This window comes from Urocitellus parryii, chromosome 4, assembly GCF_045843805.1.
Source record: "Urocitellus parryii isolate mUroPar1 chromosome 4, mUroPar1.hap1, whole genome shotgun sequence".
Classification (NCBI taxonomy): Eukaryota; Metazoa; Chordata; class Mammalia; order Rodentia; family Sciuridae; genus Urocitellus; species Urocitellus parryii.
In genome coordinates, this window is record NC_135534.1 from 5,787,681 (window position 1) to 6,022,031 (window position 234,351).

The 234,351-nt window shown below is 54.8% G+C and overlaps 21 protein-coding genes, 1 long non-coding RNA gene and 1 pseudogene across 39 annotated transcripts; 15 read left to right on the forward strand and 8 right to left on the reverse strand.

Moving 5' to 3' along the window:
- The first annotated feature begins 15,507 nt into the window (after positions 1 to 15,507).
- Positions 15,508 to 19,207, forward strand: Aldh3b2 (aldehyde dehydrogenase 3 family member B2). Of its 3 annotated transcripts, none has more exons than XM_077797530.1 (8): positions 15,508 to 15,669; positions 16,094 to 16,204; positions 16,365 to 16,485; positions 16,631 to 16,716; positions 17,462 to 17,579; positions 18,002 to 18,168; positions 18,689 to 18,788; positions 19,023 to 19,207. In XM_077797530.1, exons 1-8 carry the CDS (start codon positions 15,508 to 15,510, stop codon positions 19,205 to 19,207), a joined length of 1,050 nt encoding a protein of 349 aa, XP_077653656.1. The 3 variants fall into 3 exon arrangements, with proteins under 3 accessions (XP_077653656.1, XP_077653655.1, XP_077653654.1); XM_077797529.1 differs by lacking the exon at positions 16,094 to 16,204 and adding an exon at positions 16,799 to 16,880 and having other exon boundaries at positions 17,193 to 17,579; XM_077797528.1 differs by lacking the exon at positions 15,508 to 15,669 and adding an exon at positions 16,799 to 16,880 and having other exon boundaries at positions 16,160 to 16,204; positions 17,193 to 17,579.
- Positions 19,208 to 21,967: 2,760 nt separating this feature from the next.
- Acy3 (aminoacylase 3) lies at positions 21,968 to 25,406 on the forward strand. Of its 2 annotated transcripts, XM_026396652.2 has the most exons (7): positions 21,968 to 22,203; positions 22,976 to 23,177; positions 23,441 to 23,540; positions 23,723 to 23,830; positions 23,922 to 24,031; positions 25,029 to 25,048; positions 25,146 to 25,387. In XM_026396652.2, the coding sequence occupies exons 1-7, from the start codon at positions 21,968 to 21,970 to the stop codon at positions 25,306 to 25,308; spliced, it is 939 nt and encodes a 312-aa protein (XP_026252437.2). In that variant the 3' UTR covers positions 25,309 to 25,387. The 2 variants fall into 2 exon arrangements, with proteins under 2 accessions (XP_026252437.2, XP_026252435.2); XM_026396650.2 differs by lacking the exon at positions 25,029 to 25,048 and having other exon boundaries at positions 25,146 to 25,406.
- Positions 25,407 to 28,161: 2,755 nt separating this feature from the next.
- On the forward strand, positions 28,162 to 33,594 carry Tbx10 (T-box transcription factor 10). The gene is made up of 8 exons (XM_077796879.1): positions 28,162 to 28,168; positions 30,219 to 30,489; positions 30,577 to 30,678; positions 31,182 to 31,353; positions 32,311 to 32,466; positions 32,566 to 32,633; positions 32,783 to 32,877; positions 33,305 to 33,594. The coding sequence occupies exons 1-8, from the start codon at positions 28,162 to 28,164 to the stop codon at positions 33,592 to 33,594; spliced, it is 1,161 nt and encodes a 386-aa protein (XP_077653005.1).
- Positions 33,595 to 34,916: 1,322 nt separating this feature from the next.
- Nudt8 (nudix hydrolase 8) lies at positions 34,917 to 36,958 on the forward strand. 2 transcript variants are annotated; one of them, XM_026396515.2, is made up of 4 exons: positions 34,917 to 35,221; positions 35,804 to 35,969; positions 36,490 to 36,567; positions 36,659 to 36,958. In XM_026396515.2, the coding sequence occupies exons 1-4, from the start codon at positions 35,028 to 35,030 to the stop codon at positions 36,884 to 36,886; spliced, it is 666 nt and encodes a 221-aa protein (XP_026252300.2). In that variant the 5' UTR covers positions 34,917 to 35,027; the 3' UTR covers positions 36,887 to 36,958. The 2 variants fall into 2 exon arrangements, with proteins under 2 accessions (XP_026252300.2, XP_026252301.2); XM_026396516.2 differs by having other exon boundaries at positions 34,921 to 35,221; positions 35,837 to 35,969.
- Positions 36,959 to 41,341: 4,383 nt separating this feature from the next.
- Positions 41,342 to 44,769, forward strand: LOC113188322 (double C2-like domain-containing protein gamma). The gene is made up of 10 exons (XM_026396582.2): positions 41,342 to 41,582; positions 41,736 to 41,815; positions 41,890 to 41,961; positions 42,132 to 42,241; positions 42,320 to 42,455; positions 42,585 to 42,638; positions 43,976 to 44,133; positions 44,224 to 44,305; positions 44,417 to 44,513; positions 44,585 to 44,769. Exons 1-10 carry the CDS (start codon positions 41,342 to 41,344, stop codon positions 44,767 to 44,769), a joined length of 1,215 nt encoding a protein of 404 aa, XP_026252367.1.
- A 361-nt stretch (positions 44,770 to 45,130) lies between these two features.
- On the reverse strand, positions 45,131 to 49,876 carry Ndufv1 (NADH:ubiquinone oxidoreductase core subunit V1). The gene is made up of 10 exons (XM_026396554.2): positions 49,701 to 49,876; positions 48,532 to 48,614; positions 48,288 to 48,458; positions 47,366 to 47,549; positions 46,908 to 47,097; positions 46,310 to 46,522; positions 45,980 to 46,146; positions 45,653 to 45,734; positions 45,394 to 45,539; positions 45,131 to 45,287 (listed from the first exon to the last, which is right to left on the reverse strand). The coding sequence occupies exons 1-10, from the start codon at positions 49,770 to 49,772 to the stop codon at positions 45,201 to 45,203; spliced, it is 1,395 nt and encodes a 464-aa protein (XP_026252339.1). The 5' UTR covers positions 49,773 to 49,876; the 3' UTR covers positions 45,131 to 45,200.
- A 26,550-nt stretch (positions 49,877 to 76,426) lies between these two features.
- On the reverse strand, positions 76,427 to 79,121 carry Gstp1 (glutathione S-transferase pi 1). The gene is made up of 7 exons (XM_026396474.2): positions 79,027 to 79,121; positions 78,697 to 78,732; positions 78,313 to 78,419; positions 78,116 to 78,203; positions 77,724 to 77,827; positions 76,856 to 76,963; positions 76,427 to 76,698 (listed from the first exon to the last, which is right to left on the reverse strand). Coding segments are annotated over exons 1-7 (633 nt in total). The 5' UTR covers positions 79,028 to 79,121; the 3' UTR covers positions 76,427 to 76,509.
- A 24,405-nt stretch (positions 79,122 to 103,526) lies between these two features.
- LOC113188402 (U6 spliceosomal RNA) lies at positions 103,527 to 103,640 on the forward strand (annotated as a pseudogene).
- A 19,850-nt stretch (positions 103,641 to 123,490) lies between these two features.
- Cabp2 (calcium binding protein 2) lies at positions 123,491 to 128,921 on the forward strand. Of its 4 annotated transcripts, XM_077797414.1 has the most exons (8): positions 123,582 to 123,594; positions 124,047 to 124,252; positions 126,286 to 126,316; positions 126,783 to 126,859; positions 127,141 to 127,267; positions 127,714 to 127,823; positions 127,917 to 128,064; positions 128,721 to 128,921. In XM_077797414.1, the coding sequence occupies exons 2-8, from the start codon at positions 124,091 to 124,093 to the stop codon at positions 128,744 to 128,746; spliced, it is 681 nt and encodes a 226-aa protein (XP_077653540.1). In that variant the 5' UTR covers positions 123,582 to 123,594; positions 124,047 to 124,090; the 3' UTR covers positions 128,747 to 128,921. The 4 variants fall into 4 exon arrangements, with proteins under 4 accessions (XP_026252354.2, XP_077653540.1, XP_077653542.1 ...); XM_026396569.2 differs by lacking the exons at positions 123,582 to 123,594; positions 126,783 to 126,859 and adding an exon at positions 123,491 to 123,509 and having other exon boundaries at positions 127,133 to 127,267; XM_077797416.1 differs by lacking the exons at positions 123,582 to 123,594; positions 124,047 to 124,252 and adding an exon at positions 125,385 to 125,688.
- Positions 128,922 to 136,766: 7,845 nt separating this feature from the next.
- Cdk2ap2 (cyclin dependent kinase 2 associated protein 2) lies at positions 136,767 to 139,281 on the forward strand. Of its 2 annotated transcripts, none has more exons than XM_026396503.2 (4): positions 136,767 to 137,769; positions 138,082 to 138,182; positions 138,270 to 138,402; positions 138,772 to 139,281. In XM_026396503.2, exons 1-4 carry the CDS (start codon positions 137,688 to 137,690, stop codon positions 138,837 to 138,839), a joined length of 384 nt encoding a protein of 127 aa, XP_026252288.1. In that variant the 5' UTR covers positions 136,767 to 137,687; the 3' UTR covers positions 138,840 to 139,281. The 2 variants fall into 2 exon arrangements, with proteins under 2 accessions (XP_026252288.1, XP_026252289.1); XM_026396504.2 differs by lacking the exon at positions 136,767 to 137,769 and adding an exon at positions 137,786 to 137,913.
- A 1,141-nt stretch (positions 139,282 to 140,422) lies between these two features.
- On the forward strand, positions 140,423 to 153,833 carry Pitpnm1 (phosphatidylinositol transfer protein membrane associated 1). Of its 2 annotated transcripts, none has more exons than XM_026396418.2 (24): positions 140,423 to 140,606; positions 141,582 to 141,700; positions 142,922 to 143,136; positions 143,222 to 143,343; positions 143,528 to 143,752; positions 145,485 to 145,811; positions 145,899 to 145,994; positions 146,140 to 146,247; positions 146,893 to 146,954; positions 147,043 to 147,293; positions 147,597 to 147,786; positions 147,899 to 148,006; positions 148,240 to 148,397; positions 148,479 to 148,684; positions 149,059 to 149,229; positions 149,847 to 150,011; positions 150,220 to 150,368; positions 150,490 to 150,600; positions 150,973 to 151,089; positions 151,256 to 151,404; positions 151,488 to 151,637; positions 151,718 to 151,901; positions 152,184 to 152,312; positions 152,906 to 153,833. In XM_026396418.2, the coding sequence occupies exons 2-24, from the start codon at positions 141,623 to 141,625 to the stop codon at positions 153,167 to 153,169; spliced, it is 3,735 nt and encodes a 1,244-aa protein (XP_026252203.1). In that variant the 5' UTR covers positions 140,423 to 140,606; positions 141,582 to 141,622; the 3' UTR covers positions 153,170 to 153,833. The 2 variants fall into 2 exon arrangements, with proteins under 2 accessions (XP_026252203.1, XP_026252206.1); XM_026396421.2 differs by having other exon boundaries at positions 146,143 to 146,247.
- Aip (AHR interacting HSP90 co-chaperone) lies at positions 144,880 to 159,651 on the reverse strand. 3 transcript variants are annotated; one of them, XM_077797927.1, is made up of 6 exons: positions 159,462 to 159,651; positions 156,728 to 156,907; positions 155,476 to 155,664; positions 154,811 to 154,987; positions 154,576 to 154,717; positions 144,880 to 145,027 (listed from the first exon to the last, which is right to left on the reverse strand). In XM_077797927.1, exons 1-6 carry the CDS (start codon positions 159,558 to 159,560, stop codon positions 144,999 to 145,001), a joined length of 816 nt encoding a protein of 271 aa, XP_077654053.1. In that variant the 5' UTR covers positions 159,561 to 159,651; the 3' UTR covers positions 144,880 to 144,998. The 3 variants fall into 3 exon arrangements, with proteins under 3 accessions (XP_077654053.1, XP_026252207.1, XP_026252208.2); XM_026396422.2 differs by lacking the exon at positions 144,880 to 145,027 and adding an exon at positions 153,966 to 154,276; XM_026396423.2 differs by lacking the exon at positions 144,880 to 145,027 and adding an exon at positions 154,127 to 154,276 and having other exon boundaries at positions 154,584 to 154,717.
- Positions 159,652 to 159,778: 127 nt separating this feature from the next.
- LOC113188221 (uncharacterized) lies at positions 159,779 to 163,690 on the forward strand. The gene is made up of 3 exons (XR_003301515.2): positions 159,779 to 159,919; positions 160,865 to 161,042; positions 163,103 to 163,690. It is a non-coding gene; the product is annotated as an uncharacterized LOC113188221 (long non-coding RNA).
- Positions 163,691 to 168,645: 4,955 nt separating this feature from the next.
- Positions 168,646 to 173,213, forward strand: Tmem134 (transmembrane protein 134). 2 transcript variants are annotated; one of them, XM_026396484.2, is made up of 7 exons: positions 168,646 to 168,895; positions 169,740 to 169,804; positions 170,262 to 170,351; positions 170,465 to 170,541; positions 172,567 to 172,611; positions 172,731 to 172,784; positions 172,859 to 173,213. In XM_026396484.2, exons 1-7 carry the CDS (start codon positions 168,722 to 168,724, stop codon positions 172,939 to 172,941), a joined length of 588 nt encoding a protein of 195 aa, XP_026252269.1. In that variant the 5' UTR covers positions 168,646 to 168,721; the 3' UTR covers positions 172,942 to 173,213. The 2 variants fall into 2 exon arrangements, with proteins under 2 accessions (XP_026252269.1, XP_026252268.1); XM_026396483.2 differs by having other exon boundaries at positions 172,731 to 173,213.
- A 3,784-nt stretch (positions 173,214 to 176,997) lies between these two features.
- LOC113188323 (calcium-binding protein 4) lies at positions 176,998 to 179,670 on the reverse strand. The gene is made up of 6 exons (XM_026396583.2): positions 179,350 to 179,670; positions 178,945 to 178,975; positions 178,722 to 178,865; positions 177,573 to 177,682; positions 177,118 to 177,265; positions 176,998 to 177,026 (listed from the first exon to the last, which is right to left on the reverse strand). The coding sequence occupies exons 1-6, from the start codon at positions 179,668 to 179,670 to the stop codon at positions 176,998 to 177,000; spliced, it is 783 nt and encodes a 260-aa protein (XP_026252368.2).
- A 662-nt stretch (positions 179,671 to 180,332) lies between these two features.
- Positions 180,333 to 182,968, forward strand: Gpr152 (G protein-coupled receptor 152). Its single transcript, XM_026396584.2, has 2 exons — positions 180,333 to 180,443; positions 181,643 to 182,968. The coding sequence occupies exons 1-2, from the start codon at positions 180,333 to 180,335 to the stop codon at positions 182,966 to 182,968; spliced, it is 1,437 nt and encodes a 478-aa protein (XP_026252369.2).
- A 4,773-nt stretch (positions 182,969 to 187,741) lies between these two features.
- Coro1b (coronin 1B) lies at positions 187,742 to 192,620 on the forward strand. Of its 3 annotated transcripts, none has more exons than XM_026396453.2 (11): positions 187,742 to 187,831; positions 188,498 to 188,700; positions 189,011 to 189,133; positions 189,238 to 189,367; positions 189,555 to 189,736; positions 189,821 to 189,940; positions 190,403 to 190,507; positions 190,581 to 190,726; positions 190,983 to 191,040; positions 191,779 to 192,048; positions 192,212 to 192,620. In XM_026396453.2, exons 2-11 carry the CDS (start codon positions 188,500 to 188,502, stop codon positions 192,335 to 192,337), a joined length of 1,461 nt encoding a protein of 486 aa, XP_026252238.2. In that variant the 5' UTR covers positions 187,742 to 187,831; positions 188,498 to 188,499; the 3' UTR covers positions 192,338 to 192,620. The 3 variants fall into 3 exon arrangements, with proteins under 3 accessions (XP_026252238.2, XP_026252239.2, XP_026252240.2); XM_026396454.2 differs by having other exon boundaries at positions 187,745 to 187,824; XM_026396455.2 differs by having other exon boundaries at positions 187,748 to 187,817.
- Positions 192,621 to 192,997: 377 nt separating this feature from the next.
- Ptprcap (protein tyrosine phosphatase receptor type C associated protein) lies at positions 192,998 to 195,153 on the forward strand. Its single transcript, XM_026396614.2, has 2 exons — positions 192,998 to 193,095; positions 194,376 to 195,153. Exons 1-2 carry the CDS (start codon positions 193,093 to 193,095, stop codon positions 194,976 to 194,978), a joined length of 606 nt encoding a protein of 201 aa, XP_026252399.2. The 5' UTR covers positions 192,998 to 193,092; the 3' UTR covers positions 194,979 to 195,153.
- Positions 195,154 to 195,336: 183 nt separating this feature from the next.
- Rps6kb2 (ribosomal protein S6 kinase B2) lies at positions 195,337 to 201,292 on the reverse strand. Its single transcript, XM_026396608.2, has 15 exons — positions 201,114 to 201,292; positions 200,764 to 200,804; positions 200,550 to 200,670; positions 200,231 to 200,299; positions 199,013 to 199,160; positions 197,953 to 198,010; positions 197,774 to 197,874; positions 197,571 to 197,661; positions 197,397 to 197,487; positions 197,182 to 197,289; positions 196,584 to 196,646; positions 196,417 to 196,494; positions 196,223 to 196,330; positions 196,015 to 196,127; positions 195,337 to 195,731 (listed from the first exon to the last, which is right to left on the reverse strand). The coding sequence occupies exons 1-15, from the start codon at positions 201,189 to 201,191 to the stop codon at positions 195,542 to 195,544; spliced, it is 1,458 nt and encodes a 485-aa protein (XP_026252393.2). The 5' UTR covers positions 201,192 to 201,292; the 3' UTR covers positions 195,337 to 195,541.
- Positions 201,293 to 202,294: 1,002 nt separating this feature from the next.
- Positions 202,295 to 211,041, reverse strand: Carns1 (carnosine synthase 1). Its single transcript, XM_026396609.2, has 10 exons — positions 210,983 to 211,041; positions 210,584 to 210,617; positions 209,032 to 209,305; positions 208,278 to 208,367; positions 207,542 to 208,029; positions 207,153 to 207,327; positions 206,989 to 207,074; positions 206,043 to 206,274; positions 205,676 to 205,956; positions 202,295 to 204,513 (listed from the first exon to the last, which is right to left on the reverse strand). The coding sequence occupies exons 2-10, from the start codon at positions 210,584 to 210,586 to the stop codon at positions 203,287 to 203,289; spliced, it is 2,856 nt and encodes a 951-aa protein (XP_026252394.2). The 5' UTR covers positions 210,587 to 210,617; positions 210,983 to 211,041; the 3' UTR covers positions 202,295 to 203,286.
- A 5,311-nt stretch (positions 211,042 to 216,352) lies between these two features.
- Positions 216,353 to 223,304, reverse strand: Tbc1d10c (TBC1 domain family member 10C). Its single transcript, XM_026396611.2, has 9 exons — positions 222,902 to 223,304; positions 222,081 to 222,180; positions 221,762 to 221,869; positions 221,579 to 221,685; positions 221,298 to 221,412; positions 220,611 to 220,676; positions 220,308 to 220,497; positions 218,510 to 218,664; positions 216,353 to 218,211 (listed from the first exon to the last, which is right to left on the reverse strand). Exons 1-9 carry the CDS (start codon positions 223,051 to 223,053, stop codon positions 217,864 to 217,866), a joined length of 1,341 nt encoding a protein of 446 aa, XP_026252396.1. The 5' UTR covers positions 223,054 to 223,304; the 3' UTR covers positions 216,353 to 217,863.
- A 934-nt stretch (positions 223,305 to 224,238) lies between these two features.
- Positions 224,239 to 227,311, forward strand: Ppp1ca (protein phosphatase 1 catalytic subunit alpha). Its single transcript, XM_026396567.2, has 7 exons — positions 224,239 to 224,377; positions 224,890 to 225,021; positions 225,170 to 225,400; positions 225,905 to 226,009; positions 226,353 to 226,576; positions 226,659 to 226,793; positions 226,866 to 227,311. Exons 1-7 carry the CDS (start codon positions 224,323 to 224,325, stop codon positions 226,974 to 226,976), a joined length of 993 nt encoding a protein of 330 aa, XP_026252352.1. The 5' UTR covers positions 224,239 to 224,322; the 3' UTR covers positions 226,977 to 227,311.
- Positions 227,312 to 227,403: 92 nt separating this feature from the next.
- On the reverse strand, positions 227,404 to 232,677 carry Rad9a (RAD9 checkpoint clamp component A). 4 transcript variants are annotated; one of them, XM_026396565.2, is made up of 11 exons: positions 232,530 to 232,677; positions 232,375 to 232,445; positions 231,864 to 231,920; positions 231,357 to 231,471; positions 231,168 to 231,267; positions 229,607 to 229,716; positions 229,409 to 229,521; positions 229,268 to 229,332; positions 229,036 to 229,173; positions 228,122 to 228,305; positions 227,404 to 228,046 (listed from the first exon to the last, which is right to left on the reverse strand). In XM_026396565.2, exons 1-11 carry the CDS (start codon positions 232,561 to 232,563, stop codon positions 227,951 to 227,953), a joined length of 1,083 nt encoding a protein of 360 aa, XP_026252350.2. In that variant the 5' UTR covers positions 232,564 to 232,677; the 3' UTR covers positions 227,404 to 227,950. The 4 variants fall into 4 exon arrangements, with proteins under 4 accessions (XP_026252350.2, XP_026252349.2, XP_026252348.2 ...); XM_026396564.2 differs by having other exon boundaries at positions 229,409 to 229,518; positions 231,864 to 231,992; XM_026396563.2 differs by having other exon boundaries at positions 231,864 to 231,992.
- Between the last annotated feature and the right edge of the window lie 1,674 nt (positions 232,678 to 234,351).

Consider the following 234,351-nt stretch of genomic DNA (forward strand, 5'->3'; position numbering starts at 1 on the left):
AGCTTTTTCTTTCACTGTTCTGGGCAAGTTAACTCTTCAAGGACAACACCTGAGAAGGGGAGAGCTTCTTCTCCCCTTTCTTTCCTCCCCCTGCCAGCTGTTACCATGGGCCCATTTGTAACTTATCTTAAAAATGTAGACATCTCTGTGAAGCCCAGCTCAAGGCCAGAGGCCTGGTTTGCCCATTTCTACAAAGTACTAGACTGTATACGTTTGTGAAAAACTAGTAAGGGGGTGTCCAGCACCTGGAGTGCTGGTATCTTCCTGGCCAGTGGCCAAGTAAACAGGGCAACACGAAAATAGGAAGTTTATCACATTGGACTCTTTCACAGAGACTCTTTTGCTGACAGTCCTAAAGTCAGCCATGGTGAAGAGGGCTTTTCTGGGGAGAAAGGGGGTGCCACTTCACCGTATGTGGTAATATCTGGTTAGACGTTCTATCTCTAGATCACAGAGGAGCGACAATGTTACAGCTGAGTTGGGAGGGCTCACCTTGGTACTAACGGTGTCCTGCTATCTTTTTCTGTGCTCTGAGAAAATCTCTGCCTACCATCCGACATTCATAAAGTCAAAAAGTCCTAAGCTGAGCAAGTTGGGATCCTCTGTGCTAAAGCCACTGAAATACATATCATGTAGTAAGATTTATGTTTTCTTTTCTATCAAAGTTAACCTGAACTGTCACCCAGGCGTGTCGACTGTAACTTAAGTTTCATAGGGTCAGAATGGAGCCATCCTAAGTTTGGGAATCACGTGGGCAGAATGGTGCCACGAACAGGTGTCCAATCACAGCTGTAGCCCTTTTCCGTGCCCACCCCAATACTAACTTAACTAATCACATAGATTGTAACCCTCGACTCTTCCTATCAGAAGTGAGGCGCAATGCCTCCTTAGGGATAAATATTGGCAGGCCACCTGCCCAGGTGTGCTAGATCCCGATGCTCTTTGGGGCACACCTTTTTGTGGAGGGACAGTATGCCTTGCTGACCCACTTCTGAGTGATGTCGGACAGATGAGGCTGGACACCCAGGAATTCCCAGGAAGCAGGCTTATTTAAGCTGCTGCGGTCCAGAGGGGCTAATGCCAAAAAAATCTCTGGACCCCTGGTCTGGAAATTCCTTTCCATTTATACTCAGTGGGGGTTAATATAACAGTGGGTGGTTCTAGACAGTTATTCTTTGTCCCATATTTGATTTCTTGGCGCTCAGCTGGGGCTCTATACATGCCTGGGGGCTCTGGGGACCCCTTTCTGGGAGGAGACACCAGCTGCCTGGCTGGGTGGGGGAGGAAGCTGAGACTCCAAGGCCAACAGCAGACCCCAAATCGAAGGTGAGTCAGCACCGCGAGGAAGGGCTCTGGCAAGCACCTTAGTCCAGGGAACAACCCCAGCTGGGGAGGAGTGCTGTCCTGGTGGCCCCCCAGAATGGGAGGCGAGTGCGCATGCGTCCTGGCCGCGGAGGAGTCGGTGCGCAGAGCCCCGGGAGCCGGCCAGAGTCAGAGGGGCGCTGAGGAGGGGGCAGGAATCCTCCCTCACCGAGGGCAGCTACACCTCTGGAGCCTCGGGAACACAAGATCATACCCAGGGGACAGGATGATCTTTCCCCTCCAGGGAAAGAGGGTGCCGCGCAGGGGAAAGGACACCAGAGTCCCCTGTAGCCCTCTGGGCCGCAGGTTAAAGTACTGGAAAGGTGTCCTAGGACAGAAGGGAAGGAGAAAGCAAAGATGATAAAATACTGTTGTTTTATTTGGACTCAGCCGCCAAAGCTAAACCCATCCGTATGCTGACCAAAGTTTGGGACCGATGAAGATGGGTCTGTCGATGATTGATGGAATAAATGACACAGGCCTCGTGGTCAAGAAGAGGGGGTCTGTGCTGTCTTGGGAAAGGGGCCCAAAGTCCTGTTCTTCTTAAGATGACTAAAGATGGTGAGACCCAGAAGGACGAATCCAACAAACGGGATCCCTTAACTCCCCCGCTCTACCTTCCTGTGGACTCAGACCCTGCTGCAACCCAGGAACAGAATCCATCTCCTGCCCCAGGAGTGTGTCAAAGGAGGATGCAAAGGAAGCGGAGCAGCTGCAGGCTTCTGCCCCTGGGCCAGTGCCAGACCCTTCCCTGCCTAGATTAAAAACAATTAGAACAATGCAAACGGGGTGCTCAAAGTTTCCTTCCCCAGGGAGGAAAAGGTCTGATTCCCTTTCCTCCCCCTCCACCCTTTATCCTCTGGGATCAGGCAAAACTGGGTTCCAGAGAAACTCAAAACTTTAATAAACCCGAAGTCCTTGATTAGAGGACGCACATGGGCAGCAGACCCCTGAGACCAACTCCTCAGCCTTCAACTTGACACCTGGGCTGGACTCACGACTCTCTGAAGTATCTTATTTTCTGGGCAAGAGAGGGGATGATTAGGAGATCAGCCACCATGACCCGGGAACCCGGGCATCTGGCTGGACCTGGGGTTTTGCCATCCATGAGAAGTTACTCTGGCTTAGATGCGAATGATCCCTCAAGGCAAGGAATGTGAGAACTACAGTGTGTGACTAATGGCTGGCTTGACAGTTCTAGAAAATTACAGACTAGAAAACTGGAAGGATAGGGCTGGGGAGGTGGCTCAAGTGGTAGCGCACTCGCCGGGCATGCGCGGGGCACTGGGTTCAATCCTCCACACCACATAAAGATAAAATAAAGATATTGTGTCCACCTAAACTAATAAATAAATAAGAAAGAAAACTGGAAGGAGAGATGTCTAGAGGGACGATGGAAACGCTCAGAAGGTACGTGGGACGAGAGATGAAGGCCAAATCGTGCTCTCCACCACAGAACAGGTCACTCAGCGAAAACCAGGCCCTAAACCTCAGACACAAATGGGGTCTTGTCGAGATACCCCGAGAGACCACAGGCCAGGGGGCAGGGGAGGAAGTAAGTGCTACAAATGTGGGAGGAAGGACGTTTAAGAGGGGAAGCCTGAATGGACAAGGGAAGAAAGGGTGACGCACCTTATGTCTTTCTTTTTTTTTGTACCAGGGATTGAACTCAGGGGCACTCAACCATTGAGCCCCATCCCCAGCCCTACTCTGTATTTTATAGAGAGACAGGGTCTCACTGAGTTGCTTAGTGCCTTACCATTGATGAGGCTGGCTTTGAACTCGAGATCCTCCTGCCTCAGCCTCCCGAGCTGCTGGGATTACAGCCTGTGTCACCGCACCTGGTTCTCTGGACCTTCTAACTGCTAAAGAAGAAAAACTTCTTCCCGAGATCTGGACAAAGGAGAGAAATTGAGGGAGATTAAAGGTTGACCCAATACATATTGAACTCAAAATTAAAGAGAATCAATCAGGAGAAAATAACCCCCAGTTCCTCTTGAAGGGAGACAGATGGCAACCTGTCATCCAGGGGCTACTCGAAGATGGCCTACTTGAACCCTGTATGTCCCCCATGGACACCCCAATCTTACCAGTCAGGAAACCAGATGGATCTTACAGGGGAGCCCCAAACTTGAGGGCAATGAATCAGATTATTCAACACAGACATCCCATAGTCCCCTGTCCCTACACCCTTTCTAGCAAAATACCTTCCCATCACCAGGAGCCTGGTGTGGTAGATCTAACAGATGCTCTCCGGACATGTCCTTTAGCCAAGGTCAGTAGAGATGTGACCACCTTTGAATGGGAGAATTCTCAGACTGCAGGAAACGACAGCATGCGTGGACAGTCCTTTTCTAGGGTTTACAGAGGCCCCCAACTTATTTGGACAGAGCCTTGAACAAGTTCTAGAAAAAATCTAAGAACCCACCACGAAGGAAGCCCCTGCAATAGATAATGATCCGTTAATCCCCGGAGACGAGAAGGAAGATGTCCGAGGCAGCTGTGGACCTCCTCTCCTTCCTGGCACAACAGGGATTGAGTCTCAAGAACTAAACCACTATTTGTCAAGTACTTGGGACGTTTAAGGACTCAGCCTGGAACGGATCTCAGGGTACCTGGCTTGCCAACACCTAGCACCAGGAAGGAGCTCAGCAAGCACCTGGGACCAACAGGGTGCCCTCGGGGAGGGATGGGCCACGGCGCGGGGAGCCGCCGTCTCCTGTGGAACCCCGGAGCTCCTGGGTCGGGATGTCCTGGCCCTTGTCAAACTCCTGGGATGGCTGAGCCCACACTAGAGAGACTGTCCCACGTGCTTGTCAGTGTAGACAAGGGAACAGTTCCAGGGGTTTTGACCCAGGACTCTGGGGGACAAAGGCAATCAGTAGCTTACTTATTATCTAAAGGAGCCAGGGTCCAGGGGATGGTCTGGATGTACCTGGTCACTGGTGGCTATTGACCTTTTGATTAAGGAAAGTAAAAAAATTAACGGATAGGGTCCCTTAGAGTGAGCACATGCCACCAGGTCAGGACCATCCTCCACTGAGAGCTGGGAGGTGGTCGACTGTTGCAGGATTTTGGAAAGGGACTACTTGACACAAGCCATAGCTGATTTTTTTTTTTTTTAACTGTACCAGGGATGAAACTGTACCAGGCACTTAACACTGAACGACATCCCCAGCCCTGTTTTAATATTTTAGTTTGAGACAGGGTCTCACTCTGTTACTTAGGGCCTCACTAAATTTCTGAGGTTGGCTTTAAATTGGGGATCCTCCTGCCTCAGCCTCCCAAGTCGCTGGGATTACAGGCTCGTGCCATGGTACCCAGCCGCGCTGAATTCTTAACTAGGGGAATAAAACCTCAGACCCTGCTGGACACCAGGCTCGGATCTAATAGAAGACCAGACCAGGGCCAGCCTACTTCAGAGAAATTCCCTTCTCAACAGGCCTCAGAGTCTCTGAGTCATTCAAGGGAGGAGACATGGTGGACATTCTGTCGTAGACGGAACACACTAAAAAATAAATCAGGAAGACTACCCCACAGGTGGTCTGCCCAGGCCTGTGAGCAATTTGCTCTTAATCAGGCCATAAAATTCACGGAAGGAAAAGAGGGGCAATCTGAAATCTCTTGATTTGGTTTGATGGAGAATATGGATGCAGGTAATGGAAGCCATTTCACCACTACTAAAGAACTCGTGAAAACCTTCAATAGAACTTGTGAATGTCACACCCCGGGCACCCTCCTTCCTCAGGAGACGTGGAGAGAAAGAACCACACTCTCAAGAGACAAACCACTAGGCTGACGTTGGAGACAGAACCCCTGGACTGAGCGTACCCCCACTGTCCCTCTCTGAGTTAGGATTGCTCCCGGGAGAGATGGTGGCTGTCCCCAAGTGAACTGCTTTATGGAGGAAAACAACGGTCTCCCCACCTTTGAAACCAAGGCTCAGTTTCCTCGAAGTACACACGGGCCTCTCTTCTGCTCTGGCCTCCCTGAGGTTGCAGGGCCTCCTGGTGCAGGCGCCACCTCTGGGGCTCCCGCACACCCAGGCCAGGCGACCACACCCCATCCAGGTTTGGGAGGAAAACCAGCTGGACCCTGCCGGGGAGGGCCCTGCCGAGACCTGCTCATGACCCAGGTGGCTGTTTGGACTGCAGGACGGGGCTGGACTCCACACGGGAGTGAAGGAGCCTTGTCAGGAGAAGCAGTGACCTCCGTCCACCCCTGAGACCACCAATGCCCGGATGGAAGGATTAAATATTCTGTTTGCGCATTAAATGAAAGCGACATGGGCAGGAGAGTACGAGATCCCTCTTTCAGGAGGAAAAAGGCCTGGGGAAGTGACTCTTGCAAGACCCTGGCTGCAGTCAGGAAGCCTCCAGCCCCCTTCCCTGGGATCCAGTCACCCCCCTGCCTCCCTGGGGGGGGGCATCGGCCTCCTTGGGAAATGAGTCTGTGAAAGCCAGTCCTTGGCGGAGATGTGTGGTCAAACAGCGCTCCTGCAGCCGGAGCCTGCGTGTGGTGGGATTGCGGAAGCCGCTACTTGAGACCTTGCCCGCCAGTGGGCGTGGAGCCTGCACTTTGGTTCAGTTGGGATCCCTTTCCCCCGGCATTTCTCAGATCAGTCCCAGTTCTCTGGGGGAAAGATGGCTCGATCTTCCTCAGGGTCATGTGACCCCCATATTCATATACATTCCATCAGGATATCTCAAGGGATTCCTAATAAGCTCAAAGCCAAAAGTCAGATAACAGCACGTTTTCAATCGGTTCTTTTTTGGTGATCTATGATAAATAAAAACAGTTTGGATTAGTCACAGTGATGATAATCAACAGGGGGTTGATATTTGAGAGGCTCTCAAGGGAATTACAAAAAAAAATAAACGTTATTTTGTTATTTTTTTAATAGATGTTACTAAAGAATAACATGGAGGGCTGGGCTGGGGCTCAGCGGCAGACAGATCGCCTAGCATGTGTGAGGAACTGGGTTTGACCCGCAGCACCAGATAAAGAATAAACAAATAAAGATACTGTGTCCATTTATGACTGCAAACATTTTTTTTTAAAGAATAATATGGAAAGAACCAATCACATCTATTGTTGCCCCATTAGTTGTTGTATTGGGAGCAATGGATCCAGTTAGATGGTATGATTCTGTGTGTGGGAGGGTCTCATTCAGTGATTGATGGAGACGGCTCTCAACAAACTCTGGTCTTATATCAAAATAGTCCTTTTGTATTAGACAAAGTGGAACATAAGTGTCAAAAGATGTTATCCAAACTTGAAGAAGATGATTTGCATATGGATAATATAAGAGGGGGAAGTTGTAAGAATTGTCTTTTCTATCAAAGTTAAATCGGTAATGTTCCACAGGCGCGTTCACCGTGACACACGTAACATGCGAGTTTCATGTGGGCCACTTTTAAATCCCCTAACAGGTGTCCAGTCACACTGTAGCCCTTTTCTGAGCCCACTCAGATTTTATATCTTTTGTTTATTCACTTAGTTATTTTTATGTGGTGCTGGGGAACGAACCCAGGGCCTCACGGGAGCGAGGCAAGTGCTCTACCACTGAGCCCCAGCCCCAGCCCCCCACTCCAATTTTAAATCAGCTAATTGCGTAGTTGTACCCCTGAGCTCTTCTTATCAGGAGTGAGGGCAGTGCTCCTTACAGATAAATATGGCAGGCCACCTGCCCAGGTGTGCCTGCTCTGCCCAGGTGCGCCTGCTCTGGATTCCCTTTGAGGCCCACCCTTCTGCAGAAGGGCAATTGCGCTTCGCCCGCCCACTTCTGAGCATGAGTCTGATTTCTTATGGCACCTTGGCATTTCTAAGAATTCCAAATTCCACTGGGATTTTAAGGTATGTGCATTGTATCTTAATAAAGCTACTATTAAAAAGAATGGAACCGGGCACGGAGGCACACACCTGAAATACCAGCAGCTCGGGAGGCTGAAGCAGGAGGATCTCGAGTTCAAAGCCAGCCTCAGCAAAAATGAGGCGCTAAGCAGCTCAGTGAGACCCTGTCTCTCTAAATAAAATACAAAATGGGGCTGGGGATGGGGCTCAGTGGTTGAGTGCCCCGAGCCACTTGGCCGTGTAGACAGCTTATGTCAAAAATCCAGAGGAGAATCTCCCATAAAGGAACTTTTATTTGGAACCAAGAATAGACTGCAATGCTGGGGCCAGGGTGGCCTCTGGTGTGTCCAGAGAACAAAGAAAAGCCCGAGAGCTTTATTAGGAGAGAAAGCAGTGCAAATTATCTTTGAGGACAGCTCTTTGGCACTCGCCAAAAGAGACTGAGAAATTCCACAAATAGGTTTTAGTAAAATTTGTAAATGGGACTCTGTTGGCTCAAAAGTCCAAATAGCTCCAACAGGTGTTTTTAGAGAGTTCTTTAATAAGCTCAGGGTATCTGAGGTGGAAAGCATGTCATCCATAAAAGGTCACCTGACTCCAAGGGACAGGTGCCTACATGGAGAGCCTTTCCGCAAGGTTCTGGGGGCTGGTGAGCCCACTCAAGGGTGACTGCACATTTTGGACACAGACGGTGGAAGGAGGCACTGGACAGAACATTCTGGACACACCGACGGCAGCAAAGTATCACCCAAAGGCCAGTCAGCTGTCGAACTCTCTCGGTCATGGCTGGCACTGTGGGGTTTGGGATGAGCCTCAATCATGGGAAAGGTCTCAGTTCCGCACCACAGAGCAAAGCCGCGGAGGACCAGAGAGCGACGGGAGGAGAAAGTTCATTATTAACAAGTCAGCCTGGACAAGGGTCAGGTCTCAGTGAGCATCTTGCTGTTAGCCCTAAGCAAGATTCTTCATGTGGTTTCTGTTGGGGACAGGCTGCTGGTCTTGGATGGGTGCACGCCAGCGTTGCTTATTAATCTTGCTTTTATGAAAGTCAGTGAGCGTCTTGACCCGTGGATGTAAAAGAAAACAAATGATTTTTTAAAAAAATCCTGCTGGCGGGGCCAGGGGGTGCAGAGGCTGGTTCCTGCCGCGTGCCCGCTGTCCTGTCCCGGTGGCCTCCCCTGCAGTCTGGGATGGGGAGCAGAGGTCTTCCTAGCTAAGCCTGGGCTGCGGTGTCATCAGGCCAGAGGGCAGGAAACAAAGTCCAAGTGGCAGAAAGTGTGACTTGTGCTGGGAGACTTTTCTCTAACCCATTGGGTGGACTCACCGCGGCTTCCTGGGGACCTGCACGCGGATCCCACTCGTTTTTATTTTGTCTTGATACGGACCAAAGTCCGCTGTGGTGGGCAGGAGGAATTCCTCAGACTAGTGACCCCTGACTCTGGAAAGGTGTCTCTCCTGGGGACTTGGGTGGTCAGGACTGGGCGGCTTCTGTGGACCTCAGAGCCCCATTTGACGAGCTGGACAGCGGGGGCAGACACACAGACGTCACAGAGGGAGGCAGGGGTGCCCGTCCCCTTTGTGACCCAAGCTCACAACAAGCTGACCGCTCTTTTTTTTTTTTTTTTTTTTTGAGATGGGTCTGGCCGTGTGGCCCGCGGATTTCAAAAATTCCAGAGAGAAAAGATGCTAAAATTAAAAAATGACTTCACTTCTGAGCATCGAGCTGTGATCTAGAGATGAGGGTGACATGGTGGCTGAGACCTCAGGAAGAGGAAAGGATGAGTGATTCTCTCGCAGATCCCTGTACTGAGGCCTGGGTGTGCCTCCCAGATGACCCAGTGACCGCGGCCCCTCCAGGAGCCCCGGGGCAGGCCCTCAGCCTCCCCGAGAGGGGCCAGATGGGAAAGAGCTCAATCCGGAGAGATCATGGGTGGAACTTTCCTGGGATGACAAGGCCCTGCCCTAAGGTAGGCAAGGCCACTGTTGGGACAGCAGTCCGGGCATGGCCATCTGGGCGTGGGGAGAGGACCCCCTCCAGGTTCGCCCACGTGGGTGTGGGCAGCGTTCAGCTCCTGGTGAGCTGCTGGCCAGAGGTTGCCGTCAGCTCAAAGCCACATGGGTCCCGCCCTGGGCAGTTCACCGTGTGGCAGAGGTTCCATCGGGGCACATGGGCAGGGGGGTGGCAGCCAGCGGGATCCCAGCCCTTTGCTCTTGGAGAGGTGCAATCCATGTGTGATCCATCCCTTCCCAGCTGTAGCTCACGGGCACACAGGCATTCACCTTTCCATCACCCCAAGAACGCTCAGCCCTGCTAAGTGGTCACCCCCAACCCCTCTCCCCCAGCCCCTGGGCCAGCACCAGTTTCTCTCCGCCTGTGGATCAGCCTGTGCTAGCCCCTCACCTTCCAGAGGAATCCCAACGTATGTGTGTGCCTCTTCCCTCCGCGTCCCATTTTCAAGATCCCTCCAATGGCAGCATGAGCCAGTCCTTCGCTCTTCATTACTTTTTAAGACATGAGCCTTATTTTTTAGAGTTGTTTTAAGTTCACAGAAAAATTCCACTCCTTTTTTATGGCAGAATAATATTTCAGTCCATGGATACACTGAATTGTGTGTGTTTGTTTATCTGTTGGTGAACATTTCGGTCGTCCCTATGTTTCGGCTGTTGTGAATAACACTGCTAGGAACATTTGTGTGCAAATATTTGTCTGACCACCCATTTTCAATTTTGGGGGGTATCCACCTAGGAATAGAATTGCTGGGTCATATGGTAATTCTAGTTTAGCTCTTTTATTTGAACCCAGGGGCACCTAACCACTGAGCCATGGTCCCAGTCCTTCTTCATAATTTATTTAGAGACAGGGTCTTGCTAAGTTGCTTAGGGCCTCTGTCCTCTGTGATGCTTTGAAGTGTCCAGAATGACTTATCAGCAACCTCATGAGACCCAAGTCCTCCTTTCTTTTCTTTCTTTCTTTTTTTTTTTTTTAAAGAGAGAGAGAGAGAATTTTTAAATATTTTTTAGACACAACATCTTTGTTTGTACATGGTGCTGAGGATCGAACCCGGGCCGCACGCATGCCAGGCGAGCGCGCTACCACTTGAGCCACATCCCCAGCCCAATTGGAAGACTTTAAAAGGATAAATTGAAGGTGGTTGAGATACCTTCATGGCAGAAAAAAGAGAGAAGATGTGGAAATATATTTTAATATGGAAGGTTAAAAGAAAAAGAAATGTTTCTAGATGAGATAATCTTTGTGTGATAAAGTAAAAAGTTGTAAAATGTCTAAGTAAGTTGCAAAAGGCTTTAAAAGGTTAAATTGAAGGTGGTTAAGATGCCTTCATGACGGAGGAAAGACTGCGTCATTCGAAGCCTAGTTAATCTTAAAAGCATTACTTAAAAAAACATGAAAATGGGAAGATAATAAGATAAAAGATATTTAGATAAAGAAGATTAAAAATTTGAAGTGAAAAACTTTAAAGACAGAAGTATAGAAAGTTAAAAAGAAAAAAGATAAAGAAGATGTAGACAGATAGAAAAGATATAGGAAGACAAGAATTTTAAACCCACAAAATAGGAAACAAAAGAAAACTAGGAGGGAAAAAAAAGCAACTAAGGATGAATGTACAAACCAAAAAAACTAGAAGATAGAAATAAGATAGAAAATGGTTGAAAATGTCAAGTAAAGGTATTTCAGATAGAAAATGCAAAAAGCTAAGACAACTATTAGACACAGACATTCTAGATAGAAATAGGTAGAAGAGAGAAGTTTAAAGTCAAATATTGGATAACAGAGGAACAAGGAGATTATTAGTAATTTTTTTTTTCAAAAAGCCCATCAACTTTAATTTCTGGTGGTGCAGAAATTAGAAGTCGAAGATAAAAATGTTAAAATTTATAGACAAGGGCCAATTTAGAAAACATTAAACTAGAAGGAAATTGGTTTAAAACCACATCAAAAAATTAAAAGGACTAAAGAAATTCTAAAAACTAAGGCAGAATGCTTTTAAAAGACTTAAATTTAAAAGCATCTTTAAGGGGTATATATCCCTCAAAGATAAACTTAAAATAACGCTTTTTACTCTAAATTTTTTAAATTTGGATTCATCAGGGCTTAGTGCTACGGAAAGACATATGTATCCAAAAAATTTACATAAGCCCAAGGTACTTTGGAAGGATATTCTAACAGGACAATGGAAAGGTCCTGACTCAGTGATTGTCTGGAGTCGGGGGTCTGTTTGTGTGTTTCCACAGGAAGAATAGCAGCCGATTTGGATTCCAGAGATACTAACCAAAGCAATTTCTACAGACCAAAAAGAAGATGATTTGACGCAAATCCATAACAGCTGATATCCAGAGCTCCAGCTTGGCTATTCTTACATCTGTGACAGTGATTAACCAGGATGCTTTTTTCAATATCTATTTTATTATTGCATTTTTCCCACATCATAAAGTTCTATTTTATTTTTTGAGCTCATACAGACCTAGGTTAATATTTTTCTGATCAGTTTTATTTTTTGACTGGAGTTTTTAAACATTGCAATGGAGATTTCACCTAGGTAAAGCTACAAGGCCTTTATTATTGTCTTATGTGTTGTACGTTTGTGTGCACACTTCTGTTTTGTGTTGTATGTCTGTGTGTGCGTATGTCCATATAGCATATATGAAGAGCGCTCATGAAAAAATGGATCCAAATTATTATTATTTTTTTATTCACGTGATTTAAATGGTTTAATTTAAATTTGTAAACAGCTGTTAAGGATTGTTTTTAAAGGTGGTTAACAGATCTGTTTGTTTACTAATTTAAATTAGGTAAGGATTGTTTTTAAAGGAGGTTAACAGATCTGTTTGTTTACTTTCACCTTTCCTTTTCATTATATTTAATAATTCTGTTCCGGATAATGTCTCTTCAGCATCATTGCCAGAATTCCCATCTCCATCCCAGTGTTGGTGAAGACTAAGATAAAACCAAACTACAGCTTCTATGATAGCTATCACAGTAAACTGTATAAACTGATGCATCAGTGAATAATAACTCAACAAGTAATGCTCAATCAAGGACTCGATTTACTTTGAGAGGAAATGGACATATTGATAGACTCCTCCGCTTTGAACTGCTTGCAGAACTTGCCTGGACTATGTATCACTTGTATGCATTTTGAACTATCTGTTGGTGCAGCGAATTGTGGTAGTGCTGGAGTATCTTTGCTGACGGTGTCACCAGTGATGAAATTTTTCCAAAGGAGCCGTCAACTGGCTTGGTGTCGTGGCATTTCTGTATCCTCCTCCCTTCTGCTAGTGATGGTCTAAAATTTGGGGGCCAACAGAGGTGAGGCAAGAACCTCCCCCCCCCACTGGTGCATAGGCCTATCCACAAGTATGGCTGTATGCTGGACCGGTAGTCAGTGACAGGTATGATCCAATTGCTGTGGTATCAACCCAAGACAGGAGGCTGACGCCTAGAGGTCAGTTTTTCCCATGACGGGTAAGAACCATATGTTGAATTGGACAGCCTAACAGGCACGGTCCTTAAGCCACATTGCTTGTTGTTTAATTAATCAGAAGGGGGGAGATGCTGAGAGCCATTGCCAAGTAGGAATGACGCATCGAAATTTCCTCGCCAGCGTACCCCATGTTGCTTAGAGGAAGGACTCGTGGAAATGGACTTGCCTTGGACATTCGCTGTGACATTGCATGTATGTTTGAGAAAGGTGACCCTGCTCAAGGACCAGGGTGGATCCGGGTTTAAGGAGGATCCTACTGGATTAGGGCGGATCCAGGTTTAAGGTGTACCCTGCTGGGAATAGGGCGTATCCTGCTACCTCAGGCACGCCCAATCCTTGAGTTCCCGTTGAGTTCTCGTGGGATTCAGAAAGTATTTGGGATTCAAAGCCTGGTGGAGTATGTGAATTTTGCGGCAGAACGTGAATTTCCCCAGAACGTGTGTAGAGTGCTGGTGTGAGTTCGGGAATAAAGAATTGCTGTTTGAATCTACAAGGCTGTGAATGGCTCGTCATTTTGTGCCCAGCCAGACTGCGGCATAGAACCCTCCACGAACAGAGAGGCTAAGTCACTTGCCTGGGGACACACAGTAAATAGGAGAAAAATCAAATGAAGTGTGCTTCACCCTGGAGCTGCTCCCTGCTGTGGAGGCCCCTCGGCTTCCCTCAAGGCCTCTCCATCTACCTCCAGCGTGCCAGTTGCTCACAGGAAAGCAGAAAAGAAGGAGCCACTGTTGCTCCTGCAGACCTGGACCTGCTGCGTGGGGGTGGAGGTGGCTGGCAGCTCATCTAGCCTCTGGGGGCTTCTCCCTATCGGGTGGGGCCCTGCCAGCCCTCCCTGCAGACACAGCAGCCTCACAGCCTGCCCAACCTGTTCCCCAGCGGGCCGTGCCAGGGAGGCCGGCAGTGGGAGCGAGGAGGTGTGGGAGCAGCTGAGCCAGAGGCAGAGGCAGGGCAGGGGCCGAGGAGGGCCGGCGAGGAGACCGGGAGCAGAGTCGGGGCACTGGAGACTCGATGTCGACAAAGGACCCCCGCTCAGAGCCCACACGGGGGTACGAGGGCCCAGGGCAGAGTGGGTGGGGGCTGCTGCTGGGGAGAGGGCGCGGCCGGGTCCAGGTCGACAGCCCAGACTGGTGCTCAGGCCCTGTCCAGCCCTCACTGCTGGGACTTCTGGGCCTCGGTCAGCTCCGGGAAAGCCCCGGGACCCCAGGGCTGGGGACAGACTCCTGTCCTTCTGGAGGGGCTCCTAGCCAGGAGAAGGTGGGGCCGGCAGGAGTGGCCAGCGCTGTGCTGTGTGGGCAGGCCGGCGGGGGGCTTCTTGGGTGCTGAGCCAGAGCTGAGCCTTTGGCTTCAGATTTCACGGGCCACATTCCCTGTTGGTGGAGGGTTCTAGAAGGACTATGTTGTCACTGTAGCAAACCTGGGAGCTACAGGAGGGCATTGAGACCACAGCACACGGGGTGGTGGCGGGCGTGTGCCTCAGGTCAGCTGTGGGAGGCGGATCAGGTGGCCTCTTGGAGCCGAAGGTGCCGCGTCCTCACGATGGGGTCAAGCTGCGAGGCTTAAATGAGACGCTGCTGCGGAGCCCTGAGCTCCAAGGCAGCTCTGCGTCCCCTCCAGCCCCTCTCCCCGGTGTGCCCACCGCCCAGAGGTGCCAGCCCTCCCGACAGGTCCCATCAAGGTGTCGCCAGGCCCAGGGACATCTTGTTTTTCAAAGTCCACCCCCACAGGGCCTTGGCAGGATGCTGGCCCCAGTCCTTGGCACACCCACCTCTGAGGGGCCACCCCGCCTCGCCAGCTGCGGCTCTGACGGGCTGTGGGAGGAGCCACAGTGTCACGGATGGGGCCAGTACAGGGAGGTACAGGGAGCCGGGTAGGAAGCTGAGGTCACCGGAGCCTTGGACCCAGGCAGGGGGACCTCCAGGGCTGGTGAGGGTCAGGGGCCTGGAGCCCAGGCCTGGGAACCCTCCAGGTCAGCCGGGCCGCCCGTGGCTCTGAGCAAGCCCAGCCCGCCCAGCCAGCTCCTGTCGGGGCTGTGGGCAGGGACTGGCCCGGCCCTGCTGGGGACAGGGCTCCAGGAGAGCTCCCCAGGCCTGGCGGAGGGAAGGCGTGAAGGAAGGGGGGTCCCCCGGCCCGAGACGGGAGCTGAGCCGGCTCAGTGGACGAGTCTTCACTGAGCACCTACTGTATGCCGCCGTCCTCAGGCCCTCATGGGCAGGGCAGAGCTGAGAGGAGGCTCCCAGGGCCAGGAGTGACCCCTGCGGCCCTCGGAGGGACAGCAGGTCTGCGGCTGCGGGGGAGGGTCCCCGCTTCTGGCCCGACTCCCTGCCTTCCCCGCCAGCTGGCCCTGCTGCTCGGCTTCCTCTCGCTCCTCGGAGCAGCCTCCAGCAGACCTTGTCCCCCAGGACGTCCCCCAGCTGCGCTGACTAGGCTGCTGACCTGCCGAGGCCCCGGGAGGGTGGGTGTCCCTCCAGGGCAACCGGTGGGGACGCCTGTCCTCTGCTCCTTCCTGCGGCCACAGGGATCTGAGGCAGGGATCCAGGGCATGGCCCTGGGACGTGCTGCTGAAGGCTGGGGACAGCTCACGTCCACACACAGACACAGACACATTCATCCCACGGAGACACCCAGGGCCACCAAACCAGACCAGACGACACCCTGGGAACGCCTGGGCCACCAGGGTTCGAGCTCCCGCCTGCGCCCTGGCCCCTGTGCAGGGGCCTGTCACCTGTGAGGGGCAGCCGCAGGACGCCCTGGAGGTGGAGCACCCACTTCTCGCTGCCCCGTCCACAGGATGGACCCCCTCGAGGACACGCTGCGGCGGCTGCGGGAGGCCTTCGGCTCGGGGCGGACTCGGCCGGCAGAGTTCCGGGCGGCGCAGCTCCAGGGCCTGGGCCGCTTCCTGAAGGACAACAGGCAGCTGCTGCTGGACGCGCTGGCCCAGGACCTGGGCAAGGTGGCCGGGGTCGAGGAGAGGGTGCCCTGCAGGGAGGGGTCAGGCAGCACAGCTGGGACAGAGGGACTAAGAGCCACCAGAGCCCAGCTCCTTCCCCGGGCCAGGACCTGCACAAGGTGGCCGCGGGGGGTCCAGACCAGTCCTTCCCAGGCTGGGGTCATGTCCTCCACAGCATCGCTGTCCCCCCGTTAGCATCTTTGCCTACCGAGGTGATTGGCTGTGTCCCCAAATTTATTCCAAATGGGGGAACTGAGACACTAGGCGCTGTCACTTGCCCGAGGTGACAGGCCAAGGGGAGGCTGAGTGGCTCCAGAGCCGTCCCAGCCCGTGTGCAGCACCCACGGGGCCACTCAGTGCCCATGGGGACCCGCTCCCGCCCACCCTGCTGGCCGGGGCTGACCACCGCCCCTCCCCCTCACCGCAGTCGGCCTTCGAGTCGGACGTGTCGGAGTTCATCCTGTGCCAGAACGAGGTGGACCTGGCCCTCAGGAGCCTGCACACCTGGATGAAGGACGAGCCGGTCGCCACGAACTTGGTGAGCCCTGTGGGCCGACCAGGTGGCAGCAGGGCAGGGGACGGCTCCGATCCAGGCTCCTTCCTGTCCTGTGACGACACTGCACAGGAGCGGAGGACCCAGGCTGCGGGAGGGGGTCTGGTGGTCCTTGGTGGCACTTTACTGTCCTCCCTGCACCCAGCTCACGAAGCTCCACTCGGCCTTCATCCGCAAGGAGCCCTTCGGCCTGGTGCTCATCGTCGCGCCCTGGAACTACCCGCTGAACCTGACGCTGGTGCCCCTGGTGGGGGCCATCGCTGCAGGTGAGGACGGACCCCGGTCCGCCCTCCCAGCCGCCGCCCCTTCCCAAAGAGGGCCTCCAGAGTCGCGGGGCTGTGGTGGACCCTGGGGCAGGCCTGGCAGACTGGGGGACCCTGGCCCCGACTACAGCCCCCTGTGCCTCTGCAGGGAACTGCGTGGTCCTGAAGCCATCGGAAATCAGCAAGGGCACCGAGAAGGTGCTGGCCGAGGTGCTGCCCCGGTACCTGGACCAGGTGAGGAGGACCCGCCCCACCAGTCCCCTCCTGTCCTACTGTCCCCTGGGCTCACCCGCTGACCTCCTGTCCCACCTGGCAGAGCTGCTTTGCCGTGGTGCTGGGCGGGCCCGAGGACACCGGGCAGCTGCTGGAGCACAGATTTGACCACATCTTGTTCACGGGTGAGGGCCTGGCCAGGTCCGGCCAGGGGGAGGCGGCAGAGGAAAGGGTGGGAAGCGGGGGAAGAAGCCAGAGTCAGGCTGGGAATGAATCGGGAGCTGGACTCGGGGTCCAGGGGCCACTCAGCCGGACAGGCCAGCTGGGTCCCCAGGGACTCCTGGAGATTGGACCTGGGTGGCTGGGCTGGGGACAGATGGAGGCGGGAAGGCCAGGACCTGGGCTGTCTCAGGGGAAAGAGAGGCAACAAGGGTCAGGGGCCCCCGGGCTCTGGCCAAAGCCAGTTGAGGATGGGCAGCCCTGACCCTGTCCCCCAGGGAGCCCCCGTGTGGGCAAGATCGTCATGGCCGCCGCTGCCAAGCACCTGACCCCCGTCACCCTGGAGCTGGGGGGCAAGAACCCGTGCTACGTGGACGACGACTGTGACCCCCAGACCGTGGCCAACCGCGTCACCTGGTTCCGGTACTTCAACGCCGGCCAGACCTGCGTGGCCCCGGATTACGTCCTGTGCAGCCCCGAGACGCGCGAGCGCCTGCTGCCCGCCCTGCAGAACGCCATCACCCGTTTCTATGGCGACGACCCCCAGGGCTCCCCCAACCTGGGCCGCATCATCAGCCAGAAGCATTTCAAGCGGCTCCAGGGACTGCTGGGCTGTGGCCGGGTGGCCATCGGTGGCCAGAGCGACGAGAGCGAGCTCTACATCGGTCAGTCCCCTCTCCCCTGCCGCAGCCCCCTGGGCCGAGGGCCTTCCTCGCTGCAGGGGCCTCGCCTGAAAGCCGGCCCCGCTCCCTGCTGGCCAGGCCTGGGTCCCCGGCCTGGTGCCTGGTTCCAGAACACGAAGACCCCACGTCACCACGGCCCGGAGCCTGTCTCCTCACCCCAAAGTCTGACCCACTGAGCAGGACCCCAGTTCCAGGGTCCGGAGGGTGGTGTAAGCTCCCATCCTGCCGTCTGTCCTGCCATCTGGGTCCCGAGAGGCCAGGACCCAGGTCCTCAGAACCTGGAGAGCTGGGAGGTCAGGCCAGGGGTCCCCAGCCTGCATCCTGGGTCCCGGCCCTGCCGAATCCCCTCCCTTGGGGTGTCCCTGCTGTGGCCCTGGGCTGACTGTCACTGTGCCCGCCCGCAGCGCCCACTGTGCTGGTGGACGTGCAGGAGACGGAGCCCGTGATGCAGGAGGAGATCTTTGGGCCCATCCTGCCCCTGGTGACTGTGAGGAGCCTGGATGAAGCCATCGACTTCATCAACCGGCGGGAGAAGCCCCTGGCCCTTTACGCCTTCTCCAACAGCTCCCAGGTGCGGCCCAGCAGGAGTGGATGGCCCCGTCCTCTTCCAAGGCCCTGGGGGGCAGATTAAGACAGCTGTCACCTCCAGGGTGACTATGTTCCAGGCTGCCTGGTGTCACTGCCACCTGGCAGAGGGAACCTGGGTGGGGTCACAACCTGCTGGAGCCAGGTGTCCAGCTGTCTGTCTGGCTGGGCAGCCTCCTCCTGGGGGAAGGGGTGCTCAGGGATCCCCCTTTCTCTGAACCATGTAAAGGGTCCCCACAGGGAGCAGAGCCCCAGATGGGATGGACGGGGGACGGTGCAAGTCCCCCAGTGAGAGCCAGGCTGGTGGCTGTGGGCGGATGCACTTTGCTACAATGTCCTAACGGTACCTCACAGTCACAGTCACAGGCACACGCCTCTCGCTGCTCTGGGGCTTCCTCATTTCTGCACCCTTCTGGGATGCTCGGTGGAGGGTGGCAGCGGGAGGCCCGGAGATGTCCCCTGGGTGCAGGCTCGAGCCTCTCCCTGAGCCACGCCCTCCCCTGCAGGTGGTGAACCAGGTCCTGGAGGGGACCAGCAGCGGCAACTTTGGTGGCAACGATGGCTTCATCTACATGACTCTGCCATCCCTGCCGCTGGGTGGAGTGGGTGCGTCCCTGCCTCCTGCCCTCCTGTCCCCACCTGCTCCAGTCGCCTCCTCACTGCTCACCCTGATCGCGGCCCTGGACCTGCAAGGCCTGGGTTTCCCCATCTGTCGAAGGTCCCTCAGGGTGGCCTAGCTCTCTGAGCTCCCTGCCAGCTGTGGGCCTCTGGCCGGGGCGGTGGCGGCCCCTGGGCTGGAGGGGACGCCCAGCCTCACGCCCACCTCCTCCGCCCCTGCAGGCCACAGCGGGATGGGCAGGTACCACGGGAAGTTCTCCTTCGACACCTTCTCGCACCACCGCGCCTGCGTGCTGGCCCCCTCGGGCCTGGAGCAGCTCAACGGGATCCGCTACCCGCCCTACGGCCACTGGAGCCAGAAGCTGATACAGTGGGCCCTGGACTCGCAGAGCTGCACCCTCCTCTGAGCCCCGCCCACCTCCAGCACCCACCCACCCTGCATCCTGCCGCCCACCCCGGGCTCCCGGCCGTGACCCACATGCCCCGGGTCCCCGAAAGGCAGGTGACCAGTCCGAGGCTTGAGGACCCCACTGCTGGGGCTTTCTCTGAACAGACCTCTGGATGCTGGCCAGTCCCTGTCTGTGCCAAAGTCCCTCTGCACCCTCTGACTGGAGGGGTCTGGGGTCTCCCCGAGGCCGGGCAGACGCTGGAGCTGATCATAAAGGTGGCTCTGAGCCCCTCCAGGGTCCAGAGTGTGAGTGTGGTGTGAACTGCCGTCCTGCCATCTGCTGTCCCCGAGGCAGGATCCCAGAATCCAGGAGCCCTCCCGGCTCACTGCCCCAGGGCTGCTTCCCCCCCAGCAGCACCCCAGCCCTCAGGGGGCTTTAGGACGCGTCCGTGGGAGCTGCCATCCTGGGAGCATGTGGGAACAGCCACACACACGCATCTGGGTCTGGGATGTCACCCTCAGGAGTCATATGCCACCCAGGACTGGGCCCGGGCCTCCCTTGGGCTGAGCTTTCTAGGGAAGCTGGTGGGAAGGACAACCAGGCCTGGGCCCGCCCTGTGCACCACTGCCCCTGGCTAGGAGAGAGCCCCACCTCCTGTCCCTAGTAGGAGCTGAGGCCCAGAGAGGGCACCAGCTCTCTCCAGATCACACAGCCTCTTGAGTTTAGGGGGTCAGAACCAGGGGAAGGGCCCTCCCCTTCCTGGGCTCCCAGGTGTAGCTCAGCAGGCTGCCTCCACCTACTCAACTGGGTGCCATTTCTGAGAGCTCCTGCCTCAGATTCCAGCCCCCCACCCCCATTCTATAAATACCCAACGAAATGGGGAAGTGAGACCGCAGCTAAGAGAAGTGAAAACTCCTAGGCACTCCCTGCCCTTGCCCTTTGCAGAGCTGGGGACCCAGCATCTCCTGGGAGGGAGCACTTTGGTCTCCAGACAGAGAAGGGTTGGCTTCCAAGCAGCCAGGTTCCCTGAGTAGCCCCTTTCTTCCTGTGAGATCCTACATGAGTCAGCAGGATCCCAGCAGCCTGGGTGGGCCTTTGGGATGAAAACCAAGACCTTGGACTCATAACAGGGCCCAGAGACCCCTGCCCAAAGCATGAGCAGGGCCTGGGAGGGAGGGAGGCAGGTTTGTCCGCTGGCTCCTTCCACCACTGCCTGTCACCTGCAGGGGTGGCTCTGCATAGTCATTCCACCTCCTAGAGCCTCCTAGGCTGCCCTCCAGGGGTAGAGCCAAGGAAGGGTCAGCGGCCCTCCCAGAGGTCCTCAGGGAGGTCTCTGCTGAGGCCCAGGTCCCCGCACGGTGGCTCCTGGAGGAGCTTTTACACCTTTACCACCCTCTGGTGACCCCAGCAAGATGCAGGCACTCGCCAAGGTCCCCAGCCTTGGGGGTAGAGGGAGGAGAGTGAGGGCAGCCAGGCCACACAGGAACTGAGTGTGAGCTGAGTGGCCTTGGAGGGTCAGCCTAGGGGGCTGGCCACCGGGGTCCCGGGCTGGCCTCCATCCGATGTGGCAAAGGCCTGAAGCCTGGGGAAGGTCCCTTCAGAACGCCACCTGGCACACAAGAGGCCGCAGGTGACCCGTCCGACGGCTGACTGCCTCCGCTCGGCTTCTCTCCTTGGTGACTCTGGACTATCCTTGGGTCCTGCCCGCAGAGCTGGGTGGAAGACACTGGCCTTGGGGCTGGGTGAGGGGAGTTCACCTGTGTCCCCTGACATGTGTGAGTGGGTGGGAGGGTCAACGTTGTCCGGAAATAACTAAGATACCCGTGAAGCACCGAGGTCCTTTTTTCAAGCATCAAAGAGCCATAAAACCAGACTCCACTGGGAGCCAGTCCTTTGGGATGGGTGACCTTGGAGTGACCCTGGTCCTATAGGGGCTGCAAGGAGTGACCTGCTCTGAGCTAGTGGAGGCAAGGGGACTCCTACTTGGGTGGCCAGCAGGGTGCGTGCCTCCATAGAGACTTTCAGTGGCCAGGTGTGGGGGTGGCCACCACCCCACCGCCACCACCTCTGAGCCTTAATGAAGGTGCCCATCCGGGTGGACTTAGCCCCTGTTAGCCAGTGGCTCCTGGGTTGGACCCAGGCCCGTCCACCCATGGCTGGACACCTGGCACGCGGCAGTCTGCAAAGCCCAATCTTCTCTGGTCGACATCCAGGTCTTAGGGAACCTCTGCAAATAAGTCCCCAAGGCCGTGCCCAGCCCCTGAGTGACCCTTGGGGTCAGAAGATGGACAGAAGGCAAAGACAGGAACCTGCCCACAAGACAGAGACCCAGTGGGCTGTGGCGGTTGGGCGGAGCTGCGGTGGGAGGAGACCAGGGCAACCTTTGGCTGCAGGGACCTGCCCATCCCCCACAGCCCTGCTCGCCGCCGACAGGAGCGCTTCCTGCTTGGAAATCTCCAGGCCCACGATCAGCCCCGTCCAGCAGGCAGGTGCCGCAGCCCGGGCCCAGGAAGCCCAGACCCGCATCAGCAGGTAGGCAGCGGCCTCCCGAAGTCCGGCACCAGCTCAGAGGCGCACACGAGGCGCCGGAGGCCCAGGGGTCCCCTGGAGCCCGGCTGCTCCCTGAGGCCGGCTCAGCTTTCCTGTCTGTACAATGGGGGCAGAGTCCCCCTGCTGTCGGGATGCGCCCCAAAGCCTGGGCCTCTCTCGGCTCAGGGCAGGAACTTCCCAGGCCGGGTGTCACCGTCACGGAGCCGTTCTGTGCTCCACCACACAGGGATGTGCTCCGTACCGGTGCCCCGGGCGCCCTTGCGCCGTGTGGCCGTGACCGGCGGCACCCATGGCAACGAGCTGTCTGGCATCTACCTGGCCCGGCACTGGCTGCAGGACCCCGGGGAGCTGCGGAGACCCAGCTTCTCTGCCACGCCCGTGCTGGCTAACCCGGGGGCTGCGGCCGCCTGCCGCCGCTATGTGGACTGTGACCTCAACCGCACCTTCACGGACACCTTACTCGCGTGAGTGCCCTGGCCTGGCCCCAGCGAGGCCCCATGCACCACAGCCCCACCGCACCTCCCTCCGGCACCAGCAGGGCCTGCTCCTGCCTCCGCGCTGGTCCCCCTCTGCTACGCTGCCTCCTCCTCTCTTTTCAGTTTAGAGAAATCCTGATCCATGTCACCTCCTCCAGGAAGCCCTTCCTGATGGCCAGTTTCCCTCAGATCAGCCTCAGGTCCTGTCTACCAGCTTTGTGCCCAACTGGTGTGCACGCCCTCCTCCTGTGGGCCTCACTGGGTCCCAGCTCCAGCCAGGCTCTGGACCCCTCGGGCAGGAGGATGGGGAAGAAGACCAGGGGGGTGGCCTTAGCTTACTGGGGGACATGGAGCAAGAACTCAACCACAGCCCAGGAGGCTAAATGCAGGAACTGGGGCTGCACAGAGCACAGAGCCTGGCCAAGAGAGTCAGGGAAGGCTTCCTGGAGGAGGTGGTGTCTCCACCAAGCCCCAGAGGTAGGCAGTTGGGCAGGTGAAGGGAGGAGGCAGGGGTTTTCAGCAGAGGGCCATGCAAGGACACAGGCCTCGTGGTGGCACCAGCATGGTGCTGGGGAAGTGTGGCCCAAGTGACAGCATGAGGCAGGTGGCGGGGGGGGGGGGGCAGGCAGAGCTTGCCCTTCATGGGGAAGGGGGAGCCAACGAGGGCCAGGAGCAGGGGCAGGCCCAGGCCTGAGCCACACTGAGGCTCTCCTGCCGGCAGCCTGAGATGTGGGGGCTGGTGCCCATTCCCACCCCACAGCTCCAGGGCCACTCCGAATGACCCGCACGAACTGACGAGAGCTCGGGAACTGGACCAGCTGCTGGGGCCCAAGGCCTCTGGCTCCGACCGGGCCTTCGACTTTGTCCTCGACCTGCACAACACCACCGCCAACATGGGCACCTGCCTCCTGGTGGATGGCGCCCACAACACCTTTGCCCTGCACCTGTCCCACCACCTACAGGTAGCCCGAGCCGCTGGCCACAGACCCCAGAGGCCAGGGGGTGGGCAGAGGGAGCAGAGGGGACAGGGTGGGCTCTTCTTGGCCCCTTTCTCCCAGCCAGGTTTCCCTTGGGGCCCTGCCACCAGCAGGCACTGCAGGACCTCTGGGACCCCAGCCCCTCCAGAGTGCAGAGGGAGGCTGCCAGCCAGGGAGGCTGGCCAGGGAGGCCGGAGTCAGGTTCCTTCTGCACACTTCCCTCCTCGCCTGTTTCCCTTCCCACCCAGCTGCAGTTCCCCGAGGTGCCCTGCCAGGTGCTCCTGACCCGGCCACCGCAGTCGGCGAGGAAGAGCTTCAGCCTGGACTCTGTGGCCAAGAATGGAATGAGTGGGCCCAGGACTCCGGGGAAGTGGGCGGGGCCGGGCTGAGGGGCGGGGCCTGTGCCGGGGGCGGGGCTCCGGGAGGCGGGGCCTGGGCCGGGGGCGGGGCTCCGGGAGCCGGGGCCTGGGGCCTGGGGCCTGGGGGCGCAGCCCGGGGGACACCTGCCTGACCCCCCCTCGGGTCCCCAGCTGTGGAGCTGGGCCCGCAGCCCCAGGGCGTGCTGCGCGCTGACGTCTTCTCGAGGATGAGAGCCCTGGTGGCCTCCGCTCTGGACTTCATGGAGCTCTTCAACCAGGGTGAGAAGCCCCGGGCGCTGGCCGGGACCTGGGGTCCGGGGGCCGTCCAGCCGGGTCGGAGCGGGCGGCTCTCACCCCCAGCCTCCGCCAGGCGCGGCCTTCCCCGCCTTCGAGATGGAAGTCTATAGAAACCTGGGCGGCGAGGACTTCCCGCGCACCCAGGACGGGGACCTGGCCGGCATGGTGCACCCGCAGCTGCAGGTGAGAGGTGCGCGGGAGGCTGGGGGCCATGGCCTTGGGGGTGCAGAGAAACCGGGCCCCCCAGGGTCCCCAGCACCGCATCACCCGGAGCTGGACAGGGGTTGGCTGCAGTCGCCACCCCGCCCCTTCTGTTTCCCCGGGAACCTCCACACTCAGGCCTGGCCCTTGGGGCCACAGCATCCTCAACTGTGGGCCGAGGGAGGGAGGCTGTGGCCACCCGCTGCGCTTGCACAGAGGAGCCCTGCCTTCCAGTTGATGTGCGGGCATCCAACGCCTGTGAGCAGGCTGAGCAGTGCCCCTCTCCAAGCCTCCCCTTTCCGAATGTTCCAGAATCCGGCAACCCGGTGTCTGCTCCTGTAGAGGGGCCAGTTGCTGCTCGGCTCACAGGGTCACTGTGGAACCGGGTCTTGTGCGGCCCGGCCCTTGTTTCCTGCAGCTTTGTTTTGAGGTGCTATCTTACTTGTAAAGACATTCAGGTGGAGGCGGACCTGGCAGTGTTGAGGTCAGATCCGCCTTGCAGATATTCAGTGATAGCATTTAGTGCCATCACCTGCCACGACATTTCCCTAAACGACAGACAGCATATGGGAACCTGTCCTGCAAGAGTCCTGGCTAGTGGCATCTCCGCCATGTCAGCTTGTGAAATACACCTTGTAAGTTTCCCATGATGACGAAATCAACTAATGTCACATCTCTTGGAACTAACCCCATCATTAAGTGGCACATGACCATATTATATTGTACTTACTGTGTGCCAAATATGTTTTCAGCACTATTAACCCACTGAATTTAGATCTCAGAATGATAGGGGGCGATATTATAATCTCCGTTTTACAGATGAGAAGCCTAGGAATAGAGAGGTTAAGGAACTTGCTCTAACAAGGATTTGAACTCAGACTTTGAGCACTGACATGTCTGTGCCCATAACCACTAGGCAACACTTCCACAATGACAACCACCTTTTCAAGGTGACTGATATCTCCATTTCTACTCACAGAGCAGTTGGCATGTCACCAGGTACATGTCACATGGATGGAAGAAGTGAAGGGTGAGTGGGACAAGGCCATGAGGGCAATCTCTTGAGTGTCACCAGCTGGCCTTGGCTCTCCTCCAGGACAGGGACTATGAGCCTCTGCAGCCAGGTGCACCCATCTTCCAGAAGTTCAGTGGTGAGGAAGTGCTGTACGAGGGGGACTCCACTGTGTACCCCGTGTTCATCAACGAGGCTGCCTACTATGAGAAGCGCGTTGCCTTCCTCCGGACCGAGAAGCTCATGATTTCTGTGCCCCCACTGCCACCGTTGTCACCCACCCCCACGAAGGTTCTCTAACCCAAGCCACACTGCAGGCCTTGCCGTCGGTCTGAGCAATAAATGTCCAGGGCCCATGGTTGGTGTCCTCTGTCCTACGCAGCCCCTCTCTGGCTGAGGAGGTGGAAGGAGGAAGGGAGAACTAACCACAGGATCCCAGGAGGTCTGGCAGTATAGCTGTGGCTATGCTGTGTGTCCTGGGGCCAGTGGTGGCTGTCTCTGTGCCCACCATTGTCCACACACCTGGGGGAAGATCCAATAGTACAGAGAAGAACCTGGAGGGGGACTGTCCTGGTGCTAGCCCCCAGCAGTCCTGTGGCCGGATGGTGGTCTGGGGAGAGCAGAGACACGAGCTGCACACTTATGTCCTGTCTGTGCACACACGTGTGCGTGTCTGTGACGTGCCACCTGGAGTCCTCTGGTGTGTGTGTGTGTGTGTGTGTGTGTTTCCGGGAGCCCAGGACCTTGGGCGTTCCTCTGAGGGGTCTGTCCATGGCTGGGCGCAGAGCCCACATGTGCATTTGCCAGTGTGTGGTCATCGGTGACTCCCGGGAGTCGAGCTGGGGTCAGGGACACCCAGAACAGCTGTCCAGCTGTGGAGGCTCCAGGGAGTCCTAGCAGGGAGCCCAAGGAGGCTCCCCTCCACCGCCTCCACCATCCCCAGGCCCCACGGGGCATCAGGATCCAGCGCTGGGTCCCTGAGTCCTGACACAGGTCCCCTTCAGGGCGGTCACAGCGGCACAGACAGGGCAGGACAGGGCGGCCTGGCGGGAGTGCCACCTGCCCACAGCCACTCAACCCGACAGGGGCGTGGCTGGAGGGGCCGCTGGAGCCCAGCGCCGAGCTCTCCTGTCCCCGCCTGGCCCATCCGTCTCCCCGCGGCCACGCTGCCACGCTGCCTCCTGGTATTGAGCGGCCAGATGAGAAGGTGTGAAAGACACGAGGGCGCCGGGGACAGGCTGGCAGGCGAGATGGATGAGGGGCAGGGGCCAGCGGGCGCCTGGGGCGGAAGGGCAGCCAGCGGGTGTCTGCGGGAAGCCCCAGCGCTGGGTGTGCGGGGGTGTGCGCGGGGGGGTATGCGCGTGCCGGTGTGGGTGCGCGGGTGTTTCCATCACACAGGTCACAGTTGTGCACACCATCAGGAGCCCGCAGAGCCCCAGGCGGCCACTCCTGGGCATCTAGGCTGAAGGAAGCCTGGGCTGGGACGGACCCCGCCCTCTCCATCACCCCCCACTGGGAGCCCTGGGACAGGGTGGGACAGCCACACTTCATTGGGTGGCCCTGGAGGCCACTGGGACCCTCCACCTTGCACAGAGCCCTCCTCCCCCGGCCATGGAGGGATGGGTACTCTTCCCTTTAACCCCTGGGCCCACCCTCTCAGCTGGGTCCTTCTGGCCCTGCACGCTGGGATGTGGGACGCAGGGGACTGAGCCAGCGCCCATCCCTGAGCTGCAGGAAGAAGAAGGTCCGCAGGGGCAGGATTAGAGAGAAGCAGCCCCTCCCACCCCTGTCCCCTGTCCCCGGTGCTTCTTTTTAGGGTGGGGCTTCCTCAGCCAGACATCCTACGCCAGACTGGGAGGGGCTGTGGGGTCCCGGCTCCGCCTGGGGGCTCCAGCCCAGGGTGGACTGACCCAGGGCAGCCAGGCGCGGACTCTGTGGCCCAAGAGCACCTCAGCCAAGGCACAGGGATCAGCTCAGGGGAAGCCACCACTCTGCCTCCCTCTGGGACCCTGCAGTCCCCAAGTGCTGGCCTCTGAGTGCCTGGCCCAGGACAGGCCAGCACTGCCTGGAGAAGAGGACAAGTCAACACAGATGGACTTCTAGGCAGAACAGACACCCACTCAAAGGTCTGTGACCAGGGCAGCCTCAGAGACTCCACTTGTACTCATCAGGACTACAGGGACCCTCACCAAGGGTACTGTCCCCTGCTCCAGGCGGGGAAGGCCTGCCGCCCCCAGGCTGGGCTGGGCTGTCCCGGGTGGAAAACACGATTCTCTGAGGTCAGTTAGGAAGAGTGAGGTACAAGGATCGCCAGGGACCTGCCAGTGTCCCCTGAGGCTCCTGAGGCCATCGTCAGGAGGACCCAACCTTCCTCCCACCAGGCTGGAGGCTCGGTGTGGCCACACTCTCAGCTGCTGTCCCTTGCGGTTCCTGCTCAGGCCCCTCCCTGACTTCACACCAGCAGGGGCCCAGGGCGGGGGTCTGGGTCCTAAGGGGGGGCACCACTTTTGCCATCAATCCTCATCTCCTGCCACCACTGCTCCCTCCCAGTCTCCCCAAGGCCCCGTCGACCACCCCTCCAGCCAGATGGGGCCTCTGGGGGCACAGAGCCTGTCCTCAAGTTGGGCTCCCCACTCCCACCTGCACCTGGGCCCATTGATCAGGAATGGCTGGAGGCTCTTGGCTGGGGGAGGGAGGGAGCCGGGGAGGAGGACTGGGAGGGAGGGGGCTTCGCGACGTCAGAGCCTTCCCACTGCCCCCTCCTGCACGCACCCGCCCCTGGAGCTGGACCAGCCCCGCCAGTGGCCCAGCCTCAGACACTGCAGTCGGAGGGTGGCCTGGAGAGGGACCCTGCAGACCCCTGAGCCAGGGTCTCACCTGCAGAGACCAGGTGCACAGCAGCAAGGGAGAACCTCACCACCAGGGGACGAGGACAGACTGCACCAAGGACCGTGTGTGCCCAAGCTGAGCTGCGGTGCTGGGCGGACAAGCAGACCTGGGGCAGCGGGCGACCCGCCCAGCAGGCAGGGCCCCTTGGGTGGCAGCTACAGCCCAGCCCCAGCTGAGGTTTCTTCAGGAAGTGGACATCTGGGCCATCCCCATGGCAGGTATGGCGTGGGCCCCCAGGATGGCCGATGGGTGGGTCAGGCTCCAGGGTGAGCGAGGCAGGGCTGATGGCTGGAGCCTACAATGTGCTGGTTTTTTTTTTTTTTTTTTTCTTGGTCGGGGGGAGGCAGGGGCACAAAGCCACTTCTGGGAGATGCCAGCCTCATATGTGACCTGTGTGTCCCTTGCCATCTCTGGACCTCAGCCCCGACCTGGAGCAAGACTCCTCTAACTTCCCTTCCAGACCTGGCATTCTGTGCCTCTGGGAAAGGTGTGGCTTCTAGAAGATGGAGCCGAGGACATTCCCCTCCCGGAGATCCTGGAAAAGCTGAGGGGAACACAGTGACTGGGGTGGGCAGGGAGCCTGGAGGAGGCTTGGGGCCAGTGCCATCTGCATGGCCCCCAGGCCCAGGGAAGCCATGAGCCCCTCCCCTGGGACCTTTGTCAAGACCCTGGTGGCTGGCAGGGGCCACCTGCCCAGGCAGAGCAGCTGAGCAACAGGCAGTGGCCCCTGATGACCTGGCCCTGGGTGGTAGGGGACGTCAGCCCATCCAATCTTCCTGTCCCTTCCGGAGACCCTTGCACCCTCCAGGCTGAGGGCCCCAGGGGCCTCTGTTTGTACCCTGGAGAGCTCCAGCTTCCTCCCACCAAACCACTCCCAGCCCCTAACCCCTGAACCACCGCTCAACTTTTTGTCTCTATGAATTTGACCTCTCGGGTGCCTCTCTCGAGGAGAAGCATACAGTCCCTCCAGGTTGCAGCAAGTGTCAGAAGGTCTTCCCCCCACCCCCTTTTTTTTTTGTACTGAGAACTGAACCCAGCCGTGCTCTCCCACTGAGCTCCATCCCCCACACTTTTTTTTATTTTGAGACAAGGTCATGCTAAATTGCTGAGGCTGGCCTTGAACTTGTGATCCTCATGCCTCGGCCTCCAGAGTTCAGGGATTATAATCAGGCACCATGCTGTTCTTCCCTTTTAAGGGTGGGTAACATTCCGTTGCATGTCCATACCACATTTCATTTGTGCCTTCCTCTGTCAGAGAAAACTTGGGTCATTTCTACCTTTTGGCTACTGTAAATAAATGCTGCTATGAACATGGATGTACCCTTTGTTTGGGTTCCTCCTTTTGACTTTTAAGGGTATAGATCCAAAAGTGGATCATATGGTATTTGCGACCTCGGTGCACATCATGTGTAACAGGGGGTGTTTGTGAAGGGGCCACTGTGTGCCAGGCCCTGTGTGTGTCCTCCCAATCCTCACATCAGCCCTGGGGGCAGATCTGAAGAACCCCTGGTGACAGGTATGGAACCTAAGGCTGGAGGTGAGACAATTGCCTTAGCTCTCAGCCACAGGGTCATTTAAAAGTTCCCTGGGGAACCCCGTGTGGTAGTGCAGGTCTGTAATTCCAGCAACTCGGGAGGCTGAGGCAGGATGATCGCAAGTTCAAAGCAATTTAGCAAGGCCCTGAGCAACTTAGTGAGGCCCTTTCTCAAAATAGAATATTAAAAGGGCTGGGGATGTAGCTCAATGGCTAAGGGCCCCTGGGCTCAATCCCTAGTATGTATATGTTTATTAAAAGAAAAAAATCCCTGGGGAGGCTGACCATGGTGGCGTGTGCCTGTAATCCCAGCCACTTGGGAGGCTGAGGCAGGAGGACTGATCCCGAGTTTAAGGCTGGCCTTGGCAATTTAAGAAACTGTCTAAAAATAAAACATAAAAAGGGTTGGGGGTGTAACTCAGTGGTACAGCACCCCTGGGTTCAATCCCCAATACCAAAAAAAAAAACAAAACAACTCTTCCCTGGGGAGCAAGTCGGGTCCTGTCTATCTCCGCTCTCCAGGAGCTTCTGGGGAAAAGATCTTCAGTGAACCTTTACTTTGCGAGTGATGCTGACCAGGTGACACTGAACACAGGCCTGGCAGGCAGGGGGCCTTGCTGGAGTTAGAGGCACATGGGTGCAGCCTGAGGAGGAGGGCTCCTGGGGGCGTGGCCGGGGGTGGAGGCCGCCTGGGGCCCATGCCTGTGTCCCATGCCTCTGTCCTCTCTCCCCAGCCTTCCTGTCTGCTGGCCTCAGCGTCCTTGCACCCTCGGAAACCTACCCGCTGCCAGGGACCAGCTCCAGTTGGGAGCCCCGCCTGGGGGCGCCGTTTCCACAGGGCCCTGGCACTAGCTCCTCTGCAGAGGCCCACGCCGTGGCTGAGCCCACTGGACAGGGACCCAAGAACCCGCGTGTGTCCAGCGTGATGGTTCAGCTGGAGATGAAACCCCTGTGGGAAGAATTCAACCAGCTGGGCACCGAGATGATTGTCACCAAGGCGGGCAGGTGTGGGCATGGGCGGCAGGGCAGGGCAGGGCAGGGCAGGGCCAGGGATGGGGTCGCGTCGGGCTGCTGAGCTCCTCCTTTCCACAGGAGGATGTTCCCCACCTTCCAGGTGAAGATCCTGGGCATGGACACATTGGCCGACTACGCCCTGCTCATGGACTTCATCCCGCTGGACGACAAGAGATACAGGTGTGGGCAGCTGGGGGAGTAGTACAGATCTAGGGTGCTGAGGCCAGGAATCAGACCTGTGCCCTGGGCATGGTGGCCATGCCTGTAATCTCATCAACTCTGGAGGCTGTGGCAGGAGGATAACAGGTTTGAGGCCAGCCTCAGCAACTTAGCAAGACCCTGTCTCCAAATAAAAGATTAAAATGGGCTGGGAACATGCTCAGTGGTAGAGCACCCCGGGGTCAATTCCCAGGACGAGGGAAAATGAAAAACCTAAAGGGCAAACAGGCCAACGATGGTGGGGGGGAGCCCAGATCAGTGGGCTAACCTGGGGGCAGGCACAGTGGTCTAGCCCAGGACAGCAGGGGTTATCTTGACTCCAACGAACCAGGTACAGCCATGCAGAACTTAGGACCAAGAGGACCAAGAGGCCCCGTTGGCAGAGGTGTGCTCAGCAATAGCCCCTGGGCCCACCAGTCTTGCTGGCGTGGGGTCGTCCCTCACCACCTCACCCTGCTCCCCAGGTACGCCTTCCACAGCTCAGCCTGGCTGGTGGCGGGAAAGGCTGACCCGGCCACGCCTGGCCGCGTGCACTTCCATCCGGACTCACCAGCCAAGGGCGCCCAGTGGATGCGTCAGATCGTGTCCTTTGACAAGCTCAAGCTGACCAACAACCTGCTGGACGACAATGGCCATGTGAGGTCCAGGCTGCAGTGGGGAGGGACTGAGCCAGGTGTCGGGGGCTGGGCCTCCACTGTGACAAAGCCTGGACAGCCAGGGCTGGTGGCACTTTTGGTGCCCTGTGGGCCCACTCATGATGGCCACTTGGTGGGGCCCCAGAAGGCACAAAGGACTGTCCAGACACTATCCCCACAGAGGAGCAGAGGAGATGTGGAAGGCCTGGCATAGTGATTGACACTTTATGAGACAAAGATTTCCCACCTTCCCCAGGCTCAAGTCCTGAGGCTGCATGCAGGCAGATGGGAGGCCAAGAACCCAGCAGACACTGGAGAGGTCACAGATAGTGATAAATGACAAAGAGCAAAAGGAAACAGGAAGTGTGCAGAGACAGAGGCTGAAGAGGTGATAGTGAACAGAGACCTGAAGGAGGGGGGGAGGGATGAGACTAAACATATCAGATTGGCGGTTGTAGGCCAGAGGACAGCACATGCAAAAGCCCTGAGGCCAGAGGATGTCAGGTGACTTGGGGGGCCTTCCAGGGACTCCCTGCCTGGCTAGAGTGGAGCAAGGAGGGGAAGTGAAAAAAGAGACCTGTGATTGGGGCTGGTTGTAGAGGGCCAGGCCCCCCATGGAGAGGACTCTGGCTTTCCTTCTCTGTGGGAGTCTCAAGGTCTGGAGCAGGAGCTAAAGGAGGGTCCTGCCAGAGCTGCTGCATGGAGAATGGGCAGGGGCACCCGAAGCGCTCAGGGGAAGGATGACAGTGGCTGGCTGGGTGGGAGAACGGGTCATCTTCTGGGTGGTTCTGCAGGCAGTTCGAGGGGTCAGATGTGGGGCAAAGAAGGACACTGAAATACACAGGGCCCTGCAACCTAGGACTGCAGGCTCTCAAGAAAGAGGGAGGCGGCTCAGGGGTCCTGGCGGAGGGCTGGCGCTCCGGGGTCGCCTTGCCCAGCCCCCCCCAACCTCCCACAGATCATCCTCAACTCCATGCACCGCTACCAGCCGCGATTCCACGTGGTCTTCGTGGACCCGCGGAAGGACAGCGAGCGCTACGCCCAGGAGAACTTCAAGTCCTTCGTGTTCACAGAGACCCAGTTCACGGCGGTGACGGCCTACCAGAACCACCGGGTGCGCGGCCGCCTCCAGACTGGGGTCCCTGGAGGGCGGGGTGACGGGGCGGGGGCCCCACAGCCCGGGCAGCCCCTGACTGCACCTTCTCCTCCGCAGATCACCCAGCTGAAGATCGCCAGCAACCCTTTCGCCAAGGGCTTTCGAGAGAGTGACCCGGACTCCTGGTACTGTCTGGCCTCTGCCACCCACTCAGCGGCCCCGCCCCCTCCCCTCCCGCTCCAGGCATCTCCTGGGGCCTCCCCGGTGCCTGTCTCAGGGTCCCAGGCCTGGGTCCTTCAACTCCGGCCCCCATTCCTGCTTGCCCCATCTTCAGGCCTGTGGCCCCAGGGCCCCTGCTCAGTACCCCAGCCCGGAGTCGCAGCAGCCTCAGTCCCTGCCTGCTGGCAGGCGCCACAGAGCAGGAGAAAGGTGAGGCCTGCGTCACAGAGCAGAGGGCAGGGACTAAGGTCGGCATGGGGGCAGGCCACAGGGTCTCCAGGAAGGGACTTGCTCAGCAAATCTACTGGGCCCCTGTGTGACACCAAGGGGGAGGCTAAGTTTCTAAGATGACATGAGGTGCAGGGCAGGGAGAACAGGGTGGGGGACACGGTGCAAGAGCAGAGGCAGGGGGTGCCAGGCAGGCTTCCTGGAGGAGGTGGTTCTCAAGCCAGGACTGGGAAAGATTTGGACAGTCCTGGGTGGGAGGAGTGGGGAAGAAATTTCAGGCAGAAAAGAAAGCAAGGGCAGAGGCCGAGACAGGCCAAGGCAGGCAGGAAGGAGGAGAGGGCGGGCGTGGATGAGGACTGAGAGTGTAAGGGGAGGCCTGGGATCCGCTCACACCATTTTGCTCCCTCAGACCCCAGCAAAGCTTCAGCCTCCACCTCCAGGACCCATGTCCGGCTCCACCATCAGTTGCTGCCCTCTCCTGAAGCCCTGCTGGCCCCGGCCACCTATAGGCCCCTCACTTACCAGGGCCTGTACCCTGGAGCCCCAAGCCATCTTGGGATTTCAAGGACCCGACCAGCACCATACCCTCTCCCCAACATCCGGGCTAATGGAGATCAGGGCACCCTGACCCTCCCAGCTGGGCTGGGGCTGCTGTCCCCAACCACTGCACACCTGGGACCTGGCCAGGACTCTCAGTGATGGCAAAAGCCCTTCTACCCTGGACCCTCACCCATGTGAGAGTGTCTCCACCCTACCCCCTGCAGCCCCTCCTGTGCAGAGGCCCCTCTCCAGAGAGCAGGGTGGCTGGAAGCCCTGTCACAGCCAGGCTGGGACCTGCCAAGCTTGGAACCAGTCTTCCTCCTTCCCACCCCAGCAATCTAGAATCTTGACCCCTTCAGCCTTGGGGGTGATTCCCCCAAACTCTTCTCTCACCTCTCTCTTCCTCCACCATTAAACCATTAAACTATTTGGCATGGGTACAGCACTTGTGACCTCAAGGATCAAGGTGGAGGGACTCAGGAACTACCAGGCATGACAGCCCCCATATCAGCTCTGTAGGCATCCCAAAGCTCAGTCAGTGGCTTCCACATTCCTGGGAGTGCAGTGATGGTAAAGGTGGGGACACCATCGAGTCACAGAAGAACTGCACTTAGCCCTGTGAAGAGGGCCTAGGGTCCTACTCCCTGCTTTATGCCCAGAGGAGAACCAAAACTGTGGCTCAGAGAGGCAATGGACCTGCTCAGAGTTACACAGCAAACATTGCCAACATCTGCCATTCCACATTTAAAGACTGTGTGCAAGGCTGGTATGGCCTGGTCCTCGAGGGACGGGGGTCTGGTGAGGGGTGCAGAACCACGATAGGCAGTGGCCATAGAGGCCCTGTAGGGATGGGGGTAGCGATCTGGTGATCAATCAAGACTCAAGACAGGAAGGGAGGGATAAGACCCCTGGCAACTTGGAGCTGAAGTCCAGTCTGATGGAACACAGAGCAGGACAAGAGTGGGAACAGGGTGAGCTACACATGGGCCCCTGACTCATCTGCAATCCTGGAGCTCTTTCTATGAGCCTTCAAGGGAGATATGGCCACCGCTGGGGCGAAGGACACTGGACCCGACTCCAAACCCCCTGACCCCGAGGTAGTAAGAGCTGCGTCAGATCCAATGGGTCTGGAGCACACTCCTGCGCTCTCTGGGCGCCTTCTCAGCAGACCACGCCCACGCCCGCCCCACCCGGAAGCCCCGCCACTTAACCACGCCCTTCCGGTCACGCCCCATCTGGAGGCAATGGCCCCTGCCTGAGGCCTCGCCCCTGTCCTGCAGTAAAGAGCTTCTGCCCAGGCTCCGCCCCCACGCCACGCCCCTGTTTGCTTCCCAGGCTCCGCCCCGTCGCCCTCGCAATAACGTCGGGTGGTGGCTCTCCGCAGGCCCCGCCCCTCCGCCCTCCGGTTTGGGGCCCGCCTCTTTTCACTGGGGCCCCGCCCCCTTTCGGGCCCCGCCCCCTTTCAGGCCCCGCCCCTGCTGCACCGTAGCCCCACCCTTCGGGAGCCCTAGGGCCGGCACTCCCCGGGCCTGCTCAGGGCCTGCCCGCCCCTCGCCCGGTAGGCGGGCGCCGTAAGTTCGCGGAGCTGGGACATGCAGCCTGACTGCCTGTCCGCGGAGGGCGAGCGGCGCTGCAGGCAGCTGCTGGCGAGGACCACTGCTCGGTTCCGCGCGCGGCCCGCGGCGGCCGCGGTGCTCGTCCCGCTGTGCCTTGTGCGCGGGGTCCCGTCGCTGCTCTACACGCTGCGCTCCAGTCGCCTGACAGGCCGGCACCAGGGGGACGTCAGGTACACTGGCCGGGAGCTCCTCCCGGCTGCCGGAGGCCGAGGAGTCCCGGAGACGGCGGGGACCTTGGGCAAGGCACTCAGCCTCTCTCAGCCTCGTTTTCGGCTTCAGTAAAATGGGTCTGGGGGAAACGGTTTGCCCACGGCCTCGGCGAGGACTGAGCGACCCTTGTCCCCTGCGACGGCGCACCACGTCCGCCGGTTCTCGAGCTGTTTCCCGTCTCTAAAAAGGCAGGACTCTGCCCCCTGCCGGCGACTGTAGAGAGTCCCAGAGCCCAGGAGCGAGGCTGCCCAGCCTCCGGCCTTGGCTCCGCCCCAGGTGGGAATTAAGGACACCCTGAGGTCAATGAAAGCACCCTGGGGCCACCACAGGCAGAATTCTGTGCCTGAGCCCCAGGATCTTCTCGCCCCTGATGGCAGACTCTCATACCCTATCCTGACTGCCCGGGGCTCTCTCCCTTACCTATATTGGTCAGGGAGGTAAACTGGCTTCTCCAGGTCATGTGGCTAGGGACAGAGGAAGATGTCTAGGTGGGCTACTAGCCTTATGTCACCGCCCACTCCCCCACCCCTCCATGGCCGCAGAACACAAGCACCAGACTCCCTGTGCCTGTTCAGTTTCCCAGGCGGCAAGTGTGACCCTGCTGACCAGGATGTGGTACACACAGCCTTGCGGGAAACCCAGGAGGAACTGGGCCTGGCTGTGTCCCAGGAGCACGTGTGGGGCATCCTACAGCCTGTGCACGACACGGTGAGCCATCAGGCCCGAGGTGACCCTCACCCTATCACCCACTCTGTGCCCACCCTGGACAGGGAGCCAGAATCCCAGGGTCACAGCTTCCTGCAGGCGTAGGGTGTGGAGTAGTAAGCCAGCAACTGCCTGGGAGTCACCATTCCATCCCCACACAACCCTTGGGGCCCCAGGTGAAGGAACAGCTTGGAATGGGTTGGGGGGAGGCTTCACAGGATGGGCGGGGACTGAGCTGGGCCTGAGCTGGGCCTGAGTGACAAGTGGGAGATTTGAGATTTAAGGTTATAAAGGTGGCGGGTGGACTATGTGGGGGTGGGGAAGCAGTCTGCCAAGGCACAACTCGGCCTAGTGCACTTGGGGCCCCGAGACAGTCAGCAGTCGGGATAGGGTATGCCCACCTGGCCATGCCCACCAAAGGCCTCTGGATGGCAAGACAGATCCTCCTCCCTGACTCAGCTCCCGACCCCAGAACCCCACCCAGGCCATGCCTCCCCTGACGCCTGTCCTTCTCCCATCCCAGAGAAAGGCCACAGTGGTGCCGGTGCTTGCCAGCGTGGGCCCACTGGACCTGCAGAGCCTCAAGCCCAACCCTGAGGAGGTGAATGGGGGACTCGGGTGCTGGGCTGTTCCCTGGGGGAGGCTGCAGCGGCCAGCCCTCCCTCCACCCTCTCTCTGCCTCCTGCTCACAGGTAGATGAGGTGTTTGTGCTGCCCCTGGCACACCTGCTGCAGACACAGAATCAGGGCTATACCCACTTCTGCCAGGATGGCCACTTCCGTTACACACTGCCCGTCTTCCTCCACGGACCACACCGAATCTGGGGGCTTACAGCTATTGTCACCGATTTCACCCTGCAGCTGCTGGCCCCTGGCGCCTACCAGCCCCGCCTGATCAGCCCGGAGCTGCCCCGCGGCTGAAGGCCTGTCGCTCAGTCACTCCCGCCTTCCTTCGAGGCCCTCCAGGACTGAATAAAGGGTCTTTGACAGCTCTGTTCCTGCCTCTTCTGTGTGGAGGCCCTGACTTTGGGCATGCCCCTGAGGCCACTGGAAGGGCTCCTCAGTCCAGTCGCACTGTCCCTATGTAGGGAACAGTTCCTGTGTGCCAGGTGGTGGAGCCATTTCATTTCGCCCTCAACAGTCCTCTGGCCGATGAGATTGGAGCTGGGGGTGGGGGCATGGATTCCTTGCTCCAGCCTCCGAAGGCTGGGACAGGAGTGTCAGGCTGCTGTGCTGTGCATGCCCCCCCACCCCACCTCATGTTCCCTGTGCCTGGCTCACCCCTGTTGGGCTTTGGGAGTCCAGAGAGGGATGTGGAGGCCCCACTCTCTGGATGTCACTGTGCAGTTCCAACTTGCTAAGACCCTGCTGCAGGCCAGGTGTTGTGTGGAGGCCATGTCTGTGCTTCAGCCAGAACCTGCCCTGCCCTTCAGAGGCAGTCACATGGACAACAGTGGGACTGTACCTTAGTCAATAATAGTGGAATTATACATCAATTATGTAGACCAGGATTCTGTAAGACAGTGAGGGCTGGACAATCTGAACTTTGCATGGTGGTATAGGAGGAATTCTTGGGCAGTACCAGGACAAGTAATAGAAAACTCCATTCACTAGCTAACTCTTCCTGAAGCGGACTGGCGATCACAAACTCCAGAAATAACTAGCTTCAGGTATGGCTGGGTCTAGGGGTTCAGGGTCTCTCCCTTTCTCTTTTAAACTGTGCAGGGGTTGTCTCTAGTCCAGAAACACAAGAGATGAAAGGGCAACAGCTCCCTATCAAAAGAAAACACCTCTCGCTGGGTGCAGTGCGTTCGCCTGTGATCACGAGTTCACAGCCAGCCTCAGCAAAAGCGAGGCACTTAGCAACTCAGTGAGACCCTGTCTCTAAATTAAATATAAAACAGGGCTGGGGATGTGGCTCTGTAGTTGAGCACCCCTGAGTTCAATCCCCAATAGCTCCTCCACCCCCACAAAAAATAAATAAAGAAAAAAAAAAAACACCTCTCCTGGCTGTCTAGCGCAGGGTTGCACTTGATTAGCCTCCCTGGTCACACGCCCTTTCCTGACCCCAGCACATGGCACGTGGGATTTAAAGTTTATGGATTGACAGGGCTGGGGGCGAATCCCCTGCACTGAAGGTAGAGAAGGGTGGCCCCTAAAGAACACCTGAGGGCACATCATTTAGACTCAGCTCTGAGACCTGAAGAGGTGAAACTACTAGAACACACACAGGAATCACTCCAGACGTTGGTCTGGGCGATGATTCTTTTATAGGACCCCAAAAGCTCGGGCAGCAGAACCAAAGATAGACAAATGGGACGACACCAAAACAAACGCTGCACAGCAAAGGAGAAAATCAATGTCGGGAGAAATGTGGGTGAGCCAGTTTGGTAAGGGGCTAAGGTTCTTCTCTACAGCAAGAAAACAAACAGCCCAATCCTAAAACAGACGTTCTTAAAAGAAGACATTGCAATGGATGTAGGGAAAAAATACTCAACATTCTGAGCACCAGGGACATGCAAGTCAAAACCACAATGAGATCTCACCTCAACCTGTTAAAATGGCAAATTTTGGGGGGGGCTGGGGATGTGGCTCAAGCGGTAGCGCGCTCGCCTGGCATGCGTGCGGCCCGGGTTCGATCCTCAGCACCACATACCAACAAAGATGTGTGTCCGCCGAGAACTAAAAAATAAATATTAAAATTCTCTCTCTCTCTCACTCTCTCTTTAAAAAAAAAATGGCAATTTTTTTTTTTTTTTTTAGTTCTCGGCGGACACAACATCCCTGTTGGCATGTGGTGCTGAGGATCGAACCCGGGCCGCACGCATGCCAGGCGAGCGCGCTACCGCTGAGCCACATCTCCAGCCCAAAAATGGCAATTTTTAAAAACATTTATTTTTTAGTTGTAGTGGGGCACAATACTTTTATTTTTTTATTTTTTATGTGATGCTGAGGATCAACCCCAGGGCCTCGCACGCACTAGGCGAGTGCTCTACCGCTGAGCCACAGCCTCAGCCCTAAAATGGCGATTTTTAAAAATGAAAGAGGGCTGGGGCTGCAGGTCTGTGACAGGGCACTTGCCTAACGTGTGTGAGGCCCTGGGTTCCCTCCCTAGCACTGCAAAAAATAATAATAATAATAAAAAAATAAAACCCCAAACAAACCACAAAAGAAGAGTCTGGAGCAAGTACAGAAAAGAAAACCTTTAAATACTCTGGGTGGGACCATAACTAATATGTATAGCCATTTTGGAAAACAGTATGGAGGTTCCTTGGAAACCAAAGGGAACTACCCTAGGACTTAGCACCCCCCCTTCCAGGTACATACCCAAAGAAATCAAAACTGGTCTGTCAAAAAGATACGTGCCCAGGCTGGGATTGTGGCTTAGCTGTAGAGCACTCGCCTAGCACCTCGGGACCCGGGTTTGATTCTCAGCACCACATAAAAATAAAGGCATTGTGTTGTGTCCATCTACAAAAAAAGAGATTCTCCCTCCCTCCCCCTCCCTCCCTCCCTCCCCCCCTCTCTCCCTCTCTCCTTTAAAAAAAAAAAAATGATGCATGCCCCCATATTCACTGCCAATAGCCAGAACATGGAATCAACCTAATGAATGGATAAAGAAAATGTGTTTCATACACACATGGAGTATTTTTCATCTTTAACAGAGGCAATTCTGTCATTTGCACCAACACAGATGAAGCTGGAGGGCGTTATGATAAGCCAAATAAGCCAGGCAAAGAGTATGACACCATCTCCCTTTTATATGGAACCCAAGAAAGCTGAGCTGGGTGTGGTGGCTCAGGACTTGGGAGGCTAAGGCAGGAGAACTGCAATTCCATGGCCAGCTTGGGAAATGTTGTTTGACCCTGTCTCAAAATAAAAAAAAATTAAAAAGTACTGGGACGTAGTTATAACAAGACATCCATTGAACCCCATAAATATCTACAATTGTTATTTCTTGGTTAAAAATTAAGAGACCAGGGGCTGAATGTGTGGCTCAGTGGTAGAACATTTGCCTGGCATATGTGAGACCCTGGGTTCTATCCTCAGCACCACATATAAATAGATAAATAAATAAAATAAAAGATCCATTGAAAAAAATACATGTGTGTTTATGGGGCTGGGATTGTGGCTCAGTGGTAGAGTGCTTGCCTCACATGTGTGAGTCACTGGGTTCAATTCTCAGCACCGTATATAAATAAATGAATAAAATAAAGGTCCATCAACCCTAAAAAATATTTTAAAAAATGTGTGTGTGTGTGTGTATATATATATATATATATATATATATATAATTTTATATATATATATATAATTTTATACATATATACACACACACATATATATACAATTACATACATATACATATAATTTTTTTAAAAGATTAAAAGATCAACCAGGAGGGGGATGCTGGGCAGTTAAAGCCAGGGAGTCAGGTAGGCAGGGGGCTAGGTCAAAGGTCAGTTCCGGCAGAAGGTGCTGCTGGGCAATGCAGGGAGTTGAAGGGAGGAAGAGCAGGTGGAGAAGGGAAGGGGATGGCTCACCACATAGAGGGCCACCATGGGATTAAGGAGCCCCTCCTTGGTAAGGAGACAAGGGACACCCTCAAGGATAGGTTAGGATTGTATTCCCAGCCAGGAGAGCGGGTAGAGGGGTGTCCAAGTGACCTTGAGCTGGCCACCTCTAGGGGTCTAATAGAGGGCATGCTCCCCTGCCCCCTGCTCCCCACATAAGCCCCCATCCCACCTTCCCTTGTGCCCCCTCTCCACCCCGCCGGTCAGTCCCCCAGGGCTCCCTCCTCCCCACCTGACCCTGCCTTCTCACCTCCCTCCTCCTCTCCTGCAGCCCTCACTTCCCATGCTCCTCGCCACCCCTTTCCTCACCTCCGGCCCTCCAGCCTCCTCACCTGAGAGCAGCCCGCCTGACCCTGGTAAAAATAACTCCTTTGACAGCGTGTGAACAGAGGGGCAGCGGAAGGGGGAGCTGAGCCCCAGCACTAGGGAGGGGCCCTTGGGGGTGAGGGCGGGAGGTGCAGGCTCCCGATTCTGAGTCCTTCTCCTGCTTTGTCACACCCCTGCCCAGACAGTCACCTCTGCCGTCCCAAGCGCACCCAGCGCCTGCAGCTGCGAACGAAGCCCCGTGGAGCAGCTCTAGGTTGGTGAGGAGCCCTGCGGGCTGCCTCCCGACACGCCCGTGTGCCCCAACTCGCCCCGACCCTCCAGGCTGGAGACCTTGACCTCAGGACCCCCGCTCTGCCCTAGGACGCCCCTGATGGCCTCAGCGATGCCTCCTCGCTCTGTCTCGGTGGCCGGGTGCGTTCCCCCAGTCCTCAGTCCGTCAGGGTCGCTCTGAGCCGGTCCGCATGTCCGAGCCCCCATGGAGGGCACGGCGCCCCCGGGCCGGCGGCGGCCACCGAGGGTGAGCATGCAGGAGCACATGGCCATTGATGTGAGCCCCGGCCCCATCCGGCCCATCCGCCGCATTTCCGACTACTTCCCGCACTTCTACGCGTTTGCTGAGCCCGCGCTGCACACTCGTGACCAGCGCGCTCCGGCCATCCTTTCTGCACCCCCGCCGCAGCCTGACCCAGAGCCACCGGGAGACTCCGACGACAGCAGTGAGTGTGTGTGGGGGGGGCCAAGGGGGTACCCCCAGGATGGTTTGGGGTGTCCCTAGCATTCCCGTGGAGGGGCCAGGCAGAAGGCACCATGCGTGGAGAGTGGGCAGGTGAGCCGAGCTGGCTGCTGACCCTACCTGCCCACTGCCGTAGCTGCGCTGGGCACCCTTGAGTTCACACTTCTCTTTGATGCGGACAACAGCGCCCTGCACTGCACTGCCCATCGCGCCCAGGTGAGGATGGGGCGGGGTCCCTGGGACAGGGGGCGGGGCCACAGGCTTACCCCACCTCCACTTTCTGTTCCCAGGGTCTCAAGCCACCGGCCTCAGGTTCTGTTGACACCTACGTCAAAGCCAATCTGCTGCCAGGGGCCAGCAAGGTGAGGGCAAGACCCAGGTCTCTACTGCTGCTCTCTGGCAGGTCCAACCCAGGGCACCCACCTGGCCCCAGTTTGTTCCAATCCCCAGGACTTAGACCTCAGTTGCTGGGATCAAGGAGGCAGGGCAGGGGGCCAGGGAAGGTTTCTGATCCACCCCACCTGGTATCCAGGCCAGCCAGCTTCGGACCCACACCGTTCGGGGTACAAGGGGACCTGTCTGGGAGGAGACACTCACCTATCATGGCTTCACCCGCCAGGATGCTGGGCGCAAGACCCTGCGGTGAGAATCCCTGGGCCACCTGGGGCAGGGTAGGGGGATGGGGTTTGACTGGCCAGGTTTGATACTGGTGGCCACCAGGCTGTGCGTGTGTGAAGACCCTCGGCTGCGGCGACGGCGGCGGGCACCACCCCTGGGGGAGCTGCGGGTGCCCCTGAGGAAACTGGTGCCCAACCGAGCCAGGAGCTTCAACATCTGCCTGGAGAAGCGGAGGCTGGTGAGGGGCTGGAGCACAGGGTGGCGCTGCACGGTACAGCGGCCTTGTGATGGGGTTGCTGGAGAGGGAGGAGCAGGGAGGGGGACCTGAGCAGTGTCCTGCTGAGGTAACTGGGCCCTGCTTTTCCAGACCAAGAGGCCCAAGAGCCTGGACACAGCCCGGGGCATGTCCCTGTATGAGGAGGTGAGATTGCTGAATGGAGGAGGGATGGGATGGGCAGGCCTGGAGGCCCAGGCTGCAGTGGGTCAGGCAGGACGTGGGTGGAGTGGGCAGGGGTCCTAGCCTAGGTGGGCTTGGAGGAATTTGCAGCCACCTCTCACAAGCTCTGTGAGCCCTTGTAACCCTGGGGAAGCCCGTGGCTGGGCAGGCTGGGGGGCACTGTCTGGCCATGGCAGCATGGAAGGGCTGGGGAACCCTGGGGCAAACCAGAAGCCCCTGAGGGCACAGCCAGACACAGACCTGGCAACTTTTAGGTAGAGGCAGGAAGCTGGAGGTGGAAGGGCTGGGCAAGGTGGGGGAGAGAACAGACTCTGCCACCAGGGTCAGCATGGGTGCCATCCTGTGGCTGGCTGTCGTTGACAGGCCCTTGTTAGGAGGCAGCAAAGGTAACCAGTGGGCTTCTTCGACCCCACCTGAGACCACAGACCTGGCCAGAACCCCTATGACCCTGCAGGGGAAGGCATCCCTGAGGCCTAGGGTGGGCCCTCCACCCACTCCTCTGGGAACAAAAGGGCCTGGCGCCCTGCCCCCTAGTGGAGACACGAGTTGCTGCAGTTGTGGATTAATTACACCCAGGTGGTGGTGGTGGACATCACCAAGCACCCTGCCATACCCACCTCCTGTCCCAGGGCCAATGTACAACACCACAGCGCCCAGTGGCTGCTCACCAAGCACTCGGTGTTACTGAGAACTTCCTGTGACGTGGTGGCTGGGTGTCCTGCAGTCATTCTACACAAAGCATAGGAGGAGACACTTTCTGGCATCCTCCAAGCTGTGGGCACCAGGGTCCTATAGTGTGGCAAAGGACATTATTCCCAGAGAAGTAACGGATGGGACAAAGAGGATAGGTTTTGAAATTGAAGAGATCTGTTGGTCCCTGGGTACAGAACAGTCTTCCAAAGGTGCCCTTGTGGCACCAGGCTGGTCCTATAGGCAGTGCTATAGGCAGTCCTATAGGCAGTGCTTCAGCAAGGTCCTATGGGCACTTGCTGAAGGCCACACAGGAAGTTCCTGTCATGTTTGTGGCACTCAAGAGACCATTATTATCTACCTCCCCTCCATGACAAAGATGAGCTGAATGGACCAGCAAGCCCCTTTCCTCCAGCCCTGGAGGGCACAGCTGACCCATAAGGTCCTTTCTAGGGTACCAGATGAATGGCTATTTAGGGAGATTGCCATAAAATTAAATTGAATTGGCCCAATTTCTCTGCAGCCAGTTTGAGCCTCCTCTTGGGGCCTGGACACTGGTGGGGTGGTAGACTTTGGGCTGGATGGGGTCTGACCAAAGCCTTTACCTGCAGGAGCAGGCAGAGGCCGAGACGGCTGGGGAGGAACGTGGGCGCATCCTGCTGTCCCTGTGCTATAGCTCCCAGAGGGGGGGCCTGCTGGTGGGCATTCTGCGCTGTGCCCACCTGGCCCCCATGGACGCCAATGGCTACTCTGACCCCTTTGTCCGCCTGTGAGTGAATTGGTAGATGGGTGGGCAGGCAGGACAAGGTGGCAGTTCCTCACCTCTCCAGGGACACACCTGACCTGCCCATCTCCTCAGTTTCCTGCATCCAAACTTGGGGAAGAAATCTAAATACAAGACCAGTGTTCGGAGGAAGACCCTGAACCCTGAGTTCAATGAGGTGAGCCAGGGCTAAGCAGGGCCCAGCCACACTTGGCCTTGACTGCTGAGCCACCCTGGCCTGGGCCTGTTTCTGAGATTCGTCTGCTCCCTCCTGCCCCTTTCCCTGCAGGAATTCTTCTACGCAGGCCCCAGAGAGGAGCTGGCCCAGAAGACACTGCTGGTGTCTGTGTGGGACTATGACCTGGGCATGGCAGATGACTTCATCGGTGAGCAGGAATGTGGGGCACTGGGGGGAGCCCTATGGGCTCCTGCCAACCCTGATCCGTGTCCCTGGTAGGTGGGGTGCAGTTGAGCAGCCAGGCCAGCGGGGAGCAACTACGCCACTGGTGTGAGTGCCTGGGTCACACAGACCACCGGCTGGAGCTGTGGCACCCGCTGGACGGTGTGCCCCACCAGCTTGGTGACAAGCCAGTACAGGATCCTGCTTGCAGACCTGCCCCACAGTGGCCAGGACACCCCTGAAGCTGGGAGGATCCAGGGGACTGCCCCACCTGCTGTACCCATTCCCTTGACCCAGGGACATTTCCTATCCCCTTTCACACTCACCCCACCACAAAGCCAAAATAAACACCTCTGACCACACCAGATCTGTCTTCTCGAGTCACACACCCCACCTCCCCTGCCATCACCTTACGGGGCAGACAGATGCCGTTCTCCTGTCTCCCACTTTCCAGAGGCCTGTGCCAAACCAGGCTCCCAGTCCCCACCACATTCTGCTTCCTACATTGAGGGAGGGGGATGTGACCACATCTTGAGAGCAGGACTGAGGAGTGGCAGGGAATGGCAGGGTGAAGAGCAAAGTCACAGATGTGCTACAGTAGGAGAATGGGTAGCACTTGCTTTATTGTCCAGTATCCAGACAGGAATGCAAGGCAGCAGGCCGGGGTTTGGGCTCAGGAAGCAGCCTGTCGGGCCTGGTGCTGCTGGGCAAACCGCTGCATCCGATCCTCAAGCTCTGGACGAAAGTGGCGGATGAGACCCTGGGAGAAAGGAGGAAGGCACTGGGTGAAACAGAATCCAAAAATCTCCCCGTCCTAGGCTCTCAGCACTGCCCACACCAGTGACGCATGGCAGCTCCATGCATACCTGTACAGGCCAGGCGGCCCCATCGCCCAGAGCACATATGGTGTGGCCCTCTATCTGCTTGCTGATCTCCCACAGGGAATCGATCTCAGCTGGCCGAGCGTCCCCCCTCACGAAGCGAGCCATCACCTTGTTCATCCAGTCCACACCTGAGGCCATAGCAACAGGAGAGGGCCCGATGGTCTCCCCAGCCAGGGCACACGCTGGGGTGGAAGCTAAGTGGAGCCGAGGCCAGCACACCCCAAGTTGCCCAGGTGCTCACCCTCGCGGCACGGGGTACACTGGCCGCAGCTCTCGTGCTTGTAGAACTCAATGAGGCGGGCAATGGCTTTCACGATGTCTGTCTGGGAGACAAGGGACAGTGAGCAGGTGCCCCTACAGCACCCCAGTGAAATGCTCTGGCTTCCAGTGGACTCTCCTGCAGGGTGGCCTTGCTACCCTCCTCTCCTTCCTCACAACAGCTCAGGCTGTGACAGCAGGAAGCTGAGAGCTGGCCAGAGGGTTTTCAGAGAGGCCCGGGGAGGGAGGCTGTGGCCAGGCAGCACAGGGAGCACCAGCCAGGTGTGAGGGCCACCCTTAGCACCCTTACCGAGCGGTCCATGACGATCACCGCCGCTGTGCCCAGGCCTGTCTGAGCCTGCACCAGGGCGTCGAAGTCCATCAGCACCGTCTCACATACAGACTTGGGGATCAGTGGGGTGGACGAGCCGCCAGGAATCACAGCAAGGAGGTTGTCCCAGCCACCGATGACACCCCCTGGGGCCCCAAGTTAGTCCCCAAAAGGATGATGGTCAGGGCTGGGCTGGCACACCTGCCGAGACCTGAGCCTGGACCTTTGTCAGCCCCAGCCTGAGGTCCTCCCACTGGGCTCTCTTCGTGGACGCCCACCACACCCCTCAGGGCTGGCCCCCAGCCTCACCAGCGTGCTTCTCTATGAGCTCCTTCAGCGGAACAGACATCTCCTCCTCCACAGTGCAAGGGTGGTTGACGTGGCCAGAGATGTTGAATAGTTTGGTACCCGAGTTGCGTTCTCGGCCAAAACTGGCAAACCAGGCACCCCCGCGGCGACAGATGGTGGGGGACACAGCCACTGTCTCCACATTGGCTACGGTTGTGGGGCAGCCAAACACTCCTTCAGGGAAATGAGAAAAGAGACATAGCCGCAAGGGAGTGGCCAGGTTTCCTGGCAGTGGGATTTGTGGGTCCTGCTCCGGGGGAGGGCTCCTGCTCTTTTACCCCTTAACATTCTCACCCGCCACTGGACCCCAAACTCCAGAGGAGCCGTATTGTCTGCTCACCACCATGCCCCGGCTCCAAGAGCAGATACTGCCAAGGCACAGAGTTTGAAGGGGCTTGGGTGTCTAATGTGGGGCTGAGACAGGGTGGCACGGGGAGCCTGTGCATTGTTACCACCCTCCTCTCTCCATCTAGCCTGGAAGGCACTCAGAAATACCATAAGAGCCCCTGAGGGGGACTCCACAGGACAGCCACAACAAGCCCAGGGCTGGAGGGCTTACCTACATCTGCTGGGAAGGGTGGCTTCAGGCGTGGCTTGCCCTGCTTGCCCTCGATGGACTCAATCAGGGCCGTCTCCTCTCCACAGATGTAGGCCCCAGCCCCACGCACCACAAACACATCAAAATCGTAGCCAGAGCCACAGGCATCCTTGCCAATCAGGCCTGCCTCATAGGCCTCTCGGATGGCTACCTGTGGGACAAGGGTGTCAGCCTTGTAATTTCAGGAATCATGGAGCCCCTGAAGGCTTCCCAAGGTGAGGTTCTGGAGCATAAAGGAAGAGCCCAGAGAAGGGGGCTTTAGGAACCAAGTCCTGATCAGGATACATGCAGAAGTGGTCACTCCTCTCCCAGGTGGACCCCTGACAGACCAGTGCTAATAACTAAGATCAGCTGTGCTGGGGAAGGGCATGCAAGTTCACGCTGGCCACCTTCTGCTTGTCAATACTCCCTTTGCCCACCTGCAGATTGGACGCCTCATTGTAGAATTCCCCACGAATGTAGATATAGGCAGCACGGGCGCCCATGGCCCGGCCCCCCACCAGACAGCCTTCCACCAGCTTGTGAGGATCGTGGCGCATGATCTCCCGGTCCTTACAGGTGCCTGGCTCCCCCTCATCTGCATTCACTACCAGATACTTGGGCCTGTGGGAGCCTGCAGGTCAGTCAGGCTACAGGCCCACCAGGACTGAGTCCTCCACCACATCCATCCCTGCTCCTCCCAGAGGCTTCAAAGATGTCTCCACCAATAGTCGATCCCTCTCTACCCTCCCAACATGTCCCCAGGGGCTCTGCTTACTCACCACCAATGACAGGGAGCTCACTGCCTGATCCATCTTTGGGCAGATATGACCATAGGAAAGGTCTCTGTTCTGCTTAGCCCAATACTATCTCCCCGTGTTTTCCCTTGAGAGCCAAATTCTGCTCTTGGTTACAAAGAGCATTCCTCAACCTTCACATCTCTGGGGCCAAAGGAGGCAAAGTAGCTGATTTTTATTATTTACTTTCTGTGTACTAACTAAAGTACAGGCAAAAGCCAAATGAACATTATCTCTTTGGTTCCAGCAGGATATCCCATATCCATGAACAAAAAGGAAACACGAGGTTCGCAAAAGATTTCCCAAAGCTCTAGACTTACTAGAAGGTAGAACTGGGATTTGAACAGCGGAGCCTGCCTCAATATCTCGTATTGACTATGCTAGACCACAACACCTCCCCCAAGGAAGCCCAAAGAGAACTGGAGTCCCATCCACTTGCGACCTGGGAACGTATTCTTGCCTCATTCATGCTACAATGTCTAAGGCCACAGTCCTAAGGGTCAGACAAGCCCCAGCCACCCACAAGGTCTCTCCTGCGACCATGTCTCAGGCTCCCCTCACATACCTGCCATCTGAAGGCTTATTCATGAAGCTCCACTTGAGCCCAGTGGGGAAGCCAGCACCTCCACGGCCCCGCAAGCCTGATGCCTTAATCTCACCCAGAATCCAGTCGGGCCCCTTCAGCAGGATCTCCTTTGTCTTATACCAGTCACCTCGACTCTGGGCGCCTTTCAGCCTAGACAGGGTGAGGAAGACAGTGAGGGGAAGGCCCTGGCAAGGAATTCAATAGGCTAAGGACACTGTCTCACCTCCAGTCATGACGGCCATACAAGTTGGTGAAGATGCGGTCTTCATCCTTCAGTGAGCCAAATGTGGTTTTCTTGGGTGCTGTCTGAGGAGACCGAGTGTCAGGAGACCCAGCAGAGCTCTGGGGGCCAAGAGGGGTTGGGCCAGAAGCTACAGATTCTTGGGTCCTCCTGCTTAGGAGGGGCTGGGCCAGGGAAGGCAGAGGCCTAAGCCTCAAAACTTTTTGAAATGTTACACCTACCACCATCACTTAAGCACTTCCTGCACAGAGATACTGGCCTAAGCACTTTACAGCTGGAGCCTCAATTTATCCTCATGACAACACTGAGATAGGAATGATTTCTTTCATTTTGCAGAGAAGTAAACTGAGGCTCAGAACAAAAGGAACTTATGAAAGGTCACGCAGCCAAAAGTAGCAGACGGTTCTTTGTTTTAGTTGTAGGTGGACACAATACCTTTATTTATTTATTTTTACGTTGTGCTGAGGATCGAACCCAGGACCTCACACGTGACAGGTCAGCGCTCTGCCACTGCGCCCCAGCCCCAGCAGATGGTCCTTGAGTCCACCTTTTTTCATGGCCTGGCACCAAACTGCCTCCCAAAGCCCAGAATGACAGCATCTTACCAATGGTACTAAGGGCAAAAAGTGTTTACTGAGAGGAAAAAAATGCCCCACCGGGGCTGGGACAAGGGGCCGGAGGGGACCCCCTGGGATAAAATTGAGGGGCGGGGACTGGGAATCCACGTGACTAGCGGAGAGCACCCAGCTCCCGGCTAAGAGGACCTGACTTTCTGACTTTCGTCCCCTTAAAAGCGCTTCTCGGTCACGAGGGAGCAGAGCCTGGAGGAGGAACCCGGAGGTGTGCATCCCCCTCCGAAGCTGCCTTCTGCATCTACAGAACGGGGCCTTGACCCCTTCCCACCCGACGACGCTGCAAGGAAGGGACGCGAGACTAGGATGCTTCACAACCCGCACAACTTCCCGCTAGGCCTGTGAGACCAGCGGGCAGGGAGCCGCACTGCGCGTCGGCCTCCGCTGCACCGTGCCCTCCTGCTTCCCGCCGGGCCCGGGGAGAAGGGAAGGGCTCTGCAGAAGGCACCGCAGACTCCAGGCACGCACGGCGCGCGGAGGCCCGCGGATGCCCTGGGCCCGATCCCGGCCGGGCCTCACCGTTTCGCTGCTGAAACGCACAGAGAGCCGCGCTGGGAGCGACCCGCCAAGCAGCCGTCGTGCCACCAGCATTGCGGGGGCCAGGCCGGTCACCTCCGGCTGTCACCTTCACGGCTCAGAGGCTGAGGAACCAGCGCCACAGAGACGTTAGGCGGCGCACAGGAAGAGCGTCACGCGCCCCGGGCCGGCGGCGCGCCCAGGCACCCCCGCGCCTCCCGACTCCGCCCCTTCCCCGCCCACTAGGGCGGGAAGAGTTCAGGGAGTGGCCTGGCTGGCGCTGGGGCCTCTGGGAGATGTAGTCCCTCTGGCCTCAGGCCGCTCTCCTCCCTCCGCGTGCAGTCGTTTGCCAGTCAGCTGCCAGCCGCGGTTCTTTCACACGCCTAGTAAACAAACCTATCACGTGGACTTCTGTGAGGTCCTGGTGTGTTTCACTTCCTATAGGCTCCGTGTTTGGTGTGCACCTGCTGTATGCACTTGGGGGGAGGAAGGAGGAATCAGGCCGGTCACAGCCAGATCCTCATGACTCCGAAGTCTTGGTGCTGCCCCAGTCCCAGCCCTGCCGGACTGAGCCTTCACCCCCACCCCGGGCATCCGTGTGCCGAGAAAGACTGCTCATTCGCCGCAGAGAGCCCGGCCGGCTCCAGGGCAGGCGAGGTCTTCCCAGGGGGTGCGGCTGCAGCCCTGGCTGGAGTGAGGCAGAGACAAGAGATGGTCGGAAGGTGGCCCAACCCCTTGCCGCGCCGCTGAGCTCTCTCGGCCCTTGTCAGGAGGGTCCAGCACCTCGTGCTCCTGCTCAAATTCCCGGAACGGCCCCTCCTGCCTTCGGAATCAAGCCCTGGCTTGACTTTTAAGGGCTCCACCGCCCCTTCCTCCGCCTAAGCCCCTGCTGCGATCCCCGGACACCGTTCCTGGCCTCAATAGGCTGTAGAGGGTTTTGTGGCCGTCCCCCTCATCCAGTTTTGTCCTCTGTCCTTTTGGTAATCCAACTTGGTCATTTTCAGTTGTGTGCAGCCCTCAGCTCTGGGAACATGCCCTGGTCCCCATGTAAGACTGTCCTTTTGGTCTTCTCTGCCGGCTCAGTCTTCCAGTCCTCATGGGAAGGAACCCTGTCCTTTCTTCTCCTGGGCTGTAATCATCCTTTCTTACCCCTCTAGAAACGTGCCATCTGATATACCTAGCCTAGTTATCTCATTAGATTAGAAGCCAGCTTGTCACAAGTTATGAAGGATTCATTTCTGTTTTCTGTAAAAATATCAGGATGTCTGTATGGCCTGGCCATTAGTTGATGTTGTAGAGCTGATTGGAATGCCTGCCTGTGCCCTGAACTCACCCAGGTCCGGTTTTCCCTGACCATATAACAACCCTTTCCTAAACCTTAGTGACGCCTCATAAATTCTGGCCCTCCCTGGCCGGACAATGACCCTCTCTGAGTCTCTAAGATCTCCATAAATTCTGATGCCGGGGCCAGCAAAAATGTAAACTTGTGTTATGCTCCTCAGAGTGTTGTTATCTGTAACCCCCTTTGTGTAACTTTTTGGGCTATAAAACTGGGCCACAAAGAAGCCTCGGGGCTGTCTTGTTCCCGCCGTTTTGGGAGGGAAAGGCAGCCCGGCCGGTCGAAATAATAAGCTTGCTTTAATTTGATTTTAATTGGAGTCAGTGGTCTTTTCTTGCGTCCTGGTCTAACATTTTGGAGGCCCCAGCGAGATGACCCTGCCCGGCCAGACCACAAGAGCAGACTGCTGGAAATCCTGAAGCCGGCCTTCGCTCCAGGGCTCCGGGCTGGAGAGCCACTCTAGGGGGTGCGCAACTTGAGACGTTCCAAGGCCTCGGAGTGAGCCTTCGTCCCGGAGCACTGCAGTGAACTGCCGCACTAAACTCTCAGCAAGCACCTGGGGGAGGAGGCCTCCATAGGTAAGTGGCGCCTTTATAACATCTGGTATCTGGTTAAGGGAGATCTCTTCTGATGACAGAGAGGTGGCCTGGCGAGGCTCACATATACTCCTGTCCGGACAGTAACGAGAAATCGTTCTGTCTTCTGTTCTGTTCTGTAGGGAATTCCTCTGGAAGGGTAGAGAGGTGCCGACGGGCACGCACGCACTCCTACCCCGGAGCTTTGGCAAGACGTTGCATTGCTCTTCTGTTTTTCTGTTTCGGCGCCGGGTTTCTGTTTTCTTGTGTTTTGTTCTGTGTTCTATATGTTTTTTGTTTGTTTGTTTTTGTGCGTTTTGTTGTGTGATTTCTGTGGTAAAAACTTAAGGATATTGGATGTGAAAATGGGTAATAAAGCAAATAAGCCTGACACCCCTTTGGACTGTGTTTTAAGGAACTGCGATGAACTTTACCCCCCTTTGTTAAGCAGGAGGAGAGAAGCCCCTAGCTGGCTGCTTGAAGCACCTCCAGTGCAGAGGGCAATGCCTGCTGGGGACCTAAGAACTGAGTATCTCCCAGGTTAACAAGTGAAACTCCTTTAAAACCCCTTGTCCCTCCAGATCAAGAGAGTCCCCTGTGTTTCTCCTTTGTTAGCAAAGCAATAAACCTCCCTTTTTCTTTTTCTCAAAACCCTGTCCTCATTATTAAATTGGCGTTAATTGGCTCTAAGGTCAGGAACCAAACTTTCAGTTACAAATTTTGATACCCCCCCACCCCCAGAACTGACTACTGAAATGTTAAGAGATGGGGTGTGCTTGGGGTGGAATCCTGTAAGTAAAAGGAGGGACTGAGGGACTCCCAGCAGCTGCCGAAGCCCTGTTGCTTCGGGGATTCCCTCCTTCCTTCCCTGTACTGTAAGGATTATGCCACCTCTATCTTCTTGAAAAGAGAAAAAGAAAAAGGAGACACTTAATGCAGTAAAGTCGCCATGGAGACCCTTGATTTTATATTTCAGGTTGCCCCTCTGTGAAAACATCTGGTCCCCTTGTGGGGACATCTATGGTGCCACTGGTGTAGGAGATTTTTCTCTTATCTGCTCTGTTTTAAATGGTTTCTGTCTGTCAGCCATAGTCTGGAGCTCCTGTCTGTCCTGTGTCTTTGTTTCTGGCCCTTTAAGACATGTGCAATAGTGTGTTGATATTATAAATTGTTTCTTGGGAATGATCTTGGCTGAATGTGTGTCTAAAAGATGATGTTTTATTGTAACAATCTGGTATCTGAATGGGTTTTTAATGCATTGCACAATGCTGCAGTTAAAAGTTGGGTTTAGGTAATTGTTTAGTTTATGATTTCAGATAATTCATGCCACAGAACTTAAATACTTAGGATGGAAAACTAAAGAACTCTACTTCCAAGTTGGCAAGTAACTTCCTAATCATTTAGTCTTTTTTTCACCAATTTTGAATTGGGTAGCCTGGGAAAATGTTACTGTGTGTACCAGTGCATTAATTTGGACAAGGATAGTAAATCATAGTATGGTATCTGTTGACAAAACAAGATGTAAAGATATAAAATTTTGTGAATTGTATCTTAAACTTGTATCATAATTTTCAACATTCGAACCTGAAAATTATGACTTATAGTTAAAATGCCTTAGGCCTGAGGTGTCTGCTCAGAATAGCAGTTTTTCCCTGCTCCTTCCAGACCTCAGCCAGGACTTATGTTGAAATGCAAATGAAAGAAGCCTGCAAGCTCAGTAGGAGACTGATCTGAGACCTAAGGAAAAAAAAAGTAAATTGTATGGTATTTACTAATTACTGACCAGTCATTTTTACTAGGACTCTTGTTTTTTCCTTAGATTCTGTATTTTTTGAGCTCATGATTTTGACCCTACAGACCTAGGTTAATGTTTTTCTGATCAGTTCTATCTTTGACCAACTGTGGAGTTTTTGAAACATTGCAATGGAGATTTCACCTGCGAAAATCTACTAAGGCCTTTACTATTGTTATGTGTGCACACTTTTGTTATGTGTTGTATGTCTATATATACATATGTCCGTATATCATATATATGATATACAAATTAACATATATAAGGAGCGCTCATAAAAACAAATTTAAAAAAATGGATCCAAAGATCTTTAATTCATGTGATTTAAATGGTTCAATTTAAATTGGATAAACAGATAAAAATAAATGTCTTTAAAATTTAAGCTTACAAGTTTTTCTAGGTGTTCAAAACCCTCATAAAATATTAATGTCTATAAAATGTCTAATATGCCTTGGTTCTAGGACTTTTCCTTCAACAAAAAATGGTTTACACTGTTCAATACATTTGTCTAATATTTTGATAAATAAGTAAAGTAAATTTGATATGGGATTATTCATTCATGGGTACTTTTGTTAGATATCTGATTGATTTACTATGGTCTGTATAAGTTTGTACTAAAGTCTGTATAAGATTGTAAAAATCAGTCATGTGTTAAAGAGACAAAAATTTCTTAAAACATAAGTTTACCCATAACATTGTGTTTATTAAGTTTTATTTTTTTCCTAGAGCAAGCAACCATAAAAATTAAACAACTGGTTAAATAAGAACTGTTATTTTAGGGCATTGTACTGCCATTTCTTTAAAAGCTAAACTTGGTTAATGTAGAAACATCAATGTAATTGTGATGCTATTAATGTGCTCATATTTTCCAGGTATACAAGTCTGTAAGGTAGAAACTTTGAAAGAGCATTATATCAAGCTGGTGTTCAGAAGTTGTATGGTAAAAAAATATATTGGGGATTTATTTACCTGTTATCAATAAGATATGTAAAGTTTTGTTACTTCTTACATTGGGGAACAATTTAAATGTATTCTTAAGTTAATGAGAGCCTAATCTATGTAAAGGTTAAAAACTTTCAGCCTTTCTTTAATTTCATGTTTTAAATGTGATATCATATGGTGTTAGCTAATGTCCATGTGACCTCAAACAATTTATGTAAACTTTGTAAAATGATAATTTAAAATACAAAGATCAGCTTTAGAACTAAAACACTTAAGATTTATAAAGAGCCCTGCCTTACCTGAGATAAGGCTCTGTGTCCCATCTTACTACATGTGAGAATGACTATAAAAGTAGTAGGCCAGATTTTAGTTCATTTAGAGTTATGTTCAAAAGTTTGTTTTTTTTTCTGTCAAGATTACTAGGATCTCAAACAGGGGATATAATGTATAACTCAGCCAAAAATTCAGGGTAGCTGTTACACGAACTAAGTGTTTTTACTCTTGTTAATTTTATTTTGTAATTTCCTTATAAGTGATCTAAAGATTCCCTGTTAGTGTTTTACAGAAGTGTTGCTTTAAGAACACAACATGGGTTAATTTGAGATAATAAGCCATCACCTACAAGACAGATAGGATAATACAGACCCCAATTAATAAAAAGATGAATAATTATAAAGTTATAGACATTAAAGCCCAGTACCCTTAATATAAGGCTGTTAAAATTTATTTGCTGGATGTTTAAGATTAAGTTTTAAAATTACAGTGGCTAGAAAAAAAACAATATTTGGCTCTTGCCCTCTGAGTCAGTCTGAATCCAGGGAACAGGGGACTTCTCTAAAGAGCTTTGCAACTCTGGGCCACATAACCTCCCGATCAGGGAGACTAATGAGACCACTGGAGAACAGAAGCCAATCAGTGCATTTGCTATGAAGAGGAGAGTCATCAGAGAAGGGAGACATCCCTGATGCTTCCGAGGGAAGCCACATGGTCAAGCAAGACCTAGACCCATCCTAGCGCAAATGGCACTAGGAGAACTGAGAAGTTTCCCCAGGAATGACTCCCATAAAAGCTCAGCTGACTGTTAACAATAGATAGAAACAAAAGTCAGTTTGACTGCTTCATCTTAAACACTTAGCAAAGACATTAAAACCAAAATACAGCCATTCCTGGGCATTTTAAATAATAATAATAATAATAATAATAATAATATTTTAAGGTATACACTTTATGTTAGCCTCCCAAAATAAGTAAGACTGGAGGCTACAAAGAAGGATTCTCAGACAGAAATGCCTGATAACTATAAAAAGAGACTATCAAGAGGAGCTGCCAGAGACAGAAGTTTTTTTTGTTTAAGGCCTACAGATATTCCTAACCTACACAGGTAGGCTTCGTGTTTGTAGTATGATTATCCAGCCCTGAGTAACAGAATTAAAGGTTTCTCTATTAGACACAGAGCTCATATTAGTAAAAGAATTTTGCAAGATCAGATGACATTAAATTATTAAACTGTATCTTATGGGGAAGGACATCTGTAATACTAAAAGTTAAATGTTATGCTTATAGTCCTGATAACTGGGAAGGTTAAAGCCTGGTGAGGGAACTTCTATACAGTGACACATTCCAGCTGCTGCAACATTTATTCAGTACTCATGGTTTTTGTTTCTCTCATAGAAGCACCATCCCCAGATGACTTTACAACCTGTTCTTCCCCAACCAGACTTCAAACCGAACTGACTTCTAAAAGGAAACTCATGTCCCTCAACTGACTTCTAAAAGGCAACTCATGTCCCCCTCATGTCACCCTCTCTCAGCTCAGAAGAAGCCAAAATGAGTGACGCCTCTCTTCTTACAACAATGGAGCCAAAAATAAAAAGATTATCAATATAAGTAATTAATTAAGTCAGGTAAAATCAGGGAGACCGGTTTTGGGTGAGTTCTAAAAATTTAGAGACTGTTACCTGAGGGATTAAAATTCCCTCAGTGCTCTTCCCCTCCCTATCAAAGATTTGAAAGGGACACATCAGAAAAGGGGGGAATGATATACCTAGCCTAGTTATCTCATTAGATTAGAAGCCAGCTTGTCACAAGTTATGAAGGATTCATTTCTGTTTTCTGTAAAAATATCAGGATGTCTGTATGGCCTGGCCATTAGTTGATGTTGTAAAGCTGATTGGAATGCCTGCCTGTGCCCTGAACTCACCCAGGTCCGGTTTTCCCTGACCATATAACAACCCTTTCCTAAACCTTAGTGACGCCTCATAAATTCTGGCCTTCCCTGGCCGGACAATGACCCTCTCTGAGTCTCTAAGATCTCCATAAATTCTGATGCCGGGGCCAGCAAAAATGTAAACTTGTGTTATGCTCCTCAGAGTGTTGTTATCTGTAACCCCCTTTGTGTAACTTTTTGGGCTATAAAACTGGGCCACAAAGAAGCCTCGGGGCTGTCTTGTTCCCGCCGTTTTGGGAGGGAAAGGCAGCCCGGCCGGTCGAAATAATAAGCTTGCTTTAATTTGATTTTAATTGGAGTCAGTGGTCTTTTCTTGCGTCCTGGTCTAACACCATCTACAAAACTCATCCACACCGTTTCCCGTGAACTCCCCACAGCACCCCTCCATGGTGTTAACTCCATTTTGTACATGAAAACACTGAGGCCCAGGAGCTTCCTCCTTTGTCCCCGGGAGTCCGAGGACTGGTGGGGATGGCCCGGCACCCAGGCCTACTGTCCTTCCCAGAGTGCTCACACTGCAATCCTGCAGCACAACTGACCGGCTGTGACAGTCCCTGTGGGTGTCAGTGATGCTCCCCAGAGGCACCAGGAGCACCCCTGCCCTTCTGAAGTTTCGCAGATGGTAGAGCAGGACCAGCCCAGACCCTCTGCTCTGGGCAGGGACAGAGATTGTCTAGGCATAGATGGGGATTACACAGCTAATCCAGGGCTCGGGGCAGAAGGAGGGGAGCAGGATGAAGCCAGAGGGTGAATGCCTTCCTTTTCTTTCTCTCGGTCAGCCAAGGGGACAGAACTGCAGGGAGAAGCAGACTAGGCTGATGGAGACGGGAGGTGCTGGGCACCGGCTGATGGAAATGGAGGCCGAGAGGCAGAGTCCCCATGTTCCTTCAGGGCCAGGCTCTGGGCCAAGTAGTGGTCTGTGTTATTCCCTTAATCCTCCCACACCCAGAGCGTGGGAATGATGAGCCTCTGTTTGCAGAAGCAGTATATCCACAGCGCCAAGTGGCCTGCCCAGGATGCACTGCGTCTGGCCTGCCCAAGACTTCAGGGCTCAGGCAGAGGTTCCCGACAGTAAATCCCCATTAGGTCCCCCCTCACCTAGAGCACCTACTTGCTAGGCTCCCCAGGTGAAGAGGAGGTCCCTCCAGTGTCACCTCTTAGGCACTGTCCTCTGTGGTGTCCCAGGCCCTGACTCTCACCTCTTCCTTAGCACCCATCCCAGCCTGTCTGCCTCTGTAACCAGCATCCATTCCACCATGCGACCAGCGCACTGGTTTCATTAATGAGGTTCTTGGCATAAAAGTTAACTAGTGAGATCGAAATAAACACACAGACTCAGTTACCTTTTTCTATGACCAGGTCCGAGACGGCTCCCCCTCTGGTTCTCACCTTGAACCACCTGGTAGGGCAGCAGGGATTACTCAGGGCTAGCAGGAGAGAGAGAGGGAGCACACCAGGGAGTAGCCTTTTATTGGGGAACAAGAAATTCCATCCAATGAAGGTTGAGGGGGGCCGCACTCCAAGGTCAGGGTCAGTGATTGGCCCCCGGGGTCAGTGGTCAGTCATACTCCCACACGGACAGGCTCTCGCACCAGGAGAGGGTGGGGGAAAGCTCCAACACAGTTTAGCCAGAGCGCCTCAGACCCAAACCGGGAGTTGCCCAGTCACGTGTGAGAATGGCTCTCCACAAGCACCCATCCAGCATCCAGGCCAGAAATTAGGAAGCATCAGGGAAGCCTCCTGGTCCCACAGGTTCCAGATCTATGGCATCCGCCAGTTCTACCTTCCAAACATGGCCTGTGTCATCAGGTCTGCTTATCTCTCACCTGTAATTTGCAAAGCCTCCTGGGGTATCCCAGCCTCATCTCTTGGCCCCTTCAATGTCTTCTCTGCAAATATGGAACCAGTGGACATACTGTAAATTTCAGACACATTTTGCCTGAGACTGTGGTTCTCCGCTGTCCTCAAGTCAAAACCCAGGGCTCTTGGTCTGGTGTCCAAACCCCTGCAGCCCAGCTCCAGTGCATCTAGTTGGGCGCACGGGGATCTGTCTTCTACTTTCTCCTTCTTCTTGTTCCTCCTGAGGAGCCTGTTGGCTGTCGCCTCCCCCAGCAAACTTTCTTCGGCCACAGGATTAACTGTCTTGGTAACTAGCATCACAGGCCCAGGCGACCGAGGAAGGCACGATCAGGTCTCTCTTCTTCAACCCCCGTGCAGAGCTCGAGGAAAGTGCTGATTCGATACCGTAATTGAGTTTTATATTTGGAAAATGAAAATTTGTTTTCTTTAGTTGGAAATTTAAGAATTTCCAGGAAAGCCAAAATAGTAATCTGTTTTTACCACCTAGATTTTAATGCATTGTCATTTGGGGCGTTTGCATTCTGTTTTCTGGGTGATTTTAAAATGCTTCAAATAGCATATAAATATTCTGATCTCTAAAAATTTAGAGCTTCAAAGAAAAAACTAAAAGTCACTCTCCCTGTCCAATTTCTTTTTCTTTTTTCTTCTTTTTTTTTTTTTTTTTAGTACCAGCGACTAAACCCGGGGCACTTAACCACATCCCCAGCCCTTTTTATTTTTTATTTTGAGACAGGGTCTCACTAGGTTGGTTGCTTACAGCCTGGCTAAATTGCTGAGGCTGACTTTGAACCTGTGATCCTCTTGCCTCAGTGTCCTTAGCCGCTGGGATTATAGGCGTGTGCCACCCACCACGTCCAGCACCAAATGGTTTAGGATCTTGACAGGGAGTATGAGGTCTGCTGAAGCTTTTGACAGATGCCTTGATCATGTTAAGAAAATTTCCATCCAAGAGCGAAGTTTTACTGAGTGGTGTTGAGCTGCTTCGACTACAGTTGAGATTATGTTGTTTTCCCTCTTTAATCTGAGGTTAACAACATCAATCATTTTACTAATCTTTTGAACTATTATTGACCTAAAGAGGAGGCTGTGAGGCTGTGAGAGCAGAGACAGAAGGCGGTCAGGATTAAGGCAAGTGCTCTACCACCGAGCCACACCCCAGCCCCTGATTTAGCTTTTTAATCCATGTTCTACAGGAGAGAGCTTGTTTCCTCTAGGATTTTGCCCAGTTTTGCTTCAGTGTCCTGCTGGCCGCTTACAACAGGGTGGGCCGCTTTTGCCTTTTCCTATGTACTGGGAGTGTTTGCTGAGGGCAAAGCTGAGCCATTCCTGCATCATGTCTAGGACTGACTATAAGCCCCCGGAGCTGGCACCTTGCTGACCACTGTTTGTACTTCTTATATGAACTTATCTGTTTCCTTGAGCCAATTTTGACCAGAAAATTTAAAAGAACATTCTCTTATTGGATTATTTATTTTTCCAATATGAAGCATTTCTCTGTGTCTCCACATTTTTTATTGGTGCGTTGTAATTGCACACAATGTTGAGATTTGTTGTTACCTATTAACTGTACGTGTACACAATAGAACAATATAATTTGGCCAATTTGATTCTCCAGCACTTTCCCCTTATCTCTCTCTCCCCCTCTCTTCTATTTTTTGGTCCTGGGGATTGAACCTGGGGAACTCTACCCCTGAGTCATATCCCCAGCCCTTTTTATTTTTTGAGACAGTGTCTTGCTAAATTGCTGAGGCTGGCTTTTAACTTGTGATCCTCTTGCCTCATCCTCCAGAGTTACTGGGATTACAGGCCTGTGTCACTACGCCTGTCAGTATCTTTGAATAATTTTGCCTCAAGTTCTATGTTCTCTTGCTTTTGCATGCTTTTTGCCTCAAGGTCTATGTTCTCTTGCTTTTGCATGCTTTTTTTTTTTTTTTTTTTGGTAGTGCTGGGGACTGACCCCAGGGCTTTGTGCATGTGAGGCAAGCACTCTACCAACTGAGCTATATCCCCAGCCCTATGCATGCATTCTTTTAGTTGTATTTGGTAAACTCTTTTTCTGTCTCTTTACTTCTAGTCTTTCTTCCGTTTTCCTAGCATCTCTTAAAAACAAGATCTCATTAAACTTCACTCTGTTTTACTAGAACACAGTCAGGGTCTGCTTTTCAAAAGAGCCTGAGCTCTTGGGCTGGGGATGTGGCTCAATCGGTAGCGCGCTCGCCTGGCATGGGTGCGGCCGGGGTTCGATCCTCAGCACCACATACCAACAAAGATGTTGTGTCTGCCGAAAGCTAAAAAATAAATATTAAACAAATGCTAATTTGAAAAAAAAAAAGAGCCTGAGCTCTTTACCTTTATCACTATTGCCACCAGGACTCATATCGACCATATATTGTGCTTTCTATTTAGTATTCTTCCTCTTTATTTCATTTTCCCTCTATTTCTGGGTCTTCTATTGCATTAGCTGAGCTTTCTGTGTGCATCTCCTGTGGGTACGGAAGCTTTACATTTTTTAGCGGCTACTCTCAAATTTTTTTTTTTTTTTTAAAGAGAGTGAGAGAGGAGAGGACAGAGAGAGAGAATTTTTAATATTTATTTTTTAGTTCTCAGCGGACACAACATCTTTGTTGGTATGTGGTGCTGAGGATCGAACCCGGGCCGCACGCATGCCAGGCGAGCACGCTACCGCTTGAGCCACATCCCCAGCCCTACTCTCAAATTTTTAAGTCAAGCCTAAAATTCACTTCCAGGCAAAAGCTGGCTAATGTCTTTACCCTCCTGCTGAATATGAAACAAAAACAGTGTGCAGTTGTCCCTTGGCATTCACAGTGGACTGGCTCCAGGATCCCCAGGATACCAATATCCATGGATAGTCAAGTCCCTACATCAAATGGTGTAGTATTTGTGTGTCACCTACATACACACTCCTGTATATGTTAAATCTCTAGAACCCTTAGAATACCTGACGCAGTCTAAATGCCGTGTGGATAGTTGTTCTACGGTATTGTTAAGGAAACAAAGTCTTGGCCAAGTTCAATATCAGCATAGAGGCAGTATTTCTTTAATCAAATATTTTCAATTACTGTTTGCTTGAATCCTGGAACTCAGAACCCGCAGATAGAGGCCAACTGTATGTATACCATGTCTCTCTCCCAAGTCCCTGGCCCTGTTCAATGGAGGCCTGGCTGGGCCTTTCTGGCCCCTGCTGCAGGCAGATGGCGGAGGCCTGACCTCAGGATCTCAGTCACGGCTGGGCACCTGCATCCTGGCTGCGACCCAGACGCTGGCTCCCACTCTGGCTGCGGGTTAATTCCTGTTTCCCTCCTTGGGAGAGAGGGTTATTTCAAATCTACACAAAACTCTGCTTTTACTTGGCTGAGATTTCCTTATTCAGATTTCTTTCTTCTCTCATATTAAGGTGTTTGAGAGGACAGAGGGGGTCTCAGGCTGGTCTCGTCTGTCTTCAACTAGACACCTTTCTAATTTTTGTCTATAAGTTTAAAACCGGGGGAAGGAAAGTCAGGAGATGCAGGCTGACGGTGAGCCTAGAACTGGAGGGTGTGTGGGGTGAGCTGCTCTGCTGCTGCCAGGCTGCCAGCTCTCAGCTCTCTGCTATTCGGCCCAGCCCCCATCCTGCCAGTATCTCTGAGTCCCCCTTTGGCTAATACTGATCCTGACACATGACATTGTGATGCCAGATTCGTGGGACCCCAATAGACCTCCAGGAGCCGAATGCCATGCAATCACACAAGAGTCTTTATTGCAAGCTCGAGCCTGGACTCACAACTGTTCCCAACGTAGGGGTCCCAGGGAGTGAATCCCTTTGTTCAGTAGGATTTATAGGTTTGGGGGAATACTCTGTGCGTCAACATCAAACAGCAAATCATTTCACGTCAAACAACAACTCTTAACATTGATTAGCACATTCACTGGCAGGAATAAGTTGGGTAGGGGTGATTGGTTAGTACAAGAGGGGGATTCTTTGAACTGATGGGTTTAATCCTTGAGGGGAGTACGTTTCCCAATATGTTATCAACCACCCAGACTAATGAGGGGTCATCTGGCATCCCAGGTATTTTCCCTGTCTCATGCTGATTGGTGGTTGCTAGGGGGTGGCTAGGGGTCCCCATCTAGCCTGACTGAGTCAGGGACACCTGGCGTGCAGCAGATCTCTCCTGTTATTTGCAGACAAACAACTCAGCAGGGTGGGGATGTGCCTAGGAGTGCTCTGTGGGTTTTTCCAAGGACAAGGTCACTCCCCCTTCCTTGGACAGGCTTTGAGGTAGAAGCTGTTTTCAAAAATGGAGTCACATCAGTTTCTCAAATCACCTGCAGCTGCTGTCAGGTGATGGACCATGGAGCTCTCAGTGGACACAGACAGGTCTCAGGTCCCCAAACAGTGCCCTCGAGTCACCACTCCTGGCACCTCCCTGTGGGGATCAGACACCCGGCAGATCTGGCCTGGGTATGTGCCTTGTCTCCCCGGGGCCCCTCCCCCAGTTGACCTTGGCATCCTGCCTCGGTGCTATTTGTCCCCCAACACAAAAGCATCAGTCTCTTTGTTTCTGCCCAGCATAGCCCTTGATGGCTATTTGGGATGACAGACACCAAGAGGAGCTTCCATGTCCCAGGCTGTTGGTAACTCGAAACTCACCTTCGCCGCTCCGCTCCTTGAGGGTCCAGGGTTTAGAAATGCCAGACCCCATTTATCAACCAGCCAAAGGAGGAAGCCCCTGCTGTGCTTATTATTAGAAACAGGTTGAGCCCTCCATCTTCGGTTACATTTTCTTCCTCCTGCTGTCCCTTTGCTCCCTGCAAAGACAATTTCCCCCAAGCCACAGAGGAGGTTTGGAGGGGCTTCCGTTGCTGTGCTGGGTCCTTCCAGAGAGCGTAGAGCTGAGCCGAGGCAAGCCGGCCGGGCTCTGATGGAGGGGCTTCTTCATCACCGTGTTCTTGATGGACTGCAGTTTTTCCTGGAGAAGTAATTTCTACAGATACACAGGCGTGAGGGTGTTTGACGTCCTGGTTTTGTTATTTGGGGTTTTTTATCGCTTTGCTGCCTGTATTACTTCTCTTGAACTCTTCGGAATGTTCTAAAACTCTCTTCAAGGCCTGATCTGTGGTCGTCATGGAGAATGTCCCAAGAGCAGTTGGAAGGACAGTGCCCTCCCTGTTTTCCCTGCAGGAAGCCCTGTCTCCCTGTTAGCGATTGGTGTGTGAACGCCGGGCGATGTGATTTGGTAACAGAAACTCATCTTGTAGTTGCTTTGTGTGTCCCCACTTTGGGGAGGTGTGTAGTGGCTCTTTCTTGGTCTTCATGGCTTTGGGGGATTGTGACAGATGGGTGAGAACATCCGCCCCACTGCTGGAAACCACAGGCCTTCCTCCTCCATCAGAGGCTGCAATGCCTCCTGTCAGTCAATGCCAAGGTCTCTCTGGTCTCGCTGGTAATCGCGGATAACCTGATGCACAGCAGTGATCTTGGCACAGGGGACTCTCAGCTGCGATGCAGTCATGTTCATTCACTCTGGGGCTTTTGTAAAGAAATTCGCCCCACACCTAAGGTCGTAGGCACACTTAACTTCCTTCTGTGTTTGACTCTTCTCTTTCCCAGGCAGGTGCGCCACAGGCTTCCCCAGCCCTGCTGCTGTGCACGTTGGCCACGGGATGGTTCCTTGTTGGGAGCAGCCATCCTGTAGGTGCAGGAGCTGAGGGGCATTCCCAGGGCCAGCAGCATCCATTGTGACAACAGAACTGTCTGCGGACATTGCCAGATGCCTTCTGGGGGACAAAACTGCCCCTGGGAGGTCAAGAACTGCTGATCTACTTGGAGTTTATTATATACAGTGTGAGGCAAGGACCAGTAACGTCCTTCATACAGCGAGTGGGTTTTATTAATACCATTAAATGACTCTTCAAACTTACAGCCCCGTGCTACAGAATGACTCTTCAGTCAATGACAGATGGCACGGATGCCGGTGGTCCCCTAAGTAGGTTCTATGATGTTAGCACAATGACAAAATCCCCTAGGGGTGCATTTCTCAGACAATGTCCCCCTGTCAAATGACACAGGACTCTACTTAGATGCCTCTGCCATCGCACCCCAAGCTCCTGGGTCTACGTGGGCTGTCGTGTGTGTGGCGGGGACTGGATGGACATTACAAGCTCTCTTCTTTTTCTTGGGCAAAGAGCAAAACTGTTTCCCAGCCCCCTTGCCACATGGGGCAGCAGAAGCAGAGTGTGTCACTTCCAGACCTGGGCAGCTGCAAGCAGGTGTGTGTCACCACTCTCTCTCTACCCCACGTGTAGGTAGTAGTCAGTGATGAGCAGTGAGCAAGGTCACAGGTTTCTTTAAATGACTTTTAAGGCAAATGAATAATCGAATAACCTATACCACAACCACAGGCTCACAAACCTGCAGGTAGACAGGGGGAAACCAAGGGAGCCCAGTAAGAAATATGTCAAGAGGGTGGGGATACAGCTCAATTGGTAGAGTGCTTGCCTCGAGTGCACAGTGCCCTGGGTTCAATCCCCAGTACCACACACACACACACACACACACACACACACACACACACTAAGTAAGTAAGTAAATGAATAAAAAGAAACACCTCAAGAAAAGAGGATCAATGGGAACTACTCCCCACAGGGTCTGTAGGAGTCATTGCAAAGTTAGGATTCCTGGCCACGGGTTTCTCAGCATATTTCAAAAGAGAAATTTCTTAGTAGCTCAGGTGCACTAAGATAAATTTTGCCCAGCCGCTGACCCCAATATCCACATTAACATGGGATGGACTTGTAGACGAAGCCTCCCTGGACAGGATGGTCAAGGAGACGGTTCTGGAAAGGGCCAACGGGGATCCAAACCTCCCCTGCCCAACGTCAAGGAGCAGCTGAACACTAGATTGTCAGAGGGTGCAGGAGGTGAACCCCAGCTCTCAAGGCAAACGACAACCTGATGAACGAGGAAGCAGCCCTGTTTTCTCTGTGGTCCTCCATTCCCTCTTGAGAGGGCTTCATGCTTGAGCCTTACTTTACCTTCATTCGTGATAAAGTTCTCTTGACTTTTCGTGTCTGACGTTAAGTTTTCTTTCATGAGAACATAAGAATTGGGGCTGGGGATGTGGCTCAAGCGGTAGCGCGCTCGCCTGGCATGCGTGCGGCCCGGGTTCGATCCTCAGCACCACACACCAACAAAGATGTTGTGTCCGCCGAGAACTAAAAAATAAATATTAAAAATTCTCTCTCTCTCTCTCTCTCTCTCTCTCTCTCTCTCTCTCTCTCTCCTCTCTCACTCTCTTAAAACAAAACAAAACAAAACAAAAAACCATAAGAATGAAGATCTGGAGCTTCAGGTCACCCTGTTGGTCCCCTCTGTCCCTTCCAAGGACAATGAATCTGGGCTTAACCAGGCAATTCTCACCCAGGGCCCCCAGTGGTCAGTCAGATAACAGCTGCATGGGGTCACTTTGAGGGCATCCTGGTCACCTGGCTGGCACCTGTCACCTGGGCTGGGAGAGCAGCTGGAGATGCTTTGCGCTTTGCGTGTCTCTGTCTCTCTCTCCCCTCTCCCCTGGATGAATGTCACAGAAACCGCCAAGCCTGGAACTCCCCACCCCCAGCATTCCACTGCACGGTTCACCCTGAGAGGACACAAAGGCTGGCCGGCTTCCCGGGAGGCACAGAGGGGCAGTGCTATCCAAGTGTTTGTGGACATATTTAAAAATCCATGAGAAAGTGATGCAATTCCAAATTCCTTCTCCCTGGACACGCGTGGTCAGTTTGTTTATCTCTCTGGAAGGATGCAGAGTCTTCGTCTTATTCCCGTCTCTGGAATTTCACAATGTGCTTCTGATCAGTCTTGGGTTCTTTTCCATTCATGGTGCTTCTCATTCCGGAAGCTCCTGTTCCTCAGGCTGGGAGGCGGAACTGTATTATTCATTGGATCATTTCCTCCCTGCTGTTTGGTTTTCTGCCTTCTCCCGGCCTCTCCCTGCACCTCCTCAAGTCATACTCCATCTTTCTTACCTTTTATCTTTTCTTCTATTTTTGCATTTCCTTCAACTTCATCTCCTGAGATTTTTCATTTCTGCTCTCCTATTTTTAATTCCCAAGAACGCCTTCTTTTTCTCCAGGGCTCCTTTCGACAGCCTCCTTCTCTTAATCTCTTGCTCTCTTTTTTAAAATTCCCCTGCAGAGCGGCTGGGGTTGGGTAGCACACCTGCCTGGCATAAGTGAGGCACTGGGTTCAATTCTCAGCACCGCATGTAAATAAATAAAATCAACAACTAAAAAAATTTTTTAAAAATATAAAATCCCTGAAGATAAGGATTAAAGTTCATTTGAAGTTGTGTGTGCGCTTGCACGCTCACAAGAGCATCCCATAGGACCTCTCTCTTCTCTGAGTGCCTTCTGTTTGCTACCTTTTCCTTTCATGTTAGAGCTTTCTCTCAAATTTCTGGCAATCTTGGTGGTCCATTGATATCTGATGCCCTGGGAATTTGCAGGAAGCTGACCGGGACCTTCTGCCAGCAGACCCTGCTAATGGGCTCACTGGGCTTGGGTCTCAGTGTTCTGGTGGGCGGCTCCTGATCAGCTTTCCCTGATGCAGGGCAGGTTGGATACATACACACCTGGCCTCTGGGCATCCGGATGTCAGTCCAGAAGGTAGGAGCCCGGGGGCAAGTGCCATGTTCCGGAAGCAGGCTGGAGGGTGGGGCCAGTGCAGATGGCACAGCCGGCGGCGTTCCTGACCCACAGATGAGAGATGCGAGCACGAGGTGGTGTTTGAAGCTAATTTTGTTACAGGCTCAGGAAGGGGGATTCAGAGACAGCCATCTGGGGAGTCCTGCGCTCCCCTGATTGTTAGGAGCTCTGTTCTGAAGCAGGGCCTCTGGGCCAGCATTCCTGCCCATAACTGCCCTCCTGGCCCACCCCAACCCCTCCCTCAAACATTTTCACCAACAACCCTAATTGATGCCATCTCCCAGGCTGGTGTCTGGCTGGATCTGTGGACGCTGACCTTGGCCTTTTCTCTTTCCTGGCAAGGTGGACAGGGAAGGGTGCCACTTGAAGAGCTTCCTTCTCCAGGGTCACTCAGGCTGCCATCTTTGCTAGAGCCAGCCTGCTGTTCTATGCAGGGCCCAAGCTCCTGGGCTTTAGTCCCTAGTGACCTGGTCATAGGCACTGCCCTTTCAACCCAGGTGTGGCAGGTGTGGGCACTTGGCCGAGTCCCAGTTTCCAGGGCCTGCTAGGATCAGGGCCCCCATAGAGGCCAGCAGACCCTGCTCTTGGGCTCTCTGGGCTCCTGTCTCAGTGTTCTGGTGAGCAGCTCCTGATCAGCTTTCCCTGATGCCTGTGATCAAGTGTCCAGTCTCCCCAAGAGCCCAGAAACCAGTCAGGAGTTGTTCCTCCCTGGGAAGAGCCTGTGGGCGCCCGCGGTCCACTGTGGGATGGTTCTCCACTCAAGTTCCAGACACCTGAGCAAGGACTTCCAGGTGGCACGGTGGGGTCACTGGTCTCCAGAGAAATGACTGTGAATGTGCAGATGGACAATGGCCGACCACATGGGAAAAGAGCCCAAGCCTGCAACTGGCAGCTACCAAGTCCAGGACACCAACCCCCATCTACACCAGCCTGCCAGAGGCCAGCCGCAGTGAGACGGCTCCCTCCCTGACCATCCGCCAAAGACAACTGCGATGATCAGCCCCAGGCCCCAGGACTTGGGTGATAACTGACACTGGGCTAGTTTTTGTCTCTGCTTTTAACTTAAGACCTCCCAGCGAAAGCCAGGAGTATAGTGGGGCATCTGCTTCGAGTTGGGCTCCCCCAGCTCCCTGGAGCAGCTCCCTCCATCAGGACATGCCCCAGCCTTCCTTCCCTGTGTCCACTGAAAACCATTCTCATTCCCTGCTGCCTTTGAATCCCCGCAAACACGAGCCACAGCGGCTGGTGCCCTGTAGAGCAAGCTTGGGTAAGTAGCCCGAGCCTGTTCTCGGTCGGTTGGTCCTTGTGAATATTTCAGAGGGCAACTAGAAGCAGACTGGAGGGAAATGACGGAGCTGTGGTTGGAAGAAGTTGCACAGCCGGTCAAAAGTTCCCAGGGGCGGGGTGGGGCGTTGGGAAGCAGAGTGTGCGACTGTGGGATCCTTTCTTGGGCCGCGTCTTAAGTCTATTTTCTGTTGCTATTTAAAAAATACCTGAGGCTGGGTGATTTAAAAAGAGACTTTATTTAGGTCACCATTCTGCAGGTCCCCGAGCCCTGGGTGGCTTCTGCTCAACCCTGCTGAGGTCTGAGCCTGTCAGTGGCGGAGGGGGAGCGGAGGTCACGTGGTGAGGCAGGAAGCCAGCGAGCCGCAGGGGCCAGTGCTGCTCTTGTGAACTGCCCGTCCTGGTGGGAACTCACCGGCTCTGTGAGAGCAGGATTCATTCCTTCCCAGGGCACAGCTGCCACTTCCATCTCGTCTCACACGGCCACATGGAGCCATGAATCCCTGGGGGACCCACTCAAGCCATCTCCAACCCGTCAGAAGGGGCAGCTCCAGGGCCACCCCTTGCTGTCCCCAGTGGCCCAGGAATGGCACCAGTCATGCCCACAGCTCAGGGATCGGGCACCCCAGGCCTGCTCCTCCCTCCAGGCTGCTGCCCCAGCTGGGACCCTCAGCTTCCTCTCCACCAGTGCCTTCCTGGGCCCTCCCCCTCCAGATCAGATTCTGTCACTTCCCCATCACTGAAAGGACCTTGGGGGAGCAGAAGGGGCTGCGTCTTGAGGGGACTACACCAGAGTCACAGCTCTCGCTCTCTCTCTCATCTCCTTCTCTGATCAACTCTGAAAGCAGATGGGGTTGACCGGATCCCCTCCGCCTGAGCCCAGAGCAGAGCATCGAGGGTCTGTCTGGTCACGCTGCAGTAGCAAACAGCTTCAGAAGGCAGCAGTGCACCAGGTCAGGGGCATTTCTCAGTCATACCACGTGTCCATTACACGTTAGTAGGGGCCCTCTCCATGTCATCTTCACTGGGGACCCAGGCTGGCAAAGTCACCACCATCTGAGACATCTCCAGTCTCACGGTGCGAGGTGGGTCAGAGCCGGGATTCCTCGCACACAGTGCCCGGCTCCATAAGTGGCTGAAAGTCTCACTAAATGGTTGCGTCTGGCCTCAGTCTTGCCATTCTTCGGCCTCAGCCTCTCCAGGCTCTGGAATTGCCCGCTGCACCTCAGCCCCTGGCAAGGGTGGGTGCACTTTTACACTTTTAACCTTTGACCTGCACATCCTGAATCCAAAGGCCTCCGTCTGGGAATTCCACTGCAGCCACTGCCCAGTTTCCCAGCCCCTGGGGGCTGCCCTCAGCTGCTCTGTGTCCCAGGCTCCCCGAGCTGTCCAGGCACCCGCCCTGATGCGGAAGCCAGCCTGTTTGACACCTTGAATGTCCCAGAGCTCAGCCTCTGGACATGGAATCTGCCTCAGGGCCCGCCCGTCACAGGGCACCAGGGCAGAAGATGGCAGCCAGGACACAAATGCCTCCCCTCCACCCTACAGTGACATTTCCTCCAAAGGCTCAACTCATGAGGATAAGTTTTCTTGGAAATGGAGGGACGGCGGTTGGAGTCCCTCAGGGCTCCTGTATGGGGGTGTCCCCCGGGTTAATGGCACGCTCTGGCCAGGGCACAGCTCCCTGGAGAGGTGTCTTGGCCAAGGGCCTACCACGGCGTTGCTCCTCTGGCTGTTCTTGGGAGTGCTGTCCGGCTGGTCCCTCCTGCCCTTCCCTGCGCCTACCCCAGGCCTCTGCTTCGCCCGGCTCCTCTGTCCCTACGGACGCCCCTTCCCCAGTTACCAAGCCGGGTTCATCTTTTTTTTTTTTAATATTTATTTTTTAGTTGTAGTTGGACACAACACCTTTATTTCACTTGTTTATTTTTATGTGGTGCTGAGGATCAAACCCAGTGCCTCACACGTGCTAGGCGAGCCACAACCCCAGCCTGTGGGTTCATCTTTTTGCTCCAGTCCTTCCTTCCACAAACTGGATAGGAGACAAGGTGGGAGACCCACTGGACCGTCCACGGTGATGGTTGATTTCATGTGTCAGCTTGGCTGTGCAACGGGATGCCCAGATAGCTGATTAAATGTGACTTCTGGGTGTGTCTGCGAGGGTGATTTTGGAGGAGACTGGCATCTGAATGGGTGGGCTGAAGTACAGCAGCAGCCCTCTCCAAAGTGGGCACGCATTGTCCGACCCCCTGAGAGTCTGGGGAAAGCGCTCTGGCTCTAGGGTTTTGGTTCTCCAGCTTGCAGATGGCCGGTCATGGAACTTCTTGGCCTCCATGATCCCATGAGCATACCTTATAATAGATTACTTCATATGCATGTGTGTGTATACAGAAAGCATTAAGAACATGCCGCTCCAGAATATGCCACTCTGGCGTATTGAGTATATTGAGTTAGACACTCAAAAGACAACAGGTACTGGATCATTCTGACCGTCCTTCCTTGACTTCAAAGCAGGAGGTGAAATTCCCCCGTGGACGCTGCCCTCCCTCCCTCTACAGAAGGAAAACCTCATTCCCACCAGCAAGGATGCAAGAGGGAGGCCAAGGGAGATCCACCTACGAACCTCATTAAACCCACCCCCTCTCCCTAGCCTCTTCTCCACCCAGTTACCCACCTCCCAAGCCGCTCAGCCTCCTCCGTTTTCACAATTAGCTACTCTGGCCCTGTCTTTGGTCTTCTCATCCCCACGAGCCTCCTGCGCCTTGGGAAGTTTGGATGAAGTCAATTTAAGGCTCTCGGGCTGGTCTGGCTCCTGTTGATTGAGTTCTCAGGCCTAGCCAGAGGAGAAGGGGAACAAAGTAGAGGGAAATTCCGGGGTCCCCTGGTTTCTAACAAGGAGAAGGGGTTCCCAGGCTGGGACCTGGCTGGCTCCAGGCTGCTGAAGTGGAGACTCCTGACAGAAGCCAGCGGGAGGGGGGGGTGCTCCGCCCGGCCTGCTCCCAGGCCTCTGCGCCAGGCCCAGCTGGAGCCCAGCAAGAGTCTCCCCTGGTCTCCTTCCCTTCCAACCTCTGGGTGAGCTGGGTCTTGGGGAGACCCCCCGCCGGAGTCTGTCAGGACTGTTCTTGTTTCTGTTGCCCCTTTTCCTCCCAGAGATGGTCACTGCCTTCTCCAGTCTCTGTCCTTCCCGTCACTGGGGGTGAGGAGGAGGGGGACAGCTGGAACCCAGATGTGGGTCCTGTGCCTGTTACCCCCTCGTGGCCAGGCAGGTCACGTCCCCTGCCAGGCCGGCCTCTGTGCAGACTTTCTGCCATTCCCGGGAAAACCGATCCGGACAACCTCTTCACCCGTCTTATTTTACATCTTGGCTTTGTGACAGTGAGAATCTTCCGTCTGGCCTCTGCCAGGCAGGGGGACACAAGTCTTGGCTGGTGTGGGGCTGCCGGCAGAACACACAGGGAACAAAGGTCTGAGGGACACAAGGCGCTTTCTTTGTTTGACTCTCTGGGAGTTTGTCCTGATAAGAGGCCCCAGGGAGGGTTTCCTCATCTCCACCCTCACCGTCCCTGTGGCCCACCTGGTGCCTCCGTGCAGGATCCCACTGTTTCACAAACACTTTTCTCACCACCTGTGACAACCAAGGACTTTGCTTTCTTGCAAAGAAAAAAAGAAAAAAAGTCTGGGATCATGGAGGCTGGATCTCTGCACCTGCTTTGGGGAAACTTCTTGTGGCCATGCTACAGATTCTTCCTAAGCCTGGAAAGTTCCCTCCTGGTGTTTCTTTGAAAAGGCTTCTTGTGATGGGCAGCATCACCCCTGGAATAAAAGCCTTGAAGCTCCCGCTCGGCAGTGGCCTCAGTGGACCCTTTGAATCAGAAGGACTTCTATATTGAGGTAAAAAAAAATAGTGCTGACGATGCAGCTCATGGGCAGAACACTTGCCTGGAGTGTGCAAGGCCCTGGGTTCCATCCCCAGCAAGAAGCACTCACTGGCAAGGGGTGTTCTTCCACCCAGGATTACCCTGCAGTTATCCCACTGGCCAGATGGTCTTGGGGGGAAATATCCCCAGGGAGGGAACAGATGGCCAGAAAATTTCTTAGGGCCTCTGTCTTTGTTTTGCTATCACAAAATACCTGAGGCAAGCTAACCTTATAAAATAAAGCTCACAGTTTGAGGTTCAAAGTTCAAATGCACGATGCAGGATGGGATGAGGGTCCCAGGGCAGATGACAGGAACATGTGAGAAAGGAAGGGAGCACTTTTCAAAACAGGAAGCCAGAGAGTGGAGGCTTTCAAGAGGGTTTGACTTGGGCTGGGGATGTGGCTCAAGTGAGCAGAAGTGTGCTCGCCTGGCATGCGTGTGGCCCAGGTTCAATCCTCAACACCACATAAACAAAGATGTTGAAACAAAGATGTTGTGTTCCCCGAAAGCTAAAAAAAAAAAAAAAAGAGAGGGCTTGACTTGCTGTCCTCACTCCAGGAGGCCAGCTGCCAGTTTGGACTTCCCACTAAGCCCCACCTCTTAAAGGGCCCACCCCCCACCTAGGACAGAGAAAGAAAGAGCTTAAAGCCTCTGCCTGCCAAAAAGCCAGAACCACCCTGTGGACTCTGAGAGGTTTGAAAGACCCTCCTCCCCTCCTCCATGGAACCCATAGATGAGCAACTTTAAGTTAAAACCCACCCCTTGTGGCCAGTAAAATTCTAAATTGCTTTTTGTAAGATTCACCCTCTCTCCTAGAGAAGCATAGGTTCTGAGACAGAGTCTTAGGACTCCCTCGATTTAAACAAAACCATCATTTTCTGTCTTCCTGGAAACTCACCCACCAGGTAGCTACACAAGGCCCAGTTAAGTTTCTCTCCAACCTGATCAGGCACCCACTCCTCCCTCAGCTCCTACCACGGGACAAGCCCAATTTCTTTCTTTCTTTCTTTTCTTTTCTTTTTTTGTGGTGCTGGGGATTAGAACCCAGGGCCTTGTGCCTACGAGAGGAAAGCACTTTACCAACTGATCCAGATCCCCAGGCCTGACCCAGCCCAATTTCTATAACTTCAGTCCAGATCAAAAATGCTCAGGGGCTGGGGATACAGCTCAGTTGGTAGAGTGCTTGCCTCGCATGCACAGGGCCCTGGGTTCAACCCACATCACACACACCACACACACACACACACACACACACACACACACACACACACGGGTGCTCAGACCTGGAGAATGTCACTCAAGCTGTCGTTGACAACCTGCAAATGTGCAGAGAGAGCGAGGGTGAGGGTGGGGGCTGGGGATCTAAGCTGAGGCTCAGGGCTCCTGGAGCCCAGGTGGTGGGGTGGGTGGGTGGCTCTTCCGGACTCACTTCTGACAGATCAGTGAATCAGGCACCTCTAGGTTTTGAAGAGCTGGAGCAGTCAGTGATTCCTCACTGGGGTCAGCACCAGGTCACAGTGGCCGGCGCTCCTCTGGGAGGGTCACCGGGGGAACTTATGGGTATTCTCAGGAGCCAGGCAAAGAAAGCGATGGGATTGCTGAGTGAGAAGCCTAGTTGGGTCGGCTGCCGCTTCTCGTTGGTGCAGTTTCCAGGTTCCTCTCACAGTTCACACGAGGCTTCTAGGAATTTATTACAAAGGAGAAGAAAGGGCCAGAGCCCCCCCCCCATGTTTTTAAGCAAGTCCCCAGGCTGTCAGCTCTCTTGCCGGTTCACAAGACCCATCCCGGCTCTTCCCGACGGCAGGCCACCTATGACGAGCCCCACTACCCAGCCTCATCACCTGGGTCCCCATAACACTTAACATCCTGCTCCCCTGCCGCCCTCCGAGAGCCTGGCAGCTGGGGACATGGCACCCCAGTCACGGAGGCCTCTGGGATACCTGTCCTGACTTCCTTCTGGGTTGTAACGGCTCCTGAAGGTGGAAGTTCCAGGGAAACCTAACAACTGGCTGGGCCATACTTTTGCCCCATGACACATTGCAGGCATAATCCGCCAGCTACAAAGCCATCGAACTGGAAGAAGGAAACACTGCCCCACTGACGCCGGCTCCAGATGTGTTTTGGTCTGCCACGGTGTTGGCACAACCTGGGAATCCCGTGGTCCTCCTATTGCCAGTGGGCACACAATTGCTGCCCTATTACAAACTGCTATAGTCTGAACGTGTTCCCCCAAATCCACCCGATGGGAGGCATTTCAGTCGGTCACAGGGAGCGCTGCCCTCTGACGAGCTCAGCACTCTCTCAGAGTGAACTCCTCCCTGAGAGATTGGCTCTGAGTTAGTCAGCTTCCCATCACTATAACCAAATACCTGACATAATTAACTTAAAAAGAAAGGAGGTATATTTTGGCTCATGGATTTAGAGGTCCCGTTCATGATCAGGAGGACCTGTTGCTTAGGGCCTAAGGCAACGCAGCACATCAAAACAAGCATACAGAGCAGAGCAAAAGCATTTACATCACGAGACAGGAAGCAACGAGAAAGAGGAAGGGGACAGGATCCACAGTCCCCTTCAAGAGCATACCTCCAGTGACCTGAGGGGCTCTCATATAGCCCCACGCTGCTCCTGTTTGGATTGCTCTGGGCAAAGAGTCTAATCTGCACATTTTAGAGGGCAAGATAATCTCTCTCCATCAGATGAATGAAGCCCGACGTTTGGTCAGTGGCTCTGTCCCGGGGACGGAGGTCGGTCAGTCATTGTGGAAACGCAGTCCCTTTGACTCTGGTGTTGATTCTCACCTGTTCTTTTCTCCTTCTGCAACTGCTCAGCTGCTAGCCTGATCCTCCTCTCTGTGGCCACCTTTGTAAGCCTAGGACAGTGGAGGATGTGGGAAAAGGAGTTCCGGATGTGCCACCCCAACAGATGCCCCTCTGGCATCCTGAGTATTTGGAATTAGACTTGAAATACAGCAGGTGTGTGACTCTGTGACCTTCCTTTGCTTAAAAGCAAGGGATGAAATGCCCTTGTGAATAATGCTGCTATGGCTTGAATGCTGTTGGTCCCCGTCAAAACTCCTGTTCAAACAATCTCCAACATAATGGTATCCAGAGGTACAGGGGCCTTTAAGAGGTATTGGGTCACGGGGGGTGGAACCATCATGGTTTTTTTTTTTTTTCTTGCAGGGATGGGTCACTCCAGGACCACTTCCCACTCTGCAGGAAGCTGGCCACGATGCTGGTGCCATGCTCTTGGAATTTCAGGATTATGAACCCGAACAAACCTCTTTCCTTTATAAATTAGTCTCAGCTGTTCTGTTATAGCAACAAACAGAGGACAGTGCCATTCTCATCAAGGACAGAATACGGAGGCCGAGGAAAATCTGTACAAACCATCCTTTTTAAACTAACCCTATCTTCATGGACACTACGCAATTAACTGCCCTAGCCCAAGCCACTGGGCCATCACATTTTCTGCTCTTTGTCTCAGTATACAGGTGTTCAACACTAGCTGTGTTTTGGGGTTCCCGTGCCATGTTCAAGTTCTACTAATTAAACCCGGACGCTTTCCTCCTGTTGATCTCTCAGGGTAATTCTCAGTGCCAGCCAAAGGTCAGAGGAAAAAATTCTGCCTCCCTACAGCAGCTTACTGCTCTACTTCTCTGGAGAAGCTGGACTGGGACACTAGTGTGGCTTGTTGCCCAGGATGCACCAAAGTCCCAAGGCCCCAGGAAGCGAGGCGAGCCCCCCACAGGAGGGAGGCCCCCCCAGCCCAGCCGAGGCGGACAACACCCACAGCTGTTGAGTCCCTTCAGCTCTCTCTAGCATGCACCTGCGGGACTAGAAATCACATCCATGAACGTTCCCCCCACTAGACCGTGGCGTCCTCTGGACGATGGCTGTGAGTACTCGCCTCCTGTTTACTTTCATTTCCTGTCTTTCTTGCTTCCTGTTTCAGTAAACAGCCTGGGTTGCAGGCTCCAGGAAGATACTCTGGGTCCTTGGATGCAAGTTTCCCCAGTCTGTACCTTTCCCAGCCCAACAAGCGAGGGTCCCAGAGCCCTCTGCCCAAAAAACAACGCTCACGCTGCAGCATCTGTCTTGGAAATTTTATTGGTCTCAAGTAAAGGGAGCAAGCAGCCCGCCTCTGGGAGGGCCTGGCAGCCCTCACTGCAGCCTCACTGCTTGCCATTGCCATTGATGGTGCGGTTGACGTGATCCGGGGAGGCCAGAAAAGCCTTGAGCTTGGGCCGGGCGCTCAGGCGCGCCACATAGGCCGAGAGCAGGGGGAAGGCGTCCAGGCAGCTGGGAGCCAGCACCTGGTGGATCAGCAGCAAGTCCAGCAGGTTGTAGTCGGCAAAGGAGATCTGCGGGGAAGGTGGGTCTCAGCTGGTGAGAGCAGGCAGGGAGGATGGAGGCAGAGAGCGGAGCCCACCCCCCCAGGACTACCCCACTCGGCTGTGTGAATGGTTCTGCCGGTTTCCATTCACAAGGGGCCGTGTCCCAGAAGGGCCAGATCCTCACCTGGTCCCCAATGATGAAGGCCTTGCCTCCCTGGTTCTGGGACAGTAGGTTCTCAAAAGGCTTCAGGTGGCCGGGCAGTGCCTTCACGTAGTTCTCCTTGCCTGCCTCCTGGCAGGAGGAAGCCAGGGCTGCGATCATCCTCCACACCCGCACCCACGCCCCTGCTGCCCCCGAGATGCACCCCCTCTGCTGCCCACGGTCGGCAGGCCAGAGACGGGAGCCTGGCTGCTCCCCAGGTTACTCCAAGTGCCTCCTCTTCAGCTAGTTCTCCACTCTGTTCACCTTCCTCTCCCCACTGGGATCTGCAAAGGCTGCCCAGCTGGCTTCTCTGGAGGATTCTTCTAGATCTCCCAAGCAGACACAACCTGCTTAGAACTGGTGGTCCCACTGCCCACAGGAGAGCCCAAGGCCTTCAGGACCTGGCCTGCTGTCCCCCACCTCTATCTCCTCAGGCTCCAGCACACACACTGGTGAGTGCCTGCATGCTCCCGGCCTCTGCTAAACTGGTCCTGATGCTCCAGATGCCTTGCCCATCAAAACTGCCAGCATCTCCTTCCAGAAACTGGCAACAGACCCTCCTCCTCAGGCTGCTCCAGGAAGCCCCGGCCCAGCAGAGGCCAGGGGACCCATGTCTTGCCAGAGGCCTCCTGGGCTTGCACTCTGCCATCTCTACTGTTACTTGTCTGGCTCATCCCTGGGCAATGAGAGTGAGGGCTGCGTTGCCCATGAAGGTCCCTGGGCCCCAGCACTGAGCCTGACCCAGCCTCGGCACTCTGACTGGCATAGGGATCAACCAGAACCACATGAGGGTGGGGGGTCAGGACACTAGAAGCCCCTTTCTTCCTTTACTCCCAGTGCCCAGGCTCACGTAGTTGGTGTAGATGAGGGTGATATATTTGCAGCGAAGATCCTCCACGCCATCATTCACCATGTCCACTAAGGCTGCCTCCCGCTGGTCCTTCCCATAGAGCCCTGGGGGGTCAGGGGAGCAGACAGCATGAGTGGCGCCTGATCAACACAGGCATGTGGCTCTCGGTGGGCCTCGGCTTGGGAGGGGAAGGGGACACAGATGGAGGCACAGTTGAGCCTAACACACTGCAGGTGCTCAGAGCTCCTGAGAGGCAGCCTGGCCCAGGGCAAGGAGGGAGGTGGGCCTGGGCAGGCCCCTGGGCAAAGGACACAGCCTCTGCATGTCTCAACTGCATCCACTCCAGACTGGAAGAAGACGCTGGGAGGGCACACATGGTCCTCAGGACTCACCCAAGGAGCGGCCCAAGTGACGCAAGATGGCATTGGACTGGTACAGGTTGAGGTCCCCATCCTGGAACTTGGGCAGCTGCCCATACACCTGGGGGATGACATGATTCCGTGAGGGCCACCAAGCCTGGCTGCCACTTGGCCTAGTTGCAGCCCCTCTAAGGCCCAGCTCATGCTCCCACAGAGGTGTGGTCACTCACACAGGAGGCCTTGAGAGAGCCCTGCTGCCAGGCATCCGGAGTCACCACCTCCTCCTTCCAGCTCTGGCCCTGGTCAGCCAGCAGCATGCGCATGGCCTCGCATCGCCCTGGGTGGGGGTCAGGACGGGGGTGGGTGGGTTGAGGGACAGCCCAGAGACCCAGCCTCAGGGGAACCAGAGGAAGGAGCTAGGGGAGAGGTCACTGGAAAGGAGACTCCTATTGATTCACAGAACACTGGGGAGAGACCTGGGCATGGCAAAGGAGGCCAGGCCTTGCAGCCACAGGGAGAGGCAAGGGTGGGTGGGGCCTCTTGCAGGTGGGCGAGGGGCCAGGGGCTGCAGATACCACCCTGTACCTCCCATCCCTGCAGCCACAGATTCCTACCTCGAACCGGGAAGTAGACAATGGTGTAGGGCGGCACTAGAGCGGGCAGAGAAGACAGTTAGATCCCTGCGTGTCCTGTGGAGAGGATGCACTCCGTCCGCTCCAGTGGGGACTTGGAGAGTGCACCCGCCCCCTCCCCTGGGCCAGTCCCGGCTCTGGGCCCCCTGAGGGCTCCCAGCTCCGCGCTGGGGACGCCCTGAGACCCCTGAGTCCCACTCCGGGCACTGGGTGGGAGCTGCCCGGTGCTGGGAGCTCCGAGTCCCCGGGTAGCCCGGGCCCGGCGCCAACAGCATCCTGGGAGCCCTTGGAGACTAGAGGACACGGACTCACTGGTTGCTGCGCGGACAGCAGAGCGGACCGACACTGCGTGCGTGGTCGACGGCGGCGGAGCTCGGCGCAGGCCCAGTGGCAGCCGAGCCTTATAAGGGGCTTCCCGCCCCGCTCCGCCCCTGCTGCTGAGTCACCGCGCCGGCCGCTGAGTCCTGACCAGCTGCGGCCCGCGGCTCGTCCCGTCCCCGCCCGCGTTTGCGGGTCACATGTTCCCTGCTGGGCCTCGTGAGTCCAGGCGCCCGTGGGATGGGGTCCCCACCAGGCACAAAGAAACCCAGACGGGACTCAGCTGAGCCTGGAGCACTCGGGAGAGCACCTCTGATTCTTTCTCTTCCACATCCCCGTCCACAGCCCACCCAGAGCAGAGACGGGGGTGGGGAGGCGCTCGGTGCCAGACCACGATAGATGGGTGTGGAAGGCGGAGCCTCATTTCCTCGTGGCCGGCGGCCAGGGCCCTCGGTGCAGCTGCGCTTGGGGGAGGGCTGGGAGGAGACAGACCCTGCACCCACCTGCGCCTGCACGTGTGGCCCACAAAGTCCCGCTGGGGCTTCCGCAAGCTCAGAGGGACTTCAAGAGCTGCTAAGGGGCAGCCATCCCCCTGTGCCAACTGGTGAGGGGACAGAGGGTGAGCCCTCTGGTATGGCCCACCCAGAGGTGGCACAAGTAGGGACAGGCACTGTTTGGGAGCAGAGGTAAAATTCTGCCCAGGAAGGGCTGGGCCAAGGTTGTGCCTGGGCCAGAGAACACTCTCCAGGTCTGCCTTGTGTGTCTCTGCCCGGGTTCTCCCATGTGCACACAACCAGCCTCCTCCCTACAGGCGTCCTGCCCGTGCCTCCCACCCTTAACACCCGATCTGTTTTCATCTTTCTTCTTTAATTTGCTTGTTTGAGCTAAAAGCAATTGCCTTCCCCAATCCTCAAGGCATGACCTTCAATTCAATAAACTACCCCCCCCAATAAAGCAAAGAAACTATGATGCAGTTTTATATATAAAAAAATTGAAAGCTGTGCCCTTTTGCTACTTTGTTTCTTTGCAGCCAATTCTGGGGCCCTTTCAAAAGTAACCTCCTGGGGGAACGCCAGCCAGTAGACACACACTAGTTCACAGCTTGCTGTCACATGCTCATGCACACACACCCATGCACACAAAGAGCCATTCACACTCATATTCTCTCTCTTTCTCTCTCTCTGTCTCTCTCACACAGCACAAAGGAGTCTCCACTGGGCTATCCAGAGCTGCCAGGGGCAGGGGGACCTCCCGCGGGTCCTCTGGCTGGGACTGCTTACTCCTGCAGGCCCCCCCCCCCCCCCGCCCTGGCCTTTCTCCTACAGGCTGAAGCCGGGATCTGGGCCATAAAAGCAGGAGGCGTGGGTGCCCATGATTGGTCTCACCCCTCCCACCTTCCCCCCACCCCTCACCTGCCACTCCCCTAGCCCAAGTCACTGCCCCCTTCTCACCTCTAGTACTCTGGTCACTTAGATTAGCCCAAGTCAGTTTCCTTGTTTGCACTGGGATGTGCAGGAGCATTTTCTACCCTGTCCCTGTGCCCTAAGACCCATTCCCATGAGTCACTGAAACTTGTGGGCTCCTCTCTTCTCCCACAGCGGTCCTGGGCCCCCCTGCCGGCCTGCAAGCTGGGGGGGGGGCGTGTGTAGATGGGGGGTGTTACCATGCTCCTCAGTTCCTAGTCCATTATATGGTTGGTCTAGGCAGGTCTCTCTCTTATCTGCATGTATCCATTTATGCATTTTTACCCACCATTCCACTCTCACTTCTGCCAGTGTCTGCAGGGTGGCTGGGAGGGGAGCCCCTGGTGCACCCCAGGTATGGAACCCTGATTTGCATAAGTAGAACCAGATGGTTCCCCAAGGACCCACCTACACCCCACATCCAGCTGTTAGACCCCTTCTGCCCCATTTTTCATTACTAAGGATTTGGATCATCTCTTCCTGTGTTTATTGGATTAATTTTTGTCTTTTGGAAACTGCCTGTTCAGATCTTCAGGCCATTTTCTTTGGGGTTTTTGCCGACTTTCTGTTGACTTGCACAAGATCTTCATTTATTCTAGATATTCACGTCCTATTGGCTTTAGACATCACAAACACCTTCTTTGTTCTGTTAAGTGCCTCTTAATTTTGCCCACGGTGTGTTTTCATTAAACAAAACTCTTCATTTTAGCATGATCAAATTCATCAAGTTTTCTTTAAAAATTTTTTTTTCTGCAGAAAGGGGGGGGGGTCGGTGCTTACGTGTTATGCTTTTGAAACTTTTAAGTCTTTTATTCCTGCCCCACTGCAACAGTACCCTCCTGCACTGTCTTTTGTTAATTTTGTCTTTTTTTTTTTTTCCTTTGGTACTGGGGATTGAACTCATGGGCACTTTACCACTGAGCCACATCCCCAGTCCTATTTTGTATTTTTTGTTTAGAGACTGAGTTGCTTAGTGCCTCACCATTGCTGAGGCTGGCTTTGAACACATGATCCTCCTGCCTCAGTCTCCCCAGCTTCTGGGATTACAGGCGTACGCCACCATGCCCAGCTTAATTTTGTCTTTTGATCTTCCCCTCTACAGCGAACCATCTAGGGGCCACCTCTGCATGGGCTGTTAGGTAGGAATCCAGTTTTGGTTTTCTGAACATAAAGAGCTGTCTCTTGGATGTGGAGAAAAGGGTACTCTTGTACATTGCTGGTGGGACTGCAAATTGGTGCGGCCAATTTGGAAAGCAGTTTGGAGATTCCTGGGAAAGCTGGGAATGGAACCACCATTTGACCCTGCTATTGCCCTTCTCGGACTATTCCCTGAAGACCTTAAAAGAGCATGCTACAGGGATGCTGCCACATTGATGTTCATAGCAGCACAATTCACAATAGCTAGACTGAGAAACCAACCCAGATGCCCTTCAATAGATGAATGGATAAAAAAAAATGTGGCATCTATACACAATGGAGTACTATGCAGCAATAAAAAATGACAAAATCATAGAATTTGCAGGGAAATGGATGGCACTAGAGCAGATTATGCTTAGTGAAGCTAGTCAATCCCTAAAAAACAAATACCAAATGTCTTCTTTGATATAATGAGAGCATCTATGAACAGAGAGGGAGGAAGAGCAGGAAGAAAAGATTAACATTAAACAGAGACATGAGATGGGAGGGAAAGGGAGAGAAAAGGGAAATTGCATGGAAATGAAGGGAGACCCTCATTGCTATACAAAATTACATATAAGAGGTTGAGAGGGGAATGGGAAAATAAACAAGGAGAGAAATGAATTACAGTAGATGGGGTAGAGAGAGAAGATGGGAGGGGAGGGGAGGGGGATAGTAGGGGATAGGAAAGGTAGCAGAATACAACAATTACTAATTGGGCATTATGTAAAATTGTGGATGTGTAACCGACGTGATTCTGCAATCTGCATTTGGGGTAAAATTGGGAGTTCATAACCCACTTCAATCTAATGTATGAAATATGATATGTCAAGAGCTTTGTAATGTTGTGAACAACCAATAAAAATTAAAAAAAGAAAAAAAAAGAGCTGTCTCTTCCAACATCATCTGGCTTATCAGATGTCAAGTCCCTTTCCCTGCCAGCTTGCCTGCTGGTCCTCTCTTCTCTTCCGTTCATCCTCTCCTTGTCTGTTCTTGTGCCAAGGCCACAAATGTTTTTATTATTTTGGTTTTATCAATCTTGGAGGGAAAAAAAGCCTACCCTCCAGACTTTTCTTTTTTCAAGTTTTTTTTTTTAAGTGGTTTGTGGATCTTTGTCCAGCTAGCAAAATGTTGTAGTAAATTTATCAAATCTCTCAGGGAACTCCAACTGGAACTTTGGTTAGCATCGTATGACATTGGGAGATGAATGTGGAGAACACGCACATTTTGATGGAATATTTATTTGTTCAGATTCTCTTTCCTTTAGCAAAATATTCTGTCAAAAAAATTTTGCTCAAAAAAAATTTTTTTGGCTCATTCTTCTACATTCTAGATACTTTATATCTTCCCCCCTCCCCCTTAAAGTATTGGAGATTGAAACCACCCCTAGAACTCTGTCACTGAGCCACACCCCCGGATCTTTTTATTTTGAGACAGGGTCTCACTAAGTTACCCAGGCTGGACTTGAATTATGGGTTCTCCTGCCTCCGTCTCCTGAGTTCCTGGGATTACAGGCATGTGCCACTTCTTCTGGCTACAACTCTTCTTTTATTTTTTTTCTTTTATTTTTTTTAAAGAGAGGGGGGGAGAGAGAGAGAGAGAGAGAGAGAATTTTTAATATTTATTTTAGTTCTCGGCGGACACAACATCTTTGTTGGTATGTGGTGCTGAGGATCGAACCCGGGCCGCACGCATGCCAGGTGAGCGCGCTACCGCTGAGCCACATCCCCAGCCCCACGACTCTTCTTTTAAAGAAAACTTTACCAGGGGTGAACTTGGGCTGTGTTTGGGAACATCAGATGGTGAACTCAGTTCTCTGATCATGGGTCACAAGTTGTTTATGATGTTCTGGTTCTTTCCAGGAGCCTGAGATCGACATTATCTGCACTACCTAGATAATGCTTGGAATGGGTTTGTAGTACAGATTTGTAAAATACACATTTCTGTTTTATCTAATCTGAAAATACATTGCACAAGTGAACAGTACATTTGAGCTTTAATCAAAATAGGGCAATTTTTATAGATGAGCAAATGTACAGTAACTCTAACCTTTGTAGATTTCTCAGAAATTTGAGAGAGACGGGCTTGGAGGAAAATCAGATCTGGAGAGTAAGTCTGACCGCAGGAGCTTTCAGATTCACAGCTATGGTCTTTTTCCTTTTCTCTGTCTCTGTTCTCCCTACCTTTACTTCTTCTATTGAGGCTGAGGATCATCGTGTCTAGTGCCAGCTTTAGATTTTTGGCATGGAAGCCTCATCAGTTCAAGAAATTCCCTTCTCTTCCCAGTTTAGTAAGACAGTGTCTCTCTTGGGCTGGGGCTGGGGCTCAGTGGTAGAGCATTTGCCTAGCATGCATGAGGCACTGGGTTCGATCCTCAGTGTCACAAAAAATTTAAAAAAAATAAAGATGTTGTGTCCACCTAAAACTAAAAAATAAATATTAGAAAAAGAATGTGTCTCATTAAATTCAAATCAAATTCAAATAAAAAATACTCTTCATCTCACTCCAGCCAGAATGGCAATTATCAAGAATGGAAGCAGTAATCAGCGTTGGAGAGGATGGGGGGAAAAGGTACACTCATACACTGCTGGTGGGACTGCCAATTGGTGCAACCACTTTGGAAAGCAGTGTGGAGATTCCTCAGAAAACTTGGAATGGAACCACCATCTGACCCAGCTATCCCACTCCTCCCAAAGGACTTAAAATCATCATACTGTAGTGACACAGCCACACCAATGTTTATAGCAGCTGAACCCACAATACCTAAACTGTGGAACCAACTTAGATGCCCTTCAATAGATGAATGGATAAAGAAACAGTGGCCAATATTCACAATGGAATATTACTCAGCTTTAAAAGAGAATAAAATTGTGGCATTTGCAGGTAAATGGATAGAGTTGGAGAATACTATGCTAAGTGAAGTAAGTCAATCCCAAAAAACTAAAGACAGAATGTTTTCTCAGATTAGAGGATGTTGATCTATGATGGGGTGGGGGAGGGACATGGGAAGACAGTCTTTGGATTGGGCAAAGGAGTGTCATGTCTCATGATTAAACAGTCCGGGTCACTCCAGGTGAACTGGGCTGCACGAAATAATCACACAGAGACAGAGAAATACCTTTTTTTTTTTTTTTGGTCCTGTGACAGCTTCTCCAACCTTAGGGGTTCATGAAGAGAGAGAGAGAGAGAGAGAGAGAGAGAGAGAGAGAGAGAGAGGGGCAAGTGCTGACCCATTTTATTGAGGAGAAGCCATTCAAATGCAGCAAGGGGTCAGGTTTCAGGGGGCTGAGTCTGGCTTCGTGATGTCTTCTGTCAGCAGGTTGACTGACATCTAGGAAGGCCACACCTAAAGGCAGATCAAGAGAAGGGGACACACAAAGGGAGTTTCCATGGAACATTCTATCCAAACAGGGCAAAGGGGTAGGTAGGATTACAAAGGAACAGGAGAGTGTAGCTCAACCCAGGGTCTGCCTATGCCTAGGGCCTCGCAGTGTTGGCCATGTTATCCCAGCGAGGGAAAAGACCAGACGAGTCATGGCACTACCGCACCAGACTACAGTGACCTTTCAGATCCCCAGGGTGCATCAGGACTTCAAGGTGCGTGCATTTAGAGTGGCTCCCCACAAAGGGGAGGGTGGGGAGGGGTTATCGGGGTAGGAAAGCCGGTGGAATGAGATGGACATCACAAATGGTGCGTCTCTACATCGTGTGCAACCAGAGAATGGAAATGTCGCTCTCCATTTGTGTACGATGAATTGAGATGCGTCCTTCTGTCACGTACAACTAAGTAGAACAAATATAAATGAATAAATATACAAAACTTAAAGAAAATAATGTGTCTCATTAATAGGTAACAATCTCATCAAGAGTTTTCTCTACATTGTTTCATGCTATCACATAGTTTCTCCTTTATTTTATTAGTGTGGAGAATTAGATTGATGTGTGTTTTTTTTTTTAATTTTTTTGGGGGGGTACTGGGGATTGAACTCAGGGGAACTTGACCACTGAGCCACATCCCCAGCCCTATCTTGTATTTTATTTAGAGACAGGGTCTCACTGAGTTGCTAAGCACCTCGCTGTTGCTGAGGCTAGTTTTGAACTCACAGTCCTCCTGCCTCAGCCTCCCGAACCACTGGGATTGCAGACATGTGCCACTGTGCCCAGTGATTGATGTGTTTTCTAATGAATTCCAGAATAAACCCTTCTTGAGCCAGGAAAGGTGGTACATACCTGTAATTCCAGCTACTCTGGAGGCTGAGGCAAGAGGATTGAAAGTTTGAGGCCAGTCCGGGCAATTCTGTGAGTGCTATCGTGGGACATGTATTATAGAGAGGTGGAGAGATCTGATGAAAAACCTGGATAGTAACGGTGCTGAGCTAGCTCCGGTGTCGTCCACCCTCGCCAGGGCTTGGCTGAACCACCGGGCCCAGGTTTTCTCTAGGTGTGTCTGTCTTCCTTTCCTTCATCCCTCACCCCCCTCAGGTTTCCGCATGGACAGCTGTACGGGTTCCCGAGTTGGCACCAGACAGGGACGGGAACCCTAGACCCTCAGATATAGATATAGATACATTGTCACATTATGGAACACATGGATCGCATATATGTCAGCCCCCCCCCCCCCCAGTCCCTGGCCACCACTCAGCTGCTGTGTCTCCTGGTGGCCGCATCTTTTTCAGAGTGTCCTAGAAGTGGAATCGTCCCATCTGTAGAGTCTGGAGTCTCATCCGTCTCGTGTGATGCATTTGAAATTCACTCGTGCTCCTGGGAGGACCCTTGATTCTTTGCTTTTTATTGCCGAATCATACTACATTGAAGGAAGTTCTTTATCCGTTCAGCAGTTGGAGGGTAGGATTTGCAGCAATTCTGTCTAAAGCTGCCTTGCCTGATTGCACACAGGTTACGTGGAACACAAGTCCTCGCGGTCTTAGATAAAATCCCAGGAGCAGGGTTGCTGAGTCATATGGTAAGTGCATATTTCACTCTCCACTTGTTGCCAAGTGGCTGTGCCAGTTACCACCCACCAGCTGTGTGTGAGGGCTCCGGTGGTTTTCCATCCCCATCAACTTCAATATGGCCAGCCTTTTCCCCAGCCATTCTGATAGGCTTTTTTGTTGTTTGTTTTGTTTTTGGTGGTACTTGGGGTTAGATCCATGGTTGCTTTACCACTGAGCTGCATCCCCAGCATGCGCTCGCTCTCTCTCTCTCTCTCTCTCTCTCTCTCTCTCTCTCTCTCTCTTTTGTTTCTTTTGCTTTCTTTTTGAAACAGGGTCTTGGGGCTGGAGATGTGGCTCAGCGGTAGCGCGCTCGCCTGGCATGCGTGCGGCCCGGGTTCGATCCTCAGCACCACATACCAACAAAGATGTTGTGTCCGCCGAGAACTAAAAAATAAATAAAAAAAAAAAAAAAAAAAGAAACAGGGTCTTGCTAAATTGCTGAGGCCAGCCTCCAACTTGTAGTCCTCCTGCCTCAGCCTCCTGAGCTGCTGGATTACAGGCATGCACCACCGCACTAGTTGATGCGGAATCTCTTTTCATGTGCTTATCAGTACATCTTCTTTGCTGAAGTGTCAGTTTCGAATCTTTTGCCCATTTTTAATTGAACTGTAGGTTTTACTATTATTCAGACTTGAGAATTCTTCATATAATCTGGATATAAATCCTTTACCAGATATGACTTTTAAAAATATTGACTTCCACTCTGGCTTATCTTTTCACTTTCTTAACAAATTGCTTTTTAAGTGCAGACATTTTTAATTTTGGTTAATGATATGACTTGGATATGAGTGTGACCCTCAAAATTTCTTGTGCGGGAGGATTGGTCCCCAGGGTGGTGGCATTTGTAGGTGGGGGAAACTTCAAGAGGTGGGGGCTAGTGGAGGAGGTGAGGTCATTGGGGTTCTTGCTGCTCTGGGAAGAAATTAATGTAGTTTTAGGGGGAACTTAGTTTCTGCAAGCGCAGGTTGTTATACAAAGAGCCAACCTGGCTCCTGAATCCCTCTGGCTTCCTGTCTCACCATGGGGTCTCTTCCCCATAGCCTCTCACCATTGTGATGCTGTCCACCATGAAGCCTCTCCAGAGAACAAGTCCATGGGACCACCTGATCATATACTTCCAGCCTACAAAACTGTGAGCAAAAGAAACCTCTCTTTAAAATATATATTACCCAGCCCCAGTCATTTTGTCAGAGCATCAGAAAACAGACTAATACAATAAAGAAAATTATATCAATGTTTCAATTTTAATTATGTTTTTGGTCATATCTAAAAAATATCTGCCTAATCCAAAAGAAAAAAAAAAAAAAGACTTATGAGCTGATATGGTGGCACACACCCGTAGTTCAATTACTTGAGCCCATAGTGCAAGACTAGCCTGAGCGAGATAATGAGATAGCATCTCAAAAAAAATTTTTTAAAGATGTATTTTATACTTTCTTATAGAAATTTTATACCCTGAAGTTTTACACTGATGTCTACAATCAGTCTGAATTTTATACATGCTACAGTCTGGACATAGAATGTCTTCCCAAGGCCCGTGTGTTAAAGGCTTGGCCCACAGGGTGGCACCATTGAGAGATGGTAGAACCTTCAGGAAGCGGAGCCTGGTGAAGGCTCTTAGGTCCCTGGGGCCTGTCCTTGACAGGGGTTGTAGGACCCCATCTCTTCCTCTTTCTTGTTTCCTGGCCCTCAGGAGGTGAGTGGGTTTGCTCTGCCATGTGTACTCCTACCATGATGTGCTGCCTCACCACAGGCCCAAAGCAATGGGATCAACCAATCATGGACCAGAACCTCCAGAACTGTGAGCCAAAACCTCTTCTCTTTATCACCTGATTATCTCAGTTATTTTGTTATAGTGATGGAAAGCTGACTCCTGTGATATATGATACAAACTATGGGTTGAGGATTTTGTTTTGTTTTGTTTCTTGCATACAGGCATACAATTGTTCTAGCATGATTTGTTGAAAAGACTGTCCTTTCTTCAGTAATTTCCTTTGCAGCTTTATGCAAAATCAGTTGACCAAATATATGTGGGTCTACTTCTAGACTCTATTCTATTGTATTGATCTATGTGTCTGTCTGTTCAACACCACATTTTATCTAATTTTGTAGCTTTATAAAGCCTTAAAATCAGGTATGAGTGTCCTCTAATCTTTTCTTTTTAAAACTTGTTCTGGTTATTCTAATTATTTTCTTTTTTCCTTATAAAATCTGGAATCCTTTTAGAATACTGACTGGGATTATATTTAATCTCTAGTACAATTTAGGGAATATCAACATCTTAATAATACTGGTACATCTCTTCATTTATTTAGGTCTTCTTTATTTTCCTTTAGCAATATTTTATACTTTTGTAGAATATAGATCTTGTGCTATTTTGCTAAACTTACTTTTGCATATTTCTGGTTTTGATACCATGATAAATGGTACATTTTAAATTTCATTTTTCATTTTTATTGCTAGTATGTACCAGAGTAATTGATTTTTAAATATTGACTGCATGGCTTGCCTTTAGATGTCAGACTTTTTAATTCTAATAACTTTTAAAAGATTATTTAAAATTTGTGACTGTTTTTAAATTTTCATTGGATAATTTCATTGGATAACTTTTTTTTGCTGCTGTTACTAAAAGGACCCGACCAGAACAATTTTAGGGGAGGAAAAGTTTATTTTGGAGCTCACAGTTTCAGAGGCCTTAGTCCACAGAAGGCCGGCTCCATTCCTCAGGGCCCGAGGTGAGGAAGAACATCGTAGGGGAAGAGTGTGTTGATCAGGAAGCAGAGAGACTCCGCTCACCAGACACAAAAATATACACCCCACGCGACACCCCCCCCACCCCTCCAGCCACACCCCCACCCCAGTCACCACTCAGTTAATCCCTATCAGGGGACTAAGTCACAACCCAATCATTTCTCCCCTGGGCAACTCAGCGAGACCCTGTTTCTAAATAAAATAAAAAAGAGCTGGGATGGGATGTGGCTCAGTGGTTAAGCCTCCCGGGTTCAATCCTCAGTACCCTCCCTTCCCAAACAATAAGAAACAAAGAAGAAAGAAATACACACAAGGACAGAACAGTAGCTGGCAATAAGAAATGGGAAGTTAGGAGGAATTAGTAGATTATATAAAAACAATCGTTGCAAAAGTCAGTAACGGCTGGGAGGAATCGAATGACGTAAAAGACTGAAGGAGGGAAATAAACTTAAGGAACAGAAGGATATGAATGGGGTACCGTGGTGCATGCCTGTGGTCCCAGCTACTTGGGAGGATGAGCCGGAGGATCAGGCCCAGGAGTTCAGGACCAACCTGGGTAACATACTGAGACTCTCATCTCCCCAAAAATAAAGCATAAATTTAAATGCTTTATTTTTTATATTATTTTATAAATTTAAACTGTACTTAAACCCAAAGGACAAAGTGACGTGTGGATTTTGTAAATCGAGTCAGACTGGAGCCCACCCCAGCTCACGCATCGGGGTGGCATCTGTGTTGGCTTTTGGGCTGCGAGAGCAGGAAATGCAGACGGCAGCTGTCTGTGTGGTTCCTAAGGTTAAACTCTTCGCCCTCTACAGAAACTTGGCCAGCCCCTGACCCACAGAGCGGTCCTGAACCGCAGCATTAGATGAGGACTTCTAATTCTGCCTCTGCAGGGAGTTGCTATAGCAACCCCCTCCCCTGTTAGCAGCACTGGCCCCTTGCAGTGTGGATTCCAGCCAGAGGGGAGCCACTGGGAACACTCAGAGACAAGTCCTGGGGGTACACCGGACAGCCAGGAGCCCTCCCTCATGCCTTAGATTGGGGGAGAGGGCTACTGGCCAAGCTGCACCCACACCCCCTTTTCACTGAACCTGCTACTTCACCCCCCTGGAAGAGGTCGGGGGCGGATCGCCCACCTCGCCGACTGCTCTGCGGCCACAGAAGCTCTTCAGGTGCTCAGCACTGAAGGTCTGGTCCAGTTCGGCCCTCGACGTTCCGAACACCCGTCCAGCGTGGAGCTTCTCCTGCCTGGGGTTGGATCAGACCCTGGTCTGGAGGCCCAGATTGGAAGGGGTCTGGCCTTCCCACCATCCTCTCTCCCTTTCTCTCAGCAGTCCCAAGAGTAAGGTGTGGGGGCCAGGGGAGGTGCAGGGACAGCGCACTGACCTGCACAGAGGTTCAGGTGCCGACTGGCAGCAACACGCCCAGGTGGGGATGGACGGTGACTGGTTTTTTCATGGAAAAGTTTTCTTAGATCCTTAAAAATGCATATGCACCCAGATCCTTCTCTTGACGTGGGCAATGTCTGCCTCTAACTGGTGCAGAAAACTCCCTCTTCAGCCCGACATCAGGGATCCCCTGCTCTGTCAGGGTCACTCCTGAGGTGGCCCCTCTCGGGCCAGGACCCTTTGAAGAAGCCCGGGGACAGCTCCCTCATCTGTCACAGGAGAAACATCCCTTTGTCCCACTATCAGCTAACATGCATCCCAGGTAATCTGTCACCTTCAGAATCCCTTCACATTTAGAAACCAGTCCTCATGTGATCCAAACAGTGGATAGGCCAGGGACGACGTTCCCAGACACTGCCACGTAAAAGGCCCAAAGAGTAGGAAGCAGTCTAGGAAAAACGGGAGGGAGAGGGTCCCTAGGGGAAGTTTCCAAGGAAAGGTAGGCAGAGAGAATACCTGAACGGAAAGACTGAAGCATAATGAGGATGTGGTACACATGAGTACGGCAAGAAGAAAAAAAAAGGCAATCAGAAACTCCTGAAAACTAAAAAGCTGTACAACTAAGTGGCATGATGACACGTCCACTCCGCTGGAATGATGCAGGTCACCATAAGGAGCTCACTAGGGACCAGTTTTTCAGCTTTTAAAATCAAATTTACAAGCTAATTGTAGAATCTTTAATTATGGTTATAGACCAGGTTATTTCTGTTATAAACCTTGATGATATAAAAGAGTTCATGACCAGAAATGGGGAAATGAAGGCTGAGAGAAGTAGTAGCTCACATTCATTCACCTAACAAAGTACAGAATTATGAGATAATGTCTGTATTTTATAATATAAAAATAAAGGCACATTTTTTTTAAGTCCAGGAAGCAGCACTCCTTAAGGAGGACACTCTAGATGCTAGGATCTCAGTAACAGTAATAAAATAGAGAAACTGACTAACCCACCTTGTGAGGAATGAGGTGTATGAATGAGCTACATTTTCATCTGTTAAACAGGAAGTCAACAAGTAATGCTCAAAGCAGATGGGTTAAGAACTAGCAAGAGGCTGGGCACGTGGTATATGCCTGTAATCCTAGTGGCTCAGGAGGCTGAAGCAAGAGGATTGTAAGTTTGAGGCCAGCCTCAGCACTTACTGAGACCCTGTCTCAAAGTAAAATTTTTAAATAGGGCTGGTGATATAGTGCAGTGGAGCACCTCTGGGTTCATATAAAATAGCAAGAGGAAACTGCTGAATGAACCAGATATAAATGTGTTTGCCTCCAGGGCAGCAGAGGCTGGGAAGGAGAAGGAGGAAAGCAGAGGAGTCTTTCTATTCATTCGCTCTTCTGTATGATTTGATTTTTTAAAATTATTAAATATTATTCTGCTAAATTATTTCTAATGTTCCAGGAGCTTCCATTGTATGGGTTGAGACTCTCAGGCACCATAGCTGCCTATAACAGTTGCCTATAACAAAATGAGAGTGTCAGTCCCTAAGATATTCTCTGGGTTTAAATCTGGCCATTTCTGAGTTGAATCCTTTGTAATAAACTGTTAATAGGTGTGTCCCCGAGTTCTGTGGGCCTGTGGAGCAGATTATGCACCCGTGGAGGGGGTCATTGGATCCCCCAATTTATAACCAGTTGGTCAGCAGCACAGGAGGCCCAGGACAGTGGTGGATGCTGTCTAAGCCAAGGCCTGAGCCTGTGGGGTGGCCATCAAGGGCGGTTTAGGGTCAGAACTGGGTTGAACTGTTGACCCCCGGCAGCTGGTGCTTGGGGATGAGAGCGCTGGTTGCTGGCTTGGGAAACGCTTGCTGGTGTTCCATCCTCCCGATCAGAAAACTGGAGGGACCTGTGCTCTTGGGATCTCTTTGGCCTCTGGCCCCTGCAGACTGAAGCAAAACTTGGCGTGAATCCCGACAGCCAGGCCCGAGCACCTCAAGCCCCCCTTCTCTCCTCCGTCCTGCTGCCCACCAGGCCTGTGGGCTGCCCTCCTCTTCAGACGCCATCACGGGGAATCCACTTTCTCATTAGTGTGAGAAGTCCAGTGTGTTCCTGGCACTGTGGGGAGTCAGCCCGCCACGGAAGGTCAAGGCAGAGCACAGAGAGGAGGTGACATCAGGCACAGCCTGGCCTCCATATCCTTCCCCTGGTACCTCCACTCCTGCCTGCCTGTCCCCAGGAAGAGCCAGCCATCCATGGGGCACAGGTATGTCCCCTCTGGCCAAACTAGTCCCAGCCGATCTCCAGCTCCCCTTAGGAATTTTTGATGAGCACATTTTCTCCAGCTCATTCATTACCTGTTGTTCTCATAACATGAAGCACAGTAAAAAGCTGCCCAGAGCAGCTGGCCCAGTGTGACAAAGATGGCACAGAGGCCATCGGAAGTCTTTGTCAGCTGAGCATCTCTTGCCCTTTCCTCTGATCATAGAACCCCTCATCCTTGGTGGAGGGACTTAATCAACACGACGGAAGTAAAACTGACCTCTTCTACCCAAAGGGAGGACACGTGACCCCAGGTGAGCCAATCAGGAGCCTCTCCTCCTAGCCTTGGCGATTCTTCAGGGTTGGTCGGGACCCAGGGAGCCACACCAGGGTGGCAAACCTAGGACACAAGCTGACGGGAAAGAGTGGTTCGGTGCCACCGGGTCCCTAGAAGCCTTGAGTGATGGGGGCATAACTGAGAGGAGCCACAGAGAGGTGAGGAGGGGGGAGGAGAGGTGGGCATGAGGAAGAGAAGGGCAGAGGAATTAAGTGACTTGGGGGCCTGAGGGCGCCTCCCTACCGGAGTCCAATGATACAGGACCCGACGGTACACGTGGCCGGGCCCAGTCCTCCCCAGGCAATCGCAGGCAGCCAGCCGACTCAAAAAAGGCGAAACACTGAGCTGTGACCAACCAGCTGTCTGTGGACGTGGCTTCCAGTTCCTGTCCATAGCGTTGCCTGACCATGTCGCAGCCCCGGGGGTCCCTGAACCTGCTCTGGTTCTGAAGCTGCCCAATTCTAGAATTGGGGATAAAAGCTGGTCAGGATCTTCGCATGTGTAGCGATTTTGTCTTTTCATAGTTCAGTGCCCAAACATAGAACCCCAAAGACACAGCTGGCAACTTTGAGGCCCTCGAGTGTGGGCAGCCACATTGAGTTAGCCGCCTTCCAGTCCCGATGCCCCCGGAGATCTGAAAGACGATGGCAGTCTGGCGCCTCGAGACTCTTCTCCTGCTCCGACAGCAAGGCCAAGGCTCCTGAGCAGCAGACCCTGGGGTGAGCTGCACTCACCTGTTCTTTTGTAATCCTACCCCTGTGCCTTGTTGGGGATAGAATGTTCCATGGAAACGCCCTTTGTGTGCCCCTTCTCTTGCTCTGCCCTTGGGTGTGGCCTTCCTAGGTGTCAGTCAACCTGCTGACAGCAAACATCATGAAGCTAGACTCAGCCCCTGAAACCTGACCCCCGGCCTCATCTGAGTGGCTTCAATAAAAGGGTTCAGCACTTGCTCCCTCTTTCCACAATGAGTCCTCAGTCAAAGAATGGCTTTTGAGTCCAGAGTTAGTTTGTGTTGTGAGAGAGAATGTGACCATTTGGGATTTGCCTTGGCTGATGAGTCGTTGGCAAGAGTGGAAGTCATGACAGAAACAGGACAGGGTCCTGCAGAAAGGCCTCAGGTGTGTGGCTGGGTGGGACAGAAGCAGGACCATTGGCTAAGTTGGTCGAGGGGATCTCCGAGCCACGGACAGGTGTGGTGGCATACGCCTGTGATGACAGCTACTCAGGAGGCTGAGTCAGGAGAATCGAAAGTTCAAGGCCAGTCTGGGCAACTTGGCAAGATTCTGCCTACAAATAAAATAAAGGGCTGGGGTGTAGCTCAGTGGGAGAGCACTTGCCTAGCATGCATGAGGCCCGAGATTTGATCCCCAATGCCAAAATTTAAACATATATTTAAAAAGGTAGGCTCCAAAATTCTGCTCACCCAGGGATGCCCATTGTTGAGCAGAAGCTTCTAGAAACATTTCAAAACAGATTGTTTTTGTCTTTTTAAAAAGACTTTACAAAAGGCAAATGGAAAGCTTAGATAACTAATGGGTTAGAGAAAATAGTTTACATTGATTGACAGCTCTCACCTCACATTCTGTCTTCCCCCTGCCCTCCTCTGCTTGAACTGAAGTTACTAGGTGTTTTCTTACTCTCCCACTTCAAAGGTGGAAAACATTGTTTAGGGCTAAAGTGTAGCTCAGAGTACAGCCTGGCATGCCCAGACCCCAGGTTCCATCCCCAGTACAGCCAAAGAAACAAATAAAAAAATTTACATTTACAAGGGAGGAAGATGTGTGTCCTGTGGATTAAATCAACACGATCTGTTTCTTTAACCACCTCTGTGCCTTGGTCAAAATCACAAGTTCAGAACAATAATCAAAAGACAAGCCCATATAACCAGCTGCACCATTGACTTTTTTTTTTTTAATCCTTGAGCACGCATTCCACCACTGAGCCTATCTCCAGACCATTTATTTTATTTTATTTATTTAGAGACAGGATTTATCCTTCAGTTGCCTGATGGTGTTGAACTTGTGATCCTCTGGCCTCGGCCCTGAGTGGTGACCCTACAGGTGACTGCCACACGCCTGTCTGGCATTTTGACTTCCCTCGAGGATTTCTGTCTCCATCGTTGTCTTGGCAACTGGTGGTATTTAGGTCTGAAATCTGATTACAATGAGCAGCTGTTGCTGGAGGTGGGCGGAGGCTCTTAGTCCCTGTGTGCAGAGGCAGGGCAGGGCAGGGACAGGGGCAGGGGCAGGGCAGAGCACGGCAGGGCAGGGCAGGGCAGGGCAGGGCAGGGCAGGACAGGGCACAGCAGGGCGGGCAGTCGGGCAGGCTCATCCCCGGGAGCGCAGGCAGGAGGACGCAGATCCAGCCCCGGGAGAGGGAGAGGGCGCGGGAGGCTGCACGGCACCCTCACGCCAGGCTCTGGGCTGCCCTTGGGCTGGGGAGGAGCCGGAGGCCTGAACCTCGGGGCGGCGGGTTGGCGGGGGTCGGACGCCTGTGCTGTGGGCACTGGGGCAGGGGCCTGCGAGCTCCAGTCACTTTGCTCTTTCCGGCCTAGCGCCACCCAGGGGTCATGTGACAGCCCCGACCCTCGGAGCTTTGCGGCTGCCTGGGTGGCCTTGGGAACGCGGCTGGTGCCCCCAAATCTACGGAGGAGCGCGGTGGCCCCGTGGTGGCTTGTGGGGACTGGTGTTGCCCATCGGTGGCTCCAAGTCTTTGGCCCGCCTTCCCAGCAGGGGTTCCTTCCACAGTCCACCGCACGGGGGTGGGGATGAGTGTCCTGTGGCGTCATATAATGAGTCCCCTGGGTCATTTGCTGCTCTTTACCGCCGCCCGTCCCCGCCCCACCCGGGCCGTCTCCGGCGACTCCCGCCGGCAGCGCCACCTGGCGGACAGTCGCTCAGGGCACTGGTGGGGCAGGTCGGGCAAGTGACCTTGCTGGAATGGGCCGTGGTCAGGGGTGAAGAAACATCCTCAGAGGAAAAGGCTTCGGGGAAAGGTGAGCTCCTTCTGTAGATGGGGCTTGGAGCATTTGGAGGGGGCTCAGAGTACTACTTCTCCAAAAATGGGCCCCCAGTGTGTGTGTTTCAGGTGGCGCTTCGTGAATTCCTTCAGTGGCGAACATATTCGATGAGAAATTCAAGTGCAATAGCTAAGAACAGGTAAATCAGGCAAAGCTTCCTAAGTGATCCCGTCATCCTTTCAAAAGAATTTTTTTTTTTAATTTGAAATCAGTATATGGTCATTAAAACTAGAAATAACAAGGGGGCCGATTCTGCACGTGGACAGAGGAAGGGTTGTTTCTGATAAGTGACACTAAGGTGCAAGATGTGTTTTGGATAAGGGGAAAAGAGAGAGATTTTGGTCTCAAAGCAGAATGGTGGCTTGTTCCCAGACAAGAGGCTGGAGTGCACCGGACGCCCCCACCAAGTGGTGAGACAAGGTGATGGGAGGTTTGCAGGAGGGGGACCTCCTGAGGAATGTCACCTGTCATCAATCCAGATGAAGTTAGAATCACAAGTTTTTCTATATCGAAATTGTACTTATGCAAAACTAGAATTTGGTCCCTTTTGCCAAAGCAAAAATGTCCTCTTGGAGGTCGGTCTACTCTTGGTGGGAAATTGGCCTAGGGACTAAAGGATCATCCCCTGCGTCCCTGTCACCATTATCAGGTTTTGATCACTTGAGAAGATTGAGGCCTCTGTTGGAAAGCTAAGATTTTTCCTAAAACTATATAACTTTCTGTATTTATCTTTTTATTTTTTAGATGTTGATGGACCTTTATTTTATTTATTTATTTATATGTGGTGCTGAGAATCGAACCCAGGGCCTCACACATGCTAGGCAAGGGCTCTACCACTGAGCCACAACCCCAGCCCTGTATTTATCTTTTAAGTGTTTAATTGTCATTCTGGTTAAATGAATGACTATTATTTCAAAGTGACCTGAGATCCTATTTTGATCAGTTAGATAATTCAAATATTTTTGGCTTAGAATTAACTGTGGAGTTTTTCAGTTGAGCCACTGGAAAGTATTGAAAAATGTGTCTCTTACCTTGTGAAAGAAGGGTATGGGGGGACTGGAGTTGTGGCTCAGTGGTAGGGCACTCATCTAGCACGAGTGAGGTCCTGGGTTCGAGTCTCAGCACCACATGAAAATAAATAAATAAAATAAAGGTATTGTGTCCAACTACTTCTAAGAAATAAATATTAAAAAAGAAAAAGAAGGCTGGGATTGTAGCTCAATGGTAGAGTGCTTGCCTTGCACGTGGAAGGCACTGGGTTTGATCCTCAGCACCACATAAAAATAAAGTAAAGGTATTGTGTCCATCTGCAATTAAAAATATTTTTTAAAAAAGAAAAAAAGAAAAAGAAAGGTATCAAGCTTATTAGAGCCAGACATGGTGGCTCACACCTGTAATATACTGGCTTGGGTAGATGAGAAAGGAGAATCTTGAGTTCAAAGCCAGCCTCAGCAAAAGCAAAATGCTGAGCAACTCAATGAGGCCCTGTCTCTAAATATAATGCAAAATAAGGCTGGGGATGTGGCTCAGTGGTCAAGTGCCCCTGAGTTCAATCCCCACTACCAAAAAACAAGAAAAAAAAAAGCTTATTAGGCTTATTTGATAAATTATATGAGAAACCCTGTCAAAGAATAATGCTGGACTTTCTTCAAGTGGTATTTGTGTGAGTTTTATTGATATGTGTTTCAGAAATGGCATGCAACTCCTAATAGCCCTGATATAGCCATTCTGTTGGAAGGTTGCATGCAACAGAGACGACCAAGTCCTCTTGTCAGTTGTGGCATTATTGTAATGAGTGAACTCTCACCCAATCTTTACCCATGGCCACGTTATGTCTTGTCATTCAGCTGGGCACAGAGGTGCACATCTGTCATCCCAACAACTTGAGAGGCTGGGGTAGGAGGCCAGCCTCTAGGACTCAGTGAGACCTGTCTCAAAATAAAAAACAAAAGGCCTGGAGATATGGCTCAGTGGTAGAGAACGCCTGGATTCTATACTGCAGAACCAAACCAAAGCAAAACATGGGGCTGGTTTGTGGCTCAGTGGTAGAGTGCTTACCTAGCATGTGCGAAGCACTGGGTTCGATTCTCAGCACCACATATAAATAAATAAAGGTCCATTGACAACTGAAAAATATCAAAAAAAAAAAAAAAAGAAAAGAAAAAGCAAAACAAACTCTTAACATATGCAATTTGAGCTGGGGCTGTGGCTCAGCGGTAGCACACTTGCTTGTCATGTGTGAGGCACTGGGTTTGATTCTCAGCACTGCATAAAAGTAAATAAAATAAAGGTCTATCAACAACTAAAAAACTATTTTAAAAATAAGCAGTTTGAATTGGCTCCATACGATTGGTCCAAGTCAAATTGCCTCCGATAACCGATTTAATAAGCCATGCTATGCACCCGAGTTGGAGAAACAAAACAGCTTTTGGAAAGGATGTAAACCCAGTTTTAAGCACGGATTCACGGAGGGCCGGATGTGCCTGGTCTTTCCTGACTCCTTGAAGCTTCCTGTATTACAAGTTCCCCACCCATCGTCTGACGGTGGAGTAGACGGCACAACACAACCCGTAGGAAGACAGCGGGGTGGTGACTAAATAAAACCACTGAAATCACTGATAACCAGGGCCATCATCCTGGGAAGATGATGAGGTCTCCGGTGGTACGTGTCTGCTACCTGAAGGGCCATCTGTACCTTCATAGGGGGCTTCACTCACCTGCCACCTTCAGGGGGATGTGAAGACGCTCTCGTGACCTCCTTCTATGTGGCCTGCGTGTCCTGGTTGCACAGAAGCTGTGCGTGCGAGGAGGGCCAAGATGCAGCTGCAGAACCTCACGTAGCTCCAGACCCGGCTCAGGGGCGAGGCTCTAATGCACTGAGCCGACATGCATTTTCACCAGGCACAGGCGTCTTCTCAGGATCCACCAACCGAGGAGAATCCAACCCTAGAGAGTCTAGGAGAACGGCACAGAAAGACTGCCCTGGCCCCCCCTCCCCAAGGCACGCCAGGTCTCCCACCCACATGCAGCTAAATGCCAACGCCTTGAATTTGGTTCCCATCTCACTCGCCAAAGGGCCCCTCCAGACTCTAGACCTGCACCCCTGCCAGAGATTGTCAGGTTCGGCTGACAGGGAACGTCCCCCCAGAAGCAGACAACACCCAGACGGGGACAGCTTCCCCAAGGTCATGGCTGCTGACTCCCCTGCCCTCCCCCAAGCCTTGCCCTCGTTCCCCCCACCCCACTGCCTGCTGTCTAACCCTTCCTCGTCCCTACAGGAAAACCCAGGAGAGTCTGTGGATGCCCAGAGTGACTTCCCCGGGGCTTTCAAATCTTTGCAGTCAGTCCCCAGGTGTTCCCAGCTAGCCACAGAAGTGAGTGGCTCTTTGAAGCAGCCTGCTGAGTGGTGGCCTTGGTCTTTAATTACCACTGTGTTTGGAACAAAGTCTGTGGCCAGCAGACATCGTGGAGCATCTGTGTCACCTGAACTTTGATGCATTTGATTTTGATGAGTCGGTGGATAAGGACTGCTATCAAGCAGTGACTCAGCCTCCTGTACGGATCTCCTGAGGGGCATGACCACGGCTCCTCCGGCCCCTGGGTCTTCTCATCTTCTCCAAGTCTTTGATGCCTGGTTGCATCCAGCTGCTCGGTGACAAAAATGCATCACTGGCTGAACCGATGCAAAACTCCAAGAAACATGAGGACACTGTGACCAGGAATGGCACATTGAAGCCCCAAATCCAACATGATGGTGATGACAGTGGTGCCTGGAGTTGTGGTCACCGCGTGAGGTTGTGATCACCAGGGGGCGTTGGTCAGATCAGGCCTGCGGATGCCTCCGTGGTGAGTCCCCACCTAACGCGGTGGCTGAGTCCCCCTCAGTCCCAGCAGCTGACCAGCAGCCCCTGGCAGGTGGCCAGCGGACTCAAACGCGGCAAAACAAGGCAACCAACAGAACGGTCCCCGGCATCCCTTCCATTTCTCTCCCCCGGGGTCTGGGCGGCTGCAGCCCCGGGGCCTTTGACAGGAGAGAAAGGGGATGCATTTGACAGCGCCCCAGCCCTGCCCTGGGCCATGTGGTGGGGTGCCATCTGAGCGGCCAGGCAGGGCTCGGTTTTGTTTGTTGGGGACCCTCCGCAAGCCCTGCCCCGGCGCTGCACCCCAGTCCCCTCCGTGCCGTGGACCCCGCAGCCTGGCCCTAGTCACCGTCAGCAGGAGCTTCCCGCGGCCAGCACTAAGACGTCCTGGGATAACCAGCTCCAGGGAGCAGCCAGCCCCCTGCCCCCCGGATTCTAAGTGGGTTAGATGAAGTACTTGGGAGAGAGAACAAAGAACCCTTGACCACATGGGCAGCTGTGGGCCAGAGCGTTTCTGTGGCACATCAATGACAGAGGTCATTGTCAGCTGCAAGTCAGAGGTTCCAAGCCGCTCTGCCACTGCGGGGGTCCCACCTAGAACGGCCTCCTGGGAGGGCTGGCTCAGGGACCACCCTTGCCTCCCACAGGAGGGGAGGCCACAGAGACAGAGACAGCAGGAAGGAGTCGGAACCCTAACACCAGGAGTCAGGATGACACGGTGCTGGGTGGGAAAAACCTCCTGGCTGTTTCCGCAGCTGTTATTTGGGGACTTTGTAACCTCGGTTGAACCTCTCTGATTAATATACAACCTGGGGTGAGAACAAGAACTACAGAGAAGCAGGAAATGGGGAGGAATTTTTTTTTTTTTTTCAGTTGGGAAAGTGAAACATTTCTGTTGACATTCTTCTTTTTTTTTTTTTTTTTAATGACAAAGCAGCTTCTACACAGCAAACTTAAGTTCATTGGAGGGAATATTTAAGAACTCTGAAGGGAAATGTAATGTCTAGCCAAGGATTCTATAGCCCAGCTCTGCACGCTAGTACAATTTGCACACGTGAGGTCATTCACAGGCTGCTATTATACAATCTTGAAGAATAAGGAGACAGGTGTGGTCGTGCACACCTGTAATCTCAGCAGCTTGGGAGGCTGAGGCAGAAGGATCCAGAGTTCAAGGCCAGCCTTGCAACCTAGTGAGGCCCTAAGCAACTCAGCAAGACCCTGTGTCTCAATAAAATATATTTTTTAAAAAGGGCTGGGGATGTGGCTCAGTGGTTAAATTCTCTGTGTTCAATCCCTGGAAGGAAGAAGTAGGAAGAGGAGGAGGAGGAGGAAGAGAAGGGAGAAGGAGAAGGGCTCAACATCTTGGGAAATACAAGTTTAAGCCAAAATGAGGGCTGAGGGTGCCGCTCGGTGGCAGAGTGCTGGGTGATAGGTCTCCAGCCTGGCCACCTGGCAGACTTTGGACTTGCCTGGACTTACCAAGCCTCCAGAGTCATGTAAGCCAATTCCTTGAGATCTCTCCACCCCCTCTCTTTCCCTCTCTCCCTCTCCCACCACTATGGGTTCTGTTTCTTTGGAGAATCCTCACTAATACAAAACTCAAGGAAGAGTGCATAGGTCCACCAAAGGGCTCCTACAAGGATGTTCGTCGTGACTTGATCCATAACAGCCCCAGACCAGGGACAACCCGCATGTCAAGCGGTGAGAGAGAGAAAGGAGAGGGGGACTGTGGTCTGAACCCCCTCACCCAGCAAGGAGGAGTCCCCCAGACATCCCACTAAGCAAAAGAAGCTGCCTCAGGATGCACGGGATGTGACTCCTTGTAAGTGGAATTTTAAAGGCACCAACTAGTTTTGTGGAGTTGGAGGTCAGCACAGTGCCTGGGAGGTACGAGCTAAGGGGCAGGATGAGGGAAACTTCTGGAATGCTGGAGTGGTCCATGCCGGAACAATAGTTCCCCACTCTCAGGAGCACCGCAGGCTACACTTTGGAGTCTCTGCAGTACGCCAAGAAGCAGGCTCTTCATTACGCGGACCTGAGTCATCTTTCCGTAACTGGTTTCCGGCTCTCTGGCACTGTGTGCAGAAAACCTGCCTTGATTTCAATCCACTGAAGCATTTTGAAGTCAGGCCCCACAGAGGATCCACTCTGTGTGTCCTCATGTCCTGGGAAAGAAGGTGTATTCTGCAGGTCTTCAGATCTTCAGAGCTCCTCTGACAGTTTTTCCTGCTATTCTGTCAACTATTGGAGGGTCAAAATACGCCCCCCCCCCACCCCAGTCTGGAAGGAAATATAAAGGACACAAAATTGGCAAATACAAGCGTGTATGTGCAGGCACACGTGCACACACACTCTTAGAATGATCGACACTGTGTCTCACCATCGTGATTTGCTTTACTAGCTCAAGGTCTTGTTATTAGATGCACACAAGGTCATAATTTTTACAACTTCCTGATAAATACTGAACATTTTTTCCCATTCACAAATTTCTGTCTGTATTTTTATTTCAATTGATTCATTTATTTTGTGGGGCTGAGAATTGAACCCAGGGTCTTGCACATACTAAGCAAGCACTCTGCCTCAGAGCTGCCCCCAGCCTATCCCTCTCTGTCTTGGAAGCTTCTCTATTTGTTATTTATTTTCTTCTTCTAGGTTGGCCTGGCCCTAGATTCCCCTTGGTTGATGCCTGTGTGGGGCACCTTCTTCCACTACCCTTCTAGAGTGTTCCTTGTTAACAGACTAGGATTTGATTTTCTTTTGTTTTTCATTCTGTCATTTCATTTTGGGGTGAGATAGCATCTTACGATGTCACAGCCAGGACATTGATGTTGACATGACCTGTGGATCTTGCTTGGGTTTCCGCAGTTTGGGTTGGCCTAGTGTCTGAGTTCTATGCAATTGCATCCTCCCCTGGGTGGTTCCTAGATCCACAGCACAGTCTGCATACAGCAGCTTCATACAAGGCCCATAGACACCTTTTCATAACCACTCCTGCTCCCCCTGACTCCTGTCCTTAATCTCAGGCAACCACTAATCTGTTCTCCATCTCCATAATTTTGTCATTTCCAGGATGTTACATAAATGGAATCAAACAGTATGTAACCTGTGGGGATTAGCTTTTTCTCCCACTCAGCAGGACTCTGCAGAGATTCGCCCAGCCTGTCACCAGTATCCACAGCTTATCCCTTTTCATGGCTGAGTAGCTGTCCATGCCATTAACAGCAGCCGTCGAGGGACATCTGGGTTACTTCTACTTTGGGGCTATTATGAGTAAAACTGCTAGAAATTGGAATGACACCAGGAAGATCAGCGTGGCCCCTGCACACGAATGACGTGTAAAATTTGTTAAGCGGTCTAGGTTGTTCTTTCTTTTTTTTACAGTGCTGGGGAATGTGAATCAAGTCCTCTGCCACTGAGCTACACTCCCAGCCCCCAGAATTTGTTTTTTTATTATTTCTTTTTAGTTATACACACCATTAGGATTCATTTGACATGATTTTAAAAACATGGAATATAATTTGCTCAAATTCAGTCCTGAGTATTCCCCTTCTCTCCCCCAGCCCCCAAAATTAAAAAAAAAAAATTGCTATCAACATTCATGTGCAAGTTTTTCGTGTGTGAACCTAAGTTTCCATTTCTTTGGAATAAATATCCAGGAGTGCAAAATTTGCTGGGTAGAATGGTGATCTGCCTAACTGTCTTCCAGAGCAAAGGTACCGATTTACATTCCCACCAGCAACAGAAGAGCAATCAGCTTCCAGGAACTCTCGCCAGCCAGCATCGTGATTTTTCTAGCAGCTCTGATAGGTGTCCGGAGGTCTCCGGGTGGTTTTAATTTGCATTTCCTGTCCGGCTGAGGTTGAACACCTCTTCCTGTGCTTACTACCCCCTGTGGGTTGTCGTTGGAGAAATATGTTCAGATAGAAATATCTGAGGGCTCCGTACTGTGGGGTCTTAAGAGGGGTCTCCCCACTCGAGAGGGTCTCCCCTCACCCACAGGGGTTGCCTAAAAGCTCAGAGTGCCAAACCCTCTGTCTCTGTGTTTTTTCCTATAGATAAAGTCTGATTTACAAATTAGGCACAGTAAGACATTAACAGCCGTAACTAAGATTAGATCCATTATGACAATATACTGTCATCAAAGTTACTTGAAAACTGATGAATTGTATTTCTGGAATTTTCCATTTCATATTTTTAGATCACAAATAACTGAAACCAGGAACAGCAACACGGTTGGAGGCGGGGACTCTTCTGGAGGCTGGGCCTTCACTGGACACAAATATTTCTCCCACTCCCAACTCGTCTTCTCATTCTCTTAACAGGGTGTTTTCCAGAGCAAACTTCTTTGGTTTTTGTAAGGTGCAGTTTATTTGTTTTTCCTTTTATGGGTCACACTTCAGTATCAAGTCAAAGAAATCTTTGCCTGGCTCCAGATCCTGAGTGTTTTCTCCCATCTCTTCTCTTAAAGTTATATGATCCCACACTTCACGTTAATGTTCGCGGAAGACGTGAGGTTTAGAAGACATTTTTCAAATTGTTTTGGCATGTCTGTGAGAGATCAGTAGAAGGAAATTCTTTTATTTTTTTGGTACCGGGGATTGAACCCAGGGGTGCTTAACCACTGAGCCACATCCCCAGCCCGTCTTATTTTATTGTTTTAAAATATTTATTTTTGTTGTAAAGGAACATGATGCCTTATTTTATTTATTGATTTGTTACGTGGGTGCTAAGGATCCAACCCAGTGCCTCACACGTGCTAGGCAAGTGCTCTACCACTGAGCCACAACCCAGCCCCCCCATTTTATTTTTAATTTTGAGACAGGATCTCACTTGGTTGTGTGCAGTCTCACTAAGTTGCTGAGGATGGTTTCGAATCTGTGACCGTCCCGCCTCAGCCTCCCGAGCCTCTGGGGTTACAGCAGTGCACCACTATACCTGGCAGTGGAAGGCAATTCTGACTTGTGCTGCAACCTGGGTGAAACTTGAGAACACCTTGCTAAGTGATATAAGCCTCACAAAACGGCAAATGCTGCTTGTGGCCACGCCTGTAATCCCAGTGGTTCAGGAGGCTGAGGCAGGAGGATCACAAGTTCAGGAGCAGCCTCAGCAACGTAGCAAGACCCTGCCTCAAAATAAAAAATAAAAAGGGCAGGGGATGTGGCTCAGTGGTTCAGTACCCGTGGATTCAATCCCCAGTGTTGCAAAAAAAAAAAAAGATGGAAATCTTTATGTTATGTATATTTTCCACAATAAAAAAGAAAAAATGGGGTGGGGTGAGCTGGGGCTGGGGCTCAGCGGTAGAGCACTTGCCAGGCATGTGCGAGGCCCTGGGTTCCACCCTCAGCGCTGCATAGAAATGAATTAAAGATCCATCAACAATTAAAAATGAATGAAGATGGGGAAGAGTTAGTGGAGCATATTCGCGTGGCCGTCTGTTGATACTTCAGTGGCTGATGCGGTTCCTGTCTGCCCGTCTGTCTTCGTCTGTCTGGCCCGCCGGTTCTGTTCTCTTCACTGCGGGCTTTTGCACGGTGCAGAGCCTCATTCTGATTCTTCACTCCCTGTCTCCATTCCAGTTTTAGAGTTGCCCCCAGAACTGTCCCCACCAACTCCTCGTTTATGTCTGTGGTGCTGGGGGGAGCCCAGGGCCCAGGCCACCCCTGAGCTGCACCCCCCTGACGCCCTCCCCCCACTCCCGGCCTGTGGTCACTGCCTTCTTCCTGGAGAACACCCATGGCCCATGGAGAGGACCACAGATTCTTCCCGCTTCCGATTTCGTTGCTCTTCCGCCAGGAGAGAAGGTATTTGTCCCCCTCCTGAGGCTGCCTGGCTTTGTGGGCTTGCTTCGGCCACAGGGTGGTACCAAAGGGGAAAGCTCTGGAGGCCCGAGGCCAGCACATGGTTGGCCTCCGGCTGGCCTCCAGGCGAGTGAGGACCAGGGGCAGAGCTTCTAGGCCTCCAGCTGAGGCCCCTGCCAGGCCCAGAAGAGACGCTCAGCCAAGCCACAGAACTAGTGTAATGGGGAGCCGCTCCAGAAAGCACTCAAGTCCGGATTTCAAATCAAAAGAGGGCTTTATTCACCTGGCCAGGGGCGGTCACCCACCGCAGAGACTCAAGGACGGAGGGCAGCAGCTTCCTGGTCCCTCTAAGGGGAATCTAAGCACAAAAACCACAACTTGGTGACCTGCTTATCGTCGGAAGCTAGCCAATCCCAGGAATTAAAACACTGATAAGTGGCACCTGTGGGCTCTGGGCAGGACTGGACTTTTCCAGGTGGCAAGCAAGCGGTCAACAGAAGCTAAAAAAGCATTAGCTCTGCAGTAAAATTGACCACAGTCCCGGGCTCAAGCAGGTGCCAGTCGCATCCTGAATTTGGGCGGGGGTCGGAGGGGCAAGAATCTACTTAGCCCCACGAGGGCATTCACACCCGGGACGAAGCTCACCTGACCACTGCTGCATCCTGAGTAGGGTACAGTTTGTGGGGTAGAAAGAACAGAAAAGCAATCTTCTATAAGAAAACAGCTTTCGTTTCTATTTCCTAGAAATGGGGCACGCAGTTCTCCCTTCACAGGGACAGTAAAAAAGAAACTAAGATGGCGTTTGTATAGTCACATCTTTTTACTCAAATGACTACAGTGTCCCTATTCCTGTAATCCCAGCAAGGTGGGAGTTGTCGCAAGTGACTAATGAGTCTCTACCAGAGCAGCTGCTTTGCACACTCAGTACTAGTAACTTATTTGATGCCTGCTTAAAACGACAGTTATCTCATGGTGTTCACACACGTTCATCTGTCATTTTACTAATACCTGTAAACCCTATGTCCTTATCCTATGCAAAGCAACAAGATCAAGTTAGTCTAACCTTATCTATATCTATATTAACCTACCTGCTTATGTTTATTTATAACTATACTGACACACTGGCTTATCCTATGGCTTAAATCCTATGTCACCTTACCTGATTCCTATAGTCTTTCATCTATGTCTATTGCTTATTGATTATCTATTCTATCTTCCCTTATACCTATAACCTATGTCTATGACTTTTTGATTATATTGATCATGCACACCATAACACTTCAAGCCAGTAAAAGTTGAAGAGGGCCAGGTGCAGTGTCGCTCGCCTGTAATCCCAGTGGCTCAGGAGGCTGAGGCAGGAGGATCACAAGATTAGAGCCAGCCTCAGCAATTTAGAAAGGCCCTAAGCAACTCAGTGAGAGCCCGTCTCTAAGTAAAATACAAAAAAGTGCTGGGGATGTGGCTCAGTAGTTAAGCACCCCTGGGTTCCATATCTGTTACAAAAACAAAACAAAATGAACGACAACAACAACAAAAAGATTGAAGTGGTTTGTTATATGGAAATAACAAATGGGTTGTGTCAATTTTGGGCTTTCCCAGACCCAGTGACACCAGCAAGCAGAGAGTCCCCCTGTCCTTTTGGATATGTTCCACACCTGGCCTTGGTCACGGTCCACAGGTAAACCTAGACCCAGGTGCTCATATCTAAAGATCTATTGAGCTGTACGCTCAGGTAAGTGAGCCCACTCCATGTAAATGATGGCCAACTGGGGCTGGGGCTGGGGCTCAGTGGCAGAGCACTCTCCTAGCCCGGAAGAGGCCCTGGGTTCCATCCTCAGTACCACATAAAAATAAATAAATAAAATAAAGGTATTGTGTCCAACTACAGCTAAAAAAAAAAAAAAAAAAAATTATGGCCCAATTAAAAAGTGGAAAAAGAAAAAACAATCAGCCGCTTCTCTTACAAGGTCTGTGCTGGGTGATAAGGGAGCATACGTGTAGATAAGCCTCTGATCCAGAGAACACGCTTTGCAGAGCGGGAGGCCTAGACACTGGCTGCCCAGGGACCCGGGGAGGGCAGCTGCCACCACACCTGGGTGAGGGCAGCGCCGGGCCACCCACAGCATCTCTCCCTAGAGGCCCAAGCCCGGCAGCTGGGTCGGCTCTCACAGGACACAGGCAGGACTTCTAGGCCCAGGGGCACTGGGCTAGGCCTAGAACCCGCAGGGGAGGCAAGGGAGGCAAGGGAGGCTGGCAGCGTGGGGAGAGAGGAGGACAGCGACCCAGGGCAGGAGCACGAGAGGTGGTGGAGGCTAACCTAGGGGAAGAAGGCGGGAGACTCAGATGCAAGACACAAAAGGGGAACTTACCAGGGCTTTGGGGTGTGGACTTGAGCAGGCCAAGGGGCGCCCAGTAGCTCTCTCGGGATGTTTGTGAAGGGGCTTCCAGAAGGGCTCAGCATCTGCACTGGTGAACTGAGCCACAGCTGGCCCTCCCCGTGTGGGTGGTGTGTGCGACCGCGTCCCTAGGGCTTCGGCTTCGTGGGCCAGGAGATGGTGTGGAGACTTTTTAAGAGACTGGGCTGGTGGGGGCGTCGAGCTCAGGGCGGCGTGGAGGAGGGTGCTGCTCAGGAAGGAACTGATGCAGTGTCAGGGGCCGCTGGCTGGTTCTTGCAAGAGCTTGTTGTGAAAGAGTGAGCCTGGCCTCTCCTCCTCTCCGACTTCCTATCTGGGCCCATGAGCTCCTCCTCCCCCACGTGCTCCCACCATTGTGATGCCATCTGCCATGATGGGATCGGGGGCTCCCAAAGTCAGCAACAACTATTTGGACTCTCGGACTCCAAAACTGTGAGCTAAATGAACCTCTTATCTTCATCTATCAGCCAGCTCCAGGTATTTTGTTGTAGCAACAGAAAACAGACTAATGTAACGGGCATCACCCATCTTTCATGAAGTCCCTGAATAGAGCAAAAAGGTAGAGGAAGTCAAATTCCCTTTCTGCTTGGCTGCTGGAGCTGGGACATCAGTCTTCTCCCGCCCTCAAACTGGGACTTACCCCATCAGCATGCCTTGTCCTCAGGCCTTGAGACCCACCTGGTGCGACTACCTCACTGGCTCTCAGACCTCCGAGCTGCACCAGCTTCCTGGTGGTGTATGACTGTGGATTCCGTTTCTCTGGAGAACCCCAATAGACTACTTAAACACAAGAAGCACACACTGAGGACTATGTCTGGGAAAATAGGTTTTCAACCTGTTCGATGTGATGAGAATAATCAATTTGGTTCTCATTATTGAGTAACGTTGATTCTCAAGACTAATAAAAAAAAAATGTGGTTTGAAATAACTTCCCTTGGAGGGGAAATCACAACTTTGCAATTCTTCATTTCAACCAGACTCAAGTGCTTGATGGATGACTTGGCTGAAGATCTCCAATGCCAAGTCCTTTCCCAGGGGTCAGTCCAGGGTTCTGCTGTTTTGTTTTCTTCCTTGCCACGAGGTAAGATGAATGTATTAAAAGAAGCAAATTGTGCTCCACTGCTTATTTGTACAAAATGCATGGCAACAGCTATTTTCTCAAGATGCTGAGATAGCAACGAAGCTAATGGTTGTGATGTCTTCCAGACTGGGTTTATTTAGTTATTTCGTTAGTTATAGATGGGCACGATATCTTTAATTAATTAATTAATTAATTTATAGATGGTGCTGAGGATCGAACCCAGTGCCTCACGCACGCAAGGTAAGTGCTCAACCACTGAGCTACAAGCCCAGCCCCAGACTGTGTTTTTACTGAATTTGATTTTAGCCAGTTATTAGAGCATGTATTACTTTGTGCCAGGCACTGTGCTACATGTTTTAGGTGCATTGTCTCATTTAGACATCTAGCTCAAGATCCCATGGCCTCAGGAAGGATGTCGGGGAAAGGCACACTCATCCATTGCTGGTGGGACTGCAAATCAGTGCAAATCACTCTGGAAAGCAGTATGGGAATTCCTCAGAAAACTTGGAATGGAACCACCATTTGACTCACTCATCCCACTCCTCAGCATATACCCAAAGGACTTAAAATCAGCATATGATAGTAACACAGACAATGTTTATAGCAGCTCAACTCACAATGAGTTGAAGTCAACCCAGAGGCCCTACCACAGATGAATGGATAAAGAAAATGTGATACATCACACACACATACACACAACGGAATATTACTCAGCCATTAAGAACAAAATTGGGTTGCGATTGTGGCTCAGCAGTAGGGCGCTTGCCTAGCACGTGTGAGGCCCTGGGTTCTATCCTAAGCACCACATAAAAATAAATAAATAAAGGTATTATGTCCAACTGCAATTAAAAAAATATTTAAAAAAAAAGAAGAATGAAATAAATTATGGCATTTGCTGATAAATGGATAGAATCAGAGATTATCCTGCTAAGTGAAATAAGCCAGTCCCAAAAACCAAAGGTGAATGTTCTCTCTGATACACGGATGCTGACTCACAATAGGCGGGACCGAGATGGGAGATATAAGTTCATTGGATTAGACTAAGGGGAATGAAGGGAGGGGAGAGGGGATGGGAATAGGAAAGACAGTGGAATGCACTGGGCATACGTGATTACACGACCAGTGAAACTCCAAGTCATGTTGCAACCACAAGAAGGGAAAGTCATACTCCATGTATGTAGGATATGGCAAAATATACTCTGTCATGTATAACTAAAAAGAACGAATTTTAAAAAAGATCCCAGGGCCAAGCTGAGACCTAGAGTCAAGCTCGGCATCCACTCTCCTCACTGCCATCTTAAGATGAGAGAACTTCAATGGAAAACTATTGGGATTTTCAGCGTTGCTCCTCTGGCCACACTGGGTTGACAATCAGGACCCCAGGGGACATCAAAGAAAGACTCCTGAGTGGAGGATATGCCTTCACCCCAAGCTGGCAAGCTCTGCCCAGGACAACAGAGAACTGCAGAACTCAACCCTGGAAACCAGACCCCGAAAAAGCTCAGGTCGCTAAATCTCAGCCCAGCAAACCACTCACCTTCTGCCCCAGACTGGAGCTTGAAGGTAATGGCTGGTTGTGACTCCACACAGACGCTCCTTGACTTCCCACAGGGTTGTATCCCAATGAACCCATCATAGGTTGAAAATGCATTTATCCCACCCAATCTCCAAACATCCCAACACAGCCTGCCTCAGATGTGCTCATAACACTTCACGTTGGCTGACCATTGGGCAAAACCATCTAACAGGAGCCTAGTTCATAATGAAGTGTTGAACAGCTCATGTAATTTATTAAATATTGTCCTGAAAGCGAAAGACAGAACAGACATGCAGGTATGCTTTCCCATCCTTACAAAGTTGCCGACTTGTAGGTCTAATTGTTAGGTTGGTGCTGTCTGCATCATCGGTGGCTGCATCGCCAACTATAAAACCAAGCATCTTGAAACAGTGAGGATTTATCATCTCTATTTCCGAGTCAGAAGTTGCAGAGTGGTTTAGCTGAGTGGTTCTTGCTGGAATCTCCCATGATGTGGCCATCAAGAGAGTGGCCAGGGCTTCCCTCACCCAAAGACTTGACTGGGGCTTGAGGATCCAATTCCAAGATGGCGCACTCACGTGGATGGCCATTCAGTGCCGGCTCTGGCAGGAACCTCGGGTCCTCCTCACCTTGACCCCTCCACAGGTAGCTTGAGCATCCTCATGACATGGCGGCTGCCTTCCCAAAACACATGATTGGAAGAGTGGGCAAGACGGCGGCCACCAGGCCTCTCCCAGCCTGGTCCTGGGTGTCATCCTCAATTCCACACACTTGCAGTTAGAGCGGGGTCTCTAGGTCTGTCCCTACCTCAAAGGGTGGGGCATGAGGCTCTAGACTTTGAGGGGGAAACTGTCCAAGGATCTGTAGACATATTTCCAACCTTTCACAGTCTCTTTCAGCTGAGAGCACAGAACCTCAACTGCAGTAAGGAGCAGCTATGGCTCCTGCAAACGAACCAGGGGAGGACGGGGCAGAGCTGGGGACCTAAAAGTGCTCGTGCGCTCTCTCTCTCTCTCCACCATGACCAATGTCAACGGCTACTTGAAACCCCATTTCACAGCCTCTTGGCCAGAACGGAAGCTCTGGCCCTGGTGGGAGCTCCTGGCCTCGGCCTCCTGGTCAAGGATGGACTCGGATTAGTCCAGCTCCAATCAGGTGCTGGCCTCTTGGCCCAGTCACCGTGGCCAGAGCTGAGGCTCTGTGATTGGCCGGCCTTGGGTCACACCTCAAGGCCTGTGTCTGGAGGGTAGGACCCGGTACCCGAGCGGGATGCTGGGAACTGGTGCGCTGGGAGGGAGAGATACCCAAGACTGCCAGGCCGGAGCGGGCAGCCGTCCCAGCTGTGCGTGCAACTGTGGCTTGGCTGGATTTATGAGCCAAAGGTCACCGTAGCCCTATTTTTGGAATAGCAGGAAAAAGCAGCTGCTTCAAAGTCTCAAAATGGTAACTTTCCACCAGAGTGGCCTGGTCGCTAGAGCTCCCTGAAGGCTCACTAAAAGTACCGCCTCAAACCTCCGCCAGGCCACCACCTTCTTGCTTGGAAACCAGAACCCAGCCCAGGCACAGCTGATGGGCGCCACGGCCTTCACTCCATCTCCCTCCCAGCTGCTGTTCCGAAGGACAGGCCCCGAGAAGCGCCCGGGAAGCTCCTGCCTGGGGCCAGGGTCCCCGCAGGAAAGGCCAGGAGCCCCTCCCTCGCTCTGTTCCGAGTGTCCAGTGGGAAGGTCTGGAGCTCAAGTGTGGGGTCACTGCCAAAAACAACTCCCAGAGAAGCACCAGGCCATCCTGGGGGACCAGACGTCCCCCACGGGGAGAGGAGCCCCTGGTGGCCAGCTCCCTCGCCCGCGAGCACAGGCCCAGCCGCCCGAGGTTGGACGTGACCTGTGCTTCCGCTTCAGAAATGCCTGTGGCTCCGACTCCGTTCCGGTGGGGATGTTTACTATTTAACTCACACTGAGGTCTCAAACTGCCATTTTGGCCACTTCAGCTCCCAGGACATCCCCGAGAGAATTTTGCGGGGCGGTTTGGGAAAGAACGCTGCAAACGGCAGCTCGTCTGTAAAACAGCCGCTGGCCCACAGAAGGTGCTGGGCGGGCACCGGGGACGCCCGGCCGTTGGAAGAGGGACAAGCCCTCAGGTCACTCACAGGGGGAGGGGGCCACCGAACAGTGGCCATCGGAGGTGAGGCTGGGAGAGCTGGCGCCAGATTCCAGCAGCTCCCCTGCCTGGATGGTTCAACTGAGGAGCGAGGGCCACAGGGAGCCCTGAGCCCTAGGCTGAGCCCTGTCCCAGGTGGAAAGCAGCCTTGGGGGCTGGGGCTCAGTGGCAGAGCACTTGCCTGGCACGTGTGAGGCACTGGGCTCAGTCCTCAGCACCCCATAAAAATAAATAAAAGTACTGAAAGCAGCCTTGGCTCTGCCCCGGAGTCCGGATGCACCATTCGCCTCACAGTCTGGGCTCTTCCACGAAAGGGCAAACCCTTGGGTGAGCTGAGGCCAGCCCCTTGAACCGCCCCCCCCATCCTTCCTCAACAGTAGCTGGGAGGGCCAGGAGCTCCTGCTGACCCAGTGGCTCTCCTGGCCACCAGACACCCCACTCCCCAGGCAGGGAGCAAGTCCAGGCCCTGTCTTTAAATGTTTCCTCCTTGAAATGTGAGCCATCCACTGGGTGTGGTGGCACACGCCTGTGACCTCAGTGGCTCTGGAGCTGAGACAGGAGGATCCCGAGTTCAAAGCCAGCCTCAGCAAAAACAAGGCCCCAAGCAACTCAGTGAGACCCTGCCTCTAAATAAAATGCAAAATAGGGCTGCTGGGGATGGGCTCAGCGGTTGAGTGCCCCTGAGTTCAATCCCTGGTACCAAAAAACAAAGAACCATCCCCACCCTAATTGGCTGCAAGCCCAGCCTTTCTCTTGACCTCCCGCCACCAGGTAACTAGGGAGAGGAACCGCGTGGGACCTTCTGCAGTTACTTGGTATCAGAATACAAAAGATCACACCTGGGGAGGGAGCTGCAGCGTCCCCACACCTTGGCCACACTCCTTGGACCCTGTGCGCCATGCAATTGCCCATTTGGTGGGAGTCCGTCTGCCCTGGGTGAAGGGGGCAGACGCCCGTGGACTGGGGTCACGCTGCCCCTCCTGGCCTGGTGCTGGACCAGTGTCCACTTTATGTTTGAATATCGCCCTTGCCGCTCTGCCACTGTGACTCATTTCTAAAATGACATGTTTCTTCCTCTTCCTCTCCCCCGGCTCCTGCCTAATCCCTCCCCCTCTCTGGTCTCAGGGGAAAGGGTCCCCTTTCCCGCCCATCCTAGGCAGTTATCTGTCCCTGAGCACACACCCAACACAGGACCCAAGGATTCAGACTTTGAGGATGGCAGCAGAAGGTCTCAGAAAGACCGTCTCCCAGGTTAACAAGTGAATTTGACTCCGACCGAGCACACGTGACGCGCAACCCCTAGACCCCGTTCCCCTCTGTGGGCAGAACCCAGCCCCCAGCACAGGAGGCCCCTGTGCTCCTCCTGTGCAGGCAAAGCAAGAAACACTTCTTTTTCCTTTTTCTCAAAACCATGTCCTCGCTACTGGATTGGCTTCGGGGACAAGGACCAAGTTGACAGCGACAGTGTCATCCTCAGAAGGTCGTACGCAGTCAACTGGAACTTGGAGCAGCTTTCCGGCAGGCGAGACCTTGGGAACAGTGATGTGTGCCTGGGATTCCATGGGACAGGGCTGGCCTCTCTGTACCTCTGGGTCGATCGCCAGGCCACTTTCCGACCCCTCCTGTCCCCTCCAGTCCTCCTCATCTCACCCCCTGTGCCAACGGTGTCAGGCAGGCTCAAGGACTCGGCAGGAGGTGCTCAGGAGGGACAGAGCAGGCTGGGGCTGGGACTGGGCAGGGGCGGGGGCCCTCAGGGCCAGGGTGAGGCCCCTTTGAGCTGAGGGAGCCCCTCAATCCCCGGGGCGCGGAGCAGCAGGAGGCACCCCGGACTCCAGGCTGCCCGGGGCTTCTCACATTTGTGGCCCGCTGGCCGGCTACACACCGGCTGTGTGTCCACGTGTCCGTGACAGTGGGTGACCCGTGAGAACGGCAACACGAGCTGTGGGAGTGTCCCGGTGGGTGTGTTGGCCTGGATGGACCCTCCCAGGGCACCACTGTTCCGTCTCTTCTCAGGTCAGGTGGCTGCCGCGTTGCTCACACCGTGACCCCTGTCCTGAAGGCAGCCCTGGGTGCGACCAGGGGTCCGGGGCTTTGTGCTCCTCTCTCTCTCCTGGAGTCCAGCACCGGTTCCCTGCAGAGTGGCCCAGACACCCGCCCTGCCTCGCCCTCCCCAGGGAAGCTCCTCCATGACCACAGCACGGCTTCCTTCCACTGTTTCTGAGGGTTCCCCAGGGCGCCCCTCTCCCAGGGGAGGCCAAGCAGAATCGCATGCGGAGGAGCACGGAGGCCAGGAAGGCCTTGGGCCAGGCGCTGAGAGCCGGGGTCCTCCACCAGCCAGGGCCAGCAGGCTGCGGTCAGCGAGGGCGTCTGCAGGGCAGGGGCACGAGGGGCTTGAACCAGGTGAGGAGGGGGTGTGGCGGCTTCAGGGACAGGACACTGGCCGCTCCCCAGCTCTGGCTCTGCTCTGGTGAACTGGCCCACCCCAGGCCTCCGTTTGCCCTTCTGAGAAATGGACCCAGGACAGGCTGGGAGGGGCCAGACCCAGTGCTCACCTGGGCAGCCACAAGAAGCCCTGGCCCCCAGGTTCTGGGCCAGCAGGGTTTCAAAGGTTCAGGTGTCCTGGACGCTCCTGCACACACTGGGCCTTCCCGCCTCACCAACAGGAGTGATTCCGGCTGGGAGCAGACTGACCAGGACTGACCAAGGTGACCCCCTACCCGTCCGCACCAGCCTACAGCCCTGCTCACGTGGTTATGAAGAAGGTGGAGCCTGTCCTCCACCACGGCCACCAGTGCCACTTCTCGCAGGTCTCTGTCACAGAGCTCTAGGCCAGTGGCCAGGCAGTGGACTCAGGTTCTGTCCTCGCCCCTGAAGCCCGAAGGCCCCTCTGGTCCATTGCTCTGGGGGCACTTTTCTGCCCACCCTGGCTACTGGCAGTCTGCAGGCCCACGGCCTATATCCAGCCAAAGCTGTGCCTGTTTCACAACTGTCCCCCAGGCCTGTCCCCGCAAAGGACAACTGAAGCTCAGGTGTGTGCCTCCCTCAGCCAGAGGCTGGGTGTCTGTGGGGACCCACACAGATTCAGACACGAAGGCTGGTGTCCATATGTGTCACGGCCAGCTTGAGGCATGAGAGGAGGAGGCAGGCCTCTGTTCTCCCCGGCCTCTGTTCTCTCCCGGCCTCTGTTCTCCCTGGGGCCTCTGTTCTCCCCGGGCCCTCTGTTCACTCCCAGCCTGTGTTCTCCCCCAGCCTGTGTTCTCCCCCGGCCTCTGTTCTCCCCCGGCCTCTGTTCTCCCCGGGGCCTCTGTTGGCTCCAGGTTCTGCAGAAGTTGGGGTGGCCCAGGTCCTGGGTGCTCCCACCACTTCCCTGTGCCCTCTCTCTGGTTGCCACACCTTCTTAGACCCTGGGCTTCCCAGACACCCCTTTCCTAATCGACGAGAAGGGTCAGGTCTCTCCTGAAGCCATGTTCCTGCCACTCTGAAACAAGGCCACCTGCCCGCCCTGAACCTGGGCCTTCCAGCTTCGCATGTGGCCAGAGCGGGAAGCAAGGGGCAGGGGGTCGACTCGGAAGCCCCTGGCCTCACCTGCACAGGGGCTGGTGGCCGTCTGCATACTGGGCACTGCAGACCACGGCATGCCACAGCTCTGCCCCTACCCCGTACCCCACAGCCCTCTGGAACCCAGGCCCTGGGCCTTCTCCGAGGCACCTGGCCACTCTCCGGTTGGGCAGGATTTGAGGAGCTGCAGCTCAGGCCCCAGGAGGTGGTGCCAGCACCTGCAGGAATCCTTCTTGACTGGGCCACCCCAGGCCACAGGACTCACTGAGGGAGAACCCCAGGTGACCCAGGAGTGAGGTCCCTGCCCTGGAACTTGGGAGCTGCCTGCACAGCTGGGACCTGGCATGGTGTGTGAGGGGTGCCGAGCCAGGCTGCCGCCTCCCTGGTCACTCCTGAGGCCCAGCGCAGGCCCACCAAGGTGTGGTCACTCACAGACGAGTCTGTCTCTGAGCAGGCCTGTGACCAGGTATCCAAGGTCACCCCTGCTTCCAGCTCTGGCCCCAGCAGGGCAGCAGTAGACCATGCCCGGGTGGAGGGACAAGACAGGGCATAGGGACAGCACAGAGGCCCTGCCTCACGGCAGCCCGGGGGCAGTGGAGACAGGACGGAACCCCAGCTTGGGAAGGGAAGGAGCTGGAGAAAAGAGGAGGCCAGGACCCCACCCAGGGTCCCGGGGCCACTGAGCGGCCAGAACAGCCCTCCCTGGGCCTGGGTCCCCCTGAGGGAGCTGGGGCTGCACCCCAGGGGAGGGGTTGGTCCGGGATCAGGGAAAGCACAGCAAGGAGGCCCCTCTGGCTGCAGGGCCCAGGGCAGGGAGCTGGGGATCAGGCCCAGGAATGGAGGGTGGCTCTGCCTGGACCCACCCGCCCCGGGCAGACCCTGCTCACCCGTGGACAGAGCAGGGCAAGTGCCACAAGAAGTGGGCAGTGGACCAGAGGCCTTGCTTCCACCCCTGGCTCCACCCCAGCCACAGGCCAGGTTTGGGAGCTGGGTGCGGCAGGTCCCAGGCAAAGAAGTGCTGGTTGTGGTATCAACAGGGCTGGGCAGGCCCCAGGCCCACCTGCCCACCTGAGGGTGTACCTGGCCAGCAGGGCAGTGGCTTTGCCAGAGGCAGCCACACAGCCTCACACACGTCACAGCTCTTCATGGCCACACGGGGACAGGACTGAGTACCCTGCACATCCCTAGATCCCCAGCACCAGCACATAGTAGATGCTCAGTAAATGCTTCTTGCAGAACCGAATGCAATTTCAACAAATAAACATCCATTTTCCCATCCTATCTCTGGGACAAGAGCAAATCCTTAGGGACTGGAGAAGACTGAGAACTTGACATACACTTTACAGAAGAGGAAACTGAAGCACAGAGAGGTTGACTGCTGTGCACAAGGTCACACAGCTGGCCTGGTCTGGCTGACTCCAGGGACCTTGCTCTTGGCCTTCATTCTTTCCTCTTTTGAGACCCTGTTGTAGAAGGAAACTCGAATGTGTTACCCGGTGTGTCCCTCTGTGACATAAAATTATGTTAAGCTGAAGGCAATTGAGAAGCAGCAAGCACAGGAAAAGCTCTTTATCTCGACCCCCTTTCTCCCTAAAGGCAGGATGTAAATTCTCCTTTATTGGAAAAAACTCTAGAACCTGCAGACCAACCTGCTTCATTAGTTTCCTGCCATGAGTCCGCCTTCCTGTGGCCCCACCCCTGCTGCAGGCGGAGACAGCCCTGCGTCCTGCCTTTCTCTGGAATCTCCTGCTCTATGCTGGGGGGGGTGCCGGGTACTGGGGTGTGTGTGGGGGGCTCCCTACTAAGAACTCAGGAAGGCTGAGCAAAGCCTCCTTTTCCCTCCCCTGTGTGGTCCTGCTGAGTCCCAGAGGCCGGGCTGGGGACACAGGCAGGGCCTCCTGGGCCTGGAAGGCTCCATCCTGGCCCCTGGCTCTCCTGCCTGGTGTCGCCCTGGCTGCCCCCTCCCCACAGGCTCTCCAGGCACATCCTGCCGGAGCCCCAGGGAGGGAGCCTCCCTACCCAGAGCCCCACCCCACGCAGGGGCGCCCCCTGCAGCCAGGGCGCAGGGTTGCAGCACTTCCCCAGCCCCACCTGAGCATAGCTGTCTGGGGCTGGGCGGGTGGAGGAGGTGGTGGCTGAGCTGGGCTCTCATCCCACTCACAGCTGGGGGAACATCTGCCCGGCACGGAGCCGCTTACAAAGAGCTTTCATACAAATGATCTCCTTTCATCTCCAGGAGAACCCTGGGAGGGAGGGAATCCTGTCCCCGTTATACAAAGGAGGGCACCAAGGCTCGGCTCCCCTCAGCAGCTCTAGTCCACACACACACCCTCCCGCTGTGCAGAAGCATCACTAGGAGAGCAGGTGCAATGACTTGGACAAGTGTCCCCCAAAAGCCTGTGTGTCGTAGACTAGGCTGCCATCTGTGCTGCTGGAGGAAGGAAGTGGTGGAGCCTTTAAGAGGTGGAGTCTAGTGGGAGGAAGTTAGGTCACAGGGGCGGGCCCTTGAAGGGGCTACGGGGATCACACCCCCTTCCTCTCCCTCTCTCTGCTTTCTGTCCATGAGATGAGCGGTTCGTCCACATTCTCCCACCATGATAAACCATCTATCTCATCCCAGGCCCAAAGGCCATGGGACCACGTGATCATGGTGAGACTAGGAGCCAAAAAACCTTTCCTCTTTTTAACTTGATGTATTTCAGGTTGTTTGTTATAGTAATGGAAAGCTGACTAACTCAGCAAGACACCCTACAGTCCATATCAAGCCAGACACCTGTGCAGGCTATCCCTCAGAATGGCTCTGCTCTCTGCTGTGGCACTCAGGTAGCTGGCTGTCTTTACCCCCAGTCCTCTGGATTCACAGGCCCAGGCTGTGGTAGGGCTCTGTGACTGCCCTGGGCCCCCTCTTCTGGGTCCCAGGTCAACAGACCAGGCATCTCCCACTGCCCATCTCCAACCTCCAATCCATGCGACATCGGCACCTGTTTTTGGTGGGTTTTAAATACATACGTAAGCAGCCTTGTTATGTAAAATTCACTCTTCTACAATGTACACTCTGTGGGTTTAGTAATTCGGCATTGTGTAATGGTGTCCCCGCTGTCTAATTCCAGAATGTTTCATCATGCCTAAAACGAAACCCTGCACCCATTAGCGGTCCCTCCTCCTCCTCCCTCCCACCAGCTCCTGGCAACCGCTAATCCCCTTTCTGCGTCCATGGATCTGCCTCTATTGGACGCGTCCTGTGGACAGAATCATACCGCATTTGGACTTTGGTGACGGGCATCTTTCACTTGGCACAACATTTTTGAGGTCCATCCCTGGTGTGGCTGTGTCTGGGCCTCTGTGTTTTTATGGCCCCAGACGATTCCATCGTATGGACCTAGCACTTGGTTTACTCATTCCCCCCTCGATGGACACTCAGGTGGTTTCCCTCTCTGGCCACCATGCATCACGCTTCTAGGAACAATGACTCACAGTTACTCCCCGTGAGCCTGGGTTGCCGCAGTCTTGGCTGGGCACAAGATCACGAGCCACTCACACCTTGTAGATTCAAACAGCAATTCTTTATTCCCGAACTCACACCGGCCCTGTACAAACACGTTCTGGGGAAATCCAAGTTCTGGGCCCACACAATTCACGTCCCAAATTACTTTCTCAATTCCACGAGAACTCAACGGGAACTCCAGCAGCAGGATACGCCCTATTCCCAGCAGCAATAACCTTAAACCTGGAACTTCCCTAAACCCAGATTGTCTTAAACCGGGAACCCCCTAAACTTGTCTTAAACCGGGAACGCCTTAAACCCAAGGAGCGGGATACTTCCTAAAACCTGCAGGAAACACCCTAAACCTGGATCCACCCTGGTCCTTGAGCAGGGTCACCTTTCTCAAACACACATGCAAGGTCACAGCGGATTTCCAAGGCAAGTCCATTTAACATGGGGTACGCTGGCAAGGAAATTTCGATGCGTCATTCCTACTTGGCAATGGCCCTCAGCACTGGGTCTTCATTTCCCATGCATCCACACTTTGGAGTGGACTTGCTGGGTGGCACGGTCACTCCATCGCAGGCACCGCCCGACTCTGCGTGGCAGCCATGCCATGGGGGAGGATCCCACCACACCCTCCCCAACGCTCGCCCTCGTCTGTCTGGCTGGCTTCAGCTGTCCTGAGGATGTGAAGGGGGACCTCTGTCGCCCTCTGGGTGCTGGTGACCAGGCGCCAAGCTCTGGGTTTGGCTGGTGAGGAACAGAGTGGAGGAGGAGGCGCCCCCTTTGCCATCAGAGCAGCCAAGTTCAGAGTGAGGGAGAGACAGACGTGGTCTCCGTTCATACCACGGGTCCTGCAATGAAAGGGCTGACTCCATCGGAGACATCCAAGGGGGGAAGACACGGTCTCTACTCTGAGGGACTCTTTTCTACTCTAAGGGATTTTTTTTTTGTACTGAAGATTGAAACCAGGAACCAAGGGTGCTTTTCCACTAGGCTCCATCCCTAGCCTTTTATTTTTTATTTTGAGACAGGGCCTCGATAAATTGCAGAGGCTGACCTCAAACTTGGGATCCTCCTGCCTCAGCCTCCCCAGTTGCTGGGATACCACACAGAATACTATGGGACTCTCTTGATGAAGAATATAAGACCTTCACCTGCAGTATACCCACCCAGTCATCTAGCCACTTCCATTCATCTGTCTGTCCATTCACCCAATGATCATCCATCCAGCAATCAAATGTTCAACCACAGGCTGGGGCCATGGCTCAGTGGTGGAGCGCTTGCCTAGCATGCATGAGGCACTGGGTTCGATCCTGAGCACCACATAATAATAAAGATATTGTGCCCACCTATAACGAAAAAATACTTTAAGAAAAATGTTCAACCACTAGTGCATCCAAACATCCACCTCCCCATTTACCCACCTACTCATCCTCTGCCTTCCCACCCATCTAGCCACTCATCTAACCAAACATCCACCCAGCCGTCTATCTGTGCAATCATCCATCCATCCATCACCAACCAGTTAGCCAATCAAATCATCCATCCATCACCAACCAGTTAGCCAATCAAATCATCCATCCATCCATCACCAACCAGTTAGCCAATCAAATCATCCATCCATCACCAGCCAGTTAGCCAATCAAATCATTCAGCCAGCCAACCGCTAACCAGTCGGCCAATCAAATCCTCGATCCATCCATCTATGCATTTTCCCATCCACTTATCCTCCATCTACCCAACCATCCAACCATCTGTCCATCCATTTACCTTTCCATCTATCTGTCCATCCACCCATCCATCCGTTTAATCATCCATCCTTCCAATAACCAGCCATTCACACACCAGCCCATGAAGCCCATGCCCCCCAACCCCAGGACCATCTACCAGGGAACTGTCCTTCACACACTCCTCATGCACCCCCTCCCATCAGTCCAACCGCTGAGCCCCCTGTCCTGCACACCAGAACTGGGACCCCAGTGTGGCTAAGTCCGTTCAGGCAAGGAAGTGGAGGTCCACAGGATGGACACTCCAGGACACTGAGCGCTGAACACAGCCAGGAGGCACTTCCAAGCCAACTTCCTCCTCCCCTGGCGTCAGCGCCTTTGCTCTGGGATTGCCATCCTCCCACCAGCCACCACCCGGTGACTATGGGTCCTTCTTGGGACACGCATTTCCCACCACTTCCACCTTCTCAGAGGCAGATACTCATCAACCACCATCATTCAGATAAGGAAACCAAGGCGTGCAGGGGTGACATAGCTTTCCCAGGTGACACAGTGACCGCCTGGGAGAACCCAGGCCTGCCGCTCCTTCCTGCAACCTGAGGCGTGTTTACGGGGTGCTGCTGCTGGGGGGACTGTGCTCCCCTGTCTCCGGGTGCAGGGAGGCCACAGCGGGTGAAAGGCTGAGTCCATGTAAATGCTCACAGAGTCCTTCCCACCCCTGGCCAGCAGGGCTGTCCGGGCGCGTGGGGGCTGTGCCTCTGCCTGCACGGCCACCCCTCTCCCTTTGCTGATCACCCCATCACCCTCTCAGCCGCCAGTCACAGCAAGGTCTCCCTCTTGACAGCTGTGAGACCCCTGCCTGCACCTCCCCAGCTATGGTGACCGCTTTGCCCAGTGTGTATCTCCACCAGCGGGAGGGACTGGCTCCCAGCACCCAGGAGGGTACTCAGCGGACACTGGCGGAAGGCTCGCCCCCTCTGACATGTCTCTGACCTCTAGCCACTCCTTCCTGCTCTCTCCAGATGCCACTAACTCCTCCTGCTGTCCTGAGGGCCTCCACCCAACGGGCCCTGACGATTCCAGCACCTGAGACACCGAAGTTCATGGCTGACCTCAGCACTTGCCCAGGACCAGGCCGGGCTAGACATTGGCGGTGGACGCCCAGAGGATCCCCCACCCCTCGCCTCCTCCCCAGAGCCTCCCTGAGGGGCGGCCTGTGTCGCAAATGCATGGAGGCTCCTCGGTGGCCTTCTCTGTGAGAGACGTGCCTGAGAGCAAGGTCCCCAGGACGGGAGGGGTTTAGCATGTGGCCCTAGCGGCTGGCCCAGGGCAGGATCCCACAGGCCTCAGACATTGCAGAGGGAACCCATGAACGGATGGCCAGCCAGGCCAAGAGAGGCAGAGCCCCAGCTGAGGTGGCAGGCAGCTGGAGGGATCTGGTTCCCTTCGACAAAGGCTGGTGCAGGGACAGGTGAATAAATCATGAAGGGCTGCAGAAGGGCAGGGCAGGACAGCTGACCTCATTCTGGGAGTCGAGGAGCAGGCAGGTCCAGGTGGTGAGTGAGCAGGGCGGGCGCAGGGCACAGGAGGCCGAGGGGCTGCCAGCCCCTGCACTCTTCCTCCGGAGGAACAGGAGGCTGTGGCCAGCAGCGGGTGGAGGCCACCGAGACTCGGGGGAGTCACAGAGACGGTGGCAGGGCTGGGGTGGAGGGTGAGTGGGACACAGAACTGGGGACCCTGGGCCAGAGGGGTGGACGCAGGACAGGTGGGAGAAGGAGGCCATATCAGATGGGAAGGCACGGACCCAGGTCTGCAGGGCCCGGGTGGAGCCCCGGGGGCAGCCAGAAGCCCACCTGAGGCCTGGGGGGCGGCAACGTGGGAGAAGCAGGAGTTCCAGGAGGGCTTGTGCCAGGCCACCAGGGCCGGGAGGGAGCCCGGCCTCCGAGGCATGGACTCAACTAGCCACAGAGGGAGGACACTGGGAAGCCACTGAGCCACCCACCCACAGGACAAGGAGACAGCAAGGCCCAGAGGAGGTGCAAGCCCCAGGTCATGGACCTGCCCCAGGGCCCAGCGGCCAGCAGCACCCCTTCGGAGGACCCCAGCCCCGCTGCAGGCACTGCAGGGCCCAGCCAGGCCCCTGCCAGCCCAGCAGCCAGCAGGAGGGCGCTCCTCCGGGAGCTTGAGGCCCAGGTGCAGGCGGCCTACGGGCAGGTAAGGGGGCACCGTCCTTGACTGAGGGAGCACAGGGACCCTAAGCCTCCAGGGGGATCCCTGTAGAACAGACCCAAGGCCAGGGCCGGGAAGAGACCAGGACACACATGGCCAGAGGCGTCAGGAGGTCAGCAGAGGCCAAGGGAGCCTCTCCCCACCTCTGTCCACACTGAGCGGCCACCCCCAGCACTCAGTCAGCCCCTTCAGCCCGGGGACCAGGGCCAGGGCTGACCCGGGCGACGGGCACGAAGGCAGGCAGGCCAGAGGCTGTCTCAGGAAACAGTGGCCCTGCAGCTGGGGCCGGGGGCTTCCTGGGCTGGGCCAAAGTGGCCTCCTCTCTCTTGAGAGCTGGCGGGATTTAGCTACTGTCCTGAGGGAGAGGGTGCCCGGACACTGGGCACCTGGGAGCCCGCTTCCTCCTCCCAGACCCCCCAAGACATGAAGCTTCTCCTGATGGGAGAGGTCAGGGGCAGGTGGGAGGAGAGGGGCCCGGGCAGACCCTCAGGGCCAGCAGAGCCAGGCTGCGCCTTCCAGGGGGCCTTGGGCCCCAAGTGGCCCCCCTGCCTTGGAGATGCTCAGAGATAATCCTGGATTAGGACCCAAGCCCCGGGCCCAGGCCCCCCGCCTGCCCACCCGCCCCATCTTCCCCACAAAACCCTGGGAAAATCCCTCGGTGCTCTCGGCTGTCGCTGGGAGCGGCTGAGGCTGGCAGGACCCGCAGCTCCCGCCGGGACACAGCCCCGGCATGGTTCAGGGGCCCATGGGAAACTGTGCCAAGCGGCCCCGGCGCCGGGGGCCTAAGGTAGGAGGCCGAGGGGGAGGAGCCGGGGTGGCCCTGAGGGCGCAGGTGGCGGGCCAGGGTCGTGGGGCGGGCTGCAGTGAAAGGTGGGGACGGAGGGGATGTCTGCTCGCCACCCTCAAGCGTCGTTTTCTCCTGGACGACCCCAGGCTTGGCCCACTCCCGGTGGCCCACGCGGGCTGCTGGCTCCGGCTGCGGCCCTGCTCTCCGCTAGCCGGGCATGGCCAGTGTGGCCCAGAGCTGGCACCCGGGTCTCCTTTCCCCAGTGAACCTGGCCAAGTCCCTGGCCTTTCCTGGGCCTCAGTCTGCCAGCTGAGCAGCTGGGGACAGACGTGCCCAGACCAGAGGGCGGAAGGGCAAGGCTCCTGCGCGCCCTGGGCCCCTGCCCACTGCCTGGCGCTGGGTTCCAAAGGCGGACCTGAGGCTTGGGGAGGAGCCACCAGGCCGCTGCCCCAGCTCACGGCCGGCTCTGCTGCAGGACCCCTGGCAGTGGCCTGGCTTCCCGCTAGGGAGCTCCCAGCCCGGCCCTGGCTCCAGTCCAGAGGAGCCCGGCAGTGCCCAGGGCTACTCGGTGCTCGGCAGCCTGGTGGGGTCGGCCTGCATCTTCCTTCGGCCCAGCATCGCCGCCACCCAACTCGTATGTACGGCCGCGGCCGCCAGCCCAACGCCCTTGGCTCTGAACGGGAGAGAGAGGACGGGCGCAGGGTGTCATCAAAGCAAACGCAGGGCACTCCAGGGGTGGGGTGGGGGCAGAGGGCAGCTCCAGGAACAGAGAAGAGCTGGAACACCGGAGGAAAGAGACGGGGTGGGGACCCAGAGAGGCAGCCCCCGAGGCAGGGAGCATCTCGGTGGTGAGCACCTGCTTGGCTCGTGCCAGGCCCTGAGTCCCATCCCCAGGATTGAGAGAAAAAGAGAGGAGGAGGAGGAGGAGGAAGGGCGACCCACCCAGGGGTGAGCCGGCAGAGTGGCCCGGCCGAGAACAAGACACAGTGACACTGATGCCAGCAGGGTCACACCAGAGCCTCGACCTGATGCACCTCTGCCCAAAGGAGCCCCCAAATGGGGTGGTGACCTAGGGTGGCCCTAGGTACAACCTGGGCGGGTGGCAGGGAGAGGGCACCAGGAGGCCCCTGGGTCTGCTGTGGGGTGTCCTGGGTGGGCACCCCAGGGACAGGAAGGAAAGGAGCAGCCGCTGGGTGGTCCAGGGAACGCCTAACCCATCTGTGTCCCCCAGGACCGGGAGCTGCGGCCCGAGGAGATTGAAGGTAAAGGTTTGAGAAGGGAGGGGGCTGGGGTGCATAGGCAGGGCACCAGGTGGGGACCTCAGGAGTCTCCAGGAGGAGCCAGGAGCAGGAGGGAGGCCAGGGGGACAGGTCTGAGGAAGTGGGGGGCAGATTGAGCAGGGAGAGGTGGCAGGCAGACCCCCCTCTAGCAGTCAGGTCCCTGGTCTGCTAACACCTCTGGGTGACCCCATGGGCCCAGCCTGTGCTGGGCTCTGGGAAACATGGCAGCTGGGATTTGGAGCAGAGAGTGTTCCAGAATGAGGCCCCCTGAGGTCGGGAGTCTGTCTGCGTCTTCCTTTCTCCTTCCCTTTCTCAACCACTGACCTACACCCCCCAGTCCTGTAAAACTTTTATTAATTTTTTTCTTATTTGGTACTTGGGATTGAACCCAGGGTACTTTACTACTGAGCCATATCCCCAGCCTTTTTTATTTTTTATTTTGAGACAGGGTTTCGCAAAGTTGCTGAGGCTGGTCTTGAACTTGTGATCCTCCTGCCTCAGCCGCCCAAGTCGCTGGGATTACAGGTGTGCGCCACCATGCCTGGCACTTCCTTTCTTTTTTTTATTCACTGCTACATCCCCAGTGCCCAGAGCAGACCCTGGCATATAGAAGATGCTCCTTAAATATTCACCAAAAGAAGAAATTTTTAACAAACAGCTTGTGCAAAGTTCCTGAGGCAGCAAATGGGAACTGACGTTTGGAAGGAGGGAATGATTGGACCAGGGGAGGAGAAGGGGCTGATCCAGGCTAGGATGCAGCGGGAGCAAAGGAGGGACTAACCCCACCCTGCCCGGCAGAGCTGCAGGCTGCCTTCCAGGAGTTTGACCGAGACCGGGACGGCTACATCGGCTACCGCGAGCTGGGTGCCTGCATGCGGACCCTGGGCTACATGCCCACCGAGATGGAGCTCATCGAGATCTCGCAGCAAATCAGTACGTGCTTCAAACCTGCCCCATCCCTAGTTCTCCAGACACCCTGCCAGGACCAGGAAAGCTGGTGGCCAGGACCAGGGTGACCATGCAGGCTGTCCCCAGAGCCCAGGGGCTAGGTTGTTCTCGAAGCAAGCATTCTGCCTCCCCCAAATCTACCATCCTCCAAGAGAGGTGGGGCAAGGCCAGGGCTGTCCTCCACAGAGAGGGAGGCAGTGTGAGGCCCCAGAGCGGCTCATGGCGCCAAGACCTCAGCGACGTCAGGAAATGGAGGGGCGAGGAGCGTCCAGGGAGCTCTAAACAGTGGCTCTCCTCTTCTCTTGGCCAAACCCGTGCCTCAGTTAGAGGCTGATGCCCAGGAAACAGAGGGGGGAAGGACCCATTTCTGAGGCTGGGACGAGGGCCGGGGGCAGAGGCTGGGGTCTCTAGCAGGTGGGTGTGACCCCCAGGTGGCGGGAAAGTGGACTTCGAGGACTTTGTGGAGCTGATGGGCCCCAAGCTGCTGGCAGAGACGGCAGACATGATTGGCGTCCGGGAGCTCCGGGACGCCTTCCGGGAGGTGGGCCTGGGGCTGGGGGGCAGGGCTGCGCGAGTCGGGGGCTGAGCAGGGCAGACCCAGTGGGTGACCCCAAGCCATGACCAACGGCCACAGTTCGACACCAACGGGGACGGCTGCATCAGTGTCGGGGAGCTCCGGGCGGCCCTCAAGGTCCTGCTGGGGGAGCGCCTCAGCCAGCGGGAGGTGGACGAAATCCTGCAGGACATCGACCTCAACGGGGACGGCCTGGTGGACTTTGAAGGTACCGCCTGACACACTTAGCAGTGCAGGCCCTGGAAGGTTCTTAAGAGATCAAGGACAAAGGGAGTGTCATCGCATGTGCCAGACCCTGCACTGAGCACACCCTTGTCCCTCCTGGTCAATCATTACTGAGAACCCAGGAGGAAGGGACTCGGTCATCCTCCAGGCAGGAGAGTCAACTCTCAGGAAAGCCTGGGAGCTTAGCCAAAGAAACAAAGGAGCCAACACTGGAATCTGGGCAGCGGATCTTGAACCCAATACTTTCCATATAAAGGAAAAACAAAGCTTGCGTAATAATCAGAAGCCAAGGAACATTGCTATGTAGAAATGCAGTCTCCAGGGGCTGGGGATGTAGCTCAGCTGGTAGAGGGCTTGCCTTGTATGCATCAAGGCCCTAGGTTCAATCCCCAGCACCACCACCAAAGAAAAATAAAAATAAAAGCACTCTCCAAAGTTGCATCTGAGTTTCCTAGTGGCCAAAAAGGTTCAGTTGCAAGAACTTTTTTGTCCATAAGACAAAGTTCCCTGTTCCTGGTCCTAAGGCTTATTCCCCATCTGATCCAGGGATCCCACTCTGGCCCACCCCAAGGTAGGCTTGTTGGCCTCACCCTCAGTGGGGTCAGAGGAGGACCTAAAACCTTGGCTTTGCCCTGGCAGAATTCGTGCGAATGATGTCTCGCTGAGCCTGTGCAGAAGCTGCAGGAAGCAGACAGGACACGAGGACCTCAGCCTCTGCCTGCCAGCGGGTTCCTTGAAGCCCATGTGGACAGCTGCGCCCGGCTCCTGCCTGTGGGTGCCCTTGTCTGTCTTCGGCCCTCACCCCATGTTTCCCTGACAATAAAGCCTCTTCAAGCCAGGGAGATGGCTCTGACCCCTTGCTTGCTTATCTGGGGGGCCCCAGTGTTTGGCCCCGAAGAGCTGAGGCCTGGGCTGTCCTCTTGGGCCACAAGCCCCCTTGATTGTGAGCAGCAGGCGGGTGGGGACCCTCTCTCCCTCCTCTCTGGATCATGGGACTGCTTGTGCAGGTCAGATGTGTCTTCCGCTTATCCTGAGCGGGGCTCCAGCGGCAGGGCTCTTCCCAAGCTCCATCCCAGTACTCCTGCAGCAGCCTGGGGCAGGCCGTGCTCAGAGGCCCCTCCAGAGCTTGGCCTTTGGCTTCAGGAGTGAGCAAGCTCGCTGACCCCCGCCTTGCCCTTCCTCACAGCCCCAGTTCCTCTCAGCTCTGCCTCCGGGGGATCCACAGACGCACCTCACTTCAAGCCTGCCCCAGACTTCAAAGCCATACCTTCCCCACGGAGGCAGCTGAGAGGCCGGGCGTCTGCGTCCATTCCTGCTGCTGTAACAAAATCCCTTAGACGGGCACTTTATAAACAGCATGAAGGCAGCGCTCATGGTTCTGGAGGCTGGGAAGTCTGAGGTCAAAGCCCAGGCAGACTGGCTCCACCTGCGCCAGGATGGCGCCTGGGCACTGCTTCCTCTGGGAGTGCTGAACACTATATCCTCAGGTGGGGAAGAGCAGAAGGAGCAAAATGCCTACCCAGTCCCCTGCAGACCTAATCCCATCCACAAGGCAGAGGCTTCTGGGCTAATGGCCTCCTGCAGAGCCCTCCTCCTGATGCTGTTGCACAGGGGATTCAGTTTCAATGTGAGTTTGGAATCCACATTCCAAATCACAGCATCGCGCCTAAGTGTCTTGTTAGGAGTCCTGCAGCCCCACCGCCCTCTCTCTCCACGCTCTGCTGGATTGTTCTGTCCTACTTATCTTTGCCACATCCTGTTCAGGACCTGGCCATGACCCACCCCCTCATTGTGCCCAGGATAACCCAGCTCCATTGCCTGGACCAGAGGGCTCCAGGAGCATGAGGGACACACGGTGATGATGAAGGATCCAGGCCCAGGGACTCTAAAGCCACAATGCCAACCAGGGAGGGGCCCTGGGACAAGTCTCAGCCTAGGACAGGTCAGGTGAGGGTACACCCAGGACGGATCTCTGCCTCTTCCAGCTGCAGGAAAGACCTGGTCTGCTGGGAGGGAGGACAAGCCCTAACCTTCGATCAAACGCTGGGAGCTCTCAGCGCCCTGGTGCTTACACCAAGGCCCTGGGCCAGAGCAGGCAGCCAGCCACCAGTGCCCTGCCCAGCCCAGAGCACAGACGCTGAGGTGCCAGGACTGGCTGCAGCTGCCCTAGCACCACTCGCCTGGTAGATCCCAATTAATTCTTAATCCTCAATTAGGCAATCCCTCCTGCCAAGCTGGCGGCCTGGGGACAAGCGTGAGTTGCCCCGGCCAGTGGCTTCTCGGGGAGCCTCACAGCTGGCACAGATGGTATCACTGCCCAAGATGATGTCCCTGCAGGACTGGAGGTAGTGATGGATAGGAGTCAGGGGAGAGCACAGCCCACTCAGGCTCAGCTGGCAGGCCCTGCAGTTGGGCCACAGAGGTCCCTGGGGTGGTCTTCATCTGGTTCAGTATGTCTGCTGCACTGGAAGTACCCTCATACCTGCCTCCCTAAAGGGCTTTATTCCAGAAGGTCCCAACAGACAACAGCTGGAGCAAGGATCAGGGCCAGGCAAGGAACAGCAGGCAGGCTGACCAGGATGAGCCAAGTGCCCCTTCCCACTGGCCATTGCCAGCAAGAGCAGGCCCAAGCTATCCAACCTGATTTCCAGACTCTGTAAATTGAGAGGTTTACAATAAATCCACTGTAAGTATTTTAAGAGTAGCGTGCATTCAGTAGGTGTGTAAATCTTAAATGTACAGCTGAGTGTATGTCCCCTTGGGTGTAACTATCATCCAGGTCGCATATTATGTCCACTTGTTGTATTTAAGAATAGCGTCAGGCTCAGGGAATCATTGTGAAGATGGTGCAGACTTGCCTGTGTACCCCACATTTAGCATCCTCTATGTATTTATTCAGGGTTCTCCAGAGGAAGAGAACAAATAGGAAAGACAGACAGACATCTGTTTATCAATCAGTGGATGAATAGGTAGATAGAGAAAAAGACAGATATCCTGTGAGGGAGAGGATCATGGGTACCAAGCACAGTTAGACAGAATAAAAGGAACGAGTTTGATGTTCTGCAGCACATCAGCGTGGCTTTAGCTCATGCTAACCCACCATAGAGTCTAAGAAGATCCAACATAAAGAGATGAGGAGGAGCTGGGTGCAGGGTGTACACCTGTAATCCCAGCAACTCAGGAGGCTGAGACAAAAGGATTGCAAATTCAAGACCAGCCTCAGCAACTTAGTGAGGCCCTCAGCAAATAAAAAATAAATAAAAAATAAAATGGCCTGGGGATGTGGCTCAGTGGCTAAGTACCCTGTGTGTAATCCCTGATAGAAAAAGAGGAGAAAAAGAAATGAGGAGAGGAAAAACAATGTTAGACTGATTTAATCAGTGTGTGCCATATGCATTTGTGGAAATATCATGCTGAAATCCATTAATATGTTAATAACTATATGACAATCAAACAAAATAATTTGTATAAAAAAGGTTAGCTGGGGCTGGGGATGTGGCTCAAGCGGTAGCGCGCTCGCCTGGTATGCGTGCGACCCGGGTTCGATCCTCAGCACCACATACCAACAAAGATGTTGTGTCCGCTGAGAACTAAGAAAAAAATAAATGTTAAAATTCTCTCTCTCTCTCTCAATCTCTCTCTCTCTCTGTCCCCCTCTCTCTCTCACTCTCTCTTTAAAAAAAAAAAAAAAAAAGGTTAGCTGGACTGGGGTTGTGGCTCAGTGGCAGAGCACTTGCCTAGCATGTGTGAGACACTGGGTTCAATCCCCAGCACCACATAAAAATAAACAAATAGATAAAGATATTGTGTCCATGTACAATTAAAAAATATTTTTTAAAAAAAGTTAGCTGCCCTCAGCTGCTCTTCAGCTGACTCCTGTAGCCCTCTGTCCTCCCCGACACTGGATATGTATTTGTTTCTTTTAGCACTTTCTTACTTCCTGGCCTTGCTAGACGCTCCAGGCTCCTCTTCTGTATTTCCTACCATTTTTACCTGGGTTCACATTTCTGGAGAATGGTATTAGAAACCAAGGTCTGGCCACAGCCCAAATTGCTTATTGCTTCTGGGCTGGGGGTGCTGCTTGCATCTCCACCTTCTCAGCTGATGGAGTGAGGAGACGTGGGTGTGTATACTACCCCGTTTATATATTCATGAAGATTTCTGAATGAAAGCCACTAGGATCTATATTAAGCTACACGGGAGTTCACACGATGCCTCCAACCCCGATCCATTTCACATGGATCCTTCAGCCTCTCCCCTGGCTTATCTGTAGCTTTTCATGCCAACGGGAGAAACCTGACTCCCACCACCCAGCTTCTATTCGCTGGGTTGTTCAACACGGGCGCACATGTGCACTGGTCTCGGCATCGTTGAGCTACAGGCCTGCAAATAACATTGTGTCAGCGAAACCCCCGTGCGCAGGTGCAGTTCCTCCTCCTTCAGCCTCCCAGATTCCACTCATTTCCAGGCCAGCCCCTGTTCCCCACCTGCCTTGGTGAGGTTCCCTTGTAATTTATAATTATTTGGTCATACTCCATACTGCATCCTGGGGTCCACCGACCTCCTAGATGATTCTTTAACATTCGCATGTATTAGAGTCCACTCACTGACAGATGCTTATTGTCTTCTCTTAACCATTACAGGCCCATATGCAATCGTTTCACTCCCTTAAAAAAAATGCCCTGACCTTTACCTATTCAATGGCACCTCCCCACTCCAGCGGGCAACCAGTGATCTGTTAACGTTCTGTATCATTTTCCCTTTTCCAGGATGTTCTACGATTGGAACCTTACAGTATGTGGCTTTATCAAACTGGTTCTCTCAATTACTATACAGTGGTAAAGTGCTTGCCTGAAATACACGAGGCTCTGGGTTCAAATCCAGACCCCCCCCACACACACAGATTTATCTATGTCTTTTTATGGTGAAAAGGTGATTTCTTTTATGACTGAATAATAGTCCATTGTACGGCTATGTCACAGTTTATTGACCTGCTCATCCATCAAAGATGGGCTATAGTTTGAATCCTGCATGTCCTCCAAGGGTGTATGTGTAGAAGGCTTGATCTCCAGCCTGTGGTGCCATTGGGAATTGGTGGAACCTTCAGGAGCTGGGGCCTGGTGGGGGAAGAGATGCATCACTAGCACCTCCTCTTCCTCTCTGGTCACCTCCCAGCCATCCCGAGGTAAACCAGCCTCCTCTACCATGTAGATGTGCCCAGTCACAATGTACTTCTTCAACACCAAGCAACCATAGACTAAACCTCTGAGACCATGAGACAAAAATGAATCTTTTCTCCCTCAATGTTGATTTTCTCAGGTATTTGGTCATAGGATGTGAAGCTGACTAGCACAAAGGGCATCCAGGTTGCCTCCGGTTTTGGAGATTATAAAACTGCTACATACGTTCACATGTGGAGACATACATTTCCCAGTTGGTTGGTTAATAAGCAGGCACACAATTGCTGGATGAGAGTAAGAATGTGTTTAATCTTGGAAGAAACCACCGACTGTCTTCTCAGGTGGCTGAAGATAAACAAGAGTTCCATGGCTTCGAGTCCTTGCCAGCAATTGGTGTTGTAAGGATCTGGCGGAGCGTCGGAGAAAGAGACCACACAAGAGACTGGCTCCATGCAATTGGCAAAAGGGGATTTATTGGGGATCCATTCCAGCGCGCTGGGGCTCCGTGCTCACTCAAGAAGGGAGAGCAGCCCGGAGCCCAGAGCAGAGGTCAAGCAGAGCTTAAGTACACTTTCTGGAGAGGGCGGTGGGCTTTGCATATATCAGAACAAATCATCATGAGGCGCGGGAAAATTGAACAACAACTCTGAGACGTGATTAGCACATTCATTGGTGGGAACAGGGGAACAGGGCGGGCGGGGGTGATTGGTCATTCCTAAGCGGGGTACACATTCAAACTGATTGGTTCGGGCCCTGTGACAAACTGCACAGGGCCCTAAGCTAAATGGCCAGTAGGGCGTTGTCTTAACTCTCTCAGGAATTTCAGGTTCTGGGTGTAAACGAGGAACTTAATAATACCTAATCTTTTACATTTTAATTCAAGCTTTCCAGCTTAGAAACTTTACCCTTTCAGTGTGGTCAGACTCTGGACTTGGCCATTCTGACAAGTGTGCAGGGGTGTCTCCTGCTGTCCATCCATTCACTGTTCTATGAAACTTTTCAAATATTTAGTAAATTGAAATAGTTATTCAGAGATACAATGTTGGCCACTACTATAAAGTTTTAGATCATTGAAAAGCCCAACAAGGGGCTGGGGATGTGGCTCAAGCGGTAGCGCGCTCGCCTGGCATGCGTGCAGCCCGGGTTCGATCCTCAGCACCACATACCAACAAAGATGTTGTGTCCGCCGAGAACTAAAAAAAATAAATAAATATTAAAAATTCTCTCTCTCTCTCTCTCTCTCTCCCCTCTTACTCTCTCTTTAAAAAAGAAAAAGAAAAAGAAAAGCCCAACAAGCCCATATGCAGGCTGAACTGAGCCTGTGGACTCAAAAACAAATTTTTGTTGTCTTCGCTTCTGATTTGGAGGTTGTCATGCTGAACATTTCCAAAAATGCAGGAGAGCAGCTGAGAGGAGAGAGTGAAAGGGTAAAGTTTCTAAACTGGAAACCTTGAATTAAAATGTAAAAGATTAGGTATTATTAAGTTCCTCTGTTACATCCAGATTCCTGAGAGAGTTAAGACAACGCCCTACTGGCCATTTAGCCTAGGGCCCTGTACAGTTTGTCACAGGGCCCAAACCAATCAGTTTGAATGTGTACCCTGCTTGGGAGTGACCAATCACCCCCACCTGCCCTATTCCCGCCAATGAATGTGCTAATCACGTCTCAGAGTTGTTGTTCAATTTTCCCTCGCCTCATGATGATTTGTTCTGATGTATGCAAAGCCTCCCGCCCTCCCCAGAAAGTGTACTCAAGCTCTGCTTGAACCACTGCTCTGGGCTCTGGGCCGCTCTCCCTTCCTGAATGAGCCTTGAGCCTCAGCGCGCTGAATTAGGATCCTCTTCAATAAACTCCCTCCTGCCCATTGCATGAAGCTGGTCTCTTGTGGTCTCTTTCTCCAACGATTCGCCGGATCCTTACAAGAGGACCCCCTGAAGCCTTGGCTGGGAGCTTGCACTATCCCCCTCCAGGTGGATAGGGTCCTCTCCCTGGGACAGACCACAGATGTCACTTCCAACCTCCCTGAAGGATCTCTGCTCCTCCTGCCACATGGCCCAGCCTCTAAGCAGAGATATCTAGTACAAGGTTCAGCCCCACCTCACCTCCCAAGCAAACCTTCTTTCCCAAATATGGGTGTTAAGGACTGAATGTCCCCTAAGTTCATATGCTAAAGCCCTAGTCCCCAATGTGGCTATATTGGAAATGGGCCTCTAAGGAAGTAATTAAAGTCAAAGAGATCACAGAATAGGAATCTCATGTCTTTACAAGAAGAGACATCAGAGATCACTCTCTCTTTGCACCAAGAAAAGGTCATGTGAGGACAGAGTCTTCAGAAACCCAAAATGATGGTGGCCTAAAATTGAACTTTCAATCTCCAGAACTCAGAAAATAAATTTTTGTTGTTTAAACCACCCACTGGGTGGTATTTGGTTTTGTCTATGTATTTATCAGCCCCAACAGACTAACATGAAGGACAATGGAGAAAACAGGAAGGACTAAGGTTTGGAACTGGAATACACTTGGTCGTTCCCACAGGAGTTCCTCTTCACCCCCTGCCATAGCCATCTCCTGCAGAGAGCAGGCTCCGTGCACTGGTGGGCAGTGGAAGATCTTGGGTGACACATTAACAATTCTTAACAGTAATATAATTTGAATATGCATTAGAGAACTATAAAGAACATATTGAGTACACGATTAAGTGGACATTATTGCTTTTCCTTTTTGAGGTTTTTAAAAAGTACTTGATTTAAAGGAAATATCAACTAGATAGCAAGGCCCCCGAGGGAGTTTCATGATTGGCTGAAGCTAGGGAAGCACAAGATGGGTGACAAGCTTGGCTTCCTCATGCTGTTATCTCTACTTCTCTTCCCACTTCCCAATTAACCCTCCAGGGAAAAAGTGACTTGTTCTTTAATCACTCCGGCTCAGGCGCTGGAACCTCTGAACTTCAAACAGGGCAGTTCCTCCACTTGGAATGCCACCCTCAGTCTCTGCTCACACTTTCACCCAGCCAAACGCCATCTCCACTGGGAAGATTTCTGTGATGTCACTAAGCAGTCCCCTTTAAATTCCAATGCACCCTGTCCTGGTCTCCACTGTGGCCAGTCTTACTACAATGTGTGTCTTTGCTTCCTTAGGTCCCCCAAAACAGGAGATCCCAGAGGCAGGAGGCCGTAGCTAGTTCATTTCTGTATCTTCTTTCAGGACAAGAGGGCATAGAGGAGGAAGTCGGAAAATGTTTGCCAGACAGATGAAGGAACACATGTCCTGAGGATGAAGGAAATCTGCTGAGAAGGGGACATGAGGATACATAAGGCCAGAGAGGTCTGGGGTGGAGCCGGCTTAGTGGGTGCAGGAGGGTCTGAGATCTAGGTTTGGGAGGAGTAGGATCTGAGAGGGAGGGAAAGGAAAAAGGGGAAATAAAACAAGCGCCTTATAAATATCCATTTAATCTACACAACCGCCCTATACGGATGGGGAAACTGAGGCATGCTAAGGCAAGCAACTTGCCCAGGGGAAGCCGCCAGTGGACGCAGTAGGTGCTCTTCTCCTCCTTCGGCCCAGAGCCTGGCACACGTAGGCATACCACTGAAGGGAACTGCCGAGGAAGAGGCGCGGGGCCTCTGGGGTGCGGGTTGAGGGGCCTTTGAGGCAGCTCTTGGACCTAACAGCAGCCTGGACCTGAGGACTGACCAATCCCGGGAAGAGCCAAAAGAGGCGGCGTTGGTGAAGGACCCGTTGCCATGGGAACAAAAGAAGGCCTGAGGCGGGCGCATGCGCAGACCAGAGAACGGGTGCTGAACCGGTGAAAGGTGACGTAAAAGCGCGCGGGGTGGGGCGCAGGGCTCGGAACGTCAAAGCCCCGCGTCCTTCGGCACCCGGAGAGAAGGGAAGGCACGCGCGACGGCGACGACCGCAGCTCCGGCAGGACCGAGACCGGGCGGTGCGGAGCGGACGCGCAAGGCGACGCGAGCAAGGCGGGAGGGCGGCGCCCGCGCCCGAGAAGACCCCCTCGTCACGAACCGCGGCTGCCGGGACCCCGGTCCCCGCTTCCGAGGCCCCGCCTCTCGGGTCTTGGGACTAATCGGATTGAGAGCGCGCCGGCCGGGGCCGCGAACTCGCCAATTGCGAAGGGAGGCAGCCACCGCCCAATCCGGAGCAGACAGGTGCGAGGTCCGGAAGGCACAAACCAATCGGCTGTAGTTGCGACCTGTGGGGGCAGGCCTCGGCCAATAAGGAAGCTCGAGTGACGTCTTTGAACGCCAATAGGGAGTGACGAAGCTTGCGTGCCCGCCCACCCTTCCGGCCGGAGCTCTATTTACCAGGGGCGTGCAGCGCGTCTGCCAATCGGAGCGCGGCTGAGCGGCCCGGCAGCCAACCCCGGAGGAGCGGCCGGCTGGCGTCCGCCGCACCCAGGAGTTGGGGATGTCCTACAAACCCATCGCTCCCGCCCCCAGCAGCACCCCCGGCTCCAGCACCCCTGGGCCAGGCACCCCGGTACCTACAGGTGAGGATCCAGCTCCACCCCTGCTCGCCTACCGGGGCTGTCGAGGTCTTGAAGAGAAGACGGCCTGAGTTCTACAATACTGGGCCTGCCGCCTATAGCCTCGCTGAGCCTCAGTTTGCTGGCCTGTGAAGTGGGCGTGGTCACGTAAGGGCTTGTAGGTGGAGCGCAGGGGGAGGGGTGTGTTCCTGAAGTTGATCTGCCTGGAATGAAGCGTCCCTTTGGAGGGAATCGGGCGAACCCGGTCCGGGGTTTGGAAAGCTGGGAGGCGTCGTTCCTGTCCCCGCGCTGACCTCTTACTCGCACCTGTTGCAGCCGGAAGTGTTCCATCGCCGTCGGGCTCAGTGCCAGGAGCCGCTGCCCCTTTCAGACCACTCTTTAATGACTTTGGACCTCCCTCCATGGGCTATGTGCAGGTGAGTGTGGCCAAATGCTTGTTTATGGATGAGGACTGGAGGCCTACCCGGGGCCTGAGCTCACTGCCCTGTTCTCTTTTGATATAGACGATGAAGCCACCTGGTACCCAGGGCTCTCAGAGCACCTACACGGACCTGCTATCCGTCATAGAGGAGATGGGTAAAGAGATTCGGCCCACCTATGCTGGGAGCAAGAGCGCCATGGAGCGCCTGAAAAGAGGTAAGTGAGGCCAGGCCCACCCTGTCAAGACGGCAGTCACTGGATAGTCCCTCATCGTTAGGGAAGGAACGACATCTGGAGTCAGTACAGGACACTTGAGCCAAGTATCACTAACCAGAGAGGTGTTTGAATTGAATTGAAATTGAGTCAATTTCTAGGAAAGTGCCTGGAAATTTGTGTTTCAACAGGGTTAATTTGAGGATTAGCCAAACCTGTAATCTCATCCAGCCCCTCCTTAGATTTAAGCTTCTCTGGCTGAAACAAAAGGGGGTGGGGAGGGAGGGGGGTCTTCCGGAGGGTGGGGTGGGGCTGTGGGGAGCCACTGAGATCCTGTATGTTACCTCTGCATCCCCACTCATCCCACCCCAGGCATCATCCATGCCCGGGCCCTGGTCAGAGAGTGCCTGGCAGAGACAGAGAGAAACGCTCGCACGTAACAGGAAGCACCTTGGCCTCAGCGTCTGGACCTTTCCGGCCACTGCAGAGCACCTGCTTCTCCCTGGCCTTTGCCCCAAGTTGCACCTCCTATCCTGGGCTTCCTGTCTTGTCCCTTGGTGGGTGCCCTCCAGGAACCAGGGAGCGACTTTCACTCCAGTGGGCAACGCTAACTGGGCTCCTCCCCCTGCAAGAGTTAGCTGCCAGGTCACTGTGAGTCCCACCCACGACCTGCCAGCAGCAGTGTTGGTCCCACTGGAGCGTTCTCCTTTCTTGGCCCCCATTACTCTGCACTTACTTCTCACCACTTTGTCCCAGGCCTTCTCTTCCAGAAGGAGCTTAGAAGGCCTGTCACCTCCCTGCCTTGTCTCTGGGGCCATATTGACTCTTTTCTCAGTGTATCTTTTGCTAAATATGCCCTTTTTATATAAATAAAAAGATGATTTGGAGTTGTTCTCTCAGCTTAGCCTTTCTGGGTCTTGTTCCTCTGCTAAGCCTGGGTGGGCCAGGCAGAAGGAGGGCAAAGAGTGGTCCAGGAATGAGAAGGCTGACTGAAGCTGTCTTTGCCTGCCTCTGATGTCCACTGACCTTAGAGTGGGAACTGCCCCTCCAGGCCCTCTGCTTTCCCAGCTGTGAGTAGTGGAAAGGGCAGAGCTCCAGTAGCCAGAGCCCTGCCTGCCTGCCTGCCTGCCTGCCTGCCTCTGTGCTGTGCCACCAGGGGGCGGTGGGGGGGGGGGGGCCTGGCTGCCTGCACAGCTGGAGGCACTGATGGCCAGAGGGCTCTTCCTCTGGATTGGTAGTGATGCCTGGCAGGGTGGAAATGCCAGTTCACTTAAGCCACTCCCTTACTTGCCTTAATGCCCTACCCCACCTCAACTCTGACTTGGCCCTGGAAGACTGAATACACCCAGTCTGTGGCTCTTCAGGCAGCATAATGCTTCCCTCCCCCTACACTTTGGCAGCAGAGTCAAGGGGAGAGACCTGACTAGGTGCTGCTATCCACTGCCCCAGTTCCTTTATCCAGGCTCCGTGTGGTCCTGTGAGCTAGCCCTCAGTGTCTCAGCCTTCCTCAGGGTCTAGGTGGCATGTTGGCTAGACTTGTGAACCCAGAAGCATGGGGTGCCATTAAGGGACTGGCCCAGAGATTGACAAAGCCTTCTGCCTGAATGTGTAGTTGAGTGACTTGGGGGCCTGAGGCCCTGGAACCCCAGCCCTAGGTGGAATTAGAGCCACCAGCTTCTGCTTAGACCTTGCTGGGGAAGCATTTCCCTAACCGTGGGTCCCAAGTTCCAGAGGATGAGGAGCTGAGGAGGACTGGCCTGGGACCCAGGCATATCAAACTCCACCCAGGAGGTGCACACAGGAGGGCTGGGCCAGGGTGCAAATAGGAACAAGAGTCTTTGGGGACCCCAAACAGCCCAGAAGTAATAAAAAGCGCCAGCATTTGGGGAACAGCCACTTACCCCGCTGTGGGACCTGCCCTTCGCAGCCGCGGGCGGGACTGTCCCGACCCCGCAGGGGTGGGGAGGATCCGCCGAGCCCAGGAAGGGGGCGGGGCGGGGCAGCCGCAGTGACGCGGCGGGGAGGGACGGCAGGGGCGCCGGCGGGCGGACCGGGAAAAAGGTCGGGGCCATGGGACGGCGTTTCGCCTCCAGAAGGTCCGGCCTCTGCTGCAACCCGAGACCGGGGTTGTGCAGGGTCCGGGCTCCGACCCGCGGGGCGGCTGCCCCTGCCCGGGCCGGGTGAGGGGCGCCGGCCCTAAGCTAGAGGTGAGCGAGGACGTCGGCCAGCGGGCGGGCCAAGAGCACGGCGGGGAACTGGTGCGCCCGGGCTGAGGGAAGTGGGGACGACCGGGCCTCTCGCGGGCTGGCTGGGTGCGAGATGGAAGTGGGAGGGGTGTCTGCAGGGGAACCGGGGCGCCCGGCCCGGGTGCAGGTGGACGGAGCGGGTCCCCAGGGCCGAGGCCTGTGGGATACCAGTTGACCACTCTTGCCCCGGCCTGAGGAGGGGCTACCCCTGGGGGACGATGATAGCGTGGCCGATAGAGTGGAGAGTCGATGCGGGCCGGGGGTACCAGAAGGATGCTGGGCAGCAGAGGTCGAGGATCCGGCCGCCGGCCGAGGTGGGGAAGGCTGGTCTGGGGGGCGAAGGGTTATCCGTCCTGGAAGGTAGGCTCGGGTGCGGGGGGTGGGGAACACTGGCCGGGATGCGGGGCGCATTGGGGTTGCTCCGCAGAGAAACACCCGGGGACAAGGATCTAGGTGGACATCCAGGAATGGGGGACAACGGACCAAGTGGACTCCCGGGAAAAGGGTGAAGGGGGCGGGTCCCCAAGGGGCCAGTTGTGGAAGGTGGGCCCGTAAGTAGGGACCCGGGGACTCCTACGGGTGCGGCCCTGAGGGATGCTGTTTTCTTGGGGGCTCTGGATGTGGCCCAAGTGGAGACCTGAGGCTGGCCCTGCGGCCTGGGATGTAGCCCGCCGCTCTGGGGGGCCCGCGTCAGCGCGCGGTTGCCATGGAGACGGGCGGGCGGGGGGCGGGGGCTGCATGGAAAAGAGGTCAGCGCTCAGCCTCGCTGCGGCTCCCGGCCCTGGCGGCGCGGGCGCGCAGCTCTGGGCTCGCCTCTGCCTTCCCGGTGGCGGGCCCGGGAATGGGGTCCCGAGGCTCGGGCCCCTCGGCCGGCGCGCAGGGCTCAGGGCCGCGCGCCGCCGCCCCCCACTGACGGCCGCGCCGTGCCTGCGCCAGGAGCAGAGGAGGCCGCGCGCGGCCAGCTGGGCGCCTTCAGGATGCTCATCAAGGAGTACCACATCCTGCTGCCCATGAGCCTGGACGAGTACCAGGTGGCTCAGCTCTACATGATCCAGGTGAGGGCCGTGGGGAGGGGGAGACCAGGGGGCCATACATCGCGATGGGTAACGGTGGGAGTGCGCAGGCCGCGACTGGGACAAGGGGTTTAGCCCAGCTCCATCCCCGCCAGACTTGCACCTTGACTGGGAAGGGTTCAGAGCCCAGAAGAGGAAGGTCCTCTTCCGATGCCCGGGAGGGGGGGGGTCGGGTAAATGGACAGGACGGTGAGTGGTGTCTCCCACCCTCTAAGTGCCCAGCCTGCTCAACCCATTCGAGCTCCTTTAATCCTCCTCAGAATCTAATCCCATGGGGGAAGGGAAAGGAGCCATGAGGAGGCAATGGGGGGTCTACATGGAAGAGAAGGCAGGAAGGGGTTCTAGAGAGGGTACCTCCCTAACTGTGACAGGGACTGGCAGGCAGGGATGGAGTGTGAGGGTGGGATCTGGGCTTTGGCTGTGAGGAGGGTGGGCCTGGACAGGGAGAAGATGGTACCAGGCTCAAGGGATCTGTGTTCCAAGTCTGTTCCCCAGCACTGTGGGATCAGAGTCTAAGGGGGCAAGGCAGCCAGGATCCAGCTCAGCCTGCTGAGCCGCCAATTTGGGTTCTACAACTATAAAAGAGCAGGATCTGGGGTCTCAAGCCTTGAGGGGTGTGGCAGGAACTGGGATTCTGGTCTCCGAGAGGAGGGGACCAAGGTCAGGTCCTCTGAGAGGTGGAGGCCACTTTTCCAGCCAGCCTGGCCTCCTTGCCACTCCTTGAGCAGGAAGAGCATGTTTGACCTCAGAGCTTGCCTCGTCCCCCCTGCCTCAAATACTTCCCCCAGCCCACAGCTGCAGAGCACCCCCCATCTCAGATCATGTTCAAGTGGTGGTCACTGCCCCCTAGCAAGGCCTCCCTTGACCCTCATATCAACATTGCAGCCCCAACTCTTGGTCCCTCTCATGCTTTCTGTTTCCCATCCTGCTTGTTCCACATGGGCAGGGGTCTTGAGTTTGTTCATCAGTAGACCCCAACTGATCCCAAACAATGAATGGCTGTTTTGAATGCTGGGTTGCAGAACCCTGTGGGGGACTTGGCAGTGCCACTGATCATGATCATGAACCCAGGAAGCTGCTGGGGGCCAGGGTCAGGTTGCAGAGAGTTGGAAAGACTATGCAGGGGGTCAGAACTGAGTTGGGGTCCCCACCCAGGAGCAGGGCCAAGACTGAGTCTCCAATTCTGCTCTGTCCTGGCTGCAGAAAAAGAGTCGGGAGGAGTCCAGTGGTGAGGGCAGCGGTGTGGAGATCCTGGCCAACCGGCCCTACACTGATGGGCCCGGGGGGAGCGGGCAGTACACACACAAAGTGTACCATGTAGGCTCCCACATCCCAGGCTGGTTCCGGGCACTGCTGCCCAAGGCCGCCCTGCAGGTAGAGGAGGAGTCTTGGAATGCATACCCCTACACCCGAACCCGGTGAGTGGACAAGGCACACAGGCTGGGGTCAACAGGGAACAGCCCTGTGGACTCAGTAACGACCCTCACCCTGGCTTCTGCCCAGGTATACCTGCCCCTTCGTGGAGAAATTCTCCATTGAAATAGAGACCTATTACCTCCCTGATGGGGGGCAGCAGCCAAACGTCTTCAACCTAAGTGGAGCTGAGAGGAGACAGCGGATCCTCGGTGAGGCTTGGAGCCCCTCTTAGCCCCGCTGCCACCTCAATTTCCAGTCTCTTGACAAGTGCAAGTTTTCTCTGGGCCTTGGCTTCCCGATTGTGAAAGGCTGTGATCGTGATCCTAATCCCTGGGGAAGGCGGGGGTGGCTTGAAGGGGCTGGCTCGGCTCAGTGCTCACTGAACCCCCTCAGACACCATCGACATTGTGCGAGATGCAGTGGCTCCAGGTGAATACAAAGCTGAAGAGGACCCCCGGCTGTACCGATCAGTCAAAACAGGCCGAGGGCCACTGACTGATGACTGGGCGCGGACAGCCGCGAAGACGGGACCCCTCATGTGTGCCTACAAGCTGTGCAAGGTGGAGTTCCGATACTGGGGCATGCAGGCCAAGATCGAGCAGTTCATCCATGATGTTGGTGAGCACTCGCCTGAGGGAAGTTCTGCTTACCCAGCATGCACCAGGCCCCATGTTTGGGGGATGCTGTCATCTACTGGGGACAAAAAACCATGGGAGCATCATTTCCATTTGAGATGGAACACTGAGGTAGGCGGAGGTTGGGGGTGACAGCACAGCCGAGGAAAGGGGTCAGGGGAGCCTGTCTTGAATACCGGAGTCAGGTGCTGTGGCACATGCCTATAATCTCAGTGGCTCAAGAGACCGAAGTAGGAGGATCATGAGTTCAAAGCCAGCTTCAGCATCTTAGCAAGGCCCTAAGCAACTCAAGAGACCCTGTTTCAAATAAAATATTAAAAAAGGACTGGGGATGTGGCTCAGTGGTTAAGCACCCCTGGGTTCAATCAATCCCTAGTACCAAAACAAAAGTCAGGAGGGCAAGGAGCTGGTGACATGGTCTGACATCTATGCCATCTCTGACAATCAAATATGCTTCTTTAATGAAGATTTTAAGATTCTGTGTTGTCCTGTGAGTCAAGCAAGACTTAGAGAATCTCAGGAGGATTGCCAGCCCATTCTCTTTGGGGTGCCCTCCCACCCCCAGCTCCCAGAATCCCAGCTTGTGGTCCTGGCATCCAGGAACCATTAATCCATACCTGTAAACCCAAGCCTCCAACTCCCCCACCTCGCCTCCTAGGTCTTGGGGTGGGCCATCTGCACGTAGAGGGCCTTCCCTGAGTGGAGGAGTCCAGTAGCTTGCGTTCTGCTCCACTTCTGACCCCCATGGCCCCTTCAGCAAGCCACTGGCTATCTCAGCACCTTGATGTTCCCTTCTGTAAGTGAGGAAGAGGTTGGACCAGAAGATAAGAACTAATACTGACTGTTCACAGCATACCAGATCCAGTGCGTCTGAGGTCTCCTTTGACATCCCCAGCAGCCTCCGATGCAAGGACTGTTGGTCCCATTTCACAGATGAGGCAATTTAACTCAGAGCAATACAGATCCCCTTTCTTACATTTAGAAAAATACCAAAAAGCACAGATAGGAAAATTAAAATCACCCACATAGAACCACTATTAATAGTGGTTAAGGTTCTGATGTATTTCCTTCCAGAAGTTTATAAATCCAATCATTATTTTATTTCCTAGATATTTAAGAGTTTCCAACTTTATTCCTCTGCTTAAAATGAATATATCCCAGAAGGCCTGGGGATGTGGCTCAAGTGGTAGCGTGCTGGCCTGGCATGCACGAGGCACTGGGTTCGATCTTCAGCACCACATAAAAATGTTGTGTCCACCTAAAATTAAAAAAGAAAAAAAGAAAGAAAATATCCTAGAATGGATATCATCTTTCACCACAGGCTTCATGGAGTGCCAACTCTCCCACCTTCATTAACTGTCAACAATTTCATTAGCTGTGAACACCTTAATTAACTGTTAACTCATTGGAAGTCAGCAGGAAGCCAGCTAAGCAAGAATAAGCATTGGTCCTATCTGCTGGAGGGACAGGGGTCAGTGATCAGAGATAGGGTATCCAGAGACCTAGAGGAGGCAGTTGGGCAGGGAGGGAGGTGGAGTAGGAAGACAAATGGCCCACTTTCCATGCCTGTCCCCTGGATAATACTGGCTCTGCCCTACTTTGTGGCTCTTGGTGAGTGGTATTTCCAGGAGAGCCATTGCCCAACCTCAAACCCTGGGCATGTGGCTGCAGTGCCAGGGTTGGGGAGCATTTTTCTGATGCCTGGGCACCTGTAGGTCTGCGAAGGGTGATGCTGCGGGCCCACCGCCAAGCCTGGTGCTGGCAGGACGAGTGGACAGAGCTGAGCATGGCTGACATCCGGGCACTGGAGGAGGAGACCGCCCGCATGCTGGCCCAGCGCATGGCCAAATGCAACACCGGCAGTGAGGGGCCAGAGGCCCAGCCCCCTGGGAAACCCAACACTGAGAACCGGTCGGGGGCCAGCAGTACAGGCACCTCAGATGGGCCAGAGGCCCCTGCTGGCCCTGATGCCTCACCTGATGCCAGTTTTGGGAAGCAGTGGTCCTCATCCTCCCGTTCCTCCTACTCATCCCAACATGGAGGTGAGGCTGGGGCCCAGGGGCCAGTTTGGGCGGGAAGCCACCCTCTCCAGGTGGGACTCCCAGGTTGAAGCTGTGCTGGCCCTTCAGGGGGCGTGTCTCCCCAGAGCTTATCTGAGTGGCGCATGCAGAACATCGCCCGAGACTCTGAGAACAGCTCCGAGGACGAGTTCTTTGATGCCCATGGTCAGCACTGAGGCCCTGCTGGGGGCATGGGGGTGGGCACTGAGGCCCTGCTAGGGGAAGGGGGTCGGCACTGAGGCCCTGCTGGGGCTGGGGCTGAGCAGCCCCTCTCACCCCCACCCAGTGACACATCCCCCTGTCCCCTCAGAAGGCTTCTCGGACAGTGATGAGGTCTTCCCCAAGGAAATGACCAAGTGGAACTCAAATGACTTCATTGATGCCTTTGCCTCCCCAACTGAAGCAGAGGGGACACCAGGTAAACACCCCACCCCAGGCTACCAGCCAACAGCATCTGTATCCAGCAGAGACTCAGAACAACCAAGTCCTGAGTTTAATGGGGTCCTAAGAGTAATGTCAATCTAGAGAGGTGCTTATGACTGCTCAGATGGAAATGAGTAGATACTGGGTGGAAGGTGGACTCAGCCCAGAGAGCACAGTGGAGGATTCACTGTGAGCACAGAAGGCTTCCATCTCTATGTGGAGCTCAGGTCTACACTAGGTTTTGAAGGACTGGACTAGAGCTACCCAGCAGAACTGTCTATGACAATGGAAATGTTCTAGATCCGTGCTGGCCTTTGAAATGTGGCCATTGTGACCGAGGAACTGAACTTTTTCTCATTTTAATTCACATACATGTAAATAGCCAGGCTAGTGGCTACCATGTTGGACAGGATAGGATTAGAAGTTTTACAGGCTAACAGGCATTGTGTAGACAGGCATCCCCCGCAAGCAGGACCAGCATAAAGAAAAGCCTAGAACGTGAAATGGCCTGGGAGAGTAGGGGGAAAGGAAGAGGAGGGTGGGGGGCCTCAGGCAGCACCAGAGCTAGGACCTGAAGGGCCAGGAGAGGGGATCCCAACAGTCCCTGGGCCCCGCTCACTGGCTTTCCTCTGCCCTACAGACCCTGGAGTCGAGGCAACTAAAGACATCGAGGACAGGGCGCGAGTACCCAGGGACTCTGAGGTGAGAACATCAGCCATGCCATGCTGAAGTTTGTTCACTCCTGGCCCAACTATGGCTCTGACTCCCCACCGCCCATTACACCCAACAGGGCCCAGATGGAGCTGGGGACCTCGGGGCTGAGGCATGCGCGGTCCATGCCCTCTTCCTCATCCTGCACAGTGGCAACATCCTGGACTCTGGCCCGGGGGATGCCAACTCCAAGCAGGCCGACGTGCAGACGCTGAGCTCCAGCTTCGAGGCCGTCACCCGCATCCACTTCCCTGAGGCCCTGGGCCACGTGGCCCTGCGACTGGTGCCCTGCCCACCCATCTGTGCCGCCGCCTATGCCCTTGTCTCCAAGTATTGGCCAGGGGTAGAAGGGCAGGGGACACACAGTGTCCCCAAGGTGCAGATAGCTACCTGGGGGTTCCTAGGATCAGGGTGGTCCCCTGGAGGGGGGGAGAAAAACTAGACCCCTGGTTTCAGTCCTGGTCTTGGCTGGATCATTTCTGATCAATAGCACCATCTCAGATGCCTCGAATCTAACACCTCAGGGTGCTGGGACTTGCCAGTGAGCCTGGACTTGCCAGTGAGCCCAGAGAACTTGGGTGGCAGTGGTAAGGCTGGCCTTCCACCCACCCACCACACCCTTTCCTCTTGCAGCCTGAGCCCCTACAGCCATGATGGTGACAGCCTGTCCCGCTCCCAGGACCACATTCCACTGGCTGCCCTGCCACTGCTGGCCACCTCATCTTCCCGCTACCAGGGCGCTGTGGCCACTGTCATTGCCCGCACCAACCAGGCCTACGCAGCTTTCCTGCGCTCATCTGAGGGTGCTGGCTTCTGTGGGCAGGTCAGGGCTTCGGCCAAGAAGCAAGCCATCTGCTGCCCTCCACTGCCACACTGTTTGCTGCCAGGTCTGGACAGTGACAGGACCTCTCAATGGTACCCACGCTTTCACCCAGGTGGTGCTGATTGGAGACGGCGTTGGTGGCATCCTGGGCTTTGATGCGCTCTGCCACAGTGCCAACGTGGGCACAGGGAGTCGGGGCAGCAGCCGCCGTGGGAGCATGGTCAGTGTGGCCAAACCCAGCCTCCTCAGGAGGGGGGTGTCTCTCTCCATCTCTAGGTCTCTGCCCCTGGAGTACGTCTTTCTGCATGTGGGCAGGTCCCCAGCTGCCCCTTAAGTTTGTGTTTCCTTTGGGACTCTGCCCTACCCACTCCCATGCCTCTTTCTTTACTTCCAAATTGAGTAGAAATCTGAGGGTCTCAGACTAAGGATGCTTCTGTCCTCTGTGCCATCTAGAACAACGAGCTGCTCTCTCCAGAGGTCGGCCCAGCACGAGACCCACTGGCAGATGGGGCAGAGACACTAGGCCGTGCCAGTCCGGAACCCTCAGCTCTGCTTGCCCAGCGCACCCCCAGCGACATGGCCAGTTCTGAGCCTGAGGGCTCTCAGAACAGGTGACATCCCTGCCCTATCACGCCCCCCCCCCAGGTAGGAGACATCAGAAGCAGCAGCACTAAGTACCCCTTCTCCCATAGCCTGCAGGCGGTCCCTGCACTCACCTCCTCTGGGGAGCCCCGGCGGCCTAGCACAGCCTCCTGCCCACCCGCTGCCAGTTCTGAGGCTCCTGAGGGGCCCACCAATGCTGCCCGCCTGGACTTCAAGGTCTCTGGCTTCTTCCTCTTCGGCTCCCCACTGGGCCTGGTGCTGGCTCTACGCAAGACTGTGATGCCCGCCTTGGAGGGTGAGTCCTCAGGGTGTGGGTCACTCCTCATCTTTCATGTGCTCCTTCCCTGTCTCCCATGATTGTCCTTCTCCCTGTGCAAATGAAGCGCCCGGCTAGAGAAGGGGAAATGAAGGCCCAGAAAGAAAGACTTGAGAAGCCGTTTCCCGAAGTGGAGGAACCGCATAGCCAGGAGATGCTCTGTGGGACGGGGAAATGAAGGCTCTGGTTTCCCTTAGGCAAGAGGCCAGTGTCACTTTAAGCAGGACTCTAATGACTTCCAGAGAATGCATTTTGGGAAGTGCCGACTCAGGGTCACACAGTATGTCTGCCCCCTGCCTCCCGGGATGCCCGGCTGAACCCCTGTCCGCCTTCTCTGTCTTCTGGGTACCCAGTGGCCCAGATGCGCCCAGCCTGTGAGCAGATCTACAACCTCTTCCATGCGGCTGACCCCTGTGCTTCCCGCCTGGAGCCCCTGCTGGCCCCCAAGTTCCAGGCCATTGCCCCACTGGCTGTGCCGCGCTACCAGAAGTTCCCCCTGGGAGATGGCTCATCTCTGCTGCTGGGTATGACCCCAACCAAGATAAAGGGGAGAGGGGAGGCACCAAAAGGTAGTAAGAAACATGAGGTGGCTCCGACATCATGGGTCCCCTCTCCTGTTACCACTCCCAGGACCAGGGAGCCCTCCCCTGGCCACAGAAGATCTGGATTCCCAGGACCTTCTGACCTGTGCCAAGTGTGGGGGGCAGTGGCAGGGACTAAGCTAGGGAAAAGGAAGAAGGACACTGGCATCCCATGTCTCAGAGGACCAGTGTATATGTGGCTGCTGTGTCTGGGGGGCTCCATGTGACTTGTGTTCATGAAGTCTGGATGTAATTGGGTACCACTGATCCCACAAGACAAGTGTCATCGGCACAGGGAGGTTTTTCTTGTTTTTGTCTTTTAATTGGGGGAGTGGTGACACATTCTGGCAGGAATGTCGCTGACTGCTGGGGTAAATCTTAAGAGACAGTGACTCCCTCTGCTTCTCTTCCTCCCAGATATAGGACAGGCCATCCTCAGTTAAGACCTGAGCAGGGAGGCTGGTCGGGTGGAGGTGGGACAGGGGCTGTGCTACCCTGGGAGAGAAGACAGGAGGGCAGCCTGGCCTCGCCTGCTGCTGAGGTTGGCCCTCCTCCCTCAGCGGACACCCTACAGACCCATTCGGGCCTCTTCCTGGAAGAGCTAGAGATGATGGTGCCCTCAACACCCACCTCGGCCAGCGGCGCATTCTGGAAGGGCAGTGAGTTAGGCACCGAGCCAGCGGCCCAGCCAGCAGCACCCAGCACCACCAGCGAGGTGGTTCGGAGTAAGCCACCCGCGGCTGACCTGGGCGGTGCAGACTGCTCACAGAATAATCAACCCAGCATTTGCCCTGGACCCCCTCCCCCAGCACTCACATGAACTTGGCAGACAGCAGGGTTGGTGGAAAGGAGGGAGGGAAGAGCACCCAGGGCCCGGGCAGGTGAGCCCTGGGCTCAGGCCACCCTGACTCACTGCCCGCCGTGGCCCTACAGTCCTGGAGCGCTGGTGGGGGACCAAGCGGATCGACTACTCGCTGTACTGCCCCGAGGCGCTCACGGCCTTTCCCACAGTCACGCTGCCCCACCTCTTCCACGCCAGCTACTGGGAGTCGGCTGACGTTGTGGCCTTCATCCTGCGCCAGGTGAGTGGACCCAGGCATCTGGGACACGAGATGGGACGGCAGAAGATGGGGCGCTTAGGGCTTGGGGAAGGCCACTAGTCCCGTCCCCCATTCATGTGGCCTTGCACCTTGTCCTGTGCAGGTAATTGAGAAGGAGCGGCCACAGCTGGCAGAGTGTGAGGAGCCATCCATCTACAGCCCTGCTTTCCCCAGGGAGAAGTGGCAGCGCAAACGCACGCAGGTCAAGATCCGGGTAAGTGCCCACCCCCACTCCATTGGCTCTCTCTACAGCATCCCCGCCCCCAAGCTCCTGCCCCTCAGAGCCCAGACCTCTTTCTTGGTCTGGCCACACCCCATGGCCCTGGCCCCACCTCCTCATTGCCTTGGCCACGCCCCTGGGAACCTGGTCTCCTGGTCGCACTCACCCACTACAGGCCTTATCTGCATTCCACCCTTAGAACCTCAGACCGGATCCCAGAGATGCGCAGATCCCAAGGGCCTTGCTTTTCTCCCACAATGGCCCCGCCTCCTCCAGTCCCCACCCCCAGTGCGGATGAGAACCCACACACCCAGCTCCTCTGCCCCACATTTCCCGCCACTAGCTCAAACCTTCTCCTCCCACCAGAACGTCACTTCCAACCACCGGGCCAGCGACACGGTAGTGTGTGAGGGCCGACCCCAGGTGCTGAACGGGCGCTTCATGTATGGGCCCTTGGACGTGGTCACGCTCACTGGAGAGAAGGTCAGGACCCGGAGACCCTGGCCCCGGGTATTTTCGGTCAATCTCCTGTCTCTGGAACAACTCCTGACCTGCCAAGGGTCAAGCCCCCAGCGCCACCCACCCAGCCTCCTCTACTCGGGGTCTCCAGGGGCTCTGCCCCATGGACCTCCCACCCCTCTCCTCCCAGGTGGATGTCTATGTCATGACACAACCGCTGTCCGGCAAGTGGATCCACTTCGGCACCGAAGTCACCAACAGCTCGGGCCGCCTCACCTTCCCGGTGCCCTCCGAGCGTGCGCTGGGTATCGGTGTCTACCCTGTGCGCATGGTGGTCAGGTGAGCACCAGGCAGGCTGGGCCTCTGTGGGGCTGGGCCACGCCAGGCCTTGTGCACACCACTCACGCCCCCCTGGGCCACAGGGGCGACCACACTTATGCCGAGTGCTGCCTGACGGTGGTGGCCCGCGGCACGGAGGCCGTGGTCTTCAGCATCGACGGCTCCTTCACCGCCAGCGTTTCCATCATGGGCAGCGACCCCAAGGTGCGCGCTGGCGCTGTGGATGTGGTCAGGTAGGCGCTGCCACCCTGCTCCTGGCAGTGATGAGCCTCCATTCTCCTGCCTGTGGAGCTGACCGACCCCTACCCCACAGGCACTGGCAAGACGCGGGCTACCTGATTGTGTACGTAACCGGGCGGCCCGATATGCAGAAGCACCGCGTGGTGGCCTGGCTGTCGCAACACAATTTCCCCCACGGCGTTGTTTCTTTCTGCGATGGCCTCACGCATGACCCCCTGCGCCAGAAGGCCATGTTTCTGCAGAGCCTGGTGCAGGAGGTGTGGTAGCTGGGGAGGGTTCCAACCTCATCCCAGCCCCAGACAGGACAGGAGAGGCCCATCTGTCCCCTCCAAAGGCCCCACTGAAAGACTGGAGAGGTCTTTGTGGTCCTGCCCTAGAGGTCCTAGGGACCCCTATCCTAATTCTGCTGGTCCCACCCATCAGTGACTAGGACCATAGGTTCCCGCCCCCCCATAGCCCCGCCCATATACCCACCGGACACACCAACCATTCCCCACCCCTCATTCTCCCCAGAGGCCAACTGCTCTCTCCTACCACAGGTGGAACTGAACATTGTAGCTGGCTACGGGTCCCCCAAAGATGTGGCTGTGTACGCAGCACTGGGCCTGTCCCCCAGCCAGACCTATATTGTGGGCCGTGCTGTCAGGAAGCTGCAGGCGCAGTGCCAGGTGAGGGTGAAGAGAAGAGAGGTACAGGACCCCTGTCGGGGGACAGGAGCCAGGGCCAGGCTGAAGGCCACCACTGTGTTAAGATGCACGTGGGTGAACTGGGAGGCCTCGCTAGCCTCAGGGATCCCTAGTTCCTCTGCAGCAGGGACCATGAGCAGCCTAGAACTGCGGGGTGCCCGACCAGGCATGCTGACCTGGGCTGGAGTGTGCCTGAGACCTGCCACGGCCTTGGACATGGGCCTTGACCTTTCTGAGCCTGTAAATTGGAACTGATAGCAGCATGACCTCATCAGCTTATCATGAAGATGATGTCCTTTAGTGCACATCAGTGAGCTCTGGGCTGGGCACAAAGCAGGTGACTGCTAAAGTTAGTTGGGACTATTTCCCCCAAGAATCTTACAGGTGAGCCAGGCCCAAAGAGGGGCAGAGGTGCAGCCTGGGGACACTATCTACCTGGAGAAGGCTCCAAGTTAGGCTGAGCAGGGCTAGCACTGCCCAGCCCCCCACTTGCTATAGGGGCCTGTGAAGGACAGGGAAGGGCAAGGTGTGGGCCCAAGGCTGGCTGGCTCATCCCTACCCACTTCTACCCACAGTTCCTTTCGGATGGCTACGTAGCCCACCTGGGCCAACTAGAGGCAGGCTCCCACTCTCACGCCCCCTCAGGACCCCCTCGAACTGCCTTGGCCAAGAGCAGCTATGGGGTGGCTGCCCCTGTGGACTTCCTCCGCAAGCAGAGCCAGTTGCTTCGCTCCAGGGGCCCCAGCCAAGCAGAACGTGAGGGCCCAGGAACACCACCCACCACCCTGGCCAGGGGCAAAGCACGAAGCATCAGCCTCAAGTTGGACAGTGAGGAGTGAGGCCCACTGTGGCTGGACCTGGATTATTTACTGATACTTGAGGGGCCCAAGTGGCTGTGGGGGGGAGGCCAGGGGCCTAGACTCTGGCCCCAGCCCTCGGCTTCCCCAGCCCCTTGCCCTGCATCTGTCTGCCCCTCAGTGTTACTTCCCTTTCGTGGGGGACCCAACCCTGGGGGGAGGGAGGAGGGAGTGGGCAAGGGCCCCGAGGTTTTTCCAGTGTGTGTAAACCCATGAAAATAAACCTCATCCCGCCTGACTGCCAGCCTGCGGGGCAGCTGAGCCTAACTTCCAGTTCAGTGCGACACTGAAGCACAGAGGCCAGGACCTGCCAGGACCATGAAGCAGGTCTGAGACAGGACCAGGATACAGTGTAGGCCTCATGAGCCTTCTTAGAGCACCTGGCCTGGCCTCTTCCCCAGGCTTCTTTCTGGACAGCCCGCTGTTCCACCCCAACCCTCCTCAACAGGAGCCATTTGGCTGCTGACTCTCCCTCCTTCAAGGGACCATGGGACCAGGGCTAGACGGGAAAGACCTGCCCTGGAAGAACACCTTCTCTGGCACCAAGCCACTTGTTTTCATCTCTCCCTCAAGCCTGGAGGCTCCTGGGGCTCCCCCATTCAGCCAGGGAGAAACTTGCCCTTGTTTCTATGTCGGGGACACTGAACCCCAAAAGACAGAGATGGCTAGTGGGGAACTAGGATGAGAATCATGATCCTTTGTCTCCCAAGGACCCCTGAGTTCCAGGAAATGCCAGTAAGAGCCAGCCCTCTCGGTGGATCAGCCCAGAGGGCCCAGACAGAGATAAATAAGCCTTTATATACAGAGAAGCATGAGGTGGCAGCGGAGAGTGGGCAGCAGCAACAGCGGTGGGCTTGGCATGGTGGGCAGGGCTGAGGCCCTGTCAGTGGGAGAAGATGCCCCGGAAGCGGGCCTTGTCCTCCTCGTCCTTCTGCCGGATCCGTGCCTCCAGGGCCCTCAGCTCACGGCTCACAACAGGCGCCAGGGCAGGGTCCAGCTCTAATACCTTGGCAAAGTCAGCCTGGGCCTCCTGGGCATTCCAAACGGCTGCATGGGCCTTGCCCCGCTTGAAGTAGGCCTTGACGTTGTCTGCAGGGGGGCAGTTGAGGGCAGCAGGCATGAAGGGCACCAGTCCCCAGTCAGCCCCGTGGGCCCATCAGGGGAGCTGTCCCTGACCTATGGAGGGCAACCCTGCCCTTCCCCCATTAAACCACCCACACCTCATGGGGGACCACAGCCCTGCCACACGTGGGGGGCATTTGGTTGGCTCGCAATGGGGGATGCTGAAGCTAGGTCTTGAGCCCCAGTGGCCATGTGACAAGCCATGTGACAGCAGAGGAGAAGGCCACTCTCCTGATTGCCTGCAAGAGCCCGGTGCCAGCGCTTACCGTCATACTTGTTGAGGATGGAGGAGCAGTGGTCCAGCACCTCGTAGTACTCCTGGGCCACCAGCTTGCACTGGCAGTAGTTGAGCAGCAGCGGGGTGATTTGCTGGTCCAGCTGGATCCAGTCAGGGGACCCAGGCTGCTCCTGGGGGCGTGGGGCAGGGACAGGGCAGGCACTGAGACCTGGGCCAGGGCTCTGCCCTGGCCCCTCTACCCACCCACTGTGGCGCCCGCCCACCTTCATCTGCAGGTTTTTGAGGCAGGCAATGGCATCGTAGTACTTGGTGGCGGCCTCCTTCACCTGCCCCTCGCGGTACAACCGGTTGCCTTCCTGGTGGATGAGTGGCACTGCCTTTGCCTTCTCCTCATCTGTCATCGCCCATGGGTCCTGCTGGTATGTGCCAGGGCTCTCCACCTGCCAGGGAATGGGCCAAATCAAGGCAGAACCCAGGGGCACCCCAGTGTCCCCAACAGCAGACCTGGCCAACACCAAAGCCAGCCAGGCCTCTGGACATCAGTGTGGGCAGCAGTGTCATGGTGTTTCACTGACCATTCAGCCCAGTCACTGGCATCTCCTCCATGCCCAGCACTGTGCCAAGTACCAAGAAGAGAAGTGCACAAGACAGCGGAAGTCCCTGCCCTGCAGAGCTTGGCTCCAGGGCAGACTCCTGCGAGGAGGCACATACACTCCTTCAGAGCACTGCCAGGCTGTGCCCCGGGACAGAGAATAAAGGAGGCAGGACAGTGGCTCTCCAGAGGACATGATCACTGAGGCCTGGAGGAGCACAGCCTAGGACAGGGACTGGGGATTCAGAGGGTGCCACACAGTGTTCCTGCCCTGCTCACCTCCTCAGAGGCCTCCCACTGGTCGCACCAGCCCTGGACAGGTGCGCAGGGCCTTACCTTCAGCATCTCCATGTGGAAGATGAGGGGCTGGGGGTTCTGCTGCAGGGCATCCAGGTCTGCGTGGCCCAGAGAGCTGTGCTCGTGCATCTGGGCAATGCCACAGCAGTGTCGCTGGCCCTCCAGGGGGTCCTTGCCTGCCGCGATGTTTCGGAGACTCTTGGCCACCAGCGGATACAGGACCACATGCTGCAGGGGCAAGTGGGCACCGAGGGCTCCATCAGTATAGGCTGGTGCTAGCAGGCCCAAGAGGCCCTGCCCCACCTCATCTAAATAAGGACAGTAGGCCTGCCCACCCCCCAACAGAAACGCAGGAGGCTTTTCCCGCCAGACTCCTCTGGCTTCTCGGTCCTCCCTCTTAGTGAAGCCCCAGCTCTGCCCCACTCACCACCAAACCCAGCATCCACCCCATTCACACACGCACACTCCACCTCCCTGCCCTTCTAGATCCAAGAGGATTCTTGCCTCTTCCACTTCCTTCCAGGAATATGGAAATTGACTCCTCCCACACAGTGATCCAAGCATCTCTTCCTCTCCCCAGACTCACCCCGACCACCCCCAGCCAACATGGGTGGATGGGACCTGGCCTCCACCCTTTCACTTAGAAAGGCTGCTGGGACGGTGGGAATCAGTCTAACAGACTCTCCACTGCCCCCTGCTGTCTGCATGGGGCAGCACAGGGCAGCTGGGCATTTCCTGAGTCTCGGCTGGACCAACTTCATTTGGAAATAAGAGGTAAACAGGACTGATCCTGCCCTGCATAGCTCAGGAAAGCAGAAGACCAGATCCTGGCTGTGCAGGGCACAAGGGCTGGAAGACCCAGAGGAGGGGCTGAACCTAATCACTGACAGTAGAGGAGGGCTTCCTGGGAGTGGTGGCCGGGGAACTGATTGCGAAGTTTAGAGAGGGTCTTTGCCATGGTGAATGAAAAGGCAGGTGAGGGACTGGAGTCAGAGGAAACAATAGCAGGGGCCAGACCAGGAATGGCCATGTAACAAGCCATGTTTTATGCTCCATCCTGACAGCAGGAGCCAGAGGTTTGAAGCAAAGGGTCATATGGGTCATTTAATTTGAGAATGAGTCCCCTGGCTGCAGTCTGGGTCATGAGCAAGAGGAGTAACAGAGAGGCCAGGATGCTGTCAGAAGACTGGTTTGGTGGCCTGGAGGGAGCAGGTCATGGCTGAGTCTGGGCCTGGGGATAAGGAACAAGTTGTGGCTGGACAGACACTGCACACAGCTGCAGGACCGGTACCTTGATGTCACAGAGGAACTGGGCAATCTCCCCCTCGCGCATGGTGCACACTATGGTCTCCCACACAGGAAGCTTGAACTTCTTGCCAATGATGAGTTCCATAGGTTTCCCACGTGCCCGGCTGTCATCCAACACAGTGCCCTCATTGTCACTGTGTAGCGTCCGGTAGTGGAACGTGGCCTGCAGGCCACATGAAAGATTAGACAAGAGCACAAGCCTCCACCAAACCTAAGGACAAGTCCAGCCCCCCGCCTGCACATTGAACAAGGGATGGGACTCGCCCAGGGGTCACCACTTAACCCTACACTCTACTCCACTACCCCATTGAGGAATCTTAGTCACAGAGGGGGAAATAAGGGGCCTGAGTCATGTGGCTAGTGGCAGCTGGACTGAAACAAGAGTCTGGCTCCAATCAGGCCTTCAACAAATATTTACTAAGCACCTACTATGTGCCCAACCTCTGTGCCAGCCACCAGAACACAGCAATGAACAAAACAGACAAAAGGCTAGTGGTACATGCTTGAAATCCAGCAACTCAGAAGGCTGCGGCAGCAAGATTTCAATTTTGAGGCCAGCCTCACCAACTTAGTGAGACCCTGTCTCAAAATAAAAAGGGCTGGGGATGTAGCTTAGTGGTAAAGTTCCCCTAGGCTAAATCTCTAGTAACAAAAAGAAAAACAGACAAAAACCCCAGCCCCATGGGAACTTCTAGAAGGAGATGTGCCTCAGATCAAACCATGTGCTATGCCAGGTGAGGCTGAGTGCTTTGGATTAGGAAAAAACAGAGGGTGAGGGAGGGATGGTTTAAACAGCGGTGGAGCGGGGGGCCCTCTGAGGCCCAAGGTTGAAGCAGAGATTTGAAGAGAGCAGGAAGCAAGCCTGGTAGATACTGGGTAGGAACAGTCCAGGACAAAAGAACACCAGATACAAAAGCCTTGCAGAGGGACAGCATGTGGCGTATTTGCAAGCAGCAAGGTCAGTGTGGCTGAGCATAGTGAACAGGGTGGAAAGGTCCACAAGGTCACAGGGGCCAGCAGGGCTGGACTCACAGGACCTGGAGTCTGTGGTGAGGGCTTTGGTTTTACGGAGGCAGGATCATTAGGAGAGCAACGTAATGACCCAAGGGAGAGATGACTCAGTTTGGACTGGAGAAGGCTCAGGTGGAGCAGGTTTACACTGAGTTGCTATAGGACATCCAGGGTGGGGATGGAGAGTAGGGTACTCTGCATCCAGCTTAAGATCAAGGTAAAGGCTAGAGCTAGGCAACTGGAAGTAATCCAGGCCGGAAACTTTTTAAAGAGATGAGACTGTGTATGAGCATCTTAGGTGAATGCAGAGCAAAGAGCGCTGACGCTGAACCCTGGACAGGATATGGTTAGAGGAACCCACACTCTCAAAGGCCGCACTGTGCGGCTGCTCCTCTAAATCTGGTTTCCTCACTGATAAAACTGAATTAACAATCCTGTCTATCTCAAGTCACAGGAAACAACCTTGCAAAACATGTAGCACCATGCCCAGACAGCGAGCACTCAATCAACGCTGGTGATTGGGTGTCTTGATTTTTGTGTGTGTGTGGTTCTGAGGAATGGAACAGGGGTCTCACAAATGCTAGGCAAGCACTCTACCACTGAGCTACACCACCAACCCTGGTGATGGGGTTTTGCTATTTTTTTTTAATTTTTAAAAATAATAATTATTTTTATTAAAATTATTATTATTAAAATTATTATTATTTTTTATTATTATTAGTTTTTGGATAACCTGTTCTTTGGGTGCCATTGCTCAGAAACCTCTACCTTCACATACATCACTCTCTCCTGGTTCTGTTCCAACCAGAATCCCTCTTGCGAGGCCCTTCTTCCAAGACCACCAATACCCCAGCCCACCACATACCCTCTCTATTCTTGGAGAAGATTCCTTTTAAATAGATGAACCCTAGGATTACACAGCTGCCCTCTGATCTCAGCGCACTCACGCTGCACCAGGCCAAGATCTCTGCCTGGCCAGGGAGCTTGTGCTCATTCACACTAGCTCTTACTTTTGGCTTCCCTGGAACCTCAACGTGCATGTTCTGCAAGACTGCTCTACTGGGCGGAAATGGGAAGGGGGCTGCCCAGGGAGGTCCCTACTGTACAGGATGGCACCCAGGGAGAAGAACTGCAGAAACAGAGAACTCTGTAGATGTGGGTTTTCTCGGAGAGGCGGTCAGGAAGGCTGAAGCTGAGTGCCTGGATATGAAAAGGAGGAAGGTGGGCGGCTCTTCACTTCCTAGCCCGCATTGGTTTCAAGCAACTATGCTACAGCCCTGGGAAAACTGCCACGAGGTTCTAGTCTGAGAACTGACCTCTGGGCCTCAGTTTTACCATCTAAACAATGGTTGTGGGTCTAAGTGTCTTTAGAAGGCCCTTCCCTCTACAAGAAGCCTCGAAACCCAAAGGCCCTGGAACTGCAAGGAGGCCAGACCCAAAACTCTTCTGCAACCTGATTGAGATGATTGACCGCATTCCGGACCAAATACAGCCACAAGGACAAGCCAGGGGGCGGGACGGAAGAATCCGAATTCACCCCCTGCTTAAACCCAGACCAATCAGCGTCGAGCTCCGCATGTGAGTAGTAGGGTCACTGGCCGCTACTCTCTGGGCATGCGCAACGTCTCGCCTAAGGCCTCCTCCCGCCTCGCATGCGCACCGCTCCTCGGAAGGGAGCTAGGGAAGGGGAGGGGGTGGACACGAACCTTGGTTCCATCCTGAAAGCTAGGGAGCTCTCCTCGCCCCTCCTGTATTACACGCTTTTGGATCCCGTCCTCTCGGAGTCTTGCGATGATATCCGCCATCCTCCTTCCCCGCTGCTCTCTTTCGGCAACTTCCGGACTCGCTCGGTAACTTCCGGACTGCCTTCGACAACTCTTAGAGCCTCGGCAGCTTCCGAGCTAGCGCCATTTTGGCTGAGGGCAGAAGCCTAGAGGGGACTGAACGCGCGAACGCGCCATGATTGGCTGCCTGCGCGGCGGAGTGGGCGGGGTCCGCCTGGAGGCGGGGCTTGAGGATTTCGGAGGGAGGGGCCAGAATCTGCTGGAAAGGTGGGGCCAGTTCATCCCGGAGTGAGCGTCGCGGGTGTCCCCAGCAATTGCGTGATTGAGCTGCTTGGAACTGTGGCCTTCCCAGATGGCTGTGTGCCGCTCCGTTTAAAGTTGTAAGATACAGCATAACAGCCTTAGAGTTAGAGAAATAAGTAAAACTCACTCGAATACCAAGCCCTAAAACGACTTTTCTGTGTGTGAACCCCCTTCTGGTTTTTTTCTTTTGCATATTTAGTATAACTGACTTTTACATCCTGAATTTGTGTTTGTTTGTCTTTTGTGGTGCTGGGGATTGAACCCAGGGCCTTGTGCAAGTGAGAAAAGCACTGTACCAACTGAGCCATGTCCCTAGTCCTATATCCTGGATTTTTGTATTTAAAAAAGGGACGGCTGGGGCTGGGATTGTGGCTCAGAGGTAGAGCGCTTGCCTAGTATGCCTGAGGCATTATTGGGTTCCATGCTCAGCACCGCATAAAAATAAAATAAAGATATTGTGTACACCTATAACTAAAAAATAAATATTTAAAAAAAAAAAGAGGACTGGGTGGGTTGGGGATGTAGCTCAGTGTCAGAAGTTTGCCCAGCATGTGTGAGGCCCTGAGTTCCAGGTCCAGCACGGGGTGGGGGTGGGGGTCCACCGGAAGCTCCCCTAAAGACCAAGGGTCCCCCATGTGGTCTGGGGTGAGTTTGTGGTCACCTCTGAACCCAGAGTGCCTGACACAAAGTACCCAGTAAATACTAGAAAATAGATGACAAAAATGAGGATCTAGCTGGGTGTGTAATCCTGGAGACTCCGGACGCTGAGGCAAGAGGATCGCTGGTTCAAGGCCAGTCTCAGTAATTTAATAAAACCTAAGCGATTTAGGGAGACCATGTCTTAAAATAGAAAAAAAGGAGGAGGTTGGGGATGTGGTGGAACGTCCTTGGATTCAGTCCCTGGTACCAAAATTTAAAAAGAAAAAAAAGAGGGGCTAAAACAGTTTCTCTCTGTCCCTGCAAACTAGTGGAAACTTGCTGTAAGCAACAGCCCTAAGAGGTTTTTTGCTCCCGTTTTCAAGGTCCAGGGAAGGGACTAAGGAGTAAGAGGTGCAGCCCTCCTGTGCTTTTGCCTGCGTCACAATTGCGAGGGAGGAAGGATTATCGTTTTTCCCGTGAGACCCAGGCACGAAGTGCTTCGCATACTGTACTGGTTCATTTTCCAATAAGACATCCTTGGAGAGACAGAGGACTTCTGAGGTGAGGGAAGACATGCTTGGTTTTTGTTTTGTTTTTGTTTTACCAACACAGAAAGTTTATATGCAAGTTCTATCAAATTTTGAGCAAAAAAATCATCTGTATCTCATGCAAATTGTTCCAGAAAATAGAAAAAAGAAAGCGCACCAACATGAGGCTGGTTGAATCTTGATTCCTGAGCACACAAGGCAAGAAAAGTATACACTTATTTTACTAATAAATTCAGATACAGAATAAAGAAAATATTAAGCTCAGGGCCTAAGGTTCAGCTCAGTGGCAGAACACTTGCCTAGCAGATGGGAAACCTTGGATTTAATCCCTGGTACTGAAAGAAAAAAAAAAAAAAGCTAATTAAATCCTTTAGGATATATAACAGTGTATCAATATGCTCAGCCAATATATCAGTCACAAAAGAAAACACTGTGATTGCACTTGTAGGAGGTCTCTGAGTACTCAGTTCCTAGATACAGAAATGGAGGTCTCAGTACTCAGTTCATAGATACAAAAAGGGAGACGGAACAGAGTCATTTTTTTTTTTTAATGAGTATAGAATTTCAATCTTGCAAGATGAAAAAGTTCTGGAGATATGCTGCACAGCAATGACAATATGCTGAACTGTATGTTTAAAAACAGTGAAGATGGTATATTTTTTTTTGTGTATTTTACCACAATGAAGAATAATATTTTCGCAGCCAGAAGAATGAGAAATTATACTCCATTTATGTATGATGTGTCAGTGCATTCTACTGTCATGTATAACAAATTAGAACAAATGAATTAAAAGAATAAATATTTCCAAAATGATGTATGAAAAGACACCCCTCCCCCCAAAAAATGTGTGAAGATCATGTAGTAGAACTTATTCCAAGAATGTAAGAATGGCTTAACATGAGGAACATCCATTACAGTAATTCATCACATCAGTGGACTAAATGAGAAAATGCCTATGCTTATCTCAAAATATGAAGAAGAAGCGTTTGAAGTTTTATGATTGTTTATCATAAAAACTCATAGGAACAAAGAGGAACTGTTTGGAGTTGATAAAAGCCATTCACAATTTATTATAGAATAACAGTATTTCACATCTTCTTCAAAATCCTTCTGTCAATGATGCCTTGTAGAACAGAATTAGAATCCATGGCCAAAGCAATAGGCCAAGAAAAAGACGGCAAACTGACATTATTGGCAAATTATGTCTACATGGAAAATACAAAAAATCTAAAGACCAACAAATGAGCTCATCAATGTTACCCGAATACAAAATAAGCTAGCAATAATTAATAATGCTTTGAGCATCAGAAACCAACTCAAATGTAGAAAATAAGGGCTGGGGGTGCAGCTCAGTGGGAAAGCATGTATTTAATATGTACCAGGTCCTGGGTTCAATCTCCATCACCAGAAAAAAAAAATACACACACACATTTGTATGCATGTATGCATATAATAAAATATCATTAGCAACAACAAAACCCATAAAGTATTTAGGAAACCAAAACACAATTCAGAACTTTTTTGGAGAAAAAACATTTTTAGTACATAATGACATAAATTACTAAAATAACTTGTTGTAAATGAATAGAACAACCTAACATCAAAAGATGTGATTTTGGGTTTGGGGATATAGCTCAGTTGGTAGAGTGCTTGCCTCACATGCACACTTGGGTTCAATCCCCAGCACCACAAAAAAAAAAAAAAAAAAAAAAGTGATTTTCCTGAAATCGTGCAATGAAATCCCAATAATAATTAGGAGTACTTTTTAGGAACTTAGAATTAAATCTATGAGAAACACTGTCTTTACCTCCAGCTGACCTGTGAAGAAACTGAGGCATAGAAAAATCATGTAATTAGCTCAAGGCAAGGCCGGGACTAGGGCCCAGGCAATCAGGATGATCCGCATAAAGTCCAGTTCTATCTTATTTAAAAATTTCAATAATTTGTTCATCATGAATTTTTGTCTTAAATTTGATTTTTAAAAAGAAGTAATGCAGTAAAATGCTATTTACTTTGCTTGCTGAGTTTTTTTGTTTGTTTGTTTTTGGGTGTACCAAATTTTTCACATGCAGGACCTTCCCTATCCCAGCCTTCAAAGTTCCCAAAACTAGTGAGAAGGAGAGCTGTAATCCCAGAAGGCTTGACTCCAGGGCCAGTCTGAAAGGCTTTGTTGCAATACTTTTCTGGACAGTAAACCATGAGGCCAGCAGGATAAGAAACTGGAGGATCCTCAGCTGAGGCTTTGTGACCTTGCAAGGCAACACTTGAAACAAGACTCCAGGAGCACATGCCTGACAGATCTGACCTTATAAAAAGGAGTGGCTACAGGTGAGATGGCGCACACCTGCAGTCCCCGAGACTCAGGAGGCTGAGGCAGGAGGAGTCCTTGAGTCTAGGAGTTGGAGATTAACCTGAGCCCAGTAGCAAGACCTCATCTCAGGGGAAAAAAAGACAAAAAAAAGGAGCAATTTTTCTTTAACCAAAAACTCCTTAGACAAAGTAAGGAGATAAAGACCGGGAGGAAAATAAGGAAACATAAATGCTGTAAAAAACAAACATTTCAAGGACTTCTGGTTTGGTTTCTTTTTTTCCCAGAGTCTCTATCTCTTGAAGTAATCTTTTGCTCCCTATATTTAAACTTGGACCATTTGACCCAGCTATCCCACTCCTCTGTCTATACCCAAAGAACTTAAAATCAGCATACTCCAGGGACACAGCCACACCAATGTTTATAGCAGCTGAATTCACAATAGCTAAACTGTGGAACCAACCTAGATGCCCTTCAATAGATGAATGGATAAAGAGACTGTGGTATATATACACAATGGAACATTACTTAGCATTAAAAGAGAATCAAATTATTGCATTTGAAGGTAAATGGATGGAGTTGGAGAATATCATGCTAAGAGAAACGAAATAAGCCAATTCCAAAAAACTAAAGGTTGAATGTTTTTTTTTTAAAGAGAGAATTTTTTAAAAATATTTTTTTTAGTTTTCGGTGGACACAACATCTTTGTTGGTATGTGGTGCTGAGGATCGAACCCGGGCCGCACGCATGCCAGGCGAGCGCGCTACCGCTTGAGCCACATCCCCAGCCCAAGGTCAAATGTTTTATCTGATTAATGGATGCTGATCTATGATGGATCGGGGGCATGAGAAGAATGGACCATCTTTGAATTGGGCAAAGGGGAGGGTGGGGAGGGGCTCTGGGGTAGGAAAGATGGTGGAATGAGATGGAAATCATTGCCCTAGATACATGTATGATTGCATAAATGGTACATCTCTACACTGTGTACAACCAGAGAATTGAAATGTTGCACTCCATTTGTGTATAATGAATTGAAATGCATTCTGCTGTCGTGTACAACTAAGTAGAACAAATAAAAATAATAATAAGAGCTGTGGCTGTGGCTCAGCGACAGTGCACTTGCCTGGCAGGGGTGAGGCACTGGGTTCGATTCTCAGCACCACATATAAATAAATAAAATGAAGGTCTATCAACAACTAAAAAAATATTTAAAAATAATAACAATAAAACTGCAAAGGGTTAATAATTATATATGCAAACCAGCAGAAGAAAGGCCAGGCACCCCAAAGGAAAAAAAAAAAAAAGGCAAAGATGTGAGCTGGCAACTCACAGAGGAGGCAACCTCAATGGTACGTGCCTGAAACCTGCCTTAAGTCTCCAGTCCTCAGATACCCCCATCAAAATAAAGCACCACTTTCTTCCTCCTTTTTTTTTTCTTCTAAGAAGAGGAAGAGAAGCCACTCCTACAATCCCAGTGACTCAGGAGGCTGAGGCATGAAGATTCCAAGTTTGAGGCCAGTCTCCTGAGCAAGCTATGCATCAACGTAGAGCAAACACATTTGTGTTTTTCCACATGTAGGGTTTATTTGTTTGTTTGTTTGGGGGTGCTGGGGATTGAACCCAGGGGCACTTGGCTACTGAGCCCATCCCCAGCCCTATTTTGTATTTTGTTTAGAGACAGGGTCTCCCTGAGTTGCTTAGTGCCTTGCTTTCGCTGAGGCTGGCTTTGAACTCTTGATCCTCCTGTCTCAGCCTCCCCAGCCACTAGGATTACAGGCGTGCACCACTGCGCCTGGCCAGAATTCATTGAATGTAATCAATTCACAAGTTACACCACTTTCAGGGGTGGCAGTTCACTGCGTCCTTGCAGGTCATCTAATAGTCAAAAACCAGACCATCACTGATTCTTTGATCCCACTCTTAAGTTTTAATATCTATAACACTCAAGTCTCTTAGGGTTCTAGGCTGCTCTGCCAAGAGCACAGGCAGAGAGTAAAGAGTCCCTGTAGGTGGTCAGATAAGGGTTGGGTTTTTTTTTTAATATTTTTTATACCTTTATTTTGTTTACTTTTTTTTAATGCAGTGCTGGGGATCGAACCCAGTGCCTCACGTGCTAGGCAAGCAGCTGTGCCATTGAGCCACAACCCCAGCCCCAGATAAGGGTTTTAACTAACCAGCTCACAGAGTTGTCCAGGCAGAGATCAGCTGGGCGGGGGGCCCCTGCCTTGTCTTCACAGGTAAGAGAAACCACCCTGAGAGGAAGGAAGCCCAAGAGAAACAGAGGTTCATCACGGAGGCCATCTGCCTGGGCAAGGCTCATGACAAGTGACCAGGTGATGGGGTCAGGGTGTGTTTCAGTCAGTTTTTTCATTGCTGTGAGCAAAAGACCTGACAAGAACAATTAGAGGAGGAAAAGTTTATTTGGGGGCTCACGGTTTCAGAGGTCTCAGTCCATCGATGACCAGCTCCATTCCTCAGGACCTGAGATGAGGCAGAACACCATGCGGAAGTGTGTGGCAGGGGAAGGCACTGGGGACCTGGCACCAGGAAGCAGAGAGAGAGAGAGAGAGAGAGTGCGCTGTCCTCACTACAACAAAACAGAAGTCCCAAGGGCACACCCCCAGGAACCCGCCTCCTGCAGCCACACCCTGCCTGCCTAGTCACCACCCAGTTAATCCCTGTCAGGGAATGAAGGCACTGATTAGGTCATCTCACCTCTAAACTATCTGGCATTGTCTCACACATGAGCTTTTGGGGGTACCTCATGGCTAAAAACATAACAGGCTGCTGCCGTGTCCATTCCTGGGGGGCTTCTTTTATGGGTCAGAGGTGATGGGGTCACATCTGATGAGGTTGATAAGTTCCTGTGTCCAGTGGTCCTGGTGTGATTTGGCATGGGCACAGGTCCAGGTGCTCCTGATTCTGTCTGATAAATTGGCACCAATAAGTTATTTATCAATTTGTGTTTTTATGATTGTGCCGGGCAGATGATGGTTCTTTACTTGTGCAAATATGGTGTAGAGTCATTCTACCTTGGCACTTGGACCCAAAGTGGAGCAACATATTGTTAACTACTGCTTTACAAAGTGGAGTAACTTTGGTTTAGGCACAGCCTGTTATATCAAGGAGTTACTCAAGGCGTAACTCCCGGGATGGGGCTGTCGCTCAGTGGTGAGCACTTGACCTAGCATGTGTGAGGCACTGGGTTCGAGCCTTGGCACCATATAAAATAAACAAATAAAATAAAGGCATTCTGTCCATCTACAACTTCAAAAGTTAAAAAAAAAAAAAGGAGTAACTCCAGCAGGGCACAGCCTATTGTCCACACCTCTGCAAGTTAGCAAGACCCTGTCTCAAAATAAAAAGTACAAAGTAGCTCAGTGGGTCCAGTTTCCAGCACACACACACACACACAGGAAGAGAGAGAGGAGAGGGAAAAAAAAGAAAGAACAGAGGGAGAGAAGGAAGGAGGAAGAAGGAAGGAACCGATAAGGCACCATTTGCAACTCAGGAGACTGGCCAGCCCAGGAAGCTGGATGACAACAGGTGATAAGAGAAAACTAGAAGCACCCAGGTGTGTGTGTGTATCAACACCATGGCTACTCAGGAGAGCATCTGCCAGCTTCAAGAAATCATAAGGGCATGTGCCCTGTGACCTGGAATCTTGCCCCAGGAGAGCTCTCCCACATCTAAAGAGGCAGAAAGAAGATGTTCATGTCAGCGGTGTGTGTAATGGGGACGTCAGGCCAACCTGAGTGTGATCGCCACAGGGGTGAGGCGGATGATAAAAGCCCCAGAAGTTCAATGTGCTGTAACCTGCAAGCCACTAGGAGCAACAAATGAGATGCACATGGAAAACGTTACCGGTGAGTGGAAAGATGTGAAGATTAAGTGGCAGAATTAGCTTGATAGCTGACACCATGTCTGTCAATTGCAAGCACATTCACATAGGAGATTCGCCATGTGCCATTCAGGCCAGGCAGGATTGGCTGTGGTCTGATGGAAGGGAGGTAAGAGGGAAGATGAGAAGCCACGAAGGGGAAATGAATTAATGGAATTCGATACGTGATGCAAAGCTCACTAAAGACTGCACAGTTGAGGACAGGCTCTGAGAGGTGAGGAGTGAGCAAGGATGAAGATAACAAAAGCTGTGAGAGGAGCAAGGTTAAGTGCCACCAGGCACAGGGAGCAGCCTGTGCAAGCCTCTGAGGTGGGCATGAGCTTGGCCTGCGCAGTGTGGCTGAGCGGGATGTGGAAGGGGCAGAGGGGGACTTGGGGAGGGTGGAAGAGGTGGACAGGCACCGAGGCATTCAGAACTTTGTGTGCCCTAATCAAGCGTTCAGATTTTATTCAATTACAATAAGAGGAGAGATTGACTAGCATACTTTTTAAAGTTTCTTTCTGATTCTTTTGGTTTTGGTTTGGATTCAGGATTGACCCCATGGCCTGCATATGCTCTTCCACTGAGCTACATGCCCAGACCATAATATAAATAAATAAATGAATTTTATTTAAGAATAACATACAGAGAGAAAAAGATACATTTTTAAAGATGGCTTTGGCTGTTGCATGGAGACTGGGCTGGGGATGTGGCTCAAGCGGTAGCGCGCTCGCCTGGCATGCGTGCGGCCCGGGTTCGATCCTCAGCACCACATACCAACAAAGATGTTGTGTCCGCCGAGAACTAAAAAATAAATAAATATTGAAAATGTTCTCTCTCTCTCTTTTTTTTTTTTTTTTTTTTAAAGAGAGAGTGAGAGAGGAGAGAGAGAGAGAGAGAGAGAGAGAGAATTTTTAATATTTATTTTTTAGTTCTCGGCGGACACAACATCTTTGTTGGTATGTGGTGCTGAGGATCGAACCCGGGCCGCACGCATGCCAGGCGAGCGCGCTACCGCTGAGCCACATCTCCAGCCCTCTCACTCTCTCTTTAAAAAAAAAAAGAAAAAAGAAAAAAAGAAACGTGAACTCAGCCTCAGTTTCCACATCGGCAAAATAGCAAGAACACTCCTTCCACTCAGGGCCGTGGTGAGCAAGGTGGGAAAACAGCTCCCAGGCTCCTTGGCACTGGAGGAACCAGATGGGATGCAAAAGGCCGCCTGTGGGCCCAGGGCAGCTGGGGCATGCAAGGCCCTCCGCCAGTGTCAGGCCCCAGGATCGCGCCCGGCTGTCACTCGCCGAGGCGGCCTCTGGGCGGCGCTGCGGGCCTGCCCGGCTCCGGGCAGGAAGCGGCCCCGCCCTCAGTGCACTCGGCGCTCCGTAGGTCCTGCCTGTTCAGGGCGGGGCGAGGCGGGGCGGGGCCTATGCGGGGGCGGGGCCGCGGCGACGCGGGGTTGACAGGCGCAGATGGCGGCGGCGCAGGGCTCCTGAGCCGGAGGCGGCCATGAGCGCCGCCCGGCCCCAGTTCAGCATCGATGACGCCTTCGAGCTGTCCCTGGAGGACGCGGGGCCCGGGCCCGAGTCCAGCGGGGTCGCCCGCTTTGGGCCGCTGCACTTCGAGCGCCGGGCCCGGTTCGAGGTTGCCGACGAGGACAAGCAGTCCCGGCTGCGCTACCAGGTGAACGGCCCGGCCCACCTCACCCCTGCTCCGGGCCAGTCGGGACCCCCGGCCGAGCCCTGGAGAGACGCAGCTCCGGCGAGACCTAGAGGCCCCAGCCGGAGCGGAGGCCGCTCCCCGGACGTGACGCCTGATCCAGACCCCGGTCCAGACCCTCTCCACTCCGATTTAGGTCCCCAGCCCGCTGGAGAGCCCGCAGCCGCGGTGGAGAACCGCACGGAGTCCCCACCCATCCTGGGGACCGACCCTTCTCCCCCGCGGGGTTTGGGGAACCTTCTGTATCAACGAAACCTTGCCCATATGCGGAGCGTCAACCTGAGCCCTAGGCGGGATGATCTGAAAGGAACCTGCACCCCTTTAGAGCTTGAGGCCCCACCCACATGAGGAGTTGCCTTTGCCCACCCCTTGTCTCCTACTGAACTGGAAATCCTCATTTTCTGAAACCTCCAACAGCCCTTGGATCCTTTACCAGAACCAGATTCCTGTGCCCCAAACCCGGGAACTCTAGGCCTCTCTTTCCCTATCACCCTACACCCGGAGCCTCCATGATGGGCCCCTGAAATAGCATCCTGAGAGCTCTACCCTGTCTCCCAAACTTGGGAGATCCCCTGCCCCTGGGACTTCTGCCGACTCCTGTTCCCCAAAGCCCCCAGCATCCACCCACTTGGGTTTCGGTTTCTGTGAATCATCAAACCCGTTCTACTGGGAGGGTGGAGGGCCAGAGAGCAGCTGCTAGGCGGCCACGCAGCCAGGCCAACAGCTGTGTGGGCTGCCTTCTCTCCAAGAGAGAAGTGAGGAAGGGCCTGAGCCCAGCAACCCCCCTGAACCCTGTGTTCTGGAACAGAACCTGGAGAATGATGAGGATGGAGCCCAGGCCTCGCCAGAACCGGATGGGGGAGTCAGCACCAGGTCAGGGCCAGGTGGGGACCCACTCCATTCCCCAAGCTCCCATGCGTCTGGCTCCTGTCCACAGAGACCTACCCAGCCCCCCACTCCACTACACACAGCTCTGCTGTGTTCAGTCTTATGAAAAATTCCTAGCCCCATTCCCCTTGTGGGGTTCCCTGTCCAGCTGGTCACCCTATAGTTTGCATTCTCACCCATCCAACCCTACCAGGCTCTTTATCTGACAGGTCTGACCCTCACTTTCCCATAGGTCACCTGTCATGACCTCTCATCCCATCTTCCCCTATCAGGTAGCCCTGCAGAAACCCCCACCCTTGAATTCCTCCTTGTCCTTATCTCTGCTCAGGATCCTCTTTCCCGTAGAGGCCAGCCCTAGTTCCTGCCATACACACACACACACACTCTTCTTCAGGACTCCTGTCCCAAAGGATTCCCTGTTTCCCCTTTCCCCCACCTGCAGGGATTCTGGCCGAACATCTATACGCAGCTCCCAGTGGTCCTTTAGCACCATCAGCAATAGCACCCAGCACACCTACCATTCCTGCTGCAGGTGAGACCCTGCTCACTTGAGCCCAGTCCCCTAGTGCCTGATGCCCCTAGCCCTGGCTCTCTCCTCCCCACCCTTTGCCTCTTTCATACCCATCCTGCTCTCCTACCGTCCAGCTGGACCAAACATCCTTTGATCCAGAAGAACCTCCGGGTTGTGCTAGCCTCCTTCCTGCTCCTGCTGCTGGGGACAGGTGAGTGCCCTGAGGGTGCCCCTGCCTCCCCTCCCTCCTTCTGTGAAGGCTCTGCTTCCCTTTGGTACACTGGACCTCCCAGCATCCAAGGAGGCAGCTAGCTTCCATCACCCCTCCCCGTGTTACAGTGAGGAACTGAGGCCTGTGATGGGCAGGCCCAGGCTCCTGGTAACTCAGCCAGGAAATCACACATAGAGCTGGAAACAGAACCTGTACCAGCTACCATTTATTGGGTCTACTTAAAGGCACATTTACTTTCTACCTTTCAGAGGTCACACAGAAAGAGAGAGCAGGGCCTAGAACTTTGTGTAGGGGAATGTGCTCAGGGATATGGGTGACCCTGTGGCCAGAGATGCTGAGTGCCACCCTGATCCAGAGCTCTGTCACTCCCCATTCTCTGAAGTCTGAGAACTGATCAGAACTCCTCTCCACCCCCATTGCTCAGATGGGGAAACTGAGGCCCAGAGCAGGCGGATCTCACCAATAAATGTCTCTGAATCTCAGGCTTCTCATTATACCGGGCTGAGGAGGCAGGGTTCCCAGAAAGGATCCAGCATTCCTTATGGCCATAAGGGGTCCATAAGGAAGGTGGCAGTCACTGTGGCTCCTCCTCCCTCCCTTTTCCAGGAAGGTCAAAGCCCCCACCAGCCAGGCCCCCTGGCCAGAAAGCCTGGCCCAGCTCCAGGTGTTTGAGTGCAGAGGAGGGAGCTGCTACTTTCCATCACCACTGCACACTGGGCACTAATGGCACTGGCCACTGGCGCACGCTCCACAACCTAGCAAAGCAAGCATCATTGCCATCCCAGCTTTGGAAATAAGGACACAGGTCAGGCAGGTGAAGGGCCTTGCCCAGGTTGCAAGTTGATGAGCTGGGATTTAAGCCCACATCTGTGACAGTCAGGCCTGGAGGCCACCAGCAACCCACAGAGGGCCCTTGAAGAAATTAGAAAAACAGGGCGGAGCCTGCAGCAGCTCTAGGCCAGGGTGCAGGGAGAGAGAGGGGACCACTTTTTGAGGCTTTCTGTGCATACACAAAGCAGGCAACAATCCGTGGTGGCCTTCAAGCCCCAGGCTGTACCACCTCTCTTGCTGTACCCTGCCCTCCTGTCAATCCTCTAAGTGGGAACTGAGGACTGTGGGTCTGAAAAGTAGACCTAGGCATGACCTCTCCACCTTCCCCCAAACGCACTGTCTTCCACCAAAGTCCGTATCCCTACCTGGTGCTATAGGCCCTACCATCCCTCCTGCCTGCGCTCTTCCTGTCCAGTCTTGCCAAACACCAGAAGCTCTTAGAAAGCCTAGTTCCCTCCAAATTCTGAGCCTTTGCTGTGCTATTCCCCTGTCTGAATTCTCTCTCTGCCTGAATGGCGCCCACAGCAAAGCCTCTAGAGTTAGCCAGCCTCCACCTTCCAACTGCTTCCCCTCTCTGTGCCTCAGTTTCATCTTATACCTGTCTCATTTGGTCAAGGTGACAGTTAAATAAGGCAGTGCATGTAACACATTTAGCCCAGTGGCTGGCAGAGCCTGGTAAGTGATCTTTAAGTATTAACTGTGATTGCTATTGCTGTTGCCACCCCTGCTCAGCTTAGATGTCACTGCCTGGGGAACCCTCTCCCTGGTCCCCTGGCTGGCTCCAGCAGGACTCCTCTGGATTCCCACACTGCCCTGTTCTTCCCCACCATATCCCTGGGTTATAGCTTTCAGGTTCTCCTTGGACCCTTCACTAAGGAAGGGCCATGAGGGCAGAGACCTCATTTGCCTTTCGCCTGGGAATTCCCAGTACCATGCATGCAGGAGGTGTCCCCTAAGTATTAGCAGAATGACAGGTCACACCAAACTCATTTCACAGACATTCCCCAGGGCCTGCCAGGTGCCCTGCTCTGAAGATAGAACTTGGTGAACTTCCTGGGGAGGGTCTCCACCCAGGGGCATCTGCTCAGGCGGGGGACACCATTCCTCAGCCTGAGCCTGGTTGCGGGGTGGGGGTGGAAGTCCCGCCCTCACCCCGCGGCCATCTGTCTGCAGCGCTGATCCTGGTCGGCGTGGGACTGGAGGCGGCCCCCTCGCCAGGTGAGCGCCCCTTCCCACCCGAAGGCAGCAGCCCTGGCCTTGCGCCCGTGGGTCCTTGGTGGGCCCTTTTCGGCAGAGTGAGGGCCCCTCGCCCTGAGCCTGCCCGCCTCCCTCCGCAGGTGTCTCCAGCGCCATCTTCTTCGTGCCAGGCTTCCTGCTGCTGGTCCCAGGAGGTGCGAGCGGGCGCCAGGGCAGGGCGGGGGGCGGGGAAGGGCGGAGCCTCGCACTGACAGGCCCCGCCCCTCAGTCTACCACGTGATCTTCATCTACTGCGCCGTCAAAGGCCACCGGGGCTTCCAGTTCTTCTACCTGCCCTACTTCGAGAAGTGAGCCGCTGGCGGGACGCTGGCGGGACGCTCGATGCCTGCGATTCGAGGCCGGGAGGCCGGGCCGCCGCCTCGCGTGCGGGGAGGCTACTCCGACCTGTGCGCCTCTTCTCAAGGGAAGAGGTCCTCTGGGACCCTCGCAACCCCATACCCCCAGGAGTTTGCTCAGGAAGTGTGGGGCACCACCCCTTGCCTGCTTTGTGCCTTAACTTATTCTCAGGCCCTGGAGTGTTGAGTCGATGTTATTTTGTGCTAATAAAAGGATCATTAATTCCAGCAGGGATAGTTGCTCTTCCTGGCCCAGCCCGCCAGCCTGACCATGGCCTCTTACACCAAGGCTGAGAAAAGGCCTGATGCTAGACTAAAGGGCTTCTAGAATCACCGACCTCCAGATGATGTGCAGGACAATCCTGATGCTCTGAGACTTGCCTGAGGTCACAATATGTTGGGGGCAAAGCTGGGCTTGGAAGTGGCAGTTCCAGTGTTCCTTGGTCCCAGCCCCGAGCAGACTCAGCCCACCCCTGTCTGCCCAGAGAGGCAGCACCAGCACCTGTATGGGAGGCTGCTAGCCTCGTCCCAGCTCTGGGCCCTGGGCCGCCACAGCCAGCCCTGAATGTGGGCCATGAGGCAGCAGTGGCCCAGCCCCCTGGGTCCATTGCCCTACTTCCCAGCCCCAGAGGTTGGGAGAACCAGGGAACAGGGCATGGGAAGCAGGGCCTCATGACAGAGAGCCTCGGGATCAAAGACCTCAGAATGCTAAAAACAGACTATCCCAGAATTTTGGAAAATCAAAGCATCTCAGAACCTTAGGAACCAAGAAACACAATCTTAACCCTAAAATCTAAGCTCATAGCAACCATTCATCGTGTTCTTACAAGGCTAATTGACAGAAACAGAAGCCAGGGTTCCAGCGCCCTGGGCCCAGGAACCTTTCTGTGACACTTGGGGAGAGGCCAGAGAGGGAAACCAGGCCCGTGTCCCCTACCTCCCAACCTAAGGATAAGCTAAAGGAGTGTATTGTCCCCAAATTAAACATGAGTGTGCTTAGTGAGGGGCTGCCCACCTGCCCAAGTCTGCAGCACCAGGACAGCGCACACCTTTAGAGTCCTGCACCTTTGTTGAATGAATAAACACCCAGATCCCCACCATTACTCCTGCTGTCCTGGCCGACCCAGGCCCCCCACCCTCAATCCCCTTTGAATGAAGGAACTCTTTAAACAATGTTCCCAAACTAGCTGTGGGCAAGGACCAGTTTACATTTCTTTTTTTTTTTTTTTTTTTTAATATTTTATTTCTTAGTTCTTGGTGGACACAACATCTTTGTTGGTATGTGGTGCTGAGGATCGAACCCGGGCCGCACGCATGCCAGGCGAGCGCGCTACCGCTTGAGCCACATCCCCAGCCCCAGTTTACATTTCTTTTTTTTTTTTTTTTTTTTTTTTTTTTTTTAAAGAGAGAGTGAGAGAGGAGAGAGAGAGAGAGAGAGAGAGAGAGAATTTTTTAATATTTATTTTTTAGTTCTCGGCGGACACAACATCTTTGTTGGTATGTGGTGCTGAGGATCGAACCCCGGGCCGCACGCATGCCAGGCAAGCGCGCTACCGCTTGAGCCACATCCCCAGCCCCCAGTTTACATTTCTAATCCATCATAGACCAATAGTTTTGTAAGATTAAAAACTCGAAAAAAATCCAGACAAACAGATTCTAAGCCCACAGTATTATCAGATTGCTCACATAAAATTGCAATTTGAAAAGTATCTTAGAACAAATATAGGAAAGAAGAAAAATTACAAAAACTATTCAGTGAGCAGGTAGGCAACACAGTCACAATCTTGTGGTACTGGGAATGGAACCCAGGGCCTTGTGCATGCCAGCCAAGCCCTCTACCTCCAAGCCACACCCCCAGCCTAGGGCGTAAATTTTTCTGGTTAATTTATCCAACCCAAATTGCGTGAACAGCAATACTTCTTTTTAAACTTTTTTATTTGTAGATGAACATAATACCTTTATTTTATTTATTAATTTTATGTGGTGCTGAGGATCTAATGCAGTGCCTCACACATGCAAGGCAAGACTCTGCCACTGAGCCCCAGCCCCAGCCCGTGAATAGTGATACTTCTAAACTCTAAATATATACTGCATATAATTTCTTTTGAAGACATTAATAGGAACATATAGATTTCTTTAGTGAATCATGACTCCATTTATCCCTTATGCTTCTGCCCCATAGCTCATTTCTATCTGATTTCCCATAGTTATACTAGCTTTCTTTTGGTTAATTTTCTCCTGGTAAATCTTTTATCTGAGCCATCAGTTTCAGCCTTCCACTTGTCATTATTCTTTGAGTGTGTCTTCTGCATCCTTGACTCACCAATGGGGAAGAATCTGAGATCTGCCCTTCTGTATCTGCTCTCTGCCCTTGTAGAAGAACCCCTGATTTTTAGTTGGGCACATGACCTTACAAGTAAAGACTACATTTCCCAATACCCTTTGCAGCTAGGTGTATCAGGTGATAAGCTGTGTCTATTGGGATGTAAAGGGGGGAGGCACAGGTGCTGAGGATTGAACCCCGGGGCACTTAACCACTGAGTTACATCTCTGGCCTTTTTAATTTAATTTAATTTTTTATTTTGAGGCAGGGTCTTGCTAAATTGCTGAAGCTGGTCTTGAACTTGCAATCTTTTTGCCTCAGCTTCCCAAATGGCTGGGACTACAGTGTGCACCATTGTGGCCAGCCAGATTGTTCATACTCTTTTCCTCTTTCTCCTTTTTACCTGACTCCATCCTGCCACCAGGAAAACAAATAAATGTGGGCACTCCCTGGGGATGGCAGAGCCGTCAGCCAGAAGGAGCCTGGGTCTTTGAAGAATATAGACAGTTGGGCTCCACCTACAGACTTTTCTTGGGCAAGCAAATTTCTACCCAGGTTAAAACACTGTTGTTTTTGGTGAGTTATAAGAAAAATAATCTAATATTTTTTAATTTTTTGTTTTTCTGTTTTTTGTGTGTGGTGCTGGGGACCAAACCCAGGGCCTCACACATGTCAGGCAAGTACTCTACCACAAGCCAGACCCCCACACCATTAGCACTTTCTTTAGGGACTGGGACTCTCTGGCTTGAAACTAACAAATTTAATGTATTTATATTTATTGTAATAATTGATTTTAAAGGATTATTTCTACTTTCTGTCTTAATATTTTCTATATATTTTATTTTTCTTTGCCTTTTTCACCCTCTATCCCAACTTTCTATTGGTTTAATCAAGATTCCTCATCTACCCCTTTCCTCCTCTGTTGATTTGAGTATTGAGTGGAACAGTCTATTCCTGTTGTACTAATGGCTTCCCTTAAGTGGTCAACAGAGTCTAATGCTAACCAACAAACCTAGCCTTCTCTAGGACAGCATCAAAGATTTCCACATGCCCCATCGTCCCTGCCCCTCTGTCTCGAGGATCACTTGTTTCCCCACAAGGCCCTAAACATCTGCACCCTTGCCACTTTCCCAGACTGGTCGGTGGAGATAGGAACAAGGCAGCTCTTTGAGACCCTGGAATGTATCCGTGAGGTTCATTTCTTGCCCCTGCCTGCAGACTTGTGTAGGTCTCTGTCACTCGTGGGTATTAGAGCCCAGGCCCCCAAGCCTCTAGCCAGGTGCCAAACTTTGGTCTCTTTTCTTTGGAAACTGGGGTCATCCCCTTCTTTCAAGTCCATTTTTAAAAAAGACATTTTATATATGTTAGGAATGAGCAGGATCCAGCCACCCTCTCGATTCACTGTTACTGGGGACACGCTGACACTTCCCCCTGCTGGGACACTGCCTGTGCCGAGGTTTGGGAGAGATCCAAACTTCACCCACAGTGGAGACGATGGGCAGTTGAGGGCGGGTTTTCGTCCAGGCAGCTCCAGCAGGGGTAGGTGAGCATAAAGGTGGCTGAGACATCCAAGCAGACCCCTGGTGGTGTGTGGTCCTGGGGGGCCTCTGGGTCTCTTCCATCCTGGAGCCTCTTCGTGGGGGGGAGGGTGTGTATCCCGGGCCCTGCTGGTGTCTGGGGCCCCAGGTCTCAGTGGGTGGACAACATCATCACAAACTCTGCAGGAGAGAGGGGTGGGGCTTGGGCCTGTCCAGAAAGTGGGATCCTCCTGGGTGCTGGAGGGACAGGAGTGACTGGGAGGCGACTCACCATCAAAGTCTATGGTGCCGTCCCCATTGAGGTCCATGTCTCGGAGCATCTCATCCAGCTCAGAACCCTCCAGTGACTCCCCGAGAAGAGGCGGTGCTGCCTGCCGCAGCTCTGTGACTGTAATTCTCCCATCCTTGTCCCTGTCAAACTAGGGTCCAGGCACAGTTCAGCTCTACCCACCCTAAGCTTCCCCTCTACTAGCCCCACTCTTGCCACTCACTGCCTATGGGCAAGATGCCACCTCCACCACCACCTCACCCACCAAACCTTCCCATCCTCCCCTGCCAAGATGGGGCCTCCTGATTCTGGAAGGCTCTAGAGTTCATGCCTCCAGCTGCACATGAGCCTAGCCTTCTCTGCACATCCCTGGGCCTCATCCTGAAGACTGAGGCCACCAGTCTCCCAGAAGTGACATTGTCCAGCCCTGCCCCCTGAGGCCCACCCAGCCTCCACACCTCTTGGAAGGCGATGCGCAGCTCCCGAACCCCCAGCATGTGTGCCGTCTCCTCTCTCAGCTTTGGGCCTATCAGCTCCACAAACTCCTCAAAGTCCACACAGCCACCCACTGTGGACCCAGACACAGTGTCACAATCTGGCCCCAAATGGGACATCAAAAGGGAGGGTGCAAACCCCCCCCCCAAGGCTCTGCATTCAGGAGGACATATCCCATGCCGGCACTGCGGGGTGGGAGGCTGGAACTCAGTCCCCTGGGCTGCTGGGGACTGGGGCTGCCTCTGCTTTCTGTGAAGAACCCGGGTATGGGAGAAAGAAACCAGGGTTTGGACTCTGCTGCTGAGATGCATGGCCTTGGGCAGCTTAGCCCCTCCCTCCTCCAGCAGTCCCTCGGTTCTAAGATGCTGCCAATCGTATAAGGCACCGGTGGCCAAATAACAGCTCTGGGGGAGAGGAGGAAGCACAGCCCTGCGAGCACACACCAGTCACAAATCACATGCCTGTTTTAGAAACTGCAAGAAAATAACCCACAGAGATCCCGGAATGAAGGGACTTGGTATGGCCCCAGGACAAAGCAGCAATGATAACCTCACAGCTCTTAGTCACAGGGCAGCCAGGGCACTGTCACACCAGGCCTCACTGAGCCTCCTGAGACTGTATTCCAGGTGACCTCAATTCAGGCAGCTGCCCCAAGGAATGGGGAGGACGGCAGGGTGGGAGAGAGGGAGCCTTGCTAGTCCCTGCAGACAGCCGGCCTCACCCAGTAGGAGGAGCCAGGCCAGGAGGCAGCGCAGGCCCAGGTGGAAGGAACAAGGGTGTGCTGAGGCCACAGCCGTAGCCGTAGCCGGAGGCCAGGTTCCTCGGCCTGAGCCCCAGACGCCGCTCTTGGATCACCCACCTCCCACCCTTGCCCCGCTCCCCTCACCAGGAGGCTGCAGCGTGGACCTGGTGTCCCCACACCTGATGGGACCAATGTGGTCCTGTCGCCACCCCGGAGGCTCTCCTTCGCACCCACCACGGCCCCTGACGGGCTCTTGGAGTCCCCCCCCACCCCGCCTCCCCCTGTGATCCTCCTGGAGACCAGGGCTGCCCTGAGCTGGGCACCGCCAGGCAGGCTCCCACCCAGCCGCCCTGCAGGGCCCGGCACTGACTGCGCATCTTCACGTGCTGCGAGACCTCGATGAGCTCCATCTCCGTGGGCATGTAGCCCAGGGTCCGCATGCAGTCGCCCAGCTCCCGGTAGCCGATGTAGCCGTCCCGGTCAGTGTCAAACTCCTTGAAGGCGGCCTGCAGCTCTGTCAGGGAGAGAGGTTGCGCAGGTGGCCAGGGCCAGGGACACCTCTCCCCACCCCCACAGTCAGGAGAGACACTTACCCTCCCGCTCCTCTGGGCCCAGCTCACGGTCCTGTGGGCAATAGTGCAGCATGTCCCTAGAGCCAGCCCCGGCTCTGTCTGTCCTTCCTCCTCCAGCCCCTGCCTGTGCTCCTGCTCCTGCGCAGGGCCACCCACCACCACCACCACCCAGGGGCAAAGGCAGCTGAAGTCCCGAGGGTCCCAGGAGCAAAGAGCCCTTACTCTGTGCCCTGGGCACCTCGAGTGGGTTCCACAGATCCCCAGCTCTGAAGCCTGGCTCTGCCCACTGCACCAGCGCCTGAGACCCCGAGTCTGGAGCAGAAGAAGCAGGGGGCCCAGGTACTTAGGGGCCAGGAGGGCTGTCCCCAAGGAATAGGAATCTCCACCCACATCCTCGAGACCCTCAGCCCTGCCCAAGCCCCTGACCTTCCCAAAGATGCGGTTGAGCAAGGGCCCGTATGTCCTCTGAGCAGCATCCTGCTGGGGGTCAGGGCGATGTCGATGGGACTGGCGGCGTGATGTGAGGGGTGGCCCCCCCTGCCCCTCTCCAGTCTTTGAAGGATTCTTGCTGTTCCCTGGGGCCTCAGGGCCCTGGACAGAAGTCTGCTCACCAGAGCTGCCCTTATGGGACCCTCGGAGTCCCCTCTCCTTCTTGCTCTTCCTCCTAGTCAAGGGGGCCCCCTCAGCACCACTGCCAGGGGCCACAACCCCCTCAGGGGACTTCTGGGGGTTCTGCTCTGTGGCCATGTAGGAAGGGATGGCAGGGCTCAGGAGCACAGCGTCCCTGAGCACCCTTGGCTCTTGGGACCCATAAAGCTGCTTATGCACCCCCAGCCTTAGAGTTGATCGCCTGGGATGGGCCCTGAGGGGGATTAGGGTGAGTAGGCAGGCGGCCCAGGACCTCATCCCTGCCCCCTGCCCTGGGGTGGCCAGGGTAATGCCAGGTTGGTCACCAGAACTGTCCTCAGCAGAGAGGGGCAGGACATGTGGCTGCCCCTAGTTTCCAACTCCAGTTCTGCCACGTTGCGGCTGGAAACCGGGTTGTGGAACACACCTAGTCCCAGTTCTTCATCTGGAGATGGCGACTTGAGCAAGGGGGAGGTGGGAAAGGGGGTGATAAGTTGCCCCCAGGGGCCCCTGCGAGGTGACATCCTGGCTGAAACAGAGGGCAAGTGTCACCGAAAAGAGGGGCCAGGTTAGAGGGGCCAAGGTGCAGTGTCAGTGGAGCTGGATCCTCAGGGGCTGACAGCCTTTGGGAGGGGCCCAGGCATGGTGCTGTCATCTGGCCCCGTCAGGATGGGGGCCCTGGCTGGTCATTTGGCTACTGGGCCAGGGTTAGGGTTTCCAGGAGAGCGGTCCCATGAATGATTGATCTCCTCTCAGCTTGGGTTTCCTGCCTGCCCGCCTTCATGTCACAGAGTGCCACGCAGCGGGCCCTGGCGTGGGGTGGTGGGTGGCTGGGCGGCTGGGCAGCAGGCACGCCCTGCTCCTTCCGGCCAGCTGCTGCCTGCATCTCACAGGTAAGCCAGGCACCATGGCCAGGGCCCTGGGGGACGGTGCCCAGGATTCTGATCCAATAGGGGTCTGCAGAGCAAGAGCACCAAAGTGTGGGGAAGCCAGGGGCTAAAGTGGTTGCCGCCGTGGGCCCCAGGCGGAATCCAGCCCAGCCGGCATCTGGTCTGTCCCCTAACTACCACCTCAGAGGAATGCTCACTCCCGTCCACTGGCTGGAGAAGGTGCGGTGGGGACCACAGGCCTTTTGAGTTCCCAACCTGGGTGCCCCCAACTGCATCTCCCCCTCCTTACCCTGCAAAGCCCCCTCTTCGAGAGCTACCTGTGCCTAAGCTCTGGAAAGCAGGAAAGGGCAGGGTGGGGGGCAGAGAATGCTGAAGAGCCGCACACTGCTCCTGGGATAGGTCCCCTAGCTGCCTGTGCTGAGGCTCAGACCTCGCCCCAAATTCCTGAGCAGCATGCATGCAGGGAGGGGCTGCCTGCCCAGCCTTAGACTCCTATGGGCCTCCAGAGCCTCCCCCTCTTGGAATTTTAAACACTTGAACCCCAGAAAAATCAAGCATAAAGGGATCTTGTGAAGAGCCGATCAACTGGTTTTCAAACTCTGTCCCCTGAAACCCTGGGGGGTGCTCTTCAGTGTCCTTTTAGCTCGTATAGGAGTTCCACTATGTTTTATTGAGACAAGATTCAGTGGATTTGGGCCTGGAGCAGTGGCACACACCTGTGATCCCAGCAGCTTGAGAGGCTGAGGCGGGAGCTTTGAAGCCAGTCTCAGCAACTTAGCAAGGCTGTAAGCAACTAGTGAGATCCTGTCTCTTAATGAAAAATAAAAAGGGCAGGGGATGTGGCTCAGTGGTTAAGGGCCCCTGGGTTCAATTCCTGGCACCAAAAAAAAAAAAAAAAGATTCAGTGTTTGAAAGCCTCTGTTGGTCTGCTTGGACTCATGGATTCCATGGTCAGATGCTTAAGTTCTGGTAGTTTCCTTCCTGTCCATGACCTTGGACAATTCACTAACTCAATGAACCTTCTTACATCTATAAAATGGGTCCTCAGAGGACTACATGAGGTGTCCCTGGCAGGAGATGACTACTCAAGGACAAGATCAGGGAGGGACAGTGATTGGCAGGGAGATGCACATGCCCTGTGTCTCATACTCAGTCATCTGTGCCTTCATTCATCCAGCAGGTGCCCAGTCCATGTCCAGCAGCACACTGGGGACACTGTTATGGAAGCCAACCTGGACGTTGCTGGCCGTGGGCCCCGCACAGAACTGGACGATGAGGACTACTACCCGCAGGGTGGCTGGGACACAGTCTTCCTAGTGGCCTTGCTGCTCCTGGGGCTGCCAGCCAACGGGCTGATGGCGTGGCTGGCCGGCTCCCAGGCCCGGCATGGGGCGGGCACGAGGCTGGCCCTGCTCCTGCTCAGCCTGGCCCTCTCCGACTTCTTGTTCCTGGCGGCAGCAGCCTTTCAGATTCTGGAGATCCAGCATGGAGGGCACTGGCCACTGGGGACAGCTGCCTGCCGCTTCTACTACTTCCTGTGGGGTGTGTCCTACTCCTCTGGCCTCTTTCTGCTGGCAGCCCTCAGCCTGGACCGCTGCCTGCTGGCACTGTGCCCGCGTTGGTACCCTGGGCGCCGCCCGGCCCGTCTGCCCCTGTGGGTCTGTGCTGGGGTCTGGGTGCTGGCCACACTCTTCAGTGTGCCCTGGCTGGTCTTCCCCGAGGCCACCGTCTGGTGGTACGACCTGGTCATTTGCCTGGACTTCTGGGACAGTGAGGAGCTGCCCCTGCGGATGCTCGAGATCCTGGGGGGCTTCCTGCCGTTCCTCCTGCTGCTGGTGTGCCACGCGCTCACCCAGGCCACCGCCTGCAGGACCCTCTGCTGCCACCAGCCCCGGCCCCCCGCCCGCCCTGGCTTTGCCCGCGTGGCCAAGACCATTCTGTCAGCTTATGTGGTCCTGCAGCTGCCCTATCAGCTGGCACAGCTGCTGTACCTGGCCTTCCTGTGGGACCTCTACCCCGGGTACCTGCTCTGGGAGGCCCTGGTCTACTCGGACTACCTGATCCTGCTCAACAGCTGTCTGAGCCCCTTCCTCTGCCTCGTGGCCAGTGCCGACCTCCGGGCCCTGCTGCGCGCCGTGTTCTCCTCCTTTGCAGCCGCTCTCTGCGAGGAACAGCCAGGCAGCTTCACGCCAGCTGAGCCCCAGCCCCAGGTGGGCTCTGAGGGCCCGACTCTGCCAGGGCCCATGGCTGCGGCCCAGCCACGACTGGATGCCGTGGCCCTGCCTCAGGTGAGCCCCACGGCCCAGACACGGTCGGATGCTGTGGCCCAGGAACAGCCAGTGGTTGAGGCTCACACCCCTGCCTCTGCTTCCGGCTTGGCCGCCACCCCCTGTGATGAAGCCTCCCCTGGCCCATCCCCAGGGCCCACCTCGGGAGCCTCGGGGAACCCAGCCACACAGGCTGTCCCTGAGGGAGAGAGCCCTGGCAGTGCCCCGCCAGAGGAAGCCTCCAGCCCAGGCCCCACGTGAGGGCCTAGGGAAGTCCAGCCCTCCAGGGCAGGGGAAGAGCCAGAGGGAGCCAGAGAACCAGCCATGGTGGACGCCATGAAGGACTCACCACTAAAACTCCCACGGAGTCCCTCGGGCCTAGAAGGAGGGAAGTGAAACAAAGCATGTGAAAGTCCCAGAGAGTTCACTGTGAGTCCCCGACCCTGGGCACACCAAGCCCTTCCATGGTTGTTCCAACACACAGTCACCCAGCAGCCCCCTAGGCCACAGCTAATGGTGTCCGAATTGTTCTGTCCTCCAATACCCCTAGATGCCTGTTTCCTCTGTGCCTTGTTCCTGCTGGAGAAAGATAACAGGGGGACTTCCCTGGGTCCAATCAGATCTCCCTTTCATCCTTCACTCCCTGTCCTCCTCTGGCCTGTCCTCCAGCCTAGACACAAGAACACCAAATGGAAAAGTTCCTGCGGAAAAGGGAGGCCTCCATGAACCTGTGGCTCCAAGCAGGGCCCAAGGCCCTAGTGGCCCACAAGCCATGTCCTCTCCACCAATCTCCTGCCTGCCTCCAACAGACAGTGAGGCTGGTGCAGGATTTCCCCTCACAGGGCAGGCAGAAAAGAGGCAAGAGCTACCAAGCCTGGATTCAAATCCAGTTCTGCCACAGCCTGACTGGGTGATGGGGGACAAGTTACCTCTCTTTCTTAGCTCCTGTTTCATCAGCTCTTGTGAGAATTAAATGAAAAAGTGTGCAAGGCACTCACAGCAGCCTGGCACTAGGCAAGGGCTCGGTGAGCTGGTGTCCTCTTCCTTCCTGCACACAGGGACCGGGGCTGAATGGGAGGAGGCAGGCAGGAGAGTGACCTAGGATTCTGTGAACAGCCTAGGCTGCGGACACCCAAGTGGCCCGAGAGAGCACATAGCCACCTCTGCTCTTGGGCCTGCTCCAGGGGACTTCAAGGTCGGGTTCTGTTCAAGGGTCCAACTAGCATCCACCTGTGCCCCAACCCCAGGGAGGGCTGCTCAACTCTCCTCTCTGTGGGGGCTGCAGGTACAGCTCACCTTGGCCCCAAATTCCCCCCATCTGAGCCCAAGGGCAGAGGCAGGAGGCTGTGCAAAGGGCACAGAGCTCAGGGCACCAGGAGTCCCAGGAATGGCAAAGGTGAGCCCTCAGGCCAGCCAGCTCCTCCCCTTCCACTGCAGACCCCACAGGGAAAGCAAAAGTGCCATAGGTCTCCCTGCGCTTCCCTTCATCCCCCCACCCTCTCCCACCCACCTGTCCCCCCCCCCAGGGTTCCGAGTCCCCTCCCTTCCCTTCTTCCCCACTCTGTCCCTTTAGCAAGGCTTGTTGACGGGGCAGCTGAGGAGCCCTCAGGGCAAGGCACCGGTGTTGATGATTTGATGTGTTGCCTGGGTTGGGGTTCCTAGCTCGCTCTTACCTTAGTTAGGGTGGATGAGCCCCTGCAGGGCTGCTGGTTGTGGCCATGGATGACCCCCTGGCACAGGAAGGCCATAAATGGGTGGCCATGGTGGCGACCCCAGAGCATGATCATCGCATTCCTCAGTGACGGATTCCTGGTGCGTGCGGGGCTGGGGGATCTCCAAACAGGCGTGGATTTGTCGATTTCATTCTTCTGACAAGTCTCTATTCTGCACTTTCCAGCTGCTTTTCTGGCTGGGCTTCTATTCTGGAAACACGGGGGCAGGCTTCAGGAGGGTCCCTGGTACCCCTCAGGGGTTGTTTGAATTCCTGGCTCCACCATTCCGCAGGGGTGACTTCCAGCAAAGCTCTTGATCTCTTTTGGACTCAGTTTGCTCACCTACAAAATGGGGATCATAATGATTGATCTTTATGGAGTGCTTGGGTCATTGCCTGGCACAGAGTAAGTGCTCAATGATCGTTACCCATCAACATGATGATGCCAGTGGGCACCCCAGGCCTTAGCCAGCCTGAGAGCAGTGCCCACTGCCTCTTCTTCCACAAGCCCCGCCCTTCTTCTGACAGTCACAGGGCACATCTGAGGGAGGTGGACTTCTGTCCCCTTGGAGCATTCTGCTGTGCCCCTGCTTCTCTCTTTTCTCCTGGCAGGGGTTCCAAAGCCTTTTATTTCTTTTTCTTTTGGTACTGAGAGTTGACCCCGGAGGGCTTTACCCTGAGCTACATCCCCAGCCCTTTTTATTTTTTTTATTTTGAGACAGGGTTTCACTGAGTCACTAGGCTGGCCTGGAACTTTGGCATCTGAAATCTCCCGCCTTGCCCTCCCGCGTTGCTGGGATTTACCCATGTGCCAGCCACCCACCTTCAACACCAGTGCACATCTTAAACCCGATCTCTTGGGGAGGGAGCCAGCCCCACCTCCAAGGCCCCCAAGGGGAATTGTTCCCACAATGAAAAATTGTTGTGCAGGGAAAAGAGCAGTGACCTGAAGGGTTTTGCAGGAAAAAGAGGAGTTCTCCTAGTGACCCACAGAGATGGTCTGTGTTGGAGGAAAGAGGACATTAAGAGAGGGCTCGTTCACCCCCAAAACATTCTACATCCCCTCACCTCACCCCAACACACCCCATGGAACCAGGTTCCTGTGGCCTTCTGGGAGATTCCTTCCTTTTGTAGGTGAGAGAGCCCCTCCCTCTCATGCAAAGCGACCAGACATTGATTGTGAGAATTGTGGACAAGAACATTTTTCAATTCTGCACTCAGGGCTGCTGCTCACTTATACATTAAGTGGTCGCATTCTGGGTGCTGGGCCTCACTGGGTGCTGAAAGTACAGTGGGAAACAAGACAAAACCCCTGCCCTCAATTTGCTGACATCCTGGTAGGGTGAAGCAGACACCAACAAATACACAAATACTCCCAAAATATAGCATCCAGTAGCTATTAAGAACAATGAATCAGGTGCACGCCTGTAATCCCAGTGACTCAGGAGGCTGAGGCAGGAGAATCACAAGTTTGAGGTCAGCCTCAGCAACTTACCAAGGCACTATCCCAAAATAAAAAAATAAAAAGGAGGGCTTGGGATATAGCTAAGTTGGTAGAGTGATTGCCTGGCATGCACAAGGCCCTGGGTTCAGTCCCCAGCACCATGAAAAAATAAAAATAAATAAACAAAAATAAAAAGTACTGGAACTCTGGGACTGGGGGTGTGGCTCAGTGGTAAATCACCCCTGAGTTCAATCCCCATTACCCCCCCCAAAAAAAAGGCAATGAGAACAAGTAGAGCCAGAGATGGCCAGGTGAGAGGGGTAGCAGGGAGAGAACTGCAGGGTGGGGGGAGTGTCACCTTAGCAGAGACAGAGTCACTTCAAGACCTGGGAAAGAGCATCCAAAAGGAAGGAGAGAACAGGATGCACCATCAGGTACCAGCCAGGCCCTGAGGTTGGAGTGAAGGTGTACATTTCAGGGACTGGAGGTCAGCATCACTGGGTCACAAGCAGGGAGAGGCTATTGTGGGTGACAGGTGCTGAACAAGGGTCAGACAGGTGAGGCAGGGTGGGATGGGACATACACCTGGGATTGTATTTCACATGGGGGGGGTTTATAGAACTGGGGCCTCAGGGGCTGGTGTGGGCTTTAGACAGACCCTGGCCTGTTGCCCGGGACACACCTCCTTGCTGCTTCCCAGTCCCCACTCCTGCCAGGCCAGCCCAACCTAGGGGTTGTGGAGCAGTGGGAAACACAAGGACTTGGAGCCAAATGGATGGAGGCTGACTCCTGGCGGGTGACCCAAGCGAGCGCCTGGCCTCTCTAGGCCTGTTTCCTCACAGGGCGCGGCAAGGGGAATGAGATGGAGGTCGAGCGCAGCCCACACAGGGCTCTTCATCCCGCCAGAGATAAGCCGCCCTTACAGGGGTTCTTGGGTTCTTCTGCGTTTTCCGTCTCCCTTTTCTTTTCCTGGGAAAGAGACTCTGCCAGCACCCTTTAGTCACCCAGGCCGGTGGATTCCCAGGGTGAGGAAGTAACTAGTGCTCAGGGTCACAGACCTGAGAGAGAGAGACCTGGCAACCACTGCCTGTGGGACCTACCGGGACACCTAAGTCCCCCAGGGTGAGACAGGATTGGGTGGATCTAGGAGGGAGGGGCCTGTGGACTGATGGCCAGGCCTCCAGGGAGGTGGTGGAGGAAAGAAAGGAAAGTGCCAGGGATCTTCAGGCCGTGGCCTCATTTTGATTTTTAGTAAGAAGCTCTGGCAGCTCAACGACTTAGGAGGAGCCCAAGTTTGAGGGCAGCAAGACTCGGTCTCAAAATAAAATAAAAAGTGCTTGGAGTGGAGCTTAGGAGTAGAGCACTTGCCTACCATGTTTGGGGCCCTGGGTTCTATCCCCAGCACTGGAAGAAAAAAAAAAAGAAGCAGCCGCTGCAAGACCCACGAGTGTCCACCGGGAAGAATGGGACCGCTGGGCCACCCCTGCCTGGCTCCTTCGAGTGTTGCTTTATCTACACCTTGAGCCGAGAGCACTCATGCTTATAACTTAAAAACAGGCAGCAAAACTAGGCGCAGACACTGTTTGGAGGCGGGGCGGGGGCGTTCCTGGGACGCCTAGGAGGCGTGGCCCCAGGTGCGGGATCCGGACCCCGGGCTTCAGCCCATCCTGGCGACTCCCGCCGACGCACCTGCAGCGCGCTCGGCCCGCCGCAGCCCGACCCCGGCCGGCCGCTGGCCCGGGGGCTGCAGGTGCGGCTCGTGAGCTCCGCCCTCCTGGCCCCGCCCCCACTCTCCCCGCCCCTCCGCGCGTGACCTCGGCCCCGCCCCCGCGAGCCCCCGCCCCGCTCCCTCCCACTCCTCTGTCACTTCCTGATTCCCGCTTCCTGCTTCCCGGAGGCTGGGATCCCGAGCTGCCCGAGGCCGCCGCCGCAGCCCCCGGCGTCCCCGGTCAGCGGTGAGCGGTGAGCGGTGAGCGCGGCGGGGCCGGGCTGGGGGCGCGGCCGGGGCGGGGGCGCGAGGCCCAGGGGCCCTTCCCCTCCGCAGCGCCCCACCCGCGGTCCCAACTCCCCCGGCCGCGCAGCCTCTGCCCTCCTGAGTCCGGGTCACTGGAAGTGGGTCCCCGGAACCGCGCTCCGAGATGTCCCTCCGCCCGCAGCGCGGCCGTGACCCCCGCCGGTCCAGCCAGGGCCGTGGGCCGGGCTAATTGCAGCTCCCTGCACATTCCTTGGTTCTCAGAACTGGGCCTCCCTCCGCCCCACAGTGCGGAGACCTTTCCTGCCTCCTCTCCTCCCTTCCCGACACCCAGCCTCCACGTCCCCGGAAGGTCTGCTCCGAACCGGGCGGACCTACAGAAATACCCCCCCACACACACCGCAGCCACGGAGGGTCCCAAGGAGATTTCTCAAAGCCCCTTAGGACGCAGCAGTGGCCAGCACCAGGGGTGGTCGTACTTACCCTGTCAGATCACCGCCTGGGGAGCCTGCCAGAGTCCCATTCTGCCACTGGGGAAACTGAGACCCAGGCGGGTGATGTTGCCTAGGCCCCCAGCCATATCCTTCCGTGTTCCCTTCAAGCACCCGTGGGAAAGCTCAGGGTCGTGAGGACGGGGCTGATCCAGGCCTCTCTGCACTGCAGACATGTCCTTTCGCAAAGTGGTTCGGCAGAGCAAATTCCGGCATGTGTTTGGCCAACCGGTCAAGAACGACCAATGCTACGAGGACATTCGCGTGTCCCGTGTTACCTGGGACAGCACCTTCTGCGCAGTCAACCCCAAGTTCCTGGCAGTAATTGTGGAAGCCAGTGGTGGGGGTGCCTTCCTGGTGCTTCCCCTGAACAAGGTGGGCCTTGTTGGGACAGGGAGGCAGGCTGTGGGGAGGGCCAGAAGCACAGCACCACTCCTGGCAGCAGGTCCTACTTTGAAGCCCCCTCCTTGCCCATCCTCTCCCTAGGCAGGTATCAATCCAGATTTACTGCCCAAGAGGTGTTTGTGCAGGTGGAATCAGTGTTTATTGCCACTGAGTCAAGGTCAGAGGCAGCAGGCACTTCCTGCTCAGCTAGTGGGTGGGGCACCTTCACATCTAGGCCCCCAGTGAGCCCCATCCCCCCTCCATAGAGATGGGAATCTGACTTGCCCCCTCCTGCCTGCAGACAGGCCGCATTGACAAGGCCTACCCAACAGTGTGTGGGCACACGGGACCTGTCCTGGACATCGACTGGTGTCCCCACAATGATGAAGTCATTGCCAGCGGCTCAGAGGATTGTACAGTCATGGTGAGGCACAGGACTGTTTGGGCCAGGCTCTCCAGTGTGGCCCAGGGCTGCTGGCAGCAGGGGTAAGCAGAGGCCTCAGCCCAGCAGCCCCATCTCTACCACAGGTGTGGCAGATCCCGGAGAATGGGCTGGCCTCCCCGCTGACAGAGCCAGTGGTGGTGCTAGAAGGGCACACCAAACGTGTGGGCATCGTGACCTGGCACCCCACAGCCCGGAACGTGCTGCTCAGTGCAGGTCTGCACCGCTCCCTACCCTGCCCCCACACCCCTCTCCATATGTGGCTTTGGGACATCCTAGTGGTCTCTCCTGGGCCCATCTGACAGATGAGGAAGCTGAGCCGTGCAGAGGTCAAGAGGCCCAGTTCAGTCCCAGGGGAGTGGGCAAAGCTGACCTGTTGGGCTGATGGCCTTCCATCCACCAGGCTGTGATAATGTGGTGCTCATCTGGAATGTGGGCACAGCGGAGGAGCTGTACCGCTTGGACACCCTGCACCCTGACCTCATCTACAATGTCAGCTGGAACCGCAATGGCAGCCTTTTCTGCTCAGCTTGCAAGGACAAGAGTGTCCGCATCATTGACCCCCGCCGGGGCACCCTGGTGGCAGTATGTGGCTTTGGGGGCTGAGGACAGTGGACAGGCCAAGGGACTTGATCTGTGCACTACACTAACCACCTGTCTCTCACACAGGAGCGGGAGAAAGCCCATGAGGGGGCCCGGCCCATGCGGGCCATCTTCTTGGCAGATGGCAAGGTGTTCACTACGGGCTTCAGCCGCATGAGTGAGCGGCAGCTGGCACTCTGGGACCCAGTGAGTGGCCATGGTTGGCCTGAGGAGGCAGGCTCAAGATGGGCCCCAACCTGGCTCCATCCTGGGCAGGGGTCACCATGCAGAGGCTTGTGGTTCCCAGGTCCTCAGCTTGGCCCTGCAGGGCCCTGTCCCACACCTGTTGGCTTCTGCACAGTGACCTCAGTGGCCCCTGTGAGCCAGGGACTGTGCTACGCAGCCCCTTCAAGCTCCCTGTAGTGAGGACCTTCTCAGTACTTGCTCAGTGACCTGGAGTAGTCTTGAGGCCTGCAGGAGGCTGGGAGGGTGGGCCCCTGGGGGTGGAGAGAAGCCAGGGGTCTGCTGGGGTCCCTGGTATGGACAGAGGCTTGGAGGGGGAAAGAACCCACTGGCATGCTGGGGCAGTGCTGGCTGGCATGTGAGCCCATCTGTGGCCACTCCTGGTGGGCATTTCCAATTTTGGCCTCACTGCCTCCCATGTGCCAGGAGAACCTCGAGGAGCCCATGGCCCTGCAGGAACTAGACTCCAGCAACGGGGCCCTGCTGCCCTTCTACGACCCCGACACCAGTGTGGTCTACGTCTGTGGCAAGGTGGGGCTGGGTATGGCTGGTGGGGGCAGGGGAGGTGCACAGCCAAGAGCTGAACCCCCTGTTGCCCCCCCAGGGCGACTCCAGCATCCGGTACTTTGAGATCACAGATGAGTCCCCCTATATCCACTTCCTGAACACGTTCACCAGCAAGGAGCCCCAGAGGGGCATGGGCAGTATGCCCAAGAGGGGCTTGGAGGTCAGCAAGTGTGAGATTGCCCGGTAAGAGGGGCCATTGTGGCAGCCATCTTGGGGACTCAGCCTGAGAGCAGAGACCAGGCTGTGGGCACCCAGTGTCAGGACAGTTGGGAGGCTCAGGGATTAGCCTGTGGCAATTGTTGGGGCAGGTAGGCAGCCTGCACAAGGGGTGTCGGGGACTTGGTCAGCCCGTGGGAAGGTCCAAGTGAGGACAGGAAGCGGAGGGTGGAGAGATCTGGGGGAACTAATGGGGATTCCACCCATGCCCTCCCTTTCCCAGGTTCTACAAACTGCATGAGCGCAAGTGTGAGCCCATTGTCATGACTGTGCCAAGAAAGGTGACGCCACCTGCTCCCTCCTCTAGCAGACTGGCCATTGAGGGTGTTTGGAGTGGGGCCTGTGATTGGGTGTGGTTGGTGGGCTGCACAAATGCCCTCGTGCCCTGGTACCAGCCAGGGGTTGGGCTGTGCCTGGCAGGGGACAAGCAGGAATGACACAGGGCAAGCTGAGGCCTTGCCCAGATGAGCCACAGAGAGGGGTCAGGCAGTCAGGGCAGAGCAGCAGCCATGGAAGGCCTCCTGCAGGAGGGTGGAGAGAGAGGGTCTGGCTGTTGGGGAGAGTCCCGCGAGGAGGAACCACAGGCTGGCTTCAGATGCCCAGCCCCAGACACACTGCCATTATTCTCCAGCCAGCGTCCATTGAGTGCTCGACGCATTGTGCCAGGCACGTCTCGGAGCAGAGCTGAGGGAGAGCGGTAGGGCCTGCCCCAGGAGCTCACAGTCCACGGGGCACAAGTGTGACCCCCAGAATCCTACAAAGCCACCTCACTGGCCCCTGTGGTTGCAGGGGAGGGTGGTGGCAGGCCCTGCTCAGGAAGGAAGGCTGGGAAGGCTTTGGGGGAACTGCCTGCACCAGCAGGAGGGAAGTGAAAGCAGGCCTTGGGCTGAGAAGGGCTCGCAGGGCCAAGCCAGGAGGGGAAAGGTCGAGAGTGCCAGGCTGGAGCCCAGGAGGGCCTGAGGCGGCAGCCACGCAGGGTCACTGATGGGCTCCAGCTGACCCTGGCCTCCCTGCTGCAGTCTGACCTCTTCCAGGATGATCTGTACCCTGACACAGCTGGGCCTGAAGCCGCTCTGGAGGCAGAGGAGTGGGTGAGCGGGCGGGACGCAGACCCCATCCTCATCTCACTGCGGGAGGCCTACGTGCCCAGCAAACAGCGGGACCTGAAGGTCAGCCGGCGCAACGTGTTATCGGACAGCCGGCTCTCCAGCTCCACCCGCCCAGGGTCCTCCATATCTGCTGTTGCCATTGCTGATGCCACCTCGGGTGGCAGCCTTGTTGGGGCTGGGGTATGTGTCCCACAGTCAGGTGGTGCTGGGAAAGTTCCAATGTTGCCCCTGTCTGCTGTGTGTACTTGAACCTTACATTGCCCTCTCTGGGCCTCGGGCCTCTGCCTGGTTGGTGGTAGATTTGGGGAAGGCTGCAGTAAATGGACTTCTGATGTCCTCACAGGAGGCTGGGAAGCTAGAGGAGGTGATGCAGGAGCTGCGGGCACTGCGGGCCATGGTCAAGGAGCAAGGGGAGCGCATCTGCCGCCTGGAGGAGCAGCTGGGCCGCATGGAGAATGGGGACGCATAGGACCACACCAGCGATGCCACTCCCTCCGTCCCCTCCTCCTCCTTCACACCTTTTCACTCAGCTTCTGCTGGCAGGTTATAGCGGGTCACTGGCTGCCAAGGGACTCTGGGGCAGGTCAGGGGCCAGTTCCCATCCCGACCACTGCCTGGCTTTTGTCATTGTTCTGTGGAGGGTTTTTGTACCAAGGCAAGCTCGCTTGTCCTCTGAGGGACCGTCTGCCCCACCCGCTCACTCCCCTCTGCCTCCCACAGGAAGTGGCAGGGATGGGCTCTATATTTTCATTCCAAATAAATTTCTTTCTAAAAGCCTGGTGGCCTGCTGAACCGGGGGCTGAGAGGGTCTGGAATGTGGGGACAGATGAGCAGAGAAGTCAGAGATCTGAGAAAGTCGAGGGTTGTGAGCAGCCAATGTCATTGCTCCCGGATTGTCAGGCAGAGACGCTGAGCCAGAACGGACTCATCCGCAGCCGCATCCTGCTTTGAGCTGGTGCCTGGTGCATCCTCTGGGAGGCCTGGTCACAGCCCCCTAGTCCCAGCTTCACCCAGAAAAGCCAGTGAGGATCTGGTGTTGGGCAGGGTGGTCCTGAGAGGTGGAGGGCCCCACCAGGGTCCTGTAGCAGGCAAGAGTGGGTGGGTACTGTGGACAGGAAGCGGAAGTGTCGGGTAACCCCCAGCTGCACTAGAGCTCTGGGGCTCATTTCTCATTCAACCTAGCCAGAGCCGGAGGTGGGCACCCAGCGTGAGGCCAGTGGACCAATGGTGAGCACTGCCACTGGGTTCTTGGGGCAGGAGCATAGGAGACTGGGGCTAGAACTTGGGGCCCCAAGAGCTAAGAAGGACCCACCATCATTGGGACCCAGGGATAGAGGCATGACTCGGAACCAGCACAGGCAGAAGCTGGGCCCCTCACCTCTGAGCAGGGCTTCCTAGGGTTCGATGCAGGTGCTGTTACCTCACTCCAGGCCCCTCCCCTTCAAGATCCCTGGGATAGAGCTCCACTGGTCCTCCCAAGCTGAGCTGGGCCCTGCGCCTATCCCTGGAGCCTAGGGCGCTAAAGACTTGTACACTCCCCTCCCCCTGCCATCACTCCCCACCTGCTTTGTTCCAACCGCAGGCTTCCTCTGTCAGTGCACCCGCCACCCCCCAGCCCTAGCCCTGCACGCCTGAGAGCCTCAGGGACAGGCCACATTGCTGAGCGGAAACCTTACAGCTGGGGCACCCCTGTGGTTGGGAGGAAGAGGGGCCTCAAGGACCTCCATCCTGGGACCCAGTAAACAGAGGGGAGGTGGTTACCTCTGGGTTGGTCCAGCCCTGACAGCAGCCTCGCAGGCCCCCTACCCCCAAGCAGAGTTTTGCCAGACTCAGTCAAGATTTATTGAGCACCTACTATGGGCCAGGTGTTGTTTATAGGTGGTTGGTCATCAAAATGCCATCTCCCTAAAGCTTACTCTGCTGGGGGAGGTAGGCCAACAGAAAAAGATGAGTAGAAGTACTTCCTGTATAAGATGTGATGGGAGAAATAGTGGTTTGGGGGCATCAAGAGTGCTGGTGGGGGGCTGGGGATATGGCTCAGTTGGTAGAGTGCTTGCCTCGCACGCACAAGGCCCTGGTTTTGATCCCCAACACCACAAAAAAAAAAAAAAAGAAAAAAGAAAAAGTGTGCCAGGGAGTGATGTACTAATGACCAGCTGGTTGTAATCCAGGTTAGACCAGGAGTCCTCTCAACGAGGCCTAAGCCAGGTGCACAGGCAGCCATGTGGCTTTTTGGAGTGGAGCATTCTGGGCAGAGGGAAGAGGCAGTGTGGAGGCCCAGGCAAGAGCAGGCCAGGGTGGTTGGGAGTAAGACCAGTGGTGCCTAGGGGCAGGGGCGCATGACAGTGGCCAGGGCCATGACCAAATAAGGACTTGGGCTTTTCTGCTTGACTGTCCCCATTTTGCCTGAGAGGCAACTGTGGACCTTCTTGGAGGAACAGAAAGCAGATTTGGCCACCCTGCCTGGTGCCACCCCTGGTGATGAGCCCCCCACCTGTCTCCTGCAGGCTCTGCTCTGTGCCCTTGGTCTTGGCACACTGCTGGCCTTGCCAGGGGCCCTGGGTTCGGGCGATGCGAAGGACAGCGAGGGCTCCAGCTCTGTCACCGTAGTGCTGCTGCTGCTGCTGCTACTGCTGCTAGTCACTGCCCTGGCCCTGGCCTGGCGCCGCCTCAGTCGCGACTCGGGGGGCTACTACCACCCAGCCCGCCTAGGCGCTGTGCTGTGGGGTCGCACCCGCCGCCTCCTCTGGGCCAGCCCCCCAGGCCGCTGGCTGCAGGCCCGCACTGAGCTGGGGCCACTAGATGACCCAGAGCAGCAGGAGGAGGAGCAGGATGCAGAAGATGAGGACATCACGGATGGTGGCCCAGAGAAGGCTGGACCCCAGGAAGAGGGGCAGCGGTGCAGAACAGGACCCCACCAGGAGCAGGCTGAGGAAGCACAGGACAGCGATGTGGAAGGGGGCCTGGGTCTTGGCTCCCAGGGGCCAGTGGGCTCAGGGGGCAGTGCAGAGGCCCTGCTGAGTGACCTACACGCCTTCTCAGGCAGTGCAGCCTGGGACGACAGCGCCGGGGCATCAGGGGGACAGGGCCTCCATGTTACAGCTCTATAGAGGCGAGCCTCAGAGTCCGGTCCCTGCTACAGCCTCTCTGCTTCCCAAGTGCCACAGTGGAACACAGCCTGCCCTGGACTTGCTGTCACTCCCCCCACCTCATGGAGCACCTTGGACCATCATCCCCACCAATTCCCAGGCCTGTGCAGCCCCACCCCCTCCAAAGGCCACCCACCCCATGGGCATTGTTTGAAATAAAACCTCTTCACCCTGTGGTTCTGTGGTCCTATAGTGTCCCCTTCTCTCTCTAAGCAGGGGCTCCTGGCACAAACCCACCCACCCTGAGAGTCCAGCAGAAGCCTCGCATGCACAAGGCCCTGGTTTTGATCCCCAACACCACAAAAATCAGTGCCATGATTCAGTCCTTTAATTTGCAAGGGCACAACTGAACGTGGTAGCCCCCAGGTGGCCAGTGGGGCCCTCCTGCCAGCAGTGGTAGCTTGAGGCTTCGAGACACATGATTCTGGGGCTCACCCACCCCTGACAGAGGCACCTGCTCCCCGCAGACACAGCCAGTCCAGCTGCAGGGAAGGCCTCAGTGCTGCCAGTGCCCCACCCCCTTCCTACCGCCCGGGGCGCCCTCGGCCCCTCTTAGACTTCTTGGTCCCTGAGGGGGGACGGATGGGGAGGGGAGCAGTGCTCGAGATCGGTGGTGGCGGCGGCGGCGGCAGCAGTGGAGGTAGAGGTGGCTCCATGGGCTCTGGTGGGCCAGGGGTGGGCCGGAACCCCTCAAAGGGGGAGAACTTGAGGGGGCTACAATGGAGACCAAGGCACAGTCAGAGCCTCCCAGGCCCTGCCAGGGGTGCTGCACCGGGTCAGGGAGGGCAGGTTCTCCACCGCCTGGGCACACAGGCTGTGCTCCACCAACTGCCATCCAGGCAGCCCCTGCCACCAGTGTGCAGGGACTGAGGTCCCGTGGGAGGCAGAAACTGAGGCTGGCCCGGCTAAGAGCCTTGGCCAAGCAGCCCCAAACTAGCTAGCCTCTTGTCTGCCGGGGCTCCCTGTCCCAGCCACACACTTCCCGCTGCCTTGGTACCTGATGGGGGTTCGGGGGCTGCTGTTGAGGCGCCTGGGGGAGCGCAGCTTGGGCTGGAAGGAGAAGCCCTCTTTGATGCTGTCCAGGACTGAGGGTGCCACGTAGGTGAAACCCTGGGGAGAGGCGAGGCCGGCAGCGCGCGGCATCATTACCCCTCAGCCACAATCCCTGTCCGGGTCCCCACGACCTCCAGACCCCCAGCACTCACCAGGAAGGCCTGGTTGGCGCTTTCACTCAGCGTTGTGTCATCAGGACTGTCCACCGGTGTCTGCCGTGTGAAGCGTGTGTCAAACTGGCTCACGTCCTCCTCTGACTGCTGTGGACAGATCCACTGGGGAGGGTCAGGGGGGAGTCCAAGGGGCATCCTCTGCCTGTCACAGGGCCAACATGACCTGCACTCACCAGACTTGGCCTGATAGGAGGGTCCACACGGCGAGCCAAGAGGTCATCCCAATTGATGTGCCGGAAGAAGGGGTGCCTCTGGGGTAGAACGCACCGAGATGGGCCAGCAGCTCACCCTGCCTGGCCCCCTCAGTAACTCCCTGTGTCTCGTCTGGCCCCAGACTCACCTGCACATCAGCAGCATCCCCTGGGCCACCCCCAATCCGTTGGCTGGGATTCCGCTTCAGAAACTGTGGGACCAGGGCAGCAGGTGAGGGAGGGCCTGGGGAGGCGCTGCTGTGTGTGCACCTAGCTCTTGGGGGCCCACTTGTGGTGAGGGAAGGTGAGGCAGGGCAGGGGGTGCTTCTGGAGTGTGGCTGCACCTATTGAGCCCCTCACGACTTTCAGGATTGGGTCCCACGGTACCTTCTGCACCAAGTCTTTGCAAGGCCTCCCACGCTGCTGGCATCACCCGGGCAGACTGTGAGGATCTGATGTTAAAACCTGATGGAGCTGAGCCCTCCCCCTCTGCACCCCAGCCACCAGCCTTTCTGGGGGAAAGAGCAACCAGCTCATAGGGCACCCTTGTCTGATGAGGGCTGAGCCGGGGCTTACTGCTTACTGGGGCAGCAGTCTGTCCGAGCTGAGGCCTGGCCCAAGTGAGCACTCCTTTCCCTCCCAGAGGGACTACACAGGCTCCCCCATAGCCCAGGACATGTATACAAAGGCTAACAGGGCCTGAGAGAAGAGATGAGGGGGCCTGACCCTGGGCAGGAGGGAGCCCACCTTTTTGATAAGGTCCCTGGCATCTGGGGTGAGGTAGGGAGGCAGCACCAGCTTCCCCTTGATTATTTTATCCATGGTTTTCTTCCGGTTCTCTGCAGTGAAGGGTGGCTGGGGGAGGCAGAAGGTGAGGGGCGCCTGTGGGCCTCCCCAGGACCTTCCCCAGCCCCAGAGGGGAACCCTGCCCCCCACCCTCCTCCCGAGGAGGCTGGACTTGCCGATCCAGTGAGCATGTCGTACATCAGGGCCCCCAGGCTCCACCAGTCCACCACCCGGTTGTGGCCACTGCGCACCAGGATCTCAGGGGCCCTGGGGGCCAGGTGGAACTGTCAGTCAGGCCAGGCCCTCTCTGGCTGTCCTCCTGACCCCTAGGCCAGTCAGGCACCACTTACATGTACTCAATGGTGCCACAGAAGGTGTGAGTGACGGCACCCTCGTGAATGGACTCCTTGCAGAGTCCGAAATCCGTCAGTTTGATGTGGCCTGTGGAAGAATGTTGTGAGGGGTAGTCAGACCTGCCCCATCAGCAGCCTCTCAGCCTGCCCTGCAGACCCCGTGTATGCAGCTGCAAGTGTGTGCATGCACAAGTACACACCCTGGCTGTTGAGCATGATGTTCTCAGGCTTAAGGTCCCGATAGATGATGCCTTGGGAATGGAGATGGCCCAGGGCCAGTGTGATCTCAGCCAGGTAGAAGCTGCAAGGACAGGATAGAGTGAGAGTGGTATGGGGAAAGGGCTAGGATCTCTGGGGGAGGGGCAGGTTTCACACCCACCAGGCAGTGTCCTCCAAGAAGATGCCCTCTCGCTCCAGATGTGTGAAGAGCTCACCACCTGTGACACAATCACATCAGCAGTCCTGCTCCAGAACCCAGCCCCAATGCTCCCTCTGAGTCTTGGGTTCTTCTTGGGAGAAGTGGGGCTTGCAAATCCTGCCCTACCTGCCTCCCAGAGCTGCCGTGGGGACTCAAATCAATTCAGCAAACATCTACCGACGCCTATTCGGTGCCTGGCCCTGTGCTGGGGGCAGAGATGAGGAGACCCAGCCATTGCCCTCAGGACGCTCAGTCTAGTGGGGAGACAGACACGTGCACACTGCTCTAGAATGCCAGGCTGAGGCAACAGGTCCAAGAGCTTTGCCAAAGAACCTCACAGTGCAGACAGGGAAGATTAAGATAATCCCAACACCAGAGACAGAACGTGCAGTGTGGCTGGGCTGCTCAGGGTGCTAAGATGGAGGAACAGTGCAGGACGTGCAAGCAGAGGCCCACGGAGCTCAGCTGATACAGGACTGCTGTGCAGTGAGGGGGAGTGGACAAGGAGGCCAGGCTTTGTCTGGGAAGCTAGAGACTCATGGGATTCTGAGGGGAAGGGTTAGAAGCAATCACACTCCAGAAAGATGACTCTGGCAGTTAGCAGAGGAAACACCAAAAAGCAGGTGAGCCAGGGCCTCAAGCTCAGTTAAGAAACAACTGCGATCCCCACCTGAACCTGAGAGAGAAGAGGGGATGGGGCACACCAAAGAGGATGCAGCTAGATGGGACCCTAACTGGATGTAGGGCACACAGGGGAGAGGACAGGACAGAAGGGATGGCAGAAGTGGGTAAAACTACCCCCTGGATTTCTATACAAACAGCTGAGGGACACACCAGGCCCTAGACAGACGTTTGCTGAATGAATGAAGGGATATGTGGACAAGTGGACAGATGTATGGGTGATGGGTGTGGGGGTCCCCTAGATGTCCTCCACAACCACACCACTCAGGACTCCCTGAAACCCCAGTGCTTCTGTGCTGGTCCCCACCCCACCAGGGCCTGGCTGAGCCTGCACACCTACCACTGAGGCACTCCAGGATGAGGTAGAGCTTGCCACCCGTCTGGAAGGCATAGGCCAGTTCCACAATAAAGGGGTGCTTCACTGACTCTAGAATGTTCCGTTCAGCCTGTGTGTGTGCGGTATCCTTGGCATTGCGCACAATTTTGGCCTAAGATGCAGAGATTGGTTAGAAGGTGGGGCACCCAGCACTCCTTCCATCCCTCAAGCAAAGCTCTTCCTTTTGTCCCATGTTCTGTTTTATTATTTTCCAGAAGAATGGCCCAACAGAACACAACTGCAAATGCTAGGCTGTGCAAAAGAGGAGCTAGTGCCTTTGTGCAAATGGGAGATAGTATTCTTTGTTTTCTTTCTTTTTAAAATATTTTGCTTTAGTTTTTAATGGACCTTTATTATTTATTTATTTATATGTGGTGCTGAGAAGCAAATCCAGTACCTCACACATGCTAGGGAAGTACTCTACCACTGAGCCACAACCCCAGCCCATTTATTTTGTTTTCAATAAATATTTAAATACAACTGGGTCCTAAAAGTGTATGGACTCTAGGTCTGACTGCGGACCCACAGTGATATCATCGTCCCCTGCCCTATAATCATTACATGAAACTGGGGTACCAATGGTCAAACCTGATCACAGTGAGTCTTTTCTAGAGCTTTCCCCAACCCTCTATACAGGATCTGGCTAGGACAAAGACAACTGGAATTTCTTGAAGGTCGCTAGGCTGTAACATTAAGTATTCTTGGTGTCCAGTCATTATCCTCTACCATCTTCTGTCATTCCATTGACTCTCTCCATGATTCTGCTGTCAATAGTCATCCTTTTCAGGGACTGGTTTATCCTCAGTAAAGAGTTTCTCAACCTCAATGCTACTGATACCTTGGACCAGACAATTCTTTGTTGTGGGATTTTTGTCCTGTGCCCTGTGTCCAGCAGCAATCTATGCAAGCAAGCAGCATGCCACTGGATGCTCACAGCACTCTCCTCTCCAGTCTTGACAATAAAAATTCTGCCTAAAATTGTCAAATACCCCCTGGGCAGCAAACTGCCCCCTTTTGGGAATCACCACAAAACAATACACATCACAATAATAATAAACTAGCAAATGCCAAACACAGGGCCCAACTCCTCCATGGTGTTCAGAACTGCTGTCTTCCCAAAACCTGGCAGAGTACCCTGGGACGGCAGTCACTCAATATTTGCTGGCTGAGTGAATGACTCACCTTCCTCAGGACTTTCATGGCATATATTTTGCCCAAGTTGGTGCCTTGCACTTTTCGTACCTGGAACACCTGTAGGGCAGGGGAGACAGGATCAACTTCCCTCTCCACACCCTATCTTCAAGAAGCCCCACCCTCAAGCTCTGGAAGTGGGACCAAGAGGCCTCAAGTCACCCAAGGGTGGGGCAGTAAAGATCTCATCTGATTCTGGAGGGCTTGCCCTATTCTCCTTTATGGAATCCCATCAGATTTGCAAGTCTAATCTATGCCGAGAAGCCTGTGCTGACAAGATGGGGCTGAGGCCGCAGGGAGGGCACTGTACCTTGCCATAGCCCCCCTTGCCCAGCACCCGCAGCAGTTCAAAGCAGTGCGGCCCAATGCGCTCAGGGCCCGGGTTCACACTGGTCTCGGTCAGCTCCACCTCCTCATAGTGTCCCACGGGCCTACGAACACAAGAAGTTAAGGGGAGCAAGGCCCAGTGCTCCCCAGGTCCCCTTCCCTACTCCATTCCCCATCCCCAAGAGACCCTCACTCACTCCAGGCCGGCAGCCCTCGATTCGGTAAGGGGACACACGTCCTGTGAGAAACTGAGAGGTAAGACCAAGGGAGGTGCCGGGATACCTCCTGCCACCCCAAGCTGGGCTGCTTGGCCCAGAGAAGGAGGGCGCCAGGGATGGGAGAGGGCAGGGGCCGGGCAAGTGCTGGGGAGCAGAGGACGAAAGGCCGGGAGCCGGGAGCGAGGTCTGGGAGGGCGTGGGTCCGAGCGTGAGGAGGACCGGCGTTTGAAGGGGTCTCAGCCCACTCTGGGCGGCGACAGCCACGGCTCAGGTCTCGGCCGGGTGACAAGCTCGGCTCCAACCCAGTCGTGACCAGGCGAAACACTCACCGCAGGACTGAACTCTGGCTCGCCCTCGCCCTCGCTGCCTTCCTCGGTCTCCAAGTCTAGATCGAACACGGCCGCCATGGCCGCGCCGGCCCGGCGGGCCCCTCCACGGGGATCTGGCGGCTCTGACTGACAGCCCGAGTCCCGAGCATGTACGTTATCACTCAGCGACCGTCACCGCCACCGCGCGCAGGGATGACGAAAAGCAACCCCGCCCTCTCTCGCGCAGGCCGCTCAGCCTGACGGGGAGGAAAGATGGCGTCTGCCTCAAGGCCTCTCGGGAGTTGTAGTCCGCGAGTGCCGCACCAGCCCCGCCTGTCAGCAGGACTCTGTGTTCCCAGCACTGTTTCCCCGCGGTCTGCACCAGGCAGAAGAGGCCTGGAGGCGCCCATTTGGGCTCTGGGGAGAGTTTGAGTTTGGTGGGGAGAGTTTGAGTTTGGTTGGGTAGAGTCAAAAGTGCACTCAGGTGTAGGACTGTAAGTGCAACTTCAAATCTGCTGGAACTGTGCTCTGCCAAGCTGGCTGCCAAGTGAGAGGCAAATCGCGTCCTTCTCTTGTCGCTCCTGAGTAACTGTAGGACCTTCTTAATCAACCTCCGCATCGAGGTCCTACAAGTCATACATTTACTGGTTGTGCTATCCAATGCTGGGCTCCGTTTCCAGACTCCTGCCCTAAAGAATTCAGAGCTCTTCAATATGAACTTTTACTAATTTAAACACATTTAGTAATTTGGCTGCCTGATACAGAAAGGGAACTTAATAGCACTTGGTTGAAAGGAATGAATTAACACATTAAAATGGGCATGGATTCATTTTGGATGGGCTCTGTAGAGGGTGAATTTGGACCAGACCAGACCTGGGTGTGAGATCTGACTATTGGGAATCATGGCTTCCAGTTGCACAACTTGGGGGTCTCCCGGCTGGCCGAGGTTTATTTGGTTGGATGCGGCCTCTGGTTGTAATCCCACCAAAGGAAATCCTTAGATTGGGCCCTGATGTAGGTGTAGGGCAGGCCTCTGCCAAAGATCAGCCTAGAGGCCTGGCCAGTAGGATGGATTTTCCTTAGCTCAAGATGCTACAGAATTCCCCACCCACTTCTCCCTCCCCTTCCTCTGCTTGCCAAGCCTGGGGGAGTTGTCCAGTTGAGATAACCTATTCCAGACTCCAAACACGCCAGTAGTCCATAAACATTTATTTGGGGAAAGAATGCTTGCAGAGTTGTCCACAGCTTCTGTGCAGGACAGAGGCAGGAGCCTTAAAGCAGTTTCCTTGAATGAGGAAGGGAGTAGTGTAGACACCCTCTGCCCGGGCTAGTTAAGTGTGCCAGAGGCCAAAGCACTTGGTGGAGAAGGTGTATGGTGCATGGGAAAGTACAGGGTATTCAGGAGTCTCAGAGCTGCTTATGAATGAGGGCAGAGAGGTGGGAGGCCTGGAAGCTGATGGGCACATAGAATTGGTAAATACAGAAACCTGGCCATTGCACTGTATTAATATGCACTGTTATGACCTTGGTGATAGTCGTTTTTCCTCTCTGGGCCCATTTTCTCATCTGTAGAATGGGAATAGTGTCTACCTGGAAGTGTGAGAGGAGGTAGCCTGGCTACCTGCTTCTGTTGCTCAGGTCAGTTGAGACAGGGGCACTGCCAGAAGTTTTCAACAGGCTCCATAACTCATGTAATTTGGAAAAGAGAAAAACAGGGGCTTTAATCACAAATTGTCCTGGCATTTGTCCATGGCCAGGGATCCAGCCAGGTTCTCTCCTCCTAGATAGAGAATCATCTGGAGGGGTGGAGAGGAGAGCCTGGGTCAGGGCTCACTCCAATCTAGGATAGTTGGTAGCAGCATGTGTGTGTGTGTGTGTGTGTGTGTGTGTGTGTGTGTGTGCATACATGTGCTTTTATTTCTCCAGGGCTAGTGTCTTGGAGCAGACATGGGCTGAACTGAGGCCTTCATGAGGGCAAGAGGCCCCACCCCTGCCCTCCAGATGCTTATTTTATGGTCTTTGAGCCTAGAAGACTCAATGGCTCTGCCATTCTGTGACAGACCTGAGGCAAGGGGAGTGGACCACACTGGGGGTTGGGCGGGGCAACAGGGAGAGAGGCAGGGCAATCACCAGGGAGAGGAGGGCATCATTGCCCCTGCCCCCTGCATTTCATTCCTTCCCCCTAGCCCCAATGCTATTTGAAGTGAGACAGGAAGTGGGCAACTGGGTAGTTTGGCCCATCAATGCCCAGTCCCTGGCAGAGACCCAGCAGGCGGAGGCGGGCCTCAGCGGGGCTGGGCCCAGCACAGGCCACACTGCAGTAGGGCTCCTCATACTCACCAGGCACCAGGGCCTCCTCCAGCAGATTGAGGCGCAGCAGGCCCTGGTCATGCAGGGCCTGCAAAGTCTCTCGGCTAGCAGTGGAACTCAATGCCTGCAGGTGCTGGGACACCAGGCACATGACGCCCACAAGGTAGCCACGGGCACGTGGATGGGCAGGAAGGGCAGGCCGAAGGCCACAGGCCACCATAGCAGCAGCCAGCAGCAGATCCACACCATAGAGCTCCAGGATCCAGTCACGCAGGTAGAAACCACCCATGCGGGGGTTGATCTCGATGAGCCGAGGCCCTGCCCCAGTCAGCTTAAGCTCCACATTAAAGACCCCATCAAGCAGCCCACAGCCCAGGCAGCAGCGGAAGGCTGCCTGCACCATCTGTGCTTCCTGCTCTGGTGCCAGCCCTGTAGGCATGCAGGCTGCGGTCTCTGTGAAGCCAGGCAGCCTTGTGGGGCCATTGTCAGAGACAAAGGCGGCCAGCAGCCGCCCACCAAACACCACCAGGTCCACATCATGCTCAGTGCCCTCAACAAACTCCATTAGCAGCATGGCATTGCCCCAGCCCAGCCCAATGCCTGGGTGGTCAGCCTCACCCTGCAAGTCACGGGAGATTCGGGAAAAGTGCTCATGGCACTGTGGTGCATCTTCTACCAGCCGCACACCCACTGCACCTGCCCCAAACTCCAGCTTCATTACCCCTGGCAGGGGAACCTGGTGGACAGCCCTCTCCACATCTGCCTCACTCTCTAATGGACAGCAGGCCACAGCATGGATGGAGGGTGCAGGCCAGGGCGGGCCATGATGGCGCAACAGGTGCAGTTGGGTGCGGCTCTTCTGTTTGGCCAGGCACATGGCAGCTGGGGAGCTGCAGGGCAGCCCCAACTCCTGGCAGAGCAGGGCTGTGAGCACCAGACAGTCATCCCAGTAGGAGAAGCAGCCATCCAACTTCAGGCCACGTGCCCGTACCAGCTCTGCCAGCAGCCTCGCATTCTCCTCATCCCTGCGGTGCTCTGTCACATCAAAGTGAATGAAGGTCTGCACCAGCTGGGATGCAAAGTGGTTGGGGTCTGATTCCACCAGGTGCAGCTGCAAAAACCACAGGAGGGCAGCACACCCAAGTCAGTAGGAGCTGGGTGCTGAGGAGACAGGATGGAGCCTGGGATGTCCTGTGGTCCCAGCCCAAAGGGGATATGGGCTCATAAATACTAGCTGCTTAATAAATGTTTGTTGATGACTCATTGAAAGAATGTGTGGGACACCTACCCTGGAAGGGGTAGAAAGTGTCGTAAAAGAGAGAGTGCTAAGCTGGAAGCTGAAGAATAAGGTCAGCCAGAAGGAAGAGGAGGAAGCAGAGCCCTGCAGGGGGAAGGGGAGAATCGGGGTGGAGGGTAAGAGCACAGGGTATGGCAGAGTTCAGAAAAGCCTCAACCAAGGCTTGGAGAGAAGCCACCAGGGTTGGAGCAGGGAGCAGGTGGTTTGCCCACTGGAAGGTACCCTGGGAGGAGTCGTGTGTCCCTAAAGTTTATGGCTTTGGGGAAATACAGACACAAAGCAGCCGACAGCCAGGGCAGAGGCAGCCACTGATGAGGTCCTGTCTGCACAGGGACACTTGGCATCAGGAGTAGGGTGGCATTCCCGTTGGTTAAAGCACTATTTAAGGTAGGAAGCAAAAAGACGGGAAGGCTGGAAAGGGGTTCCCCAGGGGGTGTTTCACTGTAGGTGAGGGGAGAGGAGGCTGCTGTGGTGGAGGAGGCTTGAGAAAGCCTCAGCTTTCTCATCTGTTCAGTGGGGATAAGAATGTCTAGCTCGCTCCAGATTCGGTAATGTGAGGCCACGGCTGTAAACTTGATTTGGGATCTGCAAGCTGCTCCCCAGCACCCTCGGCGGGGAGGAATTCTAAAGAGCCTGCCCTTTCCCCAGGACAGAACCAGACGCCCAAACCTGGCATTCAAAACGTGGGCTCTGGCACCAACCCTAAATGCCGTCCCTGTCCCCTTCCCACTTCAGCCCATCCACTCCGGCCTCCTCTCTGTGGAGGGCTTTGTGTTCTCCCTAAGGGCTTCTCATTCCTGGCGGGAGAGAGCAGTTTAGTGCCCTAACCGCTAACAAGGATGTCTAGAGCAGGCCCCGCCCCTTCTGGCCCCGCCTTATTAACCAGCTCCGCCCCCTCGCCCAAGGCCCGCCCCTAGACCGGTTCCACCACTCCGGCCGCTGCTCGAAGCCCGGCCCCGCCCAGGACCCCACCCACCTGGAGCCCGTAGTCGCGCGCCGCCTCCCACACGAACTTCTTGCTGACTCCGCCGGCGCCAACCACCAGCAGCTGCTTCCCCTCCATGAGGCAGCGCGCCGAGCGCCGCAGCATGGTCTCCACGAGTGGCGCCGCCGCCGCCTCCTCGACCGCGGGCCCCAGGCGGGGCGCGGCCCACAGCCCCTCCAGCGCGCCGCAGGCCTCTAGGCACAGGCCGCCGTTCAGCTCCAGGGCCACTGGAGTCAGCTCGCGGCCGACCACTGTCAGTGCGAAGTCCACTCCTGGGCCGGACAGGGGGGCGCGGATTCAGCGAGGTCGGCCTTCGGTCCTCGCCCCCAGGCTCCCAGCCCCGGCCGCCCGCACTCACCAAGAAAGTCAGTGCGGGCCCGGCGCCCGCCGCGCTGCTCGGCGCTCAGGCCGGCCTCCAGCGCTAGCACGGCAGCCAGCGCAGCTTCAGCTGCAGCCTTGACGCGCTGCCGCACGACCGCCACCTGCGCTGGCTCGCCCAGTCCTAATTGGGCCAGCGCCACCTCCAGCGTACTTGGCAGGGAGTTCTGGTGCCGCAGAGGACGGTCCCCACGACCCACGCCGCACACCACCTAGGCAAGGTTCCGCTCAGGGGGACTGGCCCCTCTCCCTTGCCCCATGCACACACACCTCTTGGGTGAATATCCAGACACCCTCACTGGAGTTTCAAGAAGAGCGCATCCTCCAGCGTGACTCAAACTACTCAAACCACCCTCCCCAGCCACTGCCATCTGGTTCCCAGAACTCTTCAGGGACTCAGGCTTTCAGACCCAGGTGGGGTTTCTGCTCCCAGAAAATTCCAAGCATGGTTGCTTCTAGTCTTGCAGCACCCCCCGGGTGTGTCCCAGCCCTAGCATGTCCCTGGGAAGCCTCATCCCTGGCTCCCTGCTGGCAGTACTGAATCTCTCCCTTTCAGATTGGCTCAGAGCTGGGTACCTAGGAAGTTCCCCAAGCCTTCCTGACATCTCCAGCCTGGAGGCCCTGCTAGTCTAAGCCTCAAGTCACTGGAAGGCTATCAGAAGCCCTACTCTGTGGGCAAGAGTTCTCTGGGAAAGGAATCAGCCACTTGAGCCCTAGTAACCAGCTGAGTACTGGGACAGAAGCTCCCAAAGTAGGAGAGGTTCAGGAGGATTGGAAGGGGAAGGAAAAAGTGTCAGCAGACCCAGAGGTTTCCCCAGAGATAACCAAAATTCCCTCAAAGATTTTTGTCCTTTTTGCCCAGAGATTGCTAGGGGCCTCATCAGATCAGTGGGGCTGGGTCATGTCCCAGGCCTTAATGTTCTCACCTTGCTCAGCAGGGGCCTGTCACCCTGAGTACGGCACACTACAGTACAAATTCGCACAGCCAGCTCAGGGCTGGGAGAGGGACCGCCTGGGGGAAGATGGAGAGGTCTAAGTCCAACACAAAACCACCAGGCTCCCGCCCCTGGCTGGCACAGGTGGCTCTCACCTGGGAAGGGCAGCTGGACAGATGGGCACATGGCCTCAACCAGGACACTTTCCTCTTCTTCCAGCTTCTCCAGCAACATCAGCACTGTGTCCACCACTGTGTCACGCTCTGCCCGTGGATGCAGATACAGAACCTGCCGCCCCTGCCAGCGCCAGCCACTGAGCTTCACAGCCACCTACCACAGGGAGGGGAAAGGGGTTTTCTCACCACCACCCATATATCTGCATAGGTGAGATGTTTATGCCACTGGTGCCAATGACTGAGCTAAGAGGTCAGGGCACTGCCCCAGAGGGATGGAACAATGATAGTGTTAAAACCTGGGCACAGCTTCCCATCAGGACTCATGGGTCTCCTCCTGCTGGCACCTGCAGACATCAGGAGCTTGTTACCTGCAGGGCATCGCCCAGGGCCTCGGAGTGCAGAAAGGCCTCTACTTCCTCTTTCACCAGTGTTTCCTGGCCCTCTTTGCCACTCAGCTCCACCAGCCGTAGTCCTGGGCTGGCATCCCCTCCCCGCAACAGCGCTGGAGGCTTGTAGGTGAAAGCCAGGGTAGCTGGCACAGCCACACCACCCTGCTGGGACAGCAACCGCCTCATCAGCAGCCGGTCCTCCAGCAGCCGGGCCAGCTCTGCCGAGGCTCCTGTGGGGCAAGTCAGGTTTCGGGCCAGCTCTGCTGCCTCCCGGCTATGGCCAGGCCCTAGTCCGAGGCCTGCCAGGAAGTAGGTGGCACGCCGAGGGGGGACAAAGTCATCCAGGAATGTCAGGCCCCCTGGGTAGAAGCTCACAGCCTTGGAGACCAGCAGGGCCGCCTCACCCGGCTGCCCTGGTGCTGCTACCTTCGTCAGCCAAGCAGGGGACAGGCAAAGGAGCATGTTTCCTGTAGGCAGAGGGAGGCGGGTGGCTGGCCAGGGGTGGCTTAATGCCCCAATGCCCTCCACCTCCAGCCAGAGCCCCTGTGTTGTGAGGGGCAGTTTCTCCCAGAACCCACCCCTAATCAGAGTATGGCAGCCGGTCCCATGGAATGTGGGCAGTTGCCAGGGTTGGAGGGTATTTTGGGATGTGGCTGGGCCAGGGCGGGGCTGCCCTTTCTGTTGGAGGGGGTGGGGAACTTGGGTACACACTCACCCGGGCTCTGCACCCCACCCTCCAGCAGCACAGACAGAAAGGTGCTGGGGGATCCCAGAAGGCACAAGGTCACCTCTGCCCCAGGGCAGCCTGGGGAAGAGAACATTGCCAAGCTCACCAGGAGTCTCGGTGCTGTCTTTCTGTGTACCTTCCCCACCCCCCTCCTCACCCTTGGGCCTCCAGGTCCTTAGGGAAAGAGTACAGGGGACAGAGGAGGCTGGGTAGGAAGGGGAACTACCTGCCTATCCTGCCCTATAAGGCTGGCTCCCCTTTCTGCAGCTGGGCCAGAAGGCATATAGACTGAGTAAGTCTCTCCTAAGCTTTGACTTTCTGTGTGGCCTTGGAAGGAAGAGCTAACCTTTTTCTGAGCCTCAATTTCTCAGTCTATACAATGGGACCAGTTCTGTGATTTTCATATATTTTATTGGTGAACTTCATCCTCATAGTGAACTCTGTCCACACAGAATCACTTGTGGCCACCTGATTTATAAAACAGATAAAGCAGGGGAGGAGTTGTGGTTTGCCTGGTTAGTAAATCCCAGGCCTGGATCTCCAGGGGCAGGGGGAACAGTGGAGAGCCCTGACTTCTGACCTCACTGGTACCAATACCTTTGGAAACAATGCCTGCCTGCCCCCAACCACCTTGTTTTAGCTCCCTACCTTCAGAGGGCACCAGAGTTTGGGGGAAGATAGAAGTTCTAGGCTGAGGGCCCCTCCCTGCCCCCAGGGATGCCCCCATGGAGCCCTCTGGCACCTGTGCGGGGCACATGGCTGCGGTCCTGAGTCTCCGGAAGGCCAGCTTGCTGCAGACAGCTCTGCAGGAGGCTGTAGTAGTAGACGGTCCAGGCCCGGGCCTCGGCCCCCTCGGGAGAGCCCTTGCAGTCCAAGCCCACATCCTGGTGCCAGGAGCCAGGGAAGCAGTCTGTGGGCGGTACACCAGAGCCCCCGCCCCATGGGCCCACCTCTCTGTCCAGGTCCTTGGAATCCAGGGGACAGTCCCACTGGGGATGCAGTGGATCCAGGGAGAGCTGGTGGGTAGAAGTAGTAGGTCTTGGGCAGGGTGGGCAAGGGAGTGAAGTCCCCCAACAGTGTAAGCCTGCCTTCCCCCCCAGCCTGGGTCACGTTCAAGGGGCCTGGAGAGGAAAGAGCTGGGTTGAGGGTGAAGGCTTGCCCAGGGGATCATGTGGGAGGAGTGCTTTAGAAACTGTTGGCTGGGGCGTCCCAGGGTGGGAGAGAAGGATGCAATGTCCTGCTGGGTGGACCGCCACCCCCACTCTGCACCAGGTCTGCCCTCGTGTGGTTCACCAGGGCAGCATTTCTGTGTTTTGTTCATCGAGGCACGTCCAGCACCCAAACAGCGCCTGGCACAGTCATGGTTCTGAATGTTTCCTGGCTAGAGAACCCGTGACAATGAGCCCACCAATCACTCTGGAACTGTCATTTTGCTTTGGGCCTCACTGACCCAATCTGCCAGCATGGAGTTTGCTGCCACCTAACTATGTGGGTGAATCTCGTTGTCATCCCCAAATAGGCCTTGAGGACCTAGTGTGCCCTGGACCTGGGTGAGGCCCAGGAAGGGCAAGGCTGGTTTCCTCTTCTCAGGTGTCTGGAGCCCTACGCTGCTTTCTTTGGAAGAAATCCAACCCCTACCCCTCTCTAAAGCTGGCTGACTCCCACATGGGGCTGCTGGGAGGCTCCATGTGACATAGGTAGGGATACTAATTCCTTGCATTTTTCCTGGCCTGGATAGGCCTGGCAGCTGGGCCTGTACTCCAGGGGGTAGACGAGGCCACCCTGGCAAGGTGTGAGGTCTTTCTGGGCCTGGTGGGTGCCTGGTGCTTGCCCTGCCCCATCCCTGAGGTGCTAATGAGGCTGGGAGTGGGGGATCATTTCATGGTTGCAAAACAGTATCTGTGGCTGGGATAGCAGAGGTTTGGCTTGAGTCCCAGAAGGTCAGGGCCAAACTCTGGGCCCCTTTTCCCCAGAAAAGAGCATCTGATGCCCCAGACTGTGGGCTCACTACTGTGTCCCCAAAACTATAGTGGTGCTGGGAGTACAAGTGGTGCTCAGCACGTGGGGTGGAATTAATCAATGTCAAGGGGTTGAGGGTGCCCGGCTGTGGGGGCAGATGAGGGCCAGGCTCTCTAAGCTGGAGGTCAACCAAGGGGGTGGAGCTGGTTACAGGTCTGAGCTGTCCACATGGGCTGCCGGCAGCATTAGGCCTTTGGGTGCCAGTTGCTGCCCTCTGGACCCTCCCCCTATCCAGGGACTTGGGCCTTTGCAGGAAGGGGTCACAGGAGACTCACCATCTCACAGGTGGAGAGGCTGGGAGACTGAGGGCTGAGCCAGAAGGACAGAGAGACAAAGCAAGGGGTCAGGGTAGCCAGCTCGCCGGCCACCATCTTCCAACCCCTAAAGCGTTTGGAGCTGAATACCCTCCATCCTGTCCCTGCTAGGAGATGGCCAAGGCTGCCCCACCCCTGCCCCAAGGAGAGGAGAGATATCTGCCGCAGGGACCCCAGGGTCCTACACCCTGAGCTCCTCATCCCGGGTTGCCCGGCTGCGCTGGGGGTTCTGGCCCAGCCCCTCCGCAGGGGACACCTGGAGTCCCCTTGAGGTGTGCGGGTTAGTGTTGAGGGTCCCCGTCCCGCCCCTGCCCGCAGCCCCCCTCCCTGGCTCCCCCGAGCGGGCTGGAGCCGGGGTACCTGCGGGCGGAGGCAGCTGGGCGCAGCGGATTAGCGGGTGCAGTGGAGGCGGCGGCGGTGGCACTGCTGGAGGCTGAGACTGCGCCGCCTTAAATAGCGCGCCGGGGGCATGCTCAGAGCAGGGCGGGGGGTGGCCCGGGACCCACCGCCAGGGCCCCGCCCCGTCCCCTGCCTAGCGTCCCAGGCCTGGGGCATGCAAGGGGGCTGCTGGGACCCACCAGCGGGACAGTCCTTGGGACAGCGGGGGATCTTCAGAGAGAAACCGAGTCCTGACATAGGCCAGTGGCAAATGGACCGGGACTGTAGGAGGGTCGCAGACACAGGGACAGGGAGACCCTGACGGAGAAGAGATGGAAAGGGAGGCGGGCGGGCGGGGCCGGCGCGAACCGAAGCTGGTACTGCAGCCGCCGGGACGCGGGGGCGGGGCTCGCGGTCCCCAGCCTTGCCCTTAGATGGAGGCCCGGCTCCCCAGCGCACCCTGCCCCGCAGGCGGCTGTCGTTCCAGCCAGGAGCGCTTGGCCCCGCTGCAGATTCTTTGAAAAGCCTTTTGGGCCAGGGTCTCAAAAGACACAGTGTGGAGTTCCCGCTTCACCTCACCTCTTCTCCTCGCGCCTGCCAGGCTGGCAACCACTCAGCAAGATGCTCCCTGGAGGGCAGTCCCAGGGCAGGGACCTATACCCTCTTCCCTGGCAGCGAAAGGAGAGAAGCACAGTGGTGGCCAACAGGGCAGGGGGCAAGGGTGCCCCTTCCCTGACTCGGAAGGGGGCTCTCCGTTAGCAGCTAGATTCTCTGCCTTTATGCATTGGAAAGTGAGGCTCAGAGTGGGGTGTGATTTGAGATTTTGTGACTGAGAGAGCTGGGATCTTCCCTCTGCCAGAATGTATGCATATAGGTACAGGGAGCAGCGCGGTGCTGTCCCACTCCCGGGCCACCCTGGCTGGATACCAAGGGTTTACTTTGTAAGTAAGAAAGATAAAAATTCTGGGATATCCTAAATTTAATTACGAAGTTGAGAGGAAGATGGAAAGGAGGAGAAATAAGTTAATTATCTAACAGCTTCAGCCAAACCAACAACAAAAATGTGGTTTTGTTTGTTTGCTTATCTGTTTTGGTACTGGGGCTTAAACACAGGGGTGCTCTACCACTGAGCTCCGTCCCCAGCCCTTTTCATTTTTCATTTGGAGTTAAGGTCTTGCTAAGTTGCCCAGGCCTGGAACTTGTGATTGTCTTGTCTCAGCCTCCCAAGTAGCTGGGGTTGCAGGTGTGTGCCACCACACCTGGCTTCCACTTTTTTTTCTGTCTGCAGCGCTTAGGATGGAACCCAGTGCTACCTGCACACAAGGGAAGTGCTCCACCACTGAGCTGCGTTCCCCAGCCCAGCTCCATGTTCCCAAACATGCTGAAGCTTTGACTCAGAGCCCCAGGAGTTGATCCAAAATGTCACTACATTTTACAGCCCCAGCCGGTCAAGAAGCAGCCTCTCTTCTTCCCAATTGCCCTTCTGTCCCACAACTCCGCTGGCTTCACCTTGTCCCTCCCCTCTTATCTATCGATAGCCAGTGTAGATTCAATATGAACAATTTAGGCTTCCTTTTCCCCAAAATGTTAATTATAATGACTCCAGATTTTTAGATGTGGTGGGCATTTTCCCAGCTGCTTTCCAGCCGTGCAGCTGGTGGTTGTGGGAACCTGTCCCTCACCATCTGGCTCACATCCATAATGGTTCAATAAACCCTTTTCTTTCAGAGATCTCTGTATCAACAGTTTTGGAGGACTGAGCATGGTGACACGTGTCTGTCATCCCAGCAGCTTGGGAGGCCGAGGCAGGAGGATCACAAGTTCGAGGCCAGCCTGGGCAAATTAGTGAGACCCTGCTTCAGACAAAAAAAAAAGGGGGCTGGAGAGGGCTGGGGTTGTGGCTCAGTGGTAGAGCACCTGCCTGGCCCCTGTGAGGCACTGGGTTCTATCCCCAGCACTGCATAAAAATCAACCAATAAATGAAATAAAGGTGTTGTGTCCATCTACAACTAAAAGGAGGGGGTAGGTGCTGAGAGCCATTAGCCAAGTAGGTATGACAATTTCCTTGCCAGGGTACCCCATGTTGCTTAGAGGAAGGACTCGTGGAAATGGACTTGCCTTGGACATTCGCTGTGACATTGCATGTATGTTTGAGAAAGGTGACCCTGCTCAAGGACCAGGGTGGATCCCGGTTTAAGGAGGATCCTACTGGATTAGGGAGGATCCAGGTTTAGGGTGTATCCTGCTGGGAATAGGGATTATCCTGCTGCCTCAGGCCCGCTCCCAGAGTATTTGGGATTCAGAACGTGTTTGTAGAGGGCCGGTGTGAGTTCGGGAATAAAGAATTGCTGTTTGAATCTACAAAGCTGTGAGTGGCTCGTGATTTTGTGCCCAGCCAGACTGTGGCAGGTAGGAATGGAGCTCAGTGATAGCGCACCCTGGGTTCAATCCTATTTTGAGGAGAAAACTGGGGTCCAGAGAGGGTGAGAGAGGATTTCCTGTGCAGGAACTTAGTAGGGAGTTCAAGGTTGGCCTCTGAGAACCTGGGAGAAATTGGGAAGAGGGGAACCTCCGTAGCAGCTGGCAGGGCACTGTGGGCCCTTCCTCTGATCCAAGGTGAGGATCCATTTGCCTTTCCACTGCTTTGTGTACCCCCATGTCCTCTGGGCTGATGCAGGCCCACAGACCGCCCTAGGTGCCATCCCCCCCTAGGTGCCATCCCCCCTTGTCCCCACACAGATGTGCACCACTGCACTGCACCTGGCTTCTACTTCTTAAAATTTTTCTCTTTTTGCAGTGCTGAGGATGGAACCCAGGGCCACCTGCACACAGGTGCTCCTGGGTGTGCTGCTTCCCTGTTCTGAGCCACTTTCCAGAAGAGCACATAGGGTGATGATGATCTCACCAAGTATGATTGTGCAGGTTGCTCACTGCACAAAGGTACCTGGCTGAGTAGTTGCTCCCCACTCTGGCACATCATGTACCCTGGCAGGGCCCATGAGAATGTGTGCATACAGTAGGTGTTCATGTGAGGAGGGAGCCTGTTCTTTTCTGGCCTGACTTTTCAGTTGGGGTTCCTGTAGAGTGGATGATAATGGAAACTGCAGAAGGGGCACTGAAAAAATGCTTCCCTGAGTAGGAAAGACTGACAGCACCCAGCCAGAGGGGCCCCGTGGAGACCACTCACTCCTCAGGCCTGTTTCAAGGGGGCCACTGCCACTGTGCTCCCCCCAGTGCCAACCAAGGTCCAGCCCCGGTGGGGGGAGTGAGGGTCCAGAGTGGTCCTGAAGGAGGAGTGGTGTCGGCGAAAGAAGAAGAGTCGGACGGCAGGTTGCAAGTGACAGCAGCCTCCGAAGACATCTCATGCTGCCTCGAGAGGGATCTTTATTTTTATACTTTTAAAAAAAGATTGATTTTCTTTTTAGTTACAGGTGCACACAATATCTTTATTTTATTTTTATGTGGTGCTGAGGATCAAACCCAGGGCCCCACGCATGCCAGGTAGATGCTCTACCTCGGAGCCACATCTCCAGCCCTAGTTTTATACTTTTTTTACAGATGTTTTTTCAGGTAGTTAATGGATAGCTTCAAAGTCCAAAACTTTTTTTTTAAAAGAGAGAGAGAGAATTTTTTTAATATTTATTTTTCAGTTTTCGGTGGACACTACATCTTTATTTTGTGTGGTGCTGAGGATCGAACCTGGGCCGCACGCATGCCAGGCGAGCACATTACCTACCACTTGAGCCACATCCCTAGCCCCAAAACTTTTTTGATTTACATAATTTTCAAGAAGTACGATCTTTTCTGACATACACTAATTACCTAAGATATTGAGTACATTGTTCAAAATATTTTTCTGTAACTGTAGAAAATCATAATTAAGCTTTTACGTTTTCACCTCAATCTCTAGGTACTAGGCGACACAACCAGACTACATGACTCCTGACCTATTATTCACTTGTAAATTTAAAGCATACCTATAATTATTTCATTAACTTTTAACTTTTAAAGCATACTTATGATTATTGGTAAGCTTTCTTACTTCTAAACTAAAATCCCAGTAAAACACACTTAAAGTAGTGAAAGTCTATTATTTAAAAGCCTACTACTCTGAAGTGCCTCTAAAATCTATCTATGTTAATTTTATATCATTCTATTTTTAATAGAATTTTCTTTTTTTCATATGACCTATTCAACTGCTTTCTTAGAGAACTCCCTTGATCCTTGGTCAAAGCACACCAGTTCTTTTGTCTTTGTAATCTTTAACTAAAGGGCAGGCTTTACACCTCAACCCATTTGTCATTTATATTAACTATGTGTTTTCCATTTTCATAAGTTTCTGTGTAAGGCAAAGAAGGGTCTATTGGTTGGGGAATGTGTTTTTATTAGCCTCTTGTCCCGGAGGGGACACCATAAGCTACATACGGTGGTACGTTGGCACAGCGATCGTTTTTCCGTAGCTAGGCTATTGTACAGGTTGTGGCTTTAGGATGGGGTTGGGGGTTATGTAAATTGTTAACTATGGGATAAATATTTCTCGTTGCTTAGGCTTGAGGAATAACACCATTGATTGTATCCTGAAAGACACTGAAACGCACCTCATGGCCTGTCTCCCTGGTATCCTTGGTCTCATTCTGGGAATTTTCCTGCGATCTCAGGCAATACGTACTTTTATTATTGAGTGGCGTATGCCCTGTTATCCGTATCATGAGGATCATAAACAAAACACTTAACATTCTTAATGGTTCTGGTTTCCAGATGGTGAGGCCCTGCTGCAGTGTCCCCCACGCTGTGACCCTGTCTGACAGCGGGTGCAGGAACGCCTTCACCACCCCAGCTCATGGCCTTCTGCCTCCCCTGGTCTCCCAGCAGAACTGCGGGACAGTGGTTCATGGGTGGACTCCCCCCACTGTACAGAGCCGGAGGGGCCACCTATAGACCCCTCTAGGGTCTCAGGCTCTGTACTCAGCTCCTCTGCCTCTCACTGTGGCCTTGGGCTGAGCTCTCAGCATCTCAGAGCCTCCCTCTCTCTAGTAAGGCCGTCTGTGTTGGGGCCACCCGTAGAAAAATGCAGGGTGGGTGCAGATCTGAGAAAGGGCTTTAAGAACTTTAGGCTGGGTGAGGTGGCACACACCTGCAATCCCAGTGGCTTGGGAGGCTGAGGCAGGAGGATCTCAAGTTCAAAGCCAGCCTTAGCAAATTAGGCCCTAAGCAACTCAGTGAGACCCGGTCTCTTAACAGAATTCAAAAAAGGGCTGCGGATGTGGCCCGGTGGTTAAGTGCTCCTGGTTGCCAAAAAAAAAGGACAGAACAGAACAGAACTTCAGGTAAGACTGTTATTAAGGTCCAGGTATCCAGTGAGCTGGGAAGAGGAAAGCAGGAGGACCCTGGAGGTCCCCACTGCCGCCCCACAGGCAGGAGAGCTGGAGCCTGGGCTGGCTCAGGAAGGGAGTGAAGAAGCACAGAGGACGTCCAGGAGGGCAGGCCAAGGTGGGGATCCAGGGGGGCTGGTTCATGGGCTGCCAAGGGCAGGGCCTGGAGTAAATCTTGGGTCATCGTAGGCCTTGGGTCAAGTTCCTCCTCTCCTGAGCCTCAGTTTCCCCAGAGAAACTACAGATATGGGTCTGGCCCTCCAGGAGTCCCTCCTCCAGGCAGCAGGCTCTGTGGGAGTGGGACAGGTCTGCTGCACCCAGGCCTGGCCAGGCCCCTAGTGGGTGCCACAGAACATACAGGTTGAGTGCATTTCTGCAGCCTGTGGGTAGACAGAACGCTCCAGTTTCAGACTCTGACAGGGGCCATGCCAATGGCCAGCACAGTCATGGTGACGGGCTGTCCCCATGGAAGCCTGGGCCTCCAGACACTTCCTCCTGTGCCCCTGCTCTGTTCTTTACCCGTGGCCTGTTAAGGAACTGCCAGGGCAGGCAACAGGGAGATGGGGATGGGCACTGTGGGGACACGGGCACCAGTCCTGTTGTCTTGACAGTGGCTCATGTCCCAAGCACCCCAGGCACCCACGGGGGCAATTAGTGAGTGTGGGAGGGGGTTTCCATGGTGGCGGTCTCGAGGGGGAGCACTGGGGCTTAGGGAGAGACAAGAGCTGGCGGGACCTTTCTCCTTTGTCCGGGGCACACTAGGCCTTTGTTCTTTCTGGCTCCCTCTGACTGACAGGACCAGGAGCATGGGTGAGGGGGCACGGAAGTGGGTGGGAGTCCCTCCACCCCGGGGAGTCCTGAACCAGCCTAGGGGGAGGGGAATGAGGGGTGGAATAGAGACTAGCCCCGACTCCTGGGCCCAGCGGCCACTGGGGAGCCCTCCTCCCAAGGTGCACGAGCCTTACCTGCCCCCAAGAGGCCGGAGCAAGGTGGTTTACCAGCACAGCTCTCTTGCTGGTAAACAGCTTCCCCAGAAGCCAATGGGCAGCCTCAGGGAGTCCCCAGTCAGAAAGGAGAGGGCAGGTCTGGAGGGTGGGTGAGGGCAGGAGGGGAAGGGGTGGCAGGTCCAGGGACAGGGCGCAGGGCTTCTGCCGATCCATCCAGGCATCTGCTCAGTCAGACTTTATTCCAGGTCCTCCAGGAGCCCTCAAGGGTCCCTTAGTCCAGCCAGCAGCCTCACCCCACAATCTTCCAGCTCTTTGATACAGGCACCAAGACAGGTTCACAGGTGGTTGGCCAGCCTGCCCCACATGCCCCCTTCTGTGACCTTTGATCTCATGCCCGACACAGTCCATAAAGTCCCACTCTGCATGGTCCTCACTGGGAACAAAGATGAGTCACCAAATCCCAGCAGTAAAGTACAGTGCTCACAGTCAGGGCTGGCATCAGCCACTCAGGTGATTGGGACTGGGGACTGAGTCCATGGCACCTTCAGAAGCGGGTGTCCAAAAAGGAGGCAGAACCTCGATGGGGCCTGGGGGCACCCTCCATGGGGGGTCCCCTGGACCGAGTCAGGAGCCCATGGAAAGTCTTGCCACGAGTCTGGGGTTTGCGTCGTGGTGGCGTGGTCTCCTCTGGGGGCTGCACCACGATTCGAGGTACCTCAGGCCTGGCACTCCCTCGTGCCCCTGCCAACTGCTGGGCCTCGAAGATGGCCTGGGCCCCAGGAAGGCGGGCCTGTGGCCGAGGTAGTGGCTCAGATGCTGACTTGGACAGCTGGGCCAGCTGGACCCTGATCTCCCGCTGCAGGTCCCGCTCTGACAGGGCCACGCTGTGTACCTGTGGGGAGCAGTTGGTGCAGAATTTACTGGGACCAGAGCACAGGCAGGAAACCCTGAGGTCTCCACGGGCAGGCAGTACACAGCCCCAGGAAGTGGCTAAGGGCTGAGGGACTCGAAGGCAGCCTAGCGGGGGGGAGCCACAGAAAGTCACTTGAGCCTGGGGTTTTCACGTTCTCTGCAGCTCAGAGGACAGGAGCCGAGTGTGTTCTCACTGGGGCTTCCAGCTTGGTGACTCGGTTTACCCAGCTGTGCATCAGGGGCTGGGTCATCGAGGAGGGTGGGCAGGGGGCACCCACCTGGGACATGAAGACCTCTTCCTGCAGCTGAGCGGGAGGGATAGCTCGAAGGGCACCAAGCGTCTCCAGGAGTCCTGGGCAGGCCATGCGCTGTTCTGCAGTGCCCAGTGCCAGGCGCACCAGTGTCAGCCCCACTCGGAACAGCACCTTGGCACCTGCAGCCAGGGACTCACTCACAGGAAGCCAGCCTTTCCCTCGGCCATTCACCTGAACCTGCCCCCAGTCATGCTCTCTCCACCAGCCTGCAGCTCTGCCACCACCCAACTTAGGCCAGGAGCAATGACAGAGGGAAGACCATGATTTGGGGACTGCAGGCCCCTGCACTGGCCAACTCAGCCTCAGGAGCCCCAGACACTTCCAGGCAGAGCAGCCTGCCAGGAGCCAGGGGAGACCGAGAGCACACACCAAGCCTTCTCTGGGCCTCGGCTTCCTTCCTTTATTTGTTTGTGGTGCTAGGGATCAAACCCAGGGCCTTCTGCATCCAAGGCAAGCGCTCTACCACCTGAGCTCTATCCTCTATATGGGAAGGTCCAACGGGTGCCTCGGGACTTTCCAGCTTGGATCTGTGACCCTCTGGTTCTAGGAAGATTCTAGGCAGAGCTGCTCTCATGCCTGAACCAAGAGCACAGGGCTCATGTGCCTGTGCACAAATATGCACCCTCACACACACCACACACATGACCTTGAGCCACTCCTGGAGCCTCACAGTTCCTTCCTGGCAGCCTCTGATTCGCTGAGAAGAGCAGCCAGGGGGCCAGAAAGGCCCAGTGACAACTGTGACTTGTAAAGGAACAATTGACACTGCTAACGTCATCATCTCTATTAAAGGGTGTCCGTGCAATGCCTGTCCTCAGGTGGAGGGGGCAGGGATCACCTCAGTCACCACAAATGACCCTGCCCTCGGGGTCTGAGGCTGGAGGGGAGGTGACACATGGATGGTGACTTGGACGGACACCAGTGGTCCTCCCTGTGTGGAAGATCTGAAGCCAGTAGAGAGGTACTACTCAATCACCACTGCTTTTTTAGGGACAAGCTCTGGACATCACAGGTGGGGTGCTTATGGGGCTATCGAGGCACGTCAAGAAGACCCCAAGACTGCCTGGCTCTCCCCTCGTGATCCTCCCGTTCTTTGCTCCCAACTTCCACCCACGACCCTTCTGTTTACCTCCAGCCAGAGCACCTTTAAAGATAGCAAGAACTTCCTGCCACTTTCCTGACACTCTGTCACATCCTTTGTTTTATTTTCTTCATGGCACTATGACATTCTATAAATATCTCCTTAATTTGGCTACAGTCACTTCCCACCCCACCCCACCCCCACCAGAATGAAGGTCTGGAACACTTGGCATTTCGTGTTGCCAGAGCCACCCTCGCCTGGTGCCCGGCTGTGCTCGGCAGTCGGCTGTGGGCTCCAGGAGGAGCCTCCTCCCTCAGCCAAGTCCCAGTCCTGCCCGCCTCTGAGCTGCTCAGATGCCAGGCGCTGGGATCAGTCCAGCTCCCTCCACCTTCAGCAGAAACCTCCTGGCCCAGCCCTGGCCCAGCCCTGGCCCAGGCAGTGCTGGCCTCCCTGTGGTACTCCCCATCACAGGAGGGGGCTCCAATGCACTCCACTGGTGATGCACCACCTGGGACAAGGCTGTCTTCTCCAGAGCCACATCCAACCCCCCACCCCCCCGGTTCAAGGCCCCAAAAGACTGGGAGTGGCAGTTACCAAGCAGAATAAACTGAGAGCTAGTGAGCGGGCTCCCCAGTGCACCCCAAATCTCTGGACCCCAGCCACTGGGGCTGCCCCACTCACCCTCGCTGAGGAAAGCATCCCAGATGCGCAGCACCGTGGGGAATGGCAGGGAGCGGGCGAAGAGGCACAGGAACCACTCAGGCAGGTAGAGCAGGGGCCCGACGCCCACCTGCTGCAGGTGCTTGTGCACACGTGGGAGCAGCCGCCGTAGCAGGGCCATGAAGACCTCCGCGTCCAGACGCACAGCCTCCTGTGACCACGTCCATCAACTCAGCTGGCCAGAGCCGCCCAACACCTCTACTCCCTGAACCCAGGTTTCTGCAGCCCCCACCCTTTGCCTCCTGCCCCATCCCAGCCTCTCACCATGTGGGGCCCATAGTAGCCAGGAAGGTAGACCTCGCAGATCTGCACCAAGCACCAGAAGGCCTCCTACAGGTAGGGCACAGGCCTGTGAGTGCCCACTGAGCAAGGGCCATACTGGGAGGCAGGAGGGGAAGCAGGTGCAGGAGCCCTGTCAGGAGCCTGGACTCAGGGCAACTCCTGCTCTGCTCAGGGTCTGGTGGCTGGCTCTTACCAGAAGCCCCCCTCTTCCCAAGACAAGGCCAACAGATGGGCTTAGGGGTCGGATGTTACAGGGCTCAGGGTGCTGGACTCGAGGGTCACAGAGCCAGGGCAAGGGTTGAGAGGGTCATAAAGTTCAAGTCCTGGATTCCTAGGATCATTGGCGACAGAGTCCATGATCACAGGATTCAGAATCAAGAGGCAAAAAAATTAAGGTGACAATGTCCAGACTCCTAGATCACTTGGATAAGGGACGGGGTCAAGGGGTCTGTGTTCCTGGAGTCAAGGTCATTAGGCTTCAAGATCACTAAGTGAGGTTGGAGGCCATGAGGCCCTGAGTCTCCAGACAAGGTCTGAGAGTAAAGGATCCCGAGGCTAGAGTTATTGAGGTTGGAGGTCATAGGTCCAGAGCTCAGGATCAATTGTGTGGGGACCCAGGTCACTAGGGATCGCGGGTGGGGGTCTCCAGGCAGGGTTGAGCTCACTTACCTCCGGAGGCAGGTACATGAGCAGCACAGCCGCCACAGGGCCCTGGGCCTGGCAATAGCCCTGCTCCGGTCTATACAGGGTGTAGGCCTTGAGAACCTGCAGGAGCCCCTGCTGCCTGTGCCAGAAGACCCCATCAGGGGCTAGGTCCCCAGACACCCCCTCCCACCCTCTGTGGCCTCTACCCAGGCTACAACCTCCCTGGACCTTGTTGGGTCCCCTGAGATGAAAGGATGTAAAGCTACAGTGGGGAATGGGGTCCCTGGGTATTGCTGGCCTCGTACCCATGACCCTGGGGTGACACAAACATCTCATGTAGAGGGAACTGACGGTGTAGGTCTCTGCCAATGGTCTCCATCCACTGTGGGTCTCCAGGGGCTTCTGCCAGCTCCTGCAGGTGGACAGGAAGGTGGGTACAAGGATCCAGGGAAATACGGAGCTCTGGGAAGGGGAGGTAATTCCCTTACCTGATAGGTGCCAGGGCTGTTCTTCTGACACACCTGAGCCCCACACAGCAGAGGCCAGCACCGGGCCCGCAGAGCTGAAGGGATGCCCTTCCGGCACTGCATCTTTACCTGTGGGCCAGGCAGAGGGGCTTCATTAGGTTGACCTTACTTGCTGCTGTTGACAGGTCCCTGGCACACTCCCATAGGCCACGGGGCCACCTGAGGGGGAGGGGGCAAAGGTAGGAGGTGCTGGGTCACCGCATGGGCAAATTTTATTAAGGCAATGGGTGAGGCAGAGAGGAAGGAGGCAAGGGGGCCTGATGGGTCACTCTTCTCTCACCTTCTTGTACCGTCGGGACATGGTCTTCTCCCAGTGTGAGGTCATCTCTACCCATTTCATCTCTCTTTGGCGGATAAGGTCTGCAGGGGGGTGACCTGGCCTGGGAACCCACAGCACATGTATCCAGGTGCTGGTAGCTGTTCCTCGGAGCCCACACCTTCCCCCTCCAGATAACTCAGGGAAACCTAGTTCCTGGCACTGGGGCTCTCTAGGGAGTCCTAGAGGGTGACCTGTGACCCAGAAGCTGTCAATGATAGTCGTGGGGATAGGAAAGGATAGAGCTCTGATGTGGGCAGAAACAGGAACAAAATTAAAGGGTGTAACTATGGGCTGGAGAGGAGCTGGGTGACTGTCACCCAGGTCAGGAACACAGACAATTCGTATGGAAAGCTGGCCGGACAGAGCCCTGGACTAGAAGCCAGGGGTCCAAGTTTGAGTCTACTTCTGTCTTGGACCCGTTACGTGACCTAAGACAAATTTCTGTCTTTCTCTGGACTCGTTTTCCTGTCTGCACACTGGGCAGGGGAGAAGAGCTGTGGGTTCTGTGACTTGGATCTGAGATTCCCGGGCCAGAGATAATAAAAAGGGAAAGATGTTCACCCCCCTTAGAAGCTGAGGTAAAAGAGACATACAGGAACCTGCCCTTCCCACTTTAGGATGACTCCTGGAGCTTGAGGAGGGATGACACTGGCTGAGTCTCTGTCCAGTCCAGCTACCAGACCCTCCCCAGATCCTTGAAGTTGAGTCTCACTCCAGAATTCAGCCCTCACGCCCATCCTCGGTCCCTGCACCCTGCCATCGCCCACCCCTGCCCCACTTACCCTGGCTCTGCTGAGCTGCCCCCAATGAAGCCGTAGCGGTCAGCCTGGCGATAGGGGCCAGGCCCACTCAGTTCTGAGTCAGACCCCAAAGAGCTGGAATCATCCTGCAGCTCAGAAGACTGCACTAGGTCCTCCCCCAGGGCCTGGGCCATGGCGCCTTAGACCCCAAAATGCCACTGGCTGAAAGACCTGGGGAGAATCAACGTGAGGGGCGGCTCCTGGCCAACCTGGGGCCTGGGTTCCAGTCAACCACTGCCCGGCCTCAGAGGGAGATTTCAGGATATTTGAACAAGCCCCCTATGTGCCCTCTTTTACTGGGGAGTGGGCTAGTCCCCGAGGTGACATAAAGGCCAGGCCTCCATAGAGACCAGGCCCCGGGCCCAGCCTGTCCCCACCAGTTCAGCTCACCTCCCTGCTCTACCTCACCTCCTCCTCTCACTTCCTCCTCAGACTCAGCTTCAGTGAGCGGTTGGGGGCCCCTCCCAAGTATGTATGGGGGGGTCACCCCTTCCTCTCTGAGGCTCTTCCTGCCTGCCCCTGTGCCCCTGAACCTCGGCTCCTCCCACCTCCCCCTATGCCTGTCCGTTGGGGCCTGGAGTCTGCCAGAGGTGAAAAGCCAGGTCATTTCCAGTTTTGAGGTTACTGGTATGTAAAACACCCAACTCGGGGTTCCAATAAGATTTCTAGTTTACTTTATGTTTGCTCTCTATAAGGTAATCCTTTTAATATGCACACAATGCAATATTACTATGCTACTCAAAAAGTAACTATGAGACTCATAAAAAATATTAATTTAGCAAGCACCCAGGCAATGTGCATGACAGTACGCTTGGGGTTCAGTGGCAGGTGTCCTTGGATCTGCTCAGCTGCCTGGGGGCCACAGAGACACAGGAGAATATGATGAGCCCTAGGTCTTGGAATAGCCCCCTGCTATCTCCAAGCCATAGTTTCCTTTTCTGCACTTGGAGGTTTTATGCTGTAGTGTTTGGGGATGTGATTATTAACGTGCTCACACTCAGGGCAGGAATAGGAAGGGGTGTTAAGGCTTCAAGAGAAAAACAACTTCCAGGTACTTCCGGTCCCAAATTATCTGAACACAGCTGGGTAACTCCTTAAGGGCGGGACCAGACCAAACTCCACCCACCAATCCCCGCTGGGCCCACCCCGTCGACTGAGACTCCGCCCCCGGGCCGTCGCGGCCGTGGCGCTTCACGTCCAGCGGAGGCGCTAGAGCGCGGGAGACGGCGGGGCGCGGCGGGGTGCGGCGCGGCGCGGCGCGGCGGGGCGGGCGGCCAGGAGGCGGGGCGGCGGGCCGGGGCGGGCCGGGGCGGGCGGAAGGAGCGCCAGGCCGGAAGAAGGCTGCGGGAGGGCGGGAGAGAGGAGCGGGCCCGGAGCTGCTGGGCCGGAGCGGCGGCGCCGCCATGTCAGACAGCGAGAAGCTCAATTTGGACTCTATCATCGGGCGCTTGCTGGAAGGTTGGCCGGGGTGGGGAAGGTCCGCGCCCTGGCCCCCTGCCCAGCCCGGAAGTGGCCGCGGGAGGGCCTGACCCTCCCGGGGCCAGCGTCGACTGGGCGGGGACGCGCCGCGAGGTCCCGTGGCCACGGCGCACCCCCCCTCCCCAGAGGCGCGCCTCAGGGGTCCGGGCCTCCCCGGCAGGCGGAGCAACTCCCTCTCCTGGGCAGGGGCGCACGGGTGGCCTGGGCTCCTAGGGCAAGGGAGAAACCTGTGCAGCGTAGCCAGGAAGGGCGCTGCTTTGAGCTCTGGGTGACAGGCCCCTGCGCACAGCAGCCCCCTGTGGAGGGCCCCCAGGGTAGTTGGGGGTCTTGTTGGGAGGCTTGAGGAGAAACTCCCTGGAGGCCCCGCAGCAGTAGCTGGCCTGGCCAAGCCCGGGCCCAGCCGCCCCCAGAGGTACCCAAGGGGCCACCTGAGTTGCCCACCCACCTCCTGTCCGGGGGGCCAGGCTCCCAACACCCCATTCCGCCCCCAGTGCAGGGCTCACGACCTGGGAAGAATGTACAGCTGACAGAGAACGAGATCCGTGGTCTGTGCCTCAAATCCCGGGAGATATTCCTGAGCCAGCCCATTCTTCTGGAGCTGGAGGCTCCCCTCAAGATCTGCGGTGAGGCCCCCCAGGACCTTTTGGCTTCCTGAAAGTGGCATTGCCCCCCTCCCCAGAATTCCTGAATCCCTCTTCCCTCCAGCCCATTTCTGGTCCTGGGTTCAAGTGCACATCTGGCACCTAGCTTACTCAGTTTCCTGGGTCACAGGTGACATCCACGGCCAGTACTATGACCTCCTGCGGCTGTTTGAGTATGGTGGCTTCCCTCCAGAGAGCAACTACCTCTTTCTGGGGGACTATGTAGACCGGGGCAAGCAGTCTTTGGAGACCATCTGCCTGCTACTGGCCTATAAGATCAAGTACCCTGAGAACTTCTTCCTGCTGCGCGGGAACCACGAGTGTGCCAGCATCAACCGCATCTATGGCTTCTACGATGAATGTGAGTGGTCTGATTGTTGGACCCAAACTGCATACACTACTCTTCATGGGACCCTGGCAGATCCCTGGTGGGCTGGTCATTTCCTGCCCTGTTCTCTTGGCCTGAGTGAGGCCTGGCACCAAAGAGGGGTCTGGTGAATGGATGCTGCCTGGAGGACTGTGCATTTACTACACTTCCCATTAAGGCCCTGCCTGGGAACACACCCCTCCAGTATATCCTTTACTTAGGATGCTTGTGCTTGTGTGGCCTGGTCCTACTCCTGGGGTGGGGGAAGGTTCTGACCCCCAAGGTTGAACCAGATTGGAACCCAGATTTTTACAGACTCAGGTGCTTTAGAATTACTCCTAGATGACTGGTAGGGGCCAGGTGTGGGCTTGAGCCTTCCTTGCCTTCCAGTCTCCTTTTCTAGCTTACCCTGAACACTCACAAAGTACTCTGGAGGGCCTGGAGAACCAGGATGGGGTGGGCAGGCCTCCCCACAAGCCGTCTCCTTCCCCTGGGCAGGCAAGAGACGCTACAACATCAAACTGTGGAAAACATTCACCGACTGCTTCAACTGCCTGCCCATTGCAGCCATTGTGGACGAGAAGATCTTCTGCTGCCACGGAGGTGAGGGTGGCTGTGGGCACATGCTGAGGAAATGCCTGAGAAGGCGCACAGGACACGTCCCTGGGGCCTCCAAACAAAGCTCTTAGCAGGACTATTCCTAGTTGTCTCAAACAGCTCTCCTTAGGTCTAATCTTGGATGTCACTGACAGGAAGTCCCCCTGTGCCACACTGTTAGGCTGCACTCTTTTCCTGTTGTGGCATTCTGCATCCTGCAGTGTCTTCCTTCAGGGAGCTCTGGGCTTGAGAGTTAGGACATCTTTGTACTTATGCTTGGGACTTGAATCTGCCTGCCTGGGCTCCTGCGACCAGGATGCTTGTTTGAGGAAATGTCCTGTCCCCTCAGGCCTGTCTCCAGATCTGCAGTCCATGGAGCAGATTCGGCGTATCATGCGGCCCACAGACGTGCCTGACCAAGGCCTGCTGTGTGACTTGCTGTGGTCTGACCCCGACAAGGATGTGCAGGGCTGGGGCGAGAATGACCGTGGCGTCTCCTTTACTTTTGGGGCTGAGGTGGTGGCCAAGTTCCTGCACAAGCACGACTTGGACCTCATCTGCCGGGCACACCAGGTGGGCCAACAGCCCTGGATAGGGGCAGGAAGGACAATGGGAAAGCCATGCTTATGGACCTAACTGCTCCCATCCTGCCCAGGTGGTAGAAGATGGCTATGAGTTCTTTGCCAAGCGGCAGCTGGTAACACTTTTCTCAGCTCCCAATTACTGTGGTGAGTTTGACAATGCTGGTGCCATGATGAGTGTGGATGAGACCCTCATGTGCTCCTTCCAGGTAGGTGTGGGGAAGGGGCTGGTGGGCCCTGTGGCCCAGCACTGTGAGCCTGATTATCTTTGTCTCTTTTAGATCCTCAAGCCCGCTGACAAGAACAAGGGGAAATATGGGCAGTTCAGTGGCCTGAACCCTGGAGGCCGACCCATCACCCCACCCCGCAACTCCGCCAAAGCCAAGAAATAACCTCCGTGTGCCACCCTCTGCCCCAGATGATGGATTGATTGTAGAGAAATCATGCTGCCATGGGGATCACACAGGCCCCTTAGGCCCACCCATCACGGGGAACATGGAGCCTTGGTGTATTTTTCTTTTTTTAATGAATAAATAGCAGCGTCCAATCCCCCAGGGCTCCTTCCCACCTGTACCTGTGGTGGGTACAAGTGGGATCCTGGGGCTGAGGCTGCAGCTCAGGGCAATGGCAGGCCAGATTGTGGGTCTCCAGCCGTGCTTGGCCACAGGGCTGGCAGCCGGATCCTGGGGGAACCCATCTGGTCTCTTGAATAAAGGTCAAAGCTGGATTTCTCTCCATGTCCTCTGTCTCTCTTGTCCCAAACACTGCTGGCAGCCTTTCTGCACAGAAACACTAAGGCAGGCAGGCTTGCTGGGCTCAGGCCCAGCCACACACTTGGGTCCAGAGGCTCTTGGAATTCCAAGCGAGGGCCAGATGACAGTGAAAAAGCAAGAGAAACAGTCCTTTCCATCCACAGAGTCCCAGAGATGTGCCCAGCATTTGTGGGAAGGGCATTCATGATTGGCAGAGAGAGTGGATCAGCAGGGGCAGGAGCCCCATTGTGATTTTTTTCCTAGGGAGGAAAGGGAGGGAGGCAGGCTTCCAGCCCTGGCCAGATGGCCACAGCCTGGCCTGAGCCTAAATGGTAAATTAGGGGTAAGGAACCTCCTGTCAGTGTAGCTTGGCACCCGGCCAGGGAAGAGATGTGACTGGTTGCAGGCTGTGGGGATGGCAGGACTCAGGCCAGGCAGGTGAGCTGGGCAGCCCTGCAGCAGCCAGCCAGGTAGGTCCTGTAGGAGGCCGCAGAACTGCCAGCTCACTACCAGCACTGTCAGATTCTCTACTCTCCCCTGGACCGAGGTCCAGCCTTGCCGCTGGCTGAGGCTTTTAGTCCACAGCCTTTGGACACATGCTGGGGGTTCTCAGTTCAGCCTTCACCATCACTGTCTTCAGCCAGCACAGGGTTGGGGCCCTGGGGAGAGTGGACTGGGGCCAGGATGGAGCCAAAGAACAGCGAGCGGAACTGGAAAGAGGAGAAAGCCAATGAGCTCTCTAGGCGGCTCCTTCCTCGCCTCCCAGCCCCTACCCCCAGCCCTACCTTCTTGGGTGGGGGAGTCCCAGGCACTGTACTGGGCTCAGCTTCATCTTCCTCCTCTGAGGCGGGGCCAGGGGAAAGGGAAATGGAGGGCAGTGCCCGTGGGCCCTCACTGCCTACAGTGGTTTCCATAGCGATCATGTAAGAGTCAATGTCATCACTGGCAAAGTCATCCAGGTGGGATGTGCTGTAGGCAAAAATGGAGTATCAGAAACAGGGAGAGAAAAGGGGGCATAGGAAGGCCCCACCCTGGAGGGCTCAGAGAAGGCTCTGGGGCCTAAATCTGCTGGTGAGATCTTGGTTTTATTACTTCCTGATTGGCTGGAGAGAGAGGATGCAGGGGTTAAGTGGGGGCTTCCTGGAGGGGGTGGGCCTGGAATCCCTTTGATCCAAGTTCTAGTAGGGGCCTGAGGGAGGCATCCTGGGGCTAGTTTAGCTCAGCTGGGGGAAGGGAGCAGCAAGTCCTGAGCATGAGGCCACATGGGGCCCAAGCCCCCACCTTCCCAGGGGGACAGAGCTGGAGAGCACCAGAGCCCAGGGATGTGCTGGGCGGGGGGCCAGGCCAAACTTCCTCTGCCTGGGCCCATCCTCCCCAACCCACCTGCCCTTCTAGCCACCTGCTTCCCCTACCCCAGGAAGCTCCCTGCCTCCCAGCAGCCCTTTTCCTCCTTGGCCTGGGAGGAGGCTCAGAGGGAAAGCCTCAGCCAGAGAAGGAAGTCAGCTGGACCTTGGGGATGCCTCCCTGGGTGGGAGGGGTCTCTGAGTACAGCTGACCATGAAGGCTGAGCCTGCAGGGCTGGGGCCTGACAGGAAGTTTGTGTGTGTGTGTGTTGGGGGGAGGTGCACAAGCTGGAAGCAGCAAGCTCATGTGGGGTGCACAAAGACGAGGGGAAGAATGGGTGGAGGGGTGCCCTCACCTGGGAGCCTGCAACTGAGGCACTGGCCTGTGGAGCTCTGGGGAGCCCAAGTCCTGGGAGTGCAGGTTCGGCTCTGAGAGTGTGGCCAAGACAAAGTGGCCATCCAGCAAAGAGTCCTCAATGGTGAAGATGGCTGGCCTGGGCAAGGGACAGGGTCTCTAAACTAGGTGATTCCATTCCCCTCCTGGCAGGACACAGCCCTTCTCCCTCCCGTCCTCAAGCTGAGAATTACCTGCCTGGAGCATCAAAGTGAACGCTAAGAGGCAAATGTGCTGATTCTGCAAAGCTCAGGAGGCCCTGGGAGGAAAGAAGCAGGCAGTGAGGGCCTGGGCTGGGCAGGAGGACAGGGCAGTGGGTGTGGTGGGAAGCTCACGCGGAATTCCTTGAGGCAGAAAGTGATGGCCACTCCTTCTGGGGCCTGCAACTGCTGGAAATCCTCCTCCCCAATGCTCATCTCAGTCACCATGGCTTTGACGGTGCTGTCTGCTGGACAGGCACAAGGAAGAACTTGAGCCCCTGCGTCTCTGGGCCCAGCTCCAGCTCCCCACCAGGGCATGTCTGGCTCCCTCACCTGCCTCCTCCTCCAGGTAGCTTCGAAGAATGACCCGGCGGCCACGGCCAATGCCCAATGTCACTTCAGCCAATGTGGGGGGAAAGGGCAGAATGGCCTCCCCCAGGATCCTGTGTGGGCAATGACATAACGACATGTATTCAGTGTGCAGGCCTAGCATGCCTGGGAAGGACAGGACAGGATAAGCAGAATGTGACCCCTGCCTGGTCAAAAGTTTCCCAGGTATGGGAGAGAAGGCAGTGGGAAGTCTGGGCAAGCACATGTGATCATGCAGGGCTGGGCCACCATACTCATGCCAGTCCTAGAACCTGGCCCTCAGAGCACTTATGTGCTTGTCTCCCAGAGATACATACTATTAAGTAAAATTACACATAAAATAATACGGAATTTGCCTTAAAACAACAAGGGACAGGAACTGGCCTATACTTCTGTATGTATTTGAAACTTTAAAAAAAAAAGAGAGAGAGAGAGAGAGAGAGAGAGAGAGAGAGATAAACAACTGCCCATGTTTAAAAAGGGAGAGAGCTGGCACAGTGGTACAGGCCTGTAATCCAAATGACTCAGGAGGCTGAGGCAGGAGGACTGCAAGTTGGAGGCTAGCCTGGGCAAATTAGCAAGACTCTGTCCCCAAATAAAAACTTAAAAAAAAAAGGCTGGATATTTAGCTCAATGGTAGAGCCCCCCTGGTTTCAATCCCTAGTGCTATAAAAATAAATAAGGAAATGAATAAATATAGAAAGGATAGCAAAAGAAGAGACGCCCAATGCAGACCAAGGGGACAGCATTCTCGTTCTCCATACAAAGGAGTCCTGATCACTGCTGCCTCAATGTAACCTGGAGAAGCACACATTAGGACCTGAAAGGACCTTCAGTCACCAAGAGAAATAAACGGAACCTTGGGCAACTTGAATGTGAACAGCGTCCAGCATGGAGCAATGAAAGCTGACTCCTCCCCTGGCCCACATGGCCCCTCTGGGCTTTGCCTGCCCAGAACGACTGTACCCTCATGGCGGACTATTTGGTAGCCCTCCTGGACCCCAACTTCCCTGTCCCGCTTCCTGCCTTGGGGACCGCCCAAGGCCAGAGCCTGGGCAGTTAGGAAGAGAGACTGCCCTTAAATGGGAATACCCTCAGGACGACCAGACCAAAAAAGGGCTTTGAACTTTTGAGGCACAAGGTTAAAGACAGACCTGCAAGGTGACTTAAGTCAATCAAGTGACCTGACAGCAGCCAGATGACCTCTTTAGGACATAAGTGAGAAGGGTGTGAGCAGCAGAAAGCCAAGCCAGACCTCCGGGGTGGAGAAGACAGCTCCTAGAGACCGTGAGGACAATGCGGCAAGGGAGCATTTGCCGGCACCCTCCACACTGCCCTCTGCTTTTAAAGAGTCAGGGAAGGGCCCCAACCAGGGTAAGGAGCCCTTGACACTGGGCTGAAGAGTCTTTGAGGGTCACAGAAACCCTGGAGGGAAAATGAAAGAGGTGCCTTCTTAAACTGACCTGTAAAGTCACAAAGAAGGAAGAAAGACCCAGGGCTGAGCTTGTGGCAGGGGTGTGCTCACCGTGCTGGGGCGCGGAGCACATGGGGGCACAAGGATGGGTCGAAGACAGCCTGCAGGGATTCGCAGTCCTGGAAGGACAGGTTGTGAGTCTTCCTCACCCCTGGATGGGCAGACAGGGTTTCAACAGGCCTTGCCAACCTCCCCCCCAACCCCCAAGGGCATTCCTTAACTGGCCAGGCGCCTGCTCACCATACTTGCAGTGCAGCTGGACCACCAGGCGGCTGTTCCTGTCATTCAGAGAGATGCAGCATTTTTCCACAGTCTTCTCCAGCATGGCCAGAGAGCGGAAGACGGACAGGAAGGACTGAGCAGGAAATGGACACATCAGCCTGGCACTGCACCTCTGTCCATCACCTCTCCCATCCATATAGGTCCTGGCCCACCACTGGCCATGCAAAAAACACTGGGAAAGGAGCTCCCATGACATGGGTGACATATGTACACTTCCAGGCCTTGTCCATACTGTTCCCTCTGCCTGATAAAGCTTAAAAAACCTGCTTACTTTTCTTGACCCACTTGAATGTCACCACCCTCTCCAGGTCTCTATCATCAACTGCCTTCTCCATCTCCCATTACCCTCTGTGAACACCCACTGTATTTTGCATGTATTTTCCAACTCTAGAGTGCTCCAGAGCAGACACAGCTAGTGGAGATGCCCAGGTGGAGAAAGGGCACCCCTGTTGAGAAAGGCCTCACCTTCATCAGGATCTTACAGCGCAGCAGGTCCTGACCAGGGGTGGCTGCCTGGTATTGCTGGAAGAAGAGGGGGGCAAACAGGAAACACGCATAGGCAGAGCGGGAGGAGTTCACGGTCCGGAGGGAGAGCTGGGCCCGAAGCAGGGAAGGGGACAGGACATGGTCAGAAGCAGCAACAGGCCCAACCCTCTGGTCCTCCCCCTCCACTGTCATCTGTCGGAACCTAATCTGCCTTCCCCTGGGAGTCGTCAAGGCACTCAGCTCCCCTCCCACAGCCCAGACCCTCGGTCCTGCCCCCTAGTTATCTGTCACCCCTATCCTTCCACTGAGCACTCCAGGGAGGGCAAGTACACAGAGTGTACACGCAGGCCTGGAAAGGCGACTGGGTGCAAGCTGACAGACAGCACCGGGGGAGCAAACTTCGCAGGCAAATCTGCTCATGGTCACCACCCTGGGCACCGGGAGCACTGAGACCCGGCTGGAACCGCCCCCGCACGCTCCAGCCCCTCACCCCGTCCTCCAAAGGTTCCAGGTACAGCTCGTCCCCGATACGGGACAGGGAGTGGACGGCCTTGCCCAGCACTGCGGGGAGGAGAGCAGAGGGGGGGTTAGGCGGGCGCCTCGGGCCGGCTCACGTGCCCCGCAGCCAGGCCAGCCAGAACTCACCCTTTACGTTTCCACCCGTGACCAGGCACTTCATGCTGTCCCCAGCAACAAACCCGGGCCTAGCCTGCGACTCAGCTGAGCCTGGGGACCCGCCCGCGGCGTATTCCCGCACCGGGTTCCAGCGGCCACAGCCAGAGTCCCAGGTTCCCTTCCCGCGCGCCGCCCCCGGCCGGCCCGCCCCCGCCTCCTTATTGGTCCATACAAGGCGCCTCGGTCACGTGGGAAAAACGTTCGCAGGTTCTTCGGTCACGTGACGGAGCTGGCTTCCTTGGGTTGGGCCCGGTGACGTGACCCTGGGCGTGGCATCCACGTTGCGGGTGGCGTTTCCCTTCCCCGACCCGGTCCCGCCCTCTGCACCCCTGGAGAGCTGGGCTGCTAGCCTGGGCGCGCGGTGAGCAGCGCGGTGGGCTGCGCGGCGGAACGCCGAGAGCAAGGACGCAGATCTAGGGCGCGAGGTGCCTGTGCTGAGGACGCAGAGCTGGAGATGGAGGGGCCGCCCGGGTCACGTAGTACAGATTTCCTGGGCGTCTGTCCGGCCACACAGGTCGTGGCAAGACTGTCCGCATCCAAGCGGGGTTAGGGACTCGGACACAAGCAGCAGCCATCAGCTCCAAAAAGAGGTTAAAGTAACTTACTGCAGGAGCCAGGAGTGGAAAGGGGGTGTTCATTCTGGCATCAAGGATCCTTCATCGATTCTCTTCTTTGATATACAGAGAAAGAAGATTCTGCCAGCAGAAAGAGTGTACCTGGCAGAGGGAGGAGCTAACGCAGAGGCTCGGCAGTGCGCAGGAGAGCGAACCCGCTCTGTGAGCTTTGCAGAGGGGTTGGGGCTGCCAGAGGCGAGGAGGGGCACGACCGGGAAGCCCTGAAAATGGATGAAAAGGAATCGTGGTTATGCACGTTTTGCAAAGACCCTAGTTCGAAGGAGCGTGTGTTCATCGGCTGCAAAGTCTCCCGCTTGCTCTGGACTTCTGTTCCCAAGAGTGTGGAAGGGAGATCCTGGAGGGCTCGCTGACCCCGAGTTCCCCGCAGCAACACTTTTGATGTGGCTCTCTGAAGGGCTTCGGCAAGCGTCCTTTGTTCCTGTAGGGCCGGCCTTGCCCTTCTGGTTCTTTGGGTGGTGGGGAGGCTGCGTGTGTCCCCTAGCCTCTTGCTCTCCAGGCTCACTTTCATTCTTTATCGCCTTACCCTCAAATCCTTATTGGAGGACGTTGCTTTCCCTTTTCCCTCCAATGTTCCCCCTCCCAGCCCTTAGTTCAGCCGACTGACCCCATCCTCCTCTTTTCCTGGGTGCAATCCTTCAGTAGATCCTGATTGCTATACTCTCCAGATGGCATCATGGCCCTCCTCTTTGAGCCACCTGTCTGTCACCTGGATGACTACAACAGCACTCAGAGGCCTTCAGCCTCCACCCTATCCCAGCTACTTCTCCCTCCATGCAGCAGAAGGGCCTCTACCTTGTCTTCATGTTCCAGTGGTTGCCATAAAATCCAGACTCTTGACCCTGAACCTGCAGGATCCCAGGTCCCACCCATCTCTCCACCTGTCTCCTCCCTTTGATCATCTGTGTGCCTTGCCAGTTCTCTGGACCACTTCCACCACTCCTCCTGGGACCTAGGGATCTTGGCACCTCCTGTTCCCTCCACTGTGGCCTTCTGCCTTCTCTCAAGCTGACTTCTTTTCCTTGGGCTCAGCTGCAGCAGCACCTACAGGCCTTCACTGCCCGCTCCTGTTGTCCTCTCTAGCTAAGAGACCAGCCCAGTTGGGGCCATGATGCTTATCATTGCAACATTATTTCATATGTTTATTTACTTAATGTCTA

What these genes read in the sequence shown, in the direction of transcription:
- Coro1b (XM_026396453.2), top strand. Translation starts at nt 188,500, where the DNA reads ATGTCCTTTCGCAAAGTGGTTCGGCAGAGCAAATTCCGGCATGTGTTT. An exon ending in TGGTCTACGTCTGTGGCAAG is followed by an intron (nt 190,508 to 190,580) that starts GTGGGGCTGGGT and finishes TTGCCCCCCCAG; the next exon opens with GGCGACTCCAGCATCCGGTA. An exon ending in GCAGCCTTGTTGGGGCTGGG is followed by an intron (nt 192,049 to 192,211) that starts GTATGTGTCCCA and finishes ATGTCCTCACAG; the next exon opens with GAGGCTGGGAAGCTAGAGGA.
- Tmem134 (XM_026396483.2), top strand. Translation starts at nt 168,722, where the DNA reads ATGAGCGCCGCCCGGCCCCAGTTCAGCATCGATGACGCCTTCGAGCTG. An exon ending in ACCTACCATTCCTGCTGCAG is followed by an intron (nt 170,352 to 170,464) that starts GTGAGACCCTGC and finishes CCTACCGTCCAG; the next exon opens with CTGGACCAAACATCCTTTGA. An exon ending in GCTCCTGCTGCTGGGGACAG is followed by an intron (nt 170,542 to 172,566) that starts GTGAGTGCCCTG and finishes ATCTGTCTGCAG; the next exon opens with CGCTGATCCTGGTCGGCGTG.
- Tbc1d10c (XM_026396611.2), bottom strand. Translation starts at nt 223,053, where the DNA reads ATGGCCCAGGCCCTGGGGGAGGACCTAGTGCAGTCTTCTGAGCTGCAG. An exon ending in GTGTCACCCCAGGGTCATGG is followed by an intron (nt 221,413 to 221,578) that starts GTACGAGGCCAG and finishes CTTCTGGCACAG; the next exon opens with GCAGCAGGGGCTCCTGCAGG. An exon ending in AAGAGGTCTTCATGTCCCAG is followed by an intron (nt 218,212 to 218,509) that starts GTGGGTGCCCCC and finishes TGCTCCCCACAG; the next exon opens with GTACACAGCGTGGCCCTGTC.
- Cabp2 (XM_077797414.1), top strand. Translation starts at nt 124,091, where the DNA reads ATGGACCTGCCCCAGGGCCCAGCGGCCAGCAGCACCCCTTCGGAGGAC. An exon ending in TGCAGGCGGCCTACGGGCAG is followed by an intron (nt 124,253 to 126,285) that starts GTAAGGGGGCAC and finishes TGTGTCCCCCAG; the next exon opens with GACCGGGAGCTGCGGCCCGA. An exon ending in CGGCCTGGTGGACTTTGAAG is followed by an intron (nt 128,065 to 128,720) that starts GTACCGCCTGAC and finishes TTGCCCTGGCAG; the next exon opens with AATTCGTGCGAATGATGTCT.
- Aip (XM_026396422.2), bottom strand. Translation starts at nt 159,560, where the DNA reads ATGGCGGATATCATCGCAAGACTCCGAGAGGACGGGATCCAAAAGCGT. An exon ending in AGTTCCTCTGTGACATCAAG is followed by an intron (nt 155,665 to 156,727) that starts GTACCGGTCCTG and finishes TTGCCCCTGCAG; the next exon opens with CATGTGGTCCTGTATCCGCT. An exon ending in TCAAAAACCTGCAGATGAAG is followed by an intron (nt 154,718 to 154,810) that starts GTGGGCGGGCGC and finishes CCACGCCCCCAG; the next exon opens with GAGCAGCCTGGGTCCCCTGA.
- LOC113188323 (XM_026396583.2), bottom strand. Translation starts at nt 179,670, where the DNA reads ATGGCCACAGAGCAGAACCCCCAGAAGTCCCCTGAGGGGGTTGTGGCC. An exon ending in TCAACCGCATCTTTGGGAAG is followed by an intron (nt 178,976 to 179,349) that starts GTCAGGGGCTTG and finishes TATTGCCCACAG; the next exon opens with GACCGTGAGCTGGGCCCAGA. An exon ending in GCAGCACGTGAAGATGCGCA is followed by an intron (nt 177,683 to 178,721) that starts GTCAGTGCCGGG and finishes CTGGGTCCACAG; the next exon opens with TGGGTGGCTGTGTGGACTTT.
- Gstp1 (XM_026396474.2), bottom strand. An exon ending in GCTCTCTCAAGGCCTCCTGT is followed by an intron (nt 78,204 to 78,312) that starts GTGAGTGACCAC and finishes GTCATCCCCCAG; the next exon opens with GTGTATGGGCAGCTGCCCAA. An exon ending in CCTTCATCATTGGGGACCAG is followed by an intron (nt 76,699 to 76,855) that starts GTGAGGATCTGG and finishes CCTTCCCCGCAG; the next exon opens with ATCTCCTTTGCCGACTACAA.
- Rps6kb2 (XM_026396608.2), bottom strand. Translation starts at nt 201,191, where the DNA reads ATGGCGGCCGTGTTCGATCTAGACTTGGAGACCGAGGAAGGCAGCGAG. An exon ending in AGCCAGAGTTCAGTCCTGCG is followed by an intron (nt 200,805 to 201,113) that starts GTGAGTGTTTCG and finishes AGTTTCTCACAG; the next exon opens with GACGTGTGTCCCCTTACCGA. An exon ending in ACGACATGCTCACTGGATCG is followed by an intron (nt 197,290 to 197,396) that starts GCAAGTCCAGCC and finishes TGCCTCCCCCAG; the next exon opens with CCACCCTTCACTGCAGAGAA.
- Nudt8 (XM_026396515.2), top strand. Translation starts at nt 35,028, where the DNA reads ATGCAGCCTGACTGCCTGTCCGCGGAGGGCGAGCGGCGCTGCAGGCAG. An exon ending in CGGCACCAGGGGGACGTCAG is followed by an intron (nt 35,222 to 35,803) that starts GTACACTGGCCG and finishes CCATGGCCGCAG; the next exon opens with AACACAAGCACCAGACTCCC. An exon ending in TCAAGCCCAACCCTGAGGAG is followed by an intron (nt 36,568 to 36,658) that starts GTGAATGGGGGA and finishes TCCTGCTCACAG; the next exon opens with GTAGATGAGGTGTTTGTGCT.
- Carns1 (XM_026396609.2), bottom strand. An exon ending in GGGTGGGGTGCAGAGCCCGG is followed by an intron (nt 208,030 to 208,277) that starts GTGAGTGTGTAC and finishes CTCTGCCTACAG; the next exon opens with GAAACATGCTCCTTTGCCTG. An exon ending in ACAGGCCCCTGCTGAGCAAG is followed by an intron (nt 206,275 to 206,988) that starts GTGAGAACATTA and finishes AACCTTGCCTAG; the next exon opens with GTGGTGTGCGGCGTGGGTCG.
- Pitpnm1 (XM_026396418.2), top strand. Translation starts at nt 141,623, where the DNA reads ATGCTCATCAAGGAGTACCACATCCTGCTGCCCATGAGCCTGGACGAG. An exon ending in TACCCCTACACCCGAACCCG is followed by an intron (nt 143,137 to 143,221) that starts GTGAGTGGACAA and finishes GCTTCTGCCCAG; the next exon opens with GTATACCTGCCCCTTCGTGG. An exon ending in TGGCTCATCTCTGCTGCTGG is followed by an intron (nt 149,230 to 149,846) that starts GTATGACCCCAA and finishes CTCCTCCCTCAG; the next exon opens with CGGACACCCTACAGACCCAT.
- Rad9a (XM_026396563.2), bottom strand. Translation starts at nt 232,563, where the DNA reads ATGAAGTGCCTGGTCACGGGTGGAAACGTAAAGG. An exon ending in TGGAACCTTTGGAGGACGGG is followed by an intron (nt 231,993 to 232,374) that starts GTGAGGGGCTGG and finishes CTTCGGGCCCAG; the next exon opens with CTCTCCCTCCGGACCGTGAA. An exon ending in GGACTCCCCCACCCAAGAAG is followed by an intron (nt 228,047 to 228,121) that starts GTAGGGCTGGGG and finishes TCCTCTTTCCAG; the next exon opens with TTCCGCTCGCTGTTCTTTGG.
- Aldh3b2 (XM_077797529.1), top strand. Translation starts at nt 15,508, where the DNA reads ATGGACCCCCTCGAGGACACGCTGCGGCGGCTGCGGGAGGCCTTCGGC. An exon ending in TGACCACATCTTGTTCACGG is followed by an intron (nt 16,881 to 17,192) that starts GTGAGGGCCTGG and finishes CCTGTCCCCCAG; the next exon opens with GGAGCCCCCGTGTGGGCAAG. An exon ending in CCTGCCGCTGGGTGGAGTGG is followed by an intron (nt 18,789 to 19,022) that starts GTGCGTCCCTGC and finishes CCGCCCCTGCAG; the next exon opens with GCCACAGCGGGATGGGCAGG.
- LOC113188322 (XM_026396582.2), top strand. Translation starts at nt 41,342, where the DNA reads ATGGAGGGCACGGCGCCCCCGGGCCGGCGGCGGCCACCGAGGGTGAGC. An exon ending in GCACTGCCCATCGCGCCCAG is followed by an intron (nt 41,816 to 41,889) that starts GTGAGGATGGGG and finishes TTCTGTTCCCAG; the next exon opens with GGTCTCAAGCCACCGGCCTC. An exon ending in GCTGGGCGCAAGACCCTGCG is followed by an intron (nt 42,242 to 42,319) that starts GTGAGAATCCCT and finishes GGTGGCCACCAG; the next exon opens with GCTGTGCGTGTGTGAAGACC.
- Ndufv1 (XM_026396554.2), bottom strand. Translation starts at nt 49,772, where the DNA reads ATGCTGGTGGCACGACGGCTGCTTGGCGGGTCGCTCCCAGCGCGGCTC. An exon ending in GTGTACCCCGTGCCGCGAGG is followed by an intron (nt 45,540 to 45,652) that starts GTGAGCACCTGG and finishes CTATGGCCTCAG; the next exon opens with GTGTGGACTGGATGAACAAG. An exon ending in GGGCCGCCTGGCCTGTACAG is followed by an intron (nt 45,288 to 45,393) that starts GTATGCATGGAG and finishes CCTTTCTCCCAG; the next exon opens with GGTCTCATCCGCCACTTTCG.
- Ppp1ca (XM_026396567.2), top strand. Translation starts at nt 224,323, where the DNA reads ATGTCAGACAGCGAGAAGCTCAATTTGGACTCTATCATCGGGCGCTTG. An exon ending in GGCTCCCCTCAAGATCTGCG is followed by an intron (nt 225,022 to 225,169) that starts GTGAGGCCCCCC and finishes CCTGGGTCACAG; the next exon opens with GTGACATCCACGGCCAGTAC. An exon ending in GATCTTCTGCTGCCACGGAG is followed by an intron (nt 226,010 to 226,352) that starts GTGAGGGTGGCT and finishes CTGTCCCCTCAG; the next exon opens with GCCTGTCTCCAGATCTGCAG.
- Gpr152 (XM_026396584.2), top strand. Translation starts at nt 180,333, where the DNA reads ATGTCACAGAGTGCCACGCAGCGGGCCCTGGCGTGGGGTGGTGGGTGG. An exon ending in CTGCTGCCTGCATCTCACAG is followed by an intron (nt 180,444 to 181,642) that starts GTAAGCCAGGCA and finishes CATGTCCAGCAG; the next exon opens with CACACTGGGGACACTGTTAT.
- Cdk2ap2 (XM_026396503.2), top strand. Translation starts at nt 137,688, where the DNA reads ATGTCCTACAAACCCATCGCTCCCGCCCCCAGCAGCACCCCCGGCTCC. An exon ending in AGGCACCCCGGTACCTACAG is followed by an intron (nt 137,770 to 138,081) that starts GTGAGGATCCAG and finishes CACCTGTTGCAG; the next exon opens with CCGGAAGTGTTCCATCGCCG. An exon ending in CCTCCATGGGCTATGTGCAG is followed by an intron (nt 138,183 to 138,269) that starts GTGAGTGTGGCC and finishes CTTTTGATATAG; the next exon opens with ACGATGAAGCCACCTGGTAC.
- Tbx10 (XM_077796879.1), top strand. An exon ending in ATTGTCACCAAGGCGGGCAG is followed by an intron (nt 30,490 to 30,576) that starts GTGTGGGCATGG and finishes TCCTTTCCACAG; the next exon opens with GAGGATGTTCCCCACCTTCC. An exon ending in CGGCCTACCAGAACCACCGG is followed by an intron (nt 32,467 to 32,565) that starts GTGCGCGGCCGC and finishes TCTCCTCCGCAG; the next exon opens with ATCACCCAGCTGAAGATCGC.
- Acy3 (XM_026396650.2), top strand. Translation starts at nt 21,968, where the DNA reads ATGTGCTCCGTACCGGTGCCCCGGGCGCCCTTGCGCCGTGTGGCCGTG. An exon ending in CATGGAGCTCTTCAACCAGG is followed by an intron (nt 23,831 to 23,921) that starts GTGAGAAGCCCC and finishes AGCCTCCGCCAG; the next exon opens with GCGCGGCCTTCCCCGCCTTC. An exon ending in TGGTGCACCCGCAGCTGCAG is followed by an intron (nt 24,032 to 25,145) that starts GTGAGAGGTGCG and finishes GCTCTCCTCCAG; the next exon opens with GACAGGGACTATGAGCCTCT.